Here is a 228,635-nt window from a genome sequence, read left to right as displayed (position 1 = left end):
TGAACATACTTTGGCAATGTCTTTCTTTGAGAATGGAATGAAAAACTGACCCTTTCCAGTCCTGTGGCCACTGATGAGTTTTCTGAATTTGCTAGCATATTGAGCACAGCACTTTAACAGCATTATCTTTTAGGATTTTAAATAGGTTAGCTGGATTCCATCACCTTCATTAACTTTGTTCATGGTAATGCTTCCATATGGCCCACTTGACTTCACACTCCAGGATGTCTGGCTCCAGGTGAGCAACCACATTATTGTGGTAATCTGGATCATAAAGACTTTTTTTTAAAACAGCTCTTCTGTGTATTTTTGCCACCTCTTCCTAATCTCTCTACTTCTGTAGGTCCATACCATCTCCGTCCTTTATTGTGCAAATTATCCTCAAACTCACCACCATTAATCAGTCATTTATTATGCTCACGGATTCTGGGATTTAGGAATTTAGACAAGGTACATCAAGAATGGCTTGCTTCTGCTCCATGATGTTGTTGGAGGTAGCTGGAAAACTTGAAGCCCAAAGGCTAGAATCTTCTGAAGGCTCCTTTACTCACGTATGTCACATACATCTGCCCCGGGAGCCTCAGATCCCATACACGTGGCCAGTTGGGCTTCCTTACAGGATGGTGGCTGCCTGGGTTAACTACTGTACAGTCACTTCTTCTCACTTTGTTATTACTAAGTAGCTTATAGAGAGATAGTATGAGGCTGAATAAAAACTCTGTATCTCAATCATAACTTTTTCACTACTTTTAGCATCTACTGATAATTTTTGCCTACAGCAATTCATGTACTATTGTTGCAAACTCTATTTTTAAATGCCAGTTTACTTCACAGACAACTACATTTCTTCAAGAAGTTCAAAATCCAAACAGATTACAGGTTAAATCTCGGAGACATAGAATCCCTCTTGCTCACAAAACTTCATCATTGATAAAGCCTCTTGTTTTTCTAGTTTAACAATCTTTGTTAATCCAATAGGCTACCAAAAATGATATCTCATTATACATTTAATTACACTTCTATTATTATACACCGAAGTTGAGCATCTTTTCATTTTTGAACCATTTATATTTCCTTTTTGATAACTGTTCATATCATTTTTCCATTTCACATTTACTTGCAGGATGCTTTTTATATATGGGCTTTCCTGATAGCTCAGTTGGTAAAGAATCCACCTGCAATGCAGGAGACCCCAGTTCAGTAGCTGGATCAGGAAGATCCGCTGGAGAAGGGATAGGTTACCCACGCTAGTATTCTTGGGCTTCTGTTGTGGCTCAGCTAATAAAGAATCTGCCTGCAATGCGGGAGACCTGGGTTTGATCCCTGGGTTGGGAAGATCCCCTGGAGAAGGGAAAGGCTACCCATTCCAGTATTCTGGCCTGGAGAATTCCATGGACTATACAGTCCATGGGGTTGCAAAGAGTCAGTCACTACTGAGTGACTTGCACTCACTTTTATATATGCAGAAGTAATTATTGTATAAAATAGCTCTTTATCAGTTACACAGGTAGCAAGTATTTTTCTCAGCTTTGTGTTTGCCCTTTCTCTTTTAATTTTGCTTGAAAATTCTTTCTCATGCACACTTGTTTTTGTTATTTCTATGTAGTTGCTGCTAAGTCACTTCAGTTGTGTCCAACTCTGTGTGACCCCATAGACGGCAGCCCACCAGGCTCCCCCGTCCCTGGGATTCTCCAGGCAAGAACACTGGAGTGGGTTGCCATTTCCTTCTCCAATGCTTGAAAGTGAAAAGTGAAAGTGAAGTTGCTCAGTTGCGTCCGACTCTTAGCAACCCCATGGACTGCAGCCTACCAGGCTCCTCTGTCCATGGGATTTTCCAGGCAAGAGTACTAATTTGTGTGTATGTGGTTTGTTAAAAGATTATTTCACATTCTGCTATTATTAGTCAAATCACTCATATTTTCACATATTACATTTATAATTTTATTCTTTATGAATTTTTTTGGGTCTATCTGGAATTTGTTGTTAAAAGTGAGTTAGAGATCCAACTTTTCTTTTCATATAATGATGTATTTAATAGTTGTCTGAACATCATTAAATGAATAATTTACCTTTTCCCTACCTGATACAACTTTTATAATGTAATAAATTCCAGCATATATTTGCCTTGCTTTTTAGTCTATATTAGTGATATAGTCATGTTTTAATTATCATAGATTTATAATATTTTAATATTTGGTCTGACCAGTATCTTTTCATTATAATTTTTCTAAGAATATGCTTCTTTTTCATGTGAACTTAGATTCAGGTTATATGCATAAAAATATGAGTTTAATCATATAAACAGATACACATCAAAAACATGTTTAGAATGCTATGTTAAGCCACACCAAGGAGGATACCAAAAAAGTCTTGAGCAGTGGAAAGGTCTGATATGTTTGAACTTCTACAGATTTGAAAAGACTTTGATACTGATACATCTGTGTGAAAAGATGTAAAGTCTCCCTAAATTAATCCAGAAATATATTACTTTCATGATAACATTTATTTGGGGAATATTTTATCTGCTTCTCACTGTTGTAAGTGAGAAGCAATTGCAGCTTCTATATAGTTAAGTGTTTATAAGTACTTCAAGAGTTTATACATTCCATAAGTTTATATCACTAATGGAAGAGCATGTTATTTCTTTCAACATCAATCACCAACACACTAAGTAGGAAACGAATCTAGGGCTCCACACAAAGGCAAAAGACCAGTATTTTGTCCTCTTCTTATCCATTCTTCAAATGACCTCATGGGGAGGGAGATGTTACGATAACTCTAATTTTTCAAGAAATATAAAATCAGCACAGTTGTATGGCTTCCTTGACCTCTACAAAGTCAATGCTTCTGCTCAGCCAGCTTCAACAACTTTCTCTGTCTGTCTCCAGCTGGTTCATCAAGTAACCCCTATCACAAGGCTTTGTCCCTACTGTGTGTGGAAACAAGCCTTAGAAGAGGCAGAGATAAACTTCATAAAATCCTAGAAAAGAAGCTGAGATAGATGGGCAGAACTCAGATGGCACCCCACTCCAGTACTCTTGCCTGGAAAATCCCATGGATGGAGGAGCCCCGTAGGCTGAAGTCCATGGGGTCGCTCAGAGTCAGACAGGACTGAGCAACTTCACTTTCACTTTTCACCTTCATGCATTGGAGAAGGAAATGGCAACCCACTCCAGTATTCTTGTCTGGAGAATCCCAGGGACGGGGGAGCCTGGTGGGCTGCTGTCTATGGGGTCACACAGAGTCGGACACGACTGAAGCGACTTAGCAGTAGCAGTAGCAGCAGGACTCCTATATGAATGAGTTCCTCAGGAAAGTCAGGCAGGATAGTGGATAATGCCTGGTTAGAGAAAAATGGTCATTACATTTGTTTGTAGGTTTATTCTGAATGGTTTTACAATCCTTAAATACATCTTTGGTAAATTTTCAACTGTTGTATATAATGAAGATTTGAGTGGTATTTTACAAAGAGAAATTTGCTTTTATGGAGCTGAAATACCATGAGGCTAATTTTGTAGTTTATCAAAAAGCAAGTGTTCTGCAGGGAGTCCTTTGGACAGCAAGGAGGTCAGGATCACTCCTAAAGGAAATCAACCCTGAATATTCATCGGAAGGACTGATGCTGAAGCTGAAGCTCCAATACTTTGGCCACCTGATGCGAAGAGCTAACTCATTGGAAAAGACCCTGATGCTGGGGAAGATTGAGGGCAGGAGGAAAAGGGGACGACAGAGCATGAGGTGGTTGGATGGCATCGCCAACTCAGTGGATGTGAGTCTGAGCAAACTCCAGAAGATGGTGAAGAACAGGGAAGCCTGGTGTGCTGCAGTCCATGGGGTCACAAAGACTGACTGAGGGACTCAAGAACAACTGCCAGGAGGCAAGTGAGTCTCTCTTGCGACTTAGGAAACATTTCTGAATGGGAAACAGCAAAGGAAGGTTCCATTTGACAGCCACTGAGAGGATAGAGAAGTCTAGACAGGAAACCCATAGTTGTCATTTCTGAATGGAAAAATCTTGAAAAACTGCTCGAAGTATTTAAAGTGAAGCATCACAAATAGAACAGGAGCTCTGAGACCTATGTACCATGCTTCTCTTCTGCTATACAATATAATTTTCACATTTCCTCTTACCCGGAGTCCTGCTTTGTTGACTTAAGTATTCATATTCAGTGGATGGACCATGTGAGCTGACCATAACTCAACGTTCAAACCTGACTTACTTGACTCTTCCACCTTCAAAACTGCCTTCTCCTCTGGCACGAGCCCTCCCTGTTCTCCAGATGCTACAGCCTGTCATCCAAGGCTATCGTTTCTACATTCAAACTATTTTTAAATTAACCCTTCCCTCCTACTGCAACATCCCAATCCTGGCCTTTATCCTTGAATTCTGGATTCTCTCATTTATTCAACACATTTTGACCGTGCACTGACTGCTGGTATATTCAGCCACACACTGGGCAGGCGGTAGAGACATGAGGCAACACCACCTGCGGACCAGGGAGAGGGCTTATTCACAGAGGATTTCAAGTGAAACTGTGCAAGTCGAGAAGGATGAGGAGCTTCCCTGCTGGGCCTCTTGACACGAACTCTTTCTAATTCAATTCACCATAACTTCTCTTCAGCCTGACTGCTCTCTTTCATTCTTGAGTCAAAGGTTTCAAGTTCCCTCTTCATCCAGGCAGCTATCCACCGAATCTGTCTCGCTCTGTGCTCAGAGATACAGATGGGTTGAAATCTAGTTCCTGGCTTTAAGGAGTTCAGAAGGAGAAAGACCAACAGAACCACAAGTATGGAGCTGCCTGAGGCAGGGATAACAGGTGCTCTAGGGGCCCAGAGAGGGCATAAGAAGTTCTGCTAGGCACTGGTCTGGAAAGAGCTGGACTGGTGGGGGGGCGGGGGCGGGGGGAGCAGGGAGCATTGTTTTCCAGGAGAAGGTGACATTCACACGGGACCCTGAAAGATGAGAAGGGTATCAGCTGGACGTGGGGGAAGGCTAGGCAGAGAGCATCCCAGGCAAAGGGAGCTGCAAGTGGAAACACACAGAACAAACGGAGGGGTCTGTAACTGCAGTCCCTCTCCATGGTGGGAGAGGAGGTGCACAGTTAGTGGGGTAATGACCCAGATTCTGACCACCTCAGAATGGTCGTGATGGCCATATGTTCCCTCCACCGGGTAGATTTATCATTCCTGAGGGTGCCTGAGGCAATAACAACTAATAATAAGGTTTCAAATGAATGAAATCTCATGCAGCCACTTCTGACTCATTTCACACGCCACTGCACTGATATGGCTGGGCTTGTATGGGGCTCAGCAGTCACTGAGAATCAGGCTCTGGGATCAAGGCTCATATTCACAAGTCCCAGTGTGGACTGAGGTGGTGTATGTACTAGACTGGGGCACCGATGACCAGCTGCAGGAGTACTGCCATCTGATGGCTCAGATGAGTTTTCCTCTAGGATTTGCTCTCCATTGAAGAGAACAGCCTCATTCAAAGTCATGACCCCTTCCCACAGATAACCCACATCCAGCGATGGATGCAGGGAACAAAGCCTGGGCCTCCTACCTTTATACAGAACAACTTGAAGGGACCGTTCCAGCTCCAGGGCCTCCCGTGGGATTGACAGACCTCTGTCACATCTGCATGGCACTTCAACTCCCTCTCCCCACCCTGCTGTCTTCATACAACCATAGGTGTTCATTCCAAGAGTAACCCAGTGCATGTACATCTCTGCCTGTGAGTGTGCTTTCCTGATCCACAACAGATGCCCTAGGTGACTTGGTTCCAATGCAAACAAACCAGATGGTATTAAAATAGTTTCAGAAAGACTGTACTGATCTGAAGGAAGTTGGTCAGCCACGGAAAGCCTGGAGAGGTTCACCCAAGCTCTGTAGAGAAGGAGCCTCATTAAGGCCTCACCAGCTCTGTTCCACCTGGAAGGATGCTTCCCTCCTGGGGACAGAGGGTTGCTGAGATCTGGTGCCATTAAATGAACCCATATCCTATAATTAAATCCTCTCTCCCCATTCTTAAGCTCAGCAATAGATACTCTGATTCTCATCTGCCTTTCTGTGTACCTGCAGACAGAGAGTCCTGAATGTGCAGTCCATCTGGCAGTTACAATTTCTTATTTTCATCAGCACACTGACTTTCAGGCTTGGAGCTTGTCTTCACAAACTCCATTAGCCTTGGTGGATTTATTGGTGCTGAGACAGTGAGGGAGACATATTGCAAGCCCATAAAGCAGAGCCTAAAACTTGGATGATGGTTAGTTCACCATGGCAATGACCTTTTGGGGGTGTCTCAGTGGACAGACAATCCACTGCTTCTTATGATGTCAGCTGGACTTTCAAATGTCTATAGACTTAGTTCAGGGGGAACACAGAAACAGTTCTGCTTTCCCCATGTAGCCCCTTCTCAGACCAAACTCACTAGGAAACAGACCTCTTTTACCTCAAATGTCAGGGGAGATGACTGATCCGAGGTTGAAGAGATTTTTCACAAGAAAAGGAAAGGAAAAGAATTGAGAATTTTCCAAGGAATGAAACATGACTAAGGCTCTCCTGTAAGGACATGTAGTTGGTATATTAAAGCAAGATTTGTATAAGTAATTTCCTTGGAATAAAGGAGATAGTTTCACTGGTAACTGCTTTCTGAGTTCACTTTAAAACCTCAACAGTAAACTGAGTGATGCTGATAAAAATAAAAATTCAATTTTTAAGGAAACACCAGAAAAATTTAAACATAGCTTTTTCTCTTTGGCCCTTTTCCTCCTGTCTAGTGTGCACTGCACATCTGTATTTGCATTAACCAAACTACCCCTCAAAGGCAGAAATACCTGCTTAGCCATAAAGATCAATTTTTCTCCTTCTGACACCAATCAGGTAGCTCCTTAGAAGATAACAGTTTTTCTTAATCCTATAATGGACACAAAGACCCATAACTCACCATGTAGATGTAGACATCTTTGGTGATCTTTATATACAATGCCAACATATAATTTCCCTTAATCATAGTGGTTGGTGCAGGTCAGACTGGTCAGACAACCTTTGGAGATAATGGACCAAACCTAATGGAAATTCTTAGTTTAAATAATTATTTATTATTTCACCAACGTTATTAGCTACGTGACTTGTATCTGCCTATTTACAAGATTGGGCGTCCCGGGTTGTGCTAGTGGTAAAGAATCCACCTGCCAATGCAAGAGATATAAGAGACTTGGGTTGGATCCCTGGGTCAGGAAGATCCCCTGGAGGAGGTCATGGCAACCCACTCAGGTATTGTTGCTTGAAGAATCCCAAGGACAGAGAAGCCTGATGGGCTACAGTTCATGGGGTCACAAAGAGTTGGACACAACTAAAGTGACTGTGCACACGTGAATTTACAAGATTATTGTTCCTGGTATTACTAGATGTGTATCTGAGCCTCAGATAAAATGAATGATGATTCAGTTCAGTTCAGTTCAGTTCAGTCGCTCAGTCATGTCCAACTCTTTGCGACCCCATGAATCGCAGCACACCAGGCCTCCCTGTCCATCACCAACTCCAAGAGTTCACCCAGACCCATGTCCATCGAGTCAATGATGCCATCCAGCCATCTCATCCTCTGTCGTCCCCTTCTCCTCCTGCCCCCAATCCCTCCCAGCATCAGAGTCTTTTCCAATGAGTCAACTCTTCGCATGAGGTGGCCAAAGTACTGGAGTTTCAGCTTCAGCATCATTCCCTCCAAAGAAATCCCAGGGCTGATCTCCTTCAGAATGGACTGGGTGGATCTCCTTGCAGTCCAAGGGACTCTCAAGAGTCTTCTCCAACACCACAGTTCAAAAGCATCAATTCTTCGGCGCTCAGCCTTCTTCACAGCCCAACTCTCATATCCATACAAGACCACAGGAAAAACCATAGCCTTGACTAGACAGACCTTTGTTGGCAAAGTAATGTCTCTGCTTTTGAATATGCTATCTAGGTTGATCATAACTTTCCTTCCAAGGAGTAAGCGTCTTTTAATTTCATGGCTGTGGTCACCATTTGCAGTGATTTTGGAGCCCCCAAAAAATAAAGTCTGACATTGTTTCCACTGTTTCCCCGTCTATTTCCCATGAAGTGATGGGACTGGATGATTAGGCAACCTGAAATTATTATCAAATGTATAGTCTTATAAGATCAACCATCTTAACAATGTAACTCTGGATATGGGAAGAAGCAAAAGAGGAAAGTATTTCCTGGACCATAACAGGCTAGTAAAATAGGCAGTCCAAAAGGCCTACTCCAGTAATAAGTAATAATAAAATCCACCCTTGACATGGGAATAAAGCTTCCTGGCACCTTGGAACAAACTGGTCATGAAATGCCTATCAAACTTGGTTGAAATAAAGACCAAAAGAGACCTCTTTTCAAGGGTCTCTTGACCATCCTTGATGAGGGTCAGGGGTTCAAAGCGTAAATCATGAACTGTCACTGCTGAAAGGACCATGGAGATGAGAACAACACTTCCATTCTACAGATAAGTGACCCAAGGCCCAGAGAGTGGAGAGTTGGGAGAAGAACCAAGGCCTGCTGGTAGACAAGCCCCCCAAATACCAGTCTTAGCTCAGAACCTGAGTGGGACCCTACTGCCAGCTGTACTTCCTTCTCTACAACACTGGGAGGTAAGCGGAGAAGAAAGGGAAGATGGCTTGATGGAAGGGGCTTCTGAGCCAGACAGACTGGCCAGATCTGCTGCTTTCCAGCTGTGCAAATTTTGCTGTCATGGAAATAGAGTCTCAGTTTCCCCACCTAAAAAATGAGGAGAGAATGTGCCCTACAAGTTGGATGAAGTGAGATGAGATGCCTGATAGGCTCAGCGATCCTGCCATTAGAGCACGTGCTCACTCAACGTTGTGTCCTGCCCACCCTCCCTCTCTCCCTCTACATCAGAAGCTCCAGCTGGGGCCACAGGCAGATTTGGAAACTAATCATGGATGATGTGAGGTGGAGCATCCCAGCAGCTAGTTGCATCTCCTGAAAAACATTAATCTAAAGACCTTATGAGAAGAGACTTTAACTATGTACACAGCTGAGGTTCTGACTCACAGGCAAACTGGGGTTCAGTGGGAAGGGATAGGGAGAAGCAGAGGGATCCTCATTTTGGATCAGCAAAGGCCTGGGTTCACGTCAGATACACCCAGGATGTCCAGAAATCTTTGAGGGAAGAGGGAAACATAAAATAGCTGCTGAGAACCTGTGGGCCAGCAGGGATGTGAATCAGTAGTAAAATCCATGTGTTCCCATCAATGGGGTCTCCTAGTCTCCTCAGGCTGCTGAGGACTGCAATTGCCTCACACCCCACATAATACCAGGAAGAAGTCTACAGGGGCCCCTAATGGTGGGGGACTCCAAGAAGAGCCCATTGGCTATTTCTGTCACCAAAGCTGCTCCTTTCCAGCTTACCTCTCACGCATTCTCCTCCATGTACCTTTCAACCCTCCTGTCTGCGCTCCTCTGACTCTCACTTAAAAGCCATGTCTGATTTATGTCAATGTATGGCAAAAATCACCACAATATTGTAAAGTAATTAGCCTCCAATTAAAATTAATTAATTAATTAATTTAAAAAAGGAAAAAAAAAAAGCCAACTTGTACCCAAGGAAGCCTTCTCCTATCTCGATGCTCCTCCTGGAGGAAGCTCTTTTCACCTCATCAGCTGGAACCTTGTACACATTTATGGTCCTTGATGCTGGCCTGGATCTCTGTCCCATAGCAGACTCTGACTGGGGCTGGGACCCTGTCCCCAGACACTGTGAGTCTCCTGGTGCAAGAAACACTGAACTAGTCACCTCTGTACCCTCCCCAGTGCCTGACACAGTGTTGGTGTCTTTAAAATGTCAATAAAATGGAATCATTGGGTAGCTGTCTCAACATTCAGAAAACTAAGATCATGGCATCTGGTCCCATCACTTCATGGCAAATAGATGGGGAAACAGTGGAAACAGTGACAGACTTTATTTTTTGGGCTCCAATATCACTGCAGATGGTGACTGCAACCATGAAATTAAAAGACGCTTGCTCCTTGGAAGAAAAGTTATGAACAACCTAGACAGTTTATTAAAAAGCAGAGACATTACTTTGCCAACAAAGGTCCATCTAGTCAAGGCTATGGTTTTTCCAGTAGTCATGTATGGATGTGAGAGTTGGGCTATAAAGAAAACTGAGCACTGAAGAATTGATGCTTTTGAACTGAGGTATTGGAGAAGACTCTTGAGAGTCCCTTTGGACAACAAGGAGATTGAACCAGTTCATCCTAAAGGAAATCAGTCCTGAATATTCTTTGGAAGGACTGATATTGATGCTGAAACTCCGAAACTTTGGCTACCTGATGTGAAGAGATGACTCATTTGAAAAGACCCTGATGCTGGGAAAGATTGAAGGCATGAAGAGAAGGGGACGACAGAGGATGAGATGGTTGGATGGCATCACTGACTCTGTGGGCATGAGTTTGAGTAAACTCCGGGAGTTGGTGATAGACAGGGAGGCCTGGCGTGCTGCAGTCCATGGGGTCATGAAGAGCTGGACACAACTGAGTGAATGAACTGAGCTGAACTGACTGTCTAATTATTGCACACATGTGCAAGTCTTACCCTTTACATTTAAGTCCCAGGAGCCCACAGTACCCGTCCCCAACCCCCTGACACCCACACCAACCAGCACACGCACACTGCTGACCCTTCACTGGTTTAAGGCATTGCACTATCTTTGCCATTTTCCTGATGGCCATGGGTCACAGGAAGGGGTCATACCACAACCTCCCAGCACTTCTCTGGGATAATCCATCCTTGCAATCCATCCACCTGTAGCTATTCCACAGCTCTAGCTGCACCCACCACCAGCCCTCAAGACCTCTTTGCTTCTTCCTCATGTCCTCAGATGCTGGAGCTCCCCAAGGCTCCCTTGTCCTAAGCAACCCTTCCTACTCAGAAGCACGTGTCTCTGAACCTGTGTGTCCACCTTGTCTCTCTCTGCAGTGCCACGGGCTCTGATTATGGACACTCCTATCAGAGTGCCCACAGAGGACAGGGGCACACTTGAAACCATGCACACAGGGATGAGCACTGGGTTCTGGAATGCAGACACTTCTGCAGATAGAACAGAAGGTGAGGACTTGGGGACTTATTTATACAGTTCTAGATCTCTAAAGTTACAGGTAGGTATTCTAAAGCCAATGTGGCAAATAGGAAGGGTGTCCATGGTTGGCAAAATACTCTGAATGTATGTGCACATGTATACCATAATTTAAGATTTTTGAAAAGAACAAAATTTGAGGATATGAGTACAACATACTTTTCACTCACACTTTGTGCAACATCTCTTCCTGAATCCTGCACATTCTTGCCTTCTTCCCAGTGGGCCTCAGGCTGCTTAGGGCTGCCAGTCCCAGAGCCCATGGTGAAAGTAGCAAGGGGAATGCCTACAGAAGCCATACACAGTCCTTCAATCTCATAGGATGGCGGGTGTAGCCAAGTAGACCCAGAATCACTTTCTTCCACGGGCACACCAAAATTACAACTATTTACAAGGAACTACTGATGAGAAAGATCTGAGGACTAGCAGAAAGGATCTTCTACAACTGAAGATATACAGAAGGAACCACAACAAGACAGGTATGAGGGACAGGAGACTTGGTTAAGATTCCTACACACTCGGTAGGCAACCTACTAATGAGAGGATAATTATAATTGCTGAGGTGCCCCCCTATGAGTCAGGGATCTGAACCCCACATTGGACTCCTCAGTCAGTCATTCTGTACAAGGAAGATGAGTCCCATGGACTTTTGTAGGTTTTTAATGGCTAAAATCAAATGTATCTCTCCATTTAACTTTTATTGAAATACAGTTGATTTATAATGTTGTTAGTTTCCAGTGTAAAGCATAGTGATTCAGTTACAGTTTTACAAATAAATATACATACATACTTTTTAAGATTCCTTTCAATTATAGGTTATTGCATGATACTGAGTATAACTCCCTGGGCTTTAAAGTAGGTTCTTGTTGATCATCTATTTTATATATAATAATGTACATATTTTAATCCCAAACTCCCCTTTGGGATTGATCCCTCCCCTGCTTTCCCCTCTGAAAACCATGTTTGTTTTGTATGTCTCTCATCCTGTTTCTGTTTTGTAAATAAGTTCATCTGTATCTTTTTTTTTTTCAGTTCCACATATAAAAGCAATATCACATGGTATTTGTCTTTGTCTGGCTTACTTAACTTAGTATGATAATCTCTGGGTTCATCCATGTTGCTACAAATGGCATTATTTCATTCTTTTTATGGCTGAGCAATATTGAGTATATATACCATATTTTCTTTATCCACACTTCTTCATGCATACTTCCATGTCTTGGCCATGAACACTGGGGTGCATGTATGCTGCTGCTGCTGCTAAGTTGCGTCAGTCATGTCCAACTCTGTGTGACCCCAGAGACGGCAGCCTACCAGGTTCCCCTGTCCCTGGGATTCTCCAGGCAAGAACACTGGAGTGGATTTCCATTTCCTTCTCCAATGCATGAAAGTGAAAGGTGAAAGTGAAGTCGCTCAGTCGTGTCCGACTCTTCGTGACCCCATGGACTGCAGCCTACCAGGCTCCTCCATCCATGGGATTTTCCAGGCAAGAGTACTGGAGTGGGTTGCCATTGCCTTCTCTGGGGGTGCGTGTATATTTTTGAATTATAGTTCCCTACGGACATAAGCCCCAGAAATGGAACTGCTGGATGATATGGTACCTCTATTTTTAGTTTTTTAAGGGACCTCCAGACTGCTTTCCACAATGGCTACACCAATTTACATTCCCGCCAAAAACAGTGTAAGAGGCTTTCTTTTTCTCCACACCCTGTCCATCATTTATCATTTGCAGACTTCTTTGTGATAGCCACTCTGACTGGAGTGAGGTGATACCTCATTGCATTTCTCTAATTATTAGCAATACTGAGAATTTTTTTCATGTGCCTATTGGCTATCTGTCCATCTTCTTTGGAGAAATGTCTATTTAGATCTTCTGCCCATTTTTTGATTGGGTTGTTTGGTTTTTTTAAATCGAGCTGCATGAGCTGTTTGCATATTTTAGAAATTAATCTGTCAGTCACATTGTTTGCAAATATTACTCTCATTCCATAAATGGCTTTTTGTTTGTTTTTGGTTTCCTTTGCTGTGTAAGGCTTCCCTGGTGCCTCAGACGGTAAAGTGTCTGTCTGCAATGCAGGAGACCCGGGTTCGATCCCTGAGTTGGGAAGATCCCCTGGAGAAGGAAATGGCAACCCATTCCAGTACTCTTGCCTGGGAAATTCCATGGATAGAGGAGCCTTAAATACTACAGTCCATGGGATCGCAAAGAGTCGGACACGACTGAGCGACTTCACTTCACTTCACTTCACTTGCTGTGTAAAAACTTTTTAAGTTCAGTTAGGTCCCATTTGTTTATTTTTGTTTTTGTTTCCACTACTCTAGGAGACAGATCCAAAAATATATTGCTGCAATTTATATCATAGAGTATTCGGCCTGTATTTTCCTCTAGGAGTTTTATAGTATCCGATCTCATGTTCAGGTCTTTAACCCATTTTGAGTTTGTTTTTTAATATGGTGTTAGAGAATGTTATAATTTCATTCTTTTACATGTAGCTGTCCAGTTTTCCCAGTACCACTCTTTGAGGAGACTGTCTTTTCTCCATCATCTATTCTTGCTTCTTTTGTTGTAGATGAATTGAGCATAAGTGCATGGGTGTATTTCTGGATTCTCAGCCCTGCAGGACATTTGGCTTTAAGGCCAGTAGGGCTACTTTTGGGAGAGCCAGAGGTCTGTGGCAAATAGAGAATCCAGTTCTAAAGGTTGGACATAAAATCTCACAAGCTCACAGACCAAAGATAGAAGCAGTCATTTGAAAGGAGCCTGGGTCAGACCCACTTGCTGACCTTGGAGAGCCTCCCAGAGACACAGGAAGCAACTGAAACTCAGCCTAGGGACTTAGACACTGGCAGCAGTCATTCATGAGAGCACATCCTACCAAGAAACACTGGTGCTGGTAACCACCATTGTGAAATTCTCTGCCTAGATGATCAGTGCAAGGACCTGCTCTCACCCACTTGCGAGTCTGCCCCAGTCACAGGAAGTCCCAGTACAGGCAGTCAGCTGGGTGGGGATACTGCCCCACTGGCCAGCAGGCCTGCTGCTGAAGCACACCCTGCTCACCCAGCAGCCCAAGAACTGGCCCTCCCTACCAACAGGCCAGCAAAGCCCCAGGACCCCCAGGATTCTGAAGCTAGCCATCAGACCCAGACCACCCATCAGAAGGCTACATTAGCCCTAAATCTGGCCTCACCCACAGGGGTTAGGCCCTAGCCCTTGCAGGCTGGCACAAATTCTGGGTGTCAAACTAGGGCCCTGCTGCCAGAAACCCTGGGACCCAGCTCTGCCCAGCAGGGGGCCAGCACTAGTCTTGAGAAGCCCCCCTCTGCCTTGGCACTGCCCACCAGCAGGCTAACACCTAAGGACCTAAGGAAATCTAAGGACCTTCCAGCCAGAAACACAGATACACTCAACCAGTGGGCCACCCCTAGACCTGGGATCTTGCCTTACTCATCAGTAGGTGGACACTAGCCCTGGGAAAACCTCGGCCCTGCAGCTGCTGTGTTAGGATCTGGTGCATTTACCAGTGGGCTGTCACCAGCTCTGGGTCACCCCAGACTCCACAGTCACCCAATTCCAAGCGAGGAATTGGCCCTGCCCACCTGTAGGGGGACCTCAGGCCTAGCACTTCTGAGCCATGGTCCCACCCATCAACAGGCTGGCCCAACTCTAGGAGTCCTGGACCCACAAGCAGCCACCCCGGGACCGAGCTCTGTCACCACCAGATCAGCATTAGCCCAAGGACCCCCTTTCCTGGGCTTCAAAGCCACTTCATGACCTGGACCTGCCCACTACAGGTGGCAGTCTATGCACAAGCAAGGGCCTGGCAACCAACCTGACCTTGGTGCACCCACGTCAATCACCATACCCACAATAGGCAGCCTGCCACAACAGAGAGACTCACGCAGCCAACATAGAGGGCACCCCTAAAATATACTGCTCAGGTGACCGGAGGGTAGTGTACTGCTGGGCCCTGCAGGACATTTCCTCATAGGAAATCTCCAAGATTAGAAACAAAATCAACATACCAAATGCATGGGAATAAAAACAGTGAATTATGCAAAATGAGGCTATAGAGAAATCTGTTCCAAATCAAAGAATAAGATAAATCCCCCAAAAATAATTAAGTGGAAATAAGCAATCTACACACTGAAGAGTTTGAGGTAATAATCATAAAAATGATCAGAGTTAGAAGAAGAATAAAGAGTGAGAAATTAAAAGTTCTCATCACTGTAAAAAGCTTACTCTTTGGGGAAAGTAATTTTCAGCAGGAAGCAGGTGAGGGATCGCTTTAAAAAAAAAAAAAAGGTTGCCTCCAGGGAAAAGATTGCCTAAACAATATGCTGATGAAGTCACAGAATGATTCCATCTCTGGAACAAGTTACATTTTCATGTGTTTCAGTAAGAAATTTGGCTCTTAAGAATTCAGTCACTCTACCTACTCAAGGGCAAGATGATAAGGTTCTATCAGAACAAGCATCTAAGAACCTGATACTTTGCAAAGGTCAGAAATGTTGCACTTCAAACCAAAAGCTCTCTTGGGATGGGTTGTTCTGACTTGAAATCACAAATTTGTCTTGTCTAAATGTCCCATCGCATTATCAAACAAAGCACCCCTCTCGATAGTACAGCATCCTCTGAAGCAACAGAAGTCCTAGATGTACCTTTGGGGGATTCTCTAATTTTCCTGCCCCTTGATTTCTACAGGACTTTAAATTGCTTCCCCTGAGATCAAGGACCACAAGATGGTTTTGGAAGTGCTGAACCCAACGCATTATGATGTCACCAGCATGGTGGCCAAAGGCGTGACCGTTGCCAGCATTGCAATCCTGCTGCTCACTGGCTTTCTTCTGTTGGTTAGGAACTCTAAAAACACAACCTCAATACCAGGTAATATGGCCATTTAGTTCTATATCTAAGGAGAATGTTTTCTTGGGGTTTTGGTCCATGAGGGTAAAACAATTTTGAAAATGACCAAGAGTAAATCTGAGGATATGATTGAAGCCTCAATACATTAGCAAATGAACTCAGGTGAGTATTTTTATAACAATCATCACATGTATGTACATGCTATGTACATGTTAAATGAAAGCATTAAAAATATCTTAGATAATCCCTTCCAGTTTGCATTTTGTTTTGGTAAAATATACATGGTAGAAGTATCCTTTAAAGTAAGTTTAAGATGGAATAAAACAAGGTAAAATTCCAGGACTGCCTTTGCTCTTCTGATTCAAATTCATTCCAACTTTGCTCTGAAGGTGAAAATGCCTCTGAAATGCCTTCTGTCCTGTCTCCCTCCCACTTCGCCTCATCCTTGCCATCTGCTCTCTCCCTTCTTGAACTTATTCCTTCTTGTCATCCCACCCTTTATTTTCTTTTATTCTTCGGTGTGGTGGTGATGGTGGGGCCACCATAAGGGCTAGATAGGCCCTGGACAGTGGAAGAAAAATGGTAACCACTGTGGACTGTGGATCCTTTGAAACATCACACCCTGAAAGAATCTTCAACAAGCAGATGAATGGATAAGAAAGCTGTGGCACATATACACAATGGAATATTACTCAGCCATGAAAAAGAATGCATTTGAATCAGTTCTAATGAGGTGGATGAAACTGGAGCGTATTATACAGAGTGAAGTAAGTCAGAAAGAAAAACACCAATACGGTATACTAACGCATATATATGGAATTTAGAAAGATGGTAACAATGACCCTATATGCAAGACAGCAAAAGAGACACAGATGTAAACACCAGTCTTTTGGACTCTGTGGGAGGGCAAGGGTGGGATGATTTGAGAGGGTAGTGTTGAAACGTGTACATTATCGTATGTGAAGTGGATCGCATGTCCAGGCTTGATGCATGAGACAGGGTGCTCAGAGCTGGTGCACTGGGATGACCCTGGGGGATGGCATGGGGAGGGAGGTGGGAGGGGGGTTCTGGATGAGGAAAACATGTGCACTCGTGGCTGATTCATGTCGATGTATGACAAAAACCACTACAATATTGTAAAGTAATTAGCCTGCAATTAAAATAAATTAATTAATTTTAAAAAATTAAAAAAGCATATAATATAATTATCCAGATAATTCTAATAGAAACCCCACCACTCTACACAATCAGATTAACAGAATTCTCAGAAATATCAGACTGTTTTGTAGTTTTCAGGGAAAATTCCTCAGAGCAGGCATGTGTCCCCAGTCCAGTAAAGAATTCTATGAGTCAGTCAACTGCTTATAGTGTTATTAGAACAATAACAAGATTAAGACCCCTTGACCCAAGACTCCCAAACTTGTTTTTGTTATATAGACATTAACAAAGACTTTCCATTTTAAGGGCAAAAAGAAAACCCTGACAGTCTTTTCCACATTAATTCAGCTACTTCAAAGTTAAGTAATAAATCTTGTTTATCAGATTTGGGCTTTGACATCCATTTTAAATAATTCACACAAAAACGTATCTAAATTAACATCATTGTACTGTCTCAGAGAGTTGAGTGAGTTTTGGCCCCAAGACTAACTCACTGACAAAATGGAATTCAGGAGTAAAATATAGAAATGTTATAACTTTACAACAGGACTCCTAAAATCTTTCCAACAAGATATTGATTAACTTATCACCATCATCCCTGAAATCAAGCTACCAGGTTTGTTCTCTGATATGAGCAACAGCAAATCCCCTGGCTGCTCACCAGATTCACACTCTTTACAATTCTGTCATCATCTACATCAGCAAGGGTATGAGGGCCACTGCTCTTCAGAAAAACCATGTCACCAGACTCGACTCTGGTCGAGACACTGATCAGACCCACTGGCTCGTTACTCAATGCTTCGTTTTATTTTGTCTAATGAAGTTTAACTTGATTCTCTTCTTAAACCAAAACCTTTTTGGGAAAAAAAAGACAAAACAGAAATGGATATCTTTTGTTTGGACAATGTCTTTGCAGACCACATTTCTCACAGTTAAAAAGATGACACCAAAACCATAATTTAATTCAAACCTACCCATTCCATTCACAAGTGCTTTCAAATCCAAAGTTTCCAGACAAAACTCGGCAGCCAGACAAATCTGTCAGCTGGTCACTTGTCCTCATTTTCATTCCTATTCTCAGAGGGACTGATTGACTTGTATCTGACACCACTGATACCATTTAACACAACAAGAGTAGAGTAGACATCTATTCCAGTCCATTCAGACTGAAATTATTAAGATCAAAAGGAAGTGGTATGGTATAGAATCTGGACTACTTGTCATTCATAGAGCTATAAAGAGCCTCATGTTAATTTGTGTTGTTGTTTTAATTATTTTGTGTGTGACTCACCTACATACATCAGATGTAAAAGGACATTTGAATTTATAGAAACAAGAACAGCAGTATCTTAAGCTATTGTTCTTTTGAGTAGTGCTGAAATACTGATTGTAATCTGATGACTTTCCTAGGTCCCAGCTACTTTCTGGGAATTGGGCCCCTCATTTCCTATGGCAGGTTCCTCTGGATGGGGATTGGCAGTGCCTGAAATTACTACAAGATGTATGGAGAATTCATGAGAGTCTGGATACATGAATAGGAAACCCTCATTATTAGTAAGTAAGACTGTTAATAATTGGGGATATATTTAAAAATGAAGGCTGGGTTTTTTTGTATTAAAAAACAAACTCATTTTGATATTTTGATGTCTATTGCTAAAGATATCTTTTTATTACTTAAGTCAAGGAGGACACCTGCAGCTCAAGAACTAAAGCAGTGCTTCTCACCCTGGCTTCTATTCAAAATCCCACAGCTCTGGCCATAAACCCAACTTTTACAGCCTCCAGAGGGGAGGGAACCCAGTCATCACTAGATTTTAGAGGTCCCCAAGTGATTGCAGCATGCTGCAGAGCTGAAGGGAGGAAAGGAGGTAAGAAGCTCCCAGGACACAGGGCTTTTCCCTTCAGTATGGGGAAATGCTGAAGCAGGTTGGAGTGGATTTGCCTAATTTTCTCCCCCTAAGGTCTAGGTCAGGTGGTGGAGGTGCAAGACTAGACCTGGAGGGAAGAATGAAGCACTTGAGAAAGGCTCAGATGACCAGGACAGAAACAGCTCGTAAACAGTAGATACTCAGATCCCAGATAAATGCCCAGGAGCCTCACAGGCAATTCCTGAAATAGGATCCCTGTCACAGCACGTGCCATCTGACCAGTTTGCCCCTTACAGGAATGTGACCTTACTGACCCCGAAACTGTCAGATGCTTCCTTCACACTGAGGACACAAACAGCCTTCTGCCTGCGCCCAGCTCCATCCCTGCTCTCCCCGTTCTTCCCCGGTCAGATCCTCACAGGCTCTTCTCTGGTTGGAGTCTCTGTGTTCTCTATAATTGCCTCTGAGCCGCTCGATTTTGTTGTTAAGGGCTGAGCTCCCCACAGGAATAGGACGTGTTTGTCCCCATCTCCTTCCCTTGCTGCTCTTCAGATCCTTCCAGAACTTCCTGTACCTCTTGAAGAGACCCCACTGGACCCCAGAAAGCTTTTTCTTTGAATAATATGCCAGATCTTTTCTCTTCTGAAAGTTTGATATCTGTCATCATTACAACTGAGATTATGGCCCAACTTTTCAATTCAGCTTAGTTCTGAAGTGGTGGGGGCTGCAGAACTTTGGATGGGGAAGATGTCAGGCACCAGGGCTGCTGGGCTTCTGCCTGAGCAGCTGGGGCCGGCGGGGGGAGGGCATCTGATCATCTGTAGGTAAAGTGTGCACAGTTCCCAGGCAGCGGTGCTGTAAATAATGAGGGGCCACAGACACTTCGTGCCCTAAGTATATATTGGTGTTTGCAAGAATATCAAAAAGAAGAACATGGGTAGCATCAATAAGGGGGTAGCACTTAATACACTAACTGGGGTCAAAGTGGTCCATCTGCTACCAGTTTAAATACTAACTATCATTATAGTGTTTATATATCTGTTTTAATAGTGTATAAATTTATCCCCATGTTGTGGGATTTTTACTGTAAAACTCAGATAGTTCCAGGCAGACCAGGATGGTAGCCCACACTATTATCAGGTAAATATGTGCTGTATAGAAGATGAGGTGGGTGGAACATCTTTCGGATGGGGAAAAATCAGGATTCCATTTCAGATATGTTGACTTGACTTGCCTAGTACCACTGAATGGGATATTAAGAAGGAAGTTCTGATCATCTAGACCTTCAACTGTAGTCATAAACTAGCAAAGGAGCTGAGGAAGAGAGCCAAACAGAAAAGGGAAAACCAGGAGAGTGTGGTGGTCTGAAAGCAAGGTGAGGAATGCGTGGCAGGGAGGATGGAACTGTCAAGTATCCAGATAGTGCCACAGGACTAGACAGAGATGTGAGCATTGCATTTAGCACCAGGGAGGTTAAGGGTGACCTTGACAAGGGGACTTTCAGTGGCGTTCTGGGGGCAAAATGTGACCACTGTGGAGAATGGGGAGAGAAGAATTGGAGGTGCCAGGTACAAACTCTTCAGGGATTTTGCCCTAAAGGAGGCAGAGAAATAGTAATAAGGTTGAAAGGGGTATTTGGTCCAAGTCTTTTTGTTTGCTAAGATACAAGATACTATGACATGTGTGCTTTGATGAGAATGATGAGTCACAGAGGAAAACCATCGATGCAGCAGAAAGGAGGAATATGCTGGCTGAAATGACAAAGGAGTGACATGTGGAATTGGCCTTGAATAGGGACATGGAAGTTCATCCTCAGTAAAAAGGGATGAACTAACAGAGAGATTAGTTCATTCCTAGCCCAGGGATTGAACCCACACCTCCTGTGGCTCCTACTTTGGCAGGCAGGAGACTTTACCACTTTACATTGGAAAATCCTTTACCACTGATCACCTAGGAAGCCCATATCCACGTACATCACTAGCCTTTTCTCCAGCCCCATCCAGCTGCCATGTGCAAGCATAGACTTAACTAAGAGTTGGCTTTAATCAGGGTTGACTTTTTACATCTTACAGGATGTCCCACATTTCATATTTCTTTCAATGTCTCATTATGATGTCATTGAACATTCTCTCTATTCCCGGTATTGCTTATAAACTGAACAGCAGGTCTATTAGGCTCAACTCGATTCAGGCTAATTTGTAAGAATACTTTCCTGTTTAATCCTAGACACTTTATATTGCATCACATCAGGAGATTGGGGAAGGTGGTCTCATATTATGGGTACTAAATTTGATCAGCTTAGGATGGTTGCAGTCAGGCCTCTCTGTTAATATTCACTTTCTCTTGCAGTGACCTCAGTATCAGAACTGGGTAAGAATATCAGAGGGCAAAGGACAGGGAAAACGTGGCAGGATTGATGGAGTGTGAGTGACGGCACAGAACAGGCCTACAGGAAGCAAGTGTTTTTGAATGTTTGGTACCATTTATTCCATTGATTGTCTCCCCATATTTCTAGTACTCATCAGTCTTGAACCTCACCATTGGTCTGTGAGTTCTTTAAACTCAGAAGGGAGGTCTTTTTTTTTTTTTTTTTTAACCACCTAAACTTCTTTTTTACCACCTAAACTGACTTCCTGGCTACTTTTCATTCTGAAGGGACAAAACATTTGCCTTCTTTGGAGATAGCTTTTGACTTCAGTCATGTTTCAAGAAGCATAATGACTCGGGGGACCAGGCATCTTACGCTGTCCACTATCCATTCTGAGCTTGTGGATTCTCTGATCTCTTCACAGTTAGTCAGTGTAATAGCTCCCTCACCTGCTGTGACAGGCTGGCCCAACTGGGGGAAGGGGGTCTCTACAGTTCTCCTGAATGTCGGGAGAGCTCTGGGCTAGTGTTCTTAGCTCCTCACCAACATTCCCTTCATCATTTTCCTGATCTACTCCAGTTAGAGAAAGCCAACCTATTTATTTTAAACCCTAAAGAAGTGTGTATCATTTCTGTCTTGCCTACTTTGTTCTCTGCCAAGTCAGAGCCTCTGACTCTGATTTGTCTCTAACTGAGATATTGGCACCCCCTGGTGGACAATTGATTTAATCGTTAGCTCTTCATTAGGTAACATTAAGTTGGAGAAGGAAATGGCAACCCACTCCAGTGTTCTTGCCTGGAGAATCCCAGGGACAGAGGAGCCTAGTGGGCTGCCGTCTATGAGATCGGACAGAGTCGGACACGACTGAAGCGAAGCAGAAAGTTGGGTTGAAGTTTTTGTTTTTAATTAATTTATTTTTAATTTGCTTCCCTTGTAGCTCAGTTGGTAAAAAATCTGCCTGCAATGCAGGAGACCTGGGTTCGATTCCTGGCTCAGGAAAATCCCCTGGGGAAGGAAGTGGCAACCCACTCGACTATTCTTGCCTGGAGAATTCCATGGACAGAGGAGCCTGGCAGGCTACAGTCCATGGGGTCACAAGAGTCAGACATGATTTAGCGACTAAATGACAACTTTTTAATTGGAGGATAATTGCTTTACATTACCGTGTCAGTTTCTGCCGTCCATCAACAAGAATCAGTCATAGGTATAAATATGTCCCCTCCGTCTTGAAGCTCCCTCCAACTCCACCCCATCCCCTCCCTCTAGGTTGTCTGGTTTTGGCTCCCCATGGGCTGAAGCTTTTAACTGGGCAGAATTCATCAAAACATTTGGACACACCAATATGTTTTATGATATACCCTAAAGCTCTAAATGTCAGAGTACAACAATAGTATTCTTTGTCCTCTAAGAACTTAAAATTTGTTGATCCTAGTTTGTGAAGTAAAAGTATACAAATGACTTACTTGCTGCTTTGATTATAGAGTGAGGGAGGGGATGGTAAGAATAGCTAGAATTCTGAAATCTATCAATTAATTAGAAGTTCAGTCCTTTCTATGGCATGATGTCTGTACATAGGGCAAAATTTTATCTCTGTGTCAATCATATTAATTTCCTGGAATACAAATAGAAGTATCTGGATTTGTGTCAGTATTAAATATACAATGGAATAAATAAAGCTACCCTACATTTTATACTAAAGAGAACTATCCTGTTATCCTTTATCCTCTCAATTGTAAATTATTTAAATGGTTGATTTCTCTTGCCAATGCCGTACCCTAACTTATAAGCAGTCTTAATAAAAAAATCTCAACCAAGTGAGGCTCTCTGTAGAAGCATTCTGTACCACTGCCCTAAGAAGACAATATTCTCTGCACACATGGAGGCCCCATTTTGTCTTCAGCTAGGAATTTACAACATTCTATAATGCTCCTCGCTTATTGTGACCAAATTAGACTGGGATTGGGAGCAGGAAACAAGTCCTGGAGGAGGAGATGGGTGGGGAAGGGTTGCCTCCACCTTCCTAGTTGCTCTGAAGCCCAGTCCAGGGCTAAAGAGCTGGGTATGTGAGTGAGGATAGAAGGCACAGTAGTGGAAGAAGAACTGGGAAGTTCAAGGAAGCCTGGGCTATTGGCAAAGTCCCACGGATGCCATATCAAGGGCTATCTAATGGCTCAATATATCCTATGTCTTGGGAGAACTCTGTGACCCTGAAGACCTTGGTGATTCATGATGGATTCAGAGCTCCAGGAGAGCAGCTGTCACTGCCACACAGAGGCTTCCAGGCCCACCCAAGTCAGCCAAGCTCAGAGCAGAGGTACCCAGGTATATCCTTCAGTCCCAGAGTGATACCCCTGGAAGGGCCAGGCCTGGTTAGAGACGCTGAGGAATCGGTGGTACAAGGCAGAACTGCTGCTTCCAGACTAAAGAGATGAGACTTCAATTATTCCAGCACCTCCCAATTCTGAGGCTCCCTTATGCAGGGAAGGGGGGGTCTTGGGGGTGGGGGGTGGGGAGCAAGGAGAAGGGCACTGTCTGGAGTGGGGCTGCCTCAGGGCTGGAGGCTCCTGGAAACATGGTGGTGTGGAGGATGCACTTTCTTACAGCCTTGCAGCTTTGACCACATTAGTGGATGATATTTTAGAGACTAGCTATTAGAGAAGGGCAAATAACAAATAACTCTATGTGTGCATTGTTTGTTGATCTTTAGTAATGCTCAAACAGAGAGCTAGTAGGTAGAAATGTTTCAACCAGAGAAGGAGGTTCTTTTGCTAACACAGAGAAGGAGGTGCTCATTTAATCTGAATACTAGAAAGTATGCACTGAATTTAGATCAACAGGTATTTTCTACGAGAGACACCGGGTCAGCAAACTCATCACACTGAGTTCTCCTGACCCTTAACAGGTAACCCCAAGGTCTGCTGTCTCTGTAGGTCCTCGAGAGTGTTCCACGTAATGAAGCACAATCATTATACATCTTGATTTGGCAGCAAACTTGGCTTGCAGTTCATCAGCATGCATGAAAAATGCATCATATTTAACAATAATCCAGTTATCTGGAAAGCTGTCAGAACTTACTTTATGAAAGGTATTCAGGTGTCTGGCTAAATTCTGCTTTTTTGTCTATGAATATGCCTTATGAAATCATTAACTTCTGCTGCTTCACCGTTTTGAAATAGTAAGAGCTAGCATTCATTACGGGTTTCCCAGGTGGTGCTAGTGTGTAAAGAACCCACCTGACAATGCAGGAAACACAGGTTCAATCCCTGGGTCAGGAAGATGCCTTGGAAGAGGGCATGACAACCCACTCCAGTATTCTGCCTGGAGAATGCCCAGGGACAGAGGAGCCTGGAGGGCTATAGGGCCACAGAGTTCGAAACAACTGAAGCGACTGAGCACAGCACAGCATTCATTACACATGTACTCTGTAATAGGCACTGTTTTAAACACTGGATGCCTTAATCCCACAGCGACTCCATGTGGTAAATACCACCTACATTTTGCAAATGAGAAAACTGAGGCATAAAGAAGTTAAGTGAGTGAGTGAGTGAAGTCGCTCAGTTGTGTCCGACTCTTTGCAACCCGGTGGACTGTAGGTACCATGCTCAATTTCCACCATTAATAAAAGGTAGCACAGAAGAGAACCTCAGAGCCTACATATTTAACCACTTCAATTTGGTTCTTCCTGTTTTTACATCGACCTGATGGATGTGAAAAAGAATTGGCTCTCTATACACTTAATGTCACTTCAATTAAGAATTTAGTGTGTCAGCCATATAGTTGATTTAACAGAGCAACATGTTTGCTGAACCATTGGCTGACATCCCAGATGTTTTAACAGAAGGCAATTTGCAAATAACTTCGAGAATTTTAGAACTGAGAAGGGGTGCATTATCTCTTCCAACCTCTGAATTTCATACTTAAAGTAAATACATTTCTAGAGAGCTAGTGATTTCCCCCAGGCAACACAGCCAGATATGGAAGAGCAGAAACTAGATTCCAAATATTCTTATTTAGCGATTTATCTCTTTACTATACACTGCTGAAATTGAAGTCTTTGGCTTCAAACTACATATTCCTTATCTTACAGTTTTATGAGTCAAAAGTCAGATGTGAGTCAGTTCAGTTCAGTCACTCAGTCGTGTCTGACTCTTTGCAACCCCATGGACTGCAGCAAGCCAGGCTTCCCTGTCCATCACCAACTCCTGGAGCTTGCTCAAACTTATGTCCATTGAGTCAGTGATGCCATTCAGCCATCTCATCCTCTGATGTCCTCTTCTCTTTCTGCCTTCAATCTTTCCCAGCATCAGGGTCTTTTCCAGTGAGTGGCCCTTCACATCAGATAGCCAAAATATTGGAGCTTCAGCTTCAGCATCAGTCCTTCCAATGAATATTCAGGATTGATGCCTTTAGGATTGACTGGTTGGATCTCCTTGCAGTCCAAGGGACTCTCAAGAGTCTTCTCCAACACCACAGTTCAAAAGCATCAATTCTTTGGCATTCAGTTTTCTTTATGGCCCAACTCTCACATCCATATACAACTACTGAAAAAACCATAGCTTTGACTAGACGGACCTTTGTAGGCAAAGTAATGTCTCTGTTTTTTAATATGTTCTCTAGGTTTGTCATAGCTTTCCTTCCTGGGAGCAAACGTCTTTTAATTTCATGGCTGCAGCCACCATCTTCAGTGATTTTGAAACCTAAGAAAATAAAGTCTGTTACTGTTTCCATTGTTTCCCCATCTATTTACCATGAAGTGATGCGATTGGATGCCATGATCTTAGTTTATTGAATATTAAGTTTTAAGCCAGCTTTTTCTCTCTCCTCTTTCACTTTCATAAAGAGGCTCTTTAGTTCCTCTTCACTTTCGGTCATAATGGTGGTGTTATCTGAGGTTATTTATATTCTCCTGGCAATCCTGATTTCAGCTTGTGCTTCATCCAGCCCAGTATTTTGCATGATGTACTCTGCATAGAAGTTAAATAAGCAGGGTGACAATATACAGCCTTGACGTCCTCCTTTCCCAATTTGGAACCAGTTTGTTGTTCCATATCCGGTTCTCACTGTTGTTTCTTGACCTGTGTACAGATTTCTCAGGAGGCAGGTAAGGTGGTCTGGTATTCCCATCTCTTTAAGAATTTTCCACAGTTTGTTGTGATCCACACAATCAAAAGCTTTAGAATAGTCAATGAAGCAGATGTTTTTCTGGAACTCTCTTGTTTTTTTCTATGTTTTTCTATGATGTTGGAAATTTGATCTCTGGTTCCTCTGCCTTTTCTAAATCCAGCTTGAACATCTAAAAGTTCTTGGTTCATGTACTGTTGAAGCCTAGCTTGGATAATTTTGAGCATTACTTTGCTGGTGTGTGAGATGAGTGCAATTGTGCAGTAGTTTGAACATTCTTTGGCATGGCCTTTCTTTGGGATTCATGATGTGGGTCTCATATGGGGCAAAAATCAAGACACTGACAAGGTTGTGTTCTTTCTGGAGAATCTAGGGAGAAAGTGTTTTCTTGACTTTCCCAGCTTCTAGAGTCTGTCCATTCTGTTCATATGTTTGAAATGTGGTTTATACATTTGAAATGAGGTTTCAAGCTCTTGAATGTAGAGGCAAATCAGACATTAGCCTGGGACTGACATCAGCCTGTCAAGGCCAACCCTTCGTGCAAAGGATTTATTCATGAAGGAATCATTTGTCCCACTTGTCAATGTGACAGTCACCCAGGAAACAGCATCCCACCTTCCATATCTCCAAGTCACTCCTAGTCAGAAAGTGTGCTGCCAACCCAAACTTCCTTTATATATATATATATGGGTGGGTGAAAATGTTTAGAGTCTACGACCACTCACCAGGTCTCTTTTCTTCTTCAGAGTGTGCCTGAAAGGACTTCTGCAGCACAGCTGATTTGTTTTATTTGAGGACTTTGACTTTACAATACAATTGAATGAAAAATACAGGAAAAAAGAGATTATTCCTAAAGAAACCTTATAGCAACCTTGAACAAAAGAGAGAAAGTAGGACTTTAAGAGTTACGTCTAATGTTAGACCACCTACCATCAAGATTAATAACTGCTCATATGGTCAGGAGCCAAGCAAGGGAAGAGATCAGAACCAGTTCCCTCTACCTGGTTTCATTCATCCATTCATCCACTCATTCTAGGGGCCACCATGTTCTGTGGACATGATCTATAAAGCTAATAGGTTATTACTGCACTTAAAGTGTTTTCAGTTCTGTGAGGAAGACAGCTCAAACAAAAAAGAAATTTTTTTGGAAGTTTTGACATTGAGTACAATAAATCTGGATGTAGTTTGAAGAAAAACCAAAATTAAGAGAAAGGTATATTTGGTCATTTATAAGACTATGCATGTGTGTGTGCTAAGTCACTTAAGTCATGTCCAACTCTGTGTTACCCTATGGACATAGCCTGCCAGGCTCCTTGGTCCATGGGATTCTCCAGGCAAGAATACTGGAATGGGTTGGCAGACCCTTCTCCAGAGGATCTTCCAGACCCAGGGATTGAATCCGGATCTCCTACATTAGTAGGCAGGTTCTTTCCCTGGTGGCTCAGACGGTAAAGCGTCTGTCTACAATGCAGGAGACCCGGGTTCGATCCCTGGGTTGGGAAGATCCCCTGGAGAAGGAAATGGCAATCCACTCCAGTATTCTTGCCTGGAAAATCCCATGGACAGAGGAGCCCGGTAGGCTACAGTCCATGGGGTCGCAAAGAGTCGAACACGACTGAGCCACTTCACTTTCACTTTCTTTACCACTAGCGCTGCCTGGGAAGACTGCGGCTGCTGCTAAGTCGCTTCAGTCGTGTCCGACTCTGCGCGACCCCATAGACGGCAGCCCACCAGGCTCCCCTGTCCCTGGGATTCTCCAGGCAAGAACACTGGAGTGGGTTGTCATTTCCTTCTCCAATGCATGAAAGTGAAACGTGAAAGTGAAGTTGCTCAGTCATGTCTGACTCCTAGCGACCCCATGGACTGCAGCCTACCAGGCTCCTCCATCCCAGGCTAACACTTTACAAATACGAACTACAATTAAACAGGAAACACCTTAGGTATAAAAGTAAGATCCAATTTGAATAGTCCTGTATCAATATTCTGCCACCCACTGAAACATAAAATATCATCCTGGTGAAATCCGAACCATCTTTAGGGAGAACTGTATATAATAAATATAGAAAATCACTGATTTGTAACTTATGACCACCAGCACTAAAGATTTCATTTGCAGTCTCTCAAATGATTTGTCATAGGTAGAATACAAGTTTAATTTTGAGGCATCTGTTCTAAAAATATTTATTTTTCATTCATCCATTCATTTATTTTTAATAATAAACATGATACTTGATACTGGACAATTAGTAGAATACAGAAGAAACTTTAAAGATGAAAATTTCCACTCATTTAATAAAAATCTGTGGTCAGTTAAGCTCTGAACATAAAAAGCCAAAATTGCCTGATCGCTTGTGTGCCCTGGAGTTGGAGGTAGCTCACTCTGATGTTGTCCCCTTCAGCTTTGTCCGGCCCTGGCCTGGTGCGCATGGTGACCATCTGTGCTGATTCCATCACCAAGCATCTGGACAGGCTGGAGGAGGTCTGCAATGACTTGGGCTATGTGGACATGTTGACCCTCATGCGGCGCATCATGCTGGACACCTCTAATGTGCTCTTCCTGGGGATCCCCTTGGACGGTACTGAAATTTTCGTTCTCATGACTTGACATTCAGCCCTTTACTAAACAGGGCATGAGAAGGATAATGAACTCATGGAAAGATACACTCTTTTGTACACTGCTCTTCTTTAAATCTTTCCAAGTATTCCTAAAGTGTTTTCCTGGTATGTCTGCCTTCCTCACTTATAAGATCATAAAAATCCATAGTGGAGGCCATTTTCTATTTCTTTTGTATCTCTCCTCATTGTTCTAGGAAGTAGAATGATTCTACCTATCTATTACATTTCAGATTAGAAACATATCTATTACATTTCCGATTAGAAACTTAAGTTTCTAATCATTTCATTTGGTCATAAATACATCTAATCACCAAACCAATGTATTTAACCATTACACACCTTTTGGCCATTCTTTTGGCCAAAATATAGATACACACACACACACACATACACGTATATATGTGTATATACACATACATACACAAAGAAACATTCTATCTCTCCATACACACACACATGCACACACACGCACACACACACACACACACACAACACATAAATGGACAAACACACCTCTCCCCCAAAGTCACTAAGTATGAAAACTTTGACTCTATCTATATGATGATAAGGGTACTGCTGCTGCTGCTGGAAATAATGATGATAACTATCATTAACTTAGTATCTACTATGTGAAAGCAGTATAAAAAGTTGCTTCACATAAAGTTTGTGATTTAACATTTATAACAACACTGGAAAGATATTTCACTTAAGAAGATGCTTTCCTCACTACACTACAGAAAAAAATCATTAAACACACATAAGCAACTCTACCACCAACAGAAGAACAAATATCAATCATGTGGATTCATTCCATCTTGCTATTGTCAGCTTAATGTAATTTCTCCTGATTTGATTTCTAACAGTGTTCACTGATTCATATATTCTTTCAACTAATATTTATTGATTGCCTATTTTATGGCAGGCTTAGGTTCTGGGGTTAGAGTAGTGAACTAGATAAAGCCCTTGCCTTTGAAGAATTTACATCCCAGTGGACATAAGAACAGTAAACAAGTAACTATCTAGTAATATTTTAGGCAATAATAAGTGCCTTGGAAAAAAAAGTAGGGTAAAGGGCTATAAAGTGAATGGGGGTGGTTGGAGAGAGGCCGAGACTACTGTGGAGAGAGGTGGTGGTCAGAAAGGCCTCTGACCCTCTGATTTGGAATAGACATCTGAACAAAGTCCCAGATGAAGTGTAGCCCTGAACCCCCTGCAGATCTGAGGGAATAACATCACAGGCATAAGAACAAGGCATGATTTTCACATTCACGCACACCAGCTGAGCTATCCCACCTACTCCCTGATCAACTACATTTGGACAAACAAACAAGTGATAAGCCCTCCCTTTTTATTCTCCACTCTCCTCGCCTCATACCGCCTGCTCTTTAATTATTCCTTACAAGAGTCATAGGACCTCTGTCTGACTGACATCAGGATGAAAGCCCCATATGCTCTGAGGACTTTAGTCACAGTCTCTTGCCTGGATCCCCTTTCAGATAGGGACTCTCAAGGTACTTTTCTTGCCACACACATCTCTCCTAAGGATTGACAGCTACCTATTTTAGAAGTCCCTTCTTCTTGGTTCCCCACTAGCCTTGATTCATAGAAGGGGTAAAGTAAAATGCATTGTACAGCTCTCTGCTAACTTATGGATGCAGACTGTGTGGCTAAGAACCTGCATAATCTATACAGAGTTATATGTATTTCCCCCTGCTCACGAGGTCCTTGTTAAACTCTCAATGGGCCTGAGGGACCCAGTGCACCAATAGCAAAGGGCATGGCCCTAAGGTCAGATAGGACTGGGCTGCAGCCTACGGGCTGCCAGCCACACTGGCTGTATGGTGTTGGCAAACTTCTTCATTTCTATGAACCACAAATTCTGCATCTGCTTATGTCTCTTCCCTTCCCATGTGTATAATCTGAAAAAAATAAGTAGTTATCTTTTCTCTGGTATTCAATTTAATTCAAAAACACCCATTAAAGAGCTGACTGCACAAGATACAGGACAAGGCATTGAAGATTCCAAGATGAATTCTACACACTGGACAGAAATATAAACAACAGAATGGGACGACTTTTTGCCATGCCAGGTACCAGAATTGAGGCCAGAACAGTTTTAATTACTTCTTATTTCCCATGGTCTGGAAAATAGAAGGTGTTGAAGGCTCAGTCTAGGAGAAGGATATGAAATTCTAAGCTGTGTCTCTAACACAAACTTGAAAACTATAAATATCTCTGATAAACAAGTAGGATAAATTAGTGTTGGTTTGTTAGGTGACATTCATGTGGCTGAAACACCCACTGAAAGCAGAACCTTGTCCTGCTTAGAGTCCAAGATGCTAGGAGAGTCTACAGGGATCTTCTCTCATCAGCATATCCTTCTTGGACTCATATTTCTGCTCACATGCTCTGATCTTTTTGTTTTTCCAGAAAGCACCCTTGTGGTTAAAATCCAGGGTTATTTTGATGCATGGCAAGCTCTCCTTCTAAAACCAGACATCTTCTTTAAGCTTTCTTGGCTATGTAGGAAGCATGAGAAATCTGTGTACGTACCACATTTTGGAATAATTATTGATGAGACTGATTGGTGTTGGGTCTTAGCTATTGCTGGCCTCTTTGTAAGTTTTCTGTCTCCAAAACCACAGAGATCTGTTGATTAAGACGCTGGTGAAGCACTTCTTACAGCACGTCAGGCCCGTGTGACCAGACCACAGAGGAAAAGGTAGCCTTTGGCCCAGGGGAGCTTTTCACCTCGGAGGTTGAGAGCCCCATCTCTGAACCTAGAACACTGAAGTGTGTTTTGAGTTGAAGAAAAGGGTTGGCTGAACCTATCATTATTATTTGTCAGAATTCTCTATGCATGTCTGAAGAAATGAAAACCAAATCATTTTATTGTTGTGCTGCTTCTGAATGAATTTTACTTAATTCAACTTGTAGGAAATGACAGTAGTCACAAATTTTTTTCATGATGAATTTTTATAAGATGTCTTGTTTGTTTATTTATGTATCTTATATTTTGGGGGAATCCTAAAATTGTCATTATTGGGTTTGCTTTGGTCTCAGATTACCCTAACAGAAGACTGTACAGATGCCTAATGGCTTATTGGATAGTCATTGGGTTTTAAGAGTATGAGTAGCCAACCACTAAATGAGCCACTTCTAACAACCAGAGGAAAGCCCAGGGGATCTAAAAGTAGACAGACCTGGTTTGTATCCTATCTCTACCACTTGGTAACCAAATGGTCTTGGGAAGTTCTTTAAAACAAATTATAGCCTACTTTCCATGGTGGTATACAGGTTAATTAGATCCTCTATGTAGGGCAATCAACTCAGAGCATGACACATAGAAGGCAGTAAACATGTTATCTCTCTCCATCCCTCTGTTCATATCTTCCCCAGATGTCCAGAGTATCTTAAATTCTCCAGTTCCTAAACTTGGTTGAAGAGCTAACTTCATCATGTTTGCACATTTTGAAATTCAGTAATACTAGTGTCCAGGAAGTCAGTTTCACGTTGCTCTGACATGTTCTCCAGTGGTCGATGAGTAGCAGGTGGATGATTTGGACACATGGGCCTTTAAACACTTCTCTTTGCTTCACCCAGAGCTTACTGTGACTTGAATCAAGAAGGTCAGTGATTCGTCTCTTCACTGTGGTCAGACTGTGTGGTGGTCTGAAAAATCATATTGAACCACAGCTACATTAATTTAGCTTTACTGTGGTCAGCAGGCCCGTAGAAACTTACTGCATGAGAATGTGTAACAGTTTTCTTTGTCTTCTTTGAAATTAGCTCAGCAACATTCCCTCTCTATATAAATTTGCCAATGGTTAGTGAACTAGGTAATATCTTCTCTGATCTAAAGCACTAAGACCTAGAGAAATCTTTTCATCTCCATCCTCTCATGCCTTTTCAATAATACCAATACTTTTATTGTTGGGGCCTAATTGACACATAACATTATGTTACTTTCCGGTGTACAGAATGATTCAATATATGAATATACTGAGAAATATTCATCACAATCTAGTTAACATCTTTCACCAAACATAGTTAGAAAATTTTTTCCTTGAATGAGTACTTTTAAGATTTACTCTCTTAGCAACTTTTAAATATGCAAACAGCATGTTAACTGTAATCACCATGCTGTATATTACATCCCCATGACCTATCAATCATATAACTGAAAGGAAGTTTGTACCTTTGACCTGACCCTCTTCACCCATTTCACACCCAAACTACAGGAAGCATCCACAGCAATCACCAATCTCTTCTTTTAACAAAGAGCTTGGAATTTTTGCCTTTTTTTTTTTTTAAGATCCAATATATAAGTGAAATCATATAGTATTTGTCTTAATCATGTCAACACTTTTAAAATATATATATTTATGGAAAAGATTCTGGGACATCTACTTCCATCCCTAGATATCCAATTTTATATTTTTCCCTCTTTGAATTCCCAGTATTACAAAAGTATCATTTTGTACTTTTTATTTTGTTAAGTGTAAGGTTTTTTCAGTCTCGGAATACATTGAAGGTGTTTGTGGCTTAGACTAGGAACCTAGCCACAATTATCTTGTACAAAATACATTCAGAGTTCCAATAGACGCATTCTTATAAGTTTGTAAGCCAGAGAGTTTGTATTTTCTGAAAACTATCACTAAACTCAATTTTCCTAGTTTTTAATGACATACAAGTTCTAATGCATACATTTAATTAGGAGCAATTTCTAACCTGAATAGGAGGAATCCCAATGGATATTCACAGGCCCCTGATTCTGGCACAGGGAGGAAGCAGATGCTTAGAAATGGATTCAACTCTATCAAGACATTCTCTATGAATTCAGTCTAAGGGCATTTCAGTGCATCCCAGACATTTGGGGACTACTGCTTAGGTGAGTAACGTTGTGAACATTCTAGACCACCATTGAGTGAATATAGGAGACACTCAACAAATATTTGCTGAACAAGTGGCTGGGTAGATGAATAAATGAACGTGAATATATCCCTGCTATATATTTGGAATGATGTGTGAGTGTGTGCCTGTAAGCATACTCACAGACATACACAATAGTAAACATCCTTATTTGGAATGACACACTAAATTACTCTCCTGAAGAATATCTCTCAATGTTTAAACATCTTCCCTGAGAAACCAAAAAAAAAAAAGTGGGGGGAGAAAACTTTAAAAATAGGAGGAATATTAAAGAATATTCCCTTACTTCTGCTAAACTGGAGTAAACATAGAAGCTATTTAGGTCAATTGAGTATTTAAATATGTAGGCAAATGTGTCGACAAGAATTTGAAAGAAAGATTTATTGTACATTTAACCTAATACAGAATAGTATTCCCTGAAACTGGGGAACAATACAGTTATACATGAATGCATATACTTAAAGACAAGAAGAGCAGAATAGAGATCTCAAGATGGCCTTAATATTCATCTAGTCTGATCTCTTCACTTTAAAAGAGACATACACCTCAGAGACTAAAAGTAGGTTATGTGGAAGGACAACAACCTGGAGTAGAACCTTGACTCTTCTCCAGGGTGTTTTACCATTCACCACACTCTCAAAATGCAGAAGCCTATTGATGTAACTAGTCATTCATTCAACAACTATTTAGTCAGTGTTACTATGAGGCAGAAACTTCAAGGTATGAGATAAATATCAAGAGGAATAATTCCTGTGTAGAAGAGGAAACTCAAATTTAATCATCTTTGGGGTTACGCAGATAAAAATGGCCTAAGTGGCTATGAGATAAAGAAAATGGAAGTGCCCATGGCAGACTGGGGTGTGCATGCTCCTAACAATGGCATCTACTAGCTTTGGGATTTGATGTTTAATTTAAGCACAGTGCTGGCCCAATCAAATATCAGAAAATTGGATTTAGCATTTTGGTAGCAGTTTTCAACCCTTAACCACAAATTACAATCTTGATTTTACTACCAGCTCTGAGATATATTGGCTAACTCTGGTTCCTTAACTTGATATAACATATATAATTTAAGGATATTTGCAAAGAATTAAGTATAAACTCAGTTATTAATGAACACTAATGGCTTCAATTAAGCAAATTTTAAATGGCAATTGAATTTGTTTATCTAGATGTCTTATCTGTGTACAAGTAGGTAATATTTCCTGTGATTTTTCCAGCAAAGATTTGAAAGATGAAATGGAAATTCTGATAGGGAAAAAAAAAAAAAAGACACAGTATTTTCATAGCAGAGAAACTGGAAGACTCTATGGATTTTGCCACTGAGTTGATTCTGGCTGAGGTACAGACCTCACTAGCCATAATCCCTCACAACATATGTGTGTTACTATTTCTGTATAGGTGTCTAAAAATTCCCTATTAATTGTTGCATGTTTTTGCTCTTGAGTATCTGTTCCAGTATCTATCACGTCCAATCCAATAGGCTACTATTGGACAATCAGGTAAGACTTTAAGTCTGAAACATCTGTGTCTGCACAACACAAAATGTGAACACCAAGGAGTCCAAAGACAATAAACACACAGAAATCTTTGGTTAAATTGTTCAGTTTTAGACTGAAGGTTGTTAATGCCAAAGTCTATCATCAATCCAAACGATGCATAATTCCTATGATTTCATTTTATTGAGGTGATTGATCCTTGAGGGCCACTTCGCTTCCTGTTCTGACCTTTCCTTCACTTTCGCAGTATTTCTCCCCCTTTCCATTGTAGAAACGCGGTGAGCTGACAGGACAGAATGTAAACCAGTGCATACTGGAAATGACAACCGCAGCACCAGACACCATGTCTGTCTCTGTGTTCTTCGTGCTGTTTCTCATTGCAACGCATCCCCAGGTTGAAGAGGCAGTAGTGAAGGAAATCCAGACTGTTGTTGGTAAGAATTTATCAAACAGATAATAGAGATTAGAAATCAATTCCTTCTGGATATCAGTTTCTATCTCCTAATAATCTTATGTCAAACCTTCCTAGAACCCATCCAGAGAATAATGAAGCAAGTCATTGTGTCATATTTTCATTATGCTAGACAGGTATCAGTGTTTTCCTGATATAAAAAAACACATGCTGCTTGGAAAGAAATCAAATAATAGAGAGATTTATAAAGTAGAATGTAATATCTCTTGATCCTCCTACTCTCATCTACAGTCTTGTTCCCATTCCCCAGGAGGAGTCACTTCTGAGGGGCTGGGTTGGTACAGTTCTCTGATCAAGTGAGACCTCTCCTAAATAGAGTAATTGTACAAAGGCAGAGTTGCCTCGGGACCCTGGGTTGATTTTCATTCTGCAGAAGTGATATCCCATTTGAGAATGCTTTAAAGTTTTGCCAATTCTGAGGATAAATTGAGCCTCTCTGACTGGTATGGAGCCAAACAATCTGAGACTGTGGAGGTGTCCACCAGTTCCCAGCTCACCTGGGGCTGATCTGAGGACCCCCTTTTATGTGGTGGAGAGACAGGATTTTTGCTATTCTGTCACACCAGGTTGTCCTGAATGAGACAGGGAGGAGGGACAATCAGAGATATTTTCTGACAGATGACTGCACAGGATACCAGAAAAGAACATTTCCTTGAACGTGATTAAACTCACCATCTCTCTTTGATTAAAGAATTAACATCTTCTAGAATTGAGAATCGGAGAAGGCAATGGCACCCCACTCCAGTACTCTCGTCTGGAAAAATCCCATGGACAGAGGAACCTGGTAGGCTACAGTCCATGGGGTCGCTAAGAGTTGGACACGACTGAGCGACTTCACTTTCACGTTTCACTTTCATGCCTTGGAGAAGGAAATGGCAACCCACTCCAGTGTTCTTGCCTGGAGAATCCCAGGGACAGGGGAGCCTGGTGGGCTGCCGTCTCTGGGGTCGCACAGAGTCGGACATGACTGAAGCGACTTAGCAGCAGCAGCAGTAGCAGAATTGAGAATAGCGGACCAAACTCAAGAACCACAGAGGTAGCTGATAAATGTTTGAAGCAGACTGGGTAGGTCTACATGATGCTCCAGAGAGGAGTTTCTCTAGAGAGCTCCTCAGCCATTCAACCTCAGCCAACGGCTGCCATGTGGAGATGTGGGTCCAATGTTACCTGGCCTTATTTTTCTACAAGTCCAGATGTCTCAATGACATCCCTCAGATGTTAAGATAATCGACTTCAAATCTGATTTTTCATAAGACTTGGTGGACAAAACATAGCATCAGATCAGATCAGATCAGTCGCTCAGTCGTGTCCGACTCTTTGTGACCCCATTAATTGCAGCATGCCAGGCCTCCCTGTCCATCACCAACTCCTGGAGTTCACTGAGACTCACGTCCATCGAGTCAGTGATGCCATCCAGCCATCTCATCCTCTGTCGTCCCCTTCTCCTCCTGCCCCCAATCCCTCCCAGCATCAGAGTCTTTTCCAATGAGTCAACACTTCGCATAACGTGGCCAAAGTACTGGAGTTTCAGCTTTAGCATCAGTCCTTCCATAGAAATCCCAGGGCTGATCTCCTTCAGAATGGACTGGTTGGATCTCCTTGCAGTCCAAGGGACTTTCAAGAGTCTTCTCCAACACCACAGTTCAAAAGCATCAATTCTTCGGCGCTCAGCCTTCTTCACAGTCCAACTCTCACATCCACACATGACCCCTGGAAAAACCATAGCCTTGACTAGAAGAACCTTTGTTGGCAAAGTAATGTCTCTGCTTTTGAATATGCTATCTAGGTTGGTCATAACTTTCCTTCCAAGGAGCAAGCGTCTTTTAATTTCATGGCTGCAGTCACCATCTGCAGTGATTTTGGAGCCCCAAAAAATAAAGTCTGACACTGTTTCCACTGTTTCCCCATCTATTTCCCATGAAGTGATAGGACCAGATGCCATGATCTTCATTTTCTGAATGTTGAGCTTTAAGCCAACTTTTTCACTCTCCTCTTTCACTTTCATCAAGAGGCTTTTGAGTTCCTCTTCACTTTCGGCCATAAGGGTGGTGTCATCTGCATATCTGAGGTTATTGATATTTCTCCCAGCAATCTTGATTCCAGCTTGTGTTTCTTCCAGTCCAGCGTTTCTCATGATGTACTCTGCATATAAGTTAAATAAGCAGGGTGACAATATATAGCCTTGACGTACTCCTTTTCCTATTTGGAACCAGTCTGTTGTTCCATGTCCAGTTCTAACTGTTGCTTCCTGACCTGCATACAAATTTCTCAAGAGGCAGATCAGGTGGTCTGGTATTCCCATCTGAAATTTTTTCAAACTGACCTATAACAACACTGAAATTAGCATGACCTTCTTTGTCCTTTTTGTCTGCTTCCACAGGTGAAAGAAAAATAAAGAGTGATGATATTCAAAAGCTAACTGTGGTAGAAAATTTTATTAATGAGAGCATGCGATACCAGCCCGTCATGGACCTAGTCATGAGCAAAGCCTTAGAGGATGACGTCATCGATGGCTACCCGGTGAAAAAGGGGACTAACATTATCCTGAATCTTGGAAGAATGCATAGACTCGAGTTTTTCCCAAAGCCTAATAAATTTACTCTGGAAAACTTTGCCAAGAATGTAAGAGTCCTTCCTTAAAACTGAGTGTGCCACCCTGAAAGCATCAACTGTTAAATCCCCTCTGTTTCTGTATTTGTACATTTCATTTTATTTACTCATCCCCTCCAGCCTCACCAGGAGAGAACACATTTTCCCTGGCTAGAAGATGCCCATCAGTTCTGTCTTCAAGCCTAGGAGGTTGGCTTTCCAGCTCTTGGAAATGTCTTCACGGAGGGCACACAAGATCAAAGTATGAACAATTCAGGCCCTTAATTTGCCTAAAATGAGGTAAAGTTTGTTTAACCAACCCACTTTTCCACGTATCACATTGTCATCATGTAGATTCAGCTGTAGCATCATCTACGATAATTAGACGGAAATCAAATCAGAAGAAATGATTTGGTTTTTGCAGTCTGCCTTTGAGTCACCAAATGGCCCCACAAGTACTAGTCTCTATTCTAAACAGGATGTGGTAATTAGAAGAACTCCCACCTTGTTCTTAATTGAGGTATACTGGAGATTCTGCCTCTGTTATGTCAAATTCTAGGCAATGATTCTTTTTTAACCTGAATTATCCATATAGTTCATTGCATACTCCATTTTTCAATTTCCATATGGGAAGAGACATGATCTTAGTTAAACCAGTTCTCTAATTCACTGTACTTGTATATAAGCAACACTTACCATGTTGCCAATTGGTCAAAAATAACTTACTAAGTATCCTTCAAGTGCCAGACAGTATGTAAGTCCAAATGGGGACAAGACAGAGAGGTGTGTCCCTTTAAATATTTGTATAACAAAAAATATTTAGATTCTTGGCATTAATAGGACAGGAATGCACACTTTTGCCTAAATCTGTCCTTGGCATCAGGTTATATGGCCTGGCACAACAGCCTTTGCCTCAGTGACTGGCAGAACAGCAGTAAAGATGTGGCCTTCCCCCAGAGCTAGCTGAGTGCTTTACATGAAAATGTAACTGGGGATTGTTGAGGTTGTGTCTGTATCACAAAAGATGAATCAAACAGGAAGGAGAAAGTCTTATCTGAGTCATAGTCATTCCTGTCTGTGAAGAAGCAGTATGGCCAAACCACTAAAACCGAGCATTCTGACTGACTGTGGTTTCAGGGCGAATCAAACGGAGGTGCATGACTCTAGCCTTTACTACTCTGGCTAATTGTCTGATCTCTTTCCCAGCTTCCTTACAGGTACTTTCAGCTATTTGGCTTTGGGCCCCGGGCCTGTGCAGGAAAGTACATCACCATGGTGATGATGAAGGTCATCCTGGTCACCCTTCTGAGACGCTTCCACGTGCAGACTTTGCAAGGTTGGTGCGTTGAGAAGATGCAGAAGAAAAATGACTTATCCTTGCATCCAGACAAGACCAGCGACCAGCTGGAAATGATTTTCACCCCAAGAAATTCAGACAAGTGCCTCGAGTGCTAAAGAAGTTTGGTCAGTCCCTGCCCCAGAGCACCGCTCAACAGAATTCCACATGGGAACCACCCATCTTTGCCAGGTAGTCCTCCTCACATGAACAACCATGGCCTGTGCCATTTTATAGGCTTACCTCCTGTGGGTTGTCAGCTAGGCAGGAGACACGGTTCATCTGACCAGATCCAAACCAGACACCAGACTGCAAGAGAAAATAGAGGCCAAGAGTTTGTACAGGAAACTGCAACCCTAAAGACCCAATTCCACAAAACATGCTTTGGAAAAGACAAGCCACCAGCAAAACTCACCCTAGCTCCTTACTGTCCTGCACTGAATTGGGAGCTTTTTAACATCTGGGGCAGAAGCACTCAATTTGATTACAAAGGCCAGGCCAACATCTGCGTACCTCGGATCAAACATATCTCCTACTATGAATAAAATGGTTTTCATTTGCTTTTTGGTGGGATAGGGACTACAACATCCATACCCTTGGAGAAATGCTTACAAATTCAGCATTTGACTTTTCCTACAAACTACATTCAATTAACTCTTATTTATCCACATGTGATTTATCTGCTGCAAAATTTAAATTAAAGACTGTCCTTTTCTTTTTTTTTAATTTTATATTATTTAACTTTACAATATTGTATTGGTTTTGCCATATATCAAAATGAATCTGCCACAGGTATACATGTGTTCCCCATCTGGAACCCTCCTCCCTCCTCCCTCCCCATACCATCCCTCCGGGTCTGATTGCTCAATTTATGCCTCAGCCAGATCACATATGTCCTATAAGAAAAAAAATTCATGTGATGTGCTTCAAATTCAAATAAAATTTCTTTTGTCATGTCTGCATTGTTGCTTAGCTCCAGGAATACATTAACCAGTAACTTTAGGTAATGGCACTTATTAACTCTTATCACAGCTTTTGTGATTTTCAGCGAGGGGAAGTCTCTAGTCTATATGTAAAGCTACAACCCAGTCAGTTCTCACTTCTAAAGAGTGCTCCTCGTGTACCAATATTCTTCTCCCTTAACATTTCTACCCTCTTTCTTTCCATGACCCCAAAAGCAAACAGCAACATTTCAGCAGAGAATGTAGCCAGGTTAGAACTCCTGCAATCACATTTTATCCTAACTCAGATTTAACAGTTACCTTTGAGATTTAAAAGTTATGTAGTTTATCTAATCACTACATGTAGCCAGGCATAAAATGCACACCTCAGAATTAGCTCTTAAGAGAAAATCAAATAGATGAGCGAATACTCCAAATACCAGTTTCCTTGTATTATATCACCAATCTGAATGTATGTACTAAAGGCCATTAAAGATTGAAAAATTAAATTCATTTAGAAAGTTGTAAATGTTGGCCATTGAGTCAACCTGAATATTCTTTCATTATGCTATTTGTCAGAGCTCTTTTCTTTCTTTTGGAGTCCTGGCCCATCCTCCATACTTTGTTTTTTGGCTGTGCATCACATCATGTGGAATCCTACCATCCTCCATTCTTACTCTCAGATCAGTACTGAATCAACACTCTGGCTCATTCCCAACTGGCCCAGAATCCAGGTAAAAGGGAGAGGTATCACAACTAGTCAAGGATGGCAGTAGAAAAGAAGGAAATATTAACACTTTGTTGTACACCTGAATCTAACACATGTTGTGAATCAACTATACTTCAAAAAATAAAACGTAGGAAATACTTGAACTTGGAACTATCTGGATCATCTATATGGCCTAAACATATGTGGAGAAAGGCCTGTGTACCTGGATATGTCTGTAGTCAAGTCTAGACAAGCATCCAAATAACCCAGATCTCCAAAGGAAAGGCCAGGATTTTAACACTTAATGTTTCTACCATAATTCACTAGATGATTACAAACACACAGTTTACTGTGATTAGAGCTCTACAGCAGAGAAAAGCAGACTTTGGATCAGTGTATGATACCCATCCAAATCCCTTGAAATCTACTGTGTTTAATGTGCATATATGGAGCCAAGGCCATCATCTATACAGTCAAACTGAAATGCAGGAGGATATAATGTGTATAGATGCTGCAGATATAAAAATATGCACAGGGAAATCCCGATGGGGGTGGGGACCAGAGGAGGACAGGAAGAGGAAGTGCTGGTTTCCATGCACTTCCTTAGCAAATTCAATGCATTTGCTTAGAGAGTTCTAAGCAAACTCTCCCAGAATCAAATTATCTGGGTAATTATTCAACCTGACGCTCTCTTTTTCCTGTATTGACAAGTCCCATATGTTTGCACAAGCTTGACCTAAGGAATTCAGAAGGTCATTGACTTTTTAGTGGGCTGATGAACATGTATATGAAAATCCTGTTTTCAGACTTTTGCTTTATTGCTAAATACTTACTTGTGACTCTGAATGTGCTTTGATTCTGCTTTCACCAACTCTCAAAGAAACTGGGATGTATAAATTATTAGTGAAATGCATACATATAAGGGCTCTATCATTTTCAAACTATGAGGAAAATAGTAGTCTCCTATCTTTGGAAGTTCTAGACATCTCCTTCTGCCTTCATTGACATATTACTCTTTCCTCTCCCAAGTGGAAAATCATCTCACTCAAAAAGGTCCCACATAATGGGAAATGCCAACTGGAAGCTGTCACTTTTTATTTCTAAGCAGCACCTCTCCCAGCTCACCGTGCTAATATTCCACAGAAGTTTGTGGCACTGGCCCACTGGAAAGAATACCAGCTGGGGCCTCCTCAATCTCCTGTATTACTGTGTCTCTTGGACTGAATCTCTCACCAGTACCTGCAGAAAGACTGGCTAAATTAAAGCTTGTCAAACTGACATGAAAGGAATGGTGTCCCTTCAGCTGGGTTTATCAAAGTTTTAAGCTCTTAAATTATGAGACATAGAAGCTGAGCCTGTGGCCCAGGTGATTTTTAAAGTTCCTGCCAGCTACAAATCTATAAATAAAGAAGTGATGATGCCTTGAATCTGGGCTCAGTATTTTCTTAAATGTATGCTTTGGGGGCTTCCCTGGTGGCTCAGACAGTAAAGAATCTGCCTGTAATGCTGGAGACTCAGGTTCAATTCCTGGGTCAGAAAGATCCTCTGTAGAACTGAATGGCTACCCACTCCAGTATTCTTGCCTGGGGAAAAAAAAAAAAAAAATCCCATGGACAGAGGAGTGTGGCAGGCTACAATGCATGGGATCGCAAAGATTCTGACACAACTGAGCAACTAACACATCTAACCAATCTATGCTTTGGTCAAATGTTTATTCTCTCACACCTCAGTTTTCTCATCAATAAATCCCTCAGAAGGGTGATGTGGCAATTACAGATTAAGGTCTAGAGGAAATATTTTTTAGATAGATGAACAGCAAATAAGAAGGCCCTGGTGGGGGAATGAAGCTTGGTGTGTTTGGGGGCTCACAGGTGGTAGAGCTGCAGTGTCATGATCAGAAGAGAGCATGAAACAAGGTGAAATTGATGAGGTAGGTAGATGGTATGGAATTGTGTTCCTTGAAAATTCATGTGTTGAAGCTCTAAACATCAGTATGACTATTTGGAGACAGGTTATTGACAGAATTAATTAAGGTTAAGTGAGGTCATAAGGCTGGGAAGAGTAGGACATAACAGGTTAAGCATCCTTTTAAGACAAGTCAGTAGAGTGTGCTTTAGTCACCTGAGGTTGCAGCTGGAAGGCAGCTGTCTGCAAGCCAAGAAGAGATTCCTCACCAAGAACTGGCCGGACCTCTATCTGAGACTTCTAGTCTCCATAACCATTAGAAAATTCATTTCTGTGTTTTTATTACTACACAGGCTATAGTATTTGCTTGTGGCAGATTAAGCTAAGACAGCAGACCATACTGGGCCACAAGGGCAACAGTAGGAAGCTGAGTTTTAACAGGGTTGTGCTGAGTCCAGGGCTTCACAGCTTTAAGTCAGCTGTGCAGGTTTCAGGAATTTTGTGAGCTGTTAACTGTCAAGTTCAAAGCTAAATGTTGTCTATAATAATAGGAATATTTGCAGCAAGGAAATTGGCAAATACTATAAATCAAGGCTCTTCTCTCTCTTCCCAAAACCCCCTTCCAAGAGAACCAGTTGGCAACTATTCAGAACACTAATGAGGTATGTGTAATTTAAGTTCAATCATTTGTCACTGGAGGGTTTAAGCAGGATGATGAGTTGACCTAATTTATATTTTGAAATAATCACACTGGCCACTGTCTGGAGAATGGCTCCTGGGGCATGAGAGTATAGGCCAGGGGATTCATGAAGAAAGACTTGAATCCAGATCTTCTGACCCAAAAGGCTAGTGATCACTTTGGTGTCACAACTGAGGACACCTTTAGTATTCCCTTCCTGAGCCTATAGAACCTTATGGAAAATATGCTTCTTTAATCTTTTGCTCAGGCACCCAATTTCCTAAAACTTCAATCAGAAACCAGCTCTCCTCTTCACCCCAAATCACCATCAGGATCAGGCTTTATAGAGGAGACCCTCAAATGAATCAGAGTCTCAAAGACCCTCAGAGAAGCAGGGCCTAGGGAGGACTGTGGCCATATGGCCCCCACCCCAGTGCCAAACAGGAGTAGAGAGTGACCAGGGAATGAGCCGTGACCAACAACTCTGTAGCTGAATTTCTAGGGGAGTCAGCCAACTCATTCATGTCAAGATGTGGTTGGATTAAAGAAACTAAACAGTGCCATGGCACCTTCATTTCCTGAGTGCTGGCTGAGTGTGATAGCAGAGCCAGCTGGCCTGGGTTTGAATTCCAGTTCCATCGCATGACCTCACAGCATGACCCTGGGTGCCTGGTACCTCAGTTTCCACACTGGTGACTCAGTTGTCACACCTGGTACCTCAGTTTCCACATTTCTAAAATAGGGCTGGTGATAAGTTTGACTATCTTAAATTTGGATCCACATCCCACACAGAGTTAGTAGCAGATAAGGGTTTGCTTCTGCTATATCTGTGTACCAGACACTTTAATCTTCACATCCATTGTAGGACATGGACTCAGGGAAGAAGTGATATCAGTGAGGCCACATGCCCAGGAAAGGCAGAGATAGATCTGAACCCCAGGCTTGTCTGGTTCCAAAACCTCAACATCTAAAGCTTCCTGACAAAGAGAGGGAAAATTCTCTCCAAGAAACCAGGAAATAAAGATGACCCAAGGAAAATCATTCAAGTGCAAAGAAAAATGTAAGACTTTGGACTAAGCAAAGGCAATTACCGGATTTCCTTTTAATGGGATGGTGGGGTCTTCTCTGATTTTATGGGGGCTCTGTGCCCTTCAGTGCCTCTGAGTTATTTTACAACTCTGAAAATTAAAGGGATAGCAATACAAAGATATCTCATTAAATCTACTACTGTGGGTAAGAATCCCTTAGAAGAAATGGAGTAGCCCTAATAGTCAACACAAGTGTTCGAAATGCAGTGCTTGGGTGCAATCTCTAAAACGATGGAATGATCTTGGTTCATTTCCAAGGCAAACCATTCAATATCACAGTAATCCAAGTCTATGCCCCAACTACTAATGCCAAAAAAGCTGAAGCTGAACTGTTCTATGAAGACCTACAAGACTTTCTAGAACTAACACCAAAAAAAAAAAGATTTCCTTTTCATCATAGGAGACTGGAATGCAAAAGTAGGAGGTCAAGAGATACCTGGAGTAACAGGCAAGTTTGGCCTTGGAGTACAAAATGAAGCATGCCAAAGGCTAACAGAGTTTTGCCAAGAGAATGCACTGGTCATAGCAAACACCCTCTTCCAACAACACAAGAGACAACTCTACACTTGGATATCACCAGGTGGTCAATACCAAAATCAGGTTGATTATATTCTTTACAGTTGGAGATGGAGAAGCTCTATACAGTCATCAAACACAAGACTGGGAAGTGACTGTGGCTCAGATCATGAACTCCTTATTGCAAAATTCAGACTTAAATTGAAGAAAATAGGTAAAACCACTAGACCATTCAGGTATGATCCAAATCAGATCCCTTACAATTATACAGTGGAAGTGAGAAATAGCTTCAAGGGATTAGATCTGATAGACAGAATGCCTGAGGAACTATGGTCAGAAATTCGTGACATTGTACAGGAAACAGGGAGCAAGACCATCCCCCAAAAAAAGAAATGCAAAAAAGCAAAATGGCTGTTTGAGGAGGGCTTACAAATAGCTGTGAAAAGAAGAGAAGTGAAAAGCAAAGGAGAAAAGGAAAGATATACCCATTTGAATGCAGAGTTCCAAAGAATAGCAAGGAGAGATAAGAAAGCCTTCCTCAGTGATCAGTGCAAAGAAATAGAAGAAAACAATAGAATGGGAAGGGCTAAAGATCACTTCAAGAAAATTAAAGATACTAAGGGAACATTTCATGCAAAGATGGGCTTAATAAAGGACAGAAATGGTATGGACCTAACAGAAGCAGAAGATATTAAGAAGAGGTGGCAAGAATACACAGAACTGTACAAAAAAGGTCTTAATGACCCGGATAATGACGATCACTCACCTAGAGCCAGACATCCTGGAATGCTAAATCAAGTGGACCTTAGGAAGCATAACTAAGAGCAAAACTAGTGATGGAATTTCAGCTGAGCTATTTCAAATCCTAAATGATTATGCTGTTAATGTGCTGCACTCATTATGCCAGCAAATTTGGAAAACTCAGCAGTGGCCACAGGACTGGAAAAGGTCAGTTTTCATTCCAATCCCAAAGAAGGGCAATGCCAAAGAATGTTCAAACTACCACACAGTTGCACTCATTACACATGCTAGCAAGGTAATGCTCAAAATCCTTCAAGCTAGGCTTCAATAGTATGTGAACCAAGAACTTCCAGATGTACAAGCTGAATTTATAAAAGACAGAGGAAACAGAGATCAAATTGCCAACATCTGTGGGATCATAGAAAAAGCAAGGGAATTCCAGGAAAACATCTACTTTTATTTCATCAACCATGCTAAAGCCTTTGACTGTGCGGATCACAACAAACTGTGGAAAATTCTTAAAGAGAATTCAGACCAGACCACCTTATGTGCCTCCTGAGAAACCTGTATGTAGGTCAAGAAGCAACAGTCAGAACCGGACGTGGAACAACAAACGGATTCCAAATTGAGAGAAGAGGACGTCAAGGCTATATATTGTCACCCTGTTCATTTAACTTCTATGCAGAGTACATCCATCAAAATGTCAGGCTGGATGAAGCTCAGGCTGGAATCAAGATTGCCAGGAGAATATCAATAACCTTAAATATGCAGATGACACCACCCTAATGGCAGAAAGCAAAGAGGAACTAAAAAGCCTCTTGAGGTGAAAGAGGAGAGTGAAAAAGCTGGCTTAAAACTCAACATTCAAAAAACAAAAATCATGGCATCCAGTCCCATCACCTCATGGCAAATAGATGGGGAAAAAATGGAAACAGTGACAGACTTTATTTTCTTGGGCTCCAAAATCACTTGGATGGTGACTACAGCCATGAAATTAAAAGACACTTGCTCCTTGGAGAAAAGCTATGGTTTTTCCAGTAGTCATGTATGGATGTGAGTGTTGGACTATAAAGAAAGCTGAACACCAAAGAATTGATGCTTTTGAACTGTGGTGTTGGAGAAGACTCTTGAGAGTCCTTTGGACTGCAAGGAGATCCAACCAGTCATTCCTAAAGGAAATCAGTCCTGAATATTCTTTGGAAGGACTGATGCTGAAGCTGAAACTCCAAAATTTTGGCCACCTGATGCAAAGAACTGACTCATTTGAAAAGACCCTGATGCTGGGAAAGATTGAAGGCAGAAAGAGAAGAGGACATCAGAGGATGAGATGGCTGGATGGCATCACCGACTCAGTGGACATGATTCTGAGTAAACTCCAGGAGTTGGTGATGGACAGGGAGGCCTGGCATGCTCCATGTCCATGGGGTCGCAAAGAGTCAGACAGGACTGAGTGACTGAACTGAACTGAACTGAATTTAAGAGTCTCTTGGATAGCGAGGAGATCAAAGCAATCAGTCCTAAAGGAAATCAACCCTCAATATTCATTAGAAGGACTGAAGCGTCCATATTTTGGCCACCTGATGTGAACAGCCAACTCATTGGAAAAGACTCTGATGCTGAGAAAGATTGAGGGCAGAGGGAGAAGCAGTTTGTCGTTCCATGCCCTCCATAGTCCACGTGGTCGAAGAGTTGGACACAACTGAGCAGCTAAACAACAAGTACAAAGAATTCTTCTCCAAAGACAAGCAAATTTTGGAACCCCCTAAAAGTAATAATAAATCAAGTTTCAAGTCCATATATAAACTTACTTCAACATTCCTTTACCCCATAGAAAATTGTGATCTTTTGACTTCTCCTTTGAACCAGTATAATATCATCCCAGTGTTCTCACCCAATCAGTGAGTTAGATAAAAATCTTTGACAAGTGTTCATTTTATGTTTTTGTGAGAATTATGATTTTACTTCTTAAAAAAAAAATCCTCTAACACAGAGAAGAGGACAGGTACAGAATCGTGCCCTAGGATCTCCTGAAGAAGAAAAAGGTCCACTCTCTGCCATAAATACAGTATTTTGCTGGACACCAGCAGACCATCTTCGGATTCAACCATAAATGTTTTTACTTTATAAAAGTCTGTATTTTTTAAAATGGCATAAAGTTCAACTTACGGCCACATCTCTTTTAAATATTTTCTAAATGTTGTCCTTACAAATTATTTTTATATGGTGCTACAATTCCAATCAAAGTTGTCCACAGTCTGAGAAACATCTACCCTGGATGAGTATATTATTAAATATATCAGCAATTATGTTGAGACTTTCCTCTGAAAAACAACTTGTATGTTACAGCTAGAGTGTATTTCCTGAGCTATTATGCTCCTTTGTTGCTATTGTTGTTCAGTTGCTCAGTTGTGTCCGATTCTTAGTGACCCCATGGACTGCAACATGCCATGGATTATGCTCCTAAAATCTCTTAATCAAGAACAAAGAATAAAGAAGTTGGATCTGGGTATTAGCACTGGATTGTGGCCCCAGATGAAATGCCTGGAAATATGAACAGTGGTTGTCTTGAAAAGAATTGAAGTACTCTGACTAAAGAATCAGCAATGAGGAGATGAAGAAGTTATTGATCCTGCCTCAAAGTGCAGAGGGTTGGCTCAGCTCACTTGGACATTCCAACAGAAGCCCTGACTGAGACTGTCGTTCAGTTGCTAAGTCCTGTCCAAGCCTTTGGCCACTCCATGGTCTGCCACACGCCAGGCCTTCCTGTCCTTCACTATCTCCTGGAGTTTGACAAAGATTGCTTGAGTATAAAACAGTAAATTAAATTATTTGGCAACCAAGTTATCCTCAGAGGTCTTGGATAGACTTGGGAAAAGTATATATTTTTCCAATTATTTGTTCCACATAATTTTCAAGTGATTCTCTTACTTTTTCCTGAATTAACATAGCCAGAGGGCGACCCTAAAATTACACTGTAGTTTATGTTCTTCTAGAAGATTCCATTTGAATTATTTCCCTGATATTTAAGTTATTCAACAATATAATGAAAATGTTTATTAATGTCTGTCAAGACTAAGGGTTTGCACTAACCACAGGTCTTCCACCCTTCAGGGGGCTGATTACTTCCTCCCAGGGTGCTGGATGTGGCACCTAGATTATACCTGTATTGTGGTTACTCATTTATAAAACTTGGCTGGTGTCTATGAATTTGCTGCTTTACAATGACAAAATAGGTGCCCCTGGTGCTGTGTTGAGTAAGGTTCCCACCTGAGGCTCATCTACAGATGCTGAGACCAGTGATGCTCCATCCTGTGCTGCAGCTCCTGGCACCTTGAGTCCCTTACCACAGAGCAGTCGCATTTGTGTGAAATGTCTCTGTTACTTATGATTTCAGTGATTTTGCCAGACGCAATGTTGAGCTGAGTAAGAGTATGATTTAGTGTAGCCCAAGGGTCTACACTGAGAGGAAGAGACAAGAATGCCAGGCAACTGTGTCGAGGACAACAGGGATGCATGGACACTTCCTCTGTGACAAAAAATGAGTTCCATCAGAGCATCAAAAGTTCTTGCCAAATGTTGTCCAGGTGACTTAGTGAACAAAGCCACAAGCCCACATGCCTTAATACCCACCCCCCCGAGACACCATCACCAAGTACTTGTAATTACACTGCACTACACTTGCTGTTGTTGCTCAGTCACGTCCAAGTCTTTGCAACCCCATGGACTGTGGCTCATCAGGCTCCTCTGTCCATGGGGTTTCCCAGGCAAGAACACTAGAGTGGGTTGCCATTTCCTTCTCTGAGGCATCTTTCTGATCAAAGAATCAAAACCTCATCTCCTGCATTGCAGGTGGATTCTTTACCACTGAGCCACCTGGCACTAGTTCCCCTTTACCCTGAGGACATGATCCACCATCCCTACTGGATGCCTGAAAATTTGGATAGTACTGAACCCTAAATGTGAAACCCTCTTTCCTATATATACATACATACATGTGGTAAAGGTTAATTTATAAACTAGGCACAGTCAGAGGTTAACAATGATTAATAATAAAATAGAACAATTATAATATTCTGAATAAGACTTATGTGAATGTGGTCTGTTTGTCTCTCTCAGAGTATGTTGTACAGATAATGCTTTTTCCATCTTAACTAAGCACCTACCACATTGTGGCCATGTGAGTAACAGAATGCTTGGTAAATACCACATTGTGCGAAGGTTTGTTACTACATCAGACTCCATCTTCAGTGCCAAACAAAATCCCATATAAGCTCTTGGTTTCTGCTGCTTCTCTCTTTCTACATCCTGAGTCGGGTCTTTCGGGGGCTAGAAAGCAGGTCAGCCTGCATGCCAAGAAATACAACCCAGTTTACTTTCTGAACAATAGGATTCCAAGTCTCGGTTCCTGTGGGCCCGGAGACCTCATGCAAAGGTTCTGAGGCCATGTTCAGGATCAGAAGGAATAGGTGGGACAATAAAGTTGTCCCACCACAGAAGGATGCAGGCCAGCAGCTCAGAGACAGCAAATGGAGGGTGGGGATGAGGTTTGGAGTGAGAAACTGAGGTCTGAGAAGGGAATGTGATGAAGGAACATCTTTAACGGGACTTACAGGTGCCTGATTTTGCAAGTGGGGAAACAGATCCAGAGAGGGTACTTGCTGTTCTGGTAGGTGGCCCTCCTCGAACTAGAACCCAGGTTGCCCAACTTCTCTTCCAATGCTTTTAAAATAGGTCTTTAGCTCCTCCATGCTGTCTCCACCCTAGTCAAGTGACCACACAGAGTAGATTTGCCAGGACAGCAAGCAATTTCAACAGTCTTTGCTAAAACATTTCGATTTGTCAGAGCACAGGTCCAAGTCGGAGGTTTGGGTAATACACCACCCTCTCAATCGGAAGAAGAACCAAGAAGTGGACCCAGGCCTCACTCTCCTTGAAGATGTTCCTGCAACAAGCTGGGAGAAAGCCTTGCTATGCCCACATCTGCCAGTAGGGGGCACACACGGAGAAGTTTTATCAGCTGTGCAGTCTGGCCCCGGCCAGCAGAGGGGAGGGCCGCCTGCCTTGGTTTCCAGCCAGGGACCAGCAGTAAAAAGCCGGTATGATTGGTTTTACTGTCTAGCAAAATGAAAATACTCACAGATGCTCATTTGTTCTATAATTTCAGATTCCTTAGTGCTGAAGCTGACTAGCTCTAGACAGGGCACTTGAATATAAATCATCATCAGGATGCAAAAGAGCTATGGTCTTAAAGTTATTCTCACACTTGGTTTCTACATCTGAAAGCAGAGGGAACCATAGTGTCCCCCTGTGGCTGCTGAGGGGCACAGATTATCATTTGCTTATCACATAGTAAAGACTCACTGTGTACTATTGGCCAGCAGTTGAAAGGGATTTTACTTTATTAAAATATCCCTTAAGTAAATATTTATTGAGCACCTACTATGTATAAGACTTGGGGGGTAGGATAATGAATATCACACTTCATTCTTCATAAATATCACAATTATTATTTTTCATGCTTTAGCTATTTTTATATTTTTTTCCTAATAACAGCAATTCTATAATCTCTGGTTTCTTTTGCTGTCCTTGTTATAAAAAGTTCAACACTAAATCTGAAGGCCCAGCTTGGCTGCTCTTTTGTCCATTATGACCAGCAGATTCCTTTTTTTCTAGTTGCTTGTCATATTCTACTGATATTTATAGTTTACCAAGTCACTGTATACATCTTTGACCTGCCTTCTCATCCACAGCTATGGACTCCTGCCTTGCTGACAGGAAGCACTTGTCAGAGACTGGAACACTTCAGGGAAAGGAGGGTGACTGCCCAGAAAAAAAAAAAAAACACACACACACAAAACACACATATTTACAGGTAAGGAAATGACTAAATCGGCCTGAGGGCAAAGGGGATGAAGTGGAAACAGTAGTAATCAAAACAGCTCTGAGAAAGACAGGACTGGTGCTCTGGGGCAGAAATATGGGTGAAAATAAAGATCCCTCCCAGGGCAGCTGCCAGTGAGGGCAGAGAAGAAAAAGGAGAGGAGGTGGTGGAGGTGAGCCCTAAAAAGCACAGATTAGGGGAGAAGTGCTTTGTATCCATTTCAGGGATGAAGGAGGACAGGGAAGACAACTAGAAATAGGTTTCCCATCAAGGAATAAAGAAGAGCAGGGAGTAGAAATCACTGCCCAGGAGGGGAGAAACTTACCCAGTTACCTGAAGGGAGAAGTTCCTGGGGTCACTGGTTGCTGAGCTGATCTCAGGTCCCCTTGTGATTGTCAGATGGCCTCGGTCCTGATGTTCACACACCTCCATGAACCAGGATGGGTATAAGGAGCTAGTGAACACATGTGTTAAAACACTGCAGTGCTCAGCACACATCAAGGGAGCTGCAGATGGGCCAGCACACTTGACCTGAAAGAAGAAAAGGAAAAAAGAAAACATGCTGATTGTAGCAATGGCGAAGTAGCCTATGCAGCTGTTAAGAAAACATCTTGGCCAAACAATTCACAACTTTTCTTTTAAAAGCTAAGTAGACTCCACAAAATATGTACCTCCGTGTGCCAAAAGGTATGTGCTGGAACCATAAACTGGAAACTACCAAAATGTCTATCAATCAGAAAATGGAAAAAAAGATTGTATTTTCACACAGCAATGAGAATTAACAAACTGCAGCTATATACAATACAGATGGATCTCATAAACAGAATATTGAATGAAAGAAGCTAGACGCAAGAGAACGCAGACTATGACTGCTTTTACATAAGCATCAAAGGCAGGTTGCATTATAATGTTACCAGTTTGGGTGGTGGTCACCCTTGGGGTACTGAAGGACACTCTGCACCAGCCAGTTTCTGGGGTGCCTGTCATGTTCTGTTTCTTGATTGGCTGCTTACAAGCATATACATTCGCTTCGTGAAGATTCATTGAACTGTGCATATTTCTATAAGTTTTATGTTAGATTTCAACACAAAGTAAAAACAACAACACAAGCAGTTATGAGGGTCTTGACACTGGGTCCCAGGAAGGGCAGTGGGTCATACGGCACCCACCCCAGTGCCAAACGGGAGTAGAGAGCGACCAAGGAGTGAGGCATGACCACCAATTCCATAGCTGGCTTTATAGGGTAACTGGTCAACTCACTCACGTCAGGATGTGGTTAAAGAAACTAAGCAGTTCTGTGGCACCTTCATTTCCTGAGTGCTGGCTGAGTGTGACAGCAGAGCCAGCTGGCCTGGGTTTGAATTCCAGCTCCATCACATGACCCCACAGCACGACTCTGGGTCAGTGTCTTAAACACCCAGTGTCTCAGTTTCCTCATCTCTAAAATAGGGGTAGTGAGAGGTTTGACATTAAATTTGGATCCACATCCCACACAGAGTAAGTTGCAGGTAACAGTTTGTTTCTGTTTACATATGTGTGCCAGGCACTTTAATCCTCACATCCACACAGGGACTCAGGAAAGAAGTGATTTCAGTGAGGCCACATGCCCAGGAAATAAGAGAATAGAGATCTGAATCCCAGGCTTGCCTAGCTTTTCTGACAAAGAGGGAAAACTCTCTCCTAGAAACCAAGAAATGGAAAAGATAAACAAGAAAATCATTCAAGGGTGAGGAAACAAGTTAGACTTTGGAACCAGAGAAAAAGATTACTGGATGGCCTTCCAATGGGATGCTGGAGTCATCGCATTATCTGACTCTATGAGAGCTCTGTGCCTCCCATTGCCTTTTGAGCTATTTTGTTGTCGTTTAGTTGCTCAGTTGTGTCTGACTCTTTGCAACCCCTTGGACTATAGCCCTCCAGGCTCCTCTATCCATGAGATTTTCCAGGCAAGAATACTGGAGTGGGTTGCCACGCCCTTCTCCAGGGGACCTTCCCAACCCAAGGAGCAAACAAACATCCTACGTCTCCTGCATTATAGGTGGATTCTTTACCACTAAGCCACCTGAGAAGCCCCTCTGAAAATTGTAAATAAGGGATAGCAAAGACAAGTAAATAAATTCTGGAACCCCCTACAAACAATAATAAAGATCCAAATCCATAAATAAAATTATGTCAACATTCCTTTATACCATACAAACTTGTGGTCTTCTGACTTCTCCTTTGAAACAGTTATATCTTACCAGTGCCTCATTCAATTAGTGAGTTAAATAAAATCTTTGACATGTATTCATTCTGTGTTTGCATGAGAAGCATGATTTTGCTCTTTCAACACATGGGAAGAAGACAGGTTCAGATCTGTGGCCCTGGGGCTCCCTGAGGAAGGTCTAGTCTTTGCTCTACTGAAATCTGCTGGCAGGAGCCCAGGTGCCCCGCATGCTGCAGGCATGATGCCAAAGCCTCAGGTTTGGCCTGTGCTCTGCTTCCTGCCCAGGACTGGCAAGGACTGTGAAGGCTGGCTGGACCGTAGAAGGAACTCTGGCCAACCTGAAAGCAATTAACCATGAGCAGGGAAGGATGCTACAATAGCAAAGCCAGGGCTGTGGGCACCCAGTCTGCCTACTGCTTCAGGGGGCTGCAGAAAAGAAAAAAAAAAAAAAGAGTCTAAGCCAGCATCATTAAGACTAGATCTTTTTTTTAATGAATTTATTGATGTTAACTGGAGGCTAATTACTTTACAATATTGTAGTGGCTTTCACCATATATCAACACGAATCAGCCACCAGTGTACACGTGTCCCCCATCTTGAAACCCTCTCCCACTTCCCTCCCCATCCCATCATCCCCCAGGGTCATCCTAGTGCACCAGCCCTGAGCACCCTGTCTCATGCTTCGAACCTGGACTGGCAATCCATTTCACATATGGTAATATACATGTTTCAATGCTATTCTCTCAAACCATCCCACCCTCACCTTCTTCCACAGAGTCCAATAGTCTGTTCTTTACATCTCTGTCTCTTTTGCTGTCTCGAATATAAGGTCATCGTTACCATCATTCTAAATTCCATCAGTTCAGTTCAGTCGCTCAGTCATGTCTGACTCTTTGCGAACCCATGAATCGCAGCATGCCAGGCCTCCCTGTCCATCACCAACTCCCAGAGTTCACTCACACTCACCTCCATCGAGTCAGTGATGCCATCCAGCCATCTCATCCTCTGTCGTCCCCTTCTCCTTCTGCCCCCAATCCCTCCCAGCATCAGAGTCTTTTCCAATGAGCCAACTCTTCACATGAGGTGGCCAAAGTACTGGAGTTTCAGCTTTAGCATCATTCCTTCCAAAAAAATCCCAGGGCTGATCTCCTTCAGAATGGACTGGTTGGATCTCCTTGCAGTCCAAGGGACTCTCAAGAGTCTTCTCCAACACCACAGTTCAAAAGCATCAATTCTTCGGCGCTCAGCCTTCTCCACAGTCCAACTCTCATACCCATACGTGACCACAGGAAAAACCATAGCCTTGACTAGACGGACCTTTGTTGGCAAAGTAATGTCTCTGCTTTTGAATATGCTATCTAGGTTGGTCATAACTTTCCTTCCAAGGAGTAAGCATCCTTTAATTTCATGGCTGCAGTCACTATCTGCAGTGATTTTGGAGCCCCAAAAAATAAAGTCTGACACTGTTTCCACTGTTTCCCCATCTATTTCCCATGAAGTGATGGGACTGGATGCCATGATCTTCGTTTTCTGAATGTTGAGCTTTAAGCCAACTTTTTCACTCTCCACTTTTACTTTCATCAAGAGGCTTTTTAGTTCCTCTTCACTTTCTGCCATAAGGGTGGTGTCATCTGCATATCTGAGGTTATTGATATTTCTCCCGGCAATCTTGATTCCAGCTTGTGTTTCTTCCCGTCCAGCGTTTCTCATGATGTACTCGCATCTAAGTTAAATAAGCAGGGTGACAATATACAGCCTTGATGTACTCCTTTTCCTATTTGGAACCAGTCTGTTGTTCCATGTCCAGTTCTAACTGTTGCTTTGTGTTAATAAACTGTATTGGTGTTTTTCTTTCTGAATTACTTCACTCTGTATAATACGCTCCAGTTTCATCCACCTCATTAGAACTGATTCAAATGCATTCTTTTTAATAGCTGAGCAATATTCCATTGTGTATATGTACCACAGCTTTCTTATCCATTCGTCTGCCAATGGACATCTAGGTTGCTTCCATGTCCTAGCTATTGTAATACTGCGATGAATACTGGGGTACACGTATCTCTTACAATTCTGGTTTCCTCGGTGTGTACGCCCAGCAGTGGGATTGCTGGGTCATTTGGCAGTTCTTCCATGGCAGGCTTCCCTGGTGGCTCAGACAGTAAAGAGTTGGCCCACAATGCGGGAGACCCGAGTTCGATTCCTGGGTCGGGAAGATCCCCTGGAGAAGGAAATGGCAATCCACTCCAGCACTCTTGCCTGGAAAATCCCATGGACAGAGGAGCCTGATAGGCTACAGTCCATGGGGTCGCAAAGAGTCGGACACAACTGAGCAACTTCACTTTCACTTTCGTGGCAGTTCTATATCCAGTTTTTTAAGGAATCTCCACACTGTTCTCCATAGTGGCTTTACTAGTTTGCATTCCCACCAACAGTGTAAGAGGGTTCCCTTTTCTCCAGCACCCTCTCCAGCATTCATTGTTTGTAGACTTTTGGATAGCAGCCATTCTGACTGGCGTGAAATGGTACCTCATTGTGGTTTTGATTTGTATTTCTCTGATAATGAGTGATGTTGACCATCTTTTCATGTGCTTGTTAGCCATCTATATGTCTTCTTTGGGGAAATGTAGGTTTAGTCCTTTGGCCCATGTTTTGATTGGGTCGTTTATCTTTCTGGAGTTGAGCTGCATGAGCTGCTTGTATATTTTGGGGATTAATTATTTGTCAGTTGCTTTGTTTGCTATTATTTTCTCCCATTCTGAAGGCTGTCTTTTCACCTTACTGATAGTTTCCTTCATTGTGCAAAAGCTGTTAAGTTTAATTAGGTCCCATTTGTTTATTTTTGCTTTTATTTCCATTACTCTGGGAGGTGGGTCATAGAGGATCCTGCTGTGATGTATGTCAGAGACTGTTTTACCTATGTTTTCCTCTAGGAGTTTTATAGTTTCTGGTCTTACATGTAGATCTTTAATCCATTTTGAGTTTATTTTTGTGTATGGTGTTAGAAAGTGTTCTAGTTTCATTCTTTTACAAGTGGTTGACCAGTTTCCCCAGCACCACTTGTTAAAGAGATTGTCTTTTCTCCATTGTATACTCTTGCCTCCTTTGTCAAAGATAAGGTGTGTGGATTTATCTCTGGGCTTTCTATTTTGTTCCATTGATCTATATTTCTGACTTTGTAACACTGGATCTTGAAGGGCTGGAGTTTAATTTCTTTCTCTGCCCATTTCTCTTGAGTTTTATTTCCCCAAATCATTGTTTAATCACTAAGTTGTGTTAGCCTCTTTTGCGACCCCATTGACAAGACCCTCACAAGGTTCCTCTGTCCATGGGATTTCTCAGACAAGAATACTGGATTTGGTTGTCATTTCCTCCTCCAGGGGATCTTCCCAACCCAGGGATTGAACCTGTGTCTCTTGCATCAGCTGGTGGTTTCTTTATCACTGAGCCACCAGGGAAGCTCCAGGTGAAATACAACTCAGTCTGAAAGCAAGTCAGGTTCATGTTAATCTATCAAAGAAAGGTAAATATTTCACAGTTTTTAACCACATGTACAAAGGTGAATTAAAATATTCTTTTAAGAGGAAAAAGTAGCTCAGGGTGGGAATAGTAATGACTGGCATTTGCTTTCTGCCAGACATAATCCCTAGGGCTTAGCATTTTTTCCTTTCAAGACAACCTCATATTTACAAAACAGAAAGAGACTCACAGACTTAGAAAACAAACTCATGGTTGCTGAGGGAGAACAGATAGTTAAGCACTTTGGGAAGGTCATGTACACACGGCTATATTTAAAATGGATAACCAACACAGACCTACTGTATAGCACATGGAATTCTGCTCAGTGTTATGTGCCAGCCTGGATGGGAGGGAGGTTTGGGGGAGAACGAATATATGTATGCCTGAGTCTCTTCACTGTTCACCTGATACTATCCACAATACTGTTAATTGGCTATACCCCAATACAAAATATATTTTTAAAGTTACCAAAAAAAGAATAATGCAAAACAAACAAACAACCAAAAAAAGACAACCTCATGAGGTGGGAAGAGTTATCTGCCCTTTCTGTTGGAAAGTGAAGTGAATCTGGGATTCCACCCAGCACTAAGACAATCACCCTCATTGAGTGAGTTCTCAATCACAGAGCACCCTGGAAGGACCTAGATTGTGGAGGTCTGCATCTAGACTCGGAGAAGGCAATGGCACCCCACTCCAGAACTCTTGCCTGGAAAATCCCATGGATGGAGGAGCCTGGTAGGCTGCAGTCCATTGGGTCGCTAAGAGTCGGACACGACTGAGCGACTTCACTTTCACTTTTCACTTTCATTCATTGGAGAAGGAAATGGCAACCCACTCCAGTGTTCTTGCCTGGAGAATCCCAGGGACAGGGGAGCCTGGTGGGCTGCCGTCCATGGGATCGCACAGAGTCGGACAGGACTGAAGCGACTTAGCAGCAGCAGCAGCATCTAGACTGGTGGCTCTGAGGTGCTAGCAGGACCTCCAGGTGGTGCTGTCCAGTCAGAAGTTGAAAATGTAGAACTGCTAAGGAGAGGTCGGATAATTTTTCCATTCAACAAATTGTTTATTGTGAATCTATTTTGTGTCAGGCAGTTTCAGACTGACTAAAAGAGGCAAAATTCCCTATTCTCATAGAGCTAAAATTCCAGTTAATAAGTGAAATATATAGTAAGGTTAGGCAGGGATAAGTTTCATGGAGTAAATCAAAGAAGAGAGAATGAATTTGGAGAATTAGGGAACGGGGGTGGGGGGGATGCAAATGGACTTCCCAGGTGGCGCTAGTGGTAAAGAACCTGCCTGCCAATGCGAGAGACATAGGAGATGTGAGTTTGATCCCTGGGTCGGGAAGATGCCCTGGAGAAGGAAGTGGCAATCCACTGCAGTATTCTTGCCTGGGAAATCCCATGGACAGAGGAGCCTGGAGGGCTATAGTCCATGGGTCGCAAAGAATTGGACAGAACTGAAGTGACTGAGCATGCAAGCACTCACAATGATGCAGATATACTGAGTATGGTCAGAGAAGACCTCAGTCAGAGGGCATCCAGGTAAAACCTGAAGTGAGGTAATAAGCCATGCAGCCATCCAGGGAAGAACATTCTGGATGAAGGGGAAAGCAATGCAAAGACTCATGGTAAGAAGGTACTTGGCATATTTGAGGAACAACAGGAGGCCATGTGGCTGGATGAGAGTCCACAGAGGACAAGTATGTCAAAGACGAAGCTGGAGAGGGGCAGGAGGTGCAGATTATATACAGCCTTTCACACTCAGGGCAATGGGGAAGGTTCTGAGCAGAAGTTCCAAATGATCCAGCATATTTGAAAAGAACCACTCTGGCCACTTCATGGATGATGAAATGTAGTGTGATGAGAGAGAAACAGGGAGGTGACTTAGGAGCCAAATCAGTAGTAGCCAAATTCAGTATCCAATTTCAGACAAAAAGTGATTGGAACAGAGTGGTTACTGGATATGGTGAGAGGTGCTCAGATTCTGGATACATCTTAATATAATGGGATCTGGGGAGTCTTCAGAAGACTTTGAAACCATTCTTTAAGGATCTTCCTGAGAGCCCCAACCCTGAAAACCTTTTTTGGGGAGCTGGACCTAGGATGGCAGAGGAATAGGACAGGGAGACCACATTCTCCCCCACAGATCCATCAAAAGATCATTTGAATGCTGAGCAGCTTCCACAGAACAATGCCTGAACACTGGCGGAGGATACCAGGCACCCAGAAAGGCAGCCCATTCTCTTTGAAAGGAGGTAGGACAAAATATAAAAGACAAATGAGAGACAAAAGAGTTAGGGATGGAGACCCACCCTGGGGAGGGAGTTGTGAAGGAGAAGTTTTCCAAACAGCAGGAAACTCTGTCACCAGTGGGTCTGTTGGGAGTTTTGGAATCTCAGAGGGCAACATAACTGGGAGGAAAGAAAAAAAAAAAAAAAAACCCACAGAAAAAGCACCTAACCACAACTTCCAACAGAGCCTTGGATCTGCCACCATTGAGCAGAGGCTGGACAGGGAAGTGTGGGTTGCATGCTTAAGGTAAGGACCAGGCCTGAATGCCCTGAGGACAATCTGAGGGAGCTAACAGTGAGATAGCAACCCAAACTGTGGGATAGCCAGAGAGAGAAAAAAGAGAGAGAGAGAACTTTCCTGCGAAAAGCTCTAACCTAAGGCACAGCCTGGCCCACTCACAGAACAAAGGACTGAACGAATTCCAAAGGAGAGCTAGCTGGCTGCAGACTGGCCCCCTCCCCCAACTGGAGGCAGAGAGGCAGGTGGGCAACAGCCAGAGCCAGAAGGCAAAGGGCAATCTCGGCCCCAGAGATGGCTCCTCCACCAAACTGTGAGCAGGCTCCCAGTTGCTAACCAAGTCTTCCTGGGATCCTGGATGGTTGACATCTGCCAGGAGGGTTGCAGCCTGAGATCAGCTCGCCAGAGGAGACACACGGCACACCTGAGATGGCTCTCTTGCAGCATACCCAGGAAACCAAAGAGCCAGGACTGGGGAGGTGATTAAGATGCATGGTCCACCTGGGACAGTGCACTTGCCAAGCACCTGCTTGCCTGAGCTGCTTGGACCTGGGAAGGGAACAAAATGCATGCCCAACTGAGTCTGTGCCTTTGTGGAGTACCCAAGAACCTGAACCTGACTGAGCAGCTTAGACCTGGGAAGTGCACAAAATGCAGGGCCCGCTTTGGACAGCACCCCTGCAGAGCAACCTGGAGCCTGAGCAGTGTAGCCCAGGAAAGCACACGCAGCCTATGAGCTGGGGCAAGCCCAGTATGGTCCATACACTGTGAGCACTCCCCACACACACCAGTGATATTTGCTTGCAGTGTTCCTCCTTCCCCACAACACAACTGAACAAGTGAGCCTAAATAAGTGACCACCTTCACCCCCTTATGTCAGGGAGGAAATTAGACACTGAAGAGACTTGCAAACAGAGGAAGCCAAAATAAACAAAGAAGGGGAGACTGCTCTGGAAATGCCAGGTACAACAGATTAAAATCCTGTAGTTAACATTGACTAAGCATTGAAAGGGGCCAATAGACCTTGAGAAGAAGTATAAGCTGGAACAATAAACTATCTGAAACTGAACTGACCCCACACTGGCCTCAACAGCTCCAGAGAAATTTCTAGCTATATTTTTATTGTTATCATTTTTAAAATTTTTTATTTTTAATTTTTAAGTTCCTTATTATTCCTTTTATTTTCATTTTCATAACCTACAATTACCTTGCAAAAAAAGAGACCCTATTTTAAAGTAAATTTCATATATATTTTTTAATAATTTTGTGATTGATTTTGTTTTGCATTTTTAATATTACATTTTTGAGAGTCTAACCTCTACTCTAGATTTTTAATCTTTGCTTTTTGGTATTTGTTATCAATTTTGTACCTTTAAGAATCTAATCTTCAGTACCCATTTTTACTCAGGGGTGTGATTAATGGCTTGATTGCTCTCTCCCCTTTGGACTCTCCCTTTTCTCCCCCAGGTTACCTCTATCTCCTCCCTCCCCTTCTATTCTCTATTTAACTCTGTGAATCTCTCTGGGTGTCCCAGGCTGTGGAGAACACTTAGGAAGCTGATTACTGGCTAGATTGGTCTCTCCCTTTTTGATTCCGCCTCTTCTCTTCCTGGTCATCTCTCTCCCTCCTCCCTCTTCTCTTCTCCATGTAACTCTGTGAACCTCTCTCTGTGTCCCTCACTGTGGGGAATCTTTTCACCATTAACCTAGATGTTTTATCATCTGTGCTGTATGGATAGAGAAGTCTTGAGGCTACTGTAAGAATAAGACTGAAACCCAGAGGCAAGAGGCTTAAATCCAAAACTTGGGAACACCAGAAAACTCCTGACTCCAGGGAACATTAATCAACAAGAGCTTATCCAAAAGCCTCCATATCTACATTGAAACCAAGCTCCACTCAAGAGCCAACAAGTTCCAGAGCAAGACATACTACACTAATTCTCCAGCAACACAGGAACACAGCCTAAGCATTAAAATATAGGCAGCCCAAAGTCACACCAAACCCATAGACACCCCAAAACTCACTACTAGACACTTTATTGCACTCCAGAGAGAACATTTTCAGCTCCACCCACCAGAACACAGACACAAGCTTCCCTAACCAGGAAATCTTGACAAGCCACTAGTCTAACCCACCCACAGGGAGGAACCTCCACAATAAAGGGGAACCACAAACTTCCAGCCTTCGGAAAGTCCACCCAAATAGAGCAATCTAAACAAAATGAAAAGGTAGAGAAATATTCAGAGGTAAAGGAACATAATAAATGCCCACCAAACCAAACAAAAGAGGAAGAGATAGGGAGTTTACCTGAAAAATAATTCAGAATAATAATAATAAAGATGATCCAAAATCTTGAAAACAAAATTGAGTTACAGATAAATAAATAGACTAGAGACAAGAATTGAGAAGATGCAAGAAATACTTAGCAAGGACCTAGAAGAAATAAAAAAGAATCAGTAATGAATAATGCAATAACTGAGATCAAAAGCACTGTGGAGGGAACCAACAATAGATTAACTGAGGCAGAAGATAGGATAAGTGAGGTGGAAGATAGAATGGTGGAAATAAATGAAGCAGAGTAGGAAAAAGAAAAAAGAATTGAATCATCCAAACAACCTCAGAGACCTCTAGGACAATATTAAATGCCCCAACATTTGAATCATAGGCGTCCCAGAAGAAGACAAAAAGAAAGGTCATGAAAAAAATACTTGAGGAGATAATAGTTGAAAACTTCCCTAAAATGGGGAAGGAAATAGCCACCCAAGTCCAAGAAATCCAGAGAATCTCAAACAGGATAAACCCAAGGTGAAACACCCCAATACACATATTAATCAAATTAATGAAAATCAAACACAAAGAGCAAATATTAAAAGCAGCAACGGAAAACCAACAAATAACACACAGGGGGATCCCCAAAAGGATAACAGCTGATCTTTCAATAGAAATTCTTCAGGCCAGAAGGGAATGGCAGTGACGAAAGGGATGAAAGAGAAAAACCTACAACTCAGATTACTGTACCCAGCAAGGATCTCATTCAAATATGAAGGAGAAATCAAAAGCTTTACAGACAAACAAAAGCTGAGAGAATTCAGCACCACCAAGCCAGCTCTTCAACAAATGCTAAAGGATTTCTCTAGACAGGAAACACAGAAAAAGTTTATAAACTCAAACGTAAAACAACAGAGTAAATCGCAATGGGATCATATTTATCAATAATTACCTTAAGTGTAAATGGGTTGAATGCCCCAACCAAAAGACAAAGACTGGCTGAATGGATACAAATACAAGACCTCTCTATATGCTGTCTACATGAGACCCACCTCAAAACAAGGGACACATACAGATTGAAAGTGAAGGGCTGGAAAAAGATATTTCATGCAAATGGGGAACAAAAGAAAGCAGGAGTAGCAATACTCATATCAGATAAAATAGACTTTGAAATAAAGGCCATGAAAAGAGACAAAGAAGGACATTATATAATGATCAAAGGATCAATCCAAGAAGAAGATAAAACAATTATAAATCTATATGCACCCAACATAGGAGCACCACAATATGTAAGGCAAATGCTAACATATATGAAAGGGGAAATTAACAATAACACAATAATAGTGGGAGACTTTAATACCCCACTCACACCTATGGATAGATCAACCAAACAGAAAATTATCAAGGAAATACAAACTTTAAATGATAGAATGGACCAGTTACACCTAATTGATATCTATAGACATTTCACCCCAAAACAATGAATTTTACCTTTTTCTCAAGTGCACACGGAACATTCTCCAGGATAGATCACATCCTGGGCCATAAATCTAGCCTTGGTAAATTCAAAAGAATTGAAATCATTTCAAGCATATTTTCTGATCACAATGCAGTAAAATTAGATGTCAACTACAGGAAAAATCTATTAAAAATACAAACATATGGAGGCTAAACAACATGCTTTGATTAACAAATCACAGAAGAAATTTAAAAAAATCAAAATATGCATAGAAACAAATGAAAATGAAAACACAACAACCCAAAACCTATGGGATTGAGTAAAAGAAGTGCTAAGGGGAAGGTTCATGGCAATACAAGCTTACCTCAAGAAACAAGAGACAAATCAAATAAATAACCTAACTTTACACCTAAAGCAACTAGAAAAGGAAGAAATGAAGAACCCCAGGGTTAGTAGGAAGAAAGAAATCATAAAAATTAGGGCAGAAATAAATGAAAAAGAAACAAAGGAGATTATAGCAAAAATCAGCAAAACTAAAAGCTGGTTCTTTGAGAAGATAAATAAAATAGACAAACCATTAGCCAGACTCATCAGGAAAAAAAGGGAGAAGAATCAAATCAAAAAAATTAGAAATGAAAATGGAGAAATCACAACAGACTACACTGAAATACAAAGGATCATAAGAGACTACTATCAGCAACTATATGACAATAAAATGGACAACTTGGAAGAAATGGATGAATTCTTAGAAAAGTATAACCTTCCAAAACTGAACCAGGAAGAAATAGGAAATATTAATAGACCCATCAAAAGCATGGAAATCGAAACTGTAATAAAAAATCTTCCAACAAGCAAAAGCCCAGGACCAGATGGCTCCACAGGTGAATTCTACCAAAAATTTAGAGAAGAGCTAACACCTATCCTACTCAAACTCTTCCAGAAAATTGCAGAGGAAGGTAAACTGCCAAACTTATTCTATGAGGCCACCATCACCCTAAAACCAAAACCAGACAAAGATGCTACCAAAAAAGAAAACTATAGGCCAATATCACTGATGAACATAGATGCAAAGATCCTCAACAAAATTCTAGCAAACAGAATCCAATAACATATTAAAAAGATCATACATCATGACCAAGTGGGCTTTATCCCAGGGATGCAAGGATTCTTCAATATCCGCAAACCAATCAATGTCATACACCATATTAACAAATTGAAAGATTAAAAACCATATGATTATCTCAATAGATGCAGAGTAAGCCTTTGACAAAATTCAACATCCATTTATGATTAAAACTCTCCAGAAAGCAGGCATAGAAGGAACATACCTCAACAGAATAAAAGCCATATATGATAAACCCACAGCAAACATTATCCTCAATGGTGAAAAATTGAAAGCATTTCCCCTAAAGTCAGGAACAAGACAAGGGTGCCCACTCTCACCACTACTATTCAACATAGTTTTGAAAGTTTTAGACACAGCAATCAGAGAAGAAAAAGAAATAAAAGGAATCCAGATTGGAAAAAAAAGAAGTGAAACTCTGTTTGCAGATGACATGATCCTCTACTTAGAAAACCCTAAAGAAACCACCAGAAAATTACTAGAGCTAATCAATGAATATAGTAAAGTTGCAGGACATAAAATTAACAAAAAGAAATTCCTTGCATTCCTATACACTAACAATGAGAAAACAGAAAGAGAAATTAAGGAAACAATCCCATTCACCATTGCAACAAAAAGAATAAAATACTTAGGAATAAATCTACCTAAAGAAACAAAAGACCTATATATAGAAAACTATAAAACACTGGTGAAAGAAATCAAAGAGGACACAACTAGATGGGAAAATATACCATGTTCATGGATCGGAAGAATCAATAGAGTGAAATGAGTATACTACCCAAAGCAATCTATAGATTCAATACAATCCCTATCAAGCTACCAATAGTATTTTTCACATAACTAGAACAAATAATTTCACAATTTGTATGGAAATACAAAAAACCTTGAATAGCCAAAGCAATCTTGGTAAAGAAGAATGGAACTGGAGGAATCAACCTGTCTGACTTCAGATTACACCACAAAGCTACAGTCATCAAGACAGTATGGTACTGGCACAAACACAGAAATACAGATCAGTGGAACAAAACAGAAAGCCCAGAGATAAATCCACGCACCTATGGACACCTTATCTTTGACAAAGGAGGCAAGAATATACAATGGAGAAAAGACTATCTCTTTAACAAGTGGTGCTGGGAAAACTGGTCAACCACTTGTAAAAGAATGAAACTAGAACACTTTCTAACACCATACACAAAAATAAACTCAAAATGGATTAAAGATCTACATGTAAGACCAGAAACTATAAAACTCCTAGAGGAAAACATAGGTAAAACAGTCTCTGACATACATCACAGCAGGATCCTCTATGACCCACCTCCCAGAGTAATGGAAATAAAAGCAAAAATAAACAAATGGGACCTAATTAAACTTAACAGCTTTTGCACAATGAAGGAAACTATCAGCAAGGTGAAAAGACAGCCTTCAGAATGGGAGAAAATAATAGCAAACAAAGCAACTGATAAAGAATTAATCTCAAAAATATACAAGCAGTTCATACAGCTCAACTCCAGAAAGATAAATGACCCAATCAAAACATGGGCCAAAGAACTAAACAGACATTTCTCCAAAGAAGTCATACAGATGGCTAACAAGCACATGAAAAGATGCTCAACATCACTCATTATCAGAGAAATGCAAATCAAAACCACAATGAGATACCATCTCACGCCAGTCAGAATGGCTGCTATCCAAAAGTCTACAAACAATGAATGCTGGAGAGGGTGCTGGAGAAAAGGGAACCCTCTTACACTGTTGGTGGGAATGCAAACTAGTAAAGCCACTATGGAGAACAGTGTGGAGATTCCTTAAAAAACTGGAAATAGAACTGCCATACGACCCAGCAATCCCACTGGTGGGCATACACACCGAGGAAACCAGAATTGAAAGAGACACGTGTACCCCATTGTTCATCGCAGCACCGTTTACAATAGCTGGGGCATGGAAGCAACCTAGATGTCCATTGGCAGACGAATGGATAAGAAAGCAGTGGTACGTATACACAATGGAATATTACTCAGCTATTAAAAAGAATGCATTTGAATCAGTTCTAATGAGGTGGATTAAACTGGAGCCTATTATACAGAGTGAAGTAAGTCAAAAAGAAAAACACCAATACAGTTTATTAACACATATATATGGAATTTAGAAAGATGGTAATGATGACCTTATATTTGAGACAGCAAAAGAGACACAGATGTAAAGAACAGACTATTGGACTCTGTGGGAGAAGGCGAGGGTGGGATGATTTGAGAGAATAGCATTGAAACATGTATATTAGCATATGTGAAATGGATTGCCAGTCCAGGTTCGAAGCATGAGACAGGGTGCTCAGGGCTGGTGCACTAGGATGACCCTTGGGGATGATGGGATGGGAAGGGAAGTGGGAGGGGGTTTCAGGATGGGGGACACGTGTACACTGGTGGCTGATTCGTGTTGATATATGGCGAAAGCCACTACAATATTATAAAGTAATTAGCCTCCAATTAAAATAAATAAATAAATTAAAAAAAAAAAAAACTTCCTTGGAAAGCCCTCTCTTGGTGTCTCCAGGATGATAGACCCATAACTCTTGAAAAGAAACCTTCCTGGCCTTTGTCAAGTGCCAGGTCACTGTACCAACTCCCTCTCCCCTGTGGATTCTGGGCCCCTCTCTAAGATGTACAGAGCTTCAGATACTGAGTAGCACAAGTTCCTCTAATTCTCATCAGATTTCCCTTATGATCAACACAAACGCCACCAGGAATGATGTTTCAGTTCCTATTACTGCATTAAAAACCACCCCAAAACTTAATGATATAAAATAGTATCATGCTCTTGGATTCTGTGGGTCAGTGACTCAGACAGGGTAACATGCTCCATTGTGTCTAGAGCTTCGGCTGGGAAAACTCAATGATGAGGGGGCCTGAAATCATCTGGAGGTATCCTCACACTCTGGCTGTTGGTGCTGGTTGATGGCTGGGACTCCAGCTGGCTGTTGGCCAGAACATCTACACAGGGCCTGTCCCTGTGTGGCATGGCTTGGGTTTCCACATCTTGGTGACAAGCTACAGTGGTGTGTGTTTATACATAAGACTTAGACCTACAGCAGCCAACTTACTAAAAAGGGATACACCCCAAAACAAGATCAGCCCACTGAATATAGTAAAGCATGGGGGTGAAAAAATCAGAACCACTGAATTTAGCCCAGAGCACTCTATCTGAAAGGCTTCCTGCTGGTACGAGTGGTAAAGAACCTGCCTGCCAATGCAGGAGATGTAAGAGACTCGGGTTCAATCCCTGGGTTGGGAAGATCCCCTAGAGGTGGGCATGGCAACCCACTCCAGTATTCTTCCCTGAAGAATTCCATGGGCAATGGAGCCCAGCAGGCTACAGTCTATTTAGGGTCACAAAGATTTGGACAACAAAGCTAGCGGAGCTGATGGAATTCCAGTTGAGCTATTTCAAATCCTGAAAGATGATGCTGTGAAAGTGCTGCACTCAATATGCCAGCAAATTTGGAAAACTCAGCAGTGGCCACAGGACTGGAAAAGGTCAGTTTTCATTCCAATCCCAAAGAAAGGCAATGCCAAAGAATGCTCAAACTACTGCACAATTGCACTCATCTCACATGCTAGTAAAGTAATGCTCAAAATTCTCCAAGCCAGGCTTCAGCAATATGTGAACCGTGAACTTCCTGATGTTCAAGCTGGTTTTAGAAAAGGCAGAGGAACCAGAGATCAAATTGCCAACATCCGCTGGATCATGGAAAAAGCAAGAGAGTTCCAGAAAAACATCTATTTCTGCTTTATTGACTATGCCAAAGCCTTTGACTGTGTGGATCACAATAAACTGAGGAAAATTCTGAAAGAGATGGGAATACCAGACCACCAGATCTGCATCTTGAGAAATCTGTATGCAGGTCAGGAAGCAACAGTTAGAACTGGACATGGAACAACAGACTGGTGCCAAATAGGAAAAGGAGTACATCAAGGCTGTATATTGTCACCCTGTTTATTTAACTTATATGCAGAGTACATCATGAGAAACATTGGACTGGGAGAAACACAAGTTGGAATCAAGATTGCCGGGAGAAATATCAATAACCTCAGATATGCAGATGACACCACTCTTATGGCAGAAAGTGAAGAGGAACTCAAAAGCCTCTTGATGAAAGTGAAAGTGGAGAGTGAAAAAGTTGGCTTAAAGCTCAACATTCAGAAAATGAAGATCATGGCATCCGGTCCCATCACTTCATGGGAAATAGATGGGGAAACAATGTCAGACTTTAGTTTTTTGGGGCTCCAAAATCACTACAGATGGTGACTGCAGCCATGAAATTAAAAGATGCTTACTCCTTGGAAGGAAAGTTATGACCAACCTAGATAGCATATTCAAAAGCAGAGACATTACTTTGCCAACAAAGGTTCTTCTAGTCAAGGCTATGGTTTTTCCTGTGGTCATGTATGGATGTGAGAGTTGGACTGTGAAGAAGGCTGAGCGCCGAAGAATTGATGCTTTTGAACTGTGGTGTTGGAGAAGACTCTTGAGAGTCCCTTGGACTGCAAGGAGATCCAACCAGTCCATTCTGAAGGAGATCAGCCCTGGGATTTCTTTGGAAGGAATGATGCTAAAGCTGAAACTCCAGTACTTTGGCCACCTCATGCGAAGAGTTGACTCATTGGAAAAGGCTGTGATGCTGGGAGGGATTGGGGGCAGGAGGAGAAGGGGATGACAGAGGATGAGATGGCTGGATGGCATCACTGACTCGATGAACGTGAGTCTCAGTGAACTCCGGGAGTTGGTGATGGACAGGGAGGCCTGGTGTGCTGCGATTCATGGGGTCACAAAGAGTCAGACACGACTGAGCGACTGATCTGATCTGATCTGATCTGAAAGCAACTTTTATAAAACCTCCTGGTGGCTCAGAGGTTAAAGCGTCTGCCCGCAATGCAGGAGACCTAAGTTCAATCCCTGGGTCTGGAAGATCCACTGGAGAAGGAAATGGCAACCCACTCCAGTATTCTTGCCAGGAGAATCCCATGGACGGAGGAGCCTGGTGGGCTACAGTCCACAGGGTCACAAAGAGTCGGACACGACTGAGCGACTTCACTTTCACTTTCAAAGCAACTTAGCATGCACACACACATGCAACCTACCTCAAACTCCTTGTTCAGTAAAATAAAATAAATTTTCTGTGGGTTTGAACAAGTTTGAACTGAGTTTTTCTGTTATTGCTGCTAAAGGCAGTATAACTGATACTGGTCCTCTAATCTGCCCCTTGCCAACACCTGCTGGATCATTGAAAAAGCAACAGAATTCCAGAAAAACATCTATTTCTGCTTTATTGACTATGCCAAAGCCTTTGACTGTGTGGATCACAATAAACTGTGGAAAATTCTGAAAGAGATGGGAATATCACACCACCTGACCTGCCTCTTGAGAAACCTGTATGCAGGTCAGAAAGCAACAGTTAGAACTGGACATGGAACAACAGACTGGTTCCAAATCGGGAAAGGAGTACATCAAGGCTGTATATTGTCACTCTGCTTATTTAACTTAGATGCAGAGTACATCATGAGAAATGCTGGACTGGATGAAGCACAAGCTGGAATCAAGATTGCTGGGAGAAATATCAATAACCACAGATATACAGATGACATCATCCTATGGCAGAAAGAGAAGAAGAACTAAAGAGCCTCTTGATGAAAGTGAAAGAGGGGAGTGAAAAAGTTGGCTTAAAGCTCAACATTCAGAAAACTAAGATCATGGCATCTGGTCCCATCAATTCATGGCAAATAGAGGGGGCAACAGTGGCTGACTTTATTTTTGGGGCTCCAAAATCACTGCAGATAGTGATTGCAGCCATGAAATTAAAAGATGCATACTACTTGGAAGGAAAGTTATGACCAACCTAGACAGAATATTAAAAAGCAGAGGCATTACTTTGCCAACAAAGGTCCATCTGGTCAAGGCTATGGTTTTTTCAGTAGTCATGCATGGATGTGAGAGTTGGACTATAAAGAAAGCTGAGTGCCGAAGAATTGATGCTTTTGAACTGTGGTGTTGGAGATGACACTTGAGAATCTCTTGGACTTCAAGGAGATCCAACCAGTCCATCCTAAAGGAGATCAGTTTTAAGTGTTCATTAGAAGGACAGATGTTCAAGCTGAAACTCCAATACTTTGACCACCTGATGCAAAGAGCTGACTCGTTTGAAAAGACCCTGATGCTGGGAAAGATTGAGGGCAGGGGGAGAAGGGGATGACAGAGGATGAGATGGTTGGATGGCATCACCGACTTGATGAGTTTGGGTAAACTCCAGGAGTTGGTAATAGACAGGGAAGCCTGGCGTTCTGTGGTCCATGGGGTCTCAAAGAATTGGACACGACTGAATGACTGAATTGCACTGAACTGAACTGAATCTGCTCCTTCTCTTGTGGGCTATATACTCCTAGGGAGGAAGTAAAGGATAAAGTAACCACCTGTGACAATTGACATCCTGCCCTCAGCAAAATGCTGTGTCTCATAGAGCAGCTGGGGCCCAGCGCCCTGTGGCCATTTCTGCCATGGGCCTTTGAGCCATAATGCTTGAAACCTTTATCTGGCAAGGCAAAGAAACAATTCTTTTTGATTATCAAGAAGGTATATCCAGTCAGAGAAAGGGATATAGTTCTGATGTGGGAGTAATGACGGAAGTAAACACAAAATACCACGAAGGTAAGAAAAACCCTGCAGATGTGGTTCTATCACTCTGATTCTGAGGGAGTCAGTTGCCTTAAACCATGTGTGAGATGAGAGCAGACACTATCAGTACCCTATAACTACCACATGGATCTGTCAGTTCATTGCAGCCAATCTCAAGCTGCCAGTATGCCTGTGCCTGGACCTTTCCTCCAGAACTGTGAGCAGGCCCTCAGCTCACATGCAAAGAAGTTCCAGAAGTGCAAAGAATTACCCTGAAAAGTGAAAAAGCTGGCTTAAAATTCATTATTTAAAACACTAAGATCATGGCATTCTGTCCCATCACTTCATGGCAAACAGACGGGGGAAAAAATGGAAACAGCAACAGATTTTATTTTGGGGGCTCCAAAATCACTGCAGATGGTGACTGCAGCCATGAAATTCAAAAACGCTTGTTCCATAAAATTTTAAAAAGCTATGACAAATCTAGACAGTGTATTAAAAAGCAGAGACATCACTTTGCCAACAAAAATCTATATAGTAAAAGCTATGGTTATTCCAGAAGTTGTGTATGGATGTGAGAGTTGGACCATGAGAGCTCTCTCATCGTCACTGGAAGCATCCTGAGAGATGTGTTCAACACTCTTTTCCAGAGCTCCCCTCAGGACCAAGCTCTTTTCGCCTGCTGGGATCAGTTCAGTTCAGTCGCTCAGTCGTGTCTGACTCTGCAACCCCATGGACTGCAGCATGCCAGGACTCCCTGTCCATCACCAACTCCCGGAGTTTACCCAAACTCATGTCCATTGAGTCAGTGATGCCATCCAACCATCTCATCCTCTGTCGTCCCCTTCTCCTTCCATCTTCACTCTTTCCCAGCATCAGGGTTTTTTCAAATGAGTCAGTTCTTAACATCAGGTGGCCAAAGTATTGGAGTTTCAGCTTCAGCATCAGTCTTTCCAATGAATATTCAGGACTGATTTCCTTTAGAATGTACTGGTTGGATCTCCTTGCAGTCCAAGGGACTCTCAAGAGTCTTCTCCAACACCACAGTTCAAAAGCATCAATTCTTCGGCACTCAGCTTTCTTTATAGTCCAACTCTCACATCCATACATGACCACTGGAAAAACCATAGCTTTGACTAGACGGACCTTTGTTGGCAAAGTAATGTCTCTGCTTTTTAATATTCTGTCTAGTTTGGTCACAACTTTTCTTCCAAGGAGAAAGCATCTTTTAATTTCATGGCTGCAGTCACCATTTGCAGTGATTTTGGAGCCCCCCAAAATAAAGTCTATCACTGTTTCCCTATCTATTTGCCATGAAGTGACGGGACTAGATGCCATTATCTTAGTTTTCTGAATGTTCAGTTTTAAGCCAATTTTTTTCACTCTCTTCTTTCACTTTCATCAAAAGACTCTTTAGTTCTTCTTTGCTTTCTGCCATAAGGGTGATGTCATCTGCATATCTGTGGTTATTGATATTTCTCCCAGCAATCTTGATTCCAGCTTGTGCTTCATCCAATCCAGCATTTCTCATGATGTACTCTGCATCTACGTTAAATAAGCAGGGTGACAATATTCAGCCTTGATGTACTCCTTTCCCGATTTGGAACCAGTCTGTTGTTCCATGTCCAGTTCTAACTGTTGCTTCCTGACCTGCTTACAGGTTTCTCAGGAAGCAGGTCAGGTAGTGTGATATTCCTATCTATTTAAGAATTTTCCACAGTTTGTTGAAATCCATGCAATCAAAGGCTTTGGCATAGACAATAAAGCAGAAATAGATATTTTTCTGTAACTTCCTTGCTTTTTTGATGATCAAGGTATATTTACAATTTAATCTCTAGTTCCTCTGCCTTTTCTAAATCCAGCTTGAATATCTGGAAGTTCACAGTTCACATACTGTTGAAACCTGGCTTGGACAATTTTGAGCATTACTTTGCTAGCATGTGAGATAAGTGCAACTGTGCAGTAGTTTGAGCATTCTTTGGCATTGCCTTTCTTTGGGATTGGAATGAAAACTGACCTTTTCCAGTCCTGTGGCCACTGCTCGGTTTTCCAAATTTGTGGGCATATTGACTGCAGCACTTTCACAGCATCATCTTTTAGGATCTGAAATAGCTCAACTGGAATTCCATCACCTCCACTAGCTTTGTTCGTAGTGATGCTTCCTAAGGTCTACTTGACTTTGCATTCCAGGATATCTGGCTCTAGGTGAGTAATCACACCATTGTGATTATCTCGGTCATGAAGATCTTTTTTGTAGAGTTCTTCTGTGTATTCTTGCCACCTCTTCTTAATATCTTCTGCTTCTGTTAGGTCCATACCATTTCTATCCTTTATTGTGCCCATCTTTGCATGAAACGTTCCCTTGGTATCTCTAATTTTCTTGAAGAGAGTTCTAGTCTTTCCCATTCTATTGTTTTCCTCTATTTCTTTGCACTGATTATTGAGGAAGACTTTCTTATCTCTCCTGGCTATTCTTTGGAACTCTGCATTCAGATGGGTATATCTTTCCTTTTCTCCTTTGTTTTTCACTTCCCTTCATTTCACAGCTAATTGTAAGGCCTCCTCAGACAACCATTTTGCCTTTTTGCATTTCTTTTTCTTGGGGATGGTCTTGATCCCTGCCTCTTGTACAATGTCACAAATCTCCATCCATAGTTCATCAGGCACTCTGTCTAATCAGGTCTAATCCCTTGAATCTGTTTCTCACTTCCACTGTATAATCTTAAGGGATGTGATTTAGGTCATGCCTGAATGGTCTAGTGGTTTTCCCTATTTTATTCAATTTAAGTCTGAATTTGGCAATAAGGAGTTCATGATCTGAGCCATCCGGTCCCATCACTTTATGGGAAATAGATTGGGAAACAGTGTTAGACTTTAGTTTTTTGGGGCTCCAAAATCACTGCAGATGGTGATTGCAGCCATGAAACTAAAAGACGCTTACTCCTTGGAAGGAAAGTTATGACCAACCTAGATAGCATATTCAAAAGCAGAGACATTACTTTGCCAACAAAGGTCCATCTAGTCAAGGCTATGGTTTTTCCAGTGGTCATGTATGGATGTGAAAGTTGGACTGTGAAGAAGGCTGAGAGCCGAAGAATTGATGCTTTTGAACTGTGGTGTTGGAGAAGACTCTTGAGAGTCCCTTGGACTGCAAGGAGATCCAACTAGTCCATTCTAAAGGAGATCAGTCCTGGGTGTTCTTTGGAAGGACTGATGCTGAAGCTGAAACTCCAATACTTTGGCCACCTCATGCAAAGAGTTGACTCATTGGAAAAGACTCTGATGCTGGGAGGGATTGGGGGCAGGAGGAGAAGGGGACGACAGAGGATGATGACTGGATGGCATCACCGACTCAATAGACATGAGTTTGGGTGAACTCCAGGAGTTGGTGATGGACAGGGAGGCCTGGCGTGCTGCGATTCATGGGGTCTCAAAGAGTCGGACACGACTGAGCAACTGAACTGAACTGAACTGAACTGATCTGAGCCACAGTCAGCTCCCGGTCTTGTTTTTGCTGACTGTATAGAGCTTCTCCATCCTTGGATGCAAAGAATCCTATTGGGATAGTTAGGGTTTAACGTACCCTTCATTGACTGCTTTCCTTCCCTGTATCACTTTCCTACTGGAGTTTGTGGCCCCTCCCAAATCAGTTACCTTGTACTCAAATCTTTGTGTCAGCATCTGCTTTTGGGGGCCCAAATTAAGGCAGTGATCACAGGGGAGTGGACAGGGTATGTACTAAAGCAGGTGAGTGGGGAAATCCCTGAGGGATGAAATGACAATCTAGCTACCATCTTCTCTCTATTGGAAAGTATTGGAGGCATGAAACTCAGGCTTTTGGGAGTTGCCAACTAGGAGATGAGACTCCAAAATTTTCAAGGCCCACAGTTGATCTTAAGTGCCCAGTTGTTGAGGCCTTCAGTTCAAATGGGTGCCAGGACACTATTCATGTGGTCTGACTAGATTCCAATCCCGGCAGCACCATTGGGTGATGTTTCATTCTGACAATCCATTCACCTCCTTGCCCCTGCCCCCATCTTCCTGCAGCTGAGGAAACTCTCAGCAGTGATGAGCATCAAAAATGGATCTCCTTTTGTTCTTATCCATTCAATGTGTTTATTTTCAAGATTGCATTTGTGAAAAGCATTTAAACAGCACCATTTAGAAGAAAACAAAAGTCACCAGATGGAAAAATAGAATAAAAGACATGCACACACACAAAATTCTCCAAGCAATATAGGTAGGGCAGCAGGAGTTACTGTGGCCCTGCTGTTGGAATAATGCAGCTGTGTTGGAAAAGCTGCCTGCTCTTGACAGCCTAGAATTTTCAAAAGAGAACTGAACAGAGGTCAACAGAATTCCATGCTGTAATTTGCTTCTTGAGAAAGTTTGGCAAACCTTCCTTCTCCTTCCCTCTGGTAAAGACAGAAGAACAGTTGCTAGGATGACCATCTATATTGAACTATAAAGTACAGGCAACTTTTTTTTGGAATAATACCTTCAGCTTAGCCCGTATCTAATTTTGACAGGCCAACTACAAAGCCAGATGGACAGGAGAGCAAGAGAGATGGCAGCTGCTTCTAAGGCTGACAGACATCACCTCCCATCCCTTCAAGAAATCAAGAGAACCAACCTGCTTTCCCTCTATTTCACATGCCACCACCCAATGCAACACAATTTTGCCTCCAGTTGTTGTTGCTGTTAGGTTGCTAAGTCATGTCCGACTCTGCGACCCCATGAACTGCAGCACCCCAGGCTTCCCTGTCCTTCACTATCTCCTGGAGTTTGCTCAAACCCATATCCATTGAGTTAGTGATGCCATCCAACCATCTCATCCTCTATGTTCCCTTCTCCTCCTGCCTTCAATCTTTGCCAGCCTCAGGGTCTTTTCCAATGAGTTGGCTCTTCACACCAGGTGACCTAAGTATTGGAGCTTCAGTTTCAGCATCAGTCCTTCCAATGAATATTCAGGGTTGATTTCCTTTAGGATGAACTGGTTTGATCCCCTTGCTATCCAAGGGACTCTCAAGAATCCTCTGTAGCACCACAATTTGAAAAACTTCAGCAGTACTCCAACGGCGGCAGAGTGACTGACTTCCATTCACAAGTAGCTCTAGTCATTGCCTGTTCCCGGCCTTTCTTTCTCCCAGTGGTGAACACAGGGAGGAGAAAGATGGCAGTGGGAGAAAGTGCTTCAGTCAGGATGGTGCTCTGGGTCCTGTGAGGAGGAATCTTACATTAACTTTTTCTGATCTTACCTGGGCTCCCAGCCGTCACAAACATCCATGCTGGATATAAAGTGTCTAGGGCATGCCCCCATATGCCCAGAAGAGGGAATCTGGTCACAGACAGCAGCAACAGGAATTATGTAGCATGCTGGCTCTGGCAACAGGAAGGGAATATTGGCCACATAGTCAGGTACTCTGCACCCTACCATTTATTAACTGTATGACACTCAGTAATTCATTTAATCTCTCTGCACCTCATCTCTGCATCTGTAAATAGTAGCTCCTACCACAGATAGTTAACATGAGAAAGAATATAAAATGTTAATGCCTAACACATCATAAGCTCTCTATAAATGGCAGCTTCTATTACTGCTGTGGGAATATGGCTGTGGTTTCTAACACTGTGAACAAGTATGGGTGAATAACAGCTGTTTCCACAATTATCATTTTTAAGGCTGTTAACATGATTGTAGCTGTGTATCTTAGAGTAATAATGATTATGAGAGAACCCAACTGGGATTTCACATTAAGAAAACAATCACATTAAGGGAAAAAATAGCATATCAGGTACTGGGTGGACAGTTAGGACAGCCAGAGAGCATGTGGAAAGTTACCAGAAGGTCCAGCTGTGATCAAGAGGGCTTCCCAGGGGAAGAGCTCATTCGGCCTGACAAGGACACAGGAGCCAGAGGAAAAGGCAGGCTCTGACAGACAGAACTCTGTGAGCCCTGGAGCAGAACCCACACACACAGGCTTCATTAACCACAAAGTCATGAGAAAGGTTTTACAGAGTCTGAGACTCTCTGAGGAGAAAAGAGATTAAAGACCACAGGCAAAGCCATCTCTGTTTCTGAGTATCCTTGCCAGGCCAGGCCTCCCTGAGCCCAGCCATGATGGAGGATACAAAGCCCCCTGTGGACTGGTCCCCAAACTACCACAACTCATGTCTCTAGAGCCTTAATCTGAACTCATTCAATAATGGGCTTCCCAGGTGGCACTAGTTGTAAAGAACCCTGCCTGCCAATGCAGGAGATGTAAGAGATGTGGGTTTGATCCCTGGATTGGGAAGATACCTTACAGGAGGGCATGGCAAGCCTGGCGGGCTACCATGGGGTAGTGGGGTCGCAAAGAGTCAGACATGACTGAAGCTACTTAGCACACATTCAATGATATCAAGCACTTTCCACCCTTTCATATATACAGGATAGTGATACATGGCTGGGAAATGCCAAAACTGCCTTAGTGAGAAAATTCCAGAAACAAGATAGATTCTTTAAGGAAAGGGATAAAATAGAGATTTTGGTGGGGCTAAAGATGGTGTGTGAAGAGGTGCACAGAAGAATACTGGTGTGACAGTCTGACTTATAATAAACTGGCTCAAAGTTCCAAAACCCTTGGAATTTCCTGAGTGATAAGAGTGATAAATGTGTCATGATATTTATAACAAACCCTTTTCAATCACACCTGAGTTTATGTTTATAAGGGACTTGTGGAAAGCACATAAGGATGGGGGCTGATTGCCAGGAAAATTAGCTGTGAGATATAAGGATTAGAACTTTCAGTCCCAGCCCTGACCTCCAGGGAAGGAAGAAGGGCTGAAGATTGAGTTCAGTTGCCAATGGCCAATGATCTATTTAACCAATCATGCTAATATAATCAAGCCTCCATAAAAACCCAAAAGGACCTGTTTGGGAGAGCCTCCAGGTCGGTGAATATGCATAGATTCAGGGAGAGTGGCAAGCTAAGACAGCATGGAAACTCTGCCCTTTTCTCACACCCTGCCCTATGCATTTCTTCCATCTGGATGTTCCTAAATTATATCTGTTTGTAAATAAACTGGTAATCTACTAAGGAGAATGTTTCTATGATTTCTGTGAAATTCTCTAGCAAATTAACCAAGTGGGGTCATGGAAACCTCAGATCTATAGGCTATTAGAACCACAAGTGACAATCTTGGATTCACATCTAAAGTGGGGGTGGGCAGTCTTGTGGAACTGAGCCATTAACCTAGGGGATCTAATGTCATCTCCAGGTAGATAGTGTGAATACTGAGTTAAAGTGTAGGACACCCAGCTGGTGTCAGAGAATTGCTTTGTGCAGAGTGAAATAAGACCCACACATTGGAATTGCTATCACAATCCTACCTGAGGAAATTTTTCATAACACAGTGAATGGCAGTGAGCTCCAAAGAGCATCAGACCAGGGGTGGGGGTGGAGTGCCTGAAAAAGTTGAAAAATATTTTGCACCCAAGGATATTCTGACATACACTTATCCCCCCAGGAGCTAGAAAGCAATGAGACAGAGGCCTTGTCTACCAGAAAGAATTCCAAGAGGTAGGAAAGCAACCTCCTTGTCAAGGAGGTTAACAAAACCAAACCAAATTCAGCCTAAAGAATTCAGGGAGCTGAATAAGTGTAGTGGGCTACAAGTCTGTAGTAAGGACCCTAAGGGAAAGGTGAGAGGGCAGAAGGAGAGGACCCATCATGCCATAAACCCTAGGCATACAGTGGGAGTAGGGTCACAGTAGAATGGAAGCCTTTCTCACTTCCAGTCTAATTTTCTTCCTTAGTATCAGACTGATTTTGTGGTGGGTGGCAATGTGCCCAAATGAAAGTCTGTTTCCCAACCTGACCTGCAGATAAGGATGGCCACATAATTAAACTCTGGCCAGTGGTACAACTGTGGTTACTTATCCACAGACATAAGTTATTGAATCAGACATTTGGGGAAGCTCCTCAAAAGAGCAGGTGACTCAACTGGGATGCCCTTTGGCATCTCCTCCTTCCTTCTTGCTAACTGGAATTCAGATATGATGATAGGAACCACAGAGGTCCTCGTAGGACTATGAGGCAACCCTGAGAATGAGAATGGAAAAAGATATAAAAAATGTCTGAGATGATGATATGCACCTACAGATTTATTTTACATGAGAGAAAAATAAAACCCTACCCCTTGTTATTTCAGGCCTCTGTCACTATGACAGTATGACAGCCAGCTTCCAAGTTGGCTCCCAGTGATCATCACATCCTGGTATTTGTGTTCTTGTCTAGTCCTTTCCCACACTGAATAGAACTGACCTGTGTAACCAACAGGATGTTGAGGAAATGATGGTGTGTGACCTCTAAGGCTGTGTCCTAAAAGACATGGTAGATTCTGCCTTGCTTTCTCCTGGATCACTCACTCTTTGGGAAGCCAACAGCCAAGTGTTGAGAGCATTCAAACAGCCCTCTGGATAAGTCCATGTGGCAAAGAACTGAGGTCACCCAACAGTCAGGAGCTTCCCTGATAAACTCAGTTTGTAAAGAATCAGCCTGCAATGCAGGAGACCCCGGTTTGACTCCTGGGTCAGGAAGATCCCCTGGAGAAGGGAAAGGCTACCCACTCTAGTATTCTGGCCTGGAGAATTCCATGGACTGTATAGTCCATGGGGTCACAAAAGAGTCAGAGTCGCAAAAGCATCAGACACAACTGAGCGACTTTCACACACTCACACCAACAGTCAGCATCAACTTGCCAGCTATGCAGATGACTTCTTAGAAGATTCTTTACTTCATCAAGCCTTTCAGATGACCGAAGTCCCAGTTGACATCCTGACTGCAATCTCAGTGAAGACCTCAAGCGAAAACCACCATATGAGCTGCTCCTGAATTGCTGACCCATATAAACTGTGAGATAATAAATGTTTGCTATTCTTTTAAGATACCAAATTTGTTACACAGCAATAGATAATACACAGACACTCAATTCCTAACTGATACAAAACCTAAGGGATCAACTTGACATGGCCACATCTTGAATGATCCATATTCTCCCACCCGCTGAACTCTCATCCTCAGAAGCACGGCTTCCCTTCTCCTCTTGCCACCTCCTCCTGAACACGTGAGAAGCACTCAGCACCCTCCTATGTGTTACACATGGATTGATTGCTGCCGCTGTCATCAAAGAATCAAGTTTACTTTGTTTCACTTGAAGAGTGATGTCTACCAGCTCTTTGTCCTCCCATTTTGCCCAGGTGCAAGAATTCTCACTACCACACCACCTCACCCCAAGGTATCTACAGCCCCACGATCTATTATAGAGTAGACCTACCAGTACCCTGACCCATTGAATGGGGGGTACCCATGTGAATTAGTGGAGATCTGAGACAAGTTTGGGGGAACAGAGAGGAGGCCCTCAGCCAACACCTCTGATGGGCCCTCCTCAGTAGACAATAAGACTTGCTCACAAAAACTGGCTCCCTCAGGTCTCTTTCTGGTGTTTCTACTCCAGTTGTTCTCTCCAAAGCCATGGAAGATCTATCCAATCTGAGGGGTCAGAAATGTGCTCACATGATGCTTGAAAACTCTGCTTATGCTAAGAACTTTGAAAGTGGGACCAGAAATGTGCTGCAGCTTCCATTCTGATTCTATAAGGGATCTTTTCCCTTCAGAGAAGGAGATAACTTCTCTAATTGCCTTTTGATCATGGAAAGAAAGTTCTTGGAATGGAAGTGAAAAAAAAAATGATGAGTTCAAGATAGGATAGGGGAGAACATCAATAAAGATTTTGAATGTAAACTACATGTCAGGGTTCTCCAGAGGAACATTACTAAAAGGATGAAATCCAATGTAAGGAATTAGTTCACACAATTATGGAGGCTGAGAAGTCTCGTGATCTGTCATCTGCAATCTGGAGACCCAGGAAATTCCAGTCTGAGTTTAAAGGCCTAAGAAAAAGGACCACAGATAGTCTAAATTCCAGTTCAAGGGCAGGAGAAGATGGACACGAGCTCAGCAGTCAGTCAGAAAGACAGAATTCAACCTTCCTCCTCTTTCTTGTCCTATAAAGGCCTTGAACAGGTTGAAGGATACCCATCCACTCTGGGAGGGCAAACTGCTTTATCCAGTCCAACAAATTCAAATGATAATCTCTTACCAAAACACCCTCACAGACATACCCAGAAATAATGCGTAACTAGATACCTGGGTATCCCATGACACATTCAAGTGAATGCATAAAATTAACTATTACATCAAGAAAAGCTTATTTGTGTCACTTCCTGCCTCATACCCAATGCTCTGGCGACAAGAACCTCTGTATATGTGCTATGTTGTTTTCTCCCTTTTTCCATGATTCTCTGCCCAAAACAGTCTTTTCTCAACATCATCTCTAGCTAAACCGTACTCATATTTTAAGACTCAACCTAAGGAACTTCTTGGGGTGTGTTAGGAGCAACCATGGACACTTCCATAATACCCTTGCTCTTACCCACTACACACAGCTCCCATGACACTCTGTGAACCATCAGTGGTCTTACATCACTGACTCTGTATATCTCTATCTCCCCTATCACTCTGAGTGCTTCTTCGGAGAGGAGCTTTGTCTAAATCACTGTTTCCAGTCCTTATCTAGATTCTAGAACAATGTCAAGCAAATAGTGATGCTCAACAAATGTGCACTGGGTGAAAAAACAATTGAATAAGTGAGTGAATGTGTAATGTGCACTGCGCAGTGGAACACAATCCTATCCATTCTTAGGTCAATGTCAATTTCATTTTCTTAATCTAGAATCATTGTCCTCAAGCAACACGAGGTAGAGGGGCTGCTTTCTAGCCCTGTGATTCCCCACTCTTAAAGCCAGTATTTGAACCACCACACATAGGAGAAAGAATCTCATTTCACGTCATTTTCTCACTCAAATAAATCTAGGTTCAGTGACTCTCCAGAGTGGTGAGAAATTCAATCTCAGTCACATTTGGTGGTATCAAAGTATAATTTTCAAAATACTAAAACATGTAATTTTCATATAAATATACAAGGAACATGTATCAAAAGATTTCCATAATTTATTAATAAGGAAAGACAGGATGAAAAAAGCTGATTCAAAGGAGGGCACAAGAAAATGAGTTTGCGATAAAGGAAATAGGGCAATAAGATTGCTAAATTAGATATAAAATTGGTTAATGCCCTGCTGCTGCTGCTAAGTCGCTTCAGTCGTGTCCGACTCTGTGAGACCCCATAGACGGCAGCCCACCAGGCTCTCCGGTCCCTGGGATTCTCTAGGCAAGAACACTGGAGTGGGTTGCCATTTCCTTCTCCAATGCATGAAAGTTAAAAGTGAAAGTGAAGTCGCTCAGTCGTGTCTGACTCTTCGCGACCCCATAGACTGCAGCCTACCAGGCTTCTCCATCCATGGGAGTTTCCAGGCAAGAGTACTGGAGTGGGTTGCCATTGCCTTCTCCAGGTTAATGCCCTACACAGCAACAAAACCATCACTCTTGAGGTTACCTTCTGTACCAAACAGAAGCACTTGCATCTCAATCAAGCAAAAACCATTCATCTTCTATTAGTTTCCTACAAGCAAACATCTAATTTTTAGAGTCTGGGCAATAGCAACCATAAAGAGAAAGCTCAGCAAATTTACCTTCCTGTAGAGAAAGCAAGTGAACTCTAATCTGAACATAATTCTATCAATAAAGAGGTTAAAATGAGAAGCAGTTAAGGTGAAGTTAGGGGCTATATAGTTTAAACAAATGTGAAAATGAGACTAAACTGGATTTTGACACAGTGTGTATCTGTGGCAGGGGAGCAGTCCACACAATGTGAATAAAAACAATAGAGAGAGATTGTAACAGGGATACCAGTGCCAAAGAGTATGCAAAAAAAAAAAAAAGAGAGAGAGAGAGAGAAGAAACAAAAGATCTAGTGTTTTCAGGTGGTGATCTGATAGAAAGACTAACCAATTATAGTGGGCAAATACCCAAAATGTGCCTTGATACAGTATTAACAAAGGGGTTTATTGGGAGTCTAGAATGTGTGTCCAATTCCTCCACTCTGGAATTCTCTGCTACATAAGAGAGAACTCAAAGTGTAAAATAAAGATTTCCACTCCTACCCCCTCACATTGTTCCTCCAAACCTAAAAGTCAGGGCCTGCAGCACAAACTAACAGCCCCCTTAATTCCTTGGGCCAGAAGGAGCAGGGAGCCAGAAGGCCCGCCTGTGGTGGAGAGTCTTGCTTGCATGTTCTTTCCTCACCAAAGTGGGAAAGGCAAGACCTCTGAAAACCAAAACTGTGGTGACAAAACTTGATCTCAACTGATAGAACTGAATGGAACTGAACTGAGTGGCTTAAACAACAGACATTTTCTCACATTTCTGGAGGCTTTGTTGTTCAGTCACTAAGTCGTGTCTGACCCTTTGTGACCCCATGGACTACAGAACTCCAGGCTCCCCGGTTTTTCACTATCTCCCAGAGTTTGCTCAAACTCATGCCCATTGAATCAGTGATGAGATCCAACCATCTCATCCTCTGTCACCCTCTTCTCCTCCTACCCTCAATCTTCCCCAGCATTAGGGTCTTTTCCAATGAGTTGACTCTTCGCATCAGATGGCCAAAGTATTGGAGCTTCAGCATCAGCGTCAGTTCTTCCAATGAATATTCAGGGTTGATTTCCTTTAGGACTGACTGGTTTGATCTCCTTACTATCCAAGGGACCCTCAAGAGTCTTCTCCAGCACCACAGTTCAAAGGTATCAAAAATTTGGTGCTCAGCCTTGTTTATGGTCCAGCTCTCACATATGTACATGATACTGGGAAAACTATAGCTTTGACTATATGGACCTTTGTTGCCAAAGTAATGTCTCTGCTTTTTAACACACTGTCTAGATTTGTCATAGCTTTTCTTCCAAGGAGCAAGCATCTTTTAATTTCATGGTTGCAGTCACCATCCACAGTGATTTTGGAGCCCAAGAAAATAAAGTCTGTCACTGTTTCCACTTTTTCCCCATCTATTTGCCATGACGTGATGGGACGAGAAGCCATGATCTTAGTTCTGGAAGCTGGAAAGCCTCAAATTCTGTTCAGGTGAGATCCTTCTCTCTGGCTAGGAGCTATCATCTGCCTTCTCACTGCACCCTCACATGGTGAAGAGACGCAGCTCTGGTGTCTCTTCCTTTTCCTATAAGGGCACTAATTCCCATGGGGACCCCATCCTCATGACTTCATAGAAACCTAATCACCTCCCAAAGGGCCCAACACCAAATACCACATAGGATTCAACATATAAATTGTTGGAGGGAAACAAACATTTTATCCATAACAGCACCTAAAACTAAATGGTTTAATTAGGAGTTGAAATCCTGTACCACACCCAGAGATTACTAATGTTAACATTTTGATATCTAATCTGATACTGACTTTTAAAATTTCCTTGTTGTTGGGTACTTAGGAAGGTGGTTTCAATTTTACCTATTAAAAAATTCTGCAATGATTATTTTCTATGACATATTCTCGAAGAATACACAGAAGAACTACACAAAAAAGGTCTTAATGACCTGGATAACCACAACGGAGTGGTCACTCACTTAGAGTCAGACATCCTGGAGTGTGAAGTCAAGTGGGCCATAGGAAGTATTACAATGAATAAAGCTAATGGAGATAATGGAATTCCAGCTGAGCTACTTAAAATCCTAAAAGATGATGCTATTAAAGTGCTGCACTCAATACGTGAGCAAATTTGGAAAACTCAGCAATGGCCACAGGACTGGAAAACATCAGTTTTCATTCCAATTCCAAAGAAGGACAATGCCAAATAATGTTCTAACTACCGTACAATTTCACTCATTTCACATGTTAGCAAGACAATACTCAAAATCCTTCAAGCTAGGCTTCAACAATATATGAACCAAAAACTTACAGATGTACAAGCTGAATTTAGAAAAGGCAGAAGAACCAGAGATCAAATTGACAACATCCATTGGATCATGGAAAAGCAAGAGAATTCCAGAAAAACATCTACTTCTGCTTCATTGACTACACTAAAGCCTTTGACAGTGTAGATCACAACAAACTGTGGAAAATTCTTCAAGAGATGGGAATACCAGACCACCTTATCTGTCTCCTGAGAAACCTGTATACAGGTCAAGAAGCAACAGTTAGAACTGGACATGGAACAATGAACTGGTTCCAAATTGAGAAAGGAGTACATCAAGGCTGCATATTGTCACCCTGTTTATGTAACTTATATGCAGAGTACATCATGCAAAATGCTGGGCTGGATGACTCACAAGCTGGAATCAAGATTTCTGGGAGAAATATCAGCAACCTTAGATATGCAGATGATATCACCCTAATGGCAGAAAGCAAAGAGGGGCTAAAGAGCCTCTTGATGAAGGTGAAAGAGGAGAGTGAAAAAACTGGCTAAAACTCAACATTCAAAAAAACTAAGATCATGGCATCTGGTCCCATCATTTCATGGCAAACAGATGAGGAAAAAATGGAAACAGTAGCAGATTTTATTTTCTTGGGCTCCAAAATCACTGCAGACAGTGACTGCAGCCATGAAATTAAAAAATGCTTGCTCCTTGGAAGAAAAGCTATGACAAGCCTAGAGAGTATATTAAAAAGCAGAGACATTACTTTGTCGACAAAAGTCCATATAGTCAAAGCTATGGTTTTCCCAGTAGCCGTGTACGGATGTGAAAATTGGACCGTAAAGAAGGCTGAGTGCCAAAGAACTGATGTATTCAAACTGTGGTGCTAGAGAAGACTCTTGAGAATCCCTTGGACTGCAAGGAGATCAAAGCAGCCAGTCCTAAAGGAAATCAACCCTGAATATTCATTGGAAGGATTGATGCTGAAGCTGAAGCTCCAATACTTCGGCCAACTGATGAGAAGAGCCATCTTGTTGGAAAAGACCCTAATGCTGGGAAAGATTGAGGGCAGAAGGAGAAGGGGACAACAGAGGATAAGATGGTTGGATCTCATCACTGACTCAATGGGCATGAGTTTGAGCAAACTCTGGGAGATATTGAAGGACAGGGAGATAGTGAAGGACCGGGAAGCCTGGCATGCTGCAATCCTCAGGGTCGCAAAGAGTCAGACATGACTTATCAACTGACAACAACAAAATGTATGTTTTCTAAGGCTCTTGAAACATGTTGCCAAATGACTTTCCAGCATTTTTGGTTGGTATTCATAAGGCCATCTGAGCACAACTCACTCACTCGGAGTCTTACTGCTGCAGAATTATTTTTTATTTGTAGAAAACCAGCACATGTGTATGATAAAAATTCAATTAGTGCAAGAATGTGTTCACACTCTTGCTGCCGACTTTGAATCTGTTTTTCCAAAGGAAGGGAGGGAAGGAGGAAGGGAAGTTGAGGAAGTTTATCATGTTCCATATATTTTCCTTAAATCCCTCTTAGCCTTTGCAACTGTCTCCACTAACATTTTCCAATTCTGTGCCTTTAGAGGCCAGGTTAAGATAATGATTCTCATTATGTTCTAAGGTTATCCTTCCCTCTCCTGATTAATCTCTGGAGTTTGCTGAATCTTTGCTTTTGCTTTTCAAATGCAGTTAAAAACTCCTTTCTACCACATTTTTTCCTATTTTAACAGGATTTGACATCCCCCTAAGCATCAGTCGTGGTTGAGAAATTAGAGAAAAGGATGCTTAACATTTGTAAACCCCATTAGATCTCTGGCTACTGAAATAATTGCTATATTTTCTTCAAACAACATGGCTAGGGCCATCGTGAGAATATATTTACAGCAAGGCAGTCTCCTCTGACTTTAGCAAGAGTTTGCCCTTTAAAGTCTGACCCCAAGAAAGATGATCCATCTTCACCCTAGACTAGATCTCTTGGGGCTGGACAGAGGAGATACAGGCCCTATGTTGGTGGCCCATGAGTACTGCATAATTGAAGGAAGGGCCACAGGGAGCACAGGTGTTCTGAACTGATTAGGACACGAATCGTCCACCATCACAGCACAGCACTTGTCCTGCCTGCCAAGGACCACCCTCCTTGAACCCTCACCCTCCTGAACCCTCCTGAACTCACCCTCCTGAACCCTCAGCTGGTTATGGTAGAAGAGAAAAACAAACAACCCCACATGGATTCATTATAATCCTGCTATGCTATGCTATGCTAAGTCGCTTCAGTCGTGTCCGACTCTGTATGACCCCTTAGACGGCAGCCCACCAGGCTCCCCCATCCCTGGGATTCTCCAGGCAAGAATACTGGAGTGGGTTGCCATTTCCTTCTCCAATGCATGAAAGAGAAAAGTGAAAGCGAAGTCGCTCAGTGGTGTCCGACTCTTAGCGACCCCATGGACTGCAGCCCACCAGGCTCCTCTGTCCATGAATTTTCCAGGCAAGAGTACTGAAGTGGGGTGCCATTGCCTTCTCCAAATCCTGCTGTGTAGGTCAGATCAATTCATTTTGGATGACACATTCCCCAATACCCATTCTGGGGTCACAGAGATGAATCCAACCCAAAAACTTCCCTGGAGAGGACACACACTGTTCCTTCTAAAGCTCTTCCCTATGAATCATAGTTGGCATTGTACAAAGCCATGTCCTGTGGCAAGAAATAGGCTCCATGTAATGGAGCAGTTTCTGTAAGATGTGGCCATTGCAGGGAGAATACATCAGGCTGTGCAAATTTCCCTGTGATAACTTTAACGACTAGCTCCAGATGAGGAAGTAAGTGAGGAGTAAACAGGAAGGGGCCCTGGGTCCTCCTCTGCTCCCTGTCCCAGCTCTTTACTGCTGGCTTTCTTCTCTGACGGCTAAGTCCCAGAGTCCCCATGCTATGCTATAGCGCTGCCTCCAGCCTGTCTGTCTATCCACAATAGCTCTATCTTTTTTCCTTCTTGACATCAAAAACCTTTTCCAGAGTCTCAGCCCCACCCTGTCCCTCTAGACTTCTCAGTTTCACACCTCATTCTGTGACCTATATTTCTATTTGGTCTCTAAAACCATTCAAACCCATAACCTAAGACTTTCTTTCTCATTTACCAAAGATACAATAAGGCTGTTGGCTCCATGACACTACTCAGACTTGTAACACATGAAAGAAAGTCATCAAATCACACTTCCATTTCCCAATTTTCCATAGACTTCATATATCTGGCAATAAGTTTTCAAGTACTGTGTTTTTCATGGATGTATCTGTCATATAATTGAGATTCGACTGTGCAAAGTAAGACTTCATTGCTAACATAATGATTTTTTAAAGTGTTTTCAGTTTTATCCTCAATTTGTAGCCAAATTCTCATTTGTCAACAATTTCTTATACATCTTAACACAATTATATTTAGGTCTCATGCCAATAAATTCAGGCTAATCTGCATCATCAAATGATACCATATTTTCATGGTAAACAGCCTATCTTTAGATTTAACTATAAATGTTTCCATTTTATGAAAGCTTATAATTTAAAAATGATATAAGTTCAGCCTATAGCCACCTCTCTTCTAAATACTTTTGTCCTTACAAATTATTTTGTGTCTGATGCTATAATTCCAGTCAAAGCAGTTCAGCATATCTGAAATGGAAAGTATCTTATTAGACATACCAGTGTTTAAGTTAAGGTTTTCCTTTGGAAAACAGCTTGCAGATCGCAGCTGGAGGATATTTCCTGAGCTATTATGCCCCTAAAACTTCTTAATCAAGAACAAGGAATGAAAAAGTTGAATAATGGTGTTGACACTAGAATGTGGACCCAGATGAAGGGTCCAGAAATATGGGCAAACACTGCCTTGAAATTATTGAAATTCTCTGACCAGAAAAGCAGGAATGAGACTGTGAACACATTATTGATGCTGCTTCCAGGAGCAGAGGGTGGGCCCAGTCCACTTGTACATTTGAACCTAGATCCTGGCCATCCTGACAGAGATTGCTGAGTCCTGGGAATACAACAGGGCCTCCTTCAGCTCTCCATCATGAAAGGGGGGCCCGAGAGCCCAGGTCACAATGCCACTCCCCACTGATGCTTAGCTGAAAACCTATCCCACTCTCTGGAGTCTACCAACCACACCCTCATCCAAATTTAGACATTCCCTGACCTGGCTGGATCTGGCCCCTGAGATGTTCCATGGTGCTGTTCAAAACAAAGGAACAAGATGCTTTTAGGGCCAAGGAACACATTGGCCTCACCAGGAGGCCCCAGCAGCTCCTAATGGAATCAGCATGGGCCATGACACAGACGCCTCACTTTAATTTCTGATTTGCTACCAACTGGGAGATCTTAAGCCAAGTTTCATCACCCCTCCTAGTCCCCCATTTCTGCATCTATAAAGTACAGATAATATGATATGGGGATGTGGTAGCCATACTGAAAGTATGCAAAAGTAAAGGATTATGAAAACACCCAGAACAATTATCAGTCTGGCAATATGTTGATGCTAGCTTTGAACAGTTTGCATTACTTTCTAAAAATAAAAAGGCTGTTAAGAAAATCTTATGAGAATTCATCTTTCCACTTGTATAATTTTCATAAAAACTCTGGAAGTGTTAGCATGTAAACAATGCCAGATACTCATTTTCTTTATAAATATCTATAATTGAAATCAGCTTTACAAAACAGAACAAACCCAAGTAAATTATATGCACATGTAATTACAAAATTTTTGTCTCATTAACAAAAGCTTATGTAAATCCAAATTAGGAATGTAAAGAGCATCCTTGAACTTTTTGATCCATTTCTTCAAGCTTAATTGCAAAACTCTTAAGAACCATACAACTACTCCCACTTTCTGAACTAAATCCAAAAGAAGAGAGAGTGGATAATGAGCCAAAACCCGAGCCTTGGGGATGCCCATGCTTTAAAAGTGGAGGAAGAATTCTCAAAGTCATTGCCAATCATAAAATAAAAATTAAAACTACTACAATAGCTAAAATTAAAAGGACTGAAAATACTAAATGTTGATGAGGATGGAAAGCAACCAAAACTCCTATAAGTTGCTGATGGGGGAGTAAAATGGTACAACTTGGAAAGGTTATTTTGTTATACATTTGAACATGTACCTATTATACTTCTGATCCTAAGTGTCTACCCAAGAGAAATGAAAATATATATCCACAAAAAGTCTTGTATAAGAATATTCATTATGGTCAAAGACAAAATACAACCCAACTTTCTACCCCCAGGAAAATAAATAAATGAACCATGGAATAGGATGGATACTAATCAGCAATAAATAGGAAAAAAACTACTGTCAAATGATACCAGTTTCACAGACATTATGCTGAGTGAAAGAAGCCAGTCATTAAAAAGTAGACAATATATGAATCTATTTGTATGAAGTCCTACAAAAGACAAAAACAATAGTGAAAAAAATCAAAAAAGTGACTAAGACCAGAGAATATTCTAATCTTCCTACTTTTCAGGTTTGTAACTCTCCTCTTTGATAGTAAGAAACCTGACCCCCAGAACAATTAACATATTTACTCATTTGCTCAAGCCTAGGATACACAGCAGAGAAGGCAATGGCACCCCACTCCACCCCAGTACTCTTGCCTGGAAAATCCCATGGACAGAGGGGCCTGGTAGGCTGCAGCCCATGGGGTCTCGAAGAGTCAGACACGACTGAGCGACTTCACTTTCACTTTTCACTTTCATGCATTGGAGAAGGAAATGGCAACCCACTCCAGTGTTCTTGCCTGGAGAATCCCAGGGATGGGAGAGCCTGGTGGGCTGCCGTCTATGGAGTCACACAGAGTTGGACACGACTGAAGCAACTTAGCAGCAGCAGCAGCAGCAGCAGCAGCAGCAGCAGGATACACAGAAAGTAATTTCAGAACTGCTAACTCATGCCACTGAGAAAAGCTGTCTACTATCTGGAGTTCAGCATTTGTTTTCAGTAATTTTTTAGGCAATATTTATACTGAATGAAGTGCACATATCATTATGTGTATGGTTTGATGTATTTTGACATATGAACACACACACTCCTATGGAGGCATAGAACATTCCATCACCCCAGGAAGTCTCATGTCCCTCCTTAGTCAGTCCTTCCAGAATTAGTCACTTTTCTGATTTTTTTAGGCACATGAAAAGATGTTGAACTTTGCTAATTATTATAAAAATGCAAATGAAAACTGTGAGATATCATTTTACACCAGTCAGAATAGCTGTCATTTAAAAGTCTACAAATAACAAACGCTGGAGAGGATGTGGAGAGAAGGGAACCTTCCTACACTGTTGGTGGGAATGTAAGTTGGTGCAGCCACCATGGAAACAGTAAGGAGGTTCCTCAGAAAACTAAAAATACAATCACCATTGTTGTTGCTGTTGCTATTCTGTTGCTCAGTGGTGTCTGACTCTTTGTGACCCCATGGACTGCAGCATGCCAGGCTTCCCTGTCCTTCACTATCTCCCGGAGTTTGCTCAAACTCATGTCCATTGAGTTGATGATGCAATCCAACCATCTCATCCTCTGTCAACCCCTTCTCCTCCTGCCTCCAATCTTTCCCAACATTAGGGTCTTTTCCAATGAGTTGGCTGTTTGCATCAGGTAGCAATCCCATTCCTGGGCATATATCCAGACAAAACTGTAATTCCAAAAGATATATATACTCCAAAAGTTAGCAGACATAAGGTTTTATATATAATATGGATAAAAAATAAGGTCCTACTATATAGCACAAATAACTATGTTCAATATCCTACGATAAACCATAATGGAAATGAATTTTTTAAAAGGAATGTATATATGTATACATATAGACATGTGTATGTGTAATTATATCAATTTGTTATAGAGTAGAAATTAACACAACATTGTAAATCAACTATACTTCATATTTTTTAAAGCAAAATGTTAAGAATTCAAAAACAAAACAAAAACAAACAAACAAATAAATGCATGAGCCTGGAAGGTATTAAATGGGCTTGAAAAAGTTAAAAAAAATAAGAATATGCTTGTTTTCATGTGATCTTAGATTTAGTTTATATGCTTAAAAATGTGATTTTTATCAGGAAAGTAATTTATTTCTGGATTAATTTAGGAAGACTTGACACGTTTTGATACTGAGTATTCTCAAGTATATGAAAGGTCAAACATACCAGAACTTTCCATTGTATAAGACTTCTTCTGTACCCTCCATTTTAGTTGTGCCTAAATATAGTATTTTAAATGTGTTTTTGATACAAATCTATTTATATGATTAAATTTACTTGGAGGGTATTTTATATTTTATCACTATTAGAAATTAATTGTTTTCTCCCATCAAATCTTCTAATTGATGTTGCTTATGTAGAGGTAAATGTTTATAAATAGTTTATAAGTTTTCTAAGCTTATAGCACTTAATAGGAGGAAAAAGATTTTCTTTCTTTATCAATCACCAACTCACAATGGCAGGAAATAAATCTAGGATCTAGGGCTACATACCAAAAGAAACTTCAGGGAATTCTTGTTATTTCCTCCTGATGAAATGAAATAGAACACTCAGCACACTCGCTTTGGAAATAGTAGATAGATAGATAGTCTTAACTACATTAGCCCCGGTTAAAACAAGCGAAAAAATAATGAGAATGAAACTGAGACTGAAGTGTGAAAAACAGAAGATTTTGCAGTGCTTGTCAAAGGTCATAACCACACATGCTTTTAGGGTATGGGCTTTGCAGTCACAACACTGCCCTCAAAAGAAAAAAATATTTTCTTTAATGTGACTACGCATAATTCTCAGAACTTTTCATAGTTTTCTAATTTGAGGTAGCAAACTCATATCCCAAAGGGGGCCAGGCAAGTGACTCAAAGGAGTGACTGGGGATAATGAAATAGGGAAAGGTGAGGATTGGCGGAAACCACCTACCTTGTGCTCCACTAAAGGGCCAGAGTTCCCTCAGCACCAGTCAGTGGCCTTCCTGAGCTAACTGAGATTCATGTTTCTATATCTTATAAATTTTTAAAGCGAAGCCAGAAATCCAGATATAACATATGGATGTTCCCAGGCCCTCAGGCCAACCAGTGTGCGTCCCTCCCTGCTTTCACCCTTGCTCTTGTACCTCCAGCTCACTAGTGACCCCAGCAGTGAAGAGAAGCCTGTGCTCCATGGTAGCACTCAGCACAGGCCATGTGGAATCCAGCTGAGGCTATCTCTGCACTCCAGACCAAGCACTACCACCCCAGTTGAATGGGATCTGCACCAGAGACAGATGTGGAAAATTAACTTCTGATATTTAACAGTCTCTTGTAACGGCAATGACAAGTTCCAGGAAATTGCCAATTTCCTAACGGCCTCCTCCCAAACAAAGAGCTGCTTGGCCCCTTTTCCTAGTGGACCACATATGGGGCACCACATTGACTGCTCACAGAATGGCAACTGAAGTCTGTGATCTAGACTCCAGAGGGGAGGTGGAGCCCTGCCCTCCACATGCAGAATGCATAGATTGGTCCACATTTTGTGAAAGAATCCTCCAAAGCTAGCACACTCTTAATTAACTAGAGTCTCTTTGTGAGCAGCATCTTTTTAAAAGAGCTCTATTGATATATAACATTGGTTATAGATCTGCAATTTTCAGAGTGTCTTCTGCCTTCTTATCCAATCTTAAAACCACCCCATGTGGGAGATGTTACAATAATCCTCATTTTACAGATGAGAAAGATCAGTGTGGTTTGATGGCTCACCCAAACTCCACAAAACCAGTGTTTCTGAGGAGGCATTAGCCTTCGGTCTACCTTCAACTGGTTCATCAAGTAACCCCTACCACAAGCCTTTGTCCCTGTTTTGTGTGAAAATCTATGTCGGTAGAAAGAAACAAAGCGTGTGATTTCTTTCAAACCTCAGAAGAGGCATAAATTAACTTCACAAAATTCTATAACAGAAGCTGAGGTGGACAGACAGAACTCAGGAAGAGAGCCAGCTAGAACCCCTGGAAGATGAGTTCCTCAGGAAAAGTCAGGCAGGATAGCTTCTGGTGGGAGAAAAGCAGTCATTAGATTTGTTTGTATGTTTATGCTGAACAGTTTTTCCATGCCTTATATGTATCTTTGGTAAAAATGTCGCCTGCTTTATAAAATGAAGTTTTGTGTGGTTTTTTACAAACAGGAATCTGTTTTTATAGAGCTGCAACCTCTAAGGTTAATTTTGTACTCCATCAAAAATCAGGGGCTCTCCAGGGAGGCAAGTGAATCGCTGTTGCCACCTAGTGGACATTTCTAAATGGTTAACAGCTGAGGAGGCTCGCCGTGGGTGCTTTGGGGCTTCAACCGCATCTCATCAATGACATCCGTGTGACAGCTACTGAGAGGCTAGAGCAGTCTGGGCAAGTCAACCCATAATTAAGTGTCATTTCTTATTAAAAGCAGATTGCGTTTAAAAGATCTTGAAAAATTCCTTACAATGTTAGAAGCATCACAAATTGAACAGGAGCTCTCACCTAAACAATGCACTGTACATCTGTTCTGCTCTCCAGGATTATGTTCACATTTTCTCTTAATCAGAGTCATGCTTTGTTGACTTAAATATCTATACTAAGTGGATGGACCACGTGAGCCGATCATACTCTACATCAAAGTCTGATTTACTTGATTCTTTGGACTTCATACCTGTGACACCTGCCTTCCTTGTTGTCCATCTACAACAGCCTGTCAACAAAACCTATAATTTCCACTTTCAAACTTTTTAAATTAACCCTTCCCTCCTACTGCAACATCCCAATCCTGGTCTTTGTCCTTGAATTCTGGATTCTCTCATTTATTTGACACATTTTGACTGGGCACTGACTGCTGGTATATTCGGCCACACACTGGGCAGGCGGTAGAGACATGAGGCAGCACCACCTGTGGACGGGGAGAGGGCTTATTCACAGAGGGTTTCAGGTGAAACTGTGCAAGTCGAGAAGGATGAGGAGCTTCCCTGCTGGGCTTCTTGACACGAACTCTTTCTAATTCAATCCACCATAACTTCTCTTCAGCCTGACTGCTCTCTCATTCTTGAGTCAAAGCTTTCAAGTTCCCTCCTTCATCCAGGCAGCTCATCCACTGAATCTGTCTCGCTCTGTGCTCAGAGATACAGATGGGGTGAAATCCAGTCCCTGGCCTTAAGGAGTTCAAAAGGAGAAAGACCAACAGACCCACAAGTGTGGAGCTGCCTGAGGCAGGGATAACAAGTGCTCTAGGGCCCAGAGAGGGCATAAGCAGTTCTGCTAGGCACTGGTCTGGAAAGAGCTGGACTGGTGGGGGGGCGGGGGCGGGGGGAGCAGGGAGCATTGTTTTCCAAGAGAAGGTGACATTCACACGGGACCCTGAAAGATGAGAAGGGTATCAGCTGGACGTGGGGGAAGGCTAGGCAGAGAGCATCCCAGGCAAAGGGAGCTGCAAGTGGAAACACACAGAACAAACGGAGGAGTCTGTAACTGCAGTCCCTCTCCATGGTGGGAGAGGAGGTGCACAGTTAGTGGGGTAATGACCCAGATTCTGACCACCTCAGAATGGTCGTGATGGCCATATGTTCCCTCCACCGGGTAGATTTATCATTCCGGAGGGTGCCTGAGGCAATAACAACTAATAATAAGGTTTCAAATGAATGAAATCCCATGCAGCCACTTCTGACTCATTTCACACGCCACTGCACTGATATGGCTGGGCTTGTATGGGGCTCAGCAGTCACTGAGAATCAGGCTCTGGGATCAAGGCTCATATTCACAAGTCCCAGTGTGGACTGAGGTGGTGTACGTACTAGACTGGGGCACCGATGACCAGCTGCAGGAGTACTGCCATCTGATGGCTCAGATGAGTTTTCCTCTAGGATTTGCTCTCCGTTGAAGAGAACAGCCTCATTCAAAGTCATGACCCCTTCCCACAGATAACCCACATCCAGGGATGGATGCAGGGAACAAAGCCTGGGCCTCCCACCTTTTTACAGAACAACTTGAAGGGACCGTTCAAACTCCAGGGCCTCCCATGGGATTGGCTGACCTCTGTCTTCATACCACCATAGGTGTTCGTCCCAAGAGTAACCCAGTGCACGTACATCTCTGCCTGTGAGTCTGCTTTCCAGAGAACCTGATCCACAACAGATACCCTAGGTGACTTGGTTCCAATGCAAACAAACCAGATGGTATTAAAATAGTTTCAGAAAGACTGTACCGATCTGAAGGAAGTTGGTCAGCCACGGAAACCAGGTAAGATAGTTAGTGGCAGTGCTCACTCATGCTCTGTGCTGGCAGAAGGTACCTTGCCAGTGCCTCTCCAGCTCTGTTCCACCTGGAAGGGCACTTCCTCCTAGGGAAATGGATGTGTAGGGCTGCTGAGATTTGGCGCCATTAAAGGAACCTACATCCTGCAACTAAATCCTCTCTCCCCATTCTCATGCTGAGCAATAGATACTGGGATTCTTATCTGCCTTTCTGTGTACCTGAAGACAGAGAAAGCCTGAATGTGCAGTCCATCTGGCAGTTACAATTTCTTATTTTCATCAGCACATTGACATTTAGGCTTGGAGTTTGTCTCTGCAAACTCCATCAGCCTGAGTGGACTTATTGGTGCTGAGACAGCGGAAAGCACATATGTGCAAGCCCAGAAGGCAGAGCCTAAAACTTGGATGATGGTCAATCCACCATGGCAATGACCTTCTGGGGGCGTCTAGTGGACAGACACTCCACTGCTTCTTATGATACTTAGCCTAGACTTTGAAATGTCTATAGATGTAACTCAGTGGGAACACAGAGACAGTTCTGCTTTCCCAATGTAGCCCCTTCTCAGACCAAACTCACTAGGAAACAGACCTCTTTTACCTCAAATGTCAGGGCAGATGACTGATGAAAGGTTAAAGAGCTTTTTCACAAGCAAGAAAAGGAAAAAATTCGAGAGTGAGCAAGTCCAGCAACTTCCCCTGGAGTGAGCAAGGACCAAGGCCCTCCTTGAGGAGGTACTGTTGACATATTAATGCAAGAATTTCTATAAATAATCCTCTTGGAATAAAGGAGATGGTTGTTCTGGTAACTGCTTTCTGACTTCACTTTAAAATCACAACAGAAAAGTGATGATATTATAAACAAATAGCCAGTTAAAATCATGTCTGCCCAGCTTCCCTGATACCATGGAGAACATCCACTCAGCTTCTAGTTCCTGAGAGCAGGAGGTCAGATTATTACCTTCCAGGTCCTGTCATTGAAAAATGGAATTCTAATGGGCATTTCCTTTCTCTCACAATCTGGTGTTTCTCTTCAGGGAGAGGGTATTCTCCAAATCTCTGCTTTTGAAAATTGACTTCAAAATGGAATTTGGGATATCACTCTCACCTCTGCAACACCTCTATCTCCTCCCTAATTTCTCTCCTCAGCCCTGTAATACATCCCGTTCCTCTATGAAGTGTAGGTCCCCAGAGGTCTACCAGAGAACATGGATAGCCTCTGGTCACTTGGTCAGTTGAGGGGACTTCCTCCAGGATAGGTGTCTGTGTCAGCTGGGCCTGGGGACATTAAGGTTGAGTACCAGCAAAGCCTGTCTCAGAGTGGCATGCTGATGGAGAGCTCCAACTATCTCCCTAAGCCCCTCTCTTGCTCTTTAGGTAAATGAGGCTCAGAAAGTGTCATGAGCAGAGTCTAGAATGAATTCCTAGACCGTTCTAGGACATGGGCCCCTTCCACCAGGACATTTGCTGAGCTGTTTCATTCATGCACTAATCAATCACACATCTAGACAACCACTTGGTCCACAAATGTTCACTAGGCCTCTACTGTGGGTAAGCACAGATATGGAATCACTAAAAGGAGCAAGAATAAGGGCTGATGCTGAATTCATTTATTAGTCCTTACAGTTTTCTTATATGTGGAATCTTTGGGATTTTCTATATATAGTTCATGTCATCTGTGAACAGAGATCATTTTACTTCTTCATTTCCAATTTGGATTAACTTTCTTTTTCTTGCCTTATTGTTCTAGCTCGGAGTAGGGAGGGCTTTTTAAGGGCTCTGCTTGTGGCCCTACAAGGCTGTCTTCCTCCCTTCTTCAAATCCCCTGTATGCTAAACTAACTCTCTTAGCTTAATTGACTTGCCCAAGGTCATAGCTAATATTCAGTTAAGGCAGGCATTAGTCTGAGACCTATTCAACCACAGATTGCCCTAGCTCTTTCCACCTTCTCTTAAGCTAAGAAATCTATCATTATTAAAATGACATTTTTGAACAGGTAACACCCATCAACATCTCAACATAGATGCCTTTTGGAAAGGGAATTTCAAAATTGGGTCTGTATTGACTCTGGGAAAGCAGAGAATGAGTTAGAATTGGATCCAGGAGGAAATGGGGCCTCTGGAGAGCAAAGAAAAGGCAGAGGAGGTCCTTAGGTAAGGGGCGGAGTAAAGAGGAATAGGGTTGATGGGAGGCTGTGTAAATTCTGATCGAGGTGGCTTCCTGTTTTCCAAACTCTCATCCATAGGGTATCAACAGCATGGTTTTTGTAATAGTATAGAACCACCTGTACTATTGTTGACTCTGTTTTTCTAAAAATAAATATATTTTTAAAGGAAACCTTATATCTCTACTCTAAATCCCTACCAGAATCATTTGCCATAAACAGAATTTAACTGTAGAAAATAAACACAATGAAAGTAATATCATATTGTTAAATTTTAACTAAATAGTTGTCTGCCAAAAGATGCCAGCCTGGGGCCTATTTTCTCTGTTAAAGAGAGAGATTAGCATGCGTTAAGGAGGTGTGGAAAACTACCACCAAGCTAAATTTCTCCTTGAAACAATTAGAAAAATCAGGAAACCATTAAAAAGGGAATAACTTCCTCATGCTCTAATTCAAAGTTATTTTATGTTGGGATGATGTCCCATCTAAAATTACCTCCCATACCTCCAATGAAACATATCCTTAAATAAAGAAATTCTGAGGCGGATTACCAGATTTGTTTCTGTGAAATGAGTCCAAAGCTCCAACCCAGAGAATCCATGAGAAATGCGGGTTGTGGCTGAGAAGGGAATTTGGAGTGTTTCTACGGAGGCAACAGCTTGGAGGGTCACTAGAGGCAGAAGGGACTGAAGCTTGAGAAACACAAACTTCCCTTAAACCCACAAGCAGTTTTCCTAGCAGGATCTTTGGGGAAAGCAAGAGCCTTCAAAGGTTAGAGACAAGAAAGGGAGCTAGCAGGTTCTGCTAAGAATTCTCGGCTTCAGGTCTCTGTTCACTCTTTCTCCCTTTTTTCCCGCCTCCCTCCCTCCCTCTCAACCTCTCTTACTCTCTCCTTTCTTCTCTCTCTCCCTCCTCCATTTCTCTCTCTCTGTCTCACTCACTCCAATCTACTGTAGTTCACTTTATACACATAGAAAAACATGGAGGGAGGCATGGCAAAATGTCATAGATATTATATATATTAATACTTGAGAGCTGAGAGTGGAAGAAGTGCGGCTTGATAGGGACTTTGTGTGCAAACTTTTATATGATTTAAAAATTTCAATGAATATTTATAAACTCAATTAAAAACATTTTCATGTCTTGAAAATAATCAAAAAGAATGACTCGACAAGCAACATGGAAACTGCATTCCTGCCTAAAGGGAGATGTTTTCAGCTTAAGACTCTATATGAAAGTTACCCTATTCACCAAAGAAATCAAGTATAATGTCCCACCACCACACTGGCAGCGCGATATGGGGTATTCTAATTAAAAAGGTATAGGAGCAAGACTACAGCACAATAAAGTTTTAAAAGCTATTCTAATAAATAGCAAGCAGTTAGCAAAGAGCATATTGAAAGGTTTAATTTCTTTTTAATGATGGAGTGTGCATTTTAAAAGAACTTCTAGCAGGCAAAAGCAAATCATTTTGTAAAATGCCTTTGAAAGTACTTTCCACTATTATTTTCTACATTTACTCCTAGTTGCTTTTACATGGTATTATCACAATTTGAAATTGTTTTAATTATTTGTCATTTATTTTTTGTCTCTCCCGGCCCCCACACCTCCCATAGAATATAAGTCCTTAGGAGTGGGAACCATATCTGCCAATTACAGTCTCTGGCAAATAATAGGTGCTTAATTAATTTGTTGGATGAATGGTTGGTTGAATGAATACAATGATAAAGATCCTTATATAAGAAAATAACAATCTCAGAACAACCTACTGTTGGATAAAAATAGAGTAGAAAACTCCTTAGAGATGAAAAAATCTGCAGGACATAAGAAAAAAATGGCAGATTGTAGAGAAAATATTTGGCTAAGGGTTTTCACCAGGTTTTTAGTGAAGAGACATTGCAAATACCTTAGCTTTACTGCCTAAAAAGAAATTTTTTTTCGTTGCTCAGTCATGTACAACTCTTTGAGATCCCATGGACTACGTAGCCTGCTAGTCTCCTCTGTCCATGGACTTCTTCAGGCAAGAATATTGGAATGCCAGGTAGCCATTCCCTTCTCCAAAGAACCTTCCTGACCCAGGGATCTAACCCTGGTCTCCTGCATGGCAGGTGGATTCTTTACTGTCTGAGCCATCAGGAAAGTTCACATTACTGCCTAAAGCAATACCTAAAACTTTTAAATTGTTGTATGTGCAAGTACGCTCAAGTTAACTGTAGTATAAACTCTATAGATTTCTTCAATTAATAAATGCAAGCTTGGGGTTTGGAAAGAGAACATGTTTGTGGGTGAGACCAATGTGGTTGTGAATTCCAGCCCCAACACTATGAAAGAATGTGTGTGTTCCTGATTCAAACAAACTGAGAAAATATTTAAGAAACAGTTGGGGAGATTTGAACACCAGAAGGCAATGGCACCCACTCCAGTACTCTTGCCTAGAAAATCCATGGACGGAGGAGCCTGGTAGGCTGCAGTCCATGGGGTCGCTAAGAGTCAGACACGACTGAGCAACTTCACTTTCACTTTTCACTTTCATGCACTGGAGAAGGAAATGGCAACCCACTCCAGTGTTCTTGCCTGGAGAATCCCAGGGATGGGGAGCCTGGTGGGCTGCCGTCTATGGGGTCGCACAGAGTTGGACACGACTGAAGCGACTTAGCAACAGCACCAGCAACAGCAGCAGCAGCTTCTCTTTTTTTTTTAATTTTATTTTATTTTTAAATTTTACATAATTGTATTAGTTTTGCCAAATATCAAAATGAATCCGCCACAGGTATACATGTGTTCCCCATCCTGAACCCTCCTCCCTCCTCCCTCCCCATACCATCCCTCTGGGTCGTCCCAGTGCACCAGCCCCAAGCATCCAGTATCATGCATCGAACCTGGACTGGCAACTCATTTCATACATGATATTTTACATGTTTCAATGCCATTCTCCCAAATCTTCCCACCCTCTCCCTCTCCCACAGAGTCCATAAGACTGTTCTATACATCAGTGTCTCTTTTGCTGTCTCGTATAGCAATAGATTCCCTAAATTTAGCCCAAAAAGTGACATCCCAGGACAAAAATTACGTTTTGCAACCTCCCTTGCAGTTAATTGTGGCCACGTGACAAAATTCTAGGCAACTGGATGTAAAAGAAAGTGAAGCAGGTAACTTCCTGGGAGAAACATTGAAAGCAAGGGTTATGATCTTCTTTCCCACTCCCTTCATTCTTTTAATATAAATGTATTTATTTTAATTGATTGGAGCAGAGATGGACTATATGCACTCTTGGTTCAGGCAGATAAGGGAAACACTTGATGGAGCACAGCCACTACTCCAAGCCTTGGATACCTACCTCCAGCCTATTGGGTAAAAGAGAAATAAACCATTTTATCTAAGCCACTGTTATTCCATGTCTCTACAACAGGCAGCTAAGTCTATTTCTTAAATAATATACTTGCCTACCTCTGATCCCCTGACCAAAGTTTTATAATTCGTAAAGGTATAAAACACACGTAATTGGAGTCTCCAAACAAGAGGAGGAAAAGCATGAGGCAGAAGGAATATTAGAAGACACAATGGTTGAGAATTTTCCAAAACTGATTTTAAAAAAAACCCAAGTCACAATTCCAGAAGACATTTGAACTATGTACATCTGTACAAGCAGAGTAAACACAAAGAAAACCACACATACCATGCCGTAATAAAACTGGTGAAAATAAAGACAAGGAGAAAAAGCAGTCAGAAAAGTCATTTATTTGCCCAGTGACTGAAACAGATAAAGGCCCTGAAAAATATTTGTTGAATGAATGAATGATGGCTTGGATGAGTGTTTGATAGACTCAGACCATCTTGTTGCTCAGCAGGCTGTAGTAGAAACACTGAAATGGGTATCAGGAGACCCGAGTTCTAATTCCAGCTCTGTCTTAATTAGCAGTATGAAACTAGACAACTGCTTACTTCCTCCAGACCTCTGCTTCCTTGCTACAAAATGAGAGAGTCGGATTTCTGCCTCTGATAACGGCAGAGTAGTTTGTTGCAGACCACTCTCCCACTGAGAAATCTCAAAAAGCTAGACAAGGTATAAAAGGCAAAAGCAAATTTTTAAAGTATTGGAGAGAAACCTTGGCAGCCAGTACTTGAGGAGACAGGATCTCAGAGAGAAGGGAACCAACTGAAGTGAGTTCAACAATCTGCCAACACTTTGGCCCACAATGTTCTTCCTGATTCATAAGTAATTCAGGATGAGTGAATAACAACTCCAGCAGAAAGAAGAGCCTAAGAGTTTGGGAAGCTAACCTTAGTTCTCAGCAGCTGCACAGGATTGAGGAGACAAAAGTTGCAGTGTATCTAAAACATTTTCCTTGCCTGGAAGCTATAAAATTCATAATTTAAAGCAAAACCTAGTAAGTCATGGATGTGTGTTGTGATCTCTGAAGTAACCACTAAAAAGAAGAGCAAAAGAACTATAATAAAAAGCTAGCAAAGGAGGAAATTCAACGAAAAATATATTTCATCTATCCTGAATTCATGGAGACAGAATGCACATTTGTGCTTACCTGGGACAAGGAGAGGAGGAATTGGGGAGCAACTGCTTAATGGATGTAGGGTTTTCTTTTTGGGGTGTGACTACATAATGGATATGATATTTCCTTTCCAGGTGATGAGAATATTTCAGAACCAGACAGAGGTGATAGCTGCACAACATCGTGAACATACTACATACCACTATGTCGTCCACTTTAAACGTTAGTTTTATGTTATATGAATTTAACATCAATAAAAAAATGTTTAATTTCAATAAAAATTACAAAAAATATCCAAAATACTTGAATTATCCACAAGAAAACAAGGGGACAAAAAAAAATGGAATACAGAACAGGTAAGGAAAAAGAAAATAAGAAACACAAGATGATAAAATTTAACCCACTGTATCAGTAATTATATCAAATATAAATGGCTCTAATATATTGATCAAAAGACAGAAATTATCACAAAGCTCTCAAAAAAGACACACTTTAAATATCAAGATACAGGAAGGTGAAGTGAAGGAAGAAAAGATATGCCATATAAACATAAACCTAAGGAAAAGAGTGGAGCTGAACTAATACCAGACAAAAACTTTGAGATAAGAAGAATTACTAAAATAAAGAGGAACAACTCATAATGAAAAAACTCAGTCCACCAAGAAGCAATTCTAAGTTCAGTTGTCCCTCATAGCACAGCTTCACAAATATGAAGCAAAACTTGACAGGATTAAAGAGAAATAGGCATCCCAAAGGGGCTTCCCTATAGTTCAGATGGTAAAGAATCTGCCTGCAATGCAGGAGACACAAGAGACGCAGGTTCAATCCCTGGGTCGGGAAGATCCCCTGGAAGAAGGAATGGCAACCCACTCCAGTATTCTTGCCTGTAAAATCCCATGGACCAAGGAGACTGGCACCCACACACAAACCAAAAAAAGGCACTCCAAAAGTCATAATAGATTGAATATGCCTCTCAGTAACTGATAGAACAAGTAGAGAAAAAAATGACAAAAATACCCAAGATTTTAACACCATAATATACCAAACTTGATCTTATGAACTCATTAAGAATGTTGTACCTTGGTATGGGGAGGGAGGAGGGAGGAGGGTTCAGGATGGGGAACACATGTATACCTGTGGCGGATTCATTTTGATATTTGGCAAAACTAATACAATTATGTAAAATTTAAAAATAAAATAAAATTAAAAAAAAAAAAGAATGTTGTACCTAACAACTGCAGAATACATCCTTTTCTCAAAGTGTACCAAAATTTTACATTTACCAAAATTGATCATTTTCAAGCCATAAAGCAAGCCTCAACACAATCCAAAGGACTTAAATTCCACAAAGTATGATCTCTGACAACAGTAGAATTAAGCTAGAGTCAAAAAAAACAAAAAAACAAAACAAAAAAAAACAACAAGAAAATCCCTGTTTGGAAATCGAGCAACACACTTCTAAAATGAAGAGGCCAGGACATATGCTCTCTAGAGTCCCCTCAATGTCTGATGGCCTCTGAGTCTGAGTGCCTCATTTGCCAACTTTCCATTTCACGCTGAGCAGTGCAGGTCACAGCAAATTTTCCTCATGTCAGGAGGCTTTGGGATTGTCAGTTTTTTCTCCGTTCTCATTGAGAGAGAGAGAGAGAGAGAGAGAGAGAGAGAGAGAGATTCCCCAGGTAAAGAGAGACAAGCTCCTACTTGCTCTCCTTCCTCTCTCAGGCTCACGAGATTCTGCAGGCAACATTTATACTCCCAATGATCACTTTTCCCAACTTGAGGACATATCTTCCAGATTCCTGTGAGCTCGACCAGTCTGATGACAGAAGCCACTCCATTTCCAAGGCTACTCACAGGAAGTGTGGCAGGAGCCACCCAGAAAGTGATGGCTGGCCCATGAACAGACTCCTCAGACAGGACCCAGGGAGACTAAGAGGCCAACAGCTTGGAGACATCACTCTGCCCTGAACTCTCAGAGCTGGGCCATTTGTGGTCACCTTGTTTGGGCTCCTGAAGGTGGCTGAATGTAAGTCATATAAACCTGACTTCCCTTGATTGGAGGAGTAAGTAAGGCCTGGTGTAAACCAACTCCCAGACTGTCAAGAGCCCCCTTCAGTGACCTGGTCCAGCCTTGCCATGTGCTTACTTAAAAGATTGAACACTCCTTTACACTAGGGTAAACATGACTGATTAAGTTTAACAGGCATCCAAACCTCATTAGCTCAAAAAACTTTTATTAAGCTTCTACTACTTGACAGGTACTCTTCTAGACACTATAGAGTTGCAAAGGTACTCTATAGAGTTGCAAAGAGGAATCAAATGGATTCAGAAGTAAGAGAATTAAGCTTTAAAGTGTTGGGGAAAGTATTTTCAGGAACATTCACAAAGACTAGCCCATGAATGGGTCTGAAGTGAAGCATCTTCCCAAAATCAGAGCCTGGACCATGACCAATCCTGGAGCCTGGAGCAGTACAGGTCTAGCTCCACAGTGAAAGTCATGGAGTGGCCTTCCCCCAATACCAAGCCCAGTTCCAGGTCTCCTGCATCATAGATTACCAGATTCAGAAACTTCTGGAGACCCCAATAAAGTAGACAGACATATGGCTATGGGGCATATAAACAGTTGCAAAAGGCAAAGCCACTATTACATTCAATCTTGTATTACTGGTGTCATAGCAGAGCCTCTTGGCCCCAAGAGTTGCACTGAGGCCTAGAGAAGACTTGCATGTCATTCTCAGGTAGCACTGTACTTATGTTTTCACAAACAGACAAAAAGGGAAGAAGACATGTTCCTATGGGAAAATGGCAAGGAGTGATGGCTATGGGGACAGGTGTAGGGAAAGGGTATACCTGAGTCCAGATGACCTAGCTGAGATAGGCAATGAGCAACCACCAGCCCTGCCTGGAGGTCTGAGGGACCAGCTCTGGGCTTCCCCGTAGGCAGCTGTGATGTCTGGTACACCCCACTCACCTGCCCCTCAACAACTCTCTATCCTAACCTCTGCCCCAAGCACACTCGTAGCTCTGGGCTCAGAGAAAGGTGCCTGTGTGGATCACTGTCAGGCTTACCTCCTCAGTCCAGGAGCCAGGCCACCATCCAGGCCACAAAGCTGACCCACTGACCTGTGCCCAGATGAAGTGACTGGCAGCCAGCAAAGAGCAGGTTCCAGGGCATCTCAGAATCAAAGTAGAAGGGATAATATGGCTAATCCCTCGTGGCTGGGTGAGGAAGCAAGGACAGAGGTCTCCTGGCTCCCTAGACCTAGAATAGATTCTTTCTGCCTATTCTCCACCTGGCAGGTTCCTATGGAGCTGTGAGAAAACACACACACACACACACACACACATGCACACATACATGGGTAGACTCCCCTGACACACACACACATCAGGTGCAGAATTGAGCCTTGAGCCCTGGCTGGTGGTCTGGTGTTGCCCATGTGACAATGCTCACATCCTGTTTGGCTTTCCTGAGGTTTGAAATGGATAGCACATGGCACTGAGGTCCAGAGAAAGTGAAAGTCTTTCAGTCATGTCCGACTCTTCACGACCCCATGGACTATACAGTACATGGAATTCTCCAGGCCAGAATCCTGGAGTGGGTAGACTTTCTCTTCTCCAGGGGATCCTCCCAACCCAGGGATTCAACCCAGGTCTTCCAAACTGAAGGCCGATTCTTTAACAGCTGAGCCACAAGGGAAGCCCAAGAATACTGGAGTGGGTAGCCTACCCCTTCTCCAGGGGATCTTCCCAACCCAGGAATCAAACCAGGGTCTCCTGCATTGCAGGTAGATTCTTTACTGAGCTATGAGGGAAGCCCACTGAGGTCCAGAGAGGGGTCACAAATATCCCTCCTGCAGGGTTCGGCAGAGACTCCCTGAGGGACCAGCAGCCAGTTTTCACAGGCAAGGGGACGTGGCCAGCTCCTTCCCAGTGCCCTCCAGTCCCTGTGGAGTCCCTCAGCCTTATTTCCCATCCTGACAGTGTGACACACACCTGGCTTCTCAGTGGCAACCTCCACTCTCAGCATTAAGGGTGAGTAACAGCACTCTAAAACAGAAAAAAGAAGATGCATGCCCCCCTCTATGAGATGAAATCCTTTGGGGACAGCCAAAGGGAAAAGAAATGAACATTTACTATATACTCGCCACGAATTTTCACATATGGTCTCAGCAACAGTGAAGGAAGGTAATAATTTCCAATTTTACACACAGGGAAACTGAGGCCCACAAATGCTACGAGAGTTATACAATTTCTCAAAGTCACAGCACTAGTGAGTGGTGGGATGTCATTCAAACTCAGGTCTTCTTAATGGGCAAGAAGAAAAAAGTCTTGAAGGCCAAGATGGTGATTTGAGAAAGAAGCAGTATATAGAAAGGGCAAAGCTGATATAAAAGCAAAACACAAGGTATTTGAATTTATTTTTTAAAGCTTGAATTTCTAAAAGAAAGCAATTTATATATGAGATATGTTACATTTCTGGTAGGTTTTCAAAAAAAAAAATAATAGATTCTTCCCCACTGAGTGAATTTATATCCAGCCTGAGTCCAAAGACTTGGTAACCTTGGATGAGCCACTTAATCCTTTGGAAAGAGGATTGGAGACAGACCAGAAATGAGTTGGCAGAAGGAGGAAACTGAAGGCTGCCGATGTGAATGACAAATGCTAGAAATGTGGATGTGGAAGGGCAGAGAGAAACAAGCAGACATCTGGAAAGGGGGGTGACGGCTGATGGCAGCGGGCAAGCAGAGAGAGCATTTTAGAACCCAACCATCTGGGGCCCTACAGACAGGGGAGGAAGCTCAACTATAATCTCCGTGTTGCTAAGAGCTTATCTGATTCAGGCACTGCCCCAGCAGGGCCTGAAGCCTAGCAAAGAAGAAATTCAATCTTGTGCTCAAATGGACAAGGTAGAATTCTAACAGCCTCCTAAAGGGATACTGTCCAGGAGCCCAGAACAATGCTGGTACAGAGGAAAAGATCAATATCTGCTTATCAGATGAATTAATAAATCAGGATATTTAGTTCCTGACCCACCTCTGGTTCTCCATCAGTCTAAAGAAAACAATCTAACCCGCCAGAATCTAATTTTCATCAAATCTAAACTGAAGAGCTTATATCGGATAATCTCCGGCCTCAGGTACTCTATGGCTGCAAGGCTGAAAACTCCCTGGCCAAAGCACACCCTGTCAAAGAGGAGAGTGGTATAATGCCAACAAACCATGGAGGCCATGGGTGCCAGCCCAGGGGTCAAGAATCCTCTTTGAGGAAAAGGCAGTGAGTAACCTCTGGGCTGGAACACAGAAGACAGTACAGAAAATTTATCCAGTCTCTCTCTCTCGCACATGATTTCTCTTTCTCTCTCTCTCACACACACACACACGCATAACACATACAGTCCCTCTCATCTCCCAGATCCCCCTTACCAGCCTGGAAAATGTTTCAGCCAGATGTGTCAATTCAGGAAGTTCTAATCCCTGGCCTCCCACAGCTGTTCAGACTCCCATGAATGTGGCCCTGTGTTATTTCAAATGTGAGATCCATTCCCCATCTTTCCTCCTGCATCCCATCCTGCATCCATGCCTACCACTCATGAAGCCTCCTGCAGTGCCTGGGGGCATGGACACAGGCTCCTGCCTCAAAGACCCTCTGCAGCACTGACTCCCCAGATGCATTTGAGTAGTCATTTAACCACTGTGACTCCAGTTCCTCATCTGTGAAATTAGGAGACAATGTCTACCCAAAGGCTTTTTGCAAAAATTAAAGAAGAGAGTGAACATAAAGACCCTCACACTGCAATAGGGGTATTGAAACAGGGGAGACAGATGGAGTCAACTCCAAATTCAACAAGGACAAGTGAGGATTCACAACCAACAAACAGAGTGCAGCAGGTCAGTGTTTGGAAAATGACTAAGAGGAGACATCAGTGTTAGGGTGATTCTTGCTAGACTGACTTAACAGGATTCATGATGAAGGCCGGCCAGGATAGTCAGGTTCCAAAGGTGAGAGATGAGAAATTTGACATTGATGGTGATCAGTATCAAGGGTGGAGGAGTCTCTCTAAACTGACTTAGAAAGAGTCTTAATAAAACTGGGTTTGGCAAGAACAGACATGGAAGCCCAAGGTTAAAATCTAATCAAAAAGAGAGTTCAGAGGACCCTAACAAATGTTTAATCCAAGGAGAGAATGTTGGTAAGAGAGAGAATCTTGCCACAATCGTCCAATTTACAACTGTCAAGCCAGACTCTGGGCCTCAGTGTTTCAAGTCCTCAAAATAACCCTAGAAGGAGGATCCAGAGTCCATCTCTATTTCACTGATGAGAAGATAGGGGAATCAAGAGCCCAAAGTCAGACTGTTGGTAAATGACAGAGCTGAGATTCGAACCCAGAAAGTCTGGCTCCAAAGCCCAGAGCCCTCTTTACCCACCAGATGACACAGCTTCCCATCTGGTTTATCTTTGGTGGATTTCATGCTTAATTACTCTCTCCACAAATTTGGGGCAGAGAGACCCAAAGAGATAGGTATCTCAGGCCATCCTGCTTTACAATGGGCCACTCCTTCTCATCCCAGTCATTACTCTGGGGCCTAGAAAGAGAAGCCAGTGTAATGGATACTCCATAATGTGATTTGACCAACAACAACATTGGTACACAAAAGAAGAAATCCATAGCAGATTTCTGCATTAGTTTCTATTTCTGTTGTGTTCTGCTTTTGTTTGATAATAAGGGGGAGGAGACTGGGCTTGAACACTCATCTGCAGCAAGAATTTTTTATCACCAGGGCCTGGAAAACAAAATGAGTTTTAATTTCTTCCAATTTTTATTTCAACTTTGCCAGTGGACATCTGTGCTCATGGGCTTGGAAGCCATAATGCACGGCTAACACTTTCCAATAATTTTCTTTTGATAATTCCTCTGACAGTGTGAAGAAAAGGGCCTGAACATGGATTTAACATCACATGACAATACTTTCCCAATTCTATGTGGCAAATTGATACTTTTCTTTTTCTACCAAGATAATAAAGGGAGGAGGGAATGATTTATCAGAAGCGAAAAGCATTGGACTAGGCTTCAGGAAAGTCAGGCTCTCATCCAGGCTCTGCTACCTACTCTTGAGCTGTGTGACCTGGGGTGGGTAACTTCACCTCTCTGGGCATGTTTCAACACTGAGAAGTGAGATGCTTATGCTATCTGATCTCCAAGTCCTTCCCAGCTCTGAAATTTCCTGCATCAGTGATACGTACAGTGCTAGGAGACCTTCACCGCATCAGTATTTTGGCTTTGGACCCAGTTTGAGTTAACCTGGCTTGCTGGCTAACATAGGGGAAAATCCAAAATTAATTGTGTACATTTATGAACATATAAAGGGCAACATTTACATCAAGGATCCCACATGATATAGAGGGCATCAGAGTGAGCACATAAACAATAGGGAGTAGTGGAAACAGCGGTGAACAGTGTCTCTAAAGCTGGCAACAGTGAAAATGCAGACCCGATGTGACCAGAGTCTGAGTTTTCAAGAGAAGATAGAATACTAGATTTGTATGTGAGACTTCTTAATTTTTTAAATACTACTGGAGCCAGAGAAAACATATTTATAATTCCAGTTAGCAAATACTGGGTCATGTGTGGGATTCCCTGGTAGTTCAGCTGGTAAAGAGTCCATCTGCAATTCAGGAGACCCTGGTTCGATTCCTGGGTCAGGAAGTTCCCCTGGAGAAGGGATAGGCTACCCACTCCAGAATTCTTGGGCTTCCCTGATGGCTCAGATGGTAAAGAATCTGCCTGCAATGTGGGAGACCTGGGTTGGATCCCTAGATTGGGAAGATCCCCTGGAGGAAGGTATGGCAGCCCACTCCAATATTCTTGCCTGGAGAATCCCTATGGACAGAGTAGCCTGGCAGGATACAGTTCACGGGGTCGCAAAGAATCGGACACGACTGAGCAACCAAGCACAGCATGGCATGGGTCATGTGTTCTGCTCTCCACACCCTCCTCTTGGCTCTCAGAGCTCCAAGGATGAAAAGCTTTCAATTCTGTTTACTCATCTGTCTCCTTTTTGGGCCTAGAACATCTTGAGTGTCCCTGATTCTATGTCAGTCTTGAGCAGCACATTGTGAACAGTTAATAGAATAAAGGAATCTTATTACTTACAACTAAAACCTCACAAAAGATCACAGACTGGGTGGCTTAAATAAGAGAAATGTATTTTCTAACAATTCTGGAGGCTGGAAAGTCTAAGATCAAGGTTTTTTCCAGATTCATTTCTAATGAGGCCTCTCTTCCTGGGTTGCAGATGGCCCTTCTTCACGTGGCCCTTCCAAGGTATGTGAGTGCAGAGAGCGAGCTCTCTGGGCTCTCTTTTATAAGGCAATAAACCTATCAGGTCAAGCCTCCACCATCCTTATGACCTCTTTTAAACTTAACTACTCCCTTGGAGGCCCAGTCTCCAAATACAGTCATGTATTTGGGGCCTCAACATATTAATTTGGTAGGCACACAAACATTCAGTCTGGGGCAGAAATTCCCTGGCACCAAGTGGTTAGGACTACGCACTTTCGCTGCTAAGGGCCAGGGATCAATCCCTGGTCATGGAACTAAGATACCACAAACCACTTGGTGTAGCCAAAACAAAATTTATTTTAATTAAAAAATTTAAAAATAAAAGAAATCATTTATTCCATCACAGTCACCTAATTCCAATCCACAGGAATTTACTAAGGAAAGAAAGTACAGGACATGGAGTCCAGAGGGCAAGAGGGTCAGGAATTGCAGAGGCCCTCAGCCAGGCATGCCCGAGCCTCTCTTCTTTCCCATGGCCTGCATTTCCTCAAGCCTTGCTGATGCTCCTTGCCCCTCATTACCCACTGAGCTGAGCAACAGGCTCTCCCAGGACCATGGCCTTGAGCTTTCCTACAAGCCAATACAAATACAACACCAACTGGGCCACCTCCAGCATCCACATAGCCATGGAGGCATCATTATCCTCACTTTTCCTAACAAGAAAATGCAGGCCCAAGCAGGTGGAGTAATGTGTCTAGTGAGTAGCAGGGCCCAGATTCAAACTCCAGCCTGGTTGGCAACAAGGCCTTTGCCCCACCCCCTGAGCATCACTGCTTTCCTGCCGTCCACCTCTCCACTAATTATCCTGTCCCCAACCAAGAACTTTCAGAGCCAACACCTGAACCACAAACTGATGTTTACCAGGAGTCAATCCTCATATTCCCCAGACATCTCACACCCCATCTAATTGTCACTTTCCCTCAGAGCCAGTCTTAGCATGCTACAAATGGCAAATGATCCAGGGTGAGTGGCTTCTAGGGTCCCAGCGAGGCCACCTCACTCAGAAGTGCTTTCTTAAACACTCTGCTTTCTGATGATTGAATTTTTTTTTAACTTCCTAAGTCATGAAATTAAAAGATGCTTACTACTTGGAAGAAAAGTTATGACCAACCTAGACAGCATATTAAAAAACAGAGACATTACTTTGTCAACAAAGTTCTGTCTAGTTAAACCTATGGTTTTTCCAGTAGTCATTTATGGATGTGAGAGTTGGACTATAAAGAACGAACTGATGCTTTTGAACTGTGGTGTTAGAAAAGACTCTTGAGAGTCCCTTGGACTGCAAGGAGATCCAACCAGTCCATCCTAAAGGAGATCAGTCCTGGGTGTTCATTGGAAGGACTGATATTGAAGCCGAAACTCCAATACTTTGGCCACCTGATGCGAAGAGCTGACTCATTTGAAAAGACCCTGATGCTGGGAAAGATTGAGGGCAGGAGGATAAGGTGATGACAGAGGATGAGATGGTTGGATGGCATCACCAACTCAATAGACATGGGTTTGGGTGAACTCTGGGAGTTGGTGATGCACAGGGAGGCCTGGCGTGCTGTGGTTCATAGGGTCGCAGAGGGTCGGGACATGACTGAGCGACTGAACTGAACTGAACTGAAGCCTGGTTAATGATTAGAATCAGTCAGGAAGCTTTTTATTTTTTATATAATGAAAAAGCTCATTGGTCTCTAAGAAATAAATGTTTATTGTAAAATGTTAAACAATATATAAAGATATAAGAAAATAAAACTCACCTGAAATTCTACCCTGAGATAACCATCACTAACATATCAATGACCTTATTTATATATATAATATATAGGTTTTATGAGGTCTTGTCACACATGCTATTTTTATTGCTACCTCTTTAAATGTGGCTTGGGGAGGGGAGGTTACCTTCTTACTCTGCCTCTGTCCCTTGTTACCCACAATCTGGCCCAGGTTACCAAAGTTAACAACTTTTTTTATGCTCATCAATTATATGCACACACAGACAGGCATTGACTAATGATGGAAATGAAAACAATGACAGGTTTAAAAGGAAGATCTGGATTATCCTTTGACTTATCCATTTTTTTAAAGAGCAATCATATACATTTTGCTGACTCTAAATTTCCTTGTTTAACCCTCATGGGAATACTTTAGTCATCTTTTTTAAAAGTTCAAAATATTCCATAATATTGATAGTGACAGTGCATTGAACTATTCCCCTATTGATGGAAAATTTTACATTCTATTTTTATCACTATGCAACAAATATTCTAGGACATATCTATCTATAAACACTACTTCTATTCTATGAAAGAGATTCTCTGCAATGGAATCACTAAGTTGAAGTGATGCACGTCTTCAATTTTAACTGCTAATGCCAGATTTCTTTCCAAAATGTTGTAGCAATCTACCCCTCTACCAACAGAGTACAAGTGTACTCAATCCTGCTTCCCACAGTAGTAGGTGTTATCCTTCTCTAGTTTCTGTCAGTTTGATGGGTGGAGAGTGATAGCCTATTGTTACTCTTTCTTTTTTTATGTTTTTCTGTCTATCAGAGAGCTTGAGCATGTTTTTCATGTTCATTAGTCATTTGGGTTTGTGTTACTGTGAATAGTCTGTCCTTATCCTCTGCCCATTTTTAATTGGATTGATTGCTTTTTATAAATTTTTGTTTTATATTGGATTATAGTTGATTAACAATGTTGTGTTAGTTGCAGGTATACAGTAAAGTGATTAAATTATTCATATATATGCATCTATCCTTTTCAATTTCTTCTCCCATTTAGGTTATTTCATATATTGAGTAGAGTTCTCTGTGCTATACAGTCAGTCCTTGTTGGTTATCTAGTTGCCTTTTTATTATCAACTTGTAACATATTAATTCTTTGGAATAGAAACAGGCTAACAGTTCACCTAACCTGTATCTTCACCCTCCTGGGAACAGCCAGACTACATGCCCCAGCCTCCCTGGTGCTTGGACATATCGATAGACCAAGTTTCAGCTGCTGAAGCATGCTGTAAGTGTGTTTCACTCTCAGATCCAGGTCATAAAATGCCCACCTGTGAGTGTCCCTCCTAATGGTCTTCCCCAACAACCTTGGAAGCCACATGTTAATGACTGAAATGCACAAAATGGAAAGAGCCTGGGTTCCCAAATGCATGGCTGGAAGACAGCTGCATCCAAACATCGTGCACTTCATATGAGTGAGAAATTGATTTCTATTATGTTAAGCCATAGGAGTAATGAGTTGGTACCTATAGCAGTTAGTGGTGCCCCAACTTATACCTAACACCTGCCATATGTGTTACAACTATGTTCCGCAAACTATCACTGTGTATCAACTTTAAACTAAGATCATGGCATCCGGTCCCATCACTACATGGCAAATAGATGGCAAAACAATGGAAACAGTGACAGACTTTATTTTCTTGAGCTCCAAAATCATTGCAGATTGTTGACTGCCTCCATGAAATGATAAGATACTTGCTCCTTGGAAGAAATGCTATTACAAATCTAGACAGCATAATAAAAAGCAGAGATGTTACTTTGCTGACAGAAGTCCATATAGCCAAACCTATGGTTTTTCCAGTAGTAATGTATGGCTGTGAGAGTTGGACTATAAAGAAAGCTGAGAGCCAAAGAATTGATGCTTTTGAACTGTGGTGTTGGAGAAGACTCCCGAGGGTCCCTTGGATCGCAAGGAGGTCCAACCAGTCCATCTTAAAGGAAATCAGTCCTGAATATTCACTGGAAGGACTGATGCTGAAGCTGAAACTCCAATACTTTGGCCACTTGATGCAAAGAACTGACTCAATGGAAAAGGCCCTGATGCTGGACAAGATTGAAGGAAGGAGGAGAAGGGAACGACATAGAATGAGATGGTTGGATGGCATCACCGACTCAATGGACATGAGTTTGAGCAAGCTCTGGGAGTTGGCGATGGACAGGGAAGCCTGGCGTGCTGCAATCCATGTGGTCACAAAGAGTCAGACATGACTGAGCAACTGAACTGAACTGATCAACTTTGTAGTAAAATTTAAATTTTAAAATGCCTATATTTTCTTGTACTCCTTTATTTTATATTTCTATATTTTCTATCTATAAATGATCTCTTGGAAGCTTTTCAGAAATACAGATTCTAAAATCCATCCTGAAAAATTCTTCTATAAGCAGACTGTAGTGGAGGCAGGAAATCTAGATATTTTTAACACTCCCTTGGTTATTCTATTACTTTCCCAGGATTGGCAGTATTACTCAAGCCATTAATGTGGCACCCCCTATCAAAATGGAAGGAACTTGGGGTAATGACTGCCTTATTATTAATTGATGCCTCTAAGAATGATATACCTGTTTTCTAAAAGCAGATTCCTGAAGGGCTAGGGAGAGAGCTCAACCTGAAGCTATGTGTATGCCCATCACTCTAGAAAGCTACAAGGGGTTCAAATCCTGACTCCTCTATTTGTGTGTCCTTGGGTAAGTGACTTACCTTTTCTGGGCCTCCGTTCTCCTCCTCTGTAAGGCTGGGGTGATTATAATTTCTATTGTGTGATATGAATATTGACTTAACTTTCAGGGTCAAACCAAAGATAAAGATACACATAAAAATATTTAATTCTAAACCTGGCACTGGAGCCTATTATACAGAGTGAAGTAAGCCAGAAAGAAAAACACCAATACAGTATACTAACGCATATATATGGAATTTAGAAAGATGGTAACAATAACCCTGTATACGAGACAACAAAAGGGACACTGATGTATAGAACAGTCTTTTGGACTCTGTGGGAGAGGGAGAGGGTGGGATGATTTGAGAGAATGGCATTGAAACATGAAACATGTATAATATCATATGAAATGAGTCGCGAGTCCAGGTTCGATGCACGATACTGGATGCTTGGGGCTGGTGCACTGGGACGACCCAGAGGGATGGTACGGGGAGGGAGGAGGGGGAGGGTTCAGGATGGGGAACACGTGTATACCTGTGGCAGATTCATGTTGATATATGGCAAAACCAATACAATATTGTAAAGGTAAAAAATAAAATAAAATAAACCTGGCACATATTCAAACAGCTCTTGCAGCTCTATGTCAAAATAAATAAATAAATAGGCAGATCTAAATAGACATTTCTCCAAAGGAGACATATAGATGGCAAAAAAAAAAACCATGAAAAGATGCTAAACATCACTAATTATCAGAGAAATGCAAAGCAAAACTACAACAAGGTATCACCTCACCCTGGTCAGAAGGACCCTTATCAAAAAAATCTACAGACAATAAATGCTGGAGAGGATGTGGAGAAAAGGGAACACTTCTACTCTGTTGGTGAGATGGTCAGCAAAACCGCAGGGGCCAGAGTGGGTCTGGAAGTCAGGTATCAGAGTTCGAACGTGTGGGGGCAGGTGTAGTGCAGCTAATGCTCTCCCATGCTCACTAAAACCCCCACAAAAACCTCTTCAGACCATTTACAATGCTGCCTTCCCAGCTAGTTTAAGACTCAAATCTGATCTCATGGATCCCACTAGAAGCCCTTAGCGGCTCCTCTTCCCTTAGGGTTACATGCAAAGACTTTAGCACAAAACCCAAGTCCCTCAAGACTCAAGGCCACAAGACACCCTCCATTCTAGCTACCCCAAAGACAGCATGTCAGTCCCTAGCTGCCACAGGCTGCTCAAGTCTTCATGCTTCTGCTCACATTGCTCCTTGTCTGCCTGAAGAATCCCACTCAGCATCGGAATCAATTTTAACTCTTCTCCATGGGCCCCTCTGCCCTCTCTCCCCCACAGCCCACACTTTCTATCTCCACTTACATTTTCTTCATATCTTTATTTTAGCATTTTCACACTCCATTGTCACTATTTGTTCCTTGCCATCTTCCTCTGTCTCCACAGCCTTATCACTATGGACCCACACAGCCAACTGCCTACTCACCCACTCCACTGGGAAGGAGCACAGGCATTGATCTGGACTGAACTACATTCCCCTAAAAGAGGGAAGTCCTAACCCCAGGTTCCTGTGAGGATGACCTTGTTTAAAAATAGGGGTCTTTGGACATGTAATTAGTTAAGATAGGATTGTACTGATTAGAATGGGCAAACTTCAATATGATTGATGTCCTTAAAAAAGAGAAGACACAGTGATGAAGCTCTAAAACAAGGAATGCCAAGGTTACCAGCAACCACCAGAAGCTAGGAGGAGGCAAAGAAGGACTCTCCCCTAGAGATTTCACAGGGAGTGTGGCCCTGTGGACACCTTGTTTTCACATTTCTGGGCTCCAGAACTTTGAAAGAAGACATTTCTGTTATTTTAAGCCACCCAGCTTGTGGTTCTTTGTTACAACAGCCTGAGCAAATTCATATAAAAACTTTATATATATCAAGGTGAAGGGTAGCAGAATATGCCACTCCAAATATGCCACTTGAGCATAAGGATTTGTGAGCTGAATGCAATTGAAAAGGATCAAATAAAAGTTTTCTGTCCTCCCTCTTTTTGCCTAAGTGAAAAGTGAAAGTGAAGTCCCTCAGTCACATCTGACTCTACACGTGTACACGTGTAGTCCATGGACTACAGCCTACCAGGCTCCTCCCTCCATGGGAGATTCTCCAGGCAAGAATACTGGAGTGGGTTGCCATTTCCTTCTCAAGGGGATCTTCCTGACCCAGGGATTGAACCTGGGTCTCCCACATTGCAGGCAGATGCTTTAACCTCTGAGCAACCAGGGAGTGGGACATAAATCTGTAAAGATGTTCCCCCTCCACTCTCTAACAGGAAGGATAGAAATTAATCACCAGAGACATCTTTAGATTCTTATCAGCCCACCAGTGAAAAAAGTGAAAGTGTTAGTCATTCAGTCACGTCTGACTCTGCGAGCCCAAGGACTGTAGCCCACCAGGCTCCTCTGTCCATGCAATTTCCCAGGCAAGAATACTGGAGTGGGTGGCCGTTTCCTCCTTCAGGGGATCTTCTTGACCCAGGAATTGCACCTGGGCCTCTTGCATTGTAGGCAGATTCTTTACCGAGCGAGCCACTAGGGAAGCCCATTCCAGAACAGTCTACAAAACAAAGTTTACTAACTAGCCCTTATCTTCCGTAAGTCTCCCATATACTTGCCTTCTTACGAAGGAAGATGAGGCAAAAAAAAAAACTCCTCCTCTGCCTTTAAAAACATTCTCTAACCTCTGCCTTCTAAACATTCTCTAACATAGGACACAAAAATTAATTCAAAATGGATCAAACACTAAATGTAAGGCTGGACACTATAAAACCCTTGGAGAAAATATAGGCAAAAATATTCTTTGACATAAACTGCAGCAATATCTTTTTTTTCGACCTCTTAGAGTAATGAAAATAAAAACAAAAATAAACAAACTGGACATAATTAAAGTTCAAAGCTATTGCAAAGCAAGGGAAACCATCAACAAAATTAAAAGACCACCTACAGAATGGAAGAAAGTATTTTCAAATGATGCAACAAGGAATTAATTTCCAAAATATACAAACAGTTCATGCATCTCTACATTAAAAAAAAAAATCCAATTGAAAAATGGGCGGAAGATCTAAAAGGAATTTCTCTGAAGAAGACATACAGATGGCCAAGTTCAATTCAGATCAGTTCAGTCACTCATTCATGTCCAGGTCCTTGTGACCACATGGACTGCAGCACGCCAGGCCTCCCTGTCTATCACCAACTGCCAGAGTCTACCCAAACTCATGTCCATTGAGTCAGTGATGCCATCCAACCATCTCATACTATGTCGTCCCCTCTCCTCCTGCCTTCAATCTTTCCCAGCATCAGAGTCTTTTCCAGTGAGTCAGTTCTTTGCATCAGGTGGCCAAAGTTTTGGAGTTTCAGCTTCAACATCAGTCCTTCCAATGAACACCCAGGACTGATCTCCTTTAGGATGGACTGGTTGGATCTCCTTGCAGTCCAAGGGACTTTTAAGAGTCTTCTCCAACACCACAGTTCAAAATCATCAATTCTTTGGCATTCAGCTTTCTTTATAGTCCAACTGTCACATCCATACATGACTACTTGAAAAACCATAGGTTTAATTAGAACTTTGTTGGCAAAGTAATGTCTCTGCTTTTTAATATGCTGTCTAGGTTGGTCATAACTTTTCTTCCAAGGAGTAAGCATCCTTTAATTTCATGGCTGCAGCCAACACCTGCAGTGATTTTGGAGCCCAAGATAATAAAGTCTGACACTGTTTCCACTATTTCCCCATCTATTTATCATGAAGTGATGGGACCAGATGCCATGATCTTCGTTTTCTGAATGTTGACCTTTAAGCCAACTTTTTCACTCTCCTCTTTCACTTTCATCAAGAGGCTCTTTAGTTCTTCTTCACTTTCTTCCATAAGGGTAGTGTTATCTGCATATCTGAGGTTATTGATATTTCTCCCAGCAATTTCATTCCAGCTTGTGCTTCATCCAACCCAGCAGTTCTCATGATGTACTCCGCATAGAAGTTAAATAAACAGGGTGACAATATACAGCCTTGACGTACTCCTTTTCCTATTTGGAACCAGTCTGTTGTTCTATCTCCAGTTCTAACTGTTGCTTCCTGACCTGCATACAGATTTCTCAAGAGGCAGGTCAGGTGGTCTGGTATTCCCATCTCTTTCAGAATTTTCCATAGTTTATTGTGATCCGCACAATCAAAGGTTTGGCATAGTCAATAAAGCAGAAATTGATGTTTTTCTGGAATGCTCTTGCATTTTTGATGATCCAGCAGATGTTGGCAATTTGATCTCTGGTTCTTCTGCCTTTTCTAAAACCAGCTTGAACACCTGGAAGTTCACAGTTCACGTACTATTGAAACCTGGCTTGGACAATTTTTTTACTTTTGTGTGAGATGAGTACAATTGTGCGGTTGTTTGAGCAATTTTTGGCATTGCCTTCCTTTGGGATTGGAATGAAAACTGACCTTTTCCAGTCCTGTGGCCACTGCTGAGCTTTCCAAATTTGCTGGCATATTGAATGCAGCACTTTCACAGCATCATCTTTTAGGATTTGAAATAGCTCAACTGGAATTCCATCACCTCCACTAGCTTTGTTCATAGTGATGCTTCCTAAGACCCACTTGACTTTATATTTCAGGATGTCTGGCTCTAGGTGAGAGATCATACCATTGTAATTATCTGAGCCATGAAGATCTTTTTTGTATAGTTCTTCTGTGTATTTTTGCCACCTCTTCTTAATATCTTCTGCTTCTGTTAGGTCCATACCATTTCTGTCCTTTATCGAGCCCATCTTTGTATGAAATGTTCCCTTGGTATCTCTAATTTTCTTGAAGAGATCTCTAGTCCTTCCCATTCTGTTGTTTTCTTCTATTTCTTTTCACTGATTGCTGAGGAAGGCTTTCTTATCTCTCTTTGCTTTTCTTTGGAACTCTTCATTCAAATGGGTATATCTTTCCTTTTCTCCTTTGCTTTTCACAGCTATTTGTAAGGCCTCCTCAGACAGCCATTTTACTTTTTTGCATTTCTTTTTCTTGGGGATGGTCTTGCTCCCTGTTTCCTGTACAATGTCACGAACCTCTGACCATAGTTCCTCAGGCATTCTGTCTATTAGATCTAATCCCTTGAATCTATTTGTCACTTCCACTGTATAATTGTAACGGATCTGATTTAGGTCATACCTGAATGGTCTAGTGGTTTTCCCTACTTTCTTCAATTTCAGTCTGAATTTGGCAATGAGTTCATGATCTGAGCCACAGTCAGTTCCTGGTCTTGTTTTTGCTGACTGTATAGAGCTTCTCCATTTTGGATGCAAAGAATATAATCAATCTGATTTTGGTATTGACATTCTGGTGATGTCCATGTGAAGATCTTCTCTTGTGTTGTTGAAAGAGGGTGTTTGTCATGACCAGTGCATTCTCTTGGCAAAACTCTATTAGCCTTTGCCCTGCTTCATTCTGTACTCCAAGGCCAAATTTGCCTGTTACTCCAGGTGTTTCTTGACTTCCTACTTTTGCATTCCAGTCCCCTATAATGAAAAGGACATCTTTTTTGGGTGTTAGTTCTAGAGGTCTTGTAGATCTTCATAGAACCATTCAACTTCAGCTTCTTCAGCATTACTGGTCAGAGTACAGACTTGGATTACAGTGGTATTGAATGGTTTGCCTTGGAAACGGTCAGAGATCATTCTGTTGTTTTTGAGATTGCATCCAAGTACTGCATTTCGGACTCTTGTTGACTATGATGGCTACTTCGTTTCTTCTAAGGGATTCCTGCCCACAGTAGTAGATACAATGGTCATCTGATTTAAATTCACCCATTCTGGTCCATTTTACTTTGCTGATTCCTAAAATGTCAATGTTCACTCTTGCCATCTCCTGTTTTACAACTTCCAATTTGCCTTGATTCATGGACCTAACATTCCAGGTTCCTATGCAATATTGCTCTTTACAGCATCGGGCTTTGCTTCTCTCACCAGTCACATCCACAACTGGGTGTTGTTTTGCTTTGGCTCCATCTCTTCATTCTTTCTGGAGTTATTTCTCCACTGATCTCTAGTAGCATATTGCTCACCTACCGACCTGGGGAGTTCATCTTTCAGTGTCCTATCTTTTTGCCTTTTCATACTGTTCATGGGGTTCTCAAGGCAAGAATACTGAAGTATCTTGGCACAGAAGGCCAAAAAGCACATGAAAAGGGGGTCAACATCACTAATTATCAGAGAAATGCAAATCAAAAGTACAGTGAGGTATCATTAGCAGCTCATACCACTCAGAATGGCCATATCATCAGAAAGCCTACAAACAGTAAATTCTGCAGATGTGGAGGAAAGGGAATCCTTTTACACTGTTGATGGAAATGTACATTGGTACAACCACTAGGGAAAACAGTATGGAGGTTTCTTTAAAAACTTAAAATAGAGCTACCAAATGACCCTGCTATCTCACTCCTAGGCATACATCTGGGGGGGGGGGAACGTATTTTTTAAAAGATACATGCACCCCAGTGTTCACTGCAGCACTATTTACAATAGCCAAAGACAGAGGCAATCTAAATGTCCATCAACAGAAGAATGGATAAAGAAGATATGGTACATATATACATAGACTATTACTCAGACATAAAAAAGAGCAAAATAGTGCCATTTGTAGCAACATGGATGGACCTAGAGATTATCATACTGAATGAAGTAAGACAAAGATATCGTTCATATGTGGAATCTAATTGTTTAAAATTATATAAATGAACTTACACAAAACAGAAATAGACACACAGATTTCAAAAACAAACTTATGGTTATCAAAGAGTAAATGTTTGGAGAAGAGGTAAATTAGGAGTCTGGGATTAACATACATACACTAATATATATAAAATAGATAACGAAGAAGGACTACTGTATAGCACAGGGAACTACTCAATTCTTTGCAACAACCTATCTGGGAAAAGAATCTGAAAAAGAATGGATATATTTATATGTATAACTGTATCACTTTGCTGTCCACCCGAAACACAACACCGTAAACCAACTAAACTCCAATAAAGGCTTTAAAAAGAGGAGAGAGATACTTTCTAGAAGTTGCATAGGATTCTTCCATTTATAGCTCATTGGCCAGAATGTAGTCGTGTGTGTGCGTGTGCGTGTGCGTGTGCGTGTGTTTTAGTCACTAAGTCATGTCCCACTCTGGGACTCCATGGACTGTAGCCTGCCAGGTTTCTCTGTCCATGGGATTTTCCAGTCAAGAATACTGGAATGGGTTGCCATTTCCTTCTCCAGGGGCTCTTCCCAACATAGGGATCGCACCCAGGTTTCCTGCATTGCAGGCAGATTCTTTACCAACTGAGCTACAAGGGAAGCTGTAGTCATATGGTCATACAAAACTACAAGGAACACAAGGAAGTGTACCTTTCACCCAGACGAAATTGTGGCTAACAGAAGAACAGTAGATGAGGAGTGACCTCATCTTATAAAATTATTCCAATAAATAAATGAAAACAAAATAATAGAATATTACTATCTTGCAACCTCCAATGAATTAATGGATCCAAGCATTGAGCATCAATAATTGCTAATATAAGAGAAAAAGAGTGAAAACCAGACATTACATGCCTCCTGATGAAAGAACACTTAATACTAACAATCCAGTTAAAACAATGTTACGAGTTTGATCAAACCTCTGGTAATTAGCAAAACCAAACCTGTAAGAAACTCTATAGATCAGATAGATCAGGTTTTCCAAAAGATAAACTGTAAGAAAGAGAAAGGAATAGATAGGAATGAGAGGTTTAGGAGATCTCAGAGACAGGTCAGTGTTTTCTAAAGAGCAAAGTCAAACTTTGTTGTCTAGAGATGCACAAAGCAGGTAACCAAACTGTGAAGATATGCAAGGAAATGATTACCATAGAAGTCATGACTGTAGTTACTTTGGGAGGGATGGTGGAGTTTGTCATTGAGACAGAGTACATGGAAGGACTTCTGGGGCAGATGGCAGAATTCTGTGCCTTCACCTGAGTGGTGGTTTGAAGGATGTTAACCTTATAAAAATCCACTGACCTAGTGTTTTTTTGTGTATGTCTTTTTTTCTATTTGTGTTTTACCTTACAATGAAAGAGTTAAAATGAGCAAAAGGAATGTTTTTCATTCAAAAGCATTACAGCCTTCAATTAAAGAGAATGCCAGAAGAAAATTTAACAGGGTGGCAAGATACCCACTATAATCAAAGAAATAACTGAATAAATTTTTCCTAATCTGCAGGTGCTCTCAACAAGGCAATGGAAAGGTTGTATACACTGCTATACAAGAGTATTCCTTACAGAAAACAGTTTCTAGAAGACCTTTTGACTAAGAAGTCTGAGCCCTTAATTCATTGCCAAGGAGTTGCTCAGGGAAACCTCAACCGGAGCCAGGAAAGGCCCTGTTTCCTAATAAAGAGGAGGTGGCCGCCTGGCACAGCCACTCACCCTGTGAGTCAGGGAACATGAGCTCCCACTTTAGCTCAGTCATTGCCTCCCTACGTGACCTTAGGTGAGTCACCTAAACTCAGTTTCTCTGTTAGCCAAATGGAGAGTGAGTGTTGAATGAGGTCATCTAGAGGCCCTTCCAGCTCTACCTTCATACAATCCTGATTCTAATGTAAGATCTCTCAGAGGGTGGTCTGTCAGCCACCTGTGTTAGAATCACCGGTTATTAAAAATGCCGCATCTAGATCTAATTAGTCAGACTCTGGGGACGGGGCATCGGAATTTGTTTTTTTCCAAATACCCCAGGTGTTTCTTATGCATGCAAGTTTGAGGCCCACTGTTCTAAGATATCATTTAGGCAGAAAGAGGATGGAAAGGACTTCACATCTCTTAAACTCCTCCTATATGCCAAAACGCTAGGGCATTTTGACTCTTTGTATAAAAGAAGGTAGTATTTCCCATCCTACAGATAGGGAAAAGGAGGCTCTGAGACTCAGTCACAGAGCTAGTAAGTGAGGTAGTACGTGAGGTGGTAAGTGATCTAGTCACAGAGCTAGTAAGCTCTGTTGGAACTAGAGGGCTTCGCAAAAAATTAGAAAGGGAGGGAGGAAACTAAATTCAAACTGAGAAAGTGTCTTGGTATTGGAAAGATCTTAGTTGAGTCATCATGTTATATATTTGTTACCAGCAAAGCCCATTAACAATTCCCAGGAAATAAAACCTGGAAAAAATAAAGTCTAACCTTTTTTGGTCCTTTGTGTTTAGTCTGGTTTGTCTTGCTCCTAGGGTACCGAGGATGGAGGTACAGCACTGGGAACTTCAGACAAGAGTTCCTAGTGCGGCGTGGCTATGCCGACACCTCAGCTTTGCAGCCTGTGCAGGGACACTGCGGACAACTCTGCAGTTCAAGATGGCAGCTGTGGTGTGGCGTGTGCAGAGATGCTGCACCTGGCACCTCAGCTTGGTGGGCCGTGCGCAGAAGATTGCGGTGGAGGGCTGTGTGCAGAGATGCTGGCCCTGCCACTTCAAGCTGGAGCACCTGTGAGCAGCACAGATACACCCAACCAGGAAGAACTCTGCCCCCTCCCCGCTGACAAGAACTCTGTAAAACAGCCCTGCTTTTGGCCTGTTGCCAAGGACTTTTCAGGAGAGCTAGTGCTCTAGAGCAAGAGCTCACGCCCTTCATTGTTTGAAGAATAAAGCTTTCCTATGCTTCTGAGTCGAACTCCATCTCATTCTATTGGCATGAGTGACACCTGGGGCAGGAGGACCCTTGCTGGGGACTGATTTGAAGGGGTAATACTTTCAACACAGGCACATACCTCACAAAACTATCTTTTGCTTAATATTGTAAGGAGGAGATGTGTGGGCAGTAACGGGAGGGATGATGTGGGAGGGCAGAGTAAGGTCTCTCCTTTGACTAACGAGGAAGGTAGCAGAAGATACTCAAACACTTGAAGTTTTCTGATGCAGAAACATAAGGCCATAAAATGGCCTAGAGAATAAAACAGCCAGGAATAGCTTTTGATGCCTGCATGTAAAGGAAGAATTTATAATAAAACAATATGGCATATTGATTTATTTAAAAGTTGCTATAAAATATGACCTTTAAGTATAGGGATTATTTAATACATCTGAAATGTCTTAATGAAGAAAAATTGTTATGAAAAAGGACTGAAGATGCTATGACTAGAGCAGATCTCAAGGAGACTTTGCCTTACAAGACAGATCATGTGTTTGCGTCCCCATTGTCTGCGGTTAGCACACCCAGTTCTGGGGGAGAGAAGATGATAACGTTCTTAAAGGTGAAATCTGAAAATACAAAATCATCAAAGTCCTAGCCGATGGCACAACCATGGTGAGGGGAGTGGAAAGTGCTTTTGAGTATCTGTTAAATATTTTTTAAGTAAATCAAAGGATGGAAGGGGCTGCAGTGTACGTATAATAGCATCCAGCTCTCTGGACAGAGAGAACTAGAGTTCAGAGAGCCTCTGGCTGCCAAAGTCAGGCTGTGGGAGGTGAAAAGTGAAAGTGTAAGTTGCTCAGTCATGCTTGACTCTTTACAACCCCATGGACTATAGCCCACCAGGCTCCTCTGTCCATGGGATCTCCAGGCAAGAATACTGGAGTGGGTTGCCATGCCCTTCTCCAGGGGATCTTCCTGACCCAGGGATTGAACTCTAATCACCTGCATTGCAGGCAGATTCTTTACCATCTGAGCTATCAGGGAGTAAAATGTGGCCACCACTAAGATCACAGAAAGATTTTTAGTCTTTAGTTTCATGTGCTATGTCACTTCAGTTGTGTCTGACTCTGCAATTCCATGGCCGGTAGCCCACCAGGCTCCTCTGTCCATGAGATTCTCCAGGCAAGAATACTGGAGTGGGTTGCCATGGAAGATCCCCCTCCTCCAGGGGATCTTCCTGACCCAGGGATCAAACCCACATCTTTTACGTCTCCTGCATTGGCAGGCGGGTTCTTTACCACTAGCACCACCTATGAAGCCCTTAGTGTCGTAGCCTATAGTTTACAGCCTATAGTATCAGTCACTAAGGTAGACACAGGGGTCAGGGGGAGGGGGTTTATATGTGCCATAGGAGGCCAGTCACACACAGGAAAATGTAACTAACCAGAAGAGATGGTAGAATGAAAACTAAAGAGCAAGATGAGCCAAGGAGTGCCACAGGGATACAGAGAACTGAGATACTCTCTCAGCCAAGGGCTTCCAGGGGAGCCAGTTTTCAAAAGGAGAGACTGGTAAGCCAGATTCCAAATGGGAGAAAGATGAGAAAAGGCAGTGTGCACACCATACAGCATAGTTGGGGGACATTGAGGCAGTCAGTTAAGTTGGAGAGGAGGGTCTCACAAGGAATGTAAAAGGGCAAACGGCCAGATCAGGGACAGAGTAGGGGGCTTGAATGACAAGATGAAAAAATTTAAAAGTTATCTTACAGGCAACAGGGAGCTACTGAAAGGTTCAGTTCAGTTCAGTTCAGTCACTCAGTCGTGTCTGACTCTGCGACCCCATGAATTGCAGCACGCCAGGCCTCCCTGTCCATCACCAACTCCCGGAGTTCACTCAGACTCACGTCCATCGAGTCAGTGATGCCATCCAGCCATCTCATCCTCTGTCGTCCCCTTCTCCTCCTGCCCCCAATCCCTCCCAGCATCAGTCTTTTCCAATGAGTCAACTCTTTGCATGAGGTGGCCAAAGTACTGGAGTTTCAGCTTTAGCATCATTCCTTCCAAAGAAATCACAGGGCTGATCTCCTTCAGAATGGACTGGTTGGATCTCCTTGCAGTCCAAGGGACTCTCAAGAGTCTTCTCCAACACCACAGTTCAAAAGCATCAATTCTTCGGTGCTCAGCCTTCTTCACAGTCCAACTCTCACATCCATTCATGACCACAGTAAAAACCATAGCCTTGACTAGACGGACCTTTGTTGGCGAAGTAATGTCTCTGCTTTTCAATATGCTATCTAGGTTGGTCATAACTTTTCTTCCAAGGAGTAAGCATCTTTTAATTTCATGGCTGCAGTCACCATCTGTAGTGATTTTGGAGCCCAAAAAAATAAAGTCTGACACTGTTTCCACTGTTTCCCCATCTATTTCCCATGGAGTGATGGGACCAGATGCCATGATTTTGGTTTTCTGAATGTTGAGCTTTAAGCCAACTTTTTCACTCTCCACTTTCACTTTCATCAAGAGGCTTTCTAGTTCCTCTTCACTTTTTGCCATAAGGGTGGTGTCATCTGCATTATCTGAGGTTATTGATATTTCTCTCAGCAATCTTGATTCCAGCTTGTGCTTCTTCCAGTCCAGCATTTCTCATGAGGTACTCCGCATATAAGCTTAATAAGCAGGGTGACAATATACAGCCTTGACGTACTCCTTTTCCTATTTGGAACCAGTCTGTTGTTCCATGTCCAGTTCTAACTGTTGCTTCCTGACCTGCATATAGGTTTCTCAAGAGGCAGGTCAGGTGGTGTGGTATTCCCATCTCTTTCAGAATTTTCCACAGTTTATTGTGATCCACACAGTCAAAGGCTTTGGGATAGTCAATAAAGCAGAAATAGATGTTTTTCTGGAACTCTCTTGCTTTTTCCATGATCCGGCGGATGTTGGCAATTTGGTCTCTGGTTCCTCTGCCTTTTCTAAAACCAGCTTGAACATCTGGAAGTTCATGGTTCACATATTGCTGAAGCCTGCCTTGGAGAATTTTGAGCATTACTTTACTAGCGTGTGAGATGAGTGCAGTTGTGTGGTAGTTTGAACATTCTTTGGCATTGCCTTTCTTTGGGATTGGAATAAAAACTGACCATTTCCAGGGTTTAGGAATAGCAAAACTCTTATAAAATTCAGATCTCTACGTCCAGTCTCTAGATGGAGTTACAATAAAAAAGTTAACAACAAAAAGAATTCCAGTCTTTTACTTCTGTCTCTCCCATTCATACCTCCCAGCAACATTTCTTGAATACCTTTTTGTTCCCTTTCTTCCTCCAAACACACTATTCCAGAGTTCAGTTTGCTGGCTAAGTGCTTCCCTTTTCCCTCCAACCTCTCTGCTCCAATCTTTCTGTATTGGAAAAGTCTTGGAACATTTTTGACAAATGGAAACTCTTCCATACTTGGGAGTAGAAAGAGAAAGAGTTAGGATGTAACACATGGAGCAAAAGTCGAGGCAAAAGACAGCCTTCTTCAAATCAAGAGGAAGGAAGGAAATATTCAAGTCTACGTATATTTTATACCATCACAGTAGGATGGGATGATGATGAAATGTGGAGATTTAGGGAAATGTCTACAATTATTAACCTGACATTGAAATGCTACAGATACACACCAGGCTCAGGTAGATCGGATACATACAGTTTTTTGACGTTTGGAAAGTCAGTGGATGGCCAGACATATTCAATAAGAGGAGAGTAAGTGTGGGAGAGTGGAAAACTGTCAACTGTGTGCCACCAGAACTGAGAACAAAAGATTGTGAGTCCTCAGCAGCACTGAAAAAAAAGCTAAATTTTTGTGACTTTTCTGAAGGTTACTGAGTCATGAGTCAACCATTTCCAAGTAAACATTTCAAACTGCATATCTAGGTCTTTTAGCAATAATAAAAATGAAAGAATTATGCTTGTATTTTCATTCAAATTTATTTTTTAGGCATCATTTCAGATTAACAGAAAAGTTGCAAGAGTAGCTAGTTATTTTATAGAATGCCCTCAGTTGGGTTTGTCTGACATTTCATCATTATTAGATTCAGATTATGCCCTTTTGGTAGGAATGCCACATAAGTAAGACTGATGTGTCATATAAGGAGATAGCATGTTTTCATTCTAAAATTGAATATAACATAAGGAGCGATTGTTCTGAGAATGATGATACAAAAACTATGTTTAACTATAAGAAGGAGAACAAACATCTCCTAAAGGAAGCATAGTAGGAACAATTATAGACAACAGAATTATTTTCCAAGATGACACTGGAGCCTGTGGCTATTTTCTGTCTTCAGAACTTTTTATGTGTTTCTAGTCCTGAGTCTGTGTAACCCCATGTGGCCTCTAAAACTTTTTAAATCGTGTAATTTAAGGAACAGAAATCTTTATGATATATCCACAAAATGGAATGCTATGCAGCCATTAAAATGATGAAAAGGTAGGAATCATATGAACAGACATGAAAAGATGCCCAGAATTGGTTTTTTAAAGCAGGGTGCAAAGCAGTAGGCATGATCCCATTTTTGCAATAAAACCAGAAGAGAGAGAAATGGAGATGGAGAGAAAGAGAGAGGCATTGAGAGAGGAATCTGCCTGGGAAGTTTTGTCATAATAATAGCCCACATGGATTGCAGCTTTATTAAGTATCAAGTAAGGCTATGGTAAGTATTCTGTAAACATTATCTCACTTAATCCTCTTGCCCACAGAGTAGGGTAAATACTATTATTGCCCTTTTTCACAGATGAAGAAACTACAGCTGACAGAGGTTAATAACTCGGAAGTAAGAGGGTCAGGATTTGAATCCAGTTCTTTCAGTTTCTGGATCTTAATCACACTGAGGTCCTGCCTCCTAAGCCCAGGTTATGAGGTCAGAAAAACTGGATTTCAGGTTCAATGTGTTAGTTACCTAGCCCAGCAGAACATGGAGAGGACTGACTTCCTTCCAGTCTTTACCTAGACCAGTGGTTCTCAACCACAGGTGATTTTGACAGGGGACAAAAGACAATATCTGGAGAAATTCTGGACAGGGGACATTTGAAAATATCTGGGGAAATTTGAGACTGTCACAACTAGGGAGATGCTACTGGAATCTAGTTGGTAGAGGACAAGAATGCTGCTAAAACATCATATAATGCCCAGGGCAGCCCCCCACATCAAAGAACTGCTGCTGCTGATGCTAAGTTGCTTCAGTCATGTCCGACTCTGTGCGACCCCATAGACAGCAGCCCACCAGGCTCCCCCATCCCTGGGATTCTCCGGGCAAGAACAGTGGAGTGGGTTGCCATTTCCTTCTCCAATGCATGAAAGTGAAAAGTGAAAGTGAAGTCGCTCAATCGTGTCCAATTCTTAGCAACCCCATGGACTGCAGCCCACCAGGCTCCTCCATCCATGGGATTTTCCAGGCAAGAGTACTGGAGTGGGGTGCCATTGCCTTCTCCCTGGCCTAAAATGCCATAGTGCCAAGATTGGGAAACCCTGATCTAGGCATCTTATACTTTCACTGACAGAGCCCAAAATGTCCAGAATAAATCCACATTCATACTTGGCACAAGAAGTTTGTTTGAAAACTCTGCTTTCTGCCTTAATACCTAAAAGCAGGAAAGGCAGTAGCCAACAAGTAGCTTTTGGTGCTCAGTGGCCAAGGCTCATTGTGGGAGAGAATACAGCCCAAAGAAGACTAGCCACAGAGAAAGAATTTGGCTTGGCAAGACCTCAGGAACAATATATGGTGGCAGAACAGAAATTCTCTTGAAAGAATGCCAAACCCTTTTGGTTTCCTAGTAACGTAATTTTCCTGAGATTTCTCTCATATTTGAATTTGCAGCATCCCCACACCTATTTTAAGTCAAAGCAACAAAAGAATTTTTTTAATGCCATAATAGAATCAGCTTCTTAGGGAGGGAGAGAAACCTAAAAGACATCTGGCCCACCCCCTACCCACATCTCTGGTGTATGGCCCCCTGTTTCAACATCATATGATTGTAGAAAGGGGATGTCACCAGGATCCAATTCCATTTCCAGAATATTCTGTTAGAAAGTTTTTCTTCCTTGGTGCAGAAACCTGCTTCTCCAAACTCTATTTGTTGCCTCTAATTCATTCCATTGCCGAAGGTTGCAGTTTGTGGGAATGAATACAAGGGGACTAGAGGGGATGGAAAGTGTTCTTCAGTGAAAGCTTGAGTCCCAGGTGCTGTGGCCTGTGGTTTATATACATTATTTCTAATCCTTCAACAATGTCTCATAGCAACCTCAGGTTAACCAGCAGGCACAGCCTCCCACCCCTGCCTGTTGTCTCCATTTCAGAAGAAACCTTGTGAGTTCTTTTTTTTTTTTTTTTTTTTTAAACTTCACAATATTGTATTAGTTTTGCCAAACATCTAAATGAATCCACCACAGGTATACCCATGCTCCCCATCCTGAACCCTCCTCCCTCCTCCCTCCCCATACCCTCCCTCTGGGTCGTCCCAGTGCACCAGCCCCAAGCATCCAGTATCATGCATCGAACCTGGACTGGCGACTCGTTTCATACATGATATTATACATGTTTCAATGCCATTCTCCCAAATCTCCCCACCCTCTCCCTCTCCCACAGAGTCCATAAGACTGATCTATACATCAGTGTCTCTTTTGTTGTCTTGTACATAGGGTTATTGTTACCATCTTTCTAAATTCAATCCCACTGCTGGGCATACACACTGAGGAAACCAGAAGGGAAAGAGACACGTGTACCCCAATGTTCATCGCAGCACTGTTTATAATAGCCAGGACATGGAAGCAACCTAGATGCCCATCAGCAGATGAATGGATAAGAAAGCTGTGGTACATATATACAATGGAGTATTACTCAGCCATTAAAAAGAATACATTTGAATCAGTTCTAATGAGGTGGATGAAACTGGAACCTATTATACAGACTGAAGTAAGCCAGAAAGAGTTCTATTTTCATATGAAAACATCCCTTTGGCATTCCGTTCATTCATTCACTCAGCACATATTTACTGGACACTTGCTATGTGGCAAACTTGTACCAGATATTTAGGGTATAAACTTTGGACAGGTTGACCTTTCAGGACAGTGGAACTGCCACATTCTGTCAGCAAAGGAAGCCCTCAATCTAGGTGACTATTTATATTATCTGCAGCAAAAAATCCCTAGGCTGATACCCTCCTGGAACCCCAGGAGAATCAGGGTGTGAGAGAAGACAAATGACAAAGAGGTGAGCCTGACAGAAGACTGAACTCTCTTTTGATGTCCTCAAAATCTTCAGGGGCATTGGCAAACCTCACAAAATGCTTGCCATGATGGGTGCCCCATGGAAACTAGTGTGGCTGAGCTCCACATCAGGGCAGATGTGAGAGAAAACAGGACGCAGAAGCCAGAAAACAGTTTACTGAGGGAACTTCAAGGCTGTTACATCCTAAGGCTTCACCAGGCTGTGGAGAGGATGGTGATTGGTGGGAGGGGTTGTGTAGGGTTGTCTAGAATGCAAGAAGAGGGAGCTCCCTAATTCATATCTGACTTCTGTATATCTAGGCCTCTGGTACAAGAGTTCATTTGCAGAAAGAGCTTCAGTGCATTACCATCATTCCCTCAAAACAAGTTCACACACATCACCAAAGGGAATAAAGCCTTACTGGTGAAATCTGGGGTACTGTGGCAGGTTACTGGGGCCACACATGGTGACAGGGAGGATTTTGGTACCTTCCTGTGCCCCAAGGTGCCACCTGAAGAAATCATCTCCCCGAAGTACCCCTGGGGAGACCCTGTCAGGAGCCTCATCGGCAATCCCTGAGGAAGAGGGGAGACCACCAATGACACAGCAATAGAAAACGAATTATACTGAGATGTCTCCAAATGAACCAAGGGAAATTGCATACAATTCTATGCTTTTGCCATTATTTCTCAAAGTGGGGGTCGACTTTCCCAATGAGGTTTACATCTGGAGACTGAACAAAAACAGACTTACATAGTTTCATGGAAGCTTCATAATCTCCTGAAAATTCCTCCAAAAATTGAGGTAAATGTGGAAGTTTTCAAAAAGAAAAGTTTACTAAAACATAATATTCAGTTTGAATGGTCTATGAAAAAGTTTTTATACCATGTCCATTTTCATTTCAGGCTCATCTTGTTGAAATAACATTGTCTTTCATTTTTGTTTTGTTTTTAGGCACGTAGTTAAGCAAGAAAAAGGCTCTGTTCTGCCTGCTAATAGGGTTTTATGGGTTATTGTCGTCCATGTACCCTGTCTCTCCCCACACCCCCTAATCTTGCTAATTGACTCCTTAAGACTAAAAAGGTCTCATTTCTCACTAAGCAGGCCCAGGACCAAATCTCACAGGTAATAGGTGCTCATTAAGAACTTGCAGACCTGAGGGGGATTGTGGGGAAAGGCAGCAGTGTGGGCTTCTCCTCAGAATAACAGTGGCAGGAAGCAGCCATCTCAAAAGGGCATCTCTTTGGGGTGCCCACGACAGCAGAGACTGAGCCATAATTAGCTTTGTGTTCCCAATCCACGGTACCCAGAGGGCAAACGTTTGATGAAAGAGGCCAGGCATGCAGGCCAGAAAAAAGAACATTTATGCATCAGGGGAAGTTCTATAGACGCAGGCATTTTTCACTTGCAATCAGGGAGCTCTGGGCCAGAGGAGCAGCATGCTTTGGGACGCTGGCGTAGCCGAGTCATCACTGGTGAAGAATGGCAGAACAGTTTTCAGGATCTTCATTCCTGCTGGGTGAACAACACAGGCAAAATGCACAGAGCAGCTCCTCCATGCTGGAGCTGCAGGGCTGTCCCTGTTACAATTCTCAGCTCAAAACCTCTTTCTGAATACATTCAACTCTTCATTTTTATGGGAGGGGCTCTGGGGAAAGACAGATTTGGTTTCAACTGAAATTTCACCACTTACCAGCTGTGTATGATCTTTAGCAAATGCTTTAGCCTTTCTGAGTCTCCATTTTCTCATCTGTAAAATGGGGATAAAATTTAGTAACATCTGTCTTACTGGAAAATCTTGATAATCTTGACAAATGTAAAGCACAGTGCCTAGCACACACCAAGTACTCAATGGATTTCCCAAAGGCAGGAAAAGGCTTACCCAGGGTGAGCCCTGGACAAAATCACAAGGTGGAAGGTGTTTGTCCACAAAGCATCTTATAGCTTTGAGCAGTGATTCTGTGCAAACAAGCCAGCCCCAGGAATGCAGTGGGAGGACTGGCCAGGCACACAGTGGGTGGCACAGAAGCTAATAGGTGGCTGAGCTAGAGCTAAGGAGAACCAACCTGCAAGGTGCCTGCTCCCACCCTAATGTCAGGGGTAGGGGATGGGGATGACCAAGGGAAGGTTATAGGGGCCACAGCGGGGGCAGGGAGGAGGCTACAGGAGCCAGCAGAGGGATGGTCCTTGCTGATGCAGAGGGAAGCACAGGGTTACAGCTCCTGGGGAATTGGCAGGCAGTTTCCAGGGTGTCGTCCAGATAAGCTGGGGCTTGGGATGCAGGTACCTAGCTCTCTGGGAGAGATGCCATGGCTTGGCCGGTGCTGTGTACCAAAGTTTACTTCAAGCCTTCTAGGCACTCAGACTGGGAATGTGGAATGACCACTCCTGCCCGCCTCCCACTCTGTCCTCCTCATTGACTCCCTCCCCATGCCTCTCCCAGCTCCCCCAGGCCCTTGGGGGTCCTCCAGCACAGCCTGTGCCCCTCTGCCTGGGACACACTTCCCCATGTCTTTGGCTCACTTGTTGGCTCCCTGCACACGGCTTCTGCCCCACTGTCACTTCATCCAAGAGACCTTTGCTATCTGCCCATGTGAAATATCGCACATCCAGCCCCTTATTTTCTTCACAGTGCTCATCACCATCTGACCCATGGCACATTTATTAGTGAACTTGTCTGCCTCCTCCAGCATAATGTACACCCCATGATGGCCAGGACTATGCTCCTGCCAGTATCCTCAGAGTCCAGCCAAATGTCTAGCACCTAAGCGTGGAGCTGCTCAACAAAAACTGTGTGAATGAGTGAGTGAGTGAGTGAGTCAACTGCCAAGCCCCATCTGTGGAGGTGAAAGACACTAACTCACATACTGAACTGGCTCCAGAACCAACCAGGACTGAGTACATATGGCCTAATGAAGGTACTAGCTGCTGGAACAGGGAGAAGGGGCTGAGCGTAGAGAAGGCAGCATTTCAGCCTGGGACTCCCCTGGATCTGCTCCAAGTATCCATCTAGGGATGTTTTTATTAAGAGGCTCTTGTACACTAAAAGCTTCCTCTTGGTGCTGTGATCTGAATCCCTGATGGTGGGACTTTAGGCACATGCCCAGCAGCAGAGAAGGTGTGGAGCTGTTTGGCTTACCCAAACCACACCCCTTAAATCACCTCATGCCTACTTAGAAGGTTAACTCTAATAGCAGCTAAAAGTCCATTTATGCAGGCAAGCCATTAGAGAGATTTGAGAATTGAGGTCATAGTTCCAGGGGCATCATCCAGATAAATGACAGCATGCAGTCAGGGCTTGGATGGAGTTCTTGCCCACAGGTCTGGGTTTCTTCTCTCTGGGGCTTAAAATCACTGCCTGGCAGAGGACGCAGCCAGCAGGGGATCATTACCAAACCCTTCTTGCCATGAAATGCAAGAATGTCCAGGCACTGCCTAGAAGCCCATAGTCATGATGCTTGCCTGATCTCCTAGCTGAACCCATTGAAAGGAATTATTTCAGTACCAAGAACACCTTTTTCCAGTTTCTGTCCATGAAATTGAAAGTGTTAGCCGCTCAATCATGTCCAACTCTGTGTCCCCATGGACTGTAGCCCGCCAGGCTCTTCTGTCCATGGAATTCTTCAGGCAAGAATACTGGTGTGTGTTAGTTGCTCAGTCATGTCTGACTCTTTGTGATCCCATGAACTATAACCCTCAAGCCTTCTCTGTCCATGGAATTCTCCAGGTAAGAATACTGGAATGGATTGCCATTCCCTTCTCCAAAGAATAGTGAAGTAGGTTGCTATTTCCTTCTCCAGAGGATCTACCTGACCCAGGGATCAAACTCGGCTCTCCTGCATTGAAGGCAGATTCATTATCTTCTGAACCACCAGGGAAGCCCCTTCCATCTGGATGTGAAGAGAAAAGGCAAACACCTCTCTATGTGCCAGTGCCCAGAAACAAGCAGAAACCTCACCCACAGTGGTGGCCAACATGTGAGTTTTTCAGGAGTCTCTCTGAAGAAGCAATGATATTCTTCTGAGGAGGGTGGGGTGTGGTGGTGATAATATGGAAGGGGGAAAAGAAAACAGCTCAGAAAGTGAGGATTGTGTAAGAGGCTGTCCCCTGGGGGCATGTCTCTGCTTCCTATGCATCCCCGCCTGCTGCACTCCAGGCCACTGTTTCCTTCCTCCAGCAGGACTAGTTGCAGCAAAACCCCATTCCCATGAAAGAGATGCATCTGTACTTGAAGAGGATTTGACCTATGCCTGGAGAAGCACTCTAACCCATGTGTACGTCAGGGTGGTTATCAATTCCCACCATAACTGGAAAGGGCATGGAGTCCGAAGCTTAATTCTCCCACTTAGCTGTGTGACCAGGACAAGCTTTTCAAACTCTCTAATCAGTTTTTTCATTTGAACTTAAGATATGTCCATAGGGCCATCTGGATGAAGCATGATTAAATGCAATCTAATCCATTACTTTGGACCAATACTTTGGCCACCTGATGCAAAGAACTGACTCATTGAAAAAGACTGTGATGCTGGGAAAGACTGAAGGCAGGGGGAGAAGGGGATGACAGAGGATGAGACGGTTAGATGGCATCACCGACTCAATGGACATGATTTTGAGCAAGCTCCGGAAGTTGGTAATGGACAGGGAATCCTGGAGTGCTGCAGTCCATGGGGTCGCAAAGAGTCAGACACAACTGAGTGACTGAACTGAACTGAACTGAAATACAATTTAATACATAAAGGATCTACAAAATGCCCACAAGCTAATGGGTGCTCAATAAACACACTTTTCCTGTTGAAATGCCTCATTGTTAACTTACTAAATGATGTTATATTACTTTGCAGTGGATTATTATTTCTTTTAACTCCCAGTCTAGATGGTCCCTTTTAGCTTCTTGTAGTTTTGTTTTAGATAATGTAAGATATGTTTTATCTTACCATTTTATTTTGCTTACAATTTTGTGGGCTTCCCAGGTGGTGCTAGTGGTAAAGAATCTGCCAGCCAATGCAAGAGATGTAAGAGATGTAGGTTCAGTCCCTGGGCCAGGAAGATCCCCTGGAAGAGGGCATGGGAACCCATGCCAGTATTCTTGCCTGGGGAATCCCATGGTCAGAGGAGCCTATTCATAGGATCACAAAGAGTCGGACACAACTGAAATGACTTAGCATGCATGCACACAAGATATGTTTGGTTTTTAATAAAGTTATAATAAAGCTTTATGTTGGAACTAGCTCAATCTAAAAACATTCTCAAATTCTAAGGTGATTTGAGGGACATTCATTCCTGCATTAATTCATTTATAGCCCAATTGCATCAAAACACTTGTTCCAAAAGTATTTTTAAGGGGCTTATAAAAATAGATACAGAAGGATATAAAGAAATAAGATTGTTACATGTTGGTCACAGAATTAGTCCTGAGCTTCCTAGAAGCCAGAGCAAAGAGGAAAAGCTGAACAAAAATAAGATTCACAGTGTTTGTAAGATACCAACTGCTCCCAAGAAACACAACTTTTCCTGCACTAAGCTCTAAGTGACCTCGATCCCCTCTCAACAGTATCTCTACAGAACAGCTGCCTCTGATCCTGTCTGTTGGTACAAACCAGGGCACCACACCTGAGGGCTACTCAAAAACAATCCAACCAAGGTAGGCTTTCTGTTGGTTGGGCTTGATTCAGGGGTGGGATTTTACTGACAGGAATCAATGAAATGTATATCTCTTACAGTTACTACAGATGCATAACAAATTACCCCCAAATTTAGTGACTTACAACTACCATTTTATTTTCCTTACAATTTTGTGGGCCAGAAATTTGGCCAAACTGTAACATCTTTGGACAAAACAATACCTTTTATGCAATCATCCATAAATACTGTATCTTCCACTAAGCCTTGATGAGAATTAAGTAGATCTAAAGGGCTTACAGGGTGTCCTTCTGGTGCCAAACATCAAGGAAGAATGTCTTGGCTTATATACAGCAGGTTCGAGAGTCACAGTGAACAGGCACTGAATGAAGCAGCAGATTCTCAGTCCCCATGTATATCATTCTGCTCAGTCTCCACAACAAGATACCATAGACCGGGTGCTTAAACAAAAGAAGTGTTATTTACTCACAGTCTGGAGGCTAGACATCTGAGATCAAAGTCCCAGCATAGTCAGGTTCTGACGAGAGGTTTTCTCTTGGATTGCACCTAGCCAGAAGAATTACCCACCTTCTCACTTCCCTGGTAGCTCAGCTGGTAAAGAATCCTCCTGCAAGGCAGAAGACCCCAATTCAATTCCTAGGTCAGGAAGATCCCCTAAGAAGGGATAGGCTACCCACTCCAGTATTCTTGGGCTTCCCTGGTGACTCAGACAGTAAAGAATCCACCGGCAATGTGCGAGACCTGGGTTTGATCCCTGGGTTGGGAAGATCCCCTAGAGGAGGGCATGGCAACCCACTCCAGTATTCTTGCCTGGAGAATCCCCATGCACAGAGGAGCCTGGCGGGTGACAGTCCATGGGATCGCAAAGAGTCAGACAAGACTGAGCGACTAAGCACAGCACAGCACAGTACCTTCTCACTGTGTGTTCACATGACCCTTTCTTTGTGTGAGCTCATGCGGTGAGGGAGAGAGTTCACTTCTATCTCTTCCTATAAAGACACTAATCCCATCATAAGGACCCCACCTTCATAACCTCATCTAACCCTAATCACCTCCTAAAGAACTCATCTCCAAATACCTTCAAAGTCGGACTTCAACATATGAATGGGGACACAAACATTCAGTTCAGAATATCATGGCTACAGATATGCCTGCATTCAGTGGGAAACGATGTCAATTCCTGAATATGTCTAAATATCTGGAGTCTTTAATCAAGTAGACAAATCATCCACATATGTGAATTTTTCACTTTTTTTCTAGTTTAGTCTTATAGTTAAAACTCAAGCCAGAGACTATGGTACAGATATAAATAGAGCATCATTATATATAATTTGGAAAGGATTTCACTGGTGTACATCTGTAAGCAGTTCAGGAACACTTTCAAGCTGTGTTTACATGATATCAAACATCTGGATGAAAACTGAAAAAAATAATCAATTTGGATTGGAAACAAAACAGAAGTACAAATCTCAGTGCACTAGCTCTTGGAATACTGAACACAGTATTCCCATACCACAAGAATGAGATAATGGTGCCCAAGAAGGGCTATTAGAATGACCAGGCGGTGGGGAGGGGCTTCTGTGGGAAGGCATACTTTATTTTTTAGTTTTAAGTTTCTTATATTATGAAACTATGATAACACATTTACAGGAGAGTTGGAAAATACAGAACAAGGTTACATATAGTTCCACTATATATTACAATGATTTTTTTAAGCAGATAAAATAAGATTTTTAGTTGGAGTTTTAATATCAAACCATTTACCTCTTGCCTCTTACACTGAGGTAAGACCCAAGCACACTGTTTACAGTCTGGGGAACAGAGCCAAAGGAGAAACTGTGGGTCGGTGAACATGCAGGGACTCAGGGTATGCTGAGTGCTACAGACAAGACTCATCCCACTCCTCGTCTTGTGGCAGGAGAAAGGGGCTTGGTCAGGACAGGTTCGGGCATTAGCAGGGAAGTGGTGGATATGTTCAAGGCATGCAAGATGGCAAGCTGAAGGTCCTCAGAACTGGCATCTGAAGACAGCTGAGGCAGGCAGCCCTGACTTATTTAAACTCACACATCAAGTTCATGACAAAAATCCAGGTGTCTTCACTCTGACATGCCAGAAATTACCCAACACTTACTGGTCCAGAAGCAAAGCCAAGAAGATGTGGGTTCCAGGAACACCAGGGATTGCTGGCCCAAAGTTCTCATGAGGGTAATTCTGGGGACAAGGGCCTAAGGCCAAGCCAGAGAGTCAGAACCTCTAGCTGTCAAAGCAAAGCATCCCGGCTGGCTGGAAGGAGGCAGGCCTTATGCTAGGGGAAGAAGGAAAAGGGGCCAACACATCAGCAAGCAGAGAGTCAGAGAAATTAAGGCAGGAAGCAGAGAGAGACTGAAACGGGGTGCACTGGGACAAACCATCATTGCTGATACTCTGGCAAGTTCTTTGTTTTGACGCAAATTCAAGGCTCTCCTGGGCATAGGGAGTAGAGCAGGATGGTGAAGACACAAGTTCTCAGATGAAAAAGAGTGATGGTTGAGGGAGCCTGAGCTCTGGCTTGGGTACAGGGCATTTATTTGGGCAAGGCTGGAGGAAGTGTGTTGTTGCAGCATTCAAGACACAGGTAAAGAGCTGGGAGGAGGGAGCTGTGGATTTGGAAATGAAAGAATAAAATCAAGAGATCTGTGGAAGAAATAGCATTAGAATTTGATAGAACTGTGAACACCAAAGTGGAAGTAAGACCCCCCCCAAAAAAAAAAAAAAATCACAGAACTAATTTGAAGACGAATGTGGGGAACTGGGAGGCTGTTGGTACCTTAGGTAACTGTGGAGATTTTGGAAAGATGTGATTTCCGGAACTGAGAGTTAGTGTTGCTCTGACCCACCGCCCAGTCTAGGAGAGGAGAGCACAATGGGGTTAGGATTCTGGTGTCCAAGGCTGCCTCTTTCCTCTGGACCACTTCCTGTTCCTGCTAACTCTTACAGCAGTATCACCTGGACCAAGGAAGGAGACAGGTGTGCCCTACACTTGTTTCCTGGGACAGAAATCCAATACTTGATCCTTGGACTTATCAACTTCATCAAGAGAAATTAAAGTATGAATTATAGGAATGTGAAGGGTAAAGTGAGTTCCTGGATTCTTGATAAGTATGTGACTTGACAAAATCCACATTGGAAGGAAGTAACACAAAATCTGAAAGGATAGAAGAATATAATTAAGCCAACTGGAAATATGTTGTCAACGTGTCTGTTTGGGGGTAGGATTAGTTCATTTGAACAGGGTCATGGTGACTCAAATATTATATTGTAATGATGTTATCCTGAAAGAGCTTCAGTAAATCTGATCACTCATGACTGTCCAGATAACATAAATTTGGAAAGATCTAAAAACCAGCTAAGATTGATACTGACAGCCAAAAGAGAAAGTTGTTGAAACAGTGGAAATTCCCATGGGATGATACATGTTAATAGTTTGACCTAGAATAAATATTACATTCTTGGCTAGGGGAGGATTTCCCATCTATGCTATAGTGTTTGAGGTGTTAAGATGATCACATCCGTAACTGAGAGGCCAGGGAAGTGATCTGGACAGGCCCAGGGGGCCTGCCAAGGAATGGCATTAATTTATGGCTTTCCTCAGAGAATGATCAAAGGCAACCAGGAATCAGATCCAGGACTTGAAAGATTCCTCTCTTAGAAGTGTTGATGGCTTCAACTGGGATGACTGAACACAAAAGGGAGAGACCAATTAACAGGCCATGCCAAGAGAAGACTTGGTGTGAAGGAAAAATGTTGGCTAGGGAGGAGAGAAGAACGGAAAATCTGAGAATCCAGGAAAGAAGGGGAGTGGAGGAGAAAGAAGGGAAGGGGAAGGAGCCAAAGTAAGTTTTTGATGAGATAAAGAAATTTTAAAAAGGGCTTAGTCAACTCCTACTTTGATAATTCCATTCCAAGTGGAGATGGGCTACTGAAACCCTGGTAAGCAGGAGTTCAAAAGAAGGGAAAGACAGCACTGGGAAGAGATTTGGGAACTGAAGGCAGAAGCAGATTGAAAACGGGATGTAGTAAATGACAGTAAACAGCCTATAAATGAGCATGACGGTATAAGTATCCTGAACTCAGACCTGAGACCTGGGTTCTTGCCCCACTCTGCCCCTAAAGTTGGGAAAGCCACTCCATCTTTCTGAACCTGTTTTTTTACATTTAAAGTGATGGGGTTAGACTAGGTGGCCTTGAGCATTCCTTTCCTTTTCTACAGCCCTCAATTCAACATAGACATTATGAAATCAGAGACTTATATAAATGGAATCTTCCAGATTGGAATGTGTATTTAGCTTTTCTAAGTACAAAATGCTTTGAAGGGAGGAAAAAAAGGTTCCACTCAACACTTGGCGAGCGGTATTTGTTCTGTAAAATAATTAGCGAGTATTATTGAACTAGGTTGTCACATAATCACAAGAGAATTTTTTTTTAAAAAAGGATTTAGGAGACTCAATTTTCCCTCCCATAGATCAAAAGAGTGACTAATAGAAACCATGGGTGGATGGTTAATAAAAATCTGTACAGGAGGAGAGAGCCAACATGAAATGAAAAGAGTGCTGATCTCAGGTCAGGAGCCTTGAGTTCTAATCCCAATTCTGAAAATATATAATTTTTAAAAGAATAATGCAGGGGACCAGTTACAGGGGGATGGAAGAGCTGAGAAGCCAGAGGGCAGTACAGCAACCTGGAGTGTTTGTGCTCAGTCATGTCTGACTCTTTGCGACCCCATAGACTGTAGCCCACCAGGCTCCTTTGTCCATAAGATTGTCTCAAAAAGAGCAGGTTGCCATTTCCTATTCCAGGGGATCTTCACCACCCAGGGATTAAACCCGCATCTCTTGCGTCTCCTGCTTGGCAGATGGATTCTTTACCACTAGCACCACCTGGGGAACCCCAAGGAAGCCTAGATATTAGCAACAGCAGGAAGCCACTGCCATCCTGGGCTGGAGGGAAAAAAAGAGAGGATGTGCTATTACTGGAACCCAGAGGCCATGGTCACCTGATGGAAGCTGGAACTACAGTGGGTCCATCAGTGGCAGCTGGAGCCAGGGAAGAGATACAGCAACAGTCACAGGACTGAAGGATGGAGGGCTGGAGAGACTATCCCGGCTCTTTCTTGCCCTGTCCTCCAGTCTTCTGCCAGTGCTTCACATTGCTAGATCCAGCTAGCAACTAGCTCATATCACAGGACGGCAAATGCAGCCTGCAACGGCCAGCGCTTCCTCCATACAGAGCAGAGAACATGCAAGGATGGATCTGAGGACAAGCAGGCCAGGAGTGGCCCTAAATACAAATTCTGCTTTTGTGTAACACGGACCCATAGTGTTACAGATCAGCATGCAACTTATAATACTGTGTGTAACTTATAACAGTGTGTAACTTATAACAGTGTATAACTTATAACACTGATCTCTAGTTCCCTATCGGCCTAGAGTCTAGGTCTTTACACGTCTGAGGACATCCATCCTGTCATGTCTTGTTTTCTTTCTTTCCCAAGCCTGACATTCAAACTTCCGTATACAGAATACTTCCCAAACCTCCTTCACTGTTCTGGTATCCCTCCTTCTGGGAGCTCCCTGGGATGTGGTACCAGATGTTCACGAGAGCCCTGGTGACCCGAACACCAGCTCAGAAACAGAGGACTAATCCCGCCCTTCGTGTAGCAATGCAGCGGTCATCCCACTGCTGACTCATGTGGAGTCTACGGACTATCAAGACCCATGTACTTTTTTTCTATGTGATTTCAAGTCTTTCCTGACCTGTCTTAGCAGGGTAACCACACATTTGATAAGCACAACCAAATTCATCCTCCAAAGCGCTGGTTTAAAAAGAAGAGGAGGAAGAAGAAAAAGAATAGAGTTAGACCAGAGCAAAGGACAGAGCTTTGTGTGACTCCACCGGAGATCTCCCTTCAAGTTAACTCAGAACTATGAATCAGGCCTCACTGGGTGATGCTGCTCAACCAGTTCTAGATCCACTAACAGCAAAGGAGTTATGCAAGACTTTATCAAATTCTTTACTTACATCACAATGTATAATATCCATGGCAGTCAGCTCTCTTCACTTCAAGTACAGAGTGCTTAACTAATCCTTGCTGCCTTAAAGTTAAATAAAATTATCTTGATTCACCTAATGATACTGTTTAAAGAAAGTTAACATGGTCATCTTAATGGGACATCATAATGAGCCCATGTTGGCTGCTGGTGATCACCACTTTTTTCTTTAAACATACATAAACCTACTTGTGCCAGACTTTTTCTAAAGAGTGGCCAAAAAGGCCTGTTATGGATCTGTGATTCCTGAAATCTACTCCTTTCTTACTTTAGAAAGCTGGGGCAATATTGCCCCTCTATAGTCTTTGGGTACTCTCTTATGTCCCTAAACTGGAGGAATTCTAGTTGCTGCTTGAGTTTCATGGGTTTTGAGACCACCCTTCTCCCCAGTAGGAATAAATTGACCCTTTCCACACCAGGAAGGATCCAAGAAGATGGGAACACATATAGCACAGCAAAATCCGTCATTTAGGGTGCCCATATACAAGCCTTGCGGATGGTTATAAGAACAGCTCCAATGCAGCACCCTCACAACCTGCAGCCCCCAGACGGAATGCCACAGGGGGCCAAGATACCATATGTAAGCAGGGGGACTCCCAGCGGGGCCGAACCTATGATCCTGGTCCTTCTGTTTAAAAGGCTTACAAGCAGCCCCATAGGAAGCTGAGCCAAAACACAACAGAGACTGGGGCCATGGAGTTTTCCTCTTTATCTCTCTTCCTCTTCCCTCTTTTTCAACTTCCCTCTCCCTCTGAATCTGTGCTTTAGAGTCCTATCATTGCATTTGCTGCTCAGGAAGCTGTCCTGTAGGCAGCTCATGAGGGCAGAACTAAAAGCCTGGGAGAACAGCCTGAAGCCCAAATGACCAGCCTCTTCCACCCCTGCCTCCCCACAGGTGCCTGAACATGGATGGGCCTGTGCAGAGGACACAGTGCCCACCAAAAAATGCAGAAGGATGTTCTCTATTCCTCTCTTCAACCCATAAAAATGCCCTCTGAGCTCAATCAATGCTTGATAAATTCAAGAATGAACTCAACTAACCCATCCTCTGCCAAGAGGGATCGTGCTCATTAAAATTCTTGATAACCTTAATGTTTCAGGATAGATACAGCTATTATTTTGTTAGCTATAATTTTCTGTCTTGTTTTTTCCTCCCAAGAACAATGGAGGCTGCTGAAGGTTGGCAGACACTGATTAAAGACATGTGCAAAGATTTGGACATGAAGATACTCACTGATGCTATTTTAGCAGAAAATTGGAAACAACCTGTATGCCCAACAATAGAGGATGTTTAAATACCTATGGTACACCCATATAATAGAATATCATGCAGCTTTTAAAAATCATGTTGTCAGTAGATGGAGTGATGTTCACCACTGTTAAAAGGAAAAAGCAAGTTACAAAAGCAGATTGCTATACACACAAAGAAGGAAATTTTTCAAAAGATATGCTAATAATTACTGCCACTGGTGAAATTATGAATGGATTTTAAAATCTTCTTTTGCTTGTAAGTTTTTCCCATTTTTTTTCCTACAGTGATGTGCATTGCTTTTGAAATAAGGCAAGGTGGGATGGGTAACAATAAAAATTATTTTGCTAGCCAGGAAAAAAAATAGGAAAATCCCCTTCTTTCAAGGCTGTCTTCCAGCATCTTGTTCTGCCAGATGGATAGGAAGCAAGCTCAAACCCCACTGGTCCAGCTTGCCCAGAGCCCCACAGAGGTCACCTTGGCTCTGGGCAGAAGCTTCCTTGGTGCCAGCAACCACCTCGAGACGAGTTATTAAAAATGAGGTGGTCCCAGGCGAGATCTGGTTCCAAAGTACCAAGGGCCACTTCAGCCCAAAGAAATGGCAGTTCCAGAACCCTGTGAATTTTCAAAGCAGAACAGCAGCCCTAGCTTGGGAGAGGAACCTCCCTCCCTCTCTCCTCCCGGCTGCCTGCCGAAGGTTGCAGACGGCTCCCTTTCCATCCCACAAGAGGAGACAGGCAGATGAGTCATAGCACTGGCTTGGATTAAAGGAGTATTATCGTGTTAGAAGAAATGGATCTACTTTATTATCTGTTTCTTGTCGCCTTACAAATAAATATGCTTTTCCCACCAGACAAGGTTCCTTAAAAAGCCACCGATTTCATTAGCTGAAGCTAAGAAATGACCAATATGAGTTAGAAATGTTCATGTCTGAAGAGTAGCCAAGCTGAAAAGATGTAGTGGAAACACTGAGGAAAGTGGTTTATAAGTCTAGATTCAAGTCTGCAAAGTGATGCCATTCTTCTAAAAATATACAGAGGAACCACGGAAGTCCTTTCCCCTTTTCTAAGAGCTTTCTCTTTCTTTCTTTTAAAGAAACATACTAGGATTGGTTTGTAAATCTGAGATTCAACACCTCAGATTTCCCCTTTTTTGTCGAGATGATGATCAAGCGATACTATTTTAAGGACTTCCTTCTCTTATACATATTTTTCCACACTGGGAGGACAGATAAGGTATGTTCCACTAATGTTCCTCATTAAACCCACTTGCGTGCCAGCAGTCATTTCCCTTTGTCTTGCTATCCCATGACAACAGATTGCATATCATAGGAAACTGGAATGGAGATTTTATTTGGTTTGGATCTCTCTTCTCCATTGTTTAATTCCACATTCAGTTTTTCATTCTACATCTGCCTCCTTTTGCAGACATATACTACGATTAAAACCTCGGAGAAGGCAATGGCATCCCACTCCAGTACTCTTGCCTGGAAAATCCCATGGACGGAGGAGCCTGGTGGGCTGCGGTCCATGGGGTCGCTAAGAGTCAGACACGACTGAGCAACTTCACTTTCACTTTTCACTTTCATGCATTGGAAAAGGAAATGGCAACCCACTCCAGTGTTCTTGCCTGGAGAATCCCAGGGACGGGAGAGCCTGGTGGGCTGCCATCTATGGGGTCGCACAGAGTCGGACACGACTGAAGCGACGACTTAGCAGCAACTACGATTAAATACAGGGATGGCTAAACGAGTTGGTGTTGCTTATTGCCAACTCACCTCATAGACTTCTCAGGAGCACTCTGACCAGCCCTCTCTCTCCCCGGAGTTGCAAAGAGTCAGACATGACTGAGCACACACATACACATACCCTCTGCCCTCAGAATCTCTGATCTAAAATGTACTACGTACTCAGTAAAGAGCTGATGACTGACGGACATATCTCTGTTGTTAATTGCACTCCCAGTACTTTGTTTACTGTTGATCAAGTTCCAATAGTCAGTTTCCCTGTTCGCGCTAAGATGTGTAGATGTCTCAGTGATATTTCTGTCTTCAACCCAGATCACCTGTCCATTAAAACAAACAAAAAAGAAAAATAAAAAAAGCTTCCACCAAGTGCCAGAAAAGTAGGTCTGGGGGGCAGAGAAAGTTTCACATTTCCTGTTGCTGAAATTAGGCATGGCCCTTAGAGGAAGCTGGATGACTTTTCAATCTAATATGCTCTGTTCTCTGATGCTATCATCCTTGTTTTTCCTTAGGACTACAAAGCCATGTTGCCAAACTTTTTTTAATGACCCAGCTATTTGTTTTTTGAGTGTCAACTTTTATCCAACTGTTGCTGTGACTTTTTTTCTTTTCACTTAAAATTGTGATTTTAAAATATTTTGTTTTTCTAAATGGAATCCATTAAATCTAAGAACGTTCTTTCCATTTATCAAACATGAACTGTGTGCCAGGCATTGGGTACTAACTAGCTTCCACACTCATTATTTCACTCACTCCCTTACAACTGCCCTATGAAGGAGATGCCATCACCTGAGAAAACTAAGGGAGGTTACACCATTTGCCCAAGATCTTACGTCTAGCGAGGGTTCTTTAAACCCTTCCAATAAAATCCATCCAGCTCTTACTAGCTTAAGTCCATGAGTTTTGCCATCCAGAAAATGTTTTCTGAGAACCCAAAGGAGAACTGTATTTGCACTCTGAAAAGTCCAGACCTCCTCCAAAAGAGGCAGACTCCAGGCAGTCAAGAGGCCAAACTCACTTGTGACACTACCGTAGTGGTGAGTAGAAAGTCCAGACATCAGATCAGATTTCAAGGCCCAGCTCACCCACATACTGAGCCTGAGACCATAGGCTCAGAGACTGTTTCCACATCTCAAAATGGAGATAACAGTGTAAGTTATCTTCGAAACTGCCGACTTTCAACCATTTTTGACCTCCAAAACAAAAATTTTTTTTTCAAATTCCTCACTGGGTCATTGTAGAGATTAAAACGAGTGCACAGAGGAAACAATAAAGGGTTCTTTTGGGCAGACTTTTCTCTTTCCAATTTCATTTTGCTCAGGTCAATAAAGTGTGTCCCTGTTCTCTGCCCACACTTTACATGTAGAGAAGCCGGCTTAAGGTTATGTAAGTGTTGGAACTGACAGTTGAGGAAGAAAATAAGACTGCGTGGATAATCAGGAATTAACAACAAAGGATCCCCTCAGGCCTTAGTGCTCCGTGCATTTCCCCCCCAGTTTAGTCTCTTAATTTCTAATCAGTATACAACTGCTTCTCTCTCTCTCTTTTTTTCCTTTTAGAAAGTGGAAGGAGGAGGGTATTGAGGAAATTTAGCACTCTATGTTAAAGTAAAGGTTTTTAAATCCATTCTTGCCAGAGTCTGTGCCTGGAAGTGGCTTGGCTCCTCGGCCAGCAGGAGGGGGAGTCCTGCCTTGGACGGCAGCTCGGGCTCCAGACCACGGCCGCCGCACCCACGCCGGGAGAAGAGCCGCCAGCGTTAGCTGTACCTGCCGCACGCTGTGTACTTGCTCGCTAGGTGCCAGGTCCTGCTCTTGGCCCCTCACATGCATGATTTATACACTCCCCTCACACCATTCGGGACAAAAGGGAACTCTCATTTCCCCCATTTTCCAAGTGAGGAAATAGGCACAGAGAAGTTAAGTCACTCGCCCAAGATCTCCTAACTGTGAAGTCAGACTCGAACCTGGGCAGCCCCAGCATTCCCACTCGGAACCTCTCCTTTTCCAACTTGGGTAGAGGCGCTTTTTCATCTAAGAATTCTCCAAACTTGGCCACCCCCAAGGCAAGGGGCTCGGCCTCGCCAACTCGCACGACCTAGCCGGGCTCCGCAAGTCCAGGGCTGCGGGTGCCCGACGCGGGGCGCGGGTGGAGGAGCGGCGCCTCCCCCGGGTATTTAACCCCAGTCTGGAGCCCGCGGGGCGCCGGACGCTCCTGCTCCTCCCAGCTAGCGCCTCCCCGCCCTCCTCCTAGCTCTCCCGGCGCGCCCCACCCTCCGCCCCGCGCTCGCCTCGCGCACAGGCACCGGCCGGCGGGCGCGGGGAGCGGAGAGCGGGCCGCGCTGGCCTCTTCCGAGCCGCCCCCTGCCGCGGCCCGCCGCGCATCGCCCGGCCCGAGTGCTACGCGGCTGCCCGAGTCCGGACGCCGGCCCCGGACGCCCCGGGGACGGGCGGGCGGCTGTGGACGCCAGCCGGCGGCATGGATTCAGATTCCGGCGAGCAGAGCGAGGGCGAGCCCGGGACCGCCGCAGGTACGAGGGGTCGGGGCAGCCCCGCCAGGAAGAGTGGGGCATTGAGGAGGGGAGGCCCGGGCGGGAAATCGCGAGTATTTCTCGGAGCTGCCGGACGGGAGGCCGATCCCCAACAGTCCGATCCTTTCCAGGCCGGGACTGGGACGGCTCTGCGCTCTGACTTTGCTTTGGGGTTTTCTCCCCATTGCATCTGGGCGCTGGAGGGAGAGTAGGTGCGTTTGAGGGTTGCCTCTCCGCGCTGCAGGGCTCGGGTCGTCGGGCCGGGGCAGGAGGTGGGGAGGTATCGGGCCGGGGTTGGGGATGGGGGGTGGTTCGGGAAATCCGTGCCCTGTAGTTTGCTGCAGTGAGGGTTGCAACACATCTGCTTTTTGAAATAACTTTCCAAGAGCCGGCCGGGTCCTCGAACCCCGGGCTCCAGGGACGCTGCGGAACAGATGACCGGCTCCGAGGGCGTGACAGGACACTCGGGGAAGAAAATGCCCCCGCGGGTGGCCAGGCAGGACTCAAACCACAGCTCGTGGTGGCGGTTCCCGAGGTTGCTAGATGAGCCGGTGCAGAAGCGTTGGCCCATCGCTGCCCTGCACACGCGGAGTAGGTCCACCACCAAGGGTCCAGGGAGACAGACACATGGGCGCGCGGGGGCCGAGCTTCGCCTTTAAGGGGCGCAGCTGGCTTTTCACAATCGATAGTTAATCGGAACGATGGGTGGATGCTTACTTAGGGAAAAAATGAATGTCCTCCCCCGCCTCTCCCTGATACTGAGCAACAGGAGGAAGCCACCCACAGCCTTGAGTCGACTTACCGCCGGGCTCTGCCCACCTCCACTGGCCCGCTCCGCCCGCCGCCCACGGGTCCAGGGGCAGAAGACCTATGGTACTTGCACATACCCGTGGCTCCCCTCGCACCACACCACCCTGAAGGCTGGCCCTGGCCAGCAGACCTGTGACCTGAGAGCTGGGGTCCTCGGGTACAGATCCGAGGTCCCAGACTAGTCCCCACTCTTCCCACCCTGTCAGTCCCCACCCTGTCAGACCAGGGTCCCCAGGGTGGGGACCAAGTGCCAGGAGGCACCATCAGCCCAGGCGTGCGGGTAGGAAAGTCAGGCTCAGGAATCAGGCAGGTCAGCGCCAGAAGCTGTGCCAAAGGCCCTGCATATATTATTCTCCTTCATCCTCACAGCACCTAGCCTGGTGGTTATTATCTCCATATTCCAGAACTGGGTTAGGTGGCTTACCCATAAATCATAGCCAGGGCCTAGCCAAGGGCGGAGTGACTGCCTTTCTGTTGCACCTCATAGGGCAGCTGTGGTAAATACCTACAGCTGGGTGGGAAGAGAGGATGGCAGAGAAGCAAGGTGGCATCGTCAAGATGCCTATGTGTGAGGACTCCTATCTCTGTGCAAGGGCCACCTGCTTTCTGTAGGTATGTGTGGACCTATTTAATAAACATGAGCTCTTCTCCAACCTGTGTGTTCCCATGACTATGAAGCACCAAGCTTTTGTTTCACAGGTGGCTTGTGGATCTCTTCCCATCATTTAAAAGTTCCAGTGGGTGTTTTGTGTGTATCTAAGTATATCTCTAGAGTTCAGAAGGAGGAGGGGAGGTGGATACATTGATACTGAAACTTTACTCTCTCAAAATCTCAGGAACTAACGTGCTCTCCTGGCTCCCACCCTCAGATCTTTTATGTCAGTTGATGGAGAAGGGGAGGAGGATAGGAGGCTTTGAGAAAGAGGAGGGGAGGAGGTGGGGGGGGGGGGGCAGGTAGCAAGAGACACTCAGAAGAGTTGGTACTTGGATGACAGGGGAGGAAAAGAGTTCTGAAGGGTCTGGTCGCTTCTCTGGGCAGCCTGCTCAGCAAGGAATATCCCTGACGGTTCATGTCTGTTTGTGTGGAAGACCTCTACACGGCTAACAGCAGCTGAGCCGTAACTACCGAGGTTGGATGGATCCCGTGAAGAATAGGGCAGCCAGTTCTATGAGCTGTCACCATTTGTTTGTGCCTTACTGTTTTATACAGTCATTTCTTCTTCCTCTGTGTGCTTGAATCTCACAAGTTGAACATTTATTTGAATGTCACAAGTCATTCTGCTAAATGGCATTCAGTGTCACTCATTACTTTCAGTCTTAAAGTCTTCGTGACACACCTTCAAAACTAAGTGCTAATTCATCATCTAGCTGTGGCTACATCCTATCGAAAGGAAACTCCTGTTGCAGCTTCACATACAGGTTAAATTATCCATAGGGGTGATCATTGTCCCTGTAAGTAACATGACATCTATCTGTGGACCTGTATCTGTGCAAGCTGAGTGGGTTTGTAACTGAGGACAGCAGAGGAAGTGGGGCGGCTTGGAGTATTAATGTGTGTATTTGTGTGTACCCACCTCACAGGGAGCTGAGATGAAGGGCTGCTTCCTCCTCAATGCCCTCTCCTTCCTGAACTTGTAGAGAAGCCCTGCTGTAAGATGGACCGTATTAAAGTCCTGAGCCTGGACTCTGGAATCAGAAAGACCTGGGTCTCAATCTCTACCCCCGTGTGTTCTAAGTTGCTTCAGTTGTGTCCAACTCTTTGTGACCCCATGGACCATATCCCACCAGGCTCCTCTGTCTATGGGATTCTCCAGGCAAGAATACTGCTGTGGGTTGCCATTCCCTTCTCCAGGGGTTCTTCCCAACCCAGAGATCTAACCAGCATCTCTTAAATCTCCTGCATTGGCCGGCGGGTTCTTTACCACTAGCACCACCTGATGGGCAAGTTAACTTCCTCATCTGTAAAATGGGGATAACATTTTATAACATTTATAAAACATGTATAAAACATTTATAACATGTATAAAAAATTAGTATTATTGTCATTATTATTACATTAATGTAATTGCCTGAGAAGATTTGTTTTGAATTTTCTCCTTTTCACTCTGTCTCGTGTATGTGTGCGTGTGTGTGTGTGTGTGTGTGTGTGTGCGTGTGCACACACACACTCAGATGTGTTTGTTTGGGAGAGGTTATTTTTAAGTTACCTCTTCTCATCCTTATCTTCTAGTTCAAGGCATAAAGACGGGGACCTTCAAAACTACTGCTTTCACTATCCATCTCTTCTAGCTCTAGAGAAATTTGCACAAAGTAGAGAACACCTTATCCAGTCTACCTTCTAACCTGGAGGTTAGCCATTTTTATGCCACTTCCAATAGAAGAGTGGTTAATCCCCAAACACACTGGTTCACCTTTTCCCTTCAAGGTAACAGGAAACAGGGGAGATAGTCACTATTCTGCTGTCCATTTTTGCCCATCTCATAACCTTCCTGGTCAAAAACTGGCAGAGGAGTGAGGAAATGTCTTTACTGTACCCCTTTCAAGAGCCTTTTCCAAAGATCTCCACAGTATCTGCCGTACTGCTCTCTCATGGAGCAGTCCCTGCATAGGAAGGTCAAAGGGGGGAGTGTGGATGAGATTTGTCCTAATCTGCATTTTCTGTTTTTCAAGAAGCACAGGATGGTTCTTCCATGTCATTCTGCTGCCTGCAGCTCTCCTTTGCCTCTCTGTAGTTTTATGGTTCTCTCTATGATTAGGAAAGAGACAGCGTTTATGGAACACTGGATTCTTCCCAGAGACCCAACTTGGCAGTCTCTCCTTTGACAAACCCACCATCCATCTCTCAGGAATCTTAGAGCTTGGTATATTAACTCAGCACTGATTCAGAGTTTTTCCTAAGAAGCAACAAGCGAGTAAACATTAGCAGTGTCAGTTTCTTTCCTTTCTGACTTGTAAAACTGAGATCGTCTACCCCGGCTGAAACAGACAAGCTCTTTCTACCCAGAGGTAGCGCCAAGCAGTCACACTGATGGAGCATCCCTGTGGCTGGGTAGGTGCCACAGAAAAGCGTTTCTATGTGATGGAGTTGGGATGTGATGAGGAAACCTCAAGATAATAAAAGAAGAGGGGAAACAGCAGGCTCCTAACTTTGCCCTCCCTGTCTCTCCCATTCCCTAGGTCCTAAGCTTGGTCCAGGTAGACAAAGAGGCAAAGGAGTGGGTAGGATTCAGTAGTTAGCCAAGAGGAGGTAAGGTGTTCCAGAAGTCAGACACCGTTGAGCAAAGGCACAGATAAACAGGGAAGAAATTGGAATGGAGGGCATATACTAAGGTGTGCATGTGTGTGTGCTAAAAGTCGCTTCAGCATGCCCAACTCTTTGTGACCCGGTGGACTGTAGCCTGCTAGGTTCCTCATCTGTGGGATTCTCCAGGCAAGAATACTACACTGGGTTGCCAGCCCTCCTCTGGGATACTAAGGTGTACTGGGAAATAAAGTTAGATGAATGTAGGGAGAGCCACTTACTAGGTGGGGTCTTAATAACTTCATCCTGGCAGCACTGAAGGAGCCCCAGCTGAGCTGATAGTAGAGCAGAGATGTCCCTGACTGAGAGCTGTGTTTTCAGAAGCCACGTCTGACAGACATGAAGTAGGGGGATGGCCTAGGCTTGGAGCCTCGGCTACCAGGGTGTGACCACACAGTCAGAGGGGATGGTATCCCTAAGCGAGGCAGAAGAGGAAAGATGCAAATGCCATTTCAGAGAAACAACAACAGAAGTTGGTGACAGATTGTACAAAAGCAGTAAAAGGAGAGGGACAGTGGAAAGGGACTGGCGTGTTGAGTTGGGCTGAGGCAGGGAAATGCAGGAGACAGACTTCCCCACCCCACCAGTGCTTCCTTTCTTTCCATCAGATACTTAATAGTGAGGAAAAGACCCTGAAGACAGGAAAGATTGAAGGATGACAGAGGACGAGATGGCTGGATGGCATCATCGACTCAATAGACATGAATTTGAGCAAGCTCCGGGAGATGGTGGAGGACAGGGAAGCCTGGCATGCTGCAGTCCATGGGGTCACAAAGAGTCAGAAATGACTTAGCGAGTGAATAGCAACAAAGTTTTGCTCAAAGGCACCTCCCCCCACCCATAGTAAATTATGCTGGCACGTTGGTTTTGGAGGATCATGGGGTTCTGGAGTTTGTTGATTCTTATTGTTGGGTTATTTGTGGAGGCTATTCAGTAACATTTGTCGCCTGACAAATTAACAATTAATGGACTGAAAAACCAAACAACCATGGGCAAGGACACCACCTGGGGAAGACGAACTACTTGGCTATTAGTCATAGTCCCAGGTCTCATTCTTATTTTGGACATTTTCAGGGGCTTCGGCCCCAACCACACAGTGGGCTGCTTTGAGGATCAGGACCTTGTCTCATGCTTTCATGTTTCCAAGGTTTTATGGACATTATAAATGAATGAGAAATTTGAGGAGCCTCCTGAGAGCTCTGCACTAAAAGGCCAGATGGACAGCCAAAAACCTGTCCTATAAAGTAGGGCTGCCAACGCTTTCCTTCAGTGCTTTGCTTCAGTGTTTTAAGATCACTTGCACTATCTGGGACTCTTGTTGGAAAGTATGGGGGCATGAAAAGAGATACAAGGATACAGTCCATTCTGTCTCTAGGAGGGCTTGGGATCAGATGGGCAGATAGGACACAGGTACTGATGGCCACAGCTTAAGCCAGTACAGGAAGACTCTCACACCATTGCCCTGAGGTTAGATCCTGGCCACGTCTCTGTTTATATGTTTTCTCTTGACACCAGCCACTTTCCATTGTGTGTTTTACAGTTATTCCTGTACATGTCTCATCTCTGGTATTGGTCTTAGCTCCCTAAGGGTAAAGACTGGGCCTTTTTCCTCTGTATCACCTCCCATCAACACCACCTGTGTGCCCTAAACACAGTAGTAGGTTACTGCCTGGCTGGCTGGCTGCTTGGATAGATGGATGGATCTACAAATGCTGTTATAAGTTGGTTCTCCAGGAAGCAGACTCTGAGATGGAGGTTAGCATGCAGTGTGTTTATTGGGAGAGGGTCTTGGGATCAATACCTGGGGAAGACAAACAGACGGAGGGATGCCAGGCTGGGCAGAGGGAGAAGCTGAGCTGCAGAGCAGGCCCAACAACAAGTTGAAGGTGGAAAGCCCTACAGAACTGAGTTGAGGTGAGGGACTAGGCTTTTATATCCCCTGACTTAATGATCAGTCATTAGATGCAGGCCATCCCTGCATCTTGGACAAAGCTGTCCCCTTCAGCTGAGAGCTGTCTGCAGGCAGCACTTCAGCAGCTTGTGGAGTGCTTGGCCTTTCATTCCTGAAGGGGGACCTGGAGCGTACACCATGGCATCTACCACGGGCGGCCTCCATAGTTCTCCAGGAATGTTTCATGGGGGTGGCAGCCCTGCCTATGGGCAGCTATGAACATTATCTGGACCTAATTAGAGCAATTTAGATAGCCAGATGAAATTAGCCATTCTAGATCTCACAGATCTACACCCAGCTGTTCAACCCATACAACCCAATAGATATTGGTTCATCATCTGTTTTGTGTTCAGTAGGTGGGGGGTACTATGGTAGCAGACAGAAATGGTATTAGGGACCTCCCTGGTGGTCCAGTGGTTAAAACTCCACTTTCCAATGGAGGAAGTGTGGGTTGGATCCCTGGTAAGGGAACTAAGATCCATCCCACATGTTGTAGGGTGTGGCCAAAAATTAAATAAAACTTGTTTTTTTTTCTTTTTTAAAAAAGAAATGGAATTAGATGTGGCCCTGTCCTCAAGAGGCTTGCAGCCATAGGGAGAGAAAATGCCTACCCAAAATGAACCTGTAAAATTGACAGCATCAGCAATAAATAGTGGAGGATTCAGGGACTTCCCTGGTGGTCCAGTAGCTAAGACTCTGCACTCGCAATGCAGGAGGCCCAGATTCAATCCCTGGTTGGGGAACTAGATCCCACATGCTGCAACTAAGACCCAGTGCAGCCAAATAAATTAGTTGAAATACATTTGTTAAATAGTGTCAGGTTTGGAGCATGGGGCATGATGGTCTGGGGTTCTGGGGGAAGGCCTCATGGCGGAGATGGGCCTTGAGGACAGCCTTGAAGGAGTGAAAGATTTCGATGGGGAGAAGAATGAGCCAAGGGACTCAGAGAAGGAGGGACAGACAGGAGTCCGTGGGAAGCCTGGCATAGCCCGGGGAGCCCCCTTAGAGGGCCAAAAGGAAGAGAGGGTGGACATATTCAGAATGTCAAATTGGGTGTTGTGGTGGTTGTGGCCAATGTGTAAATTTCTGGAGATGGAGACAGAATGTCTATGTGTATGTAAATATAAAGCTATTTTCTACGTTATTTTTCCCTAAAAATATGGCACCTGCTTTTTTATTTGTCAGCAAAACCAAATTATAGTTACACTTTCCATTAGCACTTTTCTTTAATTGGTTCATTTTCCTCCAGAGTTACCATTGGCTCCATCTGAATTCACATGTAGATCTCTGTAAAGACACTATATACATAATTTTGTTTTGTTTTTCAGTCACTTGGCTTCCAACTCTTACTGTAAAATGCCTGTGTAGGTGGGTGTTTGGGCTGTACTATGTATAAGTATAGACATAAAGACTTGAGAAGAAGAATTTAGCAGATAAGTTCTCTGAGATAGCCCAATCTAAGAAAACATAAAGAGTAGTGAGAACCCTTTTCCCCAACATATATTATCACATGCCCCCAAAACATATTTTTTATACATCAGAAGTGTTCTTTTTAGGCAACTGCATAGCACAAATTCTGAAACTGCCTTAGAACAGTCTTCATGTTCATATTGGATTTTCTAAACATCATTGCCTAGGAATAAAATTGAGCTTGTTCATGGAAAATCTAGTGTGCAGACTATAAAAATGGAAGGCTTGGCCGCAAAGAAAGTGCTAGACACACCCTAATAGAAACTAGTATTTTGTAAATCAGTTCTCCAGGAAAAAAAAAAGAGAGAGACACTTTGGTGGTATCCAAATACTGGTTTAAACAGCTGAAAAACCACAGGAGCGGCCACTAGTTTGTAGATTGTCTTCTTGAAAATAAAATATGCTTTCTGAGAACCTTTTCTAGCCTGGAAAGGAAGTATTTTGGTGATACACAGCTTTATGGAAACTTGCAGTTAATGTTTTTATGGTGGAGGCATCCAGTTTCATGTGCTGGAGGAAATTCTGTAAAGGGTTGTTCTGGTGAGCACACACATCCCGCATTCCTAATTTGGGGCCTGAGGGTTATGCTAGGAAGATATAACCAGATTTTTGGGGAATAATATGGGAGGGAAGTGAAGGGGGCTGTCTGCCTGGCAGGCCTCTGCAGCAGCTCTTCCCTACCCCACTTGAATCGGGTTCCGTGGTTTGCTTGGAATGACATTAAGAAAGTCAGGGAGAGAAGACTGGGGTCCAGGTCACAAGGTAGAGAAAGTAGATTTAAGAAGTTGTGGCATATACCAAACAAAATGAGAAATGGTCTTTGCCAGCCAGAGTCCAGTCCCAGAGGGCTGGTACTGAATGTAAAATAATAGTGATGTTTTGAATTTGTACATAATTTTATATTATTTAAGCACATACAATGTATTTGAGACCAGGTTAACTATTTATATGGTATTTAAGACTTACACAGGCCTTATAGGTTAGGTACTATAAATAGCCCCATTGTATAGGCCAGGAAACTGAGGCACGGAGAGGTTAAGTAACTTGCTCAGGGATATTCAGTTTCTCAGTGGATATGAAGCCGGTCTAAACTCCAAACATGGTGCTCTTTACCAGGTAAACTCTGTTGTTATATCAGTAGATGCCACCAGGCTCCTTTACATCCATCACCAGCTCCCACAGGGCCCTTGGACTACAACATTCCTTCTTCAGGCTCCTACTGGTACATTAGACATTCTACCTCCAGAAGGCCCTGTTTTAAGCTGTAGACATTTCCTTCAGTGGCCCAATAATACATGGGCAAAGAGGGGCTGTCATGGGTTCCAAAACAGGAGCTAGTAAGGATTGGTTTAGGAGGGAAGAAGAGGAGAGCAGCACAAAGCAGCTGTCAGGGAGAGAAGGCCCTGGAAGGACCTTGCAGCCACGTATATGTCTAGGGTCCTGGCAACGTGGTGGAGGAGGAGACGGAGAGGAGAGAGGGTTGAAAAGCAGCATCAAGAGAGGTGCCCAACAAATGCTACCTCTATCAGAGTGCGCTTAGGCATTTTTTCCACTCCAGTATTTAGAATAATTCTAGATATAGAATCACCAGGACATGGTGACCAGTTGGACTCAAGGGCAAGAGAAAACTCAAAGCTGAGACATAGCACAATGATGAGATACTGAGCTGAACAACTTGGGTTTGGGTTTCTTACTGCTTTCCAATAACATTATTTTCCAACCAAAGGAGTGCAAGCTCATGATAGAATATGCAAAAACAGTACAAAGAAGAAAATTAGATTGAGTCCCAAGAATAGATGGGCTTTTCCAAAAGAGTGTAGTCCAAAAGCCATCCTGAAAAATGCAAGAGACCTTTATTTAGGGAGGAAGGAAGTTTTGTAAGAGAACAGGAGCCCCACTTCTGAAATGTTTAGTAAGAACATTGGCTACACTGCCAGACAGCATCAGCACCAGAGCTAGAAGCCAGATACTCTGGCTCTATTGTTCCCCCAAAACATATGTAATTTTTAAAAAGGATCAGAGTTATTCTGGATGTTGGGATATCAAAAGGACCGCTTCCATGTTTCCTTTTGACACCTTCCACCGTGTTCTTGCCATCCCTCTCCCCTTTTCCTCTCCTGAGCTTTCTCCCTCCCAGCACAGCTGCCCAGAAGTCAGACACCACAAGCCCACACCAGGCCCTTCCCATGTACCGGGCCCACTTCACCAGTCAGGAGAGCCCTACATGGAGCCCGTAGAATATTTTTACATTTTTTTTTAATACCTAAGAAGAATTTGGTAGGTTTTATAGATGCATGGCGACAATTGCAAAAGTTGATTTACTTTGAGTTTAATAACTTCCAGCTTCGGGAATAGATTTATTGGTTTCTGGTTCTCCAATTACTCTTTGTTTAGATTGATTTTTTACTTTATAAGGAAGGAGGGAAATTTGTTCACCTGTGTTAGCCTCTCTCTCACCCTTAAGATTTAATTCATTGATTCAATCTCAGTCAAACAAAGCAGGCAGAGCTAAGTTAATACAGTCAACTTTTAGCGAGCCCAGAGTAGTACATGATGGGAATTAAATGTGAATTTTCTTGACTTTTTTTTATTTTGGTTTCTCTGATCGTATGTAATCCTAATTTTTCCTGCTGTTGTTGTTGTTCAGTTGCCCAGTCGTGTCCATTTGTTTGAGACCCCATGGACTGCAGCATACCAGGCCTCCCTGTCCCTCACCATCTCCTGAAGTTTGCCCAAGGTCATGTCCATTGCATCGGTGATGCCATCCAGCCATCTCATCCTCTGATGCCCTCTTTTCCTTCTACCCTCAATCTTCCCCAGCATCAGAGACTTTTGCAATGAGTCCACTGTTCACATCAGATGACCAAAATACTGGAGCTTCAGCTTAAGCATCAGTCCTTCCAATGAGTATTCAGGGTTGATTTCCCTTAAGATTGACTGGTTTGATCTCCTTGCTGTCCAAGAGACTTTCAGGAGTCTTCTCCAGCACCACAGTTCAAAGGCATCAATTCTTTGGCATTCTGCCTTCTTTACGGTCCAGCTCTCACAACTGTACATGACCACTGGGAAGACCACAGCCTTGACTATATGGACCTTGCTTTTCAACACACCGTCTAGGTTTGTCATAGCTTTCCTGCCAAGAAACAATCATCTTCTGATTTCATGTGTGCAGTCACCATCCACAGTGATTCTAGAGCCCAAGAATAGGAAATTGGGCTGGATGCCATGATCTTATCTTTTAATGTTTAGTTTTAGGCCAGCTCTTTCACTCTCCTCCTTCACCCTCATCAAGAGGCTCTTTAGTTCCTCTTTGCTTTCTGCCATTACATTGGCATCATCCGCATATCTGAGGTTGTTGATGTTTCTCCCACCTATCTTGATTCCAGCTTGTAACTCATCCAGCCTGGCATTTCTCATGATGTGCTCAGCGTATAAGTTAAACAAACGGTGACAGCAGACAGCCCTGTCGTACTTCTTCCTTGATCTTGAACCAGTCAGTTGTTTCATGCAGGATCCTAACTGTTGCTTCCTGACCTGCATACAGATTCCTCAGGAGACAGGTAAGATGGTCTGGTATTCCCATCTCTTTAAGAGCTTTCCACAGTTTGTTATGATCCACACAGTCAAAGGCTTTAGCGTAGTCAATGAAACAGAGGTAGATGTTTTTCTAGAATTCCCTTGCTTTCTCTATGATCCAGCGAATGTTGGCAGTTTGATCTTTGGTTCCTCTTCCACTTCCTTTTCCCTGTATCCCTCCTCAATTTCCCCTTCTGCCATCCCTCATTAATACCTTTTTTCTACCTGTGTCTCCTAAGGCTTTGCTCTTGGCCTTGTTCTTTTCTAACAATACACTTTCATTTGGAAAAGCCTGCCCACTTGTCATTTGGAAAGTGGAAAAGTGAAGTCGCTCAGTCATGTCCAACTCTTTGTGACCCCGTGGACTGCAACCTCCCAGGCTGCTCTGTCCATGGGATTTTTCAGGCAAGAGTACTGGAGGGGGTTGCCATTTCCTTCTCCAGGGGATATTCCCGACTCAGGGATTGAACCCGGATCTCCTGCATTGCAGGCGAACGCTTTACCCTCTAAGCCACCAGGGAAGCCCTTTTTCATTTGGAAAAGCCCACCCATTTTTCCAGCATGAAGCTAAAGGTTCCCAAAGCTGTGGTCTAACCTGGTCCTCTCTCCAGAGCAAGAATCCTGCCCTTCAAAGTCATCTGGGCTTCATCTCCTTCCTGTTCAGGAGACACCCCAACTCAGCACAGCTACACCTGGACTGTTACCTTTCCAGTACCCTCTCTCAGCTCTTCTGGTGGCCTCACCAGCCACCAAGTCATTCAACATTAAATTGTGAAATCATAAGAAGAGTGAAATCTCCTATACACATGATCTCATAGCAAAACCAGGACATGGAGAAAGCAGGCATTATTCCCAGTTTATAGATAAAGAAACACATCCACAGAGATTATTTACCCCAAATCACAAAATAAGTGGTAGATTTCCACTATTTAAAGCTACATCCCCCTCCAAAAAAAAAAAAAAATGGGAGAGGCAGAAACAAATCTAAATGTTCAACCTAAAAATATATAAGCCCAGACCTTTGGGTCAAATGGGTATATGTTCACACCCCACATATGACCTTATATGACCCTGAAGCACTGCCTAGAAACATTTCAGAATCTGCTTCTTCACATCCCTGGGGTGGCTATCAGGTTTTCATGTGTGCTCAGCTGCTCAGTCATATCCAACTCTTTGCAACCCTATGGACTGTAGCCCACCAGGCTCCTCTATCCCTGGAATTTTCCAGGCAAGAATACTGGAACAGGTTGCCATTTCCTCCTCCAGGGGATCTTCCTGATCCAGGAATTGAACTGGAGTCTCCTGCCTTTCCTGCATTGCAGGCAGATTCTCTACTACTGAGTCACCTGGGAAGCCCCATTCAATCCAAGCATATAGGTAAATATTCAATCAAATAATTACTGAATAATTAAATACATAATGACATTTCTACACTGTGGAATATTACTCAGCTGTTAAGAAAAATTAATTTGGAAAAAATATAGATGTTTGTATTATAATATATGAAGAAAGCTTGAAAATCTATGATCGCAATTTTGCTATATACATACATGTACACATATATACATGTATATTTATTTATACATGTACACCCATACACCTATACCTACATATCAATACGTCCCTTTTTAAAAATTTGTATTGAAATATAGTTGATTTACAATGTCCTGTTTAATTTCTGCTGTACAGCAAAATGACTTGGTTATATATATACATATTATTTTACAACCTTTTTCATTATAGTTTATCACAGGATATTGAATATAGTTCCCTGTGCTATAGAGTAGGACCTTGATGTCCATCCATCCTATATATATTGATTTGCATCTGCTAATCTCAAAACCCAATCCATCCCTCTGCCCTTTCCTCCTTGGCAACCACAGTTCTATTCTCTATGTCTGTGAGTCTGTTTTGGTTTCATAGATCATATACCCCTTTTTTTTTAGAGAGAGAAGGGGAAGAAACTCTCCCTCCATTCACATTCATGAACTTTTTTTTTTTTAAATCCTGGAGCAGAATTAACCACTCTGTATGATGAGTTTGTAGGCAATTTTAATTTCCATCTTTTTTGCTTTCCTTCCATACTCAATGAAAATGTATAACTTGCAGCAGATTTTTATTTTAAAAACCACCTGAAATGAGATCCAGTGGATTTGTCCACTGCTCATCCTTCTGACTTTCTTGCAGGTTTGTCCCAGGTCCCTCTGTTTTCTTCCTTGACACTCATTCTTCCCTCTGTTCCCCATGATCCTCTTCCCCATCAGACCAGGCCTCCATGGGTTCTTTTCACGGGCTCCTGCTGGCTCGCTGGCGGAGGCAATTCTGGGCTTCTCTCCTCAGCCCCCTTCCTACTTACCCACTGCCCTGGTGGTGCTCTGCACCTCCACTTCATCACACCCTCCCTCTGAGCCCGCCTGGCCTGAGCCCCCATGCCAGGTATAGGAAGTATGAATACTCAGGGTGGATAATGAGCTTATAGATTTGAGGCCAAGAGCCTCGGAACCTTGCAAGCCAAATGGACCTGCTGGGTGAGCTTGCTGACCCAGCCATTATGGCTCTAGACTGTGGCCTTGCTGCTGCTTGCTGACCAGCAGTATGGCCATCCTCTATCCCTGACCCTGCTCCCTCCCGACCCCCATCCCAAACATGAGTGACTTTCAGTTTCCACTTGTTCATCCTCACACTGATTTTTGTCTTTATTACTTTTACAATTTGAAAAAAAAAACAACCCTGTGTATACCCGTGGAAGATTCATGTTGATGTATGGCAAAACCAATACAATATTGTAAAGTAATTAGCCTCCAATTAAAATAAATAAATTTATATTAAAAAGATAAAAATTTAAAAAAAAGAAAGAAGAGGCATGTAAAATTCTATTTTAACAGGATTATTAACTTTTAGGAGGTATTGGTCTTCCACCCTCAAGTTTGATCTCTTTCCAAAAAAGCTCATTATTGAAATGCTGTTGTTGTTCTTTAGTCACTCAGTCATGTCCAACTCTTTGTGGCCCCATGGACTGCAGCCCACCAGGCTCCTCTGTCCACGGGATTTCCCAGGCACAAATACTAGAATGGGTTGCCTTTCCCCTCTTGCTGGGATCTTCCCAACCCAGGGATTGAAACCCACATCTTCTGCATTGGCAGGCAGATTCTGTACCACTGAGCCACCTGGGAAGCCCATTGAAAAGTTAATATGATAGTAAGTATTATATGTATCTATTTCTGAAGGAATTAGAAATTATTGAGGTCTTGTAATAACCTATAATGGAAAAGAATCTGAAAAAGAATCTATATAACTGAATCACTTTGCTGAACACTTGAAACTAACATAACACTGTAAATTAACTATACTTTAATAAAAGAAAAAGAAGAAATGTATTGGATTTTGTTTGTATCTTGGAGCTAAAAATAATAGATATCATGGCCCCAGGATTATTTGCCACCTCCCTGTCTCCACCTTATTTTACTCTTAGTCCATCAAATAGGGATAGCCCAGTCAGGAAACTTATAGGAAACAAAGGTGTTCACCCTTTAGACTCGAATTAATTAGAGTTTTTTAACCTAGTTTTAAGTTAGCGCCATTCACCCTTAATGACTGATATTCCCCATCAGATAGGCTTTTGTCTATGTTTACTTTCTTGATTTATATTATAAAATATGATTATTTTATGAGATCACAAAGAGTTGGACACAGCTGAGCAACTGAACTGAACTTATATTGATACTGATGATTATTTTACTCATTCTCAGATATAAAAACATATAGTAACTAAGCATTTTCACCAGAAAAGTTCCTCCTTCCATTAAAAAAATCACTTTCTTAATCTTTAAGTGGAAAGCAGTATCAGTTTCCTTATTGAAAAGCCATATCTTATTAATCGCAAGTGGGTGAATATGATGACTGTGGATTTTAAAGGAGAGATCAGAGAATATGAGAGGAAGAATAAGTGAGATAGGAGTACATTCCTAGAGGAAGCAGGTGTTTATGTCAAGAGTGATGGTTGGTACATCCTAAGACCAGCAGGTTCTATAAGCACCCAAGCAGGATCTCTAGAGATTATCACCTGTCTTTCCCTTCACCCTAGGAGGGAAGTCAGTGATGGGCTGGCACTCACTCGTGAATAAAGAAGTTTGGATCCAACCATCCTTGGTTTTCTTTATTTCATTTTTATTAAAAAAAAAACAAAAAAAAACAAAAAAAAACCTCTCCACATAAATTAGCTCTCTGGGGCTTCCTGGTGGCTTAGTGGTAAAGAATCTCCCTGCCATGCAGGAGACACAGGTTTGATACCTGATCCAGGAAGATCCCACATGCCTGAAAACAACTAAGCTCGTGTGCCACAAACTATTGAGCCTGTGCTCTAGAGCTTGGGAGCCACATCTGCCGAAGCCCAAGCACTCTAGAGCCCATGCTCCGAAATAAGAGAAGTCACCACAATAAGAAGCCTGCGAACAACTAGAGTGTAGCCCCCGTTTGCCGAAAGGAGAGAAAAGCCCGCACAGCAATGAAGACTCAGCACAGCCAAAAATAAATAAATTCAAGCCAAAAATAAAACTATTAAAAAAAATAGCTCTGCTATATTGTTACAACCCGACGAGAGTGGCTGAGGTCTGAGCCAAGTCTGAAGGGGGTGAAGGTCAGTGGTCATTAGGGTCTGAGACTGTCATATCGGCAGGATAAAGACCAGGGGTGAGGACTAAGCACAGCTGGTCAGGTGGTTGAGGAGTCAGGTCATGTGGCAGGGAAGCCAGAGGGGCCATAGGCCTGGCCAATTCTCTTTTTTTTTTACTTTTTATTTTGTACTAGAGTATTGCCAACATCCGCTGGATCATTGAAAAAGCAAGAGAGTTCCAGAAAAACATCTATTTCTGCTTTATTGACTATGCCAAAGCCTTTGACTGTGTGGATCACAATAAACTGTGGAAAATTCTGAAAGAGATGGGAATACCACACCACCTGACCTGCCTCTTGAGAAACATATATGAAGGTCAGGAAGCAACAGTTAGAACTGGACATGGAACAACAGACTGGTTCCAAATAGGAAAAGGAATATATCAGGGCTGTATATTGTCACCCTGCTTATTTAACTTATATGCAGAGTACATCATGAGAAACGCTGGGCTTGAAGAAGCATAGGCTAGAATCAAGATTGCCGGGAGAAATATCAATCACCTCAGATATGCAGATGACACCACCCTTATGGCAGAAAGTGAAGAGGAACTAAAAAGCCTCTTGATGAAAGTGAAAGAGGAGAGTGAAAAGTTGGCTTAAAGCTCAACATTCAGAAAACCAAGATCATGACATCTGGTCCCATCACTTCATGGGAAATAGATGGGGAAACAGTGGAAACAGTGTCAGACTTTATTTTGGGGGCTCCAAAATCACTGCAGATGGTGACTGCAGCCATGAAATTAAAAGATGCTTACTCCTTGGAAGAAAAGTTATGACCAACCTAAGTAGCATATTCAAAAGCAGAGACATTACTTTGCCAACAAAGGTCCATCTAGTCGAGGCTATGGTTTTTCCAGTGGTCATGTATGGATGTGAGAGTTGGACTGTGAAGAAGGCTGAGCACTGAAGAATTGATGCTTTTGAACTGTGGTGTTGGAGAAGACTCTTGAGAGTCCCTTGGACTGCAAGGAGATACAACCAATCCATTCTAAAGGAGATCAGCCCTGGGTGTTCTTTGGAAGGACTGATGCTAAAGCTGAAAGTCCAATACTTTGGCCACCTCATGTGAAGAGTTGACTCATTGGAAAAGACCCTGATGCTGGGAGGGATTGGGGGCAGGAGGAAAAGGGGACGACAGAGGATGAGATGGCTGGATGGCATCACCGACCCGATAGACTTGAGTCTGAGTGAACTCCGGGAGTTGGTGATGGATAGGGAGGCCTGGTGTGCTGCGATTCATGGGGTCGCAGAGTCGGACACAACTGAGCGACTAAACTGAACTGAACTAATAGCTGATTAACAGTGTTGTGATAGTTTCAGGTGAACAACGGAGGGACTCAGCTATACATATACATGTATCCATTCTCCCCACAAACTCCCCTCCCTTCCAGGCTGCCACATAACATTGAGCGGACTTCCATGTGCTATACAGTAGGACCTTGTTGGTTAACCATTTTAAATATAGCAGTGTGTACATGTCCATCCCAAACTCCCTAACTATCCCTTCCTCTCAGCCTTCCTCCTGGCAACCATAAGTTTGTTCTCAAAGTCTGTGAGTCTCTTTCTGTTTTATAAGTAAGTGCATTTGTATTTCTTTTTATATAAAGGATGTCACCTATCTCCTTCTTTGTCTAATTTACTTCACTCAGTGTAACACTCGCTAGGTCCATCCACATGGCTGTAAATGACATTTTTTCATCCTCTTTAATGGCTGAGTAATATTCCATTTTATATTTGTACCGCATCATCCGTATCCATTCCTCTGTCGATGGACATTTGCCCCATGTCTTGGCTATTGTAGCTAGTGCTGCCATAAATATTGGGATGAATGTTTCCTTTTGGATCATGTTTTTCTCCATATATATACCCAGGAGTGGGATTGCAGGGTCATATGGTAGCTCTAGTTTTAGTTTTTTAAGAATCCTTCATACTATTCTCCATAGTGGCTGTACCAATTTACATTCCCACCAACAGTGTAGGAGGGTTCCCTTCTCTATATACCCTTTCCAGCATTTACTGTTTGTGGGTTTTTTAATGATAGCCATTCTGGCTGGTGTGAGGTGATACCTCCTGAGAGCCTCTTGGCTTTCAGCAGCCACACATGGCTGCCCCAGCCTTCTTGAGACTCCCCACCTGGAGAGTAGCCCCCTTTAATATTAAAGAGCCCAGAACTTTGAGAAAAGCTGGCTTCCAGCTGGGGCCTTCTGACCTCTCACCTCCACCCCAGAAGCAAGTCCTTCTAACCTCCCTTCCAGCCTGTTTCCCTGGCCCCAGATCTCTGCTTCATCCTTAGTGCTTCGCTTCCTGGCAGCCCTTCCCACCTAGGTGTTCCTCTCCATTCCTCTGCACTGATCCTCCCACCCATCCCACAAGCCCTCCGGAGTGCTAGAGGGACTATGGCAGTGGAGACACCAAGATAAGTGGCTGTGACAGGAGACTTGTCATGAAGCAAAGATATTAAAAGCTTCCAGAGAGAAAAACCAGGCTCTTAACAATGCACTAGTCAGAGAAAATCATAAGTCAAAAAGATACATGCACACCAGTGTTCATAGCAGCGCTGTTTACAATAGCCAGGACATGGAAACAACCTAAATGTCCATCAACAGAGGAATGGATAGAGAAGATGTGGCACATATATAGAATGGACTATTACTCAGCCATTAAAAAGGAACAAAGTTGGGTCATTTGTAGAGAAATGGATGGTCCCAAAGTGTCTCATACAGGGTGAAGTAAGTCAGAGAGAGAAAAACTAATATCATATATTAAGGCATATATGCAAAATCTAGAAAAACAGTATAGATGATCATATTTGTAGAGCAGAAATAGAGACACAAAGGAAGAGAACAAATTTATGGATACCTGGGATCGACACATATACACTACTGATACTATGTGTAAAATATGTAACTAATGATAACATACTCTATAGCACAGGGAACTCTGTTTAATGCACTGTGGTGACCTGAGTGGGAAAGAAGTCCAAAAGGGACAAGGCACATGTATACATATGACTAGTTCATTTTGCTGTAGAGTAGAAATGAACACAACACTGTAAAGCAACTATACTGCAATAAAAATTAAAGGCAAACGAAAAACAAGGCACTAGTTTTCTGCATAGCTGAGGACTAAACAACAGTGTTGCAGTATCTTTGAATTCTCAAGGCGAATGATTGGTGATACAGAGTTCTGAGCGCAGTCAGACTACCAGTCAAGTGTGTGAGGTAGACTAAATCATTGTTTGATAAAGTAGATCTCAAGAAAATTGCCTCACTGTGCTCCCTCCCTTAGGGAGCTGCTAGACTAGGAGTCAGCCAGCTGACGTCCCCAGGCCAAGACGAGCCTGTCACCTGTTTCTGTGTGTCCCACAAGCTAGAAGCATTTTTACTTTTTTTAATGGTTAAATTGTAAATGGTTTTATAGGTACTTTTTTGTGCTTTTGGCCCTTAATTCTCTGGCCCTTTAAGGTAGCTTGCTGATGCATATACCGGACAAAGTGTTACACTGAAATGGGGAGCAAGTTAAGAAGGAGAAAGCTGTGAGAACCAAGAAACAGGAGATGGATACAGGAAAGAAGAAATGAAGAATGAAGGAAGAATTGAGCTAACAGCCTGGAGCGGGCTAAGAGACCTTTGCACCAGATTTGAGCCAGGGCACACAGCACTCCCAGAGGAGTCTCCAAGAAAGATTAGTTGATTTGTTTGAACCTGTTGTGAAACACTTTATATTCTGCTTAGAACTTTAGGAGTGAATTACTGCCCAGTAGCAGCAGCAGCAGCAGAGTGAATTGAACTATGGAATGAGGTTCGTGACATTGTACAGGAGACAGGGATCAAGACCATCCCCGTGGAAAAGAAATGCAAAAAAGCAAAATGGCTGTCTGGGGAGACCTTACAAATAGCTGTGAAAAGAAGCGAAGTGAAAAGCAAGGGAGAAAAGGAAAGATATAAACATCTGAATGCAGAGTTCCAAAGAACAGCAAGAAGAGATAAGAAAGCCTTCTTCAGCGATCAATGCAAAGAAATAGAGGAAAACAAAAGAATGCGAAAGACTAGAGATCTCTTCAAGAAAATTAGAGATACCAAGGGAACATTTCATGCAAAGATGGGCTCGATAAAGGACAGATATGGTATGGACCTAACAGAAGCAGAAGATATTAAGAAGAGATGGCAAGACTACACAGAAGAACTGTACAAAAAAGATCTTCATGACCCAGATAATCATGATGGTGTGATCACTGACCTAGAGCCAGACATCCTGGAATGTGAAGTCAAGTGGGCCTTAGAAAGCATCACTACGAACAAAGCTAGTGGAGGTGATAGAATTCCAGTTGAGCTATTCCAAATCCTGAAAGATGATGCTGTGAAAGTGCTGCATTCAATATGCCAGCAAATTTGGAAAACTCAGCAGTGGCCACAGGACTGGAAAAGGTCAGTTTTCATTCCAATCCCAAAGAAAGGCAATGCCATAGAATGCTCAAACTACCACACAATTGCACTCATCTCACACGCTAGTAAAGTAATGCTCAAAATTCTCCAAGCCAGGCTTCAGCAATACGTGAACCGTGAACTTCCTGATGTTCAAGCTGGTTTTAGAAAAGGCAGAGGAACCAGAGATCAAATTGCCAACATCCGCCGGATCATGGAAAAAGCAAGAGAGTTCCAGAAAAACATCTATTTCTGCCTTATTGACTATGCCAAAGCCTTTGACTATGTGGATCACAATAAACTGTGGAAAATTCTGAAAGAGATGGGAATACCAGACCACCTGATCTGCCTCTTGAGAAATTTGTATGCAGGTCAGGAAGCAACAGTTAGAACTGGACATGGAACAACAGACTGGTTCCAAATAGGAAAAGGAGTACGTCAAGGCTGTATATTGTCACCCTGCTTATTTAACTTATATGCAGAGTACATCATGAGAAACGCTGGACTGGAAGAAACACAAGCTGGAATCAAGATTGCTGGGAGAAATATCAATAACCTCAGATATGCAGATGACACCACCCTTATGGCAGAAAGTGAAGAGGAACTAAAAAGCCTCTTGATGAAAGTGAAAGTGGAGAGTGAAAAAGTTGGCTTAAAGCTCAACATTCAGAAAACCAAGATCAAAGCATCCGGTCCCATCACTTCATGGGAAATAGATGGGGAAATAGTGGAAACAGTGTCAGACTTTATTTTTCTGGGCTCCAAAATCACTGCAGATGGTGACTGCAGCCATGAAATTAAAAGACGCTTACTCCTTGGAAGGAAAGTTATGACCAACCTAGATAGCATATTCAAACGCAGAGACATTACTTTGCCAACAAAGATTCGTCTAGTCAAGGCTATGGTTTTTCCTGTGGTCATGCATGGATGTGAGAGTTGGACTGTGAAGAAGGCTGAGCGCCGAAGAATTGATGCTTTTGAACTGTGGTGTTGGAGAAGACTCTTGAGAGTCCCTTGGATTGCAAGGAGATCCAACCAGTCCATTCTGAAGGAGATCAGCCCTGGGATTTCTTTAGAAGGAATGATGCTAAAGCTGAAACTCCAGTACTTTGGCCACCTCATGCGAAGAGTTGACTTATTGGAAAAGACCCTGATGCTGGGAGGGATTGGGGGCAGGAGGAGAATGGGATGACAGAGGATGAGATGGCAAGATGGCATCACTGACTCGATGGACATGAGTCTGAGTGAACTCCGGGAGTTGGTGATGGACAGGGAGGCCTGGCGTGCTGTAATTCATGGGGTCGCAAAGAGTCGGACACGACTGAGCGACCGATCTGATCTGATCTGATCTGAGAGTGAATTGAAGGCCCTGGTGGCTCATATGATAAAGTGTCTGCCCCCAATGTAGGAGACCCAGGTTCGATCCCTGGGTTGGGAAGATCCCCTGGAGAAGGAAATGGCAATCCACTCCAGCACTCTTGCCTGGAAAATCCCATGGATGGAGGAACCTGATAGGCTACAGTCCATGGGGTCGCAAAGAGTTGGACACGACTGACTTCACTTTCAGAGTGAATTACTGCCCGGTAGCTAGAAAACTAACCAAAAGAAATACAAGGCAGTGTTTAACTCCTGGGAAAACAAGATGAATAAGAAAGGAAATGCTGTCATGGAAGTGACAGAACATATATGACTCAGCTATGAATGGTATCTCTATCACAGCAATGTAATCACTTAAGTTTGATTTAAACAAATATTGAAATAGAACCAAATTGGAAGGTGGAAGGAGAAATGAATGGAAAAGACAGCTAAATTCTCACCTTCTGTGAAAGGAAGTTAAACATAATTATTAGTAATTACTAATAACTAGTAATTATTAGTTGCAATGGTTATAAAGTGTTTTGCCTCCAAAAAGCCAGGATCAGAAGTGGGCCAGAGTCTACAGCATTATGAGCCTTATAGAAGGATTTAACTTTTTTAATAATGTACCTATATTACTTTGAAAAAAGATTTTTAGAAATAAAATTAAAAATAATAGTAACTGGTCAGCTCAGAGTGACCATGCCCAGGTGGGGAACGGGCAGTGTGGTAACCTCAGGCCCCTGTGTGGAGGAAGCAGGCATCAGTGTCCTGAGACCCCACCCGCTCCAGTTATCATTATTGTTCCTGACGTGAGTGTGAGTGGATTTCAATAAAATGTCAAGACTGTTAGCCATTCATTCATGCAACAGTCTCTATGTTTCAATCCCTGGCTAAAGTTGCAGTGTTAAATTAACGATGATTCCTGCCCTCAAGTTGTTCACAGACTGGTGAGATATAAAGTCACTCATTCAACCAATGGATGATTGTTCTCCATGGTGATAAGAATATAACAGAGGGAAAAGGAGTTGCAGAGAAAAGTTGCTGAGATGTTAGAAGTCCTTCGGGGAGCCCTGGAGGTTATTGAATAGGAATTGATGGTGAGGGCAGAGCCAAAGTTCAGGCACAGGGGAACAGAATATACAAAGGTGCAGAGGGGACCCAGACATGACAGAGCAGGACAGGTGAAACCTGAGCGTTGCCTGGAATCAGGAGCTCAGAGTCTGTGAAGGATGAAGTTGGAGAGGTGAGCTCAGCAACCAGCATCCCATGCTCAAGAGTCTGGCCTCTGTCTTCAAGGCCATGGGAAGCCAGCCAGTCAATTGATGTTCTCCCTGGTGGAGGAGCATCATGAAAGCCAACTCTCAAGCCCAGTGTGGAAAACATAAAGGAAGCTGGGGCAGAGAGATGAGTGAGAAGAAGGACAACCATTTGGGTGAGAAATGATGAGGGTTGGTACTAAGGTGGTGTCAGTGAGACAGAGAAAGGCAGATACATTTGAAGATGTGAAGGAGACTGAATCGACAGTCTAATGCCCCCTTAGATGCACGAGGTGAGAGAGAGAAAGAAGGCAAGGATGACCCCCACGTTTTCGTCCAGACACTGGGCAGGCAGCAAAGCCACATATAATACAAGGAGGAGGCTGCAGAGGGGTGGGAGAAAGGGGCTGAGAGAAGCTCTGAGCATGAGGCCTGGGAATCTAGGTGGAGAGGGCTGGTAAGCAGTAACATGTGGGGCTGGGCCTCAGCAGAGACACCTGGGCTGGGAGGCGTATCAGGAAGAGCAAGGGGTGACATCTCACATTCTGGGAGAGTGTGTGGCAAGAGAGAAAAGGGTCCTGAGCAAACGGAGAACACCTAGGCCTCAGGCCTGGGCAGAGGGAAGAGGAGGCCTGGAAGATGCTGTGAAGAACCAAGACAGGGGAATCCAGAAAGCAGAGACCGAAGGAGCATCGCGGGCTGTTGGAGGTCAGATGAGCCAAGGCCCGAGTGTGTGTCGCAGGGTGCCACAGGCATTCCCTGTCCCAGAAATTACAGCAGAGGTAACATATCTGGCTGCACCCACTGATGCCCCATAGAACCCCCAACTCCCATGCTATGACAACAAAATGTCCTCCCATATCCAGTCACTCCCAGGAACAACTTGAAGGTGACCTCGTGAGAGCCAATGCCATTGAGTCTGGGGTGAAAGCCAGGGCAGGACAGGACCGCAGTGCCTCTGTCCTCTCGCGGCTGACCCAGGCCTCTTCCTGGGGCCCCGGGCTCACCCTCTTCCCCATGACATCACTTCCTGTGCTGCCCAGTGTTGGGGTTTGAGGTTTAAATCTATCATTGAGCTCCTTCTATGTGCCGGGGACACCATGGTGGACACAGCAGTCCCAGTCCCCCTCTCCTGGAACTTGCAGTGAACGAACACATGACGCCAAATGGAAGGTCCCTGAACAGGCCCCAAGAACCGAGTTTGTTCTGGAGAGAAGGAGGGCTCAGAGGAGAGGGAGAAGGAGGACAGCAAGGGATGCTTGGATCTGGGGAGAAGATGCACTGAGCCATGGGTGAAACCGCGGAAAGGATGAGCCAATCTCTCTTGGGGGCAGAGAGGTGGGATGACAGGGCTGTGGGCCTGGTGAGAGGAATGGGGCCTGGCGTGTGGGACACAGCTCCCGTGTACAGCTGCATCAGCACAGGGCAGCCCGCCGGCGCTGGCTGTCTGCAGCTTGGTCTGCGGGTGCTGAGGTCAGCGCCGGGAGAAGCCTGGGGGAAAGCTTGCTGACCGCCGCTCTGTAGCAGCACAGGCTGACGTCTGACAGAGAAGTCAAGGACCCTGGGGCTGGAGTGGGAAGGGGGGAAGAGGGAAGGTGTAATTTTGGAGGAAAGCCACAGGAAAGGAAAGCTAGAGCCTCCAAGGTCCATGTCCCAGGTTTTCAGAAGGACGGAAAAGCAGGAGGCATTCCACTGTGGAAACCAATGGCAGTGCAGAGCTGAGAGCAAGCTTGGAGGCTGGAGGGAAACCAGTGTGAAAGAAGGAAAGCTGGGGGTCTCTCCCACTGGCAGGGGCTCTATCTCAAGAATGCCCAGTGGGGCTTTTTAATGGACTTAAAAACTCAGTTTCTGATTCTGGTGAGGTTATTATTAAATTGAGAATATAAAACAAATGAGCAGAATCTTCTAGTCCAACTCCCAGACGTATAAACCAGGAAGGTGAAGACTTGGGCCCACAGCACACAGGGAGTGCCCTGGGGCTCTTTCCTCCACTCCTCTGCTGTGGGCTCATGGAAAGACCGGACCCAGGTCAGCTCCCAGTTTTCCCTGTATTAGGGATATTCCCCAGACTTGGGGATCAACTTCATAGCCACAGCCCTGGCATCCTGGCTCCCCAGGACAGCAGTTATCAGCACCTTAGAGTGACTGGTGCCTAGTGACTTGATTTGAAACAGTGAAACTTTTTGGTGGTACTGTCTTATATTACCATGCTGCTAAGTCACTTCAGTCGTGTCCGACTCTGTGCAACCCCATAGACGGCAGCCCACCAGGCTTCCCTGTCCCTGGGATTCTCCAGGCAAGAACACTGGAATGGGTTGCCATTTCCTTCTCCAATGCATGAAAGTGAAAAGTGAAAGTGAAGTCGCTCGGTCATGTCAGACCCTCAGCGACCCCATGGACTGCAGCTTCCAGGCTCCTCCGTCCATGGGATTTTCCAGGCAAGAGTACTGGAGTGGGGTGCCATTGCCTTCTCGGATATTACCATGAAGTATAAATAACTTTCTTTGGAGGCTTTTACTGCCTTTGAGACAAGTATGGCAAAAGTTTAATTTAGAAAGGAAGCCTCAGAGAAAGACACACTTATGGGCAACTTCCAGAAAGGCAAGTCTCCACAGCTACTCTCTTGTTCAGAATGGTTCTTTCAGAAGTGGGGTACCAGCAGAACTAAGGTACCCAACCTCCAGGGACCTGGCAGGAGAGCAAGCTATCCACCATCCCAACTCCCTTCAGCAAATGGGGCCAGATAGGACCATGGCACCAATGGATATCCAAAATGTGTCTCAACTCATGTCTCATACCTCAGATCCATGAACAAGAAGAAACCAGTTACTCTAGAATACCGTTAGGGGGTACTATAAGTCATATTACATATGCCCCTTTCCTGTTCATATTGACTGAAATCCAAAAACGTCATTGTACAAAATTCTTATTTCACTAAAAAAAAAAAATTAAGTAGAATATTAAGCAAGGCATAACACTGGCTGCCAAATCATCTCCCATCCAGAAGTACCTTCTGTTTCTCCACCCTCATGTGTTTTGACCTCCCTAGTACAGCAAATTGTTCATCTTTTTTAAGCTCACTAAACTGAGGGTTAACATATTACTGTATTAATCTCATTATAGCACCTTCTAAGAGCATCAGGGCTTTGGGCTTAAATACCCACCGTCTCAGCCCATATTTTGTTTATTTTTTCCAATATAGATAAGAATTTGTTTCATTTTATTGCCTGCTTTAAAAAAAAAAAAAAAAAAAAACCTTTTAGGCTTTATAGCTATCCAAAAATTGAAGATTTCCAAAGATTGACGTTTTTATTGCATCGTTCTGTTTACTAATTTCACATATTACCAAGTTGGCATCCTCCCACGGCTCTGAATGTGGCATCCTACTGGCATCCTTGTTAGCAGTCTGGTGGCCTGAGCCTGAGTGTTTGAGCGCCTGCCTTGGTGAACAGTTTGGGAGCTGCCAACAGAGAAAGAGAATCACCCAGAGAGACAGACATGGCCTGTGCTATTCTGATCCCCAACAGCTCCTGAGTATTAAAATAGCCTGTGAGCGTGAAGGGCTGTGAATCCAGGGAGGCTCAGGGGTGGCAGGAGGGGTGGATGCTGCTGCCATGGAGAGAGGGTTCCTGCTGGAATTGAGCGCTGAGGGTATGATGGGGTGATGCATCTTGGGCCCCAGGTGCTGCTTCTGCTTGTGGGGCACAGACAGAGCCTGACTGGACCAGGCAGACAGCTCCGTGTGACAGGCAAGGGATGGAACTCAGTCCCTCAGCTGAATTCAGTACTTTTTTTTTTTTTTTTTAGTGAGATCAGTTCAGCCTGCACTTTGTGAATAGAATGTATCTTGAACAAATAGAATCTAGGCCTCCAAGTGTGAGAAAAGAACAGGCTAAATCATTTATCCAGACATTCACGTAACATTTATTGAACTACTTCTGCTTGATGGACACTGCCCTAGGTGTGAGGTTCACACCCTCCCGAGCATCAGTCCTGTTAGTGCCCAGCGCCAGTCACAGCACAGCAGCACAGGGAAAGGACTGTAGGCGGGCTGGACTCAGGTGTGAGGGCCACCGTCCCTGGGTGGGAGGAGGTCTTCAGCTGGGACAGACAAGCTGTGGCTCTGCCCCTTCCACCCAGACAGGGGTCCATTGGATTCACCTGTGGGCATGCGGGCCCGGGCTCCACCCTCATGGAGAGCCAGCTGTGTTGCTGGTGCTGTTTGGGTCTCATCTACCTGGCTTTCTTCAGCCAGCTGGGCTAGGGCACAGCCGTCCTACTGAAGACACCCTGTGGCTTCTGATTTCAGTATGACTGCCGACTGTCACGGACAAGCAGGCCTCCAGTGGGAGGGCTGGAATGGGGGTAAGTGGACCAAGGAGTCTGCTTGTGGGGCTACCTCTGGTTGTCACTTGCCATATCCTGGCTCAGGAAGGAACATTAGGAGGGAATACTGCCATTTGCCAAGAGACACCTTTGGACATCCTTCCCCTCTTCGTGCTCCGTGGTGCTAGGTTATTTGTTACTGTCTCTGGGCCCTTTGTAGCAAAAACTGTGAACAAATTAAAGTCTATCAAGAGAGAACTGGGACAGGAAATGGGAAAATTGAAGCAGGGGCAAATTATATCATCAAAAAATATATAATCTATTTATTGACAGAGAAAGATATCCTCAGAATGTTGAGTGAAAATGCAGATTAGAAAATAGTGTTCATTGTTCCCATGTTTGTAAATATGGAAGTGCATATGCCTGGGAGAGTGTTTTGAAGAATATATATACATGCTAACCATTATGCATGATGGTATCATGGGGTGCTTACTTTCTTCCTTTAGCTTATCTGCCTCTTCTGATGGTTCTCAGTGCTCATGTATCATTTTTATAGTAAACTTATTAAAGAAAGAAAATATTTTGAGAAACAGCTCCTCAGTCTCCCCTCTTAAAACAAAACAAGGAGAACAGTACTAAAAATTATGCCAGTGGGTAGTGTTTGTCTCTTTACCCCTGAGAGTGATCTACCATTCAGAATGACTACCTACTTTGTGGATGCTCTAGGGAAAGTAATAAAACTCTAAAGATTTTGGATTAAGATTTTAGATTTTAAGCTGTCAAGACCATAAAGTAGTTGTTAAATAAAAAAAATTGTAAGAATGTTCTGTTTTAGGGAATTATTGCTCTTCTACACCAGGAAACATTAAAGAAATTGATTCTTCATTCATCCCTACTCTCAGAATAAATACTAGTCACAAGTGGCTTTTATGGACACATTTTACTAACCCTTCAAAAGACCATTCATCCTTGTCTGACATGTACAGTCTCAGAAAACAGAAAAAGAGAAAGCAACCCAATCCATTTTATGAGGCTAGTTTACTCTGACATCAAAATAAGACAAAGACTATAATAGAAGAAGGTTATAGACCAGTCTCACCTTTGAGCATAATTGCAAAATCCTGACTGTGATATTTACTAATAGATTTCTACAGTATATTAAATACATGACCAAGTAAAGCAGCTTATCCCAGGAATGCAGTGATGATTCAAATTTAAAAGTCTCTTAATAATTGGTTAAATTCACATATCAAGAGAGACAAGCCATATAATCATCTCAGTAGGTAATAATAGTGTTTGATAAAATTAGATACATATTTTTACCTTAAACAAAGCCTTAGCAAACTAGGAAGAGAAGGAAGGTTCCTTAACTTCATAAGCAGTATCCATCAAAAATCTACAGCAGACAGTATATGTGGTGGGAAATATTATTAGAAGCAACCCTGTTAAAGTCGGAAATGAGACAGGGATGCCAAATACCACCCTTATTATTCAGTATTGTACTACAGTTTCCTACTAAGGCAATAAGGCAAGAAAATGAAATAGGAGGTAGATGAAAACAATCATTCTGTGCAGGCAATGTAGCTATCCACATTAAAAATTACAAGCAGTGCTACATTAAGTCTATTAGGACTCAGAACTCAACAAAGTTTTTCAATTGGAGATAAATATACAGGGATCAACGGACATGAATTTGAGCCAACTCCAAGAGATAGTGAAGGACAGAGGAGCCTGACATGCTGCAGTCCATGGGGGTCACAAAGTGTGGGACACGACTTAGTGACTGAACAACAGTGACAATACAGGAATCAGTTGGGTTCCCATGCGTTATCAATAACCATTTAGAAAATATAGTAGAAAAAAATTACACTTAGAGTAGCAACCAAAACTATATGGTATCTAGAAGTAAACCTAATGAAAGATATGCAAGAGCTTTATGGGTGTGACTGTAAGACCTTATTCAAAGACAGAGAAGACACTCTGATTAAATGGAGATATATCATGCTAATGAACGGGAAGCTTACTATCATAAACATATCATTTTACCTCAGATGAATACAAGGTGTTCATTTGGTCAAATGACACTAAAATTCATTTGGAAGAGTAAAGGCAAGAATAATCAAAACAATTTCTAAGAAAAATAAAATGGGGGGAACTTCCCTATGGCCAATCAAGACTTACTATGCTGCTGCTCAGCCCTGGGATTTCTTTGGAGGGAATGATGCTAAAGCTGAAACTCCAGTACTTTGGCCACCTCATGAGAAGAGTTGACTCATTGGAAAAGACTCTGATGCTGGGAGGGATTGGGGGCAGGAGGAGAAGGGGACGACAGGATGAGATGGCTAGATGGCATCACTGACTCGATGGACGTGAGTCTGGGTGAACTCTGGAAGTTGGTGACGGACAGGGAGGCCTGGCATGCTGCGATTCATGGGGTCGAAAAGAGTCGGACACGACTGAGTGACTGAACTGAACTGAACTGATGCTGCTGCTAAGTCGCTTTAGTCATGTCCGACTCTGTGTGACCCCATAGACGGCAGCCCACCAGGCTCCCCTGTCCCTGGGATTCTCCAGGCAAGAACACTGGAGTGGGTTGCCATTTCCTTCTCCAATGCATGAAAGTGAAAAGTGAAAGTGAAGTCGCTCAGTCGTGTCTGACTCTTCACAACCCCATGGACTGCAGCCTACCAGGCTCCTCCATCCATGGGATTTTCCAGGAAAGAATATTGGAGTGGGTTGCCATTGCCTTCTCCGAAGACTTACTATGAGTAACAGTAATTAAGACAGTGTGGTATTGGTGTTGAAATAGACAAAATGATCAATAGAAGAGAGTAAAATACACAGACCTCTGCAATACAGAACTTGATAAGAAAAAGGTGGCCTGCCAGATCAGTAGCAGGCAGATGAGCTATTCAATAAATTGAATAAACTATGAGGAGAAAAATATACCTTCTACAGCACCCGCAAATAAATTCCAAATGGATTAAAGACCTTAATGTGAAAAACAAAACCTTAAAACTTTTGGGAAATATATGAGACTCACTTATTGCCTCATGGCAGGAAATAATTTTTTTTAACACAAAATAAAAACCACTTCCCTGGTGGCTCAGACGGTAAAGAATCTGCCTGCAATGCAAGAGACTTGGGTTCTAGCCCTGAGTCGGGAAAATCCGCTGGAGAAGTGAACGGCAACCCACTCCAGTATTCTTGTCTGGAGAATTCTGTGGACAGAGGAGCCTGGTGGGCTATAGTCCATGGGGTCGCAAAGAGTTGGAGATGACTGAGCTACTAACACTTTTATTTCACTTTCACAAAAACCACTAACCATAAAGGGAAAGACTGATACATTTAACTATAATAAAAGTTTGAATTTCTATATAGCTGAAGACACCATAAACAAAATTAAAGGGTAATGCTACAGACTGGGAGATTTTCACAAGTAATGTGATCAGCAGAGATTTAGAATCCATAATACATAAAAACTCCTACAAATTAACAGGAAAAAGACACACAATCCAATTGGGCGGGAAATGACCATGAAAAGAAAGTGAAAGTTGCTCAGTCATGTCTGACTCTTTGCAACCCCATGGACTGTATAGTGTATGGAATTCTCCAGGCCAGAATCTGCAGTAGGTAGCCATTCCCTTCTCTAGGAATCTTCCCAAGCCAGGGATCGAACCCAGGTCTACCACATTGCAGGCGGACACGTTACCAGCTGAGCCACCGGGGAAGCGGGAAATGACTATATGAAGAAGCAATTCATAGATGAGAAAAGTCTAAATGCTCAATATACACAAAATATATTGACTCCCAGTGACAATCAGGGAAATGCATATTAAAATGAGGTACCATTTTGTTCTTAACAAATTGGCAAAAACTTAAAATGTGGATCTGAAGTGTTGATGGGGAAGTGGATCCACAGGAAATTCATACACTGCGGCTGGGAGTGAAAATTAGAGCAGTCTCACTGAAGCAATTGGCAGCTGTGCCTCAGGACCTGGCGGTGCTGGCCGAGGGTTAGAACCCAGGAGGCTGTTGTGTGTATGCACAAGGAGATGCGACTGTGGACTTTCTTTCTTACAGAAAGTGGAAATAATGTAAATGTCCATCAAGATGAAACATGGATATAGAATATATTCGTGTAAGCAATGAAATGACTAATTAGATCAGTCTTGCAAGAATGAGGTTGAATGAAGAGATGCAGAAGGATCTGTGTAATGTTATACCTTCGTCTGAAGTTTAAAAACACTCTGAACAGTATAATGCTGATGTGTGCATACTCATGAGGTAAACATATAAAAACATGGATGAGAAAAAGACACATGGACTTCTGAAGCTGCAGTTAGATCTGAGGAGACAGAAGGGAAAGAAAGTTGAAAACAAAGCGGGCTTCATCTCGCTGTGTCTTTGAGGGCAAAATATTAAGATTTATTCCATATGTGTGGTGACCATACGAGTAGAGTTTGTTATATTATCTTCTGTTTTGTCTATATGTTTGAAATGCTCTATGGATTTGTAAAAAATTCATTCTTCTGAGGAGAAAACCAGCTCAATCTCCATGTTAAAGTGAGCAGTAATTCAAAAAAGCCTTTAAACTAATTTGTGTTGATCACCTCATGAATGGCAGGTTAGTGTGGCAGGTTGAAGCACAAGACTCCAGGACAGCCTGAATCCAACTCTGCCACTTCCTAAATGGTGCATTTAAATAGCTGCTGCTAAGTCACTTCAGTCGTGTCCAACTCTGTGCGACCCCATAGACGGCAGCCCACCAGGCTCCCCCGTCCCTGGGATTCTCCAGGCAAGAACACTGGAGTGGGGTGCCATTTCCTTCTCCAATGCAGGAAAGTGAAAAGTGAAAGTGAAGTCGGTCAGTCGTGTCCGACTCTTAGCGATCCCACGGACTGCAGCCCACCAGGCTCCTCGATCCATGGGATTTAAATAGCTACTGATCCCCATTTTGCAGTGGTTTCCTTGTATGTAAAATGATGATGATAGTGGCGATCAGTGCCTGCATCTTGAATTGTTGCAAGGATACGATGAGTTACTGTGCATAATGCACTACATACATAGACTCTATTTTTATTATTTTATTATGCCTGAGTATGACCTGCTGTTCAGGGAGAGACACTAGTCATTTGTTAGATGCAAGAGAGATTGGGGGAGGGGTGAATAAGCTTTGCTTAAAGAAATCATATATCATAGATGTTGTTTTTAGTGATGGTTGCTCTTCTACTGCAGTGAGACAAAAATATCTCTCAGATCTCCAAAATTAACCTGTTGAGTTGGAGATGATTCACCACACACACACACACCCCCCACCCCAGTGACTTCACAAGTATCTGCTTCAGTTAGTTCTGTTAAGTAAAATTATCACTCATTCACTTTTCAGAGCTAGCTATAAAATCAATATGAAAAACAAAGCCAGAATATGACTCTGTTCAAATATATAGAATGCCCTCTCAAAATGAAAGTTACATCTATCTTCAAGTTTTGATGAATAGGTGGTATTGTTCTGTCACATCATAAGACTGGCTTTTTGGGGATAATATTTTTTAAAAATGATGAAATGTAAATCTCAGTGCTAGAAGGTGAAATAATTGAGACCTATTTAATTTCTCAAATAAGTGAGAAATCACAGTCATTAGGGAACCAGGGCCAATTTTCTAAAAGCAGATGCAGGGAGGCAAAGATTGCAGGCTTTGTCTAGAGTTGATTTGGCTCAACTTCAGCTGTCTTACTTAACTAGTCTCGTAGTTTTAAATGAATTACTTAAATCTGCTGTTCCTCAGTTTCCTCATCTATAAAATAGGACTCACAGACTTCCTTTTGCAGCCCTTTTGTGAGGGTCAAATACATAGCATACACTGCCTGGGGTACATAATCTGTGCTTGTAGTTAACATTATCTCCCACATGATTGTTAATTGAGTTACGAATTCCTCAGTGTTGAGGTGGGTGGATTGGGGGCGTCTAAGACAAAGTGAGATAATGAGCTAGAAGAGCTTACAGCTGACCCTGCCAGATTTCTTCACCTGAAATGATGTTATTTCAAGGCCCAGGGATTTTTTTTTTGGAAATGAAAAAGACTCTTCATCTTGAAGGTCATTAAATGCTGCCTTTAAAGTGTACTTATTCAGTGTAAGGTATTGCAACAGTCTGAATCTGCTTTCCTATGAAGGCACCTTGTTTTGTCTACCATTGCTTTCGTATATTCTTTCTCAGCACCCTAAAACATCCAATATAGCTAGGAATTTTCATCATGTCTGGTCCCCCCTCAAAACACTCAAACCCTCATTCCTGAAATAAATCTCTAGGACTGAGCAGCCACCCAGGGTAAAGCAAAAGTCGGTGACTGTTCCCAGGCCTTAGCCAAGGGCAAGATTTTAAGGGCACCCCTTCCCTGGTGGCTCAGATGATAAAGAATCTGCCTGTAATTCAGGAGACCCAGGTTTGACCCCTGGGTTGGGAAGATCCCCTGGAGAGGGGAATGGCTACCCACACCAGTATTCTTGCCTGGCGAATTCCATGGACAGAGAAGCCTGGCAGGCTACAGTCCATGGGGTCTCAAAGAGTGTGACACGACTGAGCAAATAACACTTCACTTTCTTTCAAGCCCAAGCTAGAGGCAGGACTCGGGGTGGGTGAAGACGGGCTACTAGGGCGCCCTCTCCTCTGCACTTGGTTGTCTCTGACAAATCAGTCCTTCCTCCTCCACCCTCCACCTCAATCCTTGTACCCAAACCTACCTGTCACTTCCTACCCTCATTTTAAAATAATCCGTTTTATTGGTGGGGAGGTGGACCACGAAGTAGGAGAGGAGCCCTAGGAGGGCTGCAATGCGGCTCTGATGTGATCCCCAGGAAGCAGTGAGTAGAGACTACACTTTAACGAGGAATTTGCATTTTAAAGGAAGAACCTATTTATCCCCAGGATCTTTAATTGGCTAATTATTTAAGGAAGCTAGGTCTTTTCACTGCCAACTGCTTGATGGATAGGGACTGGGTCTGAATGGGGAAATGGGAAGCTCAGGGCAGAACATGTCAAGCTGGAGATGCCTGCTGTACAGGCTCGTGTGACCGTCTCCTCCCAGATGCCCCCCGGGACCCTCAGAACTCAGCATTCTCAGGCCTGAAGTCATACTCCCCACACACACTCTCCCAGATGCTTGTTTGAGTTGGTGGTGCCTTAATGTCCCCCACCCCATGTCTCCCAAGCTAGAAGAAGCACTCAGCTTCACCCCTGACTCATCCATCTCCCCCAAAGTCACCCAGGCTGTTCCTTATTGCCTCTTACCCTCACCCACAGTACAAGCTAAGAAGCTAAGATCAAAATCACAATGTGTCTGTCTTGCTGGGCTTCCCAGGTGGCGCTGATGGTAAAGAACCTACCCGATGATATAAGGTAGGAGAGGAGATGTAAGAGATGCAGGTTTGATCTCTGGGTTGGGAAGATCCCCTGGAGGAGGACATGGCAACCCACGCCAGTATTCTTGCCTGGGGAATCTCCATGGACAGAGGAGCCTGGCGGACTACAGTCCATAAGGTTGCACAGAGTCGGACACAACTGAAGCGACTTAGCACTCAGCACTCAGTATCTTCCAAATTGCCATGACTTCCTACTGCCTTGGGGGATATCTTGAGGCAAGTACAAGTGTATGAAATCAATACTTCAAATAATCTTACTAGAATTTTTGAAATTTTTATAGCTTGTTTCTTGTCTGATCTGATTAGATCATTACTTTTACCTTATAATTTGGCTGTGGAAAACCTCTTTTGATGAGGAAGATAATCATCAGCTATGCCATGTTCTTGCTACTCACTTGTGCTGGCATGATTGGTGTATTATCTTCAGGCCTCAGTTTTGTTTCTTGCAAGAATCTTTTGAAATCATTGGTCCATTTCATAATGGTTAGTTTGCTGCTGCTGCTGCTAAGTCGCTTCAGTCATGTCCGACTCTGTGAGACCCCATAGACGGCAGCCCACCAGGCTCCCCCGTCCCTGGGATTCTCCAGGCAAGAACACTGGAGTGGGTTGCCATTTCCTTCTCCAATGCATGAAAGTGAAAATTGAAAGTGAAGTCGCTCAGTCGTGTCCGACTCTTAGCGACCGCATGGACTGCAGCCTACGAGGCTCCTCCATCCATGGGATTTTCCAGGTAAGAGTACTGGAGTGGGGTGCCATTGCCTTCTCTGAATGGTTAGTTTAGTTAGAACTAAATAATATAAGCAGTAAGTCTACTTAACCAAGCACACATAAACATATGCCAAAATAAGCCAAAACTGCTGAAATGGAACAAAGAAATTAGAGATACACAGTAAATACTTCCCCACCCCCTAGGGAATAGGGGGATCTTCTCTTTTCTTAGACTGCCACACACCGGTAGGTCCCAGGGTCAGCCTGAATGTTAAATATTAGTAAAGCTTAATCTATCTCATTAGAAAAAAAGGAAACAGAAATAAAATTCTAATGTTCTCATTTTTCACACCCCTTCATGGTGCCTGGTGGAGGCTGCTGCCCTTCCAAGCAATGGTCACTCACCCACGGGACCCACAAGCTGCTTGCTTCTTATTGCAGGTGGTGGAAATTTGGAGACCTTGGGTCTTCTCATGGGCCTCCCAGGTGGCTCAAGTGGTAAAGAATCTGCCTGCCAGTAGAGGAGATGCAGGAGATGTGGGTTTCATCCCTGGGTCAGAAAGATCCGCTGGAGGAAGAAATGACAACCTGCTCCAGTATTCTTGCCTGGAAAATCCCATGGATGGGGTGCCTGGTGGGCCATAGTCCATGGGGTAGCAAAGAGCTGGACACGACTGAGCTACTGAGCATGCATGCACGCAGGGGTGAGCCCAGGGGCTCTGTCCTCAAGGCAGGAGAACATGACTAGTATAATCAGCTTCTCTGGGTGCCTGTGCAGGTGAGCAGAAGATGGGTGCTCATTGTGAAAGTTCACATTCAGAGTAGTTTGTGGGGCTGCTCTGTCTCAAGGAGACTTGCTCAAACTTTATTTCCAACAGCTAAATTAGGAGATTGGGATTGACATATACACACTATTATATATAAAATAGATAACTAATAAGGACCTACTGTAAAGCACAAGGAACTCGACTCAGTACTCTGTAATGACCTATATGAGAAAAGAATCTAAAAAAAGACTGGCCATATGTATATGGATAACTGATTCACTTTGCTGTACACCTGAAACTAACACAACATTGTAAATCAACTACACTCAAATAAGGCAAACAAAACAAAACAAAAACCCAGTGAAGTGTAAGTGATTGAGCACCAGAAACCTGGACAACCACAGATCACCCTCTGCCCAGCTCTTACCCCTCCTCGTGCCCTGGGGACTCCCCTCCTCCCTTCCTTGTACTCTGGGCCTCCTACTTTGACAGATGGTGCTTATTAAGCACCACAGATTGTTTTTCTCATGGTACCCTCTCCACCCCTAACGTCTACTTAACAATTTTTAGCCTACTCTCTTCCTTGCCATTTTCCTAAGCTATTTACAGAAGTGAAGTGAGATCGTGTGAGCGCTGGCTATTACAGATAATTTTATAATTTTGACACAGCTATCCATACAGCCATATATGTTTTACACACAGTCTTTAATCAGAGGTAGAGAAGTTACCAAGTCCTGAGAGTAAGAAGAAAAGAGCCGAGTCTGTCCCCCAGCCCCTCTCTGCCACAGCACATCCTGGGCTGATGCTCAAGAGCTCTTCTCTGGGCTGTAGCTGACAGCTGAGAGCCTGTCATCTTTCATAACCATCATTTATTTTTCCCAGAATGTATCACCTTGCTCTTACCATGCTGAAGCTCATCTGCCTCTTTTCTGCCCACTCACCTTTCCTGCTGTTTATCACCACCAGCTTGGCATTTCACCATCCAGGAGAGCTTAGTGTTTCTAGAAATGTGGAAACATCACTTGTGCTACAGCTAAATATCATCTATAGAAGCATCAGCTCAGACTGGCCCCAACACTTTTCCATGCAGTAAAGGGCCCACTCAAATTACCTTTTGCGTTCTCTCTTCAAACTAGTTCATTCCCATTGCCACGCCATTCTCCCAACAGAGTTCTGGTATTTCTCCTTTCCTTGTAATGTTCCAAGGTTGCTTATTCTCAGAGCACTGACTTTATAATCTTTTTATTTGAGCTCCTTTATCAATCTTGGTTTAAGGAAGCTCTTGTTTTTTTCTACAAGGATGGACTTTGCAGCTTTCTCAGTCTCATCTCCTTGTGCTAGTCACACAAGCTGCATAATCACCTTTCTATTTCCATTCTCAGAGATTCCCAGGTACTGTAAACAATCCATTACTTTTCATGACTGAGGAATGGGTACTGTTGTTTAAACGTGGTTAAGAGAATTGTCACTGGCTAAAAGAGCCTTTTTAAGGCTTGTATACAGGAAAAAGAGAATAGTTTTTGCCATGACCTAGCCTAGATCTTCTTGGTGTTTCCCCCAAACAAACACATGCACACTAGTTTGACCTGTTTTCCCAGGTATTCCCAGGGCACTCCTGACCTTGGCTTCCAAAGTTCACGCTCTTCCTCTCAGTCTGCAGTGCTTCTCCCTGGTGAGTCACCAACATGATCCCTCTGCAAAAGACAGAGACAGAAGGATGGGTGGAAGGAAACAAGTCCAAGATTTCCACATGCAAAAAAGTCTGTCCCAAAGCAATTATCCTCCAATTAAAAATAAATTGAAAAAAAAAGTCTGCCCCCCACCCCCAAGCCCTCCCTTGGTGCATACACTCTCCCTTGAATCGTGTGCCTGTTGGAAAGAGTACTGGCTCTCCAGCCCTCCCCCTGGGAGTTGTTAGAGTTGACCAGATTGGTGTCCTGATGCTATTTCATCAAATAAATAATAAAACTACACAGTTATCTTTACTACAGGACTTTTCAGAGCCTTTAATAAGCTGTCTGGTGTGGCACAACATCAAAAGCCAGCCACAATATATAGTCATCTACAAACTCATTTAGCTGACCACAAAATCTTCTCCCCTGCAACATCTGACAGGACCAGTGTTCTGTAAGATACACGTTGGGGCATCCCATGATTGGTGGGTCCTACCTTCAGTAGGTTGGAATCATGCTAAATGTTAGGGAGCTTGTGATTGCTGGCCCTCCTTCTAAAGATTTTAGTACTGACAGTTTGGAGTAGAGTGTGGGAATCTGCTTGATTGCTGTTTTTTTCTTAAAGCTTCTCTTATAATTCGATGTTCTGTAATCCCTCTGCTCTAGCTTCTTGATTGTTAGGCTTCAGAGATTCAATACCTGTGACCCTCCTGAGGGCTCAGCATAGAACCTTGTACCACAAGTCCCTTTGTAGGTAAATAACATGTTCTTTTACAAGAGAAATTGCTGAGAACATATGTGGAAAACCACCCAAGGCCTTTGTGATTTGGGGGAAATTGCTGGCCTATTTCGATGACTTTAGAAACCACCTCCTGATGTTGTAGCCATCCCCGCCTATATATTCAAGTCCACCTTCAGAGCCCAGAGCTTCCACCAGCTGTTCTCACTCATGCCAGTTTGGGCTGTTTCACGTGTTAAAGTATTTTGTTTCATTTGTCTCTACCCTGCCTCCCTGCAGGACCATATTCAGAGTAGGACCCAATTAAATATTGGGGAAAGAGGGGAGGACATCCCCCACGGCATTTCTACAGAGTTGAACAAAGAGTGAATGCTCAGTAATTGCAGAGAAACCAAGGGACAAAAGAAACCTTGGCCCAAAAGAGACCAAAAAAAGTTAAGATTGACTCTAGAATTAAAAAGCAAATAGAGAAGTGTGGTATGTGTGGCAACAAGAGTAAGCATCTTACCCTGCTGAGATGATAGCAACTTCAACATTGTTCTTCATTTTTTAGGTCGATGATCTATGTATCATTAGTGGCTCAGGAAGAGGGTAACCAACTTGTCCAATTTGCCTGGGCTTTTCAAATTTTAGCACCAGAAGTTCACCATACAGGAAACCCCTCAGTCCTGGCAACTCAGCGCAGTTGGTCACTCTACTCAAGAAACAGAGTTTGGTAACTAGATAAAACTGGGAAATGCTTTACCACACTCTGAGCTTCCTTAGTGGCTGAAGTGATAAAGAATCCACCTGCCAAGCAGGAGACATGGGTTCAATCACTGGGTTGGGAAGCTGCCCTAGAGAAGGAAATGGCAACCCACTCCAGTATTCTTGCCTGGAAAGTCCAGTGGACAGAGGAGCCTAATGAGTCCATGGGGTCAAAAGAGTGATAGAACTTAGTGACCAAACAAGAACATTTCCACACTCTACTCACCTGAATTAGTTTCCTACAGCTGCTATAACAAATTACCACAAACTTAGTGATTGAAGACTATATAAATTTATCGTCACACATCTTTGGAGATCAGACATCCTGAATGAATTTTATAGGTCTGAAAACCAATGTGTCAGCAAGGCTGTGTTTTTTCTGAAGGCTCTAGGGGGTAATCTGTTCCCTTGCCCGTTTCGACTTCTAGAGGCCGCCTGTGTTCCTTGACTGATGCAGTTCTCTCTCCCATCTCTGAAGCCAGACATTACATCCCTTTGATCCTCTGCCCCCATCATCAAGTCTTTTTTCTGACTCTCTCTCTTCCTTTCACTTATAAAGAGTCTTGTAATTGCATCAGGTTTACTGGCTAATCTGGGGTAATTTCTCCATCTCCAAATTCTTAACTTAGTCATATCTATGAAATCTATTTTACCAGGTAAGGTAGTACATGCACAGATTCCAAGACTAGGATGTGGACATTTTGGGGGGGTCATTATTCTACCAATTATACCCACCCCTCTCTGACAGCTGATAAAACACCTTAATGTTTTAAAGAAATATTTTTAAAGTCTCATAGTAAAGAAATCTGTTTAATATTGCTTAATCTAGTGTTTTCCAAACCTTTTTTGATCAAGAAATTCTTTATTCAGGGAGTATTATGCTAAGTAAAATAAGTCAGAAAAAGACAAATACTGTATGATACCCATTATACATGGAATCTAAAATATACAGCAAACTAGTGAATATAACAAAAAAGAAGCAGACTCACAGATATAGAGAACAAACAATCAGTTACCATAGTAACCTTCTTCCTTGGGAGAGAAAAGGAGGAGGGACAAAATAGGAGTGGGGGATTAACAGGTATAGACTGTTATGTATAAAATAAGCTACAAGGATATATTGTACAACACAGGAAATTTAACCAGTATTTTATAATTATGGAGTAAAACCTTAAGAAAAAAAAAAAAAGAAACTCTTTATTCCTCCGAAAAGAACAGCACTTAATATCTCATGGAACAACACTGCTCTTATAAAAGAGCAGGATTCAAATTGGTGTGTGCACCATGGAGAGTCCAGAAACTTTCCATGCGATGAGCAGATGAGGAGAGTTTTGATATCTAACTCCAACTCCTCTTTCTCACTTCAATAATCTTCTAAATCCAACTGGCAGAACAACAATCTGAGGTCAAAGCTCAGTGAACCTTCCTTCTTTCCACTGGTTCAATCATGGAGTTCCCACCCATAAAGAATCTTATTGGAACAAATATGAATACATTTCACTGGGGTTCAAAACCTGGTCAAAGTGATGACGTGCCCCTACTAATCTCACTTGGAGGTACATGTCCAATAAAACTACTTTTTATGTTTAGTATTTATAAAAGTTTGATACTTCTACCCAAAATAATTAGAATGATAACTTTTTAAGGAATTTTTTTAAGGATTGGAGATTTTGATCACTAGAATTATCTTTTAATTTAAATTTCAATTTTTATGTATCCTTTGGTTATAGAGAATTATGGATGGTTTGATCAAATAAAACATTTTCAAGCATAAAAACAGATACTAAGTTAAAGTTCTCTAGATGCCATAGATATACAATTTTAAGTAGGAAAAAAAAACAATGTAGCAGCTCTCATTTTTAAAGGAAAGCTTGCTCCTGTCATTTTCAAATGGACAATAATGGATGTTATATCACTGTGGTGTGTGCTGTGTACACTGGACACTTTTAAAAGAATAACACATTGATTTTAAAGTATCAATATTTAAAATATCTAGACATGTAATCTATTTTGAAAGTATAACTGTTTAACCATAAGGTGAAAAATACTTGTTGTCAAGTTAAAAAATATGCAAGGAGGTACTCGCTTTTCAAAATTCTTATGGGGATATAAGAGCAAAAGGTGTGATGGCCCTTTGGAATCTGGCTAGCAAGAAAGCCTTGGTAAATACATCAGCTTACCACAGCTCTCAGGGATAAAGCCATGAAGTGCCTGGCTCAGAGCCAGTGTTCCCTCATTCAACAATAGCTGCCAAGGGCTGCCTGGATCCAGTGGGCCCACTGAGTCAGTGGGGCTTGGACACAAACCCCTGTTCCCATAGAGCTTATATTCCAGCAGACACATAGTTAGTTGGTCAGTTGCTTCTGTGCTGCATTTCTAGAGTGGTTCTTCAAATAGCTTCTCAATTTTGGGGAACTGTGTCTACAAAGAAATGACTCATTTTTTGATATTCCAGAACAGATGCATCTGGATTCCATTGTTCCCCAACAGAATAACCACCTAGGGAGGCATACATTTATTTTGGTGACAGAGCCAAAGCTTAAAAGTCTTTAAGTTTCTCCTGTGAAACTGACTTCAAAGCATGCAGCACAATCTTTTAAATATCCTTAATGCTGGTAAATATTTGTACGGGGAGGAGGAATGTGATGTTTTGGAACAAAGGTTATCTACACAAAGGTCTGATGACCATGGCAGATGATCGGACTGGGCAAGAATATTGTCTCCAGCTCTGGAAGGGCATTAATCTCACAGTAAGGAAAAGTCAAAAATTGCTATCTCTTCCCTTCACACTGAGGCTGAAGGGAAAATCCTGGCTGTGTCAGGGTCACTTGCTCTGAAGTTACTTGAAGAATCTATGTTCTCAGACATTCAGAAGATCCTCCTGAGGCCATGGGAGACCCATAGTGCCTGCTTCTTTAGTTCTACTGATCCCACTTTAGTGACCCCATTCCAGACCATGCCCCTCAGGCTGACAGCTAGAAGAGGTCCATGAGCAGGAGTAGCTGTCCTGGAAAAACCCAGGGCTGAGCTGGGAGGGAAGGAGCCAGTCCATGAAGGGGCATACGGGTGGAGGAAGAGCTGGGGCCTGTGTCTGAATTGTATTTGAGTATTTACTGAGTCCATGTTTGTGAGACTTATGCACCCAGGGATTAATGGCATTCCATTGAGGGATGAATCCAGGGTGAGCAGAGGGGGTGGGATTGAGATGAGGAGGGGCCAGAGAGGATTGCAAAAGCTGGTGTGTGTGGCCATCTGGCTGTCCATGCTGCCTGCCACTTCCATGTAGCCACAGAGTGCTGGAAAAGAACTCTTGGGATCCTAGAGAGCCCTCAGTTCTCAAAGGGAAATTCATTCTGCAGAATTTCTCTAGCATTTAACTTAACAAAGGCCATTCCATCCCTGTGCCCAGAACTTAACTAGGTGCTTTGGGAGATGCTGTCTCTGTCCTCAGGCAACTTGATTCTCCTTGGGAAGATAAGAAGGATACACATACACACTGTTGAATGAAGATGGCCAATGGGTTTCATTTCATGTACCAGTTTCAGCTAACTGGTAACTTCATGGAGTATTCCATCCAGTCTAAGACCCCATCAATTATAAAAGGCCATTTTATATACTCTTAAGAAAGAAGAAAATGTTTCCAATTAAATTACAAATGATTGCTTTCTTACTGGTTAGAGTTTTGTGTCCAATTTATTATTAGAAGATTCTTTTTAGACTTACTTATACATAGTGTTAATTCCTTTAACTTATATTGTTCTCATTCGTTCATAAAGTGGAAAGTATGGGAAATAAACTGGGTTTGGTTTTTCTATGTTTCCTCACATTCAGGGTACTACTTGGCGGAAGCATCTTTGCTCAGAGCATTGATGTCTGTGTTTCCCACACAGTGTAGTTCTCTGTCATCAAGAGCATTGGTGAGGCAACATTTCTTTCAAGAGTACTCATGACTTTTATTTCAGATCTCTGTCTCCTATTGTGTAAAGTGATGCACACACAGGTAATACAACCGTAGCACAACTACCACCTGGCAACAGTGACTATAAGACAGATCACTATTTCCAAGATATCAAATGTGAAAAAATGCGTCTTAGACTCAATGAAAATGGATTCTAAGACTCAGTCAAAAAACACTCCCATGATCAACCACCCAGGTCTGTCCTAGGAATGGGGTTGGCACTGGTGCTACATTCTTATCACTAAGCAATAATTTCCTCCTGTAAATTTGCAAAACTGAATGGTTTTCATTACAATAATTATTGTAGGGAGTTTTCCATGAGCAAATAGATTCAAGGAGGCTTTCTGCAGGAAGTAGGTCAAAAGGATGAGATCTGGCCTGGACATAAGAAGACCATGTCCAGAAAGGAAAAAGGACAATTTAAAAGGTTCAAGAAGGTAAACAGGCATATCATGTGGCAAGGACAGTGGAGTAACCAGGCTAGGGTGGGGTTTCATAAAAGAGTCATGGGTTATGAAGGCATGAATTTTTGCCCTAAGAACGTAAGTTCAAGTTCATATATTTCACTTGTAGAAACCTAATCAAAGGTTCTCCTATTTATATAACTCTTATTTTCTTTTCTTACCATAGGTCCTGATGTTTTTAGTTCAAAGAACCTTGCCCTTCAAGCCCAGAAGAAGATTCTGAGCAAAATAGCCAGCAAAACTGTGGCCAACATGCTGATTGATGATACCAGCAGCGAGATCTTTGATGAGCTCTACAAAGTCACCAAAGAGCACATACATAACAAAAAGGAAGCCCACAAGATCATGAAAGACTTAATCAAGGTGGCAATCAAAATCGGGATCCTCTACCGGAACAACCAGTTCAGCCCAGAGGAAGTTGTTATAGTGGAGAAGTTTAGGAAGAAGCTGAACCAGACCGCCATGACCATCGTCAGTTTCTATGAAGTGGAATACACCTTCGATCGAAACGTGCTCTCCAAGCTCCTACATGAGTGCAAGGACCTGGTGCATGAACTGGTGCAGAGACACCTGACACCCAGGACCCACGGGCGCATCAATCATGTCTTCAACCACTTTGCCGATGTGGAGTTCCTCTCCACCCTTTATAGCCTCGATGGAGACTGTAGGCCCAACCTCAAGAAGATCTGTGAGGGAATCAATAAACTGATAGATGAAAAAGTCCTTTGAATGCCTTCCCTCCTCCTGGACTTCGCTGCATTCATGTTACGGCACCCAGCGTGTTCCACATGAGAATCAGGAAACAAGAAGAAACCCTTGTCAAAGATGCCTATTGTCTGTTTTGTTCATCCCTCTGATGTTGATGCTAGATTGAGCTCAGGTGTGTTTATCCTCTGAGCTATCTGCTGAGGTATGTACTTAAGATCTCCTTTGTTTGCAAGCCCAAAGGACGTCTTATCTCTCCTGAGCAGAAAAGCCACCCTGCTCACCAGGGTGGGCCCAGTTCACCTTGTGGAGTGGAAGGAGCCCTGGACCAGGGGTCAGAGTACACAGACTTGGTTCGCAACTCCATCAGTTATGACTTTGTTCTCTGGATCCTGGAACCACTGTGCCTGCCTGCCTACCTCCCAGGGTTGCTGTGAGGATCAAGTGAGACTATGTTCATGCTTTTAATAACTCTAATATGAGGTCTTACTAGTTTCTCTTTGGCATGTTGTGGGGATCAACATGGATCTAGACTATCAGGCAGTGGAAAAAGAACAATAGTTTCTAACAGGCTGGGTTTGCAATCTGTGTCGAGATGTGCTGTTTCAAACACACAATTTCATTCATAAAAACGAATCTAAAGGTGTGAAAAAGTAGAGCAGCAAAGTGGAAAAGTGTTTTTCAAGTCTTAGATGTGCAGGTTTGTGGTCCTGCAGAGGGGAACTTTCTGGGGAGTGGGGGAGTAGAGAGAGAGTTTCCCACCCATGAGGCAGAAGCAGAGAAGAACTGTGCTCACCCTGCTCCTGCAGGACGGGCCTTCCCCATCTAAGGGGCACCATCAAAGAGGCACAGGGAAGGTTTATCCCAGCATGCACAGGAGAGTTGGGCTGAATGAACCCCTGTCTGTCTTTCTTGGTCTTTCACAGTCATTTTGTGCTGTTTATTCTGGTTTGTTAATAAATTGGAATTATCCTTCAAACAAGATGTTTTTGAGTTGTGATTCAAAAATCAAATTCCTTGGAGTTTGATACGGTGTTAAGAATGATGGGATTGAAAGGAAGAAGAAAATAAAGAGTAAGAGCTTTGCACTCAGACCCTAAGGGAAAGTTGCCCCTGGGGGAGCAGGTATAGGCTGAGACCTGTGCCCTTGCTCAGTGGGGAGCTAGTTATGGACATTGTGACCTCCTTCCCCGTGTGTCTTAAATCCTCACATTCACACAAAGTATGTAATGCCTTATAATGTTGTCTGGAGGCCATCACCTTAAGAGACTTGCCCATCCAGCATCACCTCTGTCCTGTTATGCTTCTCTGATATCTGATAATAATGCAAAAATACTACATTAGCTCAAGCCCCATGATTCATGCCCGCCCCATGGCCTCTCTCTGGCAGGAGCATCAAGAGATGGTTTGTAGGCGAGTGTGAAAAGATGGCAGCTGAACATACTGTGGCCATTCAACCCCAACTGGCTCTCATGTCAACATCAGTATAAAGCATCAGGTTAAGTTCTTCAGCCACCAGCACTCAAAATTAGTTCATAGGAAAGATGTCTAGAGGGTAACAGGGAATAGGTAAGTCAGCCCCTGTCTTCCTGTTTGACAAATGTGGCTCAGCCCCTCTTCATAGTCCCAAGGACCAAACAGTGATGGCCTGTGCACATTTGGGCTGGGGAGGCCATTGACCAATGGAAGGGCTTCCTGGAGGCTCAGTCGGTAAAGAATCCACCTGCAATGTAGGAGACCTGGGTTCGATCCCTGCATCAGGAAGGTCCCCTGGAGGAGGGCATGGCAACCCACTCCAGTAGTCCTACCTGGAGAATCCCATGGACAGAGGAGCTTGGTGGGCTACAGTCCATGGGGTCGCAAAGAGTCGGACATGACTGAGCGACTAAGCACAGCACAATGGAAGCTGCAGGTGACAGGCTCCTTCCTGCCCACATGCCAACTAGGCAGCCAGCAGCCCAGCACTAGCCAAATTTTCACATATTGCCCTCCATGCCTGCCTTGGTGTATTCGTCTGATTAAGTACCACATTCTAATATGACGGGTGGCTCTAGAAGCAGGTTATTTTTCGCTAAGCAGGTGGACCTACCCAGAGAGCTCAACCCTGCCAAAGGAATAGGCAGAACTGTCTCCTCTTCATCTGAGACAGCAGGGAAAGAAGGCAGGATCCCCAGTCACAGAGGACTGCAGGTTCTCCCCCCTCCACGTGTCACAGCATGGTGGGGGCACAGCAAAGCTGAGCAGTTTCTGAGCCACCAGCCTCAGAAGGAGGGGTCCTCCTTGTGCTGGTCAGAAAAGGATCAGCATTTCCCCGAGCAGATCTCAGCAAGCACAACACAGTGTAGACCAAAACATTCTGCCACCTCTGGCTTCCCCACTGAGGCAGCCAAGCAAGGGGCACTCTACCTCAAGGCCAGTGGGGTATATTTCCACCTTATCAACAACAGCCACAGGGAGCTGAGCTACCCAGGCATAAGTAACCCACCACAACTCTAAAAATAGTCAATGCCTACCCTCCATCCCCAGTATACCTTTCAAACACACCACTGGCATGTAAATTCAAGTGATGAGTGAATTTCATCAACCAACTAAAAAGCTACACATTTCCAAAATTTTACATAACAATCTAGTGGCCAAGGAAGTTCATTACTGGTTTATCTGACAACTCTAACCACATCACTTAGTGCCCCTAGAAAGCTGTTTTGGTTGAAAACAATGTGACAGAGACCAGCAGATGCTTTTAAAAACAAGACTCTTTAGATGTAACATTTGTGCTCAGAAAGTGAAAGTCGCTCAGTCTTGTCTGACTCTTTGCAACCCCATGGACTGTATAGTCCATGGAATTCTCTAGGCCAGAATACTAGAGTGGGTAGCCTTTCCCTCCTCCAGGGGACCTTCCCAACCCAGGGATCAAACACAGGTCTCCCGCATTGCAGGCAGATCCTTTACTAGCTGAGCCACAACCAAAGCCCAAGAATACTTGAGTGAGTGGTAGCCTATCCCTTCTTCAGCGGATCTTCCCAACCTATGAATTGAACCAGGGTCTCCTGCATTGCAGACGGATCTTTACCAACTGAGCTATCAGGGAAGTCCTTGTGCTCAGAACTTTGTACTAAACTTTTAATAGCGAGAACCCACAAAAGCAAAGTTACGATATCTACATTTAGGTGGCATCCTAAAGAAAACTGATTTCAAGAGACGCAACAGTACTAAAACACTCACTTGATCAAGCCCCATGCAAAATTCAGAGAGAAATGCCTGGCTCAGCACACCAAGGGCAGAGACAGGAAACAGCAGTTTTTGATCTGGAGACATCACTGAGTCTTCATCCATCCCATAGCACTCAGTTGCGTCCCCACGGGAGGACACCAGGAACTTGTGCTGAAGTGTCCATCCCGGCCCTGCTTGCATCCTTCTTCGTGTGTCTGAACCCTACAGAAACACATTCCCTGCCAGCTGTGCCTGCCATGTGTCTGTATCACTCTTCCTCCCTGCGTTTGCATCTGTGTCTTGACACCCTCAGCAACTCCAGGTCTCTGCTCAGTGACAAATCAAAATGAAAAGATTTCTCCATCTGTGCTTCTTCTCCAAATTCCCATTTCACCCATCTGTGCATTTTCAGGGGCAAATCAGTACATTCACTGTCTGCTACAATGAACTTCTTGCATCCATTTATTTTAAAAAGGAGCTCAAATAAGACCTATATACCCTCATCCCCAATATTCTGGGGGCTTTTAAAAATCAACATGGTCCCAGATGTAAAGAGCAAAACCACTTAGTAAAAATTCTAGACCAACTCTGGAATGCTAAGACCGTGCATTAATAGGAAATGTCTAGGCTTGGACTGCAAGGAGATCCAACCAGTCCATTCTAAAGGAAATCAGTCCTGAATATTCATTGGAAGGACTGATGCTGAAGTTGAAACTCCAATACTTTGGCCACCTGATGCAAAGAACTGACTCATTGGAAAAGCCCCTGATGCTGGGAAAGATTGAAGGTAGGAGAAGGGGATGACAGAGGATGAGATGGTTGGATGGCATCACCCACTCAACAGACATGAATTTGAGCAAGCTCCAGGAGTTGGTGATGGACAGGGAAGCCTGGCATGCTGCAGTCCATAGGGTCACAAAGAGTCAGACATGACTGAGCAACTGAACTATGAACTGTGTCTAGTAATGGAATGGGATGTTGACAATACAGTCACAAATCAGATGGCCTTGGGAGAAAGGGTTTCCAAGGCCCTCTCAACTCAGAACTGTGTTGTCAGTGGGGGACCTTTGTTTAGTCTGACCCTGCTATGGGACCAAAGCCCCAGCAAGGCCATCTCTTGCTCTTGCTGCAGAGGGAGGTTTTGCTGGATAAAGGAAAGACTCTTCTACAATTGTTTTCCTCAAAATAGCATCTGGAAATCCATGAAAGTCCTAGGGAAGCAGGAATGGTCTGGAGGGGGTAAAATCCCATGAGTTCTAAAAAGGAGTTTTTAAATTTTTGTCTCATTCTGACAACTTAAAAAAAAAAAAATCACAATTAGCCTCAGTACCTTCTGAGTCATGGGAAACTACCTTATAATCAGGTAGTACCATCTTCCTTCAGGGTCCGAGTTTCTCTTTGTGTTTACAATGTTGTTCATGCTGATTGATCAACCCAAGTGAAAGAAAACAATTTAACTTAATGTGTTTCTCTAACCAGGCCTGAGCATCCCTAAGGGTCTGCAGGCATAGCTTAGGCATCCATGAGTTCTCCATTTTGAGAAATGTTGCTAAAGCCTGTGAAAATATAGGCTTGCAGAGAATGAATGACTGTTACCCTACCCTTGATGGAGATTCATTTGTGGGGACTCAAAGACTGAGAGGTGAACCTGTATCTGGAGGATACATAGGCCTTCTGCAGGAAAAGGTGGGATCCCACATGTCCTGCCTGCCCTTTGAAAACTGGCCAGAAAAAGCTACCATAAATAATCAAATAATTAACCAACCCATCCTGGGAACTCTCATAATAAATCTCAAAGACACAAGAGAGGCCATCACTGGACACACCAGGTACTGCTCTTCCCAAGAAAGGTAAGAGTGGAAAAAACTTGCAAAGCCTCTTTGGGAAGAAGAGAAGCCATCTGCACCTCTTCACATCCTCCCAGTTCCAGCAGCACCTGCAGCGTGCAGAGACCTAGCTGTCAGACACGTGGTCCCAGGATCCCAGGGACTTATTCCTTGTCTGAACTTAAGGCACTGACACTCAGAATTCCTCCCAGTCTCAGAAGAAAGAGTGGCAAGCCAGAGCAAGCACTCTCACACCTCTCTCCAGCAGGGGTATTTTCTCAGTATATTGGTATAGTGGTACAGTCAATATTCTTATATTCCTCAGTGCCACGACTAACATATCCTTCCTCTACCTTGCCCTTTGTTTGCTGAGTTGGGGCATGTCTCTACAGAGGAGGAGTCCTGGACACTTACCCAGGAAGCCGGAGCTTGGGTGGCCAGACCCCCCAGGCTGTGGTATACAGCTCCTTCTTGCCGACTCTAAGACCTTTCTGGACCAGCTCCTGGGACAAGGGAGTCTGGGGTTTGGCTCTGCCTTAAGAGGAGCTGGGTGGGAGCCAGAGCTTGGCACAGAGCAAGAGGCTAGCAGGGAAGCCACAATTAGACTACGTTATGGAGGGAGAGAAGGCAATGGCACCCAACTCCAGCACTCTTGCCTGGAAAATCCCATGGATGGAGGAGCCTGGTGGGCAGCAGTCCATGGGGTTGCTAAGAGTCGGACACGACTGAGTGACTTCACTTTCACTTTTCACTTTCATGCATTGGAGAAGGAAATGGCAACCCACTCCAGTGTTCTTGCCTGGAGAATCCCAGGGACGGGGGAGCCTGGTGGGCTGCTGTCTATGGGGTTGCACAGAGTCGGACACGACTGAAGCAACTTAGCAGCAGCAGCAGCACCCCTTACAGCAGCAGGATCCCTGCCAAGAGGGTCATACTGCCTCAGTGATAGGATGGGGCTGCCCCTGCTCTGTGATTCAGAAACAGTTACAACTTGACTTTAGAAACAGATTGTTGAGTCTGGGATGGGGTAGGCTGGGGAGATGAATATTTGGGGTTTTCTTTTCAGCTTTCATAGGCAGCAATATAGAACATGAAATCAGCCATGAGTCAGGAGGTTTAGTCTCAGCTTACCCAATACCTGGTGATTTCCTAATACTTCACCTCTCTGGGCTTCAGTTTCCTCAACTGTAAAAGCAGACTATTGCACAAAATCTCCAAGAATCCTTCTAGCTCCAAAATTTCACATTCTGAGCACCACAGAAGGGAAGACGCTCTGGACATTTCTGTACTGTAGGTTTCTTAGAAGAGAAGTTATTCATTATTTAAATGAAATAATACTTCCAAATGGACTGAGAGATGACATATCAATGAACCCCTTCAAGATCTTTGTGTTAGAAAGCTTTTTTTTTTTTTTAATCTCATTTCAAATAGCTTAAAAATAAAACCAAAACACTAGGAATAAACCTAACCAAGAAGGCGAAAGACCTATAGGCTAAAACCGATAAACCACTTATAAAAAAATTGAAGATGATTCAAAGAAATGGGAAAATATTCTATGCTCTTGGATTGGAAGAATTAATATTGTTGAAATGGCCATATTACCAAAAGCAATCTACAGATTTAATGCAATCCCTGTTAATATACCCATAGCATTTTTCACAGCACTAGAATAAATAAATCTGAAATTTTATATAGGACCATAAAAGGCCCAGAATTGCCAAAGAAATTCTGACAAAAAAAGAACAAAGATGGACGCCTACCCCTTCCAGATTTCAGACTATGCTACAAAGCTACAGTAACCAAAGTAGTTGGTATTGACACAATAAGCAGACATATAGTTCAATGGAACAAAACAGAGAGCCCAGAAATAAACCCAGGTACCCATAGTCAGTTAATCTACAGCAAAGGGGAGAAGAATATACAATGGAGAAAAGACAATCTCTTCAACAAGTGGGGTTGGGAAAACTAGACAGCTATGTGTAAATCAATGAAATTGGAATACTCCCTCACACTATATACAAAAATAAACTCAGAATAGTTTAAAGACCTAAATATAAGACATGACACCATAAAACTGCCAAAAGAGAACATAGGCAAAACATTATATGACATAAATTATAGCAACATTTTCTTAAATCAGTCTCCCAAGGCAAAAGAAATAAAAGCAAAAACAAACAAATGGGACATAATCAAACTTACAAGCTTTTGCACAGCAAAGGAAACCATCAACAAAATGAAAAGACAATCTATGGAATAAGAGAAAATATTTGCAAATGATGAGACCAACTAGGGGTTAATATTCAAAACCTACGAACAGCTCATACAACTCAATATTGAAAAAACAAATAATCTGATCAAAAAATACAGAAAACTTAAATAGACATTTCTCCAAAGAAGATGTACAGATGGCCAACAGTGAATGAAAAGATGTCCAATGTTGCTAATTGTAAGAGAAATGCAAATCAAAACCACAACAAGGTATTACCTCACACAAGTCAGAATGGCCATCATCAAAAAGCCTACAAATAATAAATGCTGAGAGGGTGTGGCAAAAAGGGAACCCTCTGACACTGTTGGTGGAAATGTAAACTGGTGCAGTGAGCTGGTTTGGTGGTGCTGAATTCTCTCAGCTTTTGCTTGTCTGTAAAGCTTTTGATTTCTCCTTCATATTTGAATAAGATCCTTGCTGGGTACAGTAATCTGGGCTGTAGGTTATTTTCTTTCATCACTTTAAGTATGCCTTGCCATTCCCTTCTGGCCTGAAGAGTTTCTGTTGAAAGATCAGTTGTTATCCTTATGGGAATCCCCTTGTGTGTTATTTGTTGTTTCTTCCTTGCTGCTTTTAATATTTGTTCTTTGTGTTTGATCTTTGTTAATTTGATTAATATGTGTCTTGGGGTGTTTCGCCTTGGGTTTATCCTGTTTGGGACTCTCTGGGTTTCTTGGACTTGGTGACTATTTCCTTCCCCATTTTAGGGAAGTTTTCAACTATTATCTCCTCAAGTATTTTCTCATGGCCTTTCTTTTTGTCTTCTTCTTCTGGGACTCCTATGATTTGAATATTGGGGCGTTTAACATTGTCCCAGAGGTCTCTGAGGTTGTCCTCATTTAATTATTTTTTCTTTTTTCCTGTTTCATTTATTTCTACCATTCTATCTTCTACCTCACTAATCCTATCTTCTGCTGCCGTTATTCTACTGTTGGTTCCCTCCAGAGTGTTTTTTATCTCATTTATTGCATTATTCATTATATATTGACTCTTTTTAATTTCTTCTAGGTCCTTGTTAAACATTTCTTGCATCTTCTCGATCTTTATCTGTAACTCCATTTTGTTTTCAAGATTTTGGATCATTTTCACTATCATTATTTGGAATTCTTTATAGGTAGATTCCCTATCTCTTCCTCTTTTGTTTGGTTTGGTGGGCATTTATCCTGTTCCTTTACCTGCTGGGTATTTCTCTGCCTTTTCATCTTGTTTATATTGCTGTGTTTGGGGTAGCCTTTCCATATTCTGGCAGTTTGTGGTTCCTCTTTATTGTAGAGGTTCCTCACTGTGGATGGGGTTGGACGTGTGGCTTGTCAAGGTATTCTGGTTAGGGAAGCTTGTGTCGGTGTTCTGGTGGGTGGAGCTGGATTTCTTCTCTCTGGAGTGCACTGAAGTGTCCAGTAATGAGTTTTGAGATGTCAACAGGTTTGGCGTGACTTTGGGCAGCCTGTATACTGAAGCTCAGCACTATGTTCTTGTGTTGCTGGAGAATTTTTATGGTCTGTCTTTCTCTGGAACTTGTTGTCCCTTGGGTGGTGCTTGGTTTCAGTGTAGATATGGAGGCGTTTGATGAGCTCCTATTGATTAATGTTCCCTGGAGTCAGGAGTTCTCTGGTGTTCTCAGGATTTGGACTTAAGCCTCCTGCCTCTGGTTTTCAGTCTTATTCTTACAGTAGCCTCAAGACTTCTCCATCTATACAGCACCGATGATAAAACATCTAGGTTAATTATGTAAAGTTTCTCCATAGTGAGATACACCTGGAGAGGTACACAGAGTTACATGGAGAAGAGAAGAGGGAGGAGGGAGATAGAGGTGACCAGGAGGAGAAGAGGGGGAATCAAAAGAGGCAAGAGCAAGCTAGCCAGTAATCACTTCCCTATGTGCTCTCCACAGTTTGGATCCCTCAGAGATGTTCACGGAGTTACACAGAGAAGAGAAGAGGGAGGAAGGAGACAGAAGTGGATAAAGGGGGAAATCAAAAGGAGACTGATCCAGCCAGTAATCAGTTCCCTAAGTGTTCTCCACAGCCTGGAACACACAAAAAGATTCACAGAGTTGGGTAGAGAAGAGAAGGGGGAGGGAGGAGACAGAGGCGACCTGGTGGAGAAAAAGGAGAGTCCAAAGGGGGAGAGAGCAATCCAGCCATTAATCTCGCTCCCAAGTAAAAAAGGGTACTGAAGATTGGGTTCTTAAAGGTACAAAATTGATAACAAATACCAAAAAGCAAAGATTAAAAATCTAAAGTAGAGGTTAGATTCTCAAAAATACAATATTAAAGAAAAAAACAAAGTCACAAAAATTATAATATATATATATATACATACATATGAAGTTTGCTTTAAAAATAGGGTCTTTTTTTGGCAAAGTAATAGTAGGTTATTAAAATGAAAATTAAAGGAGTAATAGAGGACTTAAAAATTTTTTTAATGTAAAGAAATTTAAAAAATGATAATAGTAAAAATATAGCTAGGACTTTCTCTGGTGTTGTTGTGGACAGTGTGGGGTCAGTTCATTTTCAGATAGTTGCTTGATCTGGCTTACACTTCTCAAGATCTATAGGCCCATTCCTATGTAGTCGGTGCTAACTGCAGGGTTTTAATCTATTTCACCTGTCACTTCCAAAGCGGTTCCCTCTGTTTATTTCGGCTTCTGTGTGCTGGCCTCTTCAGCGTCTAATTTCCGCCCTGACACAAGGGGGCGGTGGTGGTCACTTTTTTTAGGCTCACTTGTTCAGTCGTGCTGTGGGGAGGGAGGAACACTGCAAACAAATATCACTGGTGTCTGTGGGGAGTGCTCCCAGTGTCTCGGCCATACTTGGGTTTGCCCCCGCTCACTAGCGTGTGTGCTTTCCCAATCTACACTGCTTAGGCTCTAAGTTGCTCTGCCGGGAACTGTCTGAGGCAGGCCCTGGGTTGAGTGCACTTCCTAGGTCTAAGCCACTCAGGTTCAGGTTCTTGGGTACTCCACAAAGGCGCAGACTTGATTGGGCCTGCATTTTGTGCCCTTCCCCAGTCGGAGCAGCTCAGGTGACCAGCTGCTTGGCAAGCATGGTCGCCCCAGTTGGGGCTGCGACTAATCACCTCCCCTGTCCCTGCCGCTCGGTTTTCTAGGTGTACAACAGGTGTGCCTTCTCTTGTGTGCTGTGTGTCTCCTCTGGGGAGCTTATCTCTGGGTGCGATCCTCCAGGCGGATGTCGACCGTCCAGAATCCCAAGGAGTCTTGGTTAGCAACGAAGCCTGCTTGCAGTTTGGTAGATGATGCCTCTCTGGGGCCGCAATTGCCCCCTTCCAGCTCTGGCTGCCCTCACCTGCCTGTCTCTGGCGGGGGATGGGCCGGTCCGCAGCCGGCTAGCTCTGCTCAGTCCTTTGTTCTGTGAGCGGGCCTGGCGGTGTCTTAGGTTAGGGCTTTTCACGGGATAGCTATCCCACAGTCTGGGTTGCTCTCTCTAGTTAGGTCCCTCAGATTGCCCTTGGGGCATTCAGGCCCGGTCCTTACCCTAAGCAATGCAGCCCGCACCTTCCTGTTCGGTCCCCGCTTGCTAGTGGCAGATGCAAGCGTCTGTGCTGCTTCTCCGCTGGGAGTCGCCTTTAGGCACATAATCTGTGGGGTTTAATTATTTATTTATTTTTCCTCCAGGTTATGTTGCCCTCTGAGGTTCCAAGACTCACCACAGAGTCACCGGTGAGAGTGTTTGCTGGTATTTGGAAACTTCTTTTTTTTAAGACTCCCTTCCTGGGATGGATCTCCATCCCTCCCTCTTTTGTCTCTCTTTTTATCTTTTATATTTTTTCCTACCTCCTTTCGAAGACAATGGGCTGCCTTTCTGGGTGCCTGATGTCCTCTGCCAGCATTCAGAAGTTGTTTTGTGGAATTTGCTCAGCATTCAAATGTTCTTTCAATGAATTTGTAGGGGAGAAAGTGGTCTCCCCGTCCTAGTCCTCCTCCATCTTAGGACCGCCCCCGACAAATACTATATCACTCATATATGAAATCTAAAGTATAATACAAATGGATGTATAAACAAAACAGAAACAGACTCATAGACACAGAAAATAAATTTATGATTACCAAAGGGGAGAGACAGGGTGAGAGGGACAAATTAGGGGTATGGATTTAAGAGATATAAACTGCTATACATAAAATAGATAAGCAACAAGGACATACCGTATAGCACAGGTAATTGTATTCAATATCTTGTAATAACCTATAATTGAATATGTATAATTTGCAAAAAAAAAAAAAAAAAAAACCTGAATCACTATGCTGTACACCTGAAACTAACAAAATACTATAAATCAACTATACTTAAGTGTTTTTTAAAAAAGATTTTTGAGTGTAGATCTAAGTTCATGATTACAGAAGGGAAAGGCTTTAAGTCAGAAAATGCAAAGTAAAAACTACAAAGACCAGTGAACTGCACAATGTAGGACCAGGTAGTCAGCCAGTCACCAGGGGCCCACTGGGATTCAATGTTAGCACTGATCCTCTACTGAGACACACATTTCAAGGTCACGTGTCCAACTCCAGTAATGTATCAATATCTCTGTAGAGATAACAGGGTAGTAAGAAAATTCATGAGTAAGTCATTACTGATTTGAGCCAAATACAGGAAACTATCAGAATTATTTTTAAATATATTAATGAAGCCATTCCCCCAACAAATGGGACATTATACAGAACTTTCAAAACCTCCCCTCGTGTCCCTGTTTGAATCATCTTTAATACATATCTTTACACGATGTATTCCATGCACCCCCCATGTCATGAACTCACCTTTTAAAAAACAGCTTTATTGAGATATAATTCACATAACATACAATTCAGTGGCTTTGCATATACTCACAGATATGTGCAACCATAACCACAGTCAATTTTACAATATTTTCATCACTTCAAAAAGAAACCTGGTACCCTTTAGTTATCACCTCCCAACTCCACCTCAGACCTTACAAGCAATACTAGTCTCCTAAAGTCTTCCCCTGGAAGTTACAAGCTTTATTCAATAAATTCCAGAGTTTCAAAATAGTTACGCAAGACAAATTCTGCCAGTGCAATTGTTGTCCTAGGTGGGGAGATTTCCGGTTGCTTCTTATTCTGTCTTCCCAGAATCCTCCTTGGCACATTCACCCTTGGGTTTCCTGCCTACTCACCCCATGCCCTAAATTACCTCCTGATTTCCATTTCCATCCCCTACTTGGGTGTTCAGACTATTAAAGAGGTCATGAATTCTGCTCAACAAGGGGCATCAGCCACATTTCAGGATTCATCAGTCCCAGAGAACCAGGGACCCACCTCTTTAAATCTCTCAACTCTTCCTCCTCACCTTGTAATAATGTACCCTTTTACATTTTTGCCCAATTTTCTACCAACATGATCAAATTCCTAAGAGAGAGGGATTTTCATGTTCTGTGTTTATGTGCACATACCTTCTTTTCTAACTTCCAAAACCATAACAAGTTTGTTGGGGATTTTTTTGTTTTTTGTTTTCATTTTTTAAAGTTAAATTCTGTTGACAAATTTCCCCCAAGATCTCTGAGTTAACTACAGACAACAGGATTATTTTAAAAATTCTTTTTGTAAAATTCAACATCTCCAACATCTTAAACAAGGAAAACCAGCCCACTGAGCATGCATGTCTGATGCCTCTGAGCCTGGAGCAGGTCCTCTGACCATAACTAGTGGAGAGCAGAAGTGGTGATATTTCGCCTCCCATTGCTCCCCTTGCTGCCATTCACTCTCTGAGTGAGGCTGGTCTTATTTGTGGACTAGTAAACACTGGGCTGTAGGGAAGGGAGATTGTAGGCCTCTTTACCCTGAAGAGAACTGCAGCTTGACTGGGCTGCTGAACTGGGCCTTTGTAAGGAAAGGGTCCCCCTGGCTCTCCTCCCCCACCTTGTAAATGTCCAGGGAGAAAAGGCCCACAGGGGAGTGGGTCACCCTCACAGTTGTGGCCAGCCAATTCCTCGCTTGCCTGTGAGTTCCCAGAGGAAATGCAAACAAATCGGACCACATTTGGCTGCTGGCCAACGAATCTTTTAACTTCTTCAATAAAAAGTCTTTAAAACTTTGATTCTGACCCAAATCTTTTGCTCTAGCATAAAAAGTGCTGGGCCTCAAGTCCCTCTGTTGAGGGAAACAGTGTGTCTGTGGCATGTGAATAAGGATGTTTATCTCAGAAATGGTGCCTCAAGCTTCACCAGGTTCTATAATAAGCTCAATGCATTTTACTTCAGCTTTCAAACCTTCCTGAATTTCTAGTGAGTGTTTACCTCCACCCCTTAGAGCAGTTGTTGGGTGGGTTTACTTGTGAATGTTCTTAACTCCATCTTCTTTCTTTGTAAGCCTCCAGTTGTGCTTTGTAAAAGGGCCCAGAGGTTACTGAGTTTCCACTGAAACTGGGACGAGAGAAAACAAACTCTCAAGCAGGAAACATTTAAAAGGTGTTGGTCACTGGTATTCAATATCCAAAGTGGTCCTGGAGCTACCACATTACAAAAAATAAAAATAAATTTAAAGAATTGATGAGCTAAAAGGTGTAGTTTGTTTTTTTTCTTTTAGACTAAATGGTACATTAGACTTTTTTTTTCGTTCCCTCTCTGTTGCTGCTTATTTCCAAAGTAGATTATATGGCAGACACCTGCTCTCTAAAGTCACATCTCAACCTTATATATAGAAGTCTCAAGAGGTGGACCCAGAGACAGAGGAGCCTGGTGGGCTACAGTTGATGGGGTGGCAAAAGAGTCAGATGTGACTTAGCGACGAAACAAGAGATGGAAGAACCCAGTTTTCCATGCCCAGGGGTCTCTCTTAGTCTCAAATCAATACCCTTACCACCTTCACTTCCACACTCCTCTAGAAATAATATTACTGAGTTCACTTTGAGCCTTTGAGAGGAAGTCTGGAGGAAATCAGTTGCAAGCAAACCACTAAGCAGTAATTTCTTAATCTACTCTGTCACTAGTTTACCTATACAATATGGACATTCAAACAGCAGCTGAACCTTTGCATGTGGTCTCCTGGGTATGGACTTCAACCTCCTAACCTGAAATCTGCCTTCAACACACCTGGGAACCAAAGCCATCAAGAACATTCCCCAGAGAGTGTCAAATAGCTGGAAAAGTAACTGGGAGCAAGACAGGATTCCAAATTCAAGGAAAGAAGAGAGAATCATAGATCAGACCCCTGGCAATTTTTTTTTTTTTATTTTCATAAAACTGGAGTGAGCAATAACTGTTACCCATTTCTTTATTTGCTTCCTTAAATAACACCTCACAGAGTCAACCTCAAACTATTCATTTTCATCTAAATGACTTTTAGTGAAAATAGGTGGGAACTAACTCCATTTCAGAATTAATTTCCTTTAATGGCACACTTTCAGACATGTCACAGAGCACTGAGTGTTATAAAGTAATATTTTTTGTTGCTATTAAAGTGCCAGTTTAAATTATACATACATAAATGTGCTGAGTCTAGTCTGTTAGGTCACCACCAAATCATTTCTAAAGATGAACACCATTAACAAGAGCAGGGGAAGTGATTCCCTATTTAGGCATCCTTTCTCTCTTTTTAGCCTGGTGGCTATACACACATCATCATCCCCCCATCCCATCTCTGCACACACACACACAAAAACACACACAAAATTTACTTTAGCCTCCTCTTAAACAATTTCATTCTATCATAATATTTGTGGAGTAAATGTGATACTTGACCTTATTTTGTTCTGTTTTCATTATCTTGTTATCATTATATTCATTCATTTACATGGATACTTCTAAAATTGGTCATAACTCTCTTGGAGCCGACAAATTATGACAGCAGACAAAACAACATATTCATAGATATTTATGATGCTGCAATTCTAAAGCACTATGAAGTCAACTCCTCATATGAAGATAATACTGTTAGTACTGGTATTTATGACAAGCCATAAATGACTACGCTGGATGCCTGTCTTCGTAATGTCTTTTAGAGCTTTGGAAGAATCCCTCACTGTAGGTCACTTTGTTTGACCTTCCTCCTTTCTCTGGGGAATTTCTGGGTGACTGTTTAAGGGGAGACTGATTCTAGAGGGAGGTAGCCAAGGCTGCACAGAAAGGGCTGTGGTCATTGTCACCTGCCCAGGGAAAGAGTAGTTCATGTTGTTCTCAGGTTGTAGCAAGTCCTATCATGGGCTGCCCTGAGGATTCACAAAGCTGCGCATCTGCTTCTGCTGCCCCTATGCTTCTTTGGTTTCTATCCTTGTTCACTATAAGAACCAGAACCTTATTGTCTTGGTGTTCAAACACAGTGACTTGCCCTGTCATTTCTCCATCTAACCATCCCTGCCCTCTCCCAAGTCATTAACCCAAATTCCTCCTCCATGCTACAATTTTACCCCTAGAAAATTGAACTTAGCTATTCTATTGATCAGCAGACTTTGCTTGGAAGCCCACTTTAGAAAAGCAAGTAACAGAAAATTTCTGGATGTTTCCAATCTAATGGTCTCTCTGAGCTTATCTTGTTTTATTTTTGGCTTCCCAAACTCTGATCCATTTGAGAAAATGATAATCTCTCAGCAGAAAGGACAAACTTAATGAAAGCACCACATACTTGGTAAAATTTTAAGAGTTCCTAGGAAAAGTCTAAAATTCTAACACTGGAACTCTTTGAGTAAACCATCATATTGCCATACATTTCTGAGAAGGATAACACAATAATCCATTATCATGCCCCAACACCTTGGCATAGCTGTCTGTCAAATAGCTAGCTATTTTCTGGCAAAACAATGTAATGAGATACTGATGTGGCAAGTTTTGATAGGAGATAGAGGATGGGAGGAGAAAGCAATGGCAACCCACTCCAGTACTCTTGCCTGGAAAATCCCATGGATGGAGGAGCCTGGAAGGCTGCAGTCCATGGGGTCGCGAAGAGTCGGGCACGACTGAGCGACTTCACTTTCACTTTTCACTTTCATGCATTGGAGAAGGAAATGGCAACCCACTCCAGTGTTCTTGCCTGGAGAATCCCAGGGACAGCGGAGCCTGGTGGGCTGCCGTCTATGGGGTCACACAGAGTCAGACATGACTAAGGTGACTTAGCAGCAGCAGCAGAGGATGGAGTATACAAAATACAGAAAACTCAGAAAGGGAGAGTACAATAAGTAGATCACCATCATGGAATTAAGTGGACAATATTAACTACCTAAGAATTATGGCAAAAAGAAAATAGAAGCAAGCTCTGAATCAATCAAGATTCAGTCAAAAAAACAGAAAGCACTCCAGACATTTCAGAGAGAATCTGGTACAGGGAATTGATTATCAAGTTGGTGAAGCCTGGGAAGCCTAACAAGGTACATTAATGCACCCCAGAGATCAGCAATAACATGAACCCAAGATGCCACCAATCTCTAAGTCTGAAGGGTCCATTAAAGGAGGCAATGCCACTAACTATCAGGAGCTAGGGTATCCAGTTTGAATAGAAATTTGAAGTAGATTTTGGGTATGTTCCCACTTCCATTTCCATGTAACCCCCTTCTTCAGGACTCCAAGCCTGGGGGTGAAGATTTTATAGATTACATAAAAGATTAAGGAAAGCTACTATATCCCAGTGAACTCAGTCTAGAACCCTCAGGCATCAAAGAAAGGTTGAGTCCTCTCTGGTCTTTAAATAAACAGGAGAGAAATTAATTTGATCAACCCTTGCCCTTACCCTCCCCTATACCAGCTGGCTCTCACCCCCAGTCCATCAGAGGTAGGATGATCAGGTATCCTTGGTTTGCCAAGGACAACCTCAACACACACTTGTCCTAGCATCACACCTTTTTAGCACATGTCCTGGAATTTTCATCTTTTAATGAAGTATTATTAAGAGATAAAACTATAAAACTCTTAGAAGGAAAATATAGATGAAAAATCTGCATGACATTAGATTAGGCAATGATTTCCTAGAAATGACACCAAATGCACAAGGCAATCAAAACAAAATAAGAGATAAACTGGATTCATCAAAATTTAAAATTTTGTGCTTTCAAAAGACACTATTAAGAAAGTGAAAAACTCAGTGAATAAGGAAAGTATCTACAAATTATCTGATATGGGTCTTGCATCCCCAATATATAAAAAATGCATAACTAGACAAAAAAACAACAAATAACCCAATTTCGAAAAGGGCAAAAGGTTAAAAGACTTTTCTCCAGAAAAGACATATGAAAAGATGCTCAACATCATTAGAATTAGGGAAACAAGCCAACAGATAAACTGGATACATCAAAATTAAAAATTAAAATCAAAACCACAATGATATATCACTGTTTATAAAGGTACCTGTTATATCTTCACACACTAGATATAAGAGAAACAATGGATGGTAACAATTACTGATGAGGATGTGGAGCAATCTGAAGCCTCACACACTGCTGATGGGAATGTAAAAGGGTGCAGACACTGTGGGAAACCATGTGATGGTTCCTCAGAAAGTTCAGTGTAGAGCTACCATGTGATGCAGCAATTATACTCCTAGGTATATGTAACCAGGAAAACTGAAAACATATATTCACATAAACATTTATACACAAATGTTCATAGTAGCATTATTCATAATACCCAAAAAGTGGAAACAATTAAAATGTCCATCAACTAGAGTGAACAAACGAGGTATATCCATATAAAGAAACACTAACAATAATAAAGTACTGTTGAATGCTACAACATGGCTAAGCCTTATGCTAAGTGAAAGTAGCCAGACACAAAAGACTACATATGGTATGATTCCATTTCTATAAAATGTCCAGGATAGGCAAATCCACAGAAATGAAATAACAGTGATTGCCAGAGACTAGGGAGAAGGTGACGGAGAAGGCAATGGCACCCCACTCCAGTACTCTTGCCTGGAAAATCCCATGGGCAGAGGAGCCTGGTAGGCTGCAGTCCATGGGGTCGTGAAGAATCGGACATGACTGAGCGACTTCACTTTCACTTTTCACTTTCATGCATTGGAGAAGGAAACGACAACCCACTCCAGTATTCTTGCCTGGAAAATCCCAGGGGCGGAGGAGCCTGGTAGGCTGCCGTCTATGGGGTCGCATCGAGTCGGACACGACTGAAGCGACTTAGCAGTAGCAGCAGCAGGGAGAAAGTGAAACTAGTACTGACTGCTAATAGGCACAGGGTTTCAGTTGTTGTGGCTGAAATATTTATTTCATTAAATAATTCCATATGTACTTCTGTGTGTTTTTTCTCTGAATGTATGCTGCATTAAAAAAAAATCACTCATTTGATTGTTCTTATAATACAAAGCAACCTCCCCCCAAAAAAAAACAGTGAATAATCAATTATCGATGAGTAACTTGCTATAGTTTTCCTCTGCTTTACAAATACCTTCTTCAATTAAATAAAATAACCACAGTATAACTTCCTGACACAACTGCCAAATTAATCTAAAATAAAAAGAAATTATTGTAATTTCTCAATTTTCTTTAGCCTAGCTGGACTTTTGTCATTCAGAATGGCCTCCAATCTGAAAGTAACCAAGAAAAGAAAAAGCAAAATGTGTCTCTCTTCAGTAGAAAAAGAAAAACCCCCAGTGACAGGCTTGTCAATCTGCTCACAGAAGTTATGGCACCTTCTTATTGGCAGAACTCCTGAAGAGCCAGCTGCTCCTCACCAAAGCCAAAAGGTGTCAAAGAAACAAAAAAGGAAATAAGAAAACAGGCAGGGGATATTCAAGGATGATCATAAAATCCCAATCTAGGTCCTAACTCTACTGCTAGATATGTGTGACCCTAGGCAAGTCACTTAAACTCTCTGAGACTCAGTTTTCTCATCAATAAAATAGGAAAATAATATCTGTCTTCAGGCAGATTAAGCCCCTGATAGTATTTGGAATAAGCCTCTGACCTAGAGGCACTCAATAAATGTTTCCTGGTTGTTGAGATGACAAAATGCTTTTCTTTGGAGGCCTTTTGGATTTAATTAGGGATAGAAAGTCATAGATAGCAGAAAAATTATATAGAGGGCTTTGCAGAATACAAGTTGGGAATCTCCTAATGTGAGGAAAGTTGATATTTTATTTTTTATTTTATTACTAGCTTTTTAGCCACACCACGTGGCAAGCAGGATCTTAGTTCTCCAACCAGGGACCAATCTCAGGCCCCCTGCAGTGGAAGCACAGAATCTTAACAACTAGGCCTCTGGGGAAGTCCTGGAGGCTGATATTTTAAACCAACTTTGTACTCTAATAGAGGACAAATAAAGAGGGGACAAATAAGTTTCATTTTGAGTGGCAACTCAGACTAACTAGTAGTGAATGCCCAAAGCGCTATGGCAGAAAGAATTCTGAAGATGAGTCCTGAATCCAAGGGCAGAAGGGATGTGATAGATTCCGATGTTCGCCCTCATCTCAGAAGAGGAAGTAATGACACATGCCATTCCTGATCTTCTATGCACAAAGGACAAACCTGCAGTGACTTTGGTAGCCAACTTCACAAGAGAAACTCAGACAAGTAATATAATAGTACTTCTTAAACCAAGAAATATTTTAGTTGAGAAACAATTTAATTAAAAAAAAACTAACAAAAATGCCAATACTGATAAAGATCTATGGTATTACAGGGACAGCTCTTTTCAGGGAAATCCTTTTTTTCTGACTTCTGCCCTTGAAACTTGAGGAAGAGGGCAGGAAGGGATGCTCTGTTGGACAGCCCAGGACCTGACACACTTTAACCATCCATACGTTTCTTGTCCTTGGAAGAAACAAAAATCCTCTCCCCTCCTCCCTCACTCCCACCAAAAACCTACTATTTACAGACAAATCAGTAGTTCGAAGTCCACAGTATTCTTCCTGGGACTTCCCTGGTGGTCCAGTGGTTCAGAGTCTGTTTAGCAATGCAGGGGACCTGAGTTTGATCCCTGTTTGGGGAACTGGGATTCTGCATGCTGTGGGCAACTGGTCTTGCATGCCGCAATGAAAGATCCCAAATAATACAACTAAGATCTGGCATGCCAGGGCTAAGACCCAACACAGCCAAATAAATATAAATAAAGTTTTTTTTTAATTTTATTTATTTTTAAACTTTACATAATTGTATTAGTTTTGCCAAATATCAAAATGAATCCGCCACAGGTATACATGTGTTCCCCATCCTGAACCCTCCTCCCTCCTCCCTCCCCATACCATCCCTCTGGGTCGTCCCAGTGCACCAGCCCCAAGCATCCAGTATCGTGCATCGAACCTGGACTGGCAACTCGTTTCATACATGATAGTTTAATTCCCAGCTACAACTGCCAATACTGGGGCAAGTTCAGCTCAGACCAGCCTACCAAGGAGTTTTAGCCTGGAGCTACTCCAGCAAAGGCCACTGCTTGTGCCGCTCTGGCCTGTCGAGCAATGTCTGCTGATGCAAGACTTCAGAGCTTCATTCTGATGGGAAGATTTAAAAAGTCCTCTTCTACTCCGCTCTGCTTTCTTAATCAACACTTAGCTGCTACAATAAGGGGCTCTTCCTTTTGATGCTAATTGCACTGCCTAATTGTAGGGTTATTATCTTTAATAATCTGGCCAGACCTAAAACATACAGAGGAGGGTTCCATGTCTACAAAGAGTGACACATGCCTCTTTGCATGTGTCAAATTTAATACTGAATTTGATCAAATGCCTCAGGAATTCCTAGCATAGTGTAGGAGTGTGTCCTTCATGAAATCAAAACCTGGTTAGGGCATTACCTCTTTTACAAGAACTAAATTTACCCTCTTGCCTTAAATAACTAGGAAGCTGGAGAAATTATATAAAATTGTTACTTGTTGAGACATTGAAAACAACCAGCACAAAGCAAATTCTCCTAAGAGAAGGGAAACAAAAGCAAAGCAAGCCCCGTAATTGTTGCGCCTTACTATCTGGAAGCAGTTTTCAAAGCACAGGACAGGGAGGAAAAGTCCTAGTAGCTCAGGGAGGCCAGGAGGGCTAGATTTGGGGATGGAAAGAGTTTATGTTTCCACCAGCCAAAGTGTTCGCATGATACAGAAGTACAATCCTCAGAAAGGTGTTCCTTTAGGGGAGGATAATTTAACCCTAGACTAAAAACTGTTCTGGACGAAGCATAATAAGTCTTTAAGGCAGATCTTGAAAAGATCAATCTGATTCCAAGTACCTTAACAAAACACATCCCAACACCATGTAAAATAATACAGTAAAATCCAGCACTCAACAATGTCTAGCATCTAGTTAAAAAAAAAAATATATATATATATATATATATACATACACACCAGACATGCAAAAAAGCAGACAAAATATGACCAATAACAGAAGAAAATACAATCAATAGAAACAGACACAGGCCCCATATACATTGGTTAGCACTCTGGACTCTGAAACAGACACAGAAATGACAGAGATGCCAGAATTATCTGACAAAGACATTACAACAGCTGTTAAAAATATGCTCCATATGTTCTAGAAGAAGAAAACCTGAGCATGATGAAGAAAACCTGAAGATATAAAAAAGACCCAAATGGCACCTCTATAGAGAAGCAAAATATTATGTCTGAATTTAAAAACACATTAGTAACATTTTAGACAAAGGTAAGTTAGATATAGGAAGGAGACAGAGACATGAACAAATAGATAACAAATTCTTCTAGAAGTTGAGGAAAATTCTTCCTTTTAAAAAGACATAATTCTGAGGGATGGAATGGGGAGGGAGGAGGGAGGAGGGTTCAGGATGGGGAACACATGTATACCTGTGGCGGATTCATTTTGATATTTGGCAAAACTAATACAGTTATGTAAAGTTTAAAAATAAAATAAAATTTAAAAATAAAAAAATAAAAAGACATAATTCTCTTGGAATTGCCATCAAAGATTAAGAATAACAGATTTAATGTTAGGATTAGCAGCAAGGAAGAAACTATTACAGATTGTTTTTTCTAGATTAGACCTTTGTAGGTCTATAAATTGAGATCTTGGTTGAATGTTACTTCCAAGACAGCACTGTCCTATAGACAAATAATACAATCACACATGTAAGTTTAAATTCTCTAGTAGCCACATTAAAAAGAAATATGTAAAATTAATTTTAGTAATATATTTTAGTTAGCCTAATATATTCAAATATTATTTCAATATTATTAATAAACAATTTTAATATTTTATATTTTTTGTACTAAATCTTTAAAATCCAATGCCCATTTTATACTTAAAATACATCTCAGTCCTGACTAGCCACATTTCAAGGGTGCAGTTACCACATGTGGCTAGTGGCTACTATACTGGACGGCATAAGTTTAAGCAGTTGCATTAGTCAGGGTCATGCTAGGTATTGTAACAAACTCAAAAATCTCAATGGCTTAACACAATCCAAGACTTATTTTCAATTCAGGTTACAGTCCAAGGAAGTTAAGAAGGAAAAGAACTCTACCTCATTTCAGGGACTCAAGTTTCTTATAGCCAGTGGTGCCATTGTCTCCTTTCTGGAGACTTTCACTGGATTCTCTTTATCTAGTCACCTAAAAAGCAAAGAGTAAGGGCATCCCACTAAAGCAGCAGCAGCTATGGGTGCAAACTCTCCCCACAGCAAATCACCATCATACAAGTCACATTTACACTTAAGACCTCCATTTGTATTACATGTGCTAACATTCAGTTGGCCACACCAACAAGAATGGAAGGAGAAATGAGAAGGGCAATGAAATAGGCTGAACAAAGATCTATCACAATGTGAACGGTTCAATTTGAAAAGCCTCTGGAAGAGGAGAAATTAAAGCTGAGCAACTGATGTGTTTCCCTCTCCACTGGTAATGGTAGCCTTGCTGCTCCCATATTCTCTAAGATACAGCATACACTAATAATAACCAAAAATATGGTGTGAAAATATGGATCATTACAGAAAATGGCTCAGACTGCATTACTAGGGGCCTCTTAATGATCTTCCTTTGTTAGAAAACCCTGTTTTAAACTGTAAAATAAAACACAGACACAGAAAACCATACTATACAAATGGATAATTTCATACATTATTTTTTCAAATTTTATCGAAATACAGTTCATTTACAATGTTGTGTTAATTTCTGCTATATAAAGCAGATGTGATTCAGTTATACATATATATATATATTCATATTCTTTTCCATTAAGGTTTATCACAGGATATTGAATATAGTTACCTGTACTATACAATAGGACCTTGTTTATCCATTCTACATATAAATAGCTTGCATCTGCTAATCCCAAACCCAATCCTTCCCTTCCCCAACCCCCTCCTCTTTGGCAACCACAAGTCTGTTTTTTGTGTCTATGAGTCTGTTTCTATTTCACAGATAGGTTCATTTGTGTCATATTTTAGATTCCATGTATAAGTGATATTATATGGCATTTGTCTTTCTCTGACTTACTGTAATATGATTATCTCTATGTCTATCCATGTTGCTGCAAATGACATTGTTTCATTATTTTTCATAGCTGAGTAGTATTCCATCATGTATATATACCACATCTTCTCTATCCATTCATCTGTCAATGGACATTTAGGTTGTTTCCATGTCTTGGTTACTGTAAACAGTGCTATGAACACTAGGGTGCATGTATCTTTTTGGATTATAGTGGGTTTGTTTTTTTTTTTTTTTTTGCACACCAGGCTTCCCTGCTTGTTCTCTATTGCTAGATAGATCAATTTTCGTAACTTCCTCATGCATTGAAATGGGATGTGTAAAAATCCAGAGGGTCTTTCACAGTGGTGCATCTTCTCAGACTCTTGACCAACTGATACCACTTCTTCACAGCACTCAGTGAGCCTCACATGGGCAGGCAGAGTCGGCCGAGCCTTGGACCTCCTTCAGCTTCCTCTGGGGTTGACACCTTCTGCTTGTTCTCAGAAAAAATATTCATGAAGGACTATCACTAGTGCCAAGTACGAGGCCCACATTCAAAACAACCTTCAGACTAGTGATCTCTCTGGAAGAGCGTCCTGTCCACAGAGGCTTATAGGCCACTCCATGTCTGGAGTGAAGGGACCACTGAACCAAGTTTCCTGCTCTTGGATTGAAACAAGGGAAAGCAGACTCTTTCCCCTTCCCGGATGGGGAACATGAATGCCTTGAACAAGTCATTCCCAAAATCTAAGGACTGTTTCGATCATGTCCTTGGTAAGACAGAGAAGCCACTCACTTTCGTGTAGGAGGGGACTTTGGAGTCTGAGGTCAGACTCTGCGATGAGCGAGCAGAGCTATTGCTTTCAGTGTTCATGAATTATAGTTTTGTCTGGGTATATATCCAGGAGTGGGACTGCTGGATCATATGGCAACTCTATTTTTAGTTTTTTGAGGAACCTCCATACTGTTTTCCATAGAAGGTGCACCAATTTATACTCCCACCAACAGTGTTCAGAGGGTTCCTCTTTTCTCCACACCCTCTCCAGCATTAGTTATTAGTAGACTTTTTAATGATGGCCATTCTGACTGGTGTGAGGTGGTACCTCATTGTAGTTTTAACATTTCTCTAATAGAGATATGAATGTCTTTTCATGTGTCTATTGGCCATTGTTTTGCATATCTTCTTTGGAGAAATATTTATTTAGGTCTTCTGATCATGTAGTCAATTGGGTTGTTGGTCTTTGTTACAGAATGGTATGAGCTGTTTGCATATTTTGGAAATTAAGCCCTTGTCAGTCACATCATTTGCAAATATTTTCTCCAGGTTCATAGGTTGTCATTTCGTTTTTTGTTTTTTTTCATGGTTTCCTTTGCAGTACACAAGCTTGTAAGTTTGATAAGGTCCCATTTATTTTTGCTTTTAACTTGAAAAAATGATTAACAATAACAGGGAAACTGTTACAATACCACCCAGGTCAAGAAACCACCACCACCAGGTCAAGTTTGCCAACCACCCCAAAAAGCCCCTGCATGCATGCTAATTCACTTCAGTAGCGTCTGATTCTTTGTAACCCTATGGACTGTAGCCCACCAGGCTCCTTTGTCCATAGGATTCTCCAGGCAAGAATACTGGAGTGGGTTGCCATGCCCTCCTCCAGGGGATCTTCCCAACCCAGGGACTGAACCCACGTCTCTTGGGTCTCCTGCAGTGGCATTGTGAGGCATGCTCTTTACCACTAGCACCACCTGGGAAGATACTCTCCCCCCAAAAAAGTCCCTCAGTGGGCCCAATTCCAATCACAATCTTCCCCCTGCCCCAGAGTAACATTTATTACAATCACTTCCTTGCATTTCTTTTAAATACCCAACTGTGCATCCCTAGACACTACAGTTTAGTCTAGCCCATTTTTAAGAAACTTGACATGTTTCTTTTAATGTGAAAACTCCATCCCATCCCTTTCTTTTCCTTATTTGTTGAAGGTCTCTAGAATTTTCCACAGTCGCAATTTTGCTGACTGCAAACATGTGATGCAGTTTAGCTTATTCCTCTCTCCTCTGTATTTTCAGTACCAAGCTGGCAACTTCATCCAAAGACTTGAACAAACTCAGATTATTCTATCACTTTGGTTAAGACTGTAGGTGATCTGTACTCTTTTATCGGGAGACACAAGTTAGCTACTGTGTCCTTTGTTGTGACTTTAGTGGTCTTTGATAGATTCTTTGCTATCTGGTATAAAAAATATTTCAGGCTCATCTTGTATAATTTCTGTCCCCGACCTGGAATCAATAATTTCTCCAAGAAGCCTTGGTTTCTTTTAGGGGAAAATCCAACTAAGCAACTAAAACCACCAAACCACCACAGTATAACGACATTCCAGGACCACATTCTAGGCAGCAGGGGCATATGTGTATGTGTGTATCCTCAACATAAAATGAGAACTACAGAAGTTATTCACCATCTTCTATATTATTTCTGTACTTACTTTCTTTCACTCTGAGACTCCTGGTCTCAAGGATACAGACAATGATAAAATTGGAATATCCCATCATTAATCTTTTGTTTTATCCTACATGGTATCAGATAATGCTACCACTACTGATATAATTACAAAAAATATTTTTGATTTTGCATATGCTTTTTCTATTTCCCCCACTTCTTTCAGCTGTACTGTATCTGCATTGTCAGTGTACACAGCCTTTACATACTCTTATCTTCTCCTTTTCACTTATTCCTAGTTCTACTAACAGCCATAGGTTTAATGCTTACAACCAGCCCTTATGAATCTCATTTCTAGTAGCTTCCTCAGGAAGAGTTCATAGGGCTCATAGGAACCCTATAGGATTCCTATAGGATTCCATAGGAACAATATTCCTTGACTACTTATATGTTGATAGCAGTTTGTGCTTGTTAAACTTGGGGATTAGTTTTACTGAGCATAAAATTCTTGGTTCACATCTTCGAGTATCTAAAATATATTATCCTATTTTCTTCTGGCATATAGCATTTGTCAAAGTTTGATGATAATCTATTTTCTTTATAAGTCACTTGCTATTTTTTCTTAGATGGTCAAGGAATTTTTCCAATTTTTATGAGCTTAGTAATCTTACTAGAACGTCTTGTCTTGGTATTTATCAGTTGAGTCTCAGGTACACAGTGTACTCTCTCGTTTCAAATTTTTTTTATTGTACTTTCGGGAATGTTCCCTTGAGTTACCACGTTCAGGATTTGTTTTGGTCCTGTTTTGGAATTTCTTCTTCAGGAGCTCCTATAATCCATATATTGAATCTTCTTTACCTATCTTCAACATTTGTTGCTTTCTCTTGAATATTCACCATATTTCATTTATTTAAAAAATATATCATCTTCATACTGCATTTCCCTAAAGCATTTTTGTGTGTGTTTATTCACACTTGTGATTCTTCTAGTTGCTTTTAGTTCTGAGTTTTTTAAAATTTTATTTCTTCCCTAATTTATCACTTCGTTTCAGAATTTCTACAGCACTAATATATGTTGTTTTCTCACATCTTAACTTTTAACATCTCATCTAGCTTGTTTTGCAACAGTAGGTTAACAGTTTTGATCTATTTTGTGAGCATGTTATACTAGTGTACTTTTATTTTCTATAGGGATATTATCCCACCTCTTAATATCACCCTCTCTCTCATAATAAGTTTATATGGGATTTGACCATAGTATTTTTCTGATGCCTACATTTCTATAAAATTATTTTCCTAAATATTTAGGGACATCATTGAAAACAGCTTTCCTAACTTCATGAAGCTTTCCTTTTTGTTTTTTTAATTATGTTAAAAAATTTGGCAATTCACCTTCTGATGTTTCCTGGTTCTGCTAAATTCTTCACTTTTATCTGAACTCCTTCTTTCATCTTTACTGCCCCCTCTTTTTTCTTTTTTCCATAATGATGTTAATAAACTCATACTTTAAGACACTGACAGATTATAACATGAACCACTATGTGTCTTACATCATCTCACAGTAATCCTACAAGAAAGGTATTATTATCCCCCTATACAGAAAAGAAACTGGGGCACAGAGTGTTAAGTATTATGCCCAAAAGCACAAGTTAGTAATTAGTGAAGCCAAGAATTAAAATTTGACAATCCAACTTCAATTCACATTACCTAACAATTTCTACAGTACTTTCCTGCTTGGATGTGAGGGACTCTCATTTCTCAAATCCCACCATGCTACCATTTTAAGAGCAAGCCTAAGCTTGCTAAATTCAAACACTAAGCTGCTACTGTCATAGAACCTACAACTTTTTATATATTCACACAAGATTCCTCCTGTGTACCTACCCCAATATTTCCAAATAATGCCATTACTTACCTTCCAAATACTCAATAGCTACTCTTAATCAGTCTCCATTGCAGGAAGGAGTGTGGGGAAAACATCACCAAAAATAATCCCATTGAGGAAAAGTAGGGTGAGACAGACAGCATTTAAAACAGTGGTTCTCAAACTTGACTGCATGTTGTAATTATCTATGGAGTTTAATAATAGCAGGAGCCTATGTCTGATCCCTCAGAGAATCTGATTATGGTCTAGGGTATGGGATTTTAAAGTGATCCCCAGTCTCGTGGATTGCACAGTGATTATATTTGTGTTGTGTTGTATATTAGTCACTCAGTCATGTCCAACTCTTTGTGACCCCATGGACTACAGCCCACCAGGCTCCTCTGTCCATGGAATTCTCCAGGAAAGAATAGTGGAATGGGTTGCCATACCCTTCTTCAGGGAATCTTCCAGACCCAGGGATCAAACCTGGGTCTCCTGCATTTCAGGCAGATTCTTTACCATTTGAGCCACCAGGGAAGAATACCATATTGTATATTTGAAATCCGCTAAGACCCTAAGTGTTCTCACCACACACACAAAAGTAACTGTGTGAAGTGATGGATACATTTTAATTAATTTGACTGTGGTAATCATTTCACAATATATATTAAAACACCAAATTGGACAACTTGAAAAAAAATCACATTGCACAATCGAAATTTTTTTGTCAATTGATGCATTTTTTCCCCCATGCCACCAAGCAATTCTGAGTGGAGGCACACTGGCTTGTCCTACAAATTAACTCAATTCTGTCACTATATACCTGGAAACAGAATCAGATCTTATAAGTTAAAGGCTTAGTTCCACAAGACTGTTCCACTTTAGACACCAACCACAAGTCCAGGCTGTCAACTACACTGCTGATCCAATGACTGTAAACTGGAAGGTCCCACAAACCACTTCTCAGGTTCAATTAATTTGGAAGAGCAGCTCACAGAATCCAGAGAAACATTTACTTATGTTTACCAGTTTATTACAAAGGATACAAATGAAGACGTATAGAGGGTGAGCAACAGAAGGGTCCCAACCACAGGAATTTCTGTCCTCACTGGAACTGGGATGTGTCCCCTCCGAGAATGTGATGCATTCACCAACACATAAGCTCATCAAATTCCTTTGTTCAGTAAAAAATTTTTTGAGCTTAATCTCCAGCCCTCAAATCTTTCCCTTCCTTGAGGTCAGTGGGTAGGGTTGAAAGTTCTAACTCTCTAAGTACTTGGTCTCTCTGGTGACCAGCCCCTTTCTGAGACTATGGGTGAACCACAGGCCAAAGTCTTTTCATTACCATTAACTCAAGTGTGTTCAACAAGGCTTCATATAAATAAGAAAAGACATTCCTATTGCTTCTGGAGGTGAAGACTTGTCCGATGTTTGGGTTCAAATAATTTCACCTTTCTCTTCAAGGCTCAAAACTGTTCTACTTAACCCCACTAACCATCAACCAAGATGAAAAAACTAAATTCTTATACACTGATATCCATGATCAATGAGGACCAGTTTGTTCTAGTCACAGATACTGCCCTTAACTTCATTAAATTACAAGGCAGCAAATCAGACTAAATGCCTCTCCCTAAGAATATATATGCCTTGCCTCTGTTCCTATTTGTCATATAATATAAAGGGCAGAGTCAGCCACTAAGTATGCACACACTTAAAGTGTGGAGATGTGCAGTTAAACTTCTAATTACTTTTCTCTCATGGAAGCATGAATAATCTCTAGGCTCTAGTCTCTATCCATTTGGCCTAAGTCCTGTCAGACCCTGTCAGGGAAAAAACGTCCTGAGGTCAGCCATTTAGTCACAAAGGCAACTTAAAGTTTAAGAAAGGAAAAGCACTCATCCACTTAGGAAAATAGTTTAAACTAACTAAAGGAAATTGAGTCCTTCTCTTGGAGAAAAGCCCACAATCTAGCCACAATCAGTTATGAGGACCCACTAGTTTTCTAGCATTATAAGTGTTCCAGTAAACTTGTTTGGACTTTCCACACACACAGGCCCATCCTCTCTGCATCCAGGCCACAATCTTTAAGTGCTCGTGGTTCTCTGGGATTCATTTCTGGGGGTATCCTCTTATCTTGGATCAGTGTACCTACCATAACATTTCCTGTGTGATGCAAATGAACATTTCCTTTTCTTGTGCCCTATCCCAGGCGGCCTGTTCTTTCCCAACTTTCCTGATGCTATTGACCTTTTTAATATCAATATAGTTGATATTAAACTATATTAACTCTCCCATTAATAACTATTAAACTCTCCCCTTACCATAGTTCTCACTTTTCTAAAAAAACAGGTGATACTAATTTAGCTGGTAAATCTGCCTTATACTCATTACCTCCCTATATTTAATTTCACTGACCAAATGTCTACCATTTTTCATCCTAGAAAAAGTTCTTCTAGACCAGTAAGAACTCATGAACATCTGACATATTATAGAACAGTACCCATTCTCCAAGTCATAATTTCTATCTGTAATCACATTTCCTTTGCAGAGAGATCTCTTAAATGACATGGCACATTTTCATGGGACTGAGGCTGGTAAGGGTCTTTTCAAGTGGTCATATTTCTCCTCTCCTACCTGGTACAAACTGGCACAAGTTATTTCCATTGGAACCCTTTTCTGCTGACTTCTATCTATAAGCCAGATCAGTCCCTTTTCTTTATTTCTAGGACAGCCACAGGATTACTAAAATCAATCCCTGGATATTACCTGGTCTCAGATAGCTCAGTTGGTAAAGAATCTGCCTGCAATGCAGGAGACCCCAGTTCAATTCCTGGGTCAGGAAGACACCCTGGAGAAGGGATAGGCTACCCACTCCAGTATTCTTGGGCTTCCCTTGTGGCTCAGCTGGTAAAGAATTCCCCTGCAATGCAGGAGACCTGGGTTTGATCCCTGGGTTTGGAAGATCCCCTGGAGAAGGGAAAGGCTACCCACTCCAGTATTCTGGCCTGGAGAATTCCATGGACTGTATAGTCCATGGGGTTGCAAAGAGCTGGACACAACTGAGTAACTTTCACTTCAGATTACTTATTTTTAGGGAACAGGTCTTTTTAGTCATTCATTCAATACAATGTTAGGTACCAGGCAAAAGGGACATAAAAATATACACCTGGTTCCTAGCTCTAAAAAGCTCACAGCCTCTTATTATGCACACACATAACAAGTAAATTTCATATAATCATTACCCCTGGCCCATTTGGCTGCAGGCCATCCTTCTTTTTAATTATTGCAATGGGTGTGAGGCATTTAAACCTCCTTTACCTTCTGTGCCCCAAATATCAGTTTCAAGCCCCAGAACATTTTTCCTACTATGCATTATAGCCAACAAGAGGCATCTGTAAGTGAGATTTAAATATCACTTCGTTGTGTCTTAGGATACACAATGCAGAGATGGCCAGGAGATTCAGAGTCTTTAGATAAGAAGTCACCACCTGACTTACCATGTTTCTTGCATCTTGAGGAGAGGCAATATGGAAACAAAACACTGCTTTGAATGCTCTGGTAAGGCTAGGATGAAAGCAGGGGATACGGACAAGTTCCTAAGGATCAATGCATGCTCTAATCTGTCAGAAGCCCATAAAGTTTTCTCTGAACATCATACAGAAAGAGCAGTGTCTTTACTTTTAACCAATTATATGACATGCTTTGGGGCTATAATAAGTAAATCACTTTTTTCATCCCATTCCAGTTGCTTCTGCTCTTTTTAGCTAATGCCTATCAAATTACTGAATAGTATTACTTTTAGATGATAAAGAATTTATAGACTGAAGAACAACAACATAGATCACTTTGCATTTATTACATGTTAAACTGAATTTTTTCAAATTACAGAATTCAATTCCAAAATAAGGCAACTAATGCCTGGTAAGCTGTTATTCACTTGCATTTTTCCCTCCTAACATTTTAAAACAAATGAAAACAACACCTTAAAAGACATGTGAATAGGTTCAGTGCACTTTCAGTGGCTCACAAACATGAGATAAAGACCACATTAATCCATAAAAAAAAATTGCTCGATATTTTAAAACACAAATGACATGAACTAAAAGGAAAAAATAAAACACTGCATTTTAACCAAAATTGTTTCCATAGATTATAGAATATTTTTTTAAAATACTGCTCCTCTGCAGAGCACATGCTGTGCTTGGCATGCTTGGCACATTAGCACTTGGTAACTGTTCAGCTTCCATCTGCAGTTTTTTTCAGAAGGACCCATTCTCAGGGCCCACACTCCCCTGCGACTAATCTACTCCTCTGGTGGAAGCCTGCTCCTTCTTCCTCCACTGTCTCTTAAGGCTTTCCTGTCTTCCCTTTATTCTCCCGATTCACACTCATTGCCACCTGTGTTCTCAGCAAAGATGCCCAGCAGAGAACTCACCAGCTGCATCTCCCCTCCACAAGAGCTCTCACTCCAGATGTCGCCCCTTTACTTGACTGAACTATAAGATAAAGAGACAATCTTGCCCCCAAAAAGTTTGTTCTTCCTACTTCATCGTCACATCTCCTACAATGCAGAAAAGGCTGGCGATGCCTCATCTAGAACTTAAAACATTCATTAGTTTAGGCAGAATTTATACTGCTCTGAAGTTCTTTAAAATCTACTCCTTCCTATTATTTTTAAAAACCATAAAAATATAAAAATGTAAACATTCTATTAAACATTCAGCAGAAATCCTTTTATCCTACTTTATGCAGTGGGTTCAGAAAGAACAAAAGTGACAGCATGTTCCCTCTGACAGACCCAAAATCATACTCCCAGCCCTAGCCTACCATTACACATTTCCCACCATTAGCACTGTGGGCCAAGCGTGTCTCTCATGACAACTGCTGCTGCCACCCATGAACACCCTGTAACAAAGCAGCACAACAGCTCCCTGTGATCTCTCCCAGCTAGCTGTCCACCTGCTTGCTGGGAACCTTACATCCACTGCTCCACACTCCACCCAGCCGTGGTGACCACACAAACTAATGGAAGCAGGGACACAAAAATATGAAGCACCTCTTTTGCTACACTTTACATTCCTTTGCAAAGTGAGAGGGCACTTCCTATCTCTTTGTCAGAGTATCAACAGAACTAGGTGGGGTGGGAGGGTGCTGCTGACAGAGGCAGCACTAAAGAGAAAGCCAACGGTGTCCACTCTCGTCCAACATTCATATTCCTGTCGTCATGACACTGCTGGGAGCTTGAGGATGAATCTGGTATTCTATTCAAAAGGAAAAACCTACTCAGGAAATTCTAACCACTTCTCATTGCTCTTGTAGCAAGGTTTTACTGCATGCTTTTTAGAAGTATGAAATTAACAAGGTATTTTTTTAATGAGTAACTTAAAAATCAATTTCTTAATGTGGCTTTTGTTTTTAGGGAGAGATATGCTAAAC

The 228,635-nt window shown here is 42.6% G+C and overlaps 1 protein-coding gene, 3 long non-coding RNA genes and 1 pseudogene across 6 annotated transcripts; 2 read left to right on the top strand and 3 right to left on the bottom strand.

The window, feature by feature from the left end:
• Window positions 1-15,893: 15,893 nt before the first annotated feature.
• LOC102395104 lies at window positions 15,894-40,095 on the top strand (annotated as a pseudogene).
• Window positions 40,096-40,154: 59 nt separating this feature from the next.
• Window positions 40,155-126,511, bottom strand: LOC123328048. The gene is made up of 3 exons (XR_006542777.1): window positions 125,998-126,511; window positions 52,762-52,967; window positions 40,155-40,285 (listed from the first exon to the last, which is right to left on the bottom strand). It is a non-coding gene; the product is annotated as an uncharacterized LOC123328048 (long non-coding RNA).
• An 8,510-nt stretch (window positions 126,512-135,021) lies between these two features.
• LOC123328046 lies at window positions 135,022-150,585 on the bottom strand. The gene is made up of 5 exons (XR_006542775.1): window positions 150,363-150,585; window positions 148,565-148,719; window positions 139,790-139,927; window positions 135,374-135,430; window positions 135,022-135,195 (listed from the first exon to the last, which is right to left on the bottom strand). It is a non-coding gene; the product is annotated as an uncharacterized LOC123328046 (long non-coding RNA).
• Window positions 150,586-150,708: 123 nt separating this feature from the next.
• On the top strand, window positions 150,709-196,232 carry TNFAIP8L3 (TNF alpha induced protein 8 like 3). Of its 3 annotated transcripts, none has more exons than XM_044925008.1 (3): window positions 186,170-186,222; window positions 188,566-188,639; window positions 194,715-196,232. In XM_044925008.1, the coding sequence occupies exons 1-3, from the start codon at window positions 186,209-186,211 to the stop codon at window positions 195,275-195,277; spliced, it is 651 nt and encodes a 216-aa protein (XP_044780943.1). In that variant the 5' UTR covers window positions 186,170-186,208; the 3' UTR covers window positions 195,278-196,232. The 3 variants fall into 3 exon arrangements, with proteins under 3 accessions (XP_006077840.1, XP_044780943.1, XP_044780942.1); XM_044925007.1 differs by lacking the exon at window positions 186,170-186,222 and adding an exon at window positions 188,253-188,359; XM_006077778.3 differs by lacking the exons at window positions 186,170-186,222; window positions 188,566-188,639 and adding an exon at window positions 150,709-150,926.
• On the bottom strand, window positions 188,165-189,999 carry LOC123328047. Its single transcript, XR_006542776.1, has 2 exons — window positions 189,137-189,999; window positions 188,165-188,661 (listed from the first exon to the last, which is right to left on the bottom strand). It is a non-coding gene; the product is annotated as an uncharacterized LOC123328047 (long non-coding RNA).
• Window positions 196,233-228,635: the final 32,403 nt, after the last annotated feature.

Source organism: Bubalus bubalis, chromosome 11 (genome assembly GCF_019923935.1).
Source record: "Bubalus bubalis isolate 160015118507 breed Murrah chromosome 11, NDDB_SH_1, whole genome shotgun sequence".
NCBI lineage: Eukaryota > Metazoa > Chordata > Mammalia > Artiodactyla > Bovidae > Bubalus > Bubalus bubalis.
This window is presented reverse-complemented; position numbering and strand designations above follow the sequence as displayed.

Bases quoted from the DNA above. Each gene is read 5' to 3' on its own strand.
- TNFAIP8L3 (XM_044925007.1), top strand. From the start codon at position 188,268: ATGGACTTTGCAGCTTTCTCAGTCTCATCTCCTTGTGCTAGTCACACA. The intron at 188,360-188,565 runs GTACTGTAAACA...CTGTTTTCCCAG, and splicing joins CCATTCTCAGAGATTCCCAG to GTATTCCCAGGGCACTCCTG. The intron at 188,640-194,714 runs GTGAGTCACCAA...TTCTTACCATAG, and splicing joins GTCTGCAGTGCTTCTCCCTG to GTCCTGATGTTTTTAGTTCA.